The following is a 221,904-nucleotide window of genomic DNA, read 5'->3' on the forward strand; positions in this document are numbered from 1 at the left end:
AGTATAGTTCACCTGTCTTCCCACCCCCAACCTCCCGCCTGGCCCCCGCAGACCTAGAGACTGGAAAGACCTAAAGACAGGAAGAATGAGTTTTAGTCCCACCCGGAGCACAAAGGCAACTGGATGACTTTGGGACAGTCATTTTCTCTCAGCTCTTCTAGGAAGCAAACAATGGTGAGCCCCTTCCGAAAACCCTTGGCAAGAAAACTGCAGGGACTTGTCCAGACAGTCTCCAAGAATCAGACAGGATTGACCAGAGTGGGGGGAAAAGTTCATTGATCTTCCAGTAGATGGCAGACATGCCCCTTTTCAGAGTCTGGGGATGTGTTGGCGTCTCATGCTAATTTGGTGGGTGTTATATGAGGCTGCTGGCAATGCCAAGAGAGTTATGCAACCATTGCTGATGACAAATCCCTCTTGTCTCCTGGCTGAATCACACCTCACCACACATTTCAATGGAACCCCGCAAAACCACCTCCTCCTCCTGGACTGATTTCCATCTCAGGGGTCCTACCTGCCTGCCCTGCCTGGGCTCTAAAGTGCTTATCCCTGCCTTTTATTTGGGGAGTGCAGAAAAAGAGGCTGCAGCCTGCTGTGTGGGCGTATAGAAGGAAGGAGGCTAAAAGCGTTGAATAAGAGAAGCAAGAGGGACTTAGCTGGCCTCTCCTGCAATGACTCCCCTCCCTCGCTTCCCCTGCAGAGTCTGTACAGTTGAAGCAGGATCCAGGAAGCCCTCGGGAAACCTGGGAATAAAGTTGCCAGCTGAATCAGGAAAAACACAGACTGATTTTTGCCATCCTCCTTTTTTTTTTTTTAGTAGCGGCTTGATTTGCAAAAGCGAGTACTTAGAGTTCTTTGCAGCTCTGAGGTGTGTTATCAGCACTGCACCTGTTGAGATGCCAAGAATGGATTTGTGTACTTTGAAGAGTCATGAAGACAAGAGTGTCTCACAATCTCTCTCATCTCTCTCTTATTTCTGTTTCTGTACTGTCTCTCTCTTCTCTGGATCAGTCCCGCAATGGAGATCAGGGTGGACCCCACCCCCAGCTACATTCAGGAAACTGTCGAAGGCTGAGCTGTTCCAGAGACCATTCAAATGAAGTCTGGACCATTTTCCCCGCCACATCTCATCATGCTTTTATTTTAAATCAGGGGTCCCCAAACTTGGCAACTTTAAGACTTGTGGACTTCAACTCCCAGAATTCTCCAGACAGCAGAGCTGCAGAGGTCAATTCTAACAGGCTTCCCCCTGACCGTGGTTCCCCATTGCAATTTCCTTTAGTTGCAAAGGCTTAACCCAGAGGTCTCCAAAATTGGCAACTTTAAGACTTGTGGACTTCAACTCCCAGAATTCTCCAGACAGCATAGCTGGCTGTCAACTCATAAAACATTCCTATACCTGTTTTAGTAGTTGCCATTAAAAAGAGGGGTGGGGGTGGGGAAGGAAATCTGGAAGAGCAGTGCAGCAATTGAAAGCAAAAGTACATTCCAACTCTTACCTTTAAAAGATTGTAACTAAAATACCTGAGTTTTTGCCTGTGAATATATTTAATTGGAGAATGTTAATGATGACACCCAACCTGTGAACATGCTCAGTTGGAGAATCTGGTTTATGAGAGACCCAAAGGGGAAGGGGGAAACAGGGTCAGAGGTGACTGTAAATTACATATGCCAGAGTTGGCTTCATATAGGGTAGTGCCAGTACATTGGCTCTAATGAATCTTTTGAAGTTTTTTGAAGTTTGGCTCGAGAATCATGATTTAATTAGTGCAATTGCTGGAATCCTGACACTGGCTGGAGAATTCTGGGAGTTGAAGTCCACAAGTCTTAAAGTTGCCAAGTTTGGGGACCCCTGATTTAAATGGTGACCTGGATTTTTGTGGTCTGGTCTTATTTAAAGGCTTTTATTTTTATGTGAAGCTCAGGCTGGTTGCTTTACATTATCATAAATATAATCAATGCAAATGTAATAAAATGAAATAAATACCATATTCACCAACTGTATGCTTTATTTGAGGCCTTTAAGAAAAATGTCAAGCTTTTCTGGTAAGGTGAAAGTTTCTTTGTTCCGTCTTAAGGGGCAAGCTGGTTGGTTCCTTCAACACGCAGGCTTTGGTGACATGATGATATTGGCATCATAGCTACTGCTAAAAATTACTATAACATTTTCTTTCTATCTCGTTTTCCACTGAACTAATTCAGGGTGAGGAAAGGCATGTTTGGATCAAACTCGGTGAGAACCTCTCCTGAACAGTTCCATTGCTCTAAAAATATTATTTTTGTTGTCCTCCTGGTTTTTGCCCCGGAATTAAAGTTCTTCCTGCCAGCGTGACCTTGGAGCCAGATCTGGCTTCTTCCTGTGAGAGAAGAGGAAATGTAGCTTCCTCCAAAGAGCTTACTCTTCCTACTCAGCAGCCACAAATATGAGGGAATGCAGTATTTACAAGGGAGGAGGGATGCCTGTGTTTTTTTCAGTGTTTACATCACATCTTTATGAAATCTTGCCTTTTCTTTTTTCTTTTTAAGTTTCAGAGACTGCTACCAGTAGCTTTGTTGACTACTTTAGCAGGCATTAGGAGCACCTGAGAGTGAGTTTAGAACAGTTTAATTTCTATCATTGTATTTCTCAATCTTGGCAACTTTTAAGATGTGAGGACTTCAATTCCCACAATTTTCTCAGTTCTCCAAAGCAGAGGATGGGAGGCCAGCTTTATTTATAATGAACTCCCTCAACTTGTTCCCAGCTTGATCCATTATTAAAAACATAACTGTTCAAGGGGGAGACAGTTGTATATAACAACAGTTGTTTTGATACTTAAAAAGACAACCACAACATTTCTTTAAAATGTCATTTTCCTTTTTGTAGGATCTTATACCTCTTGATGTTACTTTGCATTTTTAATAACTGAGTGTTTAATTTTAATTGGATGTACTGCAGAGTTGTATATTAGTAATGTACCAGCTGTTGGCTAAAATTAAAATGGATCAACAGGTATTATTTTATTTATTCATTAAATTGATATAGCAGCTTGTGATTCTGGGGGTGATATACATGGCTCTGTTAGAGGATGGAGTGGCCAATTTCAAAGGACAATAAAGCCTAGCAGATTGGGAGCCCATGAAAGGGAACTTAATGCTTTTTGGGGTGATCATTGTCCATGATTGTTACCAGCATTCTTCCATTGCAGAGTTCTCCAACCTTTTTGATTTTGTAGATTGGTGGGGGCGGGGGAGAGGGGATAGTTCTGCTCAAATGGTGGGCAAATGTGTGCGCATAAACTCTCCCACTGTTCGCACAAATGGGGATGTGCATGTGCGCTCACCAGCCATTTCCACAGCCTGGTTCCAAATGGTTCAAGGCCCGTAGATGGGCCATGGCCCAGGAGTTGAAAACCACTATCCCATTGTATCTAGTTGAGGTACTCTGTCAGCAGGTTCAGTGATGATGACAATCCAAGCTTGGTACTTGAAGCAGTATACGATTCTACCAGTATAAACATTTTGCCTTTTACAAAGATTGAAAATAAATAATCTGCTATTTCAAATTAAGTTCAGTGAGAAGAGGATATCTGAAAAGAACGCAGTAGTTCTGGAAAGAACATCCAGATTCAGAAATAATGGTCTAGCAAATTTTGCATTGTTGATTTATACTACAAAACAAAATATTCACAGAAGCAGAATGGGAAGAACTACAAACGCCTACAGTGGACAATGAAATTGAAGCCTTGGCAGAAGTAGCTCAGACTGTAGAGGCAAACCAAGGGGAGTCAGCAGTAGAGGAAGTCATCTTTGCTGTTGAATCATTTTCATTCCCAAAGCAGGCAGCCTCTCCTCTGGCTTATCCTCAGAAATAACAAAGCATCTGAACATCTAGAACAGTACAAAAACAATAGTTGCCTGCATTGTAACACAGAAACAGCTAGCACAAGTATAAAAGGATGCCAATGCTGTAATATCAAAAATAAGCACCAGTTCACTGTAAGAAATATACCAATTACAGGTGGTCCTCGAGTTATGAATGAAATGGAGCCTGCCCATTCCATTTGTACCTCAAGGATTTGTGGGAGTGAATCTCATATCTTGAACGAGATCACTCCCTGCTTTCACCCATGCATTCACTAATTTAATGCATGGATGAATGTGTGGTTTGTTAAGTGCACATGAGGTATCTCAGAGTGGGGAAGGCCATGTGGGGCCTAGTGATGGAACAGGTCCCCAAGGCCTCCCCAACCCACTAAGATACCTCATGCTTCCCCCTCCCTGCTGCGCCAGACTCACCTTGCAAAGATCTGCCTCCTCTCTGCCATAGTTTCTTTCCCTTTGAGGGAGAGGAGAGTCGATGGAAGCTCCTGGGTATGAAAAGTGTTTATGGCACCTCTCCTACTCCCCCCTCCCCACAATTCCTTTCCACCATCACCAGCACACTTTTTGCCCAGATGGAGACCTGATGGAGACTGGAAGCTTCATCTGCGTGCAAATGGCGCCTTTGAAAACAGAGGGATTTGCTCCATTTTGAAACCATGGCAAAGAGGAGGCAGATCTTATAAGTGAGTTCAGTGAGGCAGGATGGAAGGGAAAAGCAGTTCTGGGGAGCAGGGGTGGGGGAATAGGGTGAATGTTGCAGACCTCTGCAGTCATTCATAAGGGTGAACAACTGCTGTGATGCTGCAACATTTGTAATTTTGGGACTTGATCGTGAACACTAGGAGGTGCTTATCTCATAACTTCGAACAGGCACTACATGAATGCTCATAACCTGGGGATTAGCTGTAATATATTGCACAAAGACATGGTTGGAATTACAATTGAACAGTTTTGATACAAAATCAACAAAAAAGGAAAAAAGTTAAACAGTGCACCGCCAAAATGGAAGAACAGGCTGGAAAATAAGATTAGCATACTAAGATCAGATGTAAGTACGCTAGAACAGATAAAAGGAAAAACAGTTGGAGAACAAGAAGACCAAAGAATGCTTGATCAAGAACTATAATCTAGAATCAAGGAAGATCAAGGAAGCTTTGGAAATAATAAATCAGCAATTAACAGCTATAGCCAAAAATAGCAGCAGATACAAATCTTAAACTATGGGCAGTCTCGCCAATTATATATATACTGTATATATTTAACCTATCCATCAATGGAGTATCTTCAGTGAACCAGTCAACACCTAAACAAAGAAGAAACAGTGCAGTGCTCAGTGCGACTATGAGACAATCCAAAGAAACACAACAAGAATGCAGCTTGGATAAAGGAGGCAGATGCTCAGTCTTGGATTGGTTACAGAAAGGTATTTGATTTCCTGTCACATGACTGGATAATCAAGTGCCTAGAAATAACAGGAGTCAGTAGAAACTTTATAAGACTTTGTCCGTGTAGTTGTCAGGTGTCAAGACAGACAGACAGACAGACAGACAGACAGACAGACAGACAGACAGATATAGATCAGTGATGGCTAACCTTTTCAGCTTGGTGTATCGAAAATCGGGAAAAAGTGTAGCCTTCCTCGGGTCGTGTGTCACTTCAAGAAATATCAATAATTTGGTTTATGACGGACTGTGCTGGGGTGATCACACAGGGCTGTGAAACTCGTCTCCCTGATCTCAGGGCTACAGGTGCGGGATGTGGGGATTGGAAGGCCACCTTACAGGGCTGTGAACCTCATGGATCTCCTTTCTTCCTGTAGCGTTCCTGAGGTAATGAAACTGACAAACCTCAGTTTATGGCAGTTAAAACTGGTTCTCTGCTGCAAAGATCTTGCGGCAGCGGTGACACCACGCCTCCACGCAACAAGCAGGGAGCAGGGATTGGAGCAGAGCACCGGCAGCCTCTAAATGTGCAGGTTTTCCCCACACCAACAGGCGTGTCAGTCAAAGTGCCTCGGCGTGTCATGAGTGACACGTGTGTCATAGGTTAGCCATCACTGATATAGATAGAAGAAAGAAAGAAAGAAAGAAAGAAAGAAAGAAAGAAAGAAAGAAAGAAAGAAAGAAAGAAAGAAAGAAAGAAAGAAAGAAAGAAAGAAAGAAGTCAACACATTATCAAGTGTATGGAATGGTAATGCAGCATTTTTGACCTGCTTCAAAATGGTCTCACAGATGACAGGCATATGGGGTGGTGCTTAATCTTTTCTTCCCTTGCTACTTCCTTGCTTCATATTATCCCTCAAGATTTGTCCTGGAACTAGACCATCTAATACCCTGCAGGGAAGGGAGTTAGCAGGAGTTCATTCAGGAAATCTTGAGCAAGTAATGCACCCCCTTTCTCTGCTGCATTTCCATTCTGAAAGCAGGTTTTCTGGGAAAAAGAAAAACAGCCAAATGATGGGGAGAATCTGTCCACTTATAAAATGTATGACTACCATAAAGGTTATGTTTGCATGCCATGCTAAAGCAAAATGTTTGGTTACCCTACACTCAGCTGTGTGACAAACCAGGGCTTGTCAGGGATTTCAAATTACAGATTTTATATATTTCAAATTATGGTATCTTTGGGTTCAAAAAAGACTTTAAGGATTCCTCCAGATAGCCACCCTTCCATTATTGAATTTCAATGAAACATACTGTTCTGACTAGCTTTTGTTGCCAAGAATTTATGAGACCTGGCAGGTTTATTTCCTTGCAATGTAAATTAACGAAGAGCTAACAACCTATCAGGGAGCACAGTAGATGAACACAGACATCAAAGGAGTTGGATATGTTTAGCCTTATGAAAAAAAACAGGGAGGCTAGGATGGCACTGCACCAAAATGGAGCTTTCTCAAAGAAGAAGGTTGAGAGCTGCTGTCCCATATTCTGGAACATAAGAAGCAGAAAATGGGATTTAAATTGCAGAAAGGTGAATTCTGACCAAATTTTAGAACCCACCCTCCATCTTAATAATAGTTTGACAACAGAGTGAGGGGCCAAGAGTGCTGGTGAGCTCCTCATCCTGACATATGTTCAAGCCGAAGCTAGACAGCGATCTGTGTAGGATTCCTGCACTGACCACTAGAGGTCAGCAAAGAGATGCAGAAAAACTGTCTCTTTGTTGCCAACTAGTGGTGGCCTTGATTTTGTAGTCCAGACATGGCGGCCCTTAATTGGTCACATATTTCCTATATTATTGATGGTTATGTTGGTTAAGGCTTAAATTCAACACCTCTGGATGGCACCAAGTAAGGGAAGGAAAGGAGGCTAAGAAACCATGCTGGATGTGGTAGGGATAACATCTGATCGAGGGGGGCCTTTCATGCTACTCTTTGTACTGCAGGATAAACAGGGCAACTGTTATATAATTTGGTCTTAGGTCCACCCAAGGCGATCTCAAGCTCGCAAGAGCCATTAGGGCAATTCTATAAAGTTTCCACCTGTAAAAATGTTAATATCCTCTTTTTAAAACTTTTTTTTTGGGGAGGGGAGGGGAGGTTGACAGATGATAAGCACATAGCATACAATAATGGAGAATGAATAAGAATGACCACCCAGGCGACAGCAAACTCCTCTGAATAGGAAGCTGCCCTTCCTGTCCTCAAACAGGAAGAAAAGTGAGTGAATTAATCCCTCGGAAACAGCTTGCAGGAAGGGACTGCAAACAGGGGAAGGGTGGTGGTGGGAACGGAAGCTTCTAGCCCGAGAACCATAAATGTGCGTGAGGCCGAGAGAGACCCAGGGACAGCTAGTTCTCTCAATCCCCAGCTTTTATTTTTTCCGGTTGGACTTCCTATCTCTTTAATAGAGATACAGCAGAAATACAGCCTGCAACGGAGACACATAACATTTCTAGCATTGTAATGGAAGCCAGCTCAGTTTCCTTACACTTTAATTGTGAAGCTTAAAATGACAAGCGTGGAACTACGGAGGTCTCTCCCAAACTGCCTCAAATGATACAGAAAGCTATGATCTCCATTTAACAGATTAACAGAGTTGGAAGGGACCTTGGAGGTCATCTAGTCCAAACCCACCCATCCCCAAGCAGGAAGAGCCATATATTAGGACTTCATAGCCCAGGGCCAGTCCCTGTACATAAAGATCTATGGCAAGATGTTTCCATTTTCCTATGCAAAACTGGCACTCTCTTCAGCCTTCTTCAGACAATTTGCATTTTATGAACTCCCCATTTCTTATTATGGGAAATTTCCTAGGTGTTGCCCTTTAATACATCTAGAACAGTGGTCGCCAACCAGTGGGCCGGGAACCACTGGTGGTCCATGAAAATTTTTTGGTGGTCCGCAGAGAAATGTCAACCCCAAAGCAGTTAATCCAAGCTGTGTGGGAACATAAGGCTTTGCGTCACTTGCATTGCGAACAACATGAGGTAGTGAGGGGAAGGGGGAAAGGGCGGAGGGGGAACTCACCCCACGCACCTGGCCTGGCCACTGGGCTGCTTCTTTCTGCTTCTTTCTTCTTCTGCTTCTGGCTGCATACAAGGAAAGCAGAAAAAGTCTTTCTTTCTCTCCCCCAAACTCCGCCAGAAATGAGTCTTTGGGACTCTGCAAGGCCTTCTGCTCCAAGAGGCTAGGTTGGTGTGACAAGTCTCACAAAGACTCACTTCTGGCAGAGTTTGGGGGAGAGAAAGAAAGACTTCTGCTGCTTCTGCTGCTTTCCTTGCATGAAGCCAAAAGTCTCTCTCTCTCTCTCTCTCTCTCCCTGAGAACAGAGCTGGAGACGCCGTGTTTCCTGCGATCCCAAATAAAGAACTATTGATTGGTAGGAAAACAAGGTGGGGAATTTTCCTGCAGATTTTTGGGGGATTTTCCCAAGGTCTCTGGTCCGCGGGATTTAAAATGATGAGTTTGGTGGTCCCTGAGATCCAAAAGGTTGGTGACCCCTGATCTAGAAGATGGAAAGCTGGGAAGTTCCTCCAGCTGCTGTAGTACACGTAATCCTTGACTTATGACCAAAATTCAGTTCAACATTTCTGTGGCTAAGTGAGACATTTGCTTTAAAGTGAATTTTGCCATACTGTACGACCTTTCTTGCCACCATTGTTAAGTGAATTTTGCACTTGTTAAGTCAGTAAAATGGTTATTCAGTAAATCTGGCTTCCCCATTGACTATGCTTGTCAGAAGGTTGCAAAAGGTGTTCACATGGGCCTGGGACACTGGAACTGTCATAAATATGAGTCAGTTGCCAAGTGTTTGAATTTTGCATTATGTGACCATGCTGCAACCGTCACAAGTCATTTTTCTCAGTGCCGTTGTAACTTTGAACAGTCACTAAATGAACTGTTGTAAGTCGAAGACTACCTGAACTATTAAATTCATAGATACATAGATCTATACAATATCAAACATATCATTCCACAGAGCACAGAAAATGGGTAAGAAATACTAAAACTAAATACTAAAATTAAAGGCATAAGATATAAACCCTAAAACCAGTTTAACCCATTCTACCTCTCCATAGCTTTATAAACGTGCAGTGATCCTTGTTTTCCCCACATCACACGTTGCCTTTTGCCCTTGAAACTCCTCACCTCTCTCTTGCTAAGAATCTCATTCACTCCATTCAACCACAGTTTTCTCTTGATCCATTCACTCTTTCATCCTATATTTATTTTGCAATTCTCTCCTATTTTTTCTACTTACAGATTAACAGAGTTGGAAGGGGCCTTGTAGGTTATCTAGTCCAACCCCCCCCACCCAAGCAGGAGACCCTGCACCATTTTTGACAAATAGTAGTCCAGTGTCTTCTTGAAAGCCTCCAGTGATGACGCTCCCACAACTTCTGAAGGCAAGCTGTTCCATTGGTTGATTATTCTCACTGTCAGAAAATTTCTCCGTATTTCTAGGTCTCCTTGATCAGTTTCCATCCATTATTCCTTGTCTGGCCTTCAGGGGCCTTGGAAAATAGCTTGACCCCTCCTCTCTGTGGCAGCTCCTCAAGCGTTGGAACACTGCTATCATGTCTCCCCTGGACCAAACCACCACCTACTTCCAGGTTCATGGACCACCCATACTTGAACCTACATCTTCTTCATTGCATACACCCAAGCGCTGCCTTCTCACTGCACATGAGTTACTTTTGTGACATATCCAACTCTGACTGCCATGGAATAAAATAGGCAGAATCACTGTCTTAATACATAGCCGTTTTCACTTCTTTTGACAAATATTCCTTTCTTCCAAGAGTTCATATACTAAACTTACCTATCAGCATTTCCACATCTTAAAATGTCTCTGTTTTTTTCAGTCACCCTTAATAAATGTTCTGTCAAGGCATACATACAGTATTCATCTATTTGATATAGACTTTTTTTTTGCCATGGATGCTTTACCGAAAAATATTTACACTGTGTTATTTATTTATGATATTTACATAACGCCGATTCTCAACTCCCTGTCAGTTTCATTGTGTCTGGTGCATTTAGCTTTATCTTTAATAGATGAATTTTCAAATCCACATTTTCTTCATTGCCTCACGCTCTTTACCAGGTGGGCTTTTCAGATTACATCTGCCTCACAGTGAGCAGTGGGCTTAGCTGTTGACTCTGCTGGGCGCTGTTTTTCTCACATGATTATTTATTTGTTTTTAGCGGTGGGAGTTTGTCCCACTATAATCTGGTGGAATAAGCACTTGGACAATGCTGCAGTTCATGTTGACTCTAACTCCTGCATGATGTGGGTGCTGATAATGCTGGAGAAAGCCTACACGGCCACGGACCTCTTCCTGCTGAGGAAGGGGGAGAACAAAGGAAAGAAAATAGGTGGAGGGAGGGAATGGCCAATATGGACATCCTCCAGGATTAGAAGTAATTTTCCTCCCACTCCACCCTCTTCTTGGAACAGAAATGAGATTGGTTACTAAGCAACAGAGTCAAAGAGAGAGGGTTTTTAAATAAATAAATAAATAAATAAGCCAAAAGACATGCAGCAGACACAGATGGGAAGAGTGGGGACGACCAGGGAAGGAAGCTTGGGTGAAGACTGAACTGAAAAGGGGAACTGCCTTTCCTGTTCGATATTTGATGCTTGGAACAGGATCACGTCCCTCTTCCAGATCAAAAGGGGGGAGGTAGCAGATTGATTGCCAGCCAGAGATCTGAAAACAGAGGCCTGACGAGATGTAGCAGGACCTGAAGAAGTGCTCTGCATCAACCCTTTGTGTAGCATCCTGTTCCTTTCTCCCACTCAAGGGGCTGAAAATCTAGAGAAGTACCATCTTCCTGGAGGAAGTTGTTGTTAGGAATGGCATCTTCAGGAAAGTCTCTGTCTGTCTGTCTATCTATCTATCTATCTATCTATCTATCTATCTATCTATCTATCTATCTATCTATCTCTATCTATCTGCCGAGAAGAAGAAAAAACATTTTCTGGGAGGTCAGCATCATCTTGGATGTCAACCCCTTGCTACTCTGGGAAGTCAGTGAGGGAAAATCTTGGACGAATTATGGGATTCTGTTTTTAGGTTCTCACCACGAAAGCCAAGGATCCAAGCAATTTGAACAAAGAATTTGAGTTAAAATTATTTTGCTGCATCTGGCAAGGAGCAACCTGGCATCCTCTCTTCTGCACAAAAACAACCAGAATGGTGATTTTTCCCCCTCTCCAAATCTGGGTTATCTTTCAGATTTGGAATGACTATTTCTTCAGTGGCTTTGATATACTGTATATATCTTTATCTCAGCACACACACACATTTTATGTAAACATCTACAGTATCCTGATGTTTTGGGTATCCCTAACCTACAGCTGCTTCTGGAAATAAATCCAACACGTTACATTTTTTAAAAACGAGAACATTATGATAAGTGTCTTAGCCATACCTTTATGATATGGTCTAATGAAACGTTTTGAACATGCTTCTTTTTTAAAAACTCTAACCAGGTCATTTTGAGTATCAAGTCAGCCTTTTCCCATCCCTTCCTCCCCTTGGGTCATTACCGCTTTGTTGTTGTTGGCAGAATTTTTTCTGATGAAAAGATCTGGCAAACTTGAAAGGTTAACCAAAACTTTGCAGAAGTTTTGAGTTTGTCCTTTTTTGAGTTTACCATTAAAATTTTATTTCTTTTTATGGACTAATACAATTTTCTTGGCTGTTGTGCTTCCTAGTGAAAAGATTATTTTGGCATATACTAATACCAGCTGTCAATTCTTTTTTAAGCCTATTGACGATGTACTCCCTTTTAATTATTATATATTATACACTATTCTATATGCTAGATGCTTCCTACATTTATTATTTCAAAGAATCTTATGACTCGGTGGTTATAAAACATTTGGTAACTTTCTCAGATGCTGGGTGCCACTTCTCATAAGCCTCAAATCTCATAGGATCCCCAAATTTTATGAGACTGTGGTGACTTCCACTTTTAAAAATTGTTTTCGTGAAGCCACAATAAATGATTTTCTCTCACAAGATCTTTGTTGCTGTGAATCAGAAAGTTTAAGTGAAGTTTAGCAGACTAAACTTGGAAGAAGTTGGAAGAAACCTTGGAAATCATCTAGTCTAACCCCTGGTCAAGCAGGAGGTCCTCAAAATAAGGGGTAATAATAAGCTATGCTGGCTGGAGAATTCTGTGAGTTGGCATTCACAAGACTTAAAAGTTGCCAAGTTTGGGAACCTCTGTCCTATATCATTCCAGACAGGTTCAGTCTCTTAAAAGCCTCCAGTGGTGGAAAACCCACAATTTCTGAAGGAAAGTTGTTCTACTGGTTAATTGTTCTGTGAGGAAATTTCTCCTTCATTAGTTTCCATCTATTGCTCCTTGTCCTGCCTTCAGGCATTTTGGAGAATACGTTGGGCCCCCCTCTTCTTTGTGGCAACCCCTGATTTTAACACGGTTATCGTGTCACTTCTAGCCCTTCTTTTCACTAGGCATACTCAATTGCCGCAACCATTCTGTTTTTATACAGTACCATTAGTGGGTATTTCGTTGTTGTTAAGGGCAAACACAAAGGAGTTGCAATGGGCTACAAATAGCAGATGAGCTTCCAAACTCGTACAATTTTCTTTTGTAAGGCAAGGTTGATTGCCCAGTAAAAACATCTTCTGGAAGCCCACTCAGATTCAGGGAGCTGGCAGAAAGTGGCTGGGTTTTTTTCCTTGCAAGTAGAATAAGGTTTCTCATTCTATATCAGTGTCTGTCATTAAAGCCAAATGGTCAGGGCTGCTTTGAAACTGCATCACCTTCAAGTCTCCCAATAAATCCACACTTGTTTGTGTTGTTTAAAGTCCCGCTTTATTAAAATAACTGTTGTTGTTGTTGTTGTCCATGGTAATGGCGATTCTGGCCCACTTCCCTTCCATCTCCAATCATTTACATTCACTTGAAAACAGAGACCCAAGACGGAGACTCAAGTAGACTGTTTGGAGCATGCAGGGAGCCAGAACTATGCGTAACCTGCATGGACAGTAAAGTTCGGTGTTCAGGCAACCCAAATTGCAAGCAAACCTGAATACTGCAATCACCTTGAATTGTGCTAGTTGGTCAAATTTGCATAAGAGTCGTTTTGCATAATAGTTGGCCAGTGTGACTGCTTTGCATAATTTATTCTTAATTTATTCTAATTTATTTTCATCAGAGGGAAAACGTGTAAGGCATTGCAGGGTCACTGAAGCTCCATATTTCCAAAACTCACTTAACAGCCATTTCCAATTATTTCAAGCAAGCGTTGCCCCCTAGGCACGTATCTTCATAGCCTCAAAGGCCAGAAATATCCTGAAAAAGGAAGCAAAACATTGAAAAAACAGACTCGGGAAGATTCATTTTGCAGACAAAATGTTCTTCTGGATTCCTGTGGACCTACTAAACAGAGCTAAAATAAAAGCCTTAAATGCAGATCACTAGAACACCTTGGACATCTTTTAAGCATGCCCACAAGGACCATATCATGTACACATAGCGATTAATGATTTTAGATAATTATTGAAAATTTTGAAATCACCAAGTCTGCAGTTTTCTTCCTAATAAACTCTGTTACGTAAGAAACACTGTCCCTCTGGAATACATTTTCCACCCTACAATGCTCAGAGGTTTTATTTTTTTTTTATTATGAACTCACAAGATCCTGGAATTGAGCTCCAATACTGAAAACATCCTGGCTGAAATTTGGGGAATAAAATGTGGGCACAAATTAACCCTTTCAGGCAGATACTATGCAAACAATGCCTAGTACACACATTCGCAGGTCTCTTTGCTTTCATGCAAGTATTAAGGCACACATACAAACTCACCATTTGTACAAATACAGATACAAAATGCAGAGCTGCTCTATTTTCTCCCACAACCAAAGACCGGGTTGTGCAACAGCAATATTTTTGCTTCTAATACTTATGTCTTCCCACTGTGATTCTGTTCCAAAGCTTCTCCCACCATTTTTATTTCCGTCTGCCTAAATCCTGAACAAACCACAGAGGACTGAGCAAGGTGCTTTGGGGATGATGAGAGCATCTATAGATTTGGGAATAATAATGGGAGAGTTAAGGTTATCATACAAAAGTTTAAACCTGCTCCAATTCTGGACCTGAAATACAGCTCTGGAGATTTTAAAGAGTCCCACACTGGAACTTTTGTAGTCTGTCCTGGGAACATAAACATCTAGCATCAAAAAAAAGTTGCAGATTCTCAATCCCATTTCTGCAGTTCCTGTATCACAGGACCTAATCAAGGTTTTTAAAGATCTCTCCAGAGGTTATGTTTATATAAGCTGCTACACCGATTCCTCAATTCTATGATTCGTCCTGGTCTTAACAAGAGAGATCTGGGAAATTCTCTGGTTTCATTTCTAAAACACAGGACTCTGCATTAAATTTTCTATTAAGATATTTTTAGTCATCCCAGGACAACCATGTTAGAATTATGTTCCTGCATCTCACTTCTCAAACTGAAAGGAATGGTTCTAGAGCAGCCTTCATCAGTTAAGAGGTCATCATTTGGCCATGTTCATTGGAGGCATTGGGAGTGGGAACTTAACACATCAGCTGGTGAATGCGCTATCATCTCATCAAAAGTCCTGCCCGCAGAAGATTCTTATGGGAGAGCTGCAGGTCTCTGCCTAATTTCTGCATAATGGCTGGAGAAGGAGAAACACAAGAAAAACATAAAACCTTCAATATGTGATCAACATCGTTAATAACTGGCAGGTTCCAGCCCTGACATGTTCCATTGCAAATATTTAAATTTTAAAAGAGGGCGATCTGGGTCAAGTTCAAGATGCTGTAATGCCCAGACCCAAAATTTCAGAAATAGCCCCCTCCCCCAAAGAAAAGTGTTGGTTTCTTGGTCTGTACAGAGCTCCAGGGAGAAAGAGAGGAGGAGGAGAGTCTTTGGTTATTGATGTGGCCATGTCAATCTTGTTGTGTGATTAGTAAGGACACCGTTGCTGTTGATATTTCAGAAAACCCAAAAGGCAATGAGAACCTTTGCTGGAAGTAGCAGTTGTTCCTGAATGAGGCACCTCCCTCTCTAGTGTGAGGTATTTAGTTGGTCCCAGAAGGCTCCGCCACCAGGGCAGGCAGATAGAACCAAGAACAGGAGGTGTTGGTGGACAATGGCAAAAATGTAGCACCCTTCTGGCTCCTACGTAGGATCCAGCTCAAAGACACTGTCATTGGTTGGTGAGGTGAAGAAGCAGGTCTGGTCTGAGGCTGGCCGCCGACTGCCCTGGCTAAGCCCCAGGGACTTCTCAAAATCCAGCAGCTGCCCCATGAAATTGAAGTTAGGTGAGATGTTGGACTTCTTTCGCTTCACCAGATCATAGGCATCGTTGAGAGACAGGTTGAGCTTCTGCATGAGGTAGGCTACAGTGACGGTGACTGAGCGACTGATCCCTGCCAAGCAGTGCACCAGAATGCCGCAGTTCCGAGAAAGGGCCTCATCTGACAAAGAGATAAGGGGGAGAGGGTCAAGTGAATGCAATCATACATAAAGGGCCGCCACTTCCAAGCAAGTGGAATTTGAATTGGATTTTGAAGGTGCATATTAAACGTTGTTAACCAATCAGAAATACCTTTCTAACTGAGCAAAAACCTTTAACAATAATTCACTTTACTTACTTATTCATGATCTAAATGTTAATACTGAGATGTCATATTCTACATAGCATTGCAGGCCATACCAACACATTATCAAGAGGACACAAGACCTGGGAAAGATGAAACAGCTGATAGCAACGGGGAACAAAAAACTTTGATTCTTTTAACACTGAGGCTAAAGAAGTTTGCAAATCAATGGCAGAAAGAAAGAAATGGGTGGGAAGAAATGCATGTTTCTGGCTAGACAAACCAATCAGAGTGAGAAACATCATTACAAATAGTCCTTGACTTATGACCTACCCAAAAAAGGGGACTTACGATCTGTATTCAAAGTTCAGACAGTCCATGGTCACATGACCGAATTTCAGGAGGTTGTCAACATGGTCACATTTGTGGTCATTAGCAACATCCCGTGACCACGATTTATTATGGTTTCATAAAAAACCAGCACTTGCTTTTGTTTAATGACTGCTTCAAAAAAAGATCTAAAAATCAGGTTGGTCACATTTTAAAACTCTTACAAAATGCGACCATAATGGGAAGGTTCTATTACAGTTATATGTTGAGGACTATCTGTATTAATACTGCAGGTTCAGTGAGTGCAAAGAGCTGACCTTTGACTTCTTAGCCTCCATTCCCCCCTCATTCCTCCGTTCTTGGATACAAGGTCTTTGGCCCTGCACAAAAAACTGACCCTATCTCAACTTCCACCCTTGACTATTAGCAATATGAGTGGAAATTAGCACAGGATGCCTGAAAATACTTGCTTTAAATAGATTTCCCAGCAAATCACACTGAATTAAACCCCATTTTCCATTTCCCTCTCTAAGTTATTTCTGCACAAGCTTTGAGCCCTATTTACTGTACGTCATCCACTCGAGGGAAAAAGAGCTGTTCTGAATAGCATGATAAAAGGTTCAATGTGGAAACTGTCAAGACTGGGTGCACGTTTTAGGCCCCCAGAGCGTTCCTCGTAGCATGGGGGCCAGCCATAGCATTGATCCTTCTATAACTGATATGCAATAGGAGACATCTGAGAGTGACAGGCCAATAACGTACATTGGAAACTGAAGTATCCAGATCTCCTTTTTGTTTTGATCTTTGCATGTTTTGATCTTTGGCAACTCATTATAATGGACCCTGGATTGGAAAAATTTCAGTTTCTTTACTAACAGAAATTATTCAACTATAGAAGGGCAATCTTTTCCAATTTAGGGCAGAGAATGCAAGCACTCTCAATAACTCCCATGTTATTTATTGGAGATCATCCTTCTAGAGACCACAGAAAACCTTAAACAGATTATCTTGCAGAAATCTTTGAAATCTGAACAATGTTATTTATTTATAAAGAGTTTCTCCCTTACAGCTGACCTCTGGAGAGACAAGCACGGCTAGACTTCTATTTCCAGGAACACATGTCGTTTGAGGGTGATCAGAGGCCTAAGGAAATTATGGTAGATCACTACTTCCATTTGGGCTTAGAAGATCCTCCCCACAAAACCCTTTATTGAGGAATAATCATGTTAATTGATTTTCAGCAGCTGACCTTTTAAACTGTGGAGTAATATAGATGTTAACAGGACATAATGTGTTGATAATGTGTTTGACAGGGGGAATTGTTGGTTTCTAAGGAGGCTTAAATGCTTGTAAATACTGAAAGGAGCATAAGAAGGGGTAAGTTAGAAATCAAAGAGCATTTTTTAAAAAAGTTGTCCCTTTCTGTTTTTTAATATGTGTAAACAACTATAATGATATTATGTAGTATTAAGTGTTAGGCTTAAGATAGAAACCTTTATTAGGTTACAAATAGGTCACGGTATTTGTGTGGTGTTTATTAGTGCTACATTTAGTTTTAGATGTGCATTTTAAGTATCTTTATGCTTATCAACATTAATATTTGAGAAATCTGTTAATATTGACATAGTTTTTAAACTGGTCTAAATGGTTGAATTATCCATTTAATGGTTGGATTGTTCATTTGTTTAATTGTAAATGCCATCCAGAGTCGCAAGTGACTCTGCTTGTGCTTGAGATTGGGAATTATATAAATTCAATACAAAAATCAATAATTTTCCCCTTCATCTTTAAAGGTTTAAGTTATCGTAGTGTCAAAGTGTTAAAAACCGCCAAAGTTGTATGAATATCACTGTACCCAAATTACATAATGTACTACTTGTGTTTTATAGTGGCGATGATTGCAACGTTGGGGGGGCCTGGAAGACCAGGTTAGGGATAGATTGTCATGGAGGAAATCTATGTGGTTGCTAGGAGTCAAAAATGATATAAGCACATAAAATCATCCATCAAATCATCATCATCGTGGTACTATTACCCTCCAACCTGCAGACACTCACCAATGAAATCAATAGCTTCAGGGAAGAACTGAGAAAGGTTCTGGCTCCAGTGATCTGAGATGGGAATTTGCTTGTAATGGAAATCGCCATTCTTCTCAAAGAGGTTTGGGAGGTTTGGAGTCACATTGAGGATGTAGTGGATTCCCAGTTTGGCCAGAGTGTCCATGTTGGCAGAGTCACGGGCACATCCCAGGTAGAGATTGGGCAGGATCTGCACAGGAAAGGAGGGGGGACTTGCGCCTTCAGACTCCATGCCGCTGCTTAGGGGCTCTGACTCAGCATCTGAGCCATCTGAACTTAAGCTCAGGCCTCCCAGCCCCACGATGGGAGCTGCCGGAGGAACAGGGGAGCTGCTGGTACTGGCTGTATCCAGGTTGGTTTCACAGAGATGGGGCCATTCAGCCTGGAATTTGTTGAAGCCTCCTGGAGGAATGACAGATCCAAAAAAAGGAAAAGTAATCAGTGTTACAGGAAGAATGTTATAGGATGGCATCAGAAGGATCCCCAAATGGGGCAAACCTTGTTTTCTACCCATCCCACGAGTCATTTGGAAGATTCATCCACATCCAAGGTAGTAAGCTATATAAATCATTCAATTTCACCACAACTGAGCCCAAACTTTCCGTTGCTAAACAAGACAGCTGTTAAATGGAGTTTTGCCCTATTTTACACCCTTTCTTGCCAGAGTTGTTACGTGAATTACTGCAGTTATTAAGTTAGTAACATGGTTGTTAAGTGAATCTGTCTTCTTCATTGATTTTGTCAGAAGGTTGCAAAAAGTGATCACATGACCCCAGGACACTGCAACTGTCATAAATATGAGACAGTGGCTAAATAAATAAATACGAGACAGCCAAATTTTGATCATGTGACCATGGGGATGCTGCAATGGTTGTTAAGTGGTAAAAAATGGTCATAAGTCACTTTTTTTCAGTGCCTTTGTAACTTCGAATTGTTGCTAAACAAATGGCTCTAAGTCAAGGCCTACTCCTTACTATATTTTTATATCATATTTTCATGCTGGAGTACATTCTGTGTTTGTAGCTTTTTGCTTTTATAGATTCTTACATTGTTTTGTAATTCTATGCGAAAAGCACCTCAAAGTAGTTGGAAAAATACATATGTATAAGAAAAACTATTGAATTCAAAAGGTTATCAAAATATAGACAGCAATAAAGGAAGGGGGATGGGAGAAGAAAAACAAAAGCAGAAATTAAAAACATTAACCCAACATTTACACAGAAAGCACCTAGCTGGCCAAATAGATCATTCACAGAAACCCCATGAATTTGGGGTAATGTTTGGGGTAGAGGGAATTAATTTCAGAATATTGGCACCTCTGCAGATGAAGCCCACCATAGTGAAAGATTATTTAATGAATTTATATTGCTGCCTAACCTGAACAATGCAACTTGCGGCACCTTATAAGAAAAAGTAATCTGAGATAAAATAACAATAAATAATTATCAGTAGATGAAATTGCTAAACAAGGTCCCATGTGATGGGCTCTCCCCTGCTAAGCCCATCAACCATCCAGATTTTTAACAAAAAAGGCCACCCATTACAGTAGTCCCTGACATACAACAATAATTAAGCCTGGCAATTATGATAATAAATTGTGATATTTGTAAAAGGGATCACCAAGTGACCAGAGACATTATTAGGACCTCTGTTGCAGCAGTCATTAAGCAAATATTGTGGTTGAACACCGTGGACGTTGATCAAACCTATTTTTTGTTATGGGCCAGTTTTTGTCAGAAGACGTAAATAAATGTTGATTTCCAGCAAATGTGGTAAGTTGCAGGCACTTCAAATGGCTATAAATACAGGCCAGTCACGTCCAAAACGTGATCATGCGACCATGGTGGTGGGCAACTTTGGAACTTCAAAACTGGATTGTGAGGTCCTTTTGGAGACTCATCATAATTTTGAATGGTTGTTAAGCGACTGATCCTAAATCAATCCCTCACTGATTGTCAATGATCTTGAAAAAAGCTAAGAAGGACAGAATCAAGAAACATTTTAGAATATGGCAATAGCAAACTATTTCCATTTTGTCCCCAAGAAACCTATGTAGACGTGAACATGGGTGGCTTAATTTGCCACATTTCTATACTTAAGGAGGTCATCAGAGTTGCAAAACTGAATAAAAGGGAATCGATCCAATCCCAGCACTTTTCTTTCACTTTGGCTCCCCCTTCTACACTTGGGAGTCACAGAGGATCAAATGTAGGAAGCATCACACATAGCATTTAAATATCCTGTTGAAAAATGGCAGGGAAGAGGGCCAGAGAAGATTCTTGCCTGACACTCTAGAGCAGGGGTGTCAAACTAGATTTCATTGAAGTCCACAGCACAGTTGTTTTTCGTGTGTGTGTGTGTGTGTGTGTCCAGCATAACATTACTTGAGGGTGCCTGTGGTGGCCCTAGTGCTCTGCCACGAAAATGGGCTCCTGGGCCCCATTATCGGCTGTAACCACCTCCTGCAGCCCTCTACCAGTAAAAATGGAGCTGGGGGGGCATATGCCCTCCCCCAGCTCCACTTCCAATGGCAGAGGGCTGCAGGAGGCCATCATGGCTGAAAACGGAGTCTGGGACAGCCACATGAGGCCCTCCCAAGCTCCATTTTCATTGGCAGAGCCATTGCAGAGGCTTGGTCATTTGCTATTTCCAGGACGGCCACGTGGACCAGATCTAAGCACCCTGCGGGCCGGATTTGGCCGAGTTTGACACTCCTGCTTTAGAGATTCATTGCCCCTTCTGAGACAGACCTCAGACCTATGATTTAATTCAATAACTAAATCCTTCTCCATTGCAATTCTGGAGAGCAGCGCTGTCCAATCAGTGTGGCCATTGTTTAATTGGACATTCAAACCTTTTTGACAGAGCCCTTTGAAGCAAAGTTAGAAGTCCTAGCGTGAAAGTATGACTAGTTTTTACAATGTGAAGGGATATAAGCACAAGGATTCCGATGGGAGAAATGTCTTTCATCTGTTTTTATTAGTGATCTCCTCCTCCTAGCAGTGGGCAGTGATGTGGCCAACTGTGAAGACAGCCAAATTATTTAGCTTGACATGAAAATGATGTGCATATATAGATTGTCCTTGATTCATGTCTGTTTGAAGTTATGACAGAGCCCCTCCCCCCTCAAAAGGGAGTCTGTCTTATAACCTGGATTTCAAGTTCCAGTGGCTGGGCTTCCCCTTGGGGTCATGTGATCACACTTGGGCACTTGGAAATCTGCAGTCACATGACTAAGATTTTTATACCAGTTTTTGCCGGAAATCGGTGCTTACTTATGATTGCCCACAAAAAACACCCATTGCGGAAAATAGGTTTGCTTAATGACCACTGCAAAAAAGATTGCAAAATTGGGCACAGTCACAGCATGACTTGCTTAATGACCAGTATGACTTACAACCATAATTCCTGGCTCAGGCATAGTCATAAGTTGGGGACTATTTGTATATGTATATAACTTGATGGTGTCTAATCTAGTAGCAGCTGGCTAGGAAAGGGATTTTGGGGAAGTTGTTAATTTTTTTTAATGACCCATCAATAATCTATAGATCAAACTATTGTGAAAAATACAAATTTCAAAATACAGGTCATTATACAAGTGGCCAAGCCAATATGGGTCATTCTCAACTTACAACTACAATTGAGCCCAACATTTTTGTTGCTAAGCAAGGCAGTTGTTAAGTGAGGTGTGCCTCATTTTATGACTTTTTTGTCACAGTTGTTAAGTGAATCATATGGTTGTTAAGCGAATCTGGCTTCTCCCATTGATTTTGTTTGTCTGAATCCAGTTGGGAAAGTTTGAAATGATGATCACATGACACCCGGGACAGTGCACCTGTCATAAATACATGCCAGTTGCCAAGCACTCGAATTTCGATCAAGTGAACCATGTGTGCAGAAATGGTCATGTGAAAAACAGTCATAATAATCCACTTCTTTCAGTGCTGTTGGAACTTGCAACGGTCACTAAATGAATGGTTGCAAGTCAAGGACTACCCATGTTGTCTTTATAAGCAAATTATGTAAGTGTGCTTGGAACCCAGTGCAGGAATCTGGTTATCCTATCTTTAAAAAGATATTGTTGAGTTTGAAAAGTTACAATGGCTAGCGTTTTCTAACTTTAAAAAAAGGTAAATAATGGAGCTCTAGAAAATAATTCCTTATAAGAAGTGGGTACAGAAAAGTTATTTCCACCTTTGATGTACAGTGAGGCATTCAGAAGAAATAACAATGAGACCTTCATCCAGAACTTAATTATAATCTGAAATTCCTTACTGCAAGAAAGCCATCAACCCTACTACTTTTGAAAGGCAATCGAAGAATAACAGACATTAGCTCCGTCAGTAGCTACTAACCCAGACGGCTAGGTATCACTTCTAGCAACCTAGCTGTGCAGAAATGTGAGAATGGCACATTGCTCTTGATCTCAGTCATGAATTCCCAGATGTATCTGGCTGGTCACCATGACATGGGATGCTAAATAGATGGTCCTAACTGCCAAAAGGGGAGATGTAATTCAAGTCAGCTAAGGTGGGCATGTTCCTAGTCCCTTCCCTTAAATATTGCCGTCTGACAGAAGTTAGGAAGTGTGCCATTTTGTCCCCACCCTTGCCCTACCAAATACTTTGTCCCTTGAAGTTTGATAAGCTTCTATCCACATATTTATTTTATTTGTGAAATGTATTAAGTCACCCATTAATTTACCACATGGTAAAACTTAGAAGACCTGGTTTTTACCTCCAGGTGTCGGGATAAGATGAAGTGACTGCACACCAGAAAGTCTCACTTGGTGCCAGGTTTTTGTTGTTTTAATGTGTTTAGGTTTTATAACATGGTTTTTTTGTGCTTTTAACTCTTGATTGGGAGTAGCCCAGAGCTGGTTATAAGACAGGTGGCTATATAAATTTTTTATATGAATAAGTAACATAAATTTAAGTTTGCATTAATTCAAACCAATGGGTTTTTCACCTGCTTCCTTTGTGGCACACTGGAATCTCTCCCATTTGAACAGTTGAAAGACAAGGAAGTACACACTAGCAGGGCAGGGAAGGGCAACAAATAAGTAGGATAAAGGAAAACCTATTGTATTCCTCATTCCCCCAATTCATCAGTGGATGTTTACACCTCAGAAGGGAACATTCCAGCAACCACAGCTCCATCTTTACTCTGCTGCACCAGTCAAGAATCAATCTAGAAGCTAGCATTGGTCAGTTATTTCTTTCTCCCACATAGACAACTTTTTTCTGCACACCTACCCTGCAGGTAGTAGGCCAGGCAGCCCTCCTCTCGGAGCTTCTGCAAGAGCGTGAGCAGCACTGATTCTTCTTCTTCCTCCCGGTTGTCTGGCCGAGAGAGTTGGATTGTCCCCTCGTCATACAACAAAACCATGTTCCCACAGAGCCCCTGAGGGGACCCAGGAAGCAAGGATCGGACCGCCAAGCTCCCCTTCCGAAGGCGGCGCAGAAGTAGTCCTGGGAGGGCCACGCTCAGGGCCCGCTCCACATGGGATGAATCATATAGGTCCCGGCTGCGGCAATCAAGGATGTGCAAGCAAGGAGAAGGGGAGGCCAGCTCGGCCTGCAGCCACAGCGTCGACTTGCCCAAGTCTTCCATAAGGCTGTATGCCACAGTTTAGGTGGCCAGAACTGTCTTGGTCCAAAGCCTTGGGTCAATCTTGGCAGAATTTCTGGGTGGTGTCTGAAGTTTCCCAGTCACAAAAACACATCAAGAGGAGTCGATGTATTTGCCACTTAACTTCTTCCCCCTCTTCCAGTGCTTGAAAAGGGTGTGTGTGTGTGAGAGAGAGAGAGAAAGAGAGAGAAAGAGAGAGAGAGAATGCACACACGTAGGGGATGATTCTGCCAGAAGGCAGGAGAATGCTCCAAACCAGAGGACTGGAAGATCCCAAGTTCTTGCTCCAGAAAAATGTCTACATTGTGCTGCCAGTCTTGTCCTCCATCCAGTTTTTGCTAGAAAAACAAGAAAGGGGCATCCCAGAGCACAACATCGTGAGCAGAAGTCATCTTTCGTTCTACTGGCAGGAAAAAGAGGGCATCAAAGCAGCCTGGGATTTCCTGGAGAAGGTCTGGAAAAGAAAAGATCTGATGAAGGAATCGCCCCCGAACAATTAGCTGCTGCTCTGCTCTGCTCTCAGTATCCCTGATTAGCGTGGCTTAGCAAAGATCGGCCGCTATAAAGGCTACCGGATGAAACTTCATCTCCGTAAATCCCAGAGTGTTTATCTTGTTTATCTGAAATAACCTTTGTGCTCTTGCTGCTCTTTTTGAGTTACCGCCTCAGCTTGGCAGGCTGAGCAGAGCCACCACTAGCCTGAAGAAGTTTCCTCCTTTGGTGTTTCCAAATCCAACCTATCCAACTCCCCTGGAGAGGATGTGCTGGAGCAGAGGCCAAGCGGCTCTGTGGTAAGAAGGCATCCACATAAGCCTGCCGGGAATGGAAAACGAAGAAGGACCACCGCAGGCAGTGAGGCAGAGCAAGTGAGTGGTGAGGGATGCCTCGGGACTCCAGAGGACAGGGGGTTGTTTTCAAATGGTGGCTTTGAAAACCATCCCTGGACAATCCTGCAGCGGAAAAGCAAAGGGACAGAGGGGGAGTGGGGAACAAGAGGGAGAGCAAGAGAGCAAGCAGCTGGATAAGGGAAATACAGGAAGTGCGTGTTCCCTTCCTGGCACCTTGCTGTCCCCCCTCCATCCTGGCCAGATACTGACGAGAGACTTCCTGGCAACCAAAAGGGAAGACAGCTGCAATTGCCAAGAACTGGAGGGTGGCAGGAAGACAGTCTCCACAGCGGCCCCTCCAAGGCTGTTTCATTAATAGGGAAAGAGGTGGGCCAGCCTCAACCTGTAAGTCAGAAACACCTTTGATCCACAAGGAGTGGGTCATGAGGGCAGTGACTGAGGCTATGGCAAGGGAAGCAGGAAAACGGAGTTTGTTGAGTAAGTTCAGCGGCAGAACATCTGTGTTGCATTCAAAAGGTCCCAAGTGTAACCTTTGGAATATCAAATAAAGCTGGGAACAATTCCCTATCTAAAATGAGAGGATATATCATTGAGTTATATGGACCAGAATCTGACTTGTTTGAGTGCTGTCCCAGAAGATCAACCTACTTATGGAGTTCCCACAACTCACTGATCCATGAACAAACTGTGGGGGTGGGGTGGGGATGGGACAGGATCTGCACAGCACATTTGCTAAAAATGAGCAAGCTTAGGACTAATCAGAAGGCATCTCATACTTTCCTTGCACTGATTAAGCATGTTTGTGACCACTGCCAGAATACCGTTCAAATGCAACTTCTCATAACTCTATGCCACTTTTTCAAGAACATCCACTGGAAACTCATTCAGTATGTTCAGTCCTGGGGGTTAGGAGTAATCCTGCCGGCAAAGTAGCACATTGAAATAACTCCCATTGTCACCTTTCCCCTCCTCACACTGAAAGGCCCCTTGTTTTCCTAAAAGCTGTCCCCCTGGGGAATACTTGTTCTACTGTGATGGCTGCTGGTAAACCAGCATTAAGATCACTTGCATCATGGTTTGGGCTCCAAGTAGAGGTTACATCCTTGCACAAAGATTTGAGGAGCTTGAATATGTGTGGATTAATGCCAAGAACTGACATATAACAAATCCCAGGAAATGGGCCAACCTCCCAACTTACAGAGAAAGCAGAGAAAGCGTGGCTTTGCTTTTACATTCCCTGAAAACTATTTCACTGTTGGTATATTTTATGGGCATCCTCTATATCCAATTACAAAACTATGAACAAGCAGAAGCACTCAAGAAGATTTAATTACAGATTTCATAATTCTTAAGTCATAATATTGGGTCGCTAACCAATCAGCCACCTGTTTTATCCCTATGCTTTCAGGAGGAAAGTTTTTTAATAACATAAAAACTGACGTTGAGTCAACAGTTTCAATTCAAGTTTTCTGCTAAAGATTGCCAGATCTGGTTAAGCTGAACAAGCTGTAGCTACATAGGCTGAAATCCCCATTTATACCTAAAGAGCAATTGGTAATGCTTCCACCACACACTGAGTCTATTTAATCTATGACAAGTCTTGATTTAGTAAAACAAGATGATGTTTGGACAACCCACTAAGCCCAAGATCTGGGAAAATGAAGGGAATAAGAGAGGAAGGTATGTGGGCTGATTAATGATTAGAGTTTCCCTCTATGATTCAACTCTATTTTTGCCTTAGCCAATGGAACAAAACAGAACAGAAATACAGGCTGAGATCATGCAATTATATTGCTTTGTGTTGGTTTGGTTTTTATTTAAGCATGATTTAATAATTCATGGTTAAGTAGGCCATGGCTTGCTACATTCCAGGAGCCAATACTATACAATATATCCTAGGTGCTTATTTTGTTATCTTTATGCAGTGAAAATGAATAGGCTAACTAAGCAGTATACTCCTAGTTCTTAGGTTTAGGAAGCAGAACTCAGAATCTATTTTCAAATGGGGTGCTCTCTGTTTTAGAAAGTTAACTTGATTTACCCAGGAGAATTTGAAAGCAATGGACATTTATCAGTTTTGTAGAGCTTTTAATGTATCAAGTGTTTTATTGCCTTATGAAGTGGGTTATGTTGTCAAGTCCACAGAACTCAAACTGTGCACCTCAGCTCCCCATAGGCCATGAAGTCATCCCACAGCAATACGAAACACAAGCTTGGGTTTCTATTGCTGTTTTTTTCCATGTGCCTTACAGCTGAGAAGCCACTGAAGGTGACAAAGTGGAGAACTTCTCCTGTGTTAGCCCTTGTGGAGAATAAACTGGAAAACTTCCTTGAAAACTGTTCCCTCATATTAACTACAGGGAGAATTAGGGTATATTTCTTTCATGCCCGCAAACTCCCCCATTGTACTCCTTTCTAACTGCTAGAAGCCTCCGGAATTAAAGCGATAGCAGGACTAGCTGTCATAATTCATTATTACCATTTGGGGACAATGGTACTGAATGGATAGTAGTACCAAGATCCAATAATATTTTTGCTATCAGAATAAACAGTCGATCAAGAAGTCTGTTTTGAGTCTTGCTTTCCCCCAATAAATGCTTATTTAGAGGCCTCAGACAAAGTCCCTTATTGCGTATCAATCTCTTCTCCAAGTAGATCTCTGGGAACAATGATTGCCTAATTTATAAGGCTGTTGTGAGTTAATGCAATTCAAATATCCTCAGGAAAATGAGCACACACGTCTAAAACGACGTTTCTCTCCACCTCCTTTGCTCTGCTGCCCTGGATGCTCGTTTCGTGGGGAAGGCTGCCTGGTTCAAAGCCTGGCCCGCCGCGCGTGCTATATAAACGAACCTTTGCCTGGGAGATGTACTCCACCACGCAAGGCGGCTCACGATCAGTGGGAAGGGAGGACTTCTGCGCGTGCCCAGAAACCATCCCTACACTTACACGGGAACTGGGGTTCTCTCCCCCCGCCCAAGGAGGGGCATATAAACTGGAATAAAACTTTAGTGGATCTAAAAATAGGATTCCGCTGAAACACGTGCAAGCGTTTCTCTTACCCGGTTTTCTTGCTTTTTTCGCGCCCCCCGCCCCTCAACGCCCTGAAGTCGGTCTGGTCGCGTTGGATGGTGGCACAGGCAACCCGCAGATCCAAAACACGCCTGCACGCAACTTCAGCCGTAGAGCGCGCCCTAGAAAGCCGTTTTTTCGGAATCCGCAGCAAGTGCCGGGTTTTTTCGGAAGGAGGGGACAGTCAAGAAAAACGAGAAACCTCCGCAAGATGATCCAGGGGAGCCAACCAAACCTTATGCAGCCCGAGTGTGTTTTGCTCCGGTCGGTGATGCTGTTTGATCCAACCAGCGCGGCCGGATTTCCCCCGAATCTCCACGAATTACTTCGCCCACCCCCAGCCCCGATTCAGTCCGTTTCTTTGCTTCCGTCACCAGGAAAAAAAGAGCCTCGCCGTTGCTGCAGTCTCAGCACCATCAGCACCAGCGATCAAGTATTCGGTCGCCTCCATCTGCAGCGGGCGAGACAAGCGAGAGGATGGACCCCTCCAGCAAGCTGGCTGGCTGGGCTGGCAGGCAACCTGGCTCGATTGCTAAAGGGGCGATAACTTCTAACTTTGCAACGGTGGGGAGCGACGCTTTGATTTTCGTTCAGATTCTTCCACCACCACCACCACCACCGAGAAAGAGAAGCAGAGGAAGAAAGAATGGGCGAGGGGGTGCAAATGAAGGGATCGCCGCGATCCTCCTCCCGGCGGCCACCCGCTCTCCTTTCCTCGAAGAGCCCAAGGTTCCCGCTGCCGCGGCTGACTCTGCCTCCTCGGATGCTTTGGCGGCGGCCAGTCCTCACCCCAGCTGCACGTGGTGGCTGTGTACAGCCGAGAGCCCCGCCCAACAGGGCTCCTGATTGGACGGCGCTTCCGCGGGAGGCGGAGGGTTTCCGTCCGCGCGCACGAGGGGGAAATCGGGAGCCGGAAGCGTTTTCGAGGCGGTGCCTTTTGGCTGTCTGGGTTGGGGCGGGGAGGGGGAAGAGGAGCGCGGGGGGGTGGGGGGGGAGATCTTCGCCAACAGCCTCAGCTCGAGATGATTGAGCGGTCTTGGTTCTTCTTAACCCGCCTCAGAGACCAGCATCTGGTGCCTTAATTCAGAAAAACAAATAAACCCGGCCTTAACTCCAAATACACCGTTTAATTTGATGATTATTAATAATTTAATTGAATGCGCAGGACCACGGATCAGGGAAGGGGGAGGTGGGATGAGGGGAGGGTTTTTCAATCCAGCCTTTCCGCAAAGACGGGTGGAGTGGGGGGCTTAACAAGAAGGGAATTCCTTGAAGAGGGTTCACTGGCTTACAATCAACTGGACTGAACGTGCTGCAATTTCCTGTGAGGGGTTTAAATTGCAATTTCAGTGTAAAACAACAGCAGTGAAAAAGCCAGGCTGTTGCTTAGTTTGGTTTATTCTGGAAGAGGTTATACTTATTTACAGATAAAAAAGGGGTGGGGTGGGGGGTAAGCTAGCTTAATGGTCTGGAATGGGCTTGATTTTGGAGGCAGGTAATCCCTAGATCCATGATGGCGAACCTATGGCACGTGTGCCACAGGTGGCATGCAGAGCCATTTGTGCCAGCACACCAGCTGCGGGCAAATTTACCTCACTATGCATGTGCTTGCCTCACAGCTGATTTTCAGTGGGTTTGAGGCCTTTTCGCCTCCCAGAGGCTTGAGGAAGGCTTCTGCAGGCTTTGCAGGCTGAAAACTAGCCCTCATTTTATCACTTCTGGAAAATACCAGAAGTGAAGAAACAGGGCTAGTTTTCAGCCTGCAGAAGCCTTCCTCGAGTCTTTGGGAGGCTGAAAAAGGCCTCAAACCGGCCAAAAATCAGCTGTGAGGTACAGTGGTAAGAGGACAGCAGGGGGGGGTGGGGGTGGGATTGTGCATGCATGCATAGTGGGTGTGCATTGCCTTCTGAGTGCTGGCATGAGAGCATAAGCATGCAAGCACGTGCATAATTTTTGGCACAGGAGCCCCAAAAGGTTAGCCACTACTGCCCTAGATCCTTGCAAGATCTCAGATGTTGCCGTTTGGATCCGGGATCTTCTGCTTTTGTGCAGGTCTGAGAACTGCCAGCCACCAGTTACCTCCATAACAGGCTAAATTAAGCCATCCAGTTTGACTGTTCTTCTGGTGTTATCTTATAATTGCTTACACATGCTATGAGAGTTCTCAAGAACACAACCAGTTGTTAGAAGGTGATTTATATACCACACTGCATCAAAGATAAATTTCAGGTTTCTGGGTCACTTTGTACAAGAGCAAGTGGGTGGGTACAATAAAGTAAAAATAAAACTGTTCGTTTCAAGAGCCTATGCAGTATGGATCACGCTTAATTACTTCCAAATAACTGGCTGCCTGTAGGTTCACAAGCTTCTAGAATAACTGGGTGCCTCTAGGTTCACAAGGCGATAATCCTTTATGCGTTTATCTGAGAATAAGACTAAAGATCATGCTTGACTCATGGTGACTACACTGGGATATTCAAGTAGTTTCTTCCGGACTAGGACAAGTAATTTGCCAGGGGCTACTTTGGGAATGCTTTTCTCAACTTCCCAATCTATTCCTATAGTCCTGGTAGTCTGCTATCCAAATACTAGCTAGGTTAAGCTGAGTTGAGCTTCTGAACCGTAAGAGGTATTGCCCGATACATTAGTAATGCCAAGTATTGCTTTAGAGCTTGTTCTAGATTGCCAAGTAGAGCTTGTTCTAGATAAGATCAAATGCCAAGGGTGGAATAGATAGGAAAGGTATACAGGTCCTTAACTTACAACAGTTCATTTAGTGACCAAAGTTACAACAACACTGAGAAACATGATTTATGACTCTTTTTCACATCCCTGTGGTCACACAATCAGAATTTGTATACTTGGCAATTGATTCATATTTGTGACGGTTGCAGTGTCCCAGGGTCATGTGATCAAAATTCAGCCGCTTGACAACTGACTCATATTTATGACAGTTGCAGAGTCCCAGAGTCGTGTGATCTCCTTTTGCGACCTTCTGACAAGCAAAGTCAACAGGGAGACCAGATTCACTTAACAAGCATGTTACTAATTTAAGAACTGCAGAGATTCACTTAACAAATGTGAGAAAAGTCATAAAATGGAACAACTCACATTTCTCACTTAACAACATAAATTTTGGGCTCAACTGTGGTCATAAGTTGAGAACTACCTGTACTTGATGGTAAACTCTCAAGGTCCCAGTATAATTTTCCTTACTACCAGTAGCTGTCCAATACTTTCTTCGAAAACATCTTTGCTACTGCTTTAAGACCTTGAGCATTGCAATAGTCAGGTTGTCATTTCCATTCTTCCTCCTGTTGCTTGTTTTCCCATAAATCAGCTTTAGATAGTGAATTTATATTAATTTAAAATTGCACACACAGAAAATGTAAAAGAGAAACAAAAGAAGATGAAGGCAAATAAATTAAAGCATGAATTATAAAATCCTGGGAAGTTGGGCAAAAGCAAAATGTCTTTTCAGATTTCCTAAAGATAGAGCTGTGTGTGTGTGTGTGTATGCACAAAAAACAATGCTTTAAACTTTCTTATGTTTTCTATTTTCTTCCACCAGATATCAGAACACAGGCGTCGCCAACCTGATTTCTGTCATGGAGAATCCCATCTTCCCTCCAACTTGGGTAGGAGTGTTATTTGTGAGTCACAGCAAATGAATAGACAAAGCAAATCTCCAAAAATAATTCATGAAAGCACAATGCACACACAAAGAGAGGCATAGCCTCCTCTTACAGTTCTAATCACCTTGGCAACATACCCATTTTCATCTTGTAGGAAAAATTAAACAAAAATGGAGTTTCCCTTCCTATGATGAGTGGGTGATTTTTCTCTATTAATAATTATGTAAATCATGTTTATCATCAAATTTGTCCAGCCAAGAGAGAATCAATGGAAGAACTTGTCTGAGGTCAATCTTTTCTTTCAGGAATGGGAAACCTACCAAAAGAGTATTTTGGATGCCATCAGGAGACAATGAGGAGAATGAGGACAAGCCAGAAGTCATAAATAGTTTTGGCCCAATAATATTGGCCTTCTCCACTCAGTCTAGCAGAAGGGGCAAGTTGCAGATGCTGTCAAATAGGTTTGTCTGATGAGGTTTAGAAGAAGAGCCTTTTCTGCCATGACCCCACTCTATGGCCCGAGATGAAGTGCCCTGCCCATTTGGCCTTCCAGAAGGGCATGAAAACCTGGCTCTGCCAGTTAGCCTGGGATCTTGAGACACTCAACATCGGGGCACTCAACATTGGAGGCGGTTGGTGATTAACACCATGCTGATCTTGCCTTTTTTGTTTGTCTTTGCATTTAATGTTTTTATTTAAATTTAATAAAATTAACTAGCTTTGTGCAGGAAGGGCACACTTTTGAGATCACCCTGACGCAGTTGTAAAATGCAATGTCACAAGACCACATCACTTAGCAGCAGAAATTCCAGCACTTCCAGCTGCTGTTGTTAAGCGAAACTTCGTGAGTTCCTTAAGCAAAGATGTCATGTTGATGATCGCCTGCCAACTTTCCTATTGACTTTGCTTGCAAGAAGTTGGCAAAGAAGGTTGCAAATGGTGATCATGGGATTGGGGATGCCACAATATACATAAGTTTGAAGACTGGACATAACTGTCACTTGTTCAGCACTGTCACAAGTTCAAAGCATCAGTGAACAAGTGGTTGTTAATCGAGGATCATCTGTAATACTTAAGGGATGGAGGAGTTCATTAGGAAGATTACAGATTTATCAGCAATCGGGTTTCTAATGTGCTGGATAACACTGGGAACAGGGAGAACTTAAGGAATCTGTAGGAAAATGTTCTCCAATAGTGATTGGCTGCAAAGGTAATGATACTAATGTGCTAAGATGAAGGCTGAGTAGGAGTGATGCTTTCAAAATTAGCCCTTGTTAATTACTAATTCACAATTTCCTCCTATGTCAGGGGTGTCAAATGCCCACCCTCAGTTTTGCGAAGGGGAAAATAGTCGTGATACATCATGTGATGACAACGTGACATCGCAAGTTTAACACCCGTGTCCTATGTAAAGGCACAAGGAATAGTCTCGAAGGATGGGAGGATCTGTAGCTATACTAATAAGTTTAGCATTGGATTAGGCCTACATGGCATACGATGATAAGAGTCTACTGCATTGCTTCGGTGCTCTCAGTGGAATAGAAGCTTCAAACTGGGGAACCTCACAATAAAGGAAATGGTATGAAGAAACCTGAGAAAGGAGGTCCCAACAGTAGATTAAAGCAGATGTTTGTTTTTTTTATCTTGATTTGTACAGCATCTTTTGGGAGATTTTAGCCACTTACCCACTGATCTCAAGGCACTGAGGCCATCCCCTAACATGGGTGTGTTAAACTGGTGGCCCACGAGCCAGATGCATCACGCACAAGGTGGCCAGTTTTGTGAAGGGGGTGTGTGGGAAATGTCACAAAATGTCATGTGATGGCAACATGACGCAGTGAGTTTGACACCCGTGACCTAACAGTTCCCAATAAGAGCTACTGTATTGATCTTGAGTCGTTTCAGAAAAGAACCTAAGGGATTCCAGGGCTTTTTCTGAGAGATGGTGAGAACCTGAGGGTGACAGAGCATCAGAGACACAATAGTGGAGGAGGCAATTATAGCTTTGGAGTCTGGGACCTTCTAAGCCTACTTCCAGGTGCCCGTGACTGTGATAAGTGCTCTGGAGGAGTTTATTAAATGCTTTCAGTTCTCAGTGGATTCCATTGTGTAGCCTTCCCCAAGCAGTAAATGCTGCAGCAATCCAAGAGGGACATGCACTCTGCAATGTGGCACTGGCACTTTGCAATCCTTAAGATCACAGGGCTGGAGGAGGACCATCAGGGGAATTCACTGATATTTGTACCAACCCCCTTCCCACTTCTTCCTCATGTTGTATATATTCTATCATTTTTGATACTTTTAAAATAAAATAAAAAGGGGGGTTGGGGTGGAAGTATTATTCTGAATCAATGAACAAGCTTACCATTGTGATGACCAAATACAACACGAGGGAGTAAAGACTCGGTGCCAGGAGTTCTTCCTCACAGCCATGTTAATGTGCTTTCATCCAGTCTTGTCTCCCTGCTGTGGGGCAAGCATATTGACATAACTTGCACTGTGTTTAGAACTCAACCTTTACCACTTCTGAGCAACAATGCCAGGCAGTGCAGCCGTGCTCATATAATTGTGCAATGTGGGCATCTTTCAGAGTGGCAGTTGGTAGATTCCCTGTGGTCCTTTCCTCTTCTACCCAGCATCACCTACCTGTGGGAAAGCTGAACATATAGCTGGAATGAATTGGGGATTCAAACCTTAAATTGGCTTTATTTATTTAGCCACTGACCCCCACTTTCCCCCTCTGTACGAATGCCTCTTCTGACTGGACTCTTGATCTCCCAGATGACCAATAGTCCTAATAATGAAATCTATAAACCTGATTCATGGGACTGTGAAGCTGCTGGAGGATCAATAGGCTTGCCAGAGAGAGATAAAAGATCATTATACTCTCATCAAACAACCCCATCCCCCACCCCCAAAGTCCGTCTTGAGTGCTCAGAAATGGCGATTTGAAATAGAAACCAGAGAAATGTGAACCTCAGTGATGTTGTGGCTCTGGATTCCCCCCCCCCCCGCCTTATTCTCTCCTGAAGTGAATTTCTCCACAAATCATTTTGGTCAGGCAATAAGCTCTTTCTCTTGCCCAAATCTCAGATGGTCCTCGACTTACAACCATTTATTCAGCATGCTTGCTTAACCACCACACAATTCACTGAACAACTGCAGTGATTTGCTTAACAACCATGTCAAAAAGGTCATAAAATCAGACGTGACTCACTTAACAACTGCCTTGCTTAGCAAAGAAAGTAACCCCCACACAATTCACTGAACAACTGCAGTGATTTGCTTAACAACCATGTCAAAAAGGTCATAAAATCAGACGTGACTCACTTAACAACTGCCTTGCTTAGCAAAGAAAATACTGGTCCCAATGCGAGACCATAAATCAAAAAGTACCTATATGTTGTAGAGCTGTCTGAAATACGTTATAGAAGTTCTAATGAGAGGACAATTCAATGTCTACAATAACTTTGTATCTTAAAAAAAACCTGATCCAGAATTTAATTCAAGTTGGAAGCCATCCTTAGACTATCATTCGTGACATGGATTGGCACTGCATCCAAAATTTGGGTTTCTCAATGCACAAAGTCCATACTTCAAATTTATAGGATTTTAGTAGTGTGTAAGTGATTAAGGCACTAGGTTAGAAGCTGGGGGACCATTAGTTCTAGCCATGCTTTGGGCATGCAGTCAGCTGGGTGATCTTGACCAGTCACTCTCAGCCCTAAAAAGCAGACGAGGGCAGACCACTTCAGAAATCTGGCAAAAAAAACCCCAACAACTCTACAAGGACTTGTCCTAGCACTCTCTAGAAGTCAACACTGACCTAAAAGCACTCCCTCCCCCCTCAAAGAAAAAAAAAGTGGTACTTACAGAATTTAGGGTGGCTCCTAACCCTAAGTTAATTCTATGATGCATACTTTGGTCCTTGATATTTATGCTCTGCTTAGAGCTTAATAATGATTCACAGGCTTTTAAAACAAAATAATGGTTTCAGTTATTTATAATCAATTAACATTTACTGCAAAATTATAATATGTACATTTGAAATTTCCTGGTTTGTTCATTTGCATTCCATTCTTTTGATTTTTTTCTTTCCTGTTTTTATATTTTCCCTAAATTAAAATGCCTAATTAAAACTGCAGATATTTTTAAAAAAAAAGACTGTTCAGAAACTTCCGTCAGCTTGTAATTTGAAAGCCAGAGTCCCAAGTGAAATATGGATTGTGGTCATCTTCAGTGGCTTCCAGTTCATTTCTGGTCGTATTCAAGATGCTATTCTGGGTATTAACTCAAAATATCCTTTACGGTTTAGGACTATGAAGAAACGCTTCTTCCCAATAAGTTTGTGTTGGGGTTAGAATTTTACAATCCAGAAATGTGCAGAATGTAAATAGGACATTGTCGCTTAGAACTACTGTAAGTGTGGAATTGTAAAGCATGTTGAAAAAGCAGGAAATGAAGGCAGTGAATGTGAGGCTATATGTCGGGACTCGGAACATCTGTAGTAACTATCAGAGGTAGTTAGCATTGGCTCTGATGTTCTAATGAACATTCAGTTTTAGCAGGCAGTGTAGAATTTCTGGGAAATTAAAACAAATTGGAGCCAAAGGGAGTCTGATTGTCTATATAGACACTTTATGGTTATATCAGAGGCCTTATTCTGTTGTTCCTACTTTTGGGGATACAATAGTTAGAGCAATTTTTTTCAGTGGTGGTCTCCCAACTTTGAAATTCTCTATACAGCAAAGCATACCTGGTATACTTCCCGGATTACATTTTATTTGATTTGGGGGTTTAAATATATTAATATATTAATTCTTAGGCTGCAGTGGAACTTGAAAAATAATTTCACTCAGAAGTTTTGACTTTTGCTGTCTGTAAGTGGTATATTATTACCTGCTGTTCTTTCTTCTGTATTTTAACTGCAATTTTGAAGGATCACTAAGGTACCTTGGGAAAACTGCTTTGAAGGTCAGGGTATACAGTGTGCATTTTAAAAATAAACATACAAGTAATTGTGGGCATCCCACAGACCACTGTGGGAAACAGGATGGTGACTTGGTCTGAACCACTTGGGCTCTCATGCTGGTCAATAGCTACCACCCCTCTTCTTCCCCATGCATTCTTCTGTGGTCAGTGGACCATTATCTCCATTGAAATGCTGCTGCTCCTTTTGAGGCTACCTCTCTAATGACATCATCTCTTTTGAAAGGGAAAGATCTGCCAGGAGCACATCAGTCTTACACACAAAGGAGCTGAGAGACAGCAAGAATCATCCTGATAAACAAAGGGCTGGTTTCATCAGCCCTTAAAAGCCTCCCTCCCCTACTCACCAGTTTAATGGAAGAAACAGTACGTAAAAACAGATGATCTCATCTCTTGGCTGGATCATTTGGTTTCTCCATTACTTGCTTAGAGATGCCAGTGTGTGATTCCCGTATTCTCCACAGAGCTGGGCCAGAGGATGGAATCAGGCAGTGACGGAGACCTCAAGAGCATTAGAGTGAATGCTGGCAGAAGAGAAGCAAACATAGTTTATTGTATGGTTTTGTGTTAGGCCCGCCCCAGGTCATTCATTGCAAATTGGCCTGCTTGCTGCCAAGGCCCTGCTCCAGAGACAGTGAATGTCTGGAGTGATGCTTCTCAAATTATTTATATTTACTCATATTTACTCATTTATAAACCATTTTTCCATGGGACTCTTAAGCAGTGCAGGAAATAAACACAATACAGTACAGTCATAATGCAAGATGCAAAAACACAATGTGATAGCATCTTCTCCAGAGGTAGTATTCAGCAGGTTCTGACCAGTTCTGGAGAACTGGTAGCAGAAATTTTGAGTAGTTCAGAGAACTGGCAAATGCCACCTCTGACTGGAGATTTTACAGTATCCTTCCCCTGCCACGCCCACCAAGCCACGCCCATAGAACTGGTAGTTTAAAAAATTGAATCCCACCACTGATCTCCATATCCAGTGCTGGTCTCCTGAAAGACCCTGATCTTAGTTAATCTCCAAAAGGCTATGAGAGTGTTATCAACTCTTGTTTTGGGGGGCAAACTATTCCCCAGGAGGGAATCTGCTTCTTTGAATGGCTTTATGCCCCTCCCATCATATGTCATGAAAGCTGCAGACCTCTAGCAAGTAGTCTCAGATTGGGCAGCCAGAATTTACTTGGAATAGGCAGCGACAAAAATGTTCATGCCCTATATAGGACTTTTTAAGTAATAACTGTACTTTAATTGCACACAGAAACAAACTGGTAGCCTAAAAATCCCACAGGGTCATATGGCAATATTGTGATTGTCCAATTAAAACACGCGTGACTAGATTTAGTACCAGCTGAAGTTCCTAGGTGTTCTTCAAGGGAAGATCTATATAGAATGAATTGCAATAATCCAGACAGGATTGTGAATAATCATCCTAGTTAAGGCTGCAATTGGCACACCAGCTGAAGCTTCACAAAGGCTCTCTTGGCTATAGCATTCACCTGCTGTTCTAGCAGGAACCATGAATCCAAAAGAATAGCTAGACTGCAAATCTGCTCTTTCAGGAGGTTGAAAGTGGTTGATATTGTCAGCTGTAAATGCCAATATGACCCCAGAAACAATCAACTTCTGGATTAATAGTCACACCATCTTGACTGCATTGAGTCTGAAACTATTTCTCCTCATTTAGATGGCCTCTCAGGACTGAGGGAGTACTTCTGCTGCATCTCTTATTTAGCAAAGGATGGAGATGTACAGAATATCTAGGTATCATTAGTATATTGATGACACTTTCCTATGAACCAATGGATGACTTTATGTAGACATTAAACAGAATGGAGGAGAGAACCAAGCCCTGGGACATCCCATTCTGGAGTGTCCAAGGGCTTAAAATCTTCCTTCCTGTATCCTCCACCTGGACCCGTCTACTAAGAAAGGAGTTTGGAGCCACCACTTTGTAGCAATCTCCCACTCCTCATCTTGACAGACAAGAAGGATCCTCTGGTTCACATTGTTGAAAGCCACTGAGAAGTCCAGGAAATAGGATAGTTATGACACTTGCAGGCTCCTCCACTATCAGTAAAAATATCGGCTTCCTTGTCAGTTCAAAGTAAAGTTGTTAGAACAAATTACAAAAAGCCCTACCCTATTCAGAATAAAATATTATTGTGATCCTCTCCTTTTCATTCAGTAAATCTTGTTAAGCAGATTTTATATGATTTGTGCTGAGAAAAGAATTACTTTTGACCTGAGTCAACTGCCAATATTTATTCATTTTACTTCTCATCCTGCAGATGTGATTCTTGAGCAATTCACACCACCTTAACAAACAACAAAAAGAACAATATTTATGCAACATAAAGAACCTACAATGAGTGCCAAGAATAAACCCAAAACAATTAGTAAAACAATAACCTTGTGCTGATGGTCTCCCTCTTATGGGACCTTAATAAGGCACCTGTCATCAAATATATTTTCTAACTCACTACTGTATACTTTCTTATTCTGGAAAAGATTCAACTTTTAAAGGGCAGGATTCTAGGTAGTTTTTGACTGCTTTTGGCTGTCCAGGCTTAGGGCCACACAGATGTGAGATCAGAGCTGCTTTTGCACATCTCCATGACAGCATAGGACTTGCCATGGCCAACTTAATGGAAGATGAGTTCATTCATTCCAGAAGTTAATTGACCCAGCTTCCAGTCAAAAGGAAAAACGACAAGGACATTTTCATGGCAATTACTCTGGAGTTACAGAACAGAGAGGCTTCCGAGCGGTGGGAATTCCTGTTATGCCCCAACTCCATTCTTCACCTCTTAGAAGCGAAACTAAGTTTGGCTTCTACTCCCAGTCTAACATATTGTAATCTAGTGGAACTTTGCTCTTCCTTCTTCTATTAAAAAGCATGGCAAATGGAAGAGGGGATGAGAAATGCATGCAGGCTGCCTCCTGTTTTTGGTATTCTCCCTTGGCTGGTTGAATTACTGGCTCCAGCAAGCAGCTTTTATAGATCCTTACATGATGATCCAAGAATGCTAATGTGTGTTCAAGCAAGCAGTGAAGCCACCGATATAAAATTTTGGAAATGCCCCCAGAATGAGCCTTCTTACATAGCATCCATCATATTTGTACTATATAGATCTTTACAATTTCATTTAGACCCAGTTAAGGGACGGTGTGAGACATCAAAACAAAAATGTTAACTGCACTGTGCTCCATAATTATTTACACTGAGCTCTGGATGGTGACTGGATTACTGTTAGGCTATGTCATGGCTTAAAATACAGCAAAGTCTTCCTCCAGTTGAATTCAGCTCCTGGTGACTTCGTTATAGGTATGTCAGTGCAGTTTTATTTTTTTATTTTTTTTATTTTATTTGGTTTGTCAATTGCTTAGAAGATAATAGGTATAAGTAAAAAACTTAGTTATGAATACATGGATACATATAAGAAAAATAAAAAAAAATATATAAAAGAAACAGTAGAACAGGGACAGTAGGCACTTTGGTGTGCTTATGCACGCCCCCATAGACCTGTTAGGAAAGGGGTGAGGTCAATAGTAGAAAGTCTAAGGTTAAAGCTTTTGGTGTTTGGGGAAGAAACCACAGAGTCAGGTAGAGTATTCCAGACATTCACCACTCTGTTGCTCAAGTCGTATTTCCTGCAATCAAGTTTGGTGTGATTAACCTTGAGTTTGTATCTATTATTTGCTCTTGTATTGTTATGGTTGAAGCTGAAGTATTCATCGACAGGTAGGACATTGCAATGTATGATTTTATATACTATATTTAGATCGGACCGAAGGCGGTGTAGTTCTAGGTTTTCTAGGTCTAGAATTTCAAGTTTTCATTGCTGTCTTCTTGGCTGTTTTTCAACTTCCCAGTTTAAGTGATATTCTGAGGGTGATCTCACAACCAAATATTAACCAGGTCTAACCCTATTTAGCTTTTGAGACCAGACAACTTAAGCCAAATGCCAAGCCTCTTTCAGTTTTTGATTTTCTTTAGGTTTTCCAGTGATGATGGGAGCTACTGGCACACTCATCTTTGCTTCTTATTCTCATAGATGCACCCAATTTCAGTGCCTAATGAAAGCTTAAATCTAGCACTGATACGTTCTTCATCTGCCAGATGAGGAATGGTGAGTCAACATGTCTCCAAATGAGGGGAAATGATCAAAGAACCAGGGAATAGGCTGGCCCCACAAAACCTCCCCAAATAAGGAGAGGATGAGAGATTGCCCACTTATGCTCCTGATACCTTTTCTTCATGAGAAGACTGCAGAATATTGGTTTCTCATGAGTTTGGTCACCAGGAAAAGGAAAGCCACCATACTCTGAACCATAATGGAGCCTTTTATATTGCTAGCCTCACTTTCTAAACACTTTTGGAAATTATTTATTTTACCACTTTAAGGCTAAAAATGATAAATTTGCATAGACACCTGATGAGTTTACCCTCATTCCAAGTAAAAGAAAAATTAATTATAAGCATAAGAATGTCAGAATTTTGAAGTAAATTGCAAAAATCTAAATAAGACTTCATGTCAAAAAAAGTTATCAGTGAATTAAGGGACCAGATAAATTTGGAACCTTAGGACTTTTGCTAAAAGATTTTGGAAATAATTATACAAATTAATAGCACCTGTGTGGGAATTAAATTGTTTGCTTTCCCTTAAGTCACAACAGAAACCAAAGGGTTCCATGATTTCAGAAATAGGACACCAGAGGGGATTCCAGTAAGAGAAGAAAAAGAGAGAGACAAGATTGCTCCCCCATCTTTGGTCAGCATTGAGACAAAACAGCAGAACAAGGTATGACATTTGAAATATTCCTGGAGATATTTGAAGAATGGGGACAGAAACTAGCAGCAACAATATCAGCAATGATGTCTTCTGTTGATATTCTATGTCCAAAACATGTTAAAGAAGAAACGATAGATATAAAAGAGAATACCTTGGAAGAAGTAAGGATAAAGAGCTGAAACAAACCTTATGCAGAAATATTAGAATATAAAGAAATTGTTGAAACACTGGAAAATAAAAAAGTGGATTATAAAATCCAGGTAACAGTTAAAGTGGAAATAAATGATAAGTAAAGAGATTGACCTGGATAATGACTTCTTGCTGGTTTTATGAAAAGAGGTTTGCTAAAGCCTCAAATAAATCTTGATGGGAAACTTGCCAATTTAGCTACACATGTCTGGACCATTTAACCCTTAGAATCTTTTCTTCATTCCCAATCATTGGATAAAATTAAGGAGATATTATTTCTGCTCCTTCATGTGTAGCTCACATCAGTTTTCATAATTCCTGATTTCTGGCCATGCTAATTAGATGAGAACTGGAGTATATTGCATCTAGAAAGATGAAAATAATCTAAGGTAAAGTATACTTCAGATCAGGGGTCTCTAACCTTGGCAACTTTAAGACCTGTGGATTTCAACTACTAGAATTCCTCAGACAGCAAAGCTGGCTGAAGAATTCTGGGAGTTGAAGTCCACAAGTCTTAAAGCTGCCACATTTGAAGACCCCTGCTTCAGATCAAGCTAAAGACATCATTAACACAACTGTGTAGTTTTCTTTACCACATTATGAAAGTGCTTTGTTACTGACTTCCTCAAGGACATTTTTCAATTTGAAATTCTCAATCTAGCCCTCACCTACAGCCTATTCTGCTCCCATCTAAACACTAACCAAATCCAGCCCTGCTTAGCTTTTCAAGATGAGCGCAGGACAGTGGCAACACCTACTGTAGTGTTTCTCAAAGTATGGTCTGAGGACCCCACCCCCGGGGTCCCCCAAGGTTCTCTCAGGGATCTGGAAAATGAAAATTATTTGCAGCCTATATTGAAAAATAATACAGTATTAAAATCTCATCAAACAATAATGAGCAGTGATAGTGACAGCAAATAAGTCAGTTTTAATTTTTAATGCAGTAATTTAACCCAGTATAAGTCATAACAACAAAAGTTCTTTTGGGGTCTTCCATAATTTTTTAAAATGAGAAAGGATCCTGAGAGGAAAAACGTTTAAGAAACATGGATTTAGTGGATTGAGTTATCTACCCGGGATTTAAAAGGGCAGAAGCTTTACTTTTTATAATGCTGCTATGGTATTAAAAAAATATTAATAGATGATACCCATCATGTTTATATGAGTAAGAGAAAAATGGAGAAGGAGAGGCAGCAATAAATGTTGATTATATGGAAATACTTTCCTTTCAGTGGCTACATAAATCCAGGCTGGTGTAGGTAAGTGAGTAGTTAAAACACATAGAAATAGACATTATATTAAAAACTAAAAACACTGAGTGAAGAAGAGGCAATTCAACAACACTTGTTGGCTTTTTCATACATTAGTGGTGAAGGGAAAGAAAGCAAGTAATTCTGGGTATTGATTTTTAAATAAGATTTAATTCCTATCCTAGAAAAACAGGCAGTGATATCATTTTCTATTTGATGATACATAGCCTGTATTAGTCACTGGACCAAATATACCATGATGATACTTCTTCAAGAAGATATATTACTGAAATGCAAGGGGGAATTAAAATGCTTTTTAGAAATATATATGACTCCTGGGGATTCAAGAGACAATCATATGGGAAACAAGTAAAACTTACATGAGAGAAATTCTCATAAGCATCATAGCAACCTAGAAGACAGAACATAACAGACAGAAATACCCAGAAGAAAATAATAAAAGAACTGGAAGAGTTTTACAAAACTATTTTGTGAATTTTGACTAGTTTGGAGAACCGGCAAATACCACCTCTGACAAAAGATTTTACAGTATCCTTCCCCTGCCACGCCCACCAAGCTATGCCCACAGAACCGGTAGTATAAAAATTTGAATCCCACCACTGGTTTCCATTCATTGTTTCTTGTCCTATGTTTAGGTGCTTTGGCAAATAAGTTGACCTCCTCCTCTTTGTGGCAGCCCCTTATATATCAGAACAGTGCTTTCATATCACACCTAGTCCTTATTCTCATTAAACTAGACATACCCAATTCCTGAAACCGCTCTTCATATGTTTCAGCCTCCAGTGCCCTAATCATCTTGGTTGCTCTTCTCCACACTCTTCTTATTCTTCCCTGTGGGCAAGTTGACCCCACTCCCCATCCATTTAAAAAAAAATCTAAATTCTCAACCTAAACAAAATCTCAAGGGTTGAGCTATCTAACCTGTCTAGGGCACTGATTCTGAAATCTAGCAAAACCTGAAAGAGGCGGGCATGGGGCAGTCCATTCCTCAGCCAAATGCTTTGTCTGTCATGTTTCATTCAGAAAAGATTAGAGATAAAATAGGGAAGGTAGGGGGTTGCGGGTATGGGGGCTGCCATGTTTATGCCAGTTTTGTTTTCAGCTGACTGAAGGATGATTGGAGAGCATTTTAATTCAGTCAAGGGACATTTGTAAATTCTGTGCGCAAGACCTGATAGAAATAGGACTCTGTAGCGTGCTAATGCTATAGAATAATCTTATGCTGATTCCAGGGTTCCAGGGCATTAATACCAGTCACATAATTCTCCCAGGGGGAGTATAGTGTAATGTCCTTCCATTGCTATGCACCTCTAGCAACAAACTGCCTGGAAATATTTGCGCTCCAAGCTGCAACATTTATTATTGGTAGTAGTAGAGACAATAGTAATACTATTATGAATAATTTTGCAATTAAAGGTTCTTCAGTATCTGACAGCATTTCCTTGGCAGTGTTCTCGTTGCTCACCCTGATCACCTTCTCTTCTAAAGTCTCTTCCTTGTGATACTTTCTCAGAGAGAGGCAGTCTGTCCTGCTTTTGCTGGAGTCTGTGACTGCTGGAAGAGTTCTGATACTGAGTGAACCTGGCTATAAATAGAGAAAGGGGAAAAATCAATAATTCTGAGGCCAGACAGAATGCAATTTAAACCACCCTTCCATCGCCTACAGCTGGCACTTTCTTCACTGCCTCTTCATCTCGGGTCTTGGCTGCCTTGCTTATTTCTCTTGGCTTTCCATTGGCCTCAAGCCCAAGATGGCCCTCTTCTTGAAGGCAGAATATTTGCAGCCCTTGGGAAGGCGTTTAAATACACCCTAAACATGATTTTATTTTTGAGAGTGCAACAGCCTACTGGCTCTAATTTCAATAAGAAACTGTTGCTTCTTTGAGAAATTCTCTGATAAGCATGTCCTCAAATTATCCCTAAATCGTTAGCAGGTGAAGAAATTCCATTTCAAAACTTTGATATTTTTCACTTACCAGTATTTTCTCTGGCAAGGAATGTTCAAGTTCATCATAAATATTGAGTAGTGTTATATTCAATAAGTGTCTTGCCTGGTCGGGGGGATCATATGCTTTTCAGAGGTCAATCCTCTGTGGAAAAAGAGAAAAACTGGTTTTCTGTTTGAAAGACCAATCAAGTCTAGTTTAGGGCTAAAACAAATGCTAAACAGCAAGCAAAACAAGATTCTTTGTCCATCAATATTTCGTATCTGGAGCAGCAGATCAAATAGGTACATACCGTAAGTGCTTGGTCCACTATATTAAAATGTTTAATTTCAATTATAACTTTGTTCCTTCAAGTCAATTTTTTATTTCTGGCAACTGCTTGGACATATCCCTGCAGTTTTCTTGGCAAAGTCTTTTGGTTTGCCATGGCATCCTTCCTAGGGCTGAGAGAGAGGGAGAGACTGGCCCAAAGTATCCAACTGGGCTAGAAGTCACAATCTCCTGGTTTCTAGCCTGGTGCCTTTACCACTATACCCAATTATAACTGAAATAAATGGAAATTTATTTCAGTTATAATAATCATCTCTAAATTTGCACGCACATGATATTTAAATCCACATTTTGTTTTTACATCTTATGTTTGATGATGCAGATCTTCTCCCTATTTTGGAGTGATGTCTAGGAAATTAATCCATTCATTGTATTGACAGATGTAGAATCATTTTAGCTGTAAGCATTTGATTCTGATATATATTTTATGTGGGTCTGGCTTTGAAAAAAGTTCAGATGCTTTATTGAGTGCACAAAAAGGCTATGTTTGCTTACAAAGATGAAGACAGATGTGATGTAGACCTTAAAGAGGTGGTAGATGGGTCTCCAAATTGTACCACATAAGCTTTCAGGTGGAGGCTCAAATGACAGAATGTTCTTGCCAATTGAAAATGTCCTATATCTAGAAAACATAGCAGATATCAAAGAAAAGTTTTAATCCAGCCCTTTTTTTAAACAGGCGCAATCCTTACGTATGCTTACTATTGCCATGAAAATTAATGAAACTGCATTGGAAAATTAATATGCATTTATCTATTTAAAGATATGTATTATAATAATCAAATTGCAACTGTAATGTATAATACAAAAATGTTTTTTGCAAAGGGAGGATAGTTAATTGTGATACAGTAAACAGAAGAATCATTTTTTAGCAGAACAGTTTTGGAAAGTAAAGCATTTCTAGGAAAGAAAAAAAAATTACGGGTGGAAAAATAAACCCTTTAAAATAATCTTCAATGCTAAATAAAACTCTCACTCTCTAACCATGAAGATAAAAGCTTCCAATAAGATAACCTGGTTAGAAATAAGTGCAAGTACCGTATGTATGTGCCACTATCCCACTTAAGGCTCTACTATATTATTCAGCTGCTATATGTGATGAATTAGAAGCACTAATGGGAGCGCTCAGTGAAGCCTTTCAAAATGCAATTGCCCTGCTTCAGAATTGTCATTTCACGGTGACAGGGATGGGGGTCCATTTCTACTGTGTTTTCCAGCTTCTTTTTCTGCTGTGCAGTGTATTTTGATTATAACTAAGACCACTGGTAAGACAAGGTCCCCTTGACTTCATAACTATTCTAGACACAAGAACAGTTTTTCCCCGAATGCCATCACTCTGCTAAACAAATAATTCCCTCAACGCTGTCAAACTGTTTACTAAGTCTGCATTACTATTACTATTAATCTTCTCATTGTTTCTATCACCCATCTCCTCCCACTTGTGACTGTATGACTGTAACTTTGTTGCTTGTATCCTTATGATTTATATTGATTGTCTCCTAGTATGATTTGATTGCTTATTTGTACCCTATGACTATCATTAAGTGTTGTTATACCTTATGATTCTTGATGAATGTATCTTTTCTTTTTATGTACACTGAGAGCATATGCACCAAAGACAAATTTATTGTGTGTCCAATCACACTTGGCTAATAAAGAATTCTGTAAGTCTCTATTCTATTTCCATTCCAGCTGTACGTAGCTTTTGGATTAGATCTTCAAAAATATTTGAAGTGTCCGGGATCATCAATGTAACCTCAGCTTGAAATGTGTTAAAGCAGATCCCAGGAAAAAGTGCAAATGCTTTAAGTACAGGTAGTCCTCTTTTAGCAACTATATTCAGGACTGGCAATTTAGTCATTAAATGAATCAGTTGCTAAGTAAAACCGCAACTGTGCTAAAGATCTTACTTCAGATTTTCTTTGCTCTACAGGGCATGTAAATGTCATAAATATGAGGATTGGTTGCCAAGTTATTTTTCATCACTGTTGTAACTGTGAACAGTTGGTAAATGTGGCAGTTGCTAAATGAGGGATACCTGTATTGTCAAAGATACGACATCAATGTTTTCGCAGCTCTTTTTATAGATCCATTTCAAGGCACTGTACAGCCCTGAGATTCATGAATTTTCTTGGCCAAGATTTTGAAATGGATTACTTTCTTCCATCAAGATGTTTTTTGATTTTCAGTTTAGCTTTAGAATTATCTGGTAATTATGATATCTGCTGATGCTTCATTTCCAGATCAGACAAGGCTTGTTACATATTGATACTTAACTATTTCATCATCTTTTAATGACCCCATAATCCCTTACTGGGTGGAGTCTGGGCAATTGAATAGAGCTGAGTGTTTACTGGCTGGATGCCCTTCTTGTCACCAATGCGGAGTTATATTCAGCAGATATATTCTCATTGTGCCCAGAAAGAGAAATATCTGCCTCTACCTAGGATCGAACACACAGCCTCCTGATTGTGAGGTAAGAGCTCAACGTCTAGGCCACCGTGCCATCTTGCCATTGAACTATTTGTCCCAAAATAAACAGTTCAGGTTTCCAGATCTTTGGCCAGCAACACATTTTCTTGAAAAATGTTAACAACTAGCTGATAGGCCAGCCTCTCAAATGTCTGGAGAGTGTTCCATAAAACTTTGTAGTGCCAGTTCTGCACCTTTTGCAGCCATTCACCTCATAAATCATTTTTGTTTATGTTTGGGGGGAACAAAAGATGGACAGCCATTTGTCTGAAATGGTATGCTTGATCAGGGGTTGGTCTAGAAGACCTCCAAAGTCTCTTCCAGCTCTGTTATTTTGTTATTATCTAGTAGTAACCAGATCTCCTGACTGCCGATCATTTGGGCTGGCCCATGAAATGTTAGTGCCTGAAATGCAGCAATATGCTGTTGTTTATGCTAGAGAATATGATTGAAAGCTGAAAAGAGTTATGGAAATTGGACGAAAACCAAAAGGTTATCCACACTATAATCCATATTGCAAAAGAGCAGTTAGAGTGACCTGGCCCATACGATATGGCCAATTACTTATGAGGTCTGGTGAGATGGTCACTGGCGTAGTGTAGCGTAGCACAGTGGGTAAAATGAGGACCCAGATTGTTGGGAGCAATATGCTGACTCTGTAAACCACTTAGAGAGGGCTATTAAGGCACTGTGAAGTGGTATATGTGGTATTGCTATTCTTCCTCAGCCATGATATTAGGAAGCAGGCTATTGCACTGATGGACAAAATGGACACCTTTGTCCTGTACTGCGTATAAAAGCTGACTGGACTGGCAGTTGTCATTTATAATAATATTATGAATTTATCAATTAAAATGTTAGGCAATGCCACTAGACTAATATATGCATATCATAAATCATACACCCCCAATAAAAATGGAAAAGGAAGAGAGAATGGATGTAATAAATAAATAAATAGGTATTCTATTAACAAAGAATAAAAAGATGACTTTGATGGAGATAAGCCAGATCCATTTCAGGGTGATAAGGTGAGAAGCACAACTCAAATGCGAAACAATCTGAACGGAAGAGTAAATGCCTAAGACAGACATCTCATAGGAGTAGGAGGGGCGGGAATGGAATAAAACCAATCAGAATCTGTTGCTATAGCTGATCAATTAGTTCTAACCTTCTGAGTTATTTTCTTGATCTAGTATATATAGTGGGGCTGGCAACTGTTTTCTTCCTGTTCCCTGACAGAAATTCTTGTGCATCCCTTAAGGTGTGTGGCCTCCACCAGTGGTGGGATTCAATTTTTTTTTACTACCGGTTCTGTGGGCGTCACTTGGTGGGCATAGCAATGGAAGGATGCTGTAAAATCTCCAGTCAGAGGTGGTATTTGCCAGTTCTCCAAACTACTCAAGATTTCCGCTATCGGCTCTCCAGAACTGATCAGAATCTGCTGAATTCCATCTCTGGCCTCCCCTTTGGAGACCACTGGACTTGACTAAAAAAGGGAGGCTCCCTGCAAACACAGTATGGGGTGCTACTGCTCTCCTCACTGTCTACTACCTAAGGCTATCTCTTCGTTCTGCCTAAAAGTAGAACAAGCCCTTTGTGAGATCACCATCAAACAGCAGAATAGTGATGGTGACAAAGATGTATGTTGTCAGTACTTTTGCTCAGAAAACTTACTTTCATCGTCTTTTTCTTTCTTCTCTTTCCCCTTCTCCTTCTCTCTCTCCCCCATGACCTGCAGTGTTTTCTTCTCTGTTGCTCCCCCAGGGGACTCTGGTATGCAGTTAGCCTTCTGCCCGCTTTCCTATGTTCTGCGGTGACTTCAAGGAGACTTGATACCTGAGATATTTAAAAGGCAAGCTGCTTGATGTAGCCCTAATGGGTCTGATTGATTCTTAGGCTGTGGATTCCCTCCCTCCCTCCCTGGCCCAATCTCCTGCAGGATGCTGGAAAACAACATCATTTCTAGCTAAGTGGTATCATCTCTCAGGCGAAGCTGTTCTCTTTTCCTTCCTTCAGCCTAAGAAGAAAACGAGGGGAAAGCCTTTTTAGTAGCAAACTGGCACATATGGGAATGGAAACCATGGTAACAGGAAATGTGGAACTTGTTTAGTGTGCAACTCTGTGACTTTTTGTCTTTCTCCTTATATAGAGAGTTTATTTCATGCTTCTTTGTGGGAAGGTCAGTGTTTAAGGAAAAAAGTTTGATATGTAACCTTCACTGCTTTCACCAGATGGAACAAAGGTCGGGCAACATGCTTTTTCACCCAGACCCATTCCCACCTATCTCTCCATCTGCTGTTGAACCTCCAGTTGCCTTTACAACCACAATAATATTGAGAACCATTTCAGAAGCGATTAGCAAACTTTTGGCTGCGTTCACACATCACACTAAGTCATAAATATATTTGACTTTAGCTGTGATTGTTTTCTGAGGCCAGTAATTGCAGTTTGTCATCCTTGTTTTATGTTTTAGCAAGAGGAGTGATCCCAGTCTCAGAATGATAGTCAAGTCCATGAAAGATGGAAACTTGGAGGTCTTCATAAGCCAGTTTCCCCCCAATCCCATGATATTTGGGAAGACTTACATGGCTAGCCAATCCCTTTCACAAACATCTGCGATCTAAAAAGCTTCTCATGAAAGTGGCTGAAAAGGAACTAACTGTGTGTGTGAACTTTTGGGTAACCATTTGGAAATATCCCCCAATATTTTTGATCATCACATATAATAAAGATATATTTTTAGTGTAAAGGCTCACTTCCTATCTTATTCTACAGTATAAAGATTATCCCTAAGGCCAGAATTCTTAAAATCAAACCCTCACTAGAGAATTTTATCAGAGCTCACTACTTTGGGGCCTAATCTGCTCCACAGAAATATTGGGAACAGGTGACTTCCGGTTTGAGCTTCTTTGGCAACGGACCAAAATCCGCAATCGTGCGTGGTTTTGATCAGTGCCTGCGCCCGAGCGCCCCGAGCCAGCTGGATTTGGGGCTAAGCCATCCCATAGAGGTGGTGAAGAGGGGGGAAACCACCAGCAGGGTCGAGGAGAGCCACATCTCTTCTCCTCAGTTGGCCATTACTCCCTTTCCCGAAGGCTGTTGCAGCGGTGGTCAGAAATGGCCACCTTAAAGAAGAACTAGACCGGAACAGAATGTGCAGGAGGAAGTTAAGAAGAGAAAGTTTTGGTTGACCGGGTTAAACTGAAAAAGCAACAATGTAAGGTACCCTGGAATTTGAACTATAAAAAATAACATTGTTTCCAAAGAAGACTTTGAAGCAGTGAAGGAGAGAGGGAAGGGAAAGGATTTGGGTTTTGTTTTTTCTTCCTTATACTGATAGCTAAGAGGTTTAAGTAAGAACTTGACAAAAATCCACTTTGACATCAACAGGCATTCAAGCTGAAAATAAAATGTCAAAGGGATAATAAAGACTTGGATATTCAAAAACCATTAAAAGCACGAAAGGAGAAAAAAAGAATAAAAGGGCGGGATCTGGAAAAATGGAGGAGACTGCCTGGAACTAAAAGGAACTTACAGTGAAACTTTAACAAGATTCCTAAAAGGTACATTCTAACTGAAACTTTGTAACAAAATAATAGAAGGAAGAGAAAGTGGAAAAAAGAAACAAGAAGAAACAGCTTTGGATTATTTGGATTACTTGATGATTTTTTTATTTTTGACTATTGGATTTAAATGACTAAAATCAATTGGGTCGTTGTTTAAAAGTGTTTCAAATGGCATCACTTTTAGAAGAACTGAAAATGGAACTCAAAAAACAGAAAGAAGATGCCCAAGAAGGAAGAGGTTCTTTTGGCTTCGTATTTCAATTTTTAGAAATGGAGATCTGGAATTATGAGAAACAAGAAGAAACGCTTTAAGGTTGGGACAAAGAAGAAGCCATCTTTAATGACCAAGTAATGTTATGGGGGGTGGGGAGGAAAGGGGGGAAAGAGAGTGAAAAGTTTAAGATTTGAAAAAACAACCAAAAAAATTAATTACAATATTAGGAAGCAACGGAAGTGAGGATCACAGAAGAGAGAATTAGAAATAGAGAGACAAGGGGGCAAAAAGGGAGGGAGAAGAAGAGGGGGATGAAGGAAAGAAGTTATAAAAGACAGAAACAAGATATAGAGAAATAGGGAAATGTATAAGGATTGAAAGTATAAGGCTATTTAAAGTTAATGGGTGAAAATTTAATTGAAAAAGGGATTCTGCAAAGGTACATAAGATAGTATTGTTATATTAGAAATAGAAATAATTTTAGAAAATATGAAACAATGTATGATTAAAATGGATAAAATATTTATTGTAATGCAGTGGAATGTTTGTTAATAAATAAATGAAATAAAGTGAATGAGAGAATGAAATTAGGAAAGGATGGGAACATTTTAATTATTATTAATGATTTATAAAAATATAAGTGAAGAGAAATATGGAAAAAAAGAATTAATTATGGAAAGTCTATAAGTGTTCACAAGGAAGTATGATATTCAATTGTAAAGAAATGTTAAAGATGTTAAGATTCTAACTAATATTAATGATAGAATTGAATTGGAATGGAATGTGTGTTTTATTTACTATTGTCATATATATATAATTTTTTAAGAACATAGTGTGTATTTTAAGAATGTATCAAGCAGAATTCGATTGGAAGTTATGGACTATATTGAATCTTATAATTTTAAAGGCATAAATTGAAGTTTAAATAAGAATGGAAGTTTAAATAAGTAAATTGAAGTTTAAGTAAGAATATTGAATGGATAAAATTAAAAGATATAAAGGTGTCATACTCCAATTAGTAACTACAGGGGAATTTGTTTAATGAAAAAAGACAATATCAAATTGAAACAGGACAGGCAAAAGTATAAATATAATGATTGGAAAGACATTGAAATTTAGAAAAAGGTATATAATTGAATTTAGATATGAGATAATTAAGTGAGATCAGATTTTATGATATATATATATATATATATATATATATATTGCCACATTTGTTAAGCAAATCACTGCAGTTGTTAATGAATTACATAGTTGTTAAACCAATCTGGCTTCTTCCATTGAGTTTACTTGTTGGAAGCCAGCTGGGAAAGTTGCAAATGGTGATTGTGTGCTCCAGGAATGTTGCATACATCGTAAATATATGCCAATTGCCAAGCATCTGAATTTTGACTACATGACTGTTGACATGCAGTGACGGTCATAAGTGTGAGGACTGGTTGCAAGTCACTTTTTTTCCAGTGCTATGGTAACTTGGAATGATTGCTAAAAGAAGGGTTGTTGTAAGTCAAGGACTATTTGTTCAGTTACAGTTATGAGCCTTGGTGGTGCAGTGATTAAAGTGCAGTACTGCAAGCTACTTCTCCTGCAGCCAGCTGCCTGCAGTTTGGCAGTTCAATCCTCACCAGGCTCAAGGTTGACTCAGCCTTTCATCCAGGGGTGGGATTCAAATTTTTTAACAGCCGATTTTGTGGGCGTGGCTTAGTTGGTGGGCGTGGCTTGGTGGTCATGTTACTGGCTGGGCATGGCCAACTCAACATTACTCACATCAAGGTATACATCTCCTCGCCTGGCCTCTCATGACTGTGGGGATGCTGCAACAGTCGTAAGTGTGAAGAACAATCATAAGTCACTTTTTTCAATGGTCACTCCACACAAGCAAAGTACCAGCAAAGGAGGGGAAAAAAACCTCCACAGATGTTCCTGAGACAGGAAGTCTAGTCCTGCCAAGAATGTAATAAGTGTTAATGGAGAGGCAATTTCTGTAAGCAACACCAGAATGTTTCCTTCCTGCCTTCCTTACAGGATTAGGCCAGTGATTTCTTCTAACAACCGGTTCTCTGAACTGCTTACAATGTTAACAACCAATTCTAGCAATTAGGTGTGAACTGGTAGAATCCCACCCCTGCTTTCATCCTTCCCAGGTGGGTAAAATGAGGACCCAGATTTTTGGGGGCAATATGCTGACTCTGTAAACCGCTTAGAGCGGGCTGTAAAGCACTGAAGCAGTATCTAAGCCTAAGCGCTATTGCTATTGCTACTTGCAAGATAAAACAGAATGGTTAAAAAAATTGTTTCTCAGAAAGAGGCAACATCTGGAGAACTTTGTGTGGGATCAAAAGCTAAGCAGAGTCAGGTTTAGTTAATGCATGGATGGGAGACTGCTGAGAAAAAAAACAGTTTTAAGGCTAGACTGAAAAATCAGGAGACAAAAGGAAGACTGTGATGGTAAAGCACTTCTGTTTGCTGCCAAGAAAACTATACAGGTGTGCCCATAAAGGAGCCAAGAAGACTTTAATAAAGCAATGGATTCATATGTATAGGAAACTTTTATTAGATCTCTTTAAAGGTTTGCCGTTATTAACAGATATGCATACCATCCTCTCCTCTGTAGACTTTGGGTGTTTTATTCTATTTGTAAAAGATAATGTAAAAGCTCAGGGAGGGCTTTCAAAGAACTCAATGAATGTGGTGCTAAAGCTATTGCCAGCTGTCATGGAAGGAAGTGGGAAGAACTTTATTTTATAGATTTACAAGTAGAATGTCCCACAAAATTTTGCACTCTAGAATGCTCACAAATGGGAGGTCATCAGAGGGACAGAAAAATGAAACAAGATTCAAGGGTAAACTTTCATCTGAAATTCAGCTATTCTGGGGCTTAGGTTGGCTGCTAGGATTGGTAAAGCCTTAAAAATGGTTTGAGATCCTATTGGTGGTCTGTTTATTGAGCAGGCTTTCACCGCAAGTTAAACAGATTAACTTAACCCAAAACACTTTTACAATTATTTAACCGAAGTCAACAGAACAAACGAAGTACCTAAGTACACTGTAAAAAATAAACATTCTCTCCTTTGGAACGTTGAACTATTGTATTTTAAAAGTCATTACTTGTCTCCCACTTGGTATTACGCACCCAGTGTATTTCTGCTAATATACACAAAGAGCTTGCAGTCAATTGGCACTGTGCTTCTCCAATTCTTAGCGCTCTGATGTAAGCAAGACCTCTTCATGCATCTTATAGTATGAAGAGGAGACAATGCATTGTCATAATGGCTTACTATAACCAGCCATTGAAAAAAACCCTCTTGAGTTCTACTGAGATTAGTGTTTATCCTATTCTCTTGCTGGAACTGAATATGGGCTAAACCTGGCCAGTTTGGAAATATGCTCTGAACTTTCCTGTTTTCTGATACAACTGATATTTTGCATACCCATGAAATCCAGTTCAGGAATGACTGATGTTTGAGAGGTCAGAGATCGCAACTCATAACTTCTACCCTTCTGAGAAGCTTTAAGCCAGTGGTCTCCAAACCTTTGGTCACAAGGGACCGGTTCCATGGAGAAAGGCTTTTCAAGGGACCAGAGAGGTCTGGTTTTGTATGCTGCCTGCATCCCATAGATGGGCCTTTGTTTGTTTGGCCTGGTTTTTGGCATGCCACGGATGAGTGCCAGACCCCGGACCAGAGGTTGGGGACTGCTGTTTTAAACCCTCTGTTGATGCTATGACATCACTGTCTGCCTTTGAGGGTGGATTCTCTGCCTTTGAGGGTGGATTAAAGTTGGGAAAGGAACATGTGGATTCCCAAAGATTACTTCCATTCCCATACTTGGAACCATGTTAAAGCCTGAAAATGAGCCTAAATTGTACTATCAAACCTCCATGACAGTCTCTTGTTGAGGGGAAGGATGTACATATGGCCCATTGATTATCCATCCCTGATCTAGAATCTGACTGGGGTATGTTGGAAGAAATATCCATCTGGTTCAGTTCCAAATGGGGAGAAAGACACTGGAAATATGGAGGCTGATTGGAAATATGGTTTATTGATGAACAGGACCACATGGGCTTGAAGTCCTGGGCAGCTGACTACATGGAATTGAGAAAGAGAAGTATTTATATCATCTCTTGGGCCTTGCCCTTGAGCTTCCTGTTCCTGTGCAAGAAATGTATTATATTGGTTGTCAGACTCCCAGGGGACTGTGCAGGGGTCATAGTTAACTTTTTAGATTGTCTGAATTAAGTTTGATTGAAGCCTGGACTCTCTGAGATGATGTAATGCGGAGGCTTATGTCCTGAAAGGGTGTTGGGCTATTCCTGTTGTGTCTTAATGGCTTGCCTGCTTTGGATCTTGAGTGAGGACTGATCTACCATTCTACCTAATTCTGCCTTTGTTCAAAATATCCTGTCTTGAATGGATTACCAAATCTGCATTTCTAAAAGCTGGCCTCAGTTTAGTATCTGCTTGGAGCAGGGAACTGTGGCTCTGAGTTTCTGTTTCCTTTAAGATTTCTATTTCTTTTTTAGGGGAAATATAATATTCTGCCTTTTTAAATATTTCTCAAAGTATTTCATTCTTCTAGGGTGGATGCTAATATTCTACAGGTGCTAAGGAACATTTTAAATATCCTTCTTAGAGATTTTTCCATTAGGCAAGATAGATGAACACTCTCTGTAGGATAAACACTTTTTTCAATGCATTTTTATTATTTCTCCCTTGGCAACTGTAGAAAGTTAGCACCTACCCCACTCCTAGAAGAATGAAATATTCTAGGAAATATTAAAAAGGCAGAATATTGTATTTCCCTGGAGAAAAGGAAAAACATGTTTTTAAAGACAAAGCAGCTTCCTGCCCCCCTCTTCAGCTCCAGGGTGATGGAATTAAGACATGGCCATCAGGACATGATAGGATTAGCCCTCACTTAGATCCAAACAAGGACAAAACCATTAAGCCATAATAGAAATTGCCCAAAGCCCCTTCATTACCTCACCCAGCAAGATTCAACCAAGCATGGGACTCAAGACAACCAACAAGGTTACCCATGCAGGGCCCCATGGAAGTTTGACAACCAATCAGGATACATTTCTTGCCACAGGAACAGGAAGTAAGTTCAAAGCCTTCTCTCAACCATGTGCTCTTTTTTGCCTAAGACCTCAATGTGGTCCCAGGGATTCAAACTTTTTAACAACCGGTTCTGTGGGTGTGGCTTAGTTGGTGGGCATGGTTTGGGCATGTGACTGGCTGGGCATGGCCAGCTCAACATCACTCACATCGAGGTATGCATCTCCTCGCCTGGCCTCTCATGACTGTGGGGATGCTGCAACAGTCGTAAGTGTGAAAAACGATAAGTCACTTTTTTCAGTGTCATTGTAACTTTGAATGGTCACTCCACACAAGCAAAGTACCAGCAAAGGAGGAAAAAAAAAACCCTGAGAAGTTCCAAAGACAGGAAATCTAGTCCTGCCAAGAATGTAATAAGGGTTAATGGAGAGGCAGTTTCTGTAAGCAACACCAGAATGTTTAATTCCTGCCTGCCTTACAGGATTAGGCCAGTAATTTCTTCTAACAACCGGTTCTCTGAACTGCTTAGAATGTTAACAACCGGTTCTAGCGAATAGGTGCGAACCTGTAGAATCCCACCCCTGTGTGGTCCTGTTCACCATTAAACTATCTTTCCAAGCAGTCTCCAGTGTCTTTCTTCCCACTTGGAACTGAACCCAGATGGATATTTCTTCCAATACAATTACCAGGCATCCTGCCCTATCTGAAACAGACAGGGAGGAAAAGAAGGAAGTTTGCATACTGCAAATGGTCCCCCAAAAGTTTTGGGGAAATGAGCTATAAGGGTTTGCTTGGATATATGCAAAGTAACCCAGAAAAGTAGTACATAGACAGTATTCTGCTATAACTATACCCTGTAATTGTTTAGGTCCCTGTGGGAGCTGTTTTGTGAATGACTGAGCAATCTCACAGCACCCATGATAATAAAATATGATCACATGCTCTCAACTTTCCAAATGACCCAATCAGCCCCCAAACATTGACCCTTAACCCAAACCATTAACAAACTGCAATGGCTGTGTTTGCATAACATGTTAAGCCAAAGCAAACATTTTTACTTAATAGAATGTCCTTATTCACAAAACATACAGTAATCATATGGTTGGTTTGGTTTTGGTTCCACTAGATTTTATAAAACATGTAGGTTTAATTCACGCTGTAAAGTGAGCTGTTGAGTATTTCATTGCAGAATCAGAGCTGGAAATGGCCATTAGGCCTGTGGCTTCTTATTTAATGTACCAATCCAACTGTTTATTGGGAAAGTTGGTGAGACTGACATCTACTCCTGAACTCATCCAAAGAAGGAAGGGCATTACCCTTTCGGCCACTGTTTCCCCTGTCTGATTGTTCTTATTGTTAGGAGAAAAATTCTGGATTCTATGTTCAACAGATATATCAGATATCCATCATGCTCAGGTTTCAAATCCCCGCCCCTTCATTTGCTTCATAATTACCTGGTAGCTATACATTGTTTTTTGTTAAAGAACTGAACCAAAATAGATTTGGTTGAAATCACAGCACAATCCTCCTGTTTACTTAGATGTTAAAACCAACTGTCAATGGATTTTACTTCTAGAAAATGTGTTTATATTGAAAAAGCTGAAATTGCATTGGCAAATGAAACCATTCATTTGTAAGTGAATTTTAAACCCGATCAGCTGGGACTCAGGAGGCAGAGAATAGATGCAGGGGCCAGTCAGAGGTGGTATTTGCTGGTTCTCCGAACTACTCAAAATTTCCTCTACTGGTTCTCCAGAACTGGTCAGAACCTGCTGAATATCACCTCTGACAATTAAGCAGGGTGGGATTTTCCCGGTGTAACAACCAGTTTGCTAATTGTGTGCTTCGTGCGTGTGCAGCCATCGCAGTTGCTTACCTTCAATATTACTTTGGGGGAAGTAACACAGCTGAGGCGCGGCAATCCGCTTTGCCACATGAATCAACTGAGCAGATATAGGTGAGTACAGGACAGCAGCGGGTGGGTGGGTGAGCCCACATGATCATTGTCAGATCGAACCGGTTCAGAGCCAGCTGATCACTGCAGCTAGGGTTTTGCCCGAACTGATCTGAACCGCAAGAATCCCACCCCTGCAATTAAGCCCAATATTTGTGTTGCTAAGCGAGAAATTTGTTAAGTGAATTTTGCCCCATTTTATGGCTTTTCTTGCCATAGTTGTTAAATAAATCATTGCAGTTGTTAGAATTCTTTATTGGCCAAGCACGGTTGGACATACAAGGAATTTGTCTTGATGTAAATACTCTCAGTATACATAAAAGAAAAGATACATTCATCAAGAGTTAAGAATCGTAAGGTACAACACTTAATGATAGTCATAGGGTACAATAAGCAATCAAATCATACTAGGAAACAGTCAATATAAATCGTAAGTATACAAGCAACAAAGTTACAGTCATACAGTCACAAGTGGGAGGAGATGGGTGATAGGAACAATGAGTAGATTAATAGTAATGGTAGTGCAGACTTTGTAATAGTTGAACAGTGTTGAGGGAATTATTTGATTAGCAGTTCAGGAAAAAACTGTCCTTGTGTCTAGTTGTTCAGGTGTGCAGTGCTCTATAGCATTGTTTTGAGGGAAGGAGTTGAAACAGTTTATGTCCGGGATGTGAGGGGTCTGTAAATATTTTCACAGCCCTCTTTTTGACTTGTGCAGTATACAGGTCCTCAATTGAAGGCAGGTGGGTAGTAATTGTTTTTTCTGCAGTCCTAATTACTCTCTGAAGTCTGTGTCTGTCCTGTTGCAGAACCAAACCAGACAGTTATAGAGGTGCAGATGACAGACTCATTAAATTAGTAAAACGGTTGTTAAGTGAACCTGGCTACCCCTCATTGACTTTACTTGTTAGAAGGGTATCACATGACCCTAGGACACTGCAATTGTCATAAATGTGAGTCAGCTGTCAAGCATTTGAATGTAAATCATGTGACCATGGGGATGCTGCAATGATCATAAGTGTGAAAAATGGTCATAAGTCACTTTTTTCAGTGCTGTTGTAACTTTGAATGGTCATTAAGTGAACTGTTGTAAGTCAAGGACTATCTGTACTTACTTACTTACTTAGCTGTGCTTTTCTAATTCAGTGGTTCTCTACCTTACACGTTCTATTTCCCAGCAATCGTGGATCTCACCAGGAAAGAAATATTCTTCTGAGAACAGTTATACATTTACAAGCATTTTCTTGCTATAATCTTCAAAAACAACAATGACACTTCTACAAGTAATAAGGTGGTAGCATAGTAAAGTTTTAGATGTGTACATAGTGAGTAGAAATGGGATGTTAAATCTGGGGAGATTGATAAGGTTTGGATACATAAAATACATAAATAAGTAACCATTTAAACTAATTCAAACTAAGTTGGAAGAGGGAAGTCTTGACAAATGGCTAAGTGTAACTGAAGAGTACAATCCACAGCTTGGAAACTAGCATATATTGTGTGTGTGTGTATATATATATAAATGTGGATCTTTGGTTGTTCGGGTTTTCTCCGCGTAAGATTCGAAGTATCTAGGCAACGTTTCGATGAAGTCTCATTCATCATCTTCAGGCTTCTGTCTCCGGCTCTGTGCTTCTCAGAGTAATGGAGATTGCAGCTGCTTCCTCCTTTTAACTGCCAGTGGGGTGGGACTTGATTGGGTGGGGGCTTGGCTGTGTTCTGATTGGGTGGGGTGTGTTCTCATTGGTAGGGGTTTGGCTGTGTTCTGATTGGTTGGAGGATCTTGCTAATTTTGTCTGTAGTGCCTTTTATATATGGGAGGAGGGCTTTGCCGTTTTCTTGTTCTCTGTCTTGGATTTTGGTTGGGGTTTCTTTTTGGATTAGGTGGCAAAGCCCTCCTCCCATATATAAAAGGCACTACAGACAAAATTAGCAAGATCCTCCAAAACACAACATCAAAACAGCATTCTGCACAAACAGAAAAATATCCACCATCCTAAGAAACCCCAAAGACAAAATCGAATTAGAAAACCAAGGAGTATACAAAATCCCTGCACTGCCTGCCCTACCACATACATTGGACAAACTAACAGAAGAATAAGTGCACGCATTGAAGAACATAAGAACTCAATCAAAAAGAAGAAAGCGACCTCTTCCCTGGTCCAACACCTCAAAGCCACAGGACATGAAATTGATTTTAAAAATACCAGAACCATCGCCAAAACCGAACACTTCAACAGCAGAATAATCAGAGAAGCCATAGAGATAGAAAACGCCCACACAGCATGAACAAACGAGATGACACCTCCCGCCTTCCAGCCATTTGGAAACCCGCCCTCATGAACAGACGAGCACCTAACATGAAGAAAAACACCAGACCCACACCCATGAGAGCCACACAAGATGCCACCACCACACTTCCATGTAGAAAACAGACTCACACCCACTCAGAAGATGAGACATGACCATGGACCAGAAGCTGCACTGCAGCTGCATCACTACCCACTTCAAACCCCTCCGAGCCATACATGAAGCAAACCGACACCCACTATGAAGATGCAGCACGACCACGAACTCGAAGCCAAACAGCAAGATCACAGCTCACCAGCTCAAATCCCCCAGCAACTAAGACTAACCTGAGCACAACCAAGCCCCCACCTGAACAGAACACGCCTCCAACCAATCAGAACACGGCTAACCCCCAACCAATCAGAACACAGCCAAACCCCTACCAATGAGAACACACCCCACCCAATCAGAACACAGCCAAGCCCCCACCCAATCAAGTCCCACCCCACTGGCAGTTAAAAGGAGGAAGCAGCTGCAATCTCCATTACTCTGAGAAGCACAGAGCCGGAGACAGAAGCCTGAAGATGATGAATGAGACTTCATCGAAACGTTGCCTAGATACTTTGAATCTTACGCGGAGAAAACCGAACAACCAAAGATCCACATACATATACCCGCGAGAACCTCAGAAAACATATATATAAATATATATATATGGAGGGGGGGGATGCTCACTTTATTAATCTCCAGTTGGCTACATACAAACTATAAAATAGTTTTTACAGTTAAGGATCATCAAAATTAATGTTTTCATGCTACTTCTAGGGTTACTGAACTTCTTCCCAGATTCTTTAACTTTGAACAAAGAATAAAAATCTGCTTTATTTAATTTGCAAGCTTCCGTTTAAGTCTTTGTTTTGGCTCATTTTTGGCTTAAGCATACTGCCAAACTTTACAGCTTAAACAAGGTCGACTGGTTAAGCATAGTCGACTGGATTTTCCCAACATCCCATTTAAATTGCAACGCTCTGTATGCACACTAGTTCAAACACAATCAAGGAATGGTTTTTGGTTCGGCGGCTAGTTTTTACAATAATGGTATCTGTAATGAAATGTTTTTACAACACTATTCACAATGCTGTTTCCGCTATGAAAAGGAAAAAAAAAACAACAACCGGAAAAACAAAAGTCCAAGACGGATCTAATTCCACCGAGCGATTCAGCGAAGCACCGCGCAGGCGCGAGAGTAGTGCGCCGAACGCCACCCTCCGTGCAAAGCAGGCCTTTCTCACGTGACGGTCCACGTGGGCGCACGGCTCGCTCTGCCGCCGCCGCCGCTGCTGCTGTTCCTGTGTCTCGGCGGAGGCGGCGGCGGGGTGGGTGGCTTCGCTTTGCGTCGCGTCCCGGGCGTTTCGGGGTGACCGTCGAAGCCGGAAGACGGCCCAACGCGACCCCCGGGAGGGACTCCCCGGTCCGGTTCTCTCAAGCCGAGTTAAAGGGTAGAGAACAAAAGGCGGCGGGTGGGGGAAACATGCCCGAGGGTGGTCCGGGAGAGGCTGAGGACCGGGCGCGAGTCGCCAGGAGACCACCGGGACACAGACTGAGCGGGAAGGGGCTCGGCGACCGCTCGTGCTCTCTTCCCTGCTCGTGCCCGGGGCTTCCCGCCTCTCGAATCGTCCCCCAAGCCTAGTGGCCGAGCGTAGATGAGATCAAATGCTACCATCTCCTGCAGAGGGAGGTGGTTGCAGCCAAATTAATGACGTCGCGAAAGTTTCGACTTCTGGCCGGTCCTGAATAGACGCTCCAGCTCTGGAAAGATAGTCTGGGGGAGGGGTTTTTTGTTCACCCTAGGGTAAGGATCCCCAACCCCCGTTCCGAGGACCGGCAACGGTCTGCGGCATGCCAGCAACCCGGTCCGCGCAAAACAGGCGAAGCCCCATCCGTGGGATGCAGGCAGCACACAAAACCACGCCCCCTCCGGTCCCTGGTGCCCAAGAGATTGGGGGGGTCGTTGCCCCTTAGGGTGCAGTTCCAATGTAACACTGATGTGTCCCGGCCAGACTGACTGTTGTTCATCCTGGCTAAGGATCGTGGTAAATCATTTCAGTAGCAGGCTGAAGAACACTTCCACAGGGCCTGTTACAACTAGGCATGATCTGCCTCCCAGATTGCCCCCCCTAATAATTCATTCTCAGCATTTTGTAAATAATGAAAACACAGTTATCTTTGTAATATATTTATTGGTCTTGGGTATACCTGGTAGAAGAGGAACTTACTATAATCATTTATGGTGTATAATGCCTATAGTATTATGGAGCTCATTTGATGTATTTATCTTTGCTACCCATGAAACAACTTTATTAAAACGATTTTTCTGTGTTTCTTCCCTCCTCTCTCTTCATCTTTCTCAAATTGTTACTGTTGGGGACCTATCCCCTTAAAAATTAACACTGCCATTTTTGTGTGCAGAGCTTAGTTGCAGTAATCTTTAAACAAATGAATTACTTACATTATAACATCAGACTGCATCAATTCAGCCATTGTCTACAATCCCCCCCCCCCTAAAAAAAAAAAAACAGACTAAAGCTCCATTGATGGACAAAACTTCGGCCCACTTCTGCCAAAGATCTCTACGTAAAACATATTGCTGTACTATTCACCCCTTCCCTTAAATGTAGATTTAAAGGAATATTGGGAACTTTTCAGAAGCAGTATTTCAGTTTAATATTCCACAGGCACAATAGGGTTGAGAATGCTAGCATTCATCCTAGGAGTTCTATAGGGCTCCTGCCCCAGATTTGTAATTGATTCTATAAGAAGATGGAAAGCTATTGTCTTTTCTCTACAAGCATCCTTCAATTTACTGAGAAAATGCAACTCTTCCTAGATTGTCTTCACCCTGGAGGAGAAGACATGGGTAGCTGATGTTTGAGTTTCACTTAAAAAGTGGAACCAGATGGAATATGGTTAATAGCAACCTATGAGGACAGTTTTGTTTGTAGAGAGAATAATCGAAGTTTTGTAAAGGAAGAGTATTTCGTAAATTGACTGTCTGTTTCTCGTGCTTATACAGATCCTCTGACAACATCCATGAATCCCACTAGACTGCAGGAAACCAGCCAGGTATCTGCAAATGTCAGAATTCACTTCAAAGTCTGCAGGTTCATCATGGAAGCAGGTGATTAAAATATCTCCCTTCCTTGGTTAGTAATGCCCTATGAAAAAGGAGTTGCTGTATTGGGAGAAAGTGCCAACCTGTGAGGCACTTGGAGTTAGGGGGTCTTACTGGATAGGCCTAAAGTCAAGACAATCCAAGATGTTAGATTGGTGGGCTTCATGAAGTAGTGTGGAGTAGATATGACTTACTCTATTTCTTACTTAGTTTTAGTCATGTCTTATACTTGAGTAGACACATGTAGACATTTCCAGTGTGTTTGCATTTATTTGTGAGAATTCTAGAATTCTGGTTTATTTCTGACGGAGGAACTGGATAAAGATTCTTGGGTTTGAACCTCTACAACTCCCATTTTCCCAGAATCTTAGCTGTGTAGTTTGGCTGTGTTGTTTTATATCCCACTAGACCTCAAGTCTCTCATTCCTAAACAGAATTACAATGAGAGTTCTGCAAGTAGGACAGATCTTGTCAACTTCCATTAATTTCAGGGAGGTTTGTGTAGGATTGAACTTCCTGATGGTCTTTACCTTACATTCTCTGCTTGTGGTCAGGTCATGTCTGAGTCAAGAAGTTGTGTCTTTATTATTTCTTCTTTATTCTTTCACGAGAGGCTAGAAATTCTTTGCTGAATCTCCTTTCTGCTAACAGGTGTGAAGTTAAGCCTGCGGTCTGTCCCTATTGCTACAGCATGCACCATTTATCACCGATTTTTTATGGAGGTGCCCCTGGAGCCATATGATCCTTACTTGGTAGCTATGGCTGCATTGTATCTGGCTGGGAAGGTAGAAGAACAGCATTTGCGGATAAGGGACATCATCAATGTGAGCCACAGGTAAAAAGCATTGGGATCAGGATATGTAATTACGAAGGGCAGGCTGGATGTATGAGGAGTAAGTAGCTGCTAAGAATCCGCAAAACCAACTTCCCGCAGCTTGGCATTTCCCATTGCAACAAGAGCCTCTACTACAGCAAAAGTAGTTGCTGAATCAAGGGATGGGTAGCCAGTGGACCTGGCGTTTTTCAAAATGTGGAATTCCCATTATTTGGTCATACTAGTTAGGAATTCTGGTCATTGAATCCCCCACGTACTCTGAAGAAGGGCAGATTGAAGAAGATTGACTTAGGTCATAGGTCCATTAGCTTTAAATTATAATGCACTTTATCCCTTATGAACATCTGATTCTTAGTTCCTTCCTACTGTGCTAAGTCATCTTAATACACAAGACTTCTTTGTAAGATTCAGGAACCCCCAAGACCTTGTGGATTAGAAAAAGACCTCATCCATTCTTATATTGGTCAGGTTTTCCCAGGAAGTCCACAAATAGAACAGGAAGATTACACTTGTCGGCTTTGAGTTCTGAACAATTGTTACTTATTGCCTCTGAGCCCAGGAGATCTAAACTGAACATCATATAAGCCAAATGTCTTTTCTGCATCTTGTGATGTGAATTCCTTAAGCTGTTTCAGGCTGTAAGAAATATTAGTGCACATTATAGTCATTAGGTAAATCTAAGTTTTAGAATTTAGTGGGATTTGGCAGAATCTTCTAATCCTGCAAGAGCTCAGACTCCTATTAAAAAAAAGGTTAAGCTTGGACAGCCAAGTTTATCTTCATGAAGTAAGGCATAAGTCCAGTTGAACTTTCAAATAATAGTTTCTGGGAAAAAAACCTTGAAATTCTAGGAAGAACCTGAAGTTTAGCTTTTTATCTGTCCAACCCCTCTCCTCTCAATTAAATTACCTTACCTTGATTCTAGATAAGGAAAGCAGAATTGGGCAAAACATTCTACATTGCAGCGCTTTGAGTCCATTGTTTTACTTAACTGTTCTGGGAAGGGTAAAGTATGAGGAGAGGATTGCTGTGTATACTATATATTCTTCCTGGAGATGAAGTAGGATCTGAACCAAATGATGATGTTTGTAAATAGCTTCCAAGCCTTTTATGAATTAGCTGAATGTTGTTACATGTTGAACTGTAAGGTGGTGTGGGAAAAGATGTTTCTTCCCTGGTGGTTAACAAAGCTGACCTGAAGGGAAATTCTTTCCTAGCTTTATGGCAAATTCTTTCTTCTTTCTAATACAGGTAGTCCTCAACATACAACCTTAACGGAGCCTGCCCACTACAGTCATATGTTGTAATGGTCGTAAAATGGGTTGGACCATCTAACCAACTCAATTTTACAACATTTTTTGTGGCAGTTGTTAAGCGTTAAATGCAGCAGTCATAAATGTCGATTTACTGGATGTATGTTTTGGTTTTTGGCAAAACCATCGTAGAACATGGGCATCTGAGTGTGGCCATATTGCTGAGTGTCTAAGGTTGGGGTCATGTTACCGTGGAGGGGACCCAACCGTAACTCCTCTTTTTCTGGTCTGTTGTAACTTCAAAGGGTTGCTAGGTTGTGTCATGCCCCTGTTGGAATCTAATTTGGAGGGCGAGGCAGAGCAGCTAACAGGGAGTGGGAATATGGCTCTGTTGGCTGAGGAAGAAACTGGGGAAGGGCAAAGTCCAGCTGGGCAGAGCAGGGGAGAGATAGAGCAAGGCAGAGGGAATTTGGAGGAAGACCGAGGCCCATCTCCTCTTCATTCTAGGGCACAGAGGGAGGAAGGGAGAAGGGAGCAACGTGAGTTGCGTGGCTTATGGGGGACGAAAGGGCCCTGATTCCCTTTATTAGCTGCAGCTGGGAACACAGTGTTTAAAAAGGGAAGCTGCACGCAGCAAGTTGTTGGGAGCAAATTGTGAATTATTTGGTTTCATTGAGGCTTATCTGTGTTCCTGGCCTCTTCCCAGCTGTGTGTGTTTTGCTGTGTTTTCAAGTCTGCAATTCCTTCTCCTGCCCTATCAAGTTAATTACTTGGTTTGTTTGTTTGGTGGTTTGTTTGGATTTTTAGTTACAGTTTGTATGTACTTTGTTTTCGGACTGAATTTCCTCCACTTAAAGACTGTTCCTGGGAGTGTTTTTCTCCAGCTGAAGGTAACTTGGATATTGGGGGAAAAGTTGGAGATAATAAAGGGCCTCTTCTTGCTTATTTGACTGTGTTGCCTTTGTGCCATGCCTCGGGTCATCACAGATTGCTTTTATGAATTAGTTAAATAATGTTATATAGTGGTGTGGGAGAGGTCATAAATCGTAAGTCGAGGACTACCTGTAATTATATTGCAGTACTACAGTAACAACTTCAAATCCATGATAATTTTCAAAAATAAATACATCTGCTCTATCAAGTAAAATGTATTGCTATTAAAAAATGTCCTTCATAAATTTGTTTTCCCCCCTTGATTCCCCTTTTCATTTTTTTTTTTACGTTCTAGCCAATCGTACCGCTTATTCCAGATCGAGTTAAATCACCATTAACTTGGGAGCCAAGAGGAAGGCTCAAGTCAGCTTACTTGCAAACAAACTTTTCAGCGTTTTTCTTTACTCCTCTCAGGTACTTGCATCCTCGGAGTGATCCCCTGGAGCTGGATACACATTTCTGGGAGCTGAGAGACAGCGTTGTCCAGTGTGAGCTGCTCATGCTACGCGTGCTCTGCTTCCGTGTCTCCTTCCAGCACCCCCATAAGGTCTAGGCTACGTAGGAGGGACGTAGGGTAGAAAGGGGGTGCATGAAGTACATGGGGGGACAGGACGGGGGACGAGGAGTTAAGTCTTTACTTCTCTGCCTTTAGGCACTGAATGCAAAGTCCTGTTGCAAGAGAAGTTGATACCAGGTTCTTTTCTTCTCCTCCCCCGTGTTTTCAATTACCCCTGAAAGATGTCGTTTTCTGTATGCAGTACCTTCTCCATTATTTACTGTCCCTGAAGCACTGGATGAACCGGCATAGTTGGGAGCGGACCCCGGTGGCGGCGGCAGCTTGGGCTCTGTTGCGGGACAGCTACCACGGACCTCTGTGCCTCCAGCATCCTCCACAGCACATTGCCGTGACAGTCCTTTACCTTGCCCTGCAGTGTTACGGGGTAGAAGTGCCTGCTGATGCTGAAGCAGAGCGGCCATGGTGGCAGGTAAGGGAGGCAGGGTGGGAAGGGAGCAGCTCGAAGGCCCTCTGTGTCCTTCAGCTCTAATTGGGTCAGGTTTTGGAGCTTGTCTGCGTGGGGTTTTGTTTATATGGTTGTTCGCTTATTTATTTAGCATCCTTGCTTCACAGCCTCTGCACTTGTCACTGAAATGTGGGTAGTGCAGTTTCTTGGATATTAAGTCACTGCTGTCACCTGACCTGCACCAGAGATGGAAAACCTCCCACTGATCTTCCAGCCCTTTCTTTAATCAGCCTATGTACAACTTTCCATATTAGGAAAAAATTTTTTGAAGCAGTGTACGGTAATATACCAAATAAAGCAAATATTAAACTACATGCAATCCTTATCTTCCATATTTTTTTTTAAATCACTTCGTAAAAAATAAATAAAATAAACCACCTGCCTGGTATCTTGTCAACCCAAGGCAGCTTTATGGCTTTATGGTTTATGAAAAGCACACAGGGAAAGGTACAAATTCCTCGATCCTGGTCTGTGCACTCTGGCTATGTTCATAGGTCGTGCTGAGCTGTAGATGTTTTTAATCAGATTAGCTTGAACAAACCCTAGGCTGGACTCATGGTTAGCTGAGAATGGAGACTAGACCCAACCGAGAATTATCCAGGGTTTCAGCTGCTTCAGGAGCCACCCTTTGAAAGCCAGGGAGCCATAGTGCTGATTTTGCATGGGCTGCTACCCTACTGCCCGTGGGCTGATTGTGTTTTCTGAAATTCTGTTCCAGTAACAAGCTAGGGATTCTGCTGCCTTCCTAGACATCCTGCTGCCCAGCAGTCTTCTAGATCTTCTTGTGGAACTAGCGTTGAATTGGTTCTTATGCAGGATAACTCAATTCCATGCTCTGACGATGGGATCTGGAATAACTTGGGAGTTCATGGCTTGAATGGCAGTGATGTAATTAGTGCTTTGTCATGCTCAGTTTGTAGTTCGTTTCTTTTAGGAACCTCAGCAAGGGCGAAGGATTGATTAAAATGGTCTACCCTGGGCATTTTCTTGATTTGCTCTGTTTCCATCTCATACCTGAGGATTTTGTCAGCATTTGTGGTAGATAGTTTTGTTACAAGTCTTGTCGTACTGTGAAATGTGAAGCTAATGAGAGGTTTGGGCATGAATCCCAGCAAGAAAGAACTGATATTTGTACATGAGCATTCAGTGGCTTTGGGTAGCGTTGTGCTCCCTCTGAAGAGGTAGGTTGCAACTTGGGAGTTCTCCTAGACTCATGTTTTCTCCTAGAAGGTTAGGAAGAACCTTTGGCTGGCTCTGACTGTTTTGCCAGCTAAAGCGTCTAGTCCTTTTAAAAGCATCTGTTACTCACGCCCTCATTATGTCAACGTTGGATTACTGGAACTGTTCTCTATTTGGAGCTGTCTTTGAAGAATACCTGGAAATTGCAATTGGTACAGATTGTGGCAGCCCGCATGTTGGCAAGTGAGAGCTGCTATAGCAGAGTTAAATCTACATTGTAGGTACTGGGATGGTTGCCGGTATGGTTTTGAAGACTTCCAAGAAGCTTGCCTCAACCTATAAAGCCAACCTGTAAAGCCACCCTGTGGCTTGGGCTCAGATCACAGATAGAATCTGTCTGTCCTGTTTGATCCGTTTCAGGGGATGCTCTGGTCCCTGCTCCTTGGGAGGCCGAGGTTCTTGGATGGAAACGGGGTTTCTTGGTGGTCTTTTCCCAGGTCTAGATATTTCAGGAAAACAGTGGAAATCTGTTCTTTATGTTGAGCATTTGAGGCAGGCGATGTTAGCTGAAGATGATGCTGTTATTTCTCATAATGTTTTGAAGTATGGAAATTTTAACCTTATGTCAGCCAACCAGAGTTCTTGAAGTATGTGAATTCTAAATTATATAAGCAAATAACCATAAGTCAATAAGACATAACCTATAGCTTACAAATCACAATAGCTAAGTGTACACACTATGCTAAGTCAAAATTTCAGAAAAAGGGGCACATTAGGTTCATACTCGCAGCTGGGCATGCTGTTAACTGAATAATAAAAATTTCAAGTTGTAGAAATGAGTTGAGGTATCCATAGCTGGGTTATATATTTTTGTTTTTAAGTGACTAATACAGCCATGGTTCCTTAGAACTGAATTAAAACATACATATACTCCACAGAGCAAATAACATCTATATCATATGCAGAGCAATTTCAGCTAGATAAATAGCATCGGGCAGGAAAGCTAACCTTCACCTGGTTCAGTGGTCCTAATCCATTTGTTTGCAAAAAGATGAGAAAATCAATCGCATAATTGCTTTAATTGAGACAATTAGGCAGTATCCTTGCTTAGACTTAGGCACGCCCCTATAAAAACTGTGGAATCTCTCAAATAGAGATGATGGTGAATGTTAAGTTGTAAAATATGGGGAAATTCTGAGAATCGTAATATTAAAAAAGCCCCAAAATGTACTTGCATATATGCTTTAGCTTTGCAGATCCATCTTCTATTTCAGGCATTGGAGCTTCTTTGCAGGATAAGAACAAAAGCCAGTGCTGTGGTGCTCAACAGGGAAGTTGGACATAGGATTGCAGTTGTTAATGGAACAAGCATTAATTGAAAGAAGCATCACTTTGTGTGATGTATTTACACCCATATCTTCCGTCCTTTTGCCAGCTGTGGTCAGGTTGATTTTTTGCATTCTTCAAACCTCTTGGTGAAGGAAAATATGCAAAATGTATGCATCCCAATTGGCTATAGGGTACTTTATATTTATATTATATTTAATACTTTATATAGTATTTTGCCTATTTGATCCTGCCAGGATTTCTCCCCCTGCTTTGCTAAGACTTTTTAATTTAATTTACCTTTTAGGTATTCAGTGAAGATCTTTCCAAACCTGTTATGGACCAGATAGTCTTGGAACTGATACGGGTCTACAGTTTGGATGCAGAGATCTAAGTACACTTCCAGCCAAGGGTCTGTACTGGATTGTCATGTTTCAGGCTGGAATAATGGTGGAAGTATTACTGATACTTGAAGGGAGTGACACCAGAAGCGCATCCTGTTCTTTTGAGACATCCCACTGAACAGCACTGGAGTTGAGCAAGTGAAGCATCTTGATAGCACCGAGAATCTCCTAATAGAATTACTTTCCAGTGGAGAGTTCGCCTGGAACTAGTTTTCTATCACCCACAAAAGGAACAATCTTCTGAATTGAAGTTTGTGGAACGAGGAAATGAATAAAAAAGATTCTTCATCTATTTCAAGCAAAGTGTGCTGGCAAGATATTTCATTTGTTTTTCTGGAGTAGCTTCCCAAGCCTCAGTGCAATCATTGTCTTGTGCTGACCTTGTTGTGAAATTATTTATTTATTAGATTTGTGTGCTGCCCATCTCATCTAGATGCGACTCCAGGCAGCTTACAAACCTTAAAACCCAGTAAACATTAAAATGATAAAACAACATATAGCAACAATAAAATTTAACAGTTAAAAGATGGGGAGGAGGGGAGCATGAAATACATGGGGAGAGGTGGGATCTCCTCTTAATCTGATAGCCATCTCCAGAATGGTGCATCCCCATTGAGGCCCCATGCTAACTGGCAGAGCCAGGTCTTCAAGCCCCTTTGGAAGATCAGTAGGGTAGGTGCATATCTCATCTCTGGTTGCATGAGTCCCAAAGGGCAGAAGCTGTGGCAGAAAAGGCTTTTTTCCTGGACCTTCCCAGCAGAAATTCTTTAACTGACAAGATCTGTAGCATGCTCCTTTTGCCAGCATAAGTGGCGTGGGTCAAACCCATTGGAGTGAGATGGATCCTCAGATACCTAGGACCCGTGCCATGAAGGGCTTTAAACGTGATAACCCACTTGAATTGTATCCAGAAACCAACCAGCAGCTCACCAACAGTGGTATAATGTGTGTACCCTAATAGCCACAAACATTCCCATGCCGCAGAATTCTGTACCAGTTGTAGCTTCTGAATATTCTTCAAGGGTAGCCCCGTGTAGAGCATATTGCAATCGTCTAGGCATGAGCTGACCTGGGCTTGAATGACTGAGTGGAGGATTCCTGATCTAGGAAAGGTTGCAACTTTGGCACAACACAGAGTTGGGCAGAGGCTCTCCTAGCCACGATTGCCAACTGCTCTTTGAGCAGGAGTCACAAGTCCAGGAGAACCCCCAAATCGTGCACTGGGTCTATCTGAGGGAGCGCAACCCACCCAGAACTGAAGACATCAAAGTCCCATGCACCCAAAGCCATTCAGTCTTGCCAGGGTTCCATGCACCCAAAGCCATTCAGTCTTGCCAGGGTTTAGTCCCTATCTAGACCCGCACAGCCTCCACGCATCGTGAGAGGGCATCAATGGCATCAATTGGGGTCACCAGGGTGGAGATATAGATTTGAGTATCATCCATGTACTGATGATACTTCAACCCATGGTGATGGATGCCCTCACCCAGTGGCTTCATTTGGAGGTTAAAAAGGAGTAGACAGAGTACCAAGTCCTGTGGCATTCCACAAAGAAGCGACTGTGGGCTGGTTCTCTCCCTATCAAAACTGATTGTGATTGGTTTTGGAGAAAGAAGCCAAACCAGTACAAGACTGTGTCATCCAACCCCATACCCTGCAGCTGGCCCAAAAGGATAATGTTGATGGTATCCAAGGCCACTGAAAGGTCAAGGAGAGTAAGGATGGTTGCACTACTGCATCCTGCTCCTGCCAGAGGTCACCAACAAGTGAGGCCAGTGCTGTTTCTGTCCCAAAACGGTCTGAATCCTGACTGAAAAGTGTCAAGATAATCCATTTTATCCAAGACTCTCAGAAGCTGCCAAGCAACCACTTTTTGGGAAACTGGATGAAAATTGTCCAGAGATGGGATCAAGGGATGTTTTTTTTTAGGAGGGGGCAAACCAGGACTTCCTTAAAAGGCCCCAGGACTGTCCATTCCTGCAGTGAGGAATTTTATCAGTGCTTGAACACACCTGGCAGTTATCAAGGGCGCTTTCATCAATGGGCAGGCAAGGAGACAGGTGGTTATACTGACAGCATCAAGGACCCTGTCCACTTCATCAGGTCCAACAGGATCAAACTGTTCCCAGAAAAATGGGCAAGACTTTTCCTCAGCATCTCACATGGACCAGCAGCAAGCAGGGTTCCAACTGGGAACGAATCCAATAATTTTATCTGTCAGGTGTGGAACAAATACCTCTGTGAGGTCTTGGAGGTGACCGCCCCTCCCCCCACCAAGGCCTCCTGCCCTAGGAGGGACTGAGTGATCCTGAACAGGGCCGGAGGTCAACACTGCAGTTGCAATAAGGGTGGAGAAAGGATGTTTTACTGCTCTTACTGCCACAAGATAGGCCTTAATAGCAGCTCTAAGTTGTATCTGGTCACTGTCATCTCTTGTTTTCCACCACTGGTGCTCCAGTCCACGGGTCTCCAACCTTGGCAACTTTAAGACTTGTGGACTTCAGCTCCCAGAATTCCTCAGCCAGCAAAGCTGGGAGTCCACAAGTATTAAAGTTGCCAAAGTTGGAGATCCCTGCTCTAGGCATCCCTTAATCTTTTTCAGAACCTGCAACTCCTGTGAACCACGGGGAGGGTTGAGAATGATGGGTCGAGAGGCCGCATAGGCGTGATCCTGTCCAACACTTCAGCCACCCTTTCATTCCAGACTGTTACCGGACCTTTGGCAGGACTGCAACAAAGCCTCCATGATACCCCTCAATTCCCCCTGGATACCATTCAGGTCCATCAGTTGCCAGGGACAGATTGCTTGATTGGATCCGGCCTCCTTGCGGAGGGGAATGGCATAAGAGAATCTTGAAGGACAGCAGGGCGTGATCTGACCATGACAAGGGGGAAACAGACTGGTCCACCGGGTCATGTTGTCATTGCTCTGACAAGGAAATCATGTCTGGCATGTGGCCACTCTACTGTCCCAGGTGATCTGCCATGGTAGTCATTGAACTGGACTGCTTCTGAGGTCAAGCCCAGGGATGGCAGATTCAAGTCCTCCAGGATCATAAGCCTTGAGGAATTCCTCTACCCCCACTGAGAGGGCCTTCAGCAGCTCAAACAGGGAGGCTGCTATGCAGCAGGGAGGCTGGTACGGCAGCAACGCTCCCATTTGAGATTTGTGAGCCCAGCTTCAGGAACAGTTTCTCACAGCCAGAAACGTGGAGAGCAAGTGTCTTGAAGGCCAAAAGAGATTCTGCCTCCCCCACCCACAAGTCCCCTGCCCTGGGATCTTGGTTTGGGCCAAACCCTAAACCCCTGGGGCACATTTCCAAGAAGGGAACACCCTCCCCTTCACAGTCAGCCAGGTCTTGGTGATGCATGCCAGGTCGGCGTGCTCTTCCTCAATTAGGTCTTGGATGAGGGGAGCCTTATTATAGAGTGGCCAGGCATTTACCAGCAGCAGCTGAACCTCAGTGCCTCTGAGGGTAAAAACGCCACCAACTTTTTACTTACTTTACTTAACAAATATAAGACACACCAGCAGCCTACTTAAAACATTTAAGGCACACTCTGATACCAAATATAGTTTAGTCCCAACTTCTTTCAACTTTTGCTAGCAGTCCTTGATCATCACACTGTATGATCCTTAAAATGATATTTTCAATTGGATGGATGGATGGCATATTAAAACAATAGGTAAATCCCATCTGTGATGTGGTGGGATCTGAAGGACAGTCTGATCCCATCGTTGCATTTTCTTCCGTTGTAGATTTAAAAAATAGAAGGTTCATTGGACTGCTGTATTTTTGTGTTTCTGGGTCAAATGATACTGCATGTCCAGAAGAAGTCTACCATTTGTGATCTTCTGAATTCGTGTTCCTCCTGATAATAGAAATACTTACTGAAAGAAGGAATTGGGGAGAGAAGCTGAAGATAAGAACCATATCTTCTCATTTCTCTAGCTAATTGTGCAGAGGAGATATGATTCATTCCAATTCTGTCTTAGTTTTTGGTTCTCCAATTTTCTGATTTGTGTTAAAAGCCTTTTTCTGATTATAAATTGGCTCCCATCTTTATGTAGTGTGATTGGAATATACTTGGTCTAGATGCTTTATAAGGTTATATTTAATATCTCCAGGAAGGGAAGACTTGTGGAGGTCCATTAACCCTATTTTCTAATTTAGAGAAAGGCTGATAATGCCATCTGGTGTTTTTAAAGTGCTGAGCAGAAATTGTCTGTTCTTTTTTTATGCTTTTCTCTGCAATGATAAGGCCTAGATACCCCTTTTCCACTAACTACATGGTTTCATGGGAGCTACTCTATAGTCAATCCTACAGAATTAATGCTGTGATTGGAATAACTATTGGATCAGCCTGCCCTACAGGATTAATGGAACCAGGGGTGGGATTCTACAGGTTCTCACCTATTCGCTAGAACCTGTTGTTAACATTCTAAGCAGTTCGGAGAACCGGTTGTTAGAAGAAATTACTGGCCTAATCCTGTAAGGAAGGCAGGAAGGAAACATTCTGGTGTTGCTTACAGAAACTGCCTCTCCGTTAACCCTTATTACATTCTTGGCAGGAGTAGATTTCCTTTCTCAGGAACGTCTCTGGAGTTTCTTTTCCCCTCCTTTGCTGGTACTTTGCTTGTGTGGAGTGACCATTCAAAGTTGGAAGATGAAGGATGTGTGTTTGTGTTTATTTTCATGGTCATGATGTGCACTGAAGATGGTGTTTGATTTTGTTGTACGAGGTGCAATGACAATAAACTAAACTAAACTAAACTAAACTAAACTAAACTAAACTAAACTAAACTAAACTAAACTAAACTAAACTAAACTAAACTAAACTAAACTAAACTAAACTAAACTAAACTAAACTATTGTATAGCTGCCCAGAGTTATTGGCTGAGATGCCCTACTATAGAAATTGAATAAATGAATGGATTAATAAATAAATAACATCGAACCTCCCTAAATGTACATCTCATTTTATTTGCACCTTTTAGACTGTTGGGAATTTGGAATTCTGTAGCAGTTCACTTTTGAGAGACCAAAACAGAGATAAGCAAGAAAGACCTCCTCACATAACAGCAAGGAGAGATTTGAGTTTTTCTGTGTAACATAATTTTTGTCCTTCCAGGAAAAGGCGTTCCAATCATTTAGGGCTGTATCCTTGCTCTATTAATTAAAAAGCAATGCCAAAACTATAAATACAACATCTGGGGGAATTTTCACATTCATGATTTTTAAACATATATCTAAAATACAGTGTATTATTGAAGTAAGTTATCTAGATAAGTGTGGGCATAGTCAGGTGAATATCTGTTTATATGGGCAGCTGATTGCATCTCTCAGTATAAATACATACTGTATTTGTAGAACATATGTGATAAACCTAAGGGGCACTGTGGTTCCTAAACTGTGTTGCAATACCCTAAGCAGAGGTGGTATTTAACAGCTTCTGACCAGTTCTGGAGAACTACTAGTGGAAATTTTGAGTAGTTCAGAGAACCGGCAAATGCCACCTCTGACTGGAGATTTTATAGTATCCTTTCGCCTGCCACGCCCACCAAACCATGCCTACAGAAAAGTTGGTAAAAATTTTTGAATCCCATCACTGACCTTAAGGTACCACAGCAAATTCAGATATTCAGGGATATTTTAAATTTTTGAGCAAAACAGCAATGTGCAACATCTGCTGGACACTGCAACCAATAGCTTGAGTTAGTTCACAGTTTTGGCTTAGGGGTACCTTGAAAATATTACTGAGACATTAAAGGCACCATAAAATAGAATGTTGGCCTAGGAGCACTAAGAAAGTTTGGAAACATCTGGCATATCATATAAGCAGAACATTTTGTTTAATTGACCATTTTAATGCCAGGAGCTTAGATTTAACATCAGACAGGTGGGACTTGTTTCAAGTAAAATAATTCCTAAAAATCAGCTGCATCATCTAGATCAGGGGTGTCCAACCCTTAGTCACTTTAAGACCTGTGGACTTCAACTCCCAATTTTTCCTGCCCAGCCATGCTGGCAGAGGAATTCTGAAGTTGAAGCCCACAAGTCTTAAAAAATAGTCAAGGTTAGACATCCCTGATCTCGATTTAATCTCTTTTAAAATTAAAATGGTGTTACAGAGACACTACACAAATGGGAATTAGTCTAGAAACACTGACTCTGATTACAGTTTTCACTTATGCATTAGTAGTATTTTCAAGTGTGTGTTCATGATTTCCTTGCTTCCGTTGAGTCAATCATCTGAGGTAAGGAACTCAGATCTGTCATGGGGACACCACTCGTAGGCATGAATTTAAAAAATATATATCCTCAAATTGAAAGAAAAAATAACCAAGCCAGAAAGCAGGAAATAGCTGGCAACTTCTCAACCCTTTTTTTTTTTAGCAGCTGGGAAGAGAGTATAAATATTGCTTGTGGATTTGGTAGTGGATGAAGCTGATGGGATGGGATTATGGAGTTTTCTTGTGTAGTAGTAAACTTATGCTTGGTCTTTCCCTTTTGCAGACTTCACTATTGTTTTAACCAGGAACTTCCAAATAGCGTCTGAAGTCTATAATCATGAGATGGTGAAATAAGTCTCCCTAGCTTCGGTATTTTGGGGATAATGGACAGAATATGAATAACATTCTGAAGAAGAATGTGAAGAACGTTCCAACAATACACTCTGTACTCGCTAATCATACTCCATGCTATGGATACAAGGCAAAGTCTTCTGATTCTATGCCAAAGAAAAAATATGCCCCTTTAAAATTGAGGCTCAACAATATGAATTCTCTTATTTATAGTCCACAACATTTGGGTTATTATGGGAAAAAGCAGTGCCTTAAATGGAGCACGTGAATCCACTTTGTTATTTAACTCAGCCACTCTCCTTGGTTCTAAAAATTCAATAGGCATTGCTAAGTATACCTTTTTAACCACAAAGACTAGAAACTTGTGTCATTCTAAACCAACATTGGGATTTGGGGGAATTGAAGTCCAGTGGATCCTTTCTAGAGTTGCAAGCAGTTTTCAGTGCCAGCAGATTAAATTGCAGGGATTTTGAGAGAGAACTTGGTTCATGGCCTATGTTTCTAATTTTTGTATAAAGAACATAGTAAGATTATAAAATGAGGTTGAAAAGCCCAATAAAACGACTTCTGGAATTCTTTCTAACCCCAAAAGAGAATTCTTATTTCTTCTGGGTCACTTCTATATGTATGTTTGTGTTTCTGTTGCCTCTCATGTTACCTCTCTATGTTTGTCTATTTTTGGGGGGTGAGGAAGAATGTGCCATTCTGAGTCATGTGATTGGGGGGGGTGTTGGAGAAGACGCTGCCAATTTGATATTTTTTTCTCCTCAAAAATACTTTTACTTCTTCCTATGAGACATGTCTCCAGTTGTTAGACTATGATCCATCACTTCCTTTCTCACTCAGGTTGTCACTTTCTTCTGGCTGAAAGTAGTTCAAAGAAGCTCCAGATTTGCCTTTAATGGAACAAAGCACATTAGAGATACTTTCCTGCAGCTAAATTTAAGAAATGTGGAGGTTCCCGAATAAAGCTTTTAATTTTTTTTAACACAAGAAGAATGTTTCATCACCAAAAAAAAGTGCTCCTATGTTTTGAATTTCTCTCTTTATACTTTCGTTCTGCTATATAAATGTATGTGTTTCAAGTTTTTCTGGAGGGCCTGTGATCAATAAAAGGATACTCAGTTTGATTGTTTTTGTAATGTTTATAGTTTTGAGGTTTTAGAATTTTACATATTTTAGTTCCTACCATGGACATTTTATATAAACGTTTCGGCTGCTTGAGATTACTGTAAACTGTGGTATGGCAGGAATAGAAATAAATAAATAATCTGATTCCAACAGGGACAAGAGAGAGGAGCTTAGCAAATTCTAGATTTCTGTCTATCTCTCTCATCCGTCATTTTTCTTTCCTGGAATGTTTTTTCTCTTACCCCTTGGCCAGGTTCAGTCTATTTTCAAACTCAAGTTTTTTGACTGGCTTTCTCTGTCATGCCACATTTGGCTTCCTTCTGTTCGATTTTCAGAGAGTTGGCTGATAGGCAGAGAGACATAGGAACATATTTCAGAGCCCCTTTTCATAGTTTCTTCCTGGCATTGTGTTGACTTGGAGGGAAAAAAAAGCTGTTGCTGTGATGGTTTTCTACAGAGGTTTAAGAATTTAACAGTTTTATAGTACAATATTGTAGGTGCTGGTTCAGTCCCACTTTTGTTGGAATGGATTTCAGATCTATTTAGGATTGCATGGTTAGTTTAGAAAAATAGTAGCAGGATTAGAACTTCAGAAAAATGAGAGAAAAGCCTGAATAGAGAAAAAATGGGTTATAATTTTGAAACATTGTGAAATTCAGTTTGATCTGAATAGTGGTGGATTTAGGGTAGTTACCACACATTCCAGTGGAAGACAAGTGTAATTTTAAAAAAGAACTAGGTAAAATCTTAGAGGCCAATTATTTTAGTTATTAGTAATGATAGTAAACGGATCTTCCACATTTAGATATACATTTGAGCACTATTTCTTGGCAAGAGCCAATGGGGCATCTGTCTGACTCATGTCTTACTATGGAAAGGAAAGGAATCCCTGTGGATTTTACTCTGCTAGTCGTAACGACTATAAGTGGGGTGCTCATCTCCATTTCAAGGGCCATTGAATCAGCGTTTCTGCAGTCAAGTGGCCAGCATGACATCACAGAGCTCTGCTATCTTCCCACTGAAGTAGTACCTATTTATCTACTCACATTTGCATGCTTTCAAACTGTTAGGTGGGCAGGAGCTAGGCGAAGATGGGAGCTCACCGCATCACACAATGCTTGGGTCTCAAACCTGTGCTGTTGGCTTTCATCTGCCCATATCTTATGAAATTCCCTTAATTTTTGCCTATTTTGTGTTGGAGAGAGAATTTTGAAGGAGACACATCTTCAGTTAGATCCTGCAAGACAGTTCTTCTGTGCACCTGATTGCCTTCCCACCTCACTCCTCAGCCCTCTAAACATCCATCCATATTTATAGAGCCATATATCTTGTACCTCATGTATTTCAGTTGCTGCATATATCTTCTCTTAACAGAATAGCCAGATATAGTTACTACAAATACTGTTCTGCTGGAAAGAAGCAGATAATGTGCTGGCAATCTGAGTAAAGTTGATTCAACTTTTAAAGAAAATACACTACAAGTCAGCTACTCCTGAATTTTACTTTCTCTCTCGGAATTGGGTAACTGTGCATTAATATAAGCTGCCCAGCATCACCTTGAAGCGAGATGGGTGACCAATCAATCTAATAAGTAAATAAATTAAAGATAGATATTAATGCAATCCTAATTAAACTGCAACTAGTCTCCCTAGAGCATCAGATGTTTTCCTAGACATGGCTCACTGTTTCTGGTGCTTGCTTGTCTGTGCCAGTTGGCCACTGATGAAATCTGAAGCCCTTTGTTTCAGCCATTTCTAAACTGACTTACGTTTGCCAGGCATTTGCAAACACACAAATGCAAACAGACACCATATGTATACATCTGTGTAAGCCACCAACTAGAATTTGGTGTGGAATTCAAAAATTGAGTTGGGAATTTGTTCCAGATACAGGACAGACCTCAAATGGAATTTTTCAGTCTTTCCATGAAAAAAAACCTATTGCCCCAGATTCTATAGTGACGCTCTTAAGCAGCTGGAAATCAGAAATGTTTAGTGATCTGCTTTGGATTCTCCAGGGATTTACCAGCAGATCCTAAACTGTCTTCTTTCTGGATCTAAGGAGTTGTACATAAATATATCATGTACTGAAAGGAGGGGACAGTAATAAGGGGGTATGATAGGAACAGATTCAGATTGGTAATACCTACTAGTTCATTGTTTGGCAGTTCATTATGCTCCAGAATTTCTGGTGGTGACCTTTCCTAGTCCTTCCTTGCCAAGGACTAAACTGGAAATTTTCAGCTTCTAAAGCTTGACTCCAATACTGAATTACAAATAATCTGCAAAAGGATTGCTATATGGAAATAAGTATTGGATGGAACCAAGTACAACAATAGAGTGTTTTAAAAACTACTATAAGAAGTGATAGGTTTTGTTCATGTGAGGTTCTTTTACTAAATGAGGCTAGTTTCCCCCAATAACCTGACGGCTTTTATAATAACCAGGTCAATTTGTAGTAGTCAATCAATTCCTGGCTACTTCCAGCTTTATGCTTGTGGATTTTTTGCAGTCTCTTTCATTAGGACAAATGTACAAGCACTGTTTTTTAAACTTATTTATTATTCTTTTTTTAAAAAAAACCCTTCATCCTCTTCCCATTAGAATATGGTTTAGAAAAGAAATGTCCCCAACAAGAATGGATTCTTCTCCCCTCTTCCCCCTTGGAGTGAATGTCCTTTCCCTTCCCGAGTTGTGAACAAAACTCACTTGTAAATGGCTGGCAAATTTACAGCGACAAAGTGACCTTTTCTTTGTTTGAATATTTTTTTAAATATTTATATTTGTTTCTATCAATAATATCTACAATATTGAATGAAAAGAAGCCCAGGTTGAGACAAAAGTGTTCCTTGGCTCCATTCCCCTTCCCTGAAAACTAAATTATTTTAAGATTTTGGATTTTTTTTAAAAAAACATTCAGATGAGAAAAAAAGAAGAAAAAAGCTTGCTTTTGTTATTTTGTTCTTAGAAAGAAAAGACGGCAACAAAGAGATTTACAGATGGGTTTGGCATTTGCCCTTCCGAAGGAGGGATGGCTTTTTTGATAAGTGCTGCAGCTGGTATTTTCAAGCAGGCTTACCCTAGGAAATACAAAACATGTAACATATTGAATCATGACGAATGGTCAGCTGTAATGTCATGGGTGGAAGAAAATGACACTGCCAGAGTCCTAGAGGGTCTCGTCTCTGCAGCCTAAGTCAAACAGAGTGAGGAAGTGTGCCACCCATCCCGCCCCCCTCTGCTGCCTGGTTTTTGCCCAATCCACTTTTAACCACCAAATACTGCTTGGTCATCATATCGGACTGAGAACCAGGAATACCCTTCTGATGGCAGCTGGTGCCACTCCACGTTTGAAAACTATTAGGACTGAAGCTTTTAAGCAAACTTTCATAAGGATTTGGACCCTCATAATTCCATTAAGATCCTACATAATTTTTGTCCCTGGCTAGAGCAATCCTTACCTCTTGTGCAGCATTCTATTACCCACCATGACATCAACTTTTACTGTTAATGTAGATATTTTAGATTGTTATTGTTTGGGGGAAAGTGCTGAAATCATGTTCAACCCAATGCCCTTTTGGTGATAAATAATTTTATAGTTATGTGTGACAAAATTCCAATATACTGGTACTCTCTTGAATTTTGATCAGCATATGGCCTAGTTGATGCGGTGTGATTATTTTCAGCATGCCCCTCCTTAACTGGCCTAGCTTATATTATGGAAACTTTTAATTGTGGCGGTCTTCACTCAGCCACAAGTGCCTTAGACAACTTGCTCATTTCCTTTCAGCCAGCACAGGATTATTGTAAAATTATCATGAAGCAATCCATAGCAGGCTACTCAGAACTCCTGGGTATTCAGGAGCTATTTCTGTTCTCTTCAGCGTTGTCTTGAGCACTTGAGGAGATATAAAGGACTCAAAATATGCACTTTCCCACCAATTGGTATTGGCACTGGTAATATTCCAAGGCAGCTTCCCTGAAATAGAGTTCATTTTAGTGCTGCCTAGGGATATCTGTTTTCCATAATGTTCCTCCCAACCCTCTGTGTACATTGACTGTTGAATTTTGTCTTATTGGCAGGGTTTCCTTATCCTCCTCTAGATGCAGTTTGAATTTGCTTGACTGAGAGAATTACTAAGGCTGAGCTCTGTTCCTCGTGTATACAGAATGGGACCCAAGGAAAGTTTTGTCATGACAGTTTAGAATCCGTTTAGAATCTCAGAATTAGCACATACTGGCTGAAGAGAAATATCCTCCCAATCAGCGCAAAGAGGGCATTTCGAAGTAATAGTGACTTAACTGGTCTCTGGAATAAGATAGAATATAAAAGCAATTTTAAAGTGGTAAATTCAAGCTGCATTGTGGAGGTGAGTAGCCATAATAGGCCGTGCGGTCTTGTGCAATCACTGCATGAATATTTTTCTAGGTTTCCTCACAACCACGAGGAGAGAAATCTTTGTTGTGGTAGTTGGTGTTTTGAAAATTCTCAGAAATATAACTTTCTGACAAATCTATCAAATAATGCATGCTCTAATTTAGTGATCTTATGCAACAGGAAAGATGTTCTGTTCTTTCTCACAAACTTTATCTTCATTTTCCACCCTAAATTATCTGTATCGTTCAGTTATTGGATGTTTGGCTAAAGGAAGCATATGGATTGTGAGCACTGGTGGGGGGGAGGAAGAGAAGTGCCCCCCTCAAATGGGACCTCACTTTTGGTCACTTTTTGTGAAATTGCTGAAAAGGCCCAAATTTATGTCACTGCAATCACACCCTACTTTCGGTCACACTGTATTTGCACTATCCAATAAAAAAAAAAAAAACATTTTGGTTACTCATTGTTCCACAGTCAATTCCCCTCCTAACAGAAAGGAATCTTTTTCTTTTTCCTGGCAAATCCTGATATAAAATACAAGCTCCAGCAAACAATGTATTTTTTTCTTTTTTCTTTAAAAAAAGCAAAATTGCCCCAGACTGAAATTCCATTGGGGGAGGGGGGAGAAGAAAGGAGAGTTTGATAACAGGCATGCGTTATGGTCAGAAAATCCGTTAATACATCTGTCGGTTGGTATCATATATATATATATATATATGTATATATATATATTTTAGGATAATAGTTGTCTAGATTATTCTTCTTTTTTTTTCCTTTTTTTGTTTTGTTTTTCTTCCTTTTTCTGGTGCAAATATAGTTTCTTTTTTAAACATTGGGGGGAGAAAAAAAGAGGTCCTACGAGAAAAATCAAAGCAACCCCCCCCCAATTGCAGGATCATTGTGGGTTTGGTGAGTGTGGTTGTGTCCAAAAATACCCCAAAGAACAGATTAGAGAAATGGGTGGTTTTCCTGTACACTCTGGGACTCAGCCCAAACCTCTCGAGTGATTGAAGAAAACTTTTCTCCCCCTCTACGGTTTGCTTTCCTTGCATCAAGTCAGCATATCTCTGGTTGCCTGAGCCATCCATTGGCAGAAAACCTTGTCCTTTCCCACTCCACTAAGTCAAGAGGTGAAGTGTCATCTCCTGTCGGCTTTCCATCCTTCCTTAGCTACCCTACCTCCCAGGAGGAACTGGACACCTCTGTTGTGAACAAAGTCAATTCAACTGGTTGCATGGTAGGGTTGTGTTAGAGGGAGGTTTCCATGCTGTGAAGTGGGCTAACTGGGCTGCATGAGGAGGTAGGTGTCTTGCTGACATCGGTGTTAAGGTAGATGCCACTGTCAATGGCATTGTTGTTCTTGTTGGGAGATGGTGGGGGACTGGCCCTGAAGTGCTGTCTTAGGGGACCCTCGCTCTCCTCCACGTCTGTATCGTCAATGAGAGGAATGTTGTGGATGTAGTCATTGATCAAGAACTCAGGCGTTGTCATGAAATTATGGATGGAGGTCTTGGTGTCTGGCTTCTCCAGCCCTTCATAGAGTGAACTACGGAACGCTTTCACTACGCGGATCTGCAGAGAAGGCCAAAAGGAGGGAAAAGAGAGTCAATGAAAAGTTGACTTAGAGCTGCCCAATGCCAGGCCACATTTCTGGATCTTGCTAATTGTCATCCTTTGCCATCTCAGCTTGATCTAGGAGAAAGCTGAAGAGATGGGATAGGAACCATTAATCCTAGACATAATTTCAACCTCATTCCAGCCACTGGACATAAGGCAGTACTGATCAAGTGTTATCAGTGTTTCTCCACTTTGTTGCAAATATCCTAGTAAAGGGGTTCTCTGCTCTGAAGGCAAGTTGGCACTACAAATATGTGTTAAATCTGCATTATTTTAATTGTGACTTCTCTGATATAGTCCTGTGGGACTGTACTTTAGTGATGGTACTGAAAATTTGTTAGAATTGCCTTCCCCATTTAAAACATTGCAATTCCCTTGGTATAAGGAATGACTATTAAGCCAATATAAATATTGTGTCAACATGTGTGAATTTTTTTTTTTTTTACTAACGATGCCAGCAACTGAAAGAATACTTAAAAGCTCTATGGTTACCTACCTTCCAAGGATTATTATGAGTAGAAGCTAAAACTACTAAGATAAGCTTGTGAAACAGCAACTGGGCCATGGGTGACATCAATTTAATGCTGCCATGCCAGATTCTCAGTACCGTATTGCTATCCAGCCCTTCTGTGTCCTCTCCCTATTCTTGATGTTTGTCCAGTGCCCCCCCCCCTTTTATTGTCCATAGTTTATCTTGGGTTAATCAGAATTGGTCCTGTGACAAATTGCTTAACATGTAGCTGAGGGGAGAGGAGCCTTTCCTTGGTCACAAGGAATAACACAAAAATGGGTGCAGAACTTAAACGAATGAGACATGAATGGTAAAAAAACAGGCATAGGAAATGAGAGGAATACGTGGGCAACTAATATTATACTTAGTGACAGTCTAGTCATTGTAGAAAACAATGTTTGTATATATGTGCTATGTGGTGGTGGTGAGTTCAACCTAAAGTAATAGGAATGGAAAATGAAGATTTAACCTCATTCAGGAAATGTCCATGTTCTGACTGAAGGATTGGGAATGGTATTTCATACTTGCTTGTGGCTTATTGTAAGCTGGTCTTACTTCCTCCCTGTGACCCAAATCTTGCTCTAAATTGAATGCCAGCATTTCAAAACATGGAAAAAAGTCTAACCAAATGGTCACTCAGAGTCCACCCTGACTTTCTCTGGCTTGTTTCATTTCAACCGGAATGTACCTGCTGCTTCTTTTAAGGAAGCACTGGGGAAATTTCACTCCACCTCCATCCCAGTGAACCTGATTGCCAGCTTACATCTCAAGACATTGTGGCTGTAGTGCTGTGGGAGTAAATATCTCTGGGTACTTTGCGTATAGCATGGATGTGAATGTCTTATAATTTATGGTGGATTTTGGTGTGGAGAAGGAGGGACTTTTCACATGCTTCTTGGATAGGACTAGCCCATTTGATGAATGCCCAGAAGGTTGATGATGAAGAGGACAGACATAAATGTTGATAGGGTTGCATGCTTAACGGGGAGGAGAAAGATTGAGGCAATCCTAGGCAGTAGCATGCATTTGACTGTCTTCTTGCCACATCATGCTTGGGGACCAGGATCCAGCTCCTTTATCAAAATGATGAGTTGGGGAGATTCAATCTGAGAAGTCTAAAAGAGAAAGGCAAAGCCCTCCAAAATTAGGAAAAGGAAACAAATTGCAAGCAAAACCAAATGAAGAACAAAACTCCCAACCTAAAGCAATTTGGAAGCATGCAGAAATGTGGGGTCAGATTCCCAAAGGCAATTTATAAGATAAATAATGGAGCAGAAGGAGCATGATGTTGGAAAGTTCCTTAATTATCTTTTCTAATCTTGGAGAGAAATATGTGTTTGAGAGAGAGGGATGCGGAGGGAGGGAGAGAGAGGGGAAGGGAGAGATGAGAGAAGACAAGAGAATAAATAAAGCGTTTAATTCTAAAAGTATTCATTTGGTTGGCATGTCTTTATGTATGTATGTGCGCAGGAAGGGGCTATTGCAGAGAGGGAGGGAGGCAGATTGTTGTGCAATCCTGTAAACTGGAGAGACATTACCTTCAAGCCGGAATTCAACAAAATCTTTGGATCTCAAAGCTAAAATTCCCTCAGCTCTAGCAAAGGATCTGAGGAAATGGAAAGATATTCAGTTTACTTTGTACCATATCTGGAACAATTATTTGGGCCTTTAGAGCCAGTTTAGGGTAGTGGTTAAGGCACCAGGCTAGAAACCAAGAGATGTCGAGTTCTAATCCTGATTAGGTATGTAGTCCAGCAGAGTGATCTTGGGCCAGTTGTGTTGAGATGAAAGTGGCAGCGTTGCAAGAATTCCAGCAACTCAATTCTTAACCAAGATACAACCTATGCCTCTCTTAATAGATATTATGAGGGAGCCAGTTTGATGCAGTAGTTAATGCATCAGGCTAGGAACTGGATGACTGTGGTGTTAGTCCTGACTTAGACCAAAAATGGCTGGGTGACCTTGGGCCGGCCACATATGCTCATCCTAGGAAGAATGAAATCTTTCTACGAAATCTTGCCAGGAAAATTGCAGGGATGTATCCAGGCAGTCAAAAAGAGTCAACTGTGACTCATTGGCACAAATAAATAAATGACTGATTTTTAGTCCAAGCCTTAAATTAATCACAGAAAATTATTTTGACACCAAAATCATGTCAGGATTGAATTCTAAGTGTCTTGCTAACTTCATAATTTCTTAATAGAAATCGTTTCCTCTGACAATATCTGGGAAATCCTATTTGCTTTAATTCAGTTCAGTGCCTTGACCAGGTAGACTTTATGTTCCATATTGTGAAGTTGGGAATAATCAGTTCTGTAATCTAATCCCAGTTTCTGTACAGATACCTTCAAAGGAAATTAGGCCATTGATTATTAACTTGTTCATTTCAAGAGGATTAGTATGAAGCATCCACTGTTAACTTCTGGAAGGGGAGACATTTTGATTTTCTGCTTAAACTCAAAATGGTTTCTGTCAGTTTTATTTAATTTGAATATTCTTGTTTTGTTTCCTTAATATTTCCTGTTTTCAGAACTGCTGACAGTTCCTTGGATCACACAACCACTCTGAGGGTGGTGGAGAACATTTTAGGAAGGGGATAATTTTAAGTACAAAAGGAGAAAAATAGCTGCATGTGATTTGACATCAAGTGTATTTGGCTCTACAACTCAGAGGGCAGAAGGAGAGAGAAGCATCTGTCAGTTATTAATGATATGCTTCAGTTCTTCATTTGCAAAATAGGAAGGAGAAGTGCACCCTATTTATTGTGCAGAAGTATCTTGATTTGTCAGCCTGCATATATGTAATCTCAGCTAGGTCATTTGGTGTGGCTTTGGTATGTTCTTATTATATATGCCTCACCAAACCCAACAGATGGTTGATAGGCTACCTACCCATTTGGGCTAAACATTTCAGCGGATAGGCTGGACGTTAAGCTGAACTGAAGGAAAAATGAAAGAATGCCTTTTTTCCATCCTTAAAATGACTGGAAACATGAAATAATTGTTATTTGGGGGGGTGGGGGGTGGAGAGAAACCAACCAAAACCAGTATTCCCCAAGTATCTGTTCATTTTTTATTGTTAACACCATCAGGCTTGATCCCTAAATCAAGCAATGGACCCCGTGGGCAAGCTGAACTCTTGGAAAGAAGCACACAGTGCTGTGCAAATGGAAGTGCATGATGCTCGGCAGCTGCTGATACACACAGCAAAAAGCCCTGTGGGAAACTTCAAGGTGCATGTGGCAAAAGCAGAGATGGGGCGGGGTGTGGGGGAAGAGGTGGCTTTCATGCTGCAAGAACGTCAGGACAGGAAGTCCCAGAGAGGCTTCAGAAAAGCGGAACGGCACAGACACACAGTGAAAATGCCTCCAGTTACAGCCGCAGGAGAGGAAGAGAACAGAAAGACCCATGCATTGTTGCAACAGTACAGTAAACGTTCGAGTATTGAGGCCCATCCTTGCTGTTTGGGGAAGGAGACGAGGGAAGAGGGGGTAATGAGTTCATGCTCGGCCATCGGGCCCTCTGTCCATGCCTCACAGGCTTCCCTCCTGCCCCTGCAGTGGCCAGAAGCGAGTGATAAGGACACAAGAGAAAAGATGAGCCAGCAAGTTGAGGTAAAAAAGCACAAGGTGGTGATGGGGAGCTCTTCCAGGACATCTAGTCTTCAGGCACTCTCTGCAATTGGCATTTGGTTCTTTAGTATTACCCTGCACCTATGCTTTGGGAAAAACCAAGTTTTTCCAAAAGCACTCCTCCTCGTGCTTATGTCTCCACTACAGAGGCAAACTGGTTTAATAAGCATTCCTTCCCAGGAAGACTTTAGTTCAGAGCCACCAGCTTTGCTTAATATTTCCGAAGGGAAAGGCACGTGTGCCAAAAAGGTCTATCTGTGTCTGTGTTGTTAACTAGCTGAAATTATAGATCTGGGTTTAAACAATAATCCAACTTTTGCATGAAGTTATGGCCCTTTTCTTAACCAGGGAAAACAGCTTGTTCCCACCTCTCATTAAAAGCCAAGGGTCAATCCATCTGCCACATTTTAGCTGCTAGGATCTAACATGATCCAGAAGTAGAATTGTGGGCAGATTAAAGAGCAGGACTATTGCAAACAGAGGTTGGTGAATTCTGAATTCCTGAACCCAAAGTGCAGGAGCTCATATGTAAAAGAACAATGTTTGCAAGCAATTTTTGCCTTACTCCAATGGCATGAGTTCATATTTCTCTTTTAGCTCCGATTCGAAAATAGCTGCCATTCCTCAGGAGTAAAGCAAAACCTGCCTGTGTCCAGCTCTTCCTTAAAATCCCTAAGTTATAGGCAGAGATCCCTAAATGATACAACTTGTTATTATTTTGAAGTGATAACTAGGCTGTAATGACTGGATCTAGCACATTTCTGGAATTGAGATAAGCTGAACAGGCATTTTTAGGAGTTGCTACAAGGTGCTTCACCCCTGAGCCAAATTTTACAGGAGGCATACGGGACATAGATTTCAGAAAACAGACTTCTCTTCTTTACTATTATTACAGTGCTACAATATTTTAATGTTTCAACACTTGAAAAATGAAAGCTGAAACTTAAAGCTATTTAAGTATGGGAATCTGGCATGTTATTCTCATTAGGGTTTTATTACCACGCATAAAATTATCTGTGGATAATTATCAGTGGTTAATAAAATTAATCAAAGATTGAGTGGACAATCTTTCAGTGATAGGAGCTATACAGGTAGTCCTTGATTTACAATCACAATTGAGCCCCAAATTTCTGTTGTTAAGTGAAACATTGGTTAAGTGAGTTTTGCCTCTTTTTATGACTTTTCTTGCCACAGTTGTTAAGTGATAAGTTGGTAGTTGATAAGTTAGTAACCAACCCGGTTGTCAAATGAATCTGGCTTCCCCATTGACTTTGCTTTGTCAGAAAGTCACAAAAGGCGATCGATCATATGAGCTTGGGAGATGTAACCATCATAAATTATCAAGCATCTGAATTTTGATCACATAATCATGGTGGTGTTGCAAAGGTCGTAAGTATGAAAAACGATCATAGATCACATTTTTCAGTGTCATTGTAACTTTGAATGGTTACTAAATGAACTGTTGTAAATCGAGGACTACCTGAACTTCAAAAACACCAAGGGGGTGAGAATAGGATTTCCAAGTGGTTCATATAGTTGTGGCTTTTGGTTTTGTAGTGGTTTTTTTTTTTTGAGAGAGGTGCTCCTTTGGGGCACATATTAAGGTGAAATAAAAACTCAAACACCATTTTCACTATGCTACTAGAAACCACTATGCAGTTTCATCCCAATTTCTTAGCAGTTTGGCTGCACACTTTCTGAAACTTCTAGAACTGCAAAAAAAAGGGGGGGGGCAAGGGAGATTAATTAGATCACTCACTTTGGTCTGTGACTCCAAATAAGTGCCTGCTGTGGAAAATGTGGCCTTGTGTAGAGAGAAGATTTCACACATTATAAATTAGGGGTTCTGCTCTTGATAGAATTTGGGGAAACTCTGCCAGGGTTGGGTCTTATTGGTGCATGTAGTGCTCAAAGACCCCATGAATAAGCAAAAAGCAATAGTGATGGGATGACTTTAGGAGTAGAAGAAAATAAATAAATAAATAAATAAAGGAATTGTGGGAGGGAGGGAGTGTTTTGTTTTGTTTTATTAAACGTGAAAGGAAATTTCCAGCTGGTATAGAGGTGGTTCCATCCATGACATCTTGGAAGCTGAAAAGCAAAAAGGAAGGGGAACTTCATAAGGGGAGAGGGACTAAGTGAGGAGATTCATTTCAGGCTCCAGAGGGAAAAGATTTTTTTAAAATTCTGGTTATTATTAGGACAGCAGTTGTTGTGTCAAGCCAAAGCAGTACCTTCATTTGACAAAACTATAAGCCAATTTTTTTTTTTTATTTCTTTCAATAGGTTTTTGTCTGCAATTTATATATTGCAATTTGTAGTCTTCCAAACTGAACACTGCTAGAGAATTTGTGAGCTTCCACTAGCCTTCCTATGCAGTGGTGATATTCAGCAGGTTCTGACCAGTTCTGGAGAACCGGTAGCGGAAATTTTGAGTAGTTCAGAGAACTGGCAAATACCACCTGTGACTGGAGATTTTACAGTATCCTTCCCCTGCCAGGCCCACCAAGCCACACCCACAGAACCAGTAATAAAAAAAAAAAAACGATTCCCACTACTGTTCCTATGTAATTCCTTCAATTTATAATATCTTGATATTGCTTATTGATTAAATGAAATTGAACTATCATTCTCTGAACAATAAACAAATTATAATTCCTGTTTTTTTTTTATACACTTTCAAAGAGATAGGGGATTTAAATTTGAATCGTTCTTTGATCTTGCTGGTAAAGTGAGTGCAATGGGAAAGCTAGGTTATTCCACCTATGTACACTCAGAATGTGTCATAACTCAGTTAACAAATGAAATGTCTCTGATGAAAGACATATTTATTCTTTTGGATGATTTATATAGCTGCCCCTCTCACAATAATGACTTTGTTCACTGTGTTGGTGTGACTCCTATCACAGTCCACAGTCTATATAGGATTTAAAAGAGAGATTTACTCTGCAGTGAATAGACTTATATACTGCCATTGCCTCTCAATATCATGACGTGTGAAGGTTCCCAATTGAAATAATTCAGGCTTGTGTGTTAAAACCTATAAAGGTTATGAAATAAAGTCTAAAATATTACACGCCTGCTAGAATCTAGTATAAATATCTAGCATTGTGGGGCACCTGTGGTGGTCAAGTGCTAAGGTAGGACTTCCCTCAGGCCCTCCATCTCATTATAATCCTTCCTTCCTTTTCTTCTTTTTCCTTCCCCTTCCATTCTCCTTTCTTCTTCCTTCTCCTCTTTCCTTATTTTTCCTTCCTTGCTCTGTTCCCATCTTTCCTTCTTTTTCTTTGTCTTTCCTCTTTCCCTTTCTCTTTTCCTGTCCCTTCTTGGATGCTCAAATGCAAAAGGGGAAACAGTTTTCTTTTTGTTTTGTTTTGCTTTTAGTTTGTTTTGCTAGTCCTCTGCCAGCGAAAACGAGCTCAGAGGGGTGGACACTGAGGTAAAATGAGATCCTGGATGCCAAAACAGTGTTAGTAGATAGGCCTGCTGGAAAGCTCTTCTTTTCTTTCCCTGAACCTCCACTGAAATAAAGCATTACACAGGGACTTCGACCTCAGAGAGCTTTCTTGGGAGAATGTGTTAATAGAGTGCATTCGGACAGTGGAAGCTGCTAATTGGCCTTTCTGTTTCACAGACCAAGAATGTTTCAATTTATTCTGTGAGCCTGAAAAGACAAGATTCCCCTGTGGAAAATTTAGGGAGGAGAAACCCATTTGCCATCCATAACATGATTCCTAAAAAAAGAAATATAATCATCAGAAACAAAAAGAAAAAGGAACAAAAACAGACAACAGCATTTCCAAGATGCAGAAGGCGGGAAAAGATTCCCAAGGACATTACAGTGATGGATATCAATTGCCCAAAGAGTGACAGCAGCTCGCTGGAAGGGAGGAAAAGAGTTTAATATAAAGGCAGCCTTTAGAGAGACAGAGAGAGAGAGAGAAAAAGAGAGAGAGAGAGAGAGAGAGCTGCTAAAAGTGCAGCAAAGATGACAAGGCCATACTCGAAGGTTTACGTTGTAGGTTATGCCCCCATTGAAAAGCAAGATCAGTGCATGTCATACCAAAAGGCACCATGAATCTACCACACCACACCACAATGCCGGCATGACCACCAGCATGGCTTTGACTGGTTCAAAGAAAAACCAAAACAAAAGAAATCATTGAAATATTCTAAACAAACCAACTTGCCAAGAATACCTGGGACTGGCAGCTGGAGAACAGGTGGCTTACCTTTGTGGATCTTTCATTGTTGTGCCAAAAAAATGAGAAATAACTCTTTTCAAGTAGGCAAGGAAGAATTGGCAGAGTTGCTGATGAGCAGTGGGGTGGGTGAGGGAACAGAAAAGGGGGATAAAAGGAGCAGGGGAACCATTTCTTTTCACCAACATACAGAGGAACTGATCCATGACATCACAGAGGTGCCTTCAAGAAACCCATTCTTGTCTTTCACTTTCCTAACTGCCCATCCCCAGAATTCTTCCCTGCACTTCTATCAATATTTTAGTCTTTTCCACGGACACCTTTTAAAACAAGGCAGCATCTCCATCTACAGAGCAGGCGTTCTTTTTCTCAGAATCAGTCTTCTCCAACGTGATTTTTGTTCATTCAGAAACTTCCTACAATGAACCCATGTTGTTAATAATAGAGGGATAGTATCTCCTTTGCAATTTCTTCTACCCTAGCTGCCTATCTAAATTATAAATCCGAACCAGATTTTTAATCCATTTCACTGTCAAGCATCCACCAGGGACCTTAGAACGTATTTTCACTCTAAGGTTGGATTAGTGCTATTTGAATTTTCATGGCTTCAGACCAGAATTCTTTTAGAGATCTGCACTTTCTACTACTAACCATTCATTACTTTAGTTCAATCTGGTCCATCGGAATGTGGGAGAATGCTGTTTCAGTTGTCTCTAGCGAAGATGTGCCCAGAAGCATAGATTTATGACAGCTCTATTTTCCTTCCCACCCCGGCCCTGGGAAAAACATTTGGAGCAAAATTATATAACGCTGAAGGTTCTTTGAAGGCAGGCACACCTCTAAACTTGTTTTTATGGCAATTTAGTGTGAAGTGTGGATGGCAAACTGTATCCGAACTCGTGGAGCTGTCTCCCTGAGAATCTGTTTTGGAGCAATTTCGGCTTATTTTAAAGGGTGTTCTGGTTGCCTTAATCCAGATTTAATCCAGACCAGAATTGCCTTGAGCTTCCTATTAGTTATCATATCATTTCAGATTGAGGCAGGAATATAAATATTTACTCCAAATGTTTTGTGCCCTCATCTGGAATTTGCCCTTTTGCTCTCTCTGTGCCTCCTTCCCCACCTCTTACATGCAACAGCAAGTGACACACACCAAACAACACAATAAACACCAATCACTGTCAAAATGCGTGGCTAGATCAAGAAATGAGGCTGGATCCCCAGCTGGTGTCGTTTTCCCCTCGCTCCCTCTCCTCTGAGCGCTCAGCCCCTCCCCTGGCCCAGCCCCCACCTCACCAGCTGGGGATCTGCCTCCAGTCCATTAAAAACCAGCAGCCACGGAGAGAGAAAGTGAACGAGACGAGCAAACCAAGGAGAGAAAGGGCGGGTGGGGGGGTTTGCAGGTGGTTAAAGAAAGAGAGGCAAAGCGCAGAAATTGTATGGCTTCATAGAAATTGGAAATCCGGCCTGGCTGAGACCGGACAGAGTTAAAAACTGAAAGAAATAATATTGCAACGGTGGCTACAGCAACGAGGGACTGAGGGATGAGGGGTGGGTAGGTGGGTGGATAGAGAGAAGGAAAGGGGGGTATTGTAGGAGGGGGCAGAAATAGAATGGGGTGGGGGGGTTTTTTGGTCTTGTTTTGCTTTTTGTTTTAAATCACAAGCAGTAAGAGGAAATCAAGACTCACTCCCGGCACCGGTGCTGGCATTTGCGGCGGAGAGAATTACGTGAGTGGGGGTAGAAATATTGGTTACATCGTGCAGTTGACTGAGGACGGAAGAGCGGCGTCGGACAGCCCCCTGAAAGGAGCCGCTTCTCTTGAAGGTGCTAACTACCTCCATCTGCAGGAGAGAAAATGAGATAGAAAATTTGGGTGGCAGCGGACAGTGGCTGCGAACGGAACAGCCCGTGCCAGCCAAAATTGGCCATGCTGGGTATTTGGCCTCCTGCCAAAGACTGTGAAAGCATTCTGTGCCAGAGACCAGCTGGTGGGAGTTGGCAACCACCCTGATATTCTTTGATGGAGAAAGCAAGTTGCACCAGCAGAAGATCGAGGAAACTGGTCACCCGAAGGCTCCGTTTCTGGATCATTGACACAAAGTACACACCCACGGTAGGTTACCCCAGAGTTGTTCAGGGAAAACCAATCACTGGATAAGTAGATGCCAACCCACCTATTAAGAACAGAGTACAAGGCACACCTGAACTCCCAAGCTCACGGCCACAAGATGTGCTGAAGGGCTACGCTTTAAGGTGAATCACAAAGACACATAAATCCAGCTTTGAGTATCACCAGGCAAGGAGAAAGGGTTATAAAACATTCCCCAAATCTCAAATTGCTGTGTTTGAGTTACTTTATAATTTCGGTCTTCAAAAACCCCATTCCTCCCTTCTCCCTTCTCTCCGGCATCTTTTTTTAGTGTGACTAAGGAGTTGCGTATTGAAGAGCGAACAATACAGAGGAGGTAAAGGTAGATTCAAATAAAATCAGGCTTGAAGGATGGCCAAGAATAGGAAGAAGCTTCAGCATCAACTCGGTTGTATCTCAATTTATCCTACATTAGTGTTATTCCTACTTGTTTTCAAATTCAAAAGAAAAATGAAAAGCATACAATTGCTATCAAGGCACATCTGTGCCCAGGGTTCCAGTCCAAACTCTACATGGGGTTCAATAAGCATTGAGAAAGATCCAACGTCCAGAAATCCTTGAATTTTACAATTTCTTCATTCACAGTGATGGACCCTTGGATGGTATTGTGCTTCATTGTTTGAACTCTTTCCAAGCATGGATTACTACAGTATATCAAAGGCTATGCTTACAATGCTCACAACACTCTAAATGGTCCTACTTGTAAAAATCCACACTTGCTGCGTCCAGTACATATTTTCACTTAAACATGGCTGAAACTTCTCCTGAGGCCAAGCACTCCATCCTGCATGTTCTTCCAGGTACAGAAATTAATTGAACTGGCATTTGAATTTTAGTTTGAGCCTGAAAATAAAACAAGGTCTTCCACAACTTGTCCTAAGTAGCTTAGGACAAGCTGAGTAGCAGCCTCTTCCCTGCTCACTCTTCCTTCACTTCTGCACTCAAAGCAACAATTTACTCTGCCTAATTATAGCAACAGGCCTATAATGGAACATTGAGATCTACTTTCCATGTATAGGAGAAGAAACTCTAATCCTTCTCTTTTCTGATGTTTCCACAGTGTTTTCAAATAATAGTTTAATTTCAAAATGACCTGACATAAACCTGAATAAGCATGGTAACCCAGAAGGCCTACTAAATGCACTACTTGGCAAATAGCATGAACCTTCTGGGAATCCATAAATCGCTGCAGTTCAAACTTTGTATAGTATACAATTATATAGTCACTTAGAAAATAAATAAGAGAAAAGATGAGGAAATAATAGGCCATGATGATGATACAGTAAAAAATTAATAAATTTTGGTTCAAAATTAGGTTATGCAAGTATGAACCTTGCAGAAAGAGCAAAGGATTGTAAATTATCAATATGAATAATAGTTAACCAGATATAACTGAAATCTTTTGCAGCTTAGCCCATGTTTATTACAGAATCTCAGAACTGGGAAAAGCTTAATTCCATCCTCTCAGTTTAAGAAATTATTCCTTAATCCCAGAAATAAATCTAATGGGATTCCTGTATATACATGTGGATAAGCCCATCCACGGATAAACCGACCCTCAGTTTTTTAACCAAACTATTTTGAAAAACGTCCCACTATGGATAAGCCTATTGTGAAAATTAAACATACAGAAATTTTAAGGGTCAGCTTATCCACAGATGAGTTTATCTGTGAATACACACACACACACACACACACACACAAGATATACAATGTATTTTTAAAAATTAAAAGAAAAGCCTACTGTATATAATTGCAGACAAGCCCATCTGCAAATAAACATAATCCAATTTGGGGGGTGGGTGTATTTTGGCACCACAAATTCTTGGCTTATCTACTATGTGGCTCACTAAGCCCAAAATGTTTGGTTTTGGCTTAGCATGAAATGTGAAACTGGGGAATAGGAAACTAGGCAACCTGGTTAGTAAGCCATGTCTTAAGACATAGCATGATACAGTAGGTGACCTAGACATCCCCTATAAGCAGGAAACCTGTTGGGATTTAATCCAGGAAGACCATATTGGCTAGAAACTCTGTTAAATCCCAACTTATCTGAAGTGTGACAGAGAGGGATGGCCACATTACATCAGACAGTGCACAAAAAAATACCTACAGAGATTTCAATAAAAGATTAAAAGAAAATAAACCATCATGTATTTCAGAAACTCATCATGCATTTTGTGTAGTTTTAAACAAAAGAAACCCCACATTTAAATCTAGCTATTATTTCTAGTTCATGCAGATGTGTTGGTTGTAATCAGGGATGAGATTCTACCAGTTCGCACCTATTCGCTAGAATCGGTTGTTAGAAGAAATTACTGGCCTAGTCCTGTAAGGAAGGCAGGAAGGAAACATTCTGGTGTTGCTTACAGAAACTGCCTCTCCATTAACCCTTATTACATTCTTGGCAGGACTAGGCTTCCTGTCTCTGGAACTTCTCTGGAGGTTTTTTCCCCCTCCTTTGCTGGTACTTTGCTTGCGTGGAGTCACATTCAAAGTTACAATGGCACTGAAAAAAGTATCTTATGACCATTTTTCACACTTATGACTGTTGCAGCATCCCCACAGTCATGAGAGGCCAGGCGAGGAGATGCATGTCTCAATGTGTGTGATATTGAGTTGGCCACGTCCACCAACTAAGCCACACCCATAGAACTGGTTGTTAAAAAATTTGAATCCCACCCCTGGTAATGTATTCATGAAGTGTGTAACTAAACTTTGGGCATCTCCATACAGTGAACTGCTGCATAGTATTATTGGTGATAGTTTATGTATATAAATTCTGAGACAAACCTCCCTTCTTATGCTTTAAAATAGCTACTTGGCAAAATGAATGGATATTCATCCAATCCTTTTGGAGATGTTTCTCTCTTATTTATGTCTGTAGGTCAGGTTCTTGTTCTTGGGTTGATGGAAAGGACCTTCTGCATCACTCTATTTTGGTTTCGTTCACTCATTGTTCTACACCAAAATCAAGGAAACCAGATGATGATTTTAGCATGGTCCCAGCCACTGTATGCACAAGCTGATTAAAACTGGGAACAACCGAGGAGGATACTGAATGGGTAGGCTTCTTAGTTTGCAGTATTAACAAGACAAAGGAAAATATGAGATTTTGGCATGCCAAGAAAGGGTAAGTAAACCTTTTTGTTCCCACATATGAAATAGATTGGTTGGAAAGATAGTGTGTGCGTCACAGTAAATGACAGCGAAGTTACATATATGGATATGTTTGTATCTGTGTGAAAAGGAAAAGTGAAGGGGAAAGAGGGATTTAGGATCCACCTTTGTCACCTTGAAACATGTCCATTGTCAGACTCTACCTTAAATTTTAAACATGAATTTACACCCATTTATTACATGTCTTCCCACACTCCCTGCAAAAAAGAGAAAGAAACAGAAAAGAAAGAAAGAAAAAGAAAGAAAGAAAAGTTTATGCATTCAGGATATTGATATATTCAGCACATAAAACTATCCTGGCACTTTTAGACTGGAAGGATGTGTTATGTGTACATGTACACTGCCCTCCCACCCCCCACCCCCGCCCAATAGAGTAGAAGTTCTATGCGTAGGAAAATTTTGTTGATGTTTCACATGAAAAAACTTCCAATGTGAGTATGTAGATATTACTTGCAATGGGACATTACGTAGTTCATAGAAAAGCTTGTTCATATGTATTCTACTGAATTTATAAATTGGATGTATTATATCAAGGAATCCCAACTTACTATTTTTAAGAGTAGTCAGGTGTGTCACAAAGGAAGAAATAGCTGGGAAGGGGGAAAGTCTTTTCTTAGAGAAAAGTGAGGAATTATTATTATTGTTGTTTACATATTATTGTTAATCCAAGATCATAGAAGTTCTCAAAAAAGGAAAGCTTATATGATGCATTCTGCTCCAAATATAATAAGTATTTGAGGAGTATTACATTCTCCTCATTCCATATAAATTATAATTCATGACTACCAATAGTATTTGGACAGTATCACAAAATCAGCTTGGCCCAAAGGGAGCCTAGTCGAAAGTGGAATGAACGTTCCCGCTGTAAGATACGGCCTGAATCTATCCACGGTACAAACATAGATTATAGCTTTTTTTTATTCCACTGTGCCCCCATGTTGCTCATTCTGTTCCCAGTAGGATTAAGGTATTTTTTTCTTATAGTTATTCTGACACAGATAGCTTCAAGGTGTCTAAAATTTATTAAGCTTTCTCACCCCTTACCTTGGAGGAAAGTGAGGTAATGGCAGAAACTGGGAATAGAGATAAGATAGGGATTAACAAAGGGCTCAGCAAACATCATGCCGGTATTGTTATCTGATGACTGGCAGGTGGCTGAATAGCACATCAGGAATGGGGGAAGTCCCATGAACTTACCAGGATGGGTTTTGCCAAATCACTCTTTGAACTTTTCTATCCCACTTTTGCAATAGGAAACATGTCACTTATAACTGGCACGGACTAAATCTTCTTTATGAGGTCGCATGATGATTAAATCAGACGTAATAGACCCAGATAAATCAGTCAGCTTGGAGCTATAAGATCGGTACAAACCAGTTTTGAATTCTTGATCTCCTGCTGGTGCAAATGATATGAGCAGGCAGAAGCAGGAGACTTTCCAATTGGATACCAGTAGGTTTTGATGCAAGGCATTTTGAACTACAGGAACCTCCCTGCTCCCCTCTCCTTTGGCTAGTCCGCCTTGTAGAAGCTGCCCTTGTTTTGACTCCTTTGACTCAGATGGGTGTGGCACTGTGGCTGCAACTTACATCTCAAGGGGATGAAGTTGACTTAGTAGGCTGAGATGAAGTGGGGGGTCTGCGCTGAATGGAAGGGTTAAGCATGCCTGAAACCTCTACATTCCATCCGGGAAGCCCTGGTTCTTACTCCTGAGGGGGGAGATTGGGAGGAGAGCCAGATTCCTGGGTTCTGTCGTGAAAGATGGGGTTCCCCCCAGCACCCTTCATCAGTGTAAGTTGACTAAGAGCGGTTGTTGGGGGAAGGGTTGGAAGACATGATGCTTGGGTGGCAGTCATTTCATTTTAACCATTCAAGAGCAATTTCGATACATCACATGCTATCGGTCATTTCTCATCATGCTCCTGGCCAGGGAACTTCCTTGATCCAAGAGCATCAACTCTTAAGGCAGGAACATTTTTTTTTTTACATGCTAAAAGAAAAAAAAAGAGTTGCAACAAGGCACATGTCCCACCCGCTCTTTGAGGCAGTGGGAGGAAGTGGGAAGGGATGGGGAGGGGGGGGAAGGCTGCAACCAGAAAGCATGTAATTAGAACATAGAAGCCAGACATGGGTGTCTTGGGAATCATGCCGCTCACATGGACCACTGGTGACCACTCATACCTGTGTACAAATGCTATACGTACCCGAGGAGGAGCAGCTTCAGATGAGTTCTGGGTCCCACACTTCCCCCAGGGACCTTAACTTGTTATCGGGTTATGATTGCATTGACACTGACCACAAGTTTATGAGTGCAACTTGTATGTGCCTGATAATCCTTGCTTTAGTTTTTGTTTAAAAGGAACATATAATGCAGATCTTTATAAGCCCAAGTAAGTCAAATTGATTATTAATTAATCATTAATTCAAATGATTTTTGGGGTACTTCCAAACTGCAGGATTCTAAACTTATTCTTTTTTTCTGCTCTAAATCATATGCTGAAGTGGCAATTGATTTTTCACCCTCAGGCTGTTACAATACTTGTGTGTGAACCTGCACATGAGCAAGGGATGAAGTACCAGAATAAAGATTCAGCAGGTTGTTATGCATGAGGCCCCAGCTCCAGTACCAGCATGGACATTTGGATCAAGCTCCCCCCCAAAAAAAACACCACACAAATACAATATGCCATAGCCAGAATTATATTTTTGTGGCCCTTTGGATAGTGCATGTTATGTAGCTCTTACCATTATCATCTTTCTCTATGGAAGTGCCATGGTGGGGCTTAATAACCGTGTGGTCAGAATTGAGTCAATTTGTTTCCATACTCATACTGGATGTCCTTGGACAAGACATCCTGTTTCAGCTTCTTTTCTTCATTTATGTTATGAGAACTAACATGACCCATTACTGAAGAAATTACTACCACTAACTCCACTACAATTTCCTTATTGGTACTGGTATTACGATGACTGTAGCAGTACTGTTACAATTGCTGTTACAGATTTGCTTTTTCTTGGACAATTTTTAAGTAGCCCAACAACAACCACCAAAAAAACCAACAGAAAACAAAACAAAACAAAAAAAACCAATCACCATCCCATTTCTGCTTCTATAAGCTGCCCCTGTTCATGCATTCAAGCAAGGCATTCATTAGTTTATTCTCTTGAAACAAGGCAGTGTGGAAATGCCTGGCATTTAAGGTCTCTCTCTCTCTCTCCACCAGGCATGAGCATATCAGGGTGAAACCACCATGTCCTGGGAAGGGGTAGGAGATAACCAATGAAAGGTTTGTCTTCAAGTCACCGCTAAAGCAAAGGAAGGATTGGGTAAGGGGGTGGGGAGGGAAGCACTAGTTGGAGTCAGAGGTGAGGAGGCTCCTCCTCACTGTCTCATACCTGGGTCTGGATGCGGTTGAGGCCACGGAACCACAAGATCTGGCCACGGCGCAGCTCCCGCTCAGCGTGGTCAATTTCCTCCTCATCCTCAGCCATTTCCTCATCTGTGATCTCATCCTTACCAGGGCCATGTCCTGCTTCCTTTAGGCATTTAAGATGGCTGGTAGGGATGGTGGCAATGACCTGCAACAGGGTGTAAATACCTAGGCTACTTTTCAGTCTTTTCTCTGTCGAAGGTAGCTATTGCTCAGTTTCAAATATTTTTCAGGTAAAATAAATAGCGATAGTGATAGAACATGGGGCAACCATAGATTGCTTAATGAAAACAACAGCTCAGTAGGCCACGGATGTGGAAAAGACATATTCCAGGCTAGGGGAGTTTAGGAAGTACTCTAGATTATACTGCATTGCAAAAATATATAGTTGTAATATAAAAGTAATATAATAATTTTATGTAAATCTATAGGGCAACGGGTGAAAAAGAGCAGTGACAGTTTTATAGGTATGGAGCACCTTATCTATGGGCAAATTTGAAATGAAGAACATTCACTTGAAAAAAAAAGAAGGAAGATGGGATAGATAAATACGGGAAGAAAGAGAGAGGTATAGAATTCTATAAACGGTGCAGCAAAAATGACTAAGAGAAGCTTTTCTTCTCTCCTGTTTCATATTTTTGGGGGCCATAAATCTGAACATAAGACCTGGAAGGAAATATCCATACAGATGGAGGAGTAAGATAGAGCACATACTGGTGCAAATGAAAATGATTTCCTTACCTGTCCCCAGACGAGTTCCCCGAAGCCCACAAAAAGACACCACAGCCATTGCTCTGCATTCAGTGGAGAACAGCTGAATGGTTTCCCCCCAAACTGCACAATGATGATCTGTGGGGTGGGAGTGGGGGAAAAAGAGGGATGGTAAGTGGATAGCCAACTTTTTAGTACCAGAAGTGGCTTGCCTGAAGAGGACAGAAGGAAAATCTGAGTCAGATGCAGGACAAAGAAGAGATAGGAACAGATCCAGGATCTGAAGAACAAGACCCTCAGGTAAATGTAAGAAAAGGGTTTGAAAACAAAGGACCAAAGGGCCAAAATATTGTATGTTGCAGGGCAAGAAGCACTAGAGGTCTAAGGTAAAAGCTCAAAGCAAATAAAATATCTGAGACTAACTGTCCAAATACAAACAATCCATGCATCTGTGCATCCATGCATCCATCCATGTATCCATCCATTCACCAGCCTCACTAAGTGAACTAGCCAGGGGTCTCCAACCTTAGCAACTTTAAGACTTGTGGACTTCAACTCCCAGAATTCCTCAGCCAGCAAAGCTGAGGCCCTGGATTAGACCATGAAATCAACACTACTAGAAGGCTAAAGTTACTTGAATAGAGATTGGCTATAATAACAGATTCTTGCTAGCCTGGTTGTGCTGTCCCTCCTCCCACTTCCTATATTTCCTGTGAGTCACGAAAGCATACTAACTGATCCACTTCCCAGTGTTATCTTAAAAATGGGCTTAAAAATGTCTCAATGTCTTATTCGTTGAGGTAAACCATTTGTGCAGTATTTTCATGATGGTAATATTTATTCTCTGTGCTATCCATCTGTGTATACACAATTTGTATTTTAATGTATTTGTCCTCTGTCAACCTTGCTTCTCCCTGTCTTCCAAGTCTTTCCTTCCAGTTGCAGTCCTCACCATCAGGATGCATACTTAGGGCAGTTATACAGTATGTTTGCCTTGTCTACCTGTGAAGTGTCAGGGACCTTTAATAATTACTCACAAAAGCATGCATGAACATTTACATTTCATACAGACATAGATACAGGCACACCACACACAAAACACACATGCACACACAGAGCCACTGAACTATTCATTTATAGTTATACATCAGCTTTCCTAACTAGCTATCCTTAAATGTGTTGGGATTACCTGGGATGGGAGCATTGACCATACTGGCTAAGAATCTGAAAGCTGCATGTCAACACATCTAGAGGGCACCAGGTTATGGTGGCACAGTGGTCAGAATGCAGTACTGTACTACAGGGCTAACTCATTGCTCACTCCAGGAGTTCGATCCTGAGTACCTCAAGGTTGATTCAGCCTTCCATCCTTCCAAGGTGGGTAAAATGAGGACCCAGATTGTTGGGGGCAATAAATATGCTGACTCTGTAAACCATTTTGAGAGGACTGTAAAGCACTATGAAGTGGTATATAAGTCTAAGTGTTATTGCTAATGTTATTGTGGAAGTCCACGGAAAGAGGAAGTACATGCCTCTTTTCCATCTTTTTTTCTAACTCCACCCAGCTTTTCACAACTGTTTGCTGCAAGCTTATACCTGTATGCCAAAAGTGCCCAAAACAATGCTGCAGAAGATGGGGTTGCCAAAAATCCCATCAAAGACATTGCGCTCTCCATGGATTTTGCGGGCATTGATCTCGTTGAACAGCTGCATCATGACAAAGGTGTTAAAGATGATGGTGTAATGCTCCGAGGGTGGAGAATGCAGGGGAGCGTTGCGGCCACAGTCGATGTCAAATATAACCTCTCCTGTGGGGTAAGGAAAGGGAATAAAGCATTGCATCATGGACCGAGAATGCAAGTTCCAACCAGCCAAATCCATCCCTCCACCAAAGTTTGGTGTTGTACCGAATGGACAAGTAAGCTCCCATCCCAGATTCACTCTTGCTGCTTACCTATCAGCCCCTCATGACAGATGACAAGCTGCCAGCCCAGACATTCAAATCAACATGTTGGGATTGGAATCCTAGATCTTCTTGAGAGATGCAAGACTTCTTGTTAGGAGGGACCTTACTTTAGCATGTAAAAAAAGGGCTTCTCCCTCAATCCCTCCCTGTCCAGGGGGAAGAGCTTTGCTTCTCTTGGAAGTGGCAGGCAGTACTCCAAGAGAAAAGGAATACATGGGTGGGAGAGAAGGAACTAAGATTCTCCTCCAGCTCTGATTAGAGTGGGATTTCCAGTTAACAGTTGAATCTAAAGGAATTTGATTCAAGCCCTGGCTATTCTTTAGAGAAATAGCTAAGAATTCTGCTAGGCTTAGCTTTAGTCAATGTTCATCATCTCTGGTATCTGTTGCTTCTGTACAATCTCAGTCGCTTGGGGCTTTGGAACTTGGAACTTCTTTACATCAACTTTGTAATTTGGAACATCTTTACTGCCTCCTAGTTTAAGGGAGCAGCCTCTTCATCAGAACTTTCCAGTAGCTCTTTCAAAATGCTGGCTGTGGTTTTAGCAATTCTGTTTTCATCCCCTCCGCCACTAATCGTGTTACAAGTGACTACTTAAAAGTTGAAAAGAAATTTTTTATTCCTTTCTTTCTTTTTCCTAACTAAAGTTTGATTCTATTTATATCTTGTGAAGTTGATCTTTTCCCCCCATTGGAATGCCCTAATGCTACAAGGACAAACAGATGGCACTATGGAATTATTTTTCTCCCCTTTTTCTCATTTCTTCCCTTTAAATTTGCCACACACACATATAAAAAGTAGCACAGGTTGTCTCACAAGCCAGGGATTAGGGATAAGATACCCCTGGAAGAGAAATGTGACAGTCATAACTACTGAATTGCCTTGATGAGGCAAAGCTAAGCTACATAAATCCAGAAAATATCTGGGACAGTAAGTGGAGATCTCCAACTTTTTCCCTTCTACCTTCTATAGTTCACTTATAAACTCACCCACAAAGAGGAGAGTGAAGATGATAACGAGCTGGTACACAGCATGGCCCAAAATATTCTTCATCATGGTCCGGGATATGAGGGGTTTGTTGCGTCCATAGGGCTTGCGCAGCAGCAGGGCCTCAGTTGGGGGCTCAGTGGCAAGTGCCAAGGAAGCAAATGTATCCATAATGAGGTTCACCCACAGCATCTGTACTGCCTTGAGAGGAGAATCCTTTGGGAGAAATTGAGAAGGAAAATTGTAACATCTCCAGGAAGTGAAGGAAGCATATACCCATCCACCTCTAGGCATACTAAGCATACTCTATCCACTTTAAGACGTGATACCAATGGACTTGCTTAGAAATGAGAAAACTTTTTTGGTAAACCAGTCAGTACTAGTCAAAGCTTCTGGTACTTAGGGTGTATTAGGTGAACTGCATCAATATATTGATCTATGTATCATCACGAGGGGCATTTCCTGGCAGAAGAGCTCAAGAGAGATTGAAGCCTTGTGGGAGAGCAGCCATGCTACTCTATGGTAATCGAAATTCAGAAGGTATCTGGTAGCAACTTTGTTAGGCAAAAAAAACTGCTGCTACTTTTGAATTTTAGCTTGGGCCTGCGCATCAACTAAGAGCTGAGCTTATGAATAGCTGCCTCGAAATCAAAAGGAGGAGGAAATGGAGAAGTAATCCATCAAGAATGAAAGGACAAAACAAGACAAGTCTTGCTTTTCCGAATTTACCTGTTGATGGACAGCTCCAAAGACTCAATTTTTATTCTGTTATTTTAAACTGGATTGAATTGGAAAGTCCTTTAAATAGAAGATGACAGTGAACGGAGTGCTCTATTGTACAGTTTGGGAGTAATTTGCAAGGTACAATTGACAGATAGGGAGAAAGATAACTCTTTCACCTGAGTTATCTCCTGCCTGTTATTTCCCTCTGGAAATCTCTGCAGTATCGTTAAAATTAACAAGGAGTTGGGAACCAAGTGTCTGCCTTGAACTGAGTCACTCTGATTCTACTCTGGAGATCTGTGAGATATACTGATACCAAACTATAAATCATTGGGCTAGATTAGAAGTTCTACATCAGAACGATGACCTGATGTACAGACTTCAAATGCTTATTGATTCAACCTGCTTTTCACAGTCTCATTAGAGTCCAATATGCAATAATCTGGATTAAAATAGTGATTCAGTACAACAATAATGCAAATGAGAACATCTTTACTTCAATGTTTGCAGCATGTTTCTGTCACTGAGGTAATAAGCAGATTCTTTCCCTTTTTATGGAAGAAAAGGAACGATTGGGTGCAGTGCCTATCCTTGTTAGCACAATCCTTGTGCTCCTTTCCTTGAGTGGCAGAGCAGAAGGACTAAGGATGCTTGGCGGGAGGGGCAGGGGGAAGAAGATAACTACTTAGATATGTCTATGAAGACTCAGTCGTTCAGCCCAAAGGTATTTAAAAAGTTGCATCATGGCGACTGAACCAAAATTTGTTAATCTGAGACAGTTCACTTCCCATCTAGGAAGCTTCATCAGTCAAACTAAAAACAAATAGTCAGGCAGAGAGGTTTCAAATTATTATTATTATTATTATTATTATTATTATTATTATTATTAATCTGGTGGGAAGCGAAACGTCTCAGATTAACAAATTTTGGTCCAGTTGCCATGATTCAACCTTTTAGATGACTATTTAGAGCATGGGTCTCCAAACTTGGCAACTGGCTGGAGAATTCTGGGAGTTGAAGTCCACAAGTCTTAAAAGTTGCCAAGTTTGGAGACCTCTGACTTAGAGTGTGGCAGATGATCGGGAAGAGCAACCAACACACCCACTATTAATATTGGGGACCGCTGGGGCTTGCTCTTCTAATTTTAATTTAGTATAATTTTTCATCATTTTAAAAAAATGCTTTATAGTCAGATGAATATTATATATTTACAGATGTTCATCTAATTATTTTTACACACACACACAAACATACACTTGTCTTTTCTGAAATGAAAAGGCAATAAAAGTTCAGAGACTAAAATTATGAGAGGTACTACTAACTGGGAGATAAGTGGGTAATGCAGGATGTCTTCAGAGGACACATATATGTGTTTGTGTGTGTGTGTGTGTAGATATATATATACACACACACACAAAATATACAGTGTATGTGTGTATGTGGGGTTTTTGTACAACTACGAAGGCAACAGATAGTTATAGGAATAAATTGTGCATGTGTGTGTAAGGGTGGGTGTCTATGTGATTGTGTGACTGTCACGCTTGCTCTTGAATCCTCCCATCACCCTAGTTCATTGCTATAAGAGAAATTGCTAAATTGAGGTAGAATTTAGGGTAAGCTTCATTTTCAGTAAGACAGATGGTATCTTTCAAAAGTCATTTTCCATTCTGTTTAAGACATGTCAAAACGTTAAGAACTCTCTGAGCTCAGTGCCTTCCAGATGTGTTAGAACTGCGTACTGGCTGGTGTCAAGCTCCTGGCTTCTGATTAAACCCAAATTAATTTCCTTCCCAAGCACAATTCTCTCAGTCTCTTTGGCAAGATGGGCTCAGATGAAAGGGACAGGGTTGGAAATAATCCAGTAACTCAACTATATCCCAACATTCAAATGCTTTATATCCCAACAGATATTATGGAAAGAGACAGTTTGATGTGGTGGTTAACACACCAGGCTAGACCATAAATTCTAAACCTGCCTTAGGTACAAAACTGGCTGGCTGATCTTAGGCCAGTCACTCACTCTTGTCTCTTAAGAAGGTGACAAGGGCAAGCTACTTGTGAAAATCTTACCAAGAAAACTGCAGGAACTTATTCAGGTAGTCACCAGGCGACAACACTGATTTGAAGGCGCACATGTGCGTGTGCGCACGCACACACACACACAATATTACAGAGGTGTCCATGTTTCAGTTTTGACTGTATATCCATGAACCAACAAACAACCAGATCTTTTCATTGGTAAGGAAGGAATTGCCGCAGATGTCTCTTTCTAAAGCTTTCTTCTGAATCTTTATGTCAGGGGACAGAATTTTGGGATTTGTCACACACCTGGACAGATACTCAATTGGAGAAAGCTATGACCAGTGCAGGAAATTTAGGAATCAAGTATCTGAAAACATTTCTGCTTTGCTACCTGTATAGTCATGATAATGTTGGATGATCTCGTCCAGCTGCCCTCACTATCTGTTTGTTTAAATATACACATACACGCCATCTGTTTGTGTTTAAATACACAAACACAAAATAAAATAGCCTTATAATACAGTGGAGTGTGTGTGTGTGTGTGTGTGTGTGTGTGTGTGTGTGTGTGTGTGTATGGCATTCGGCTTTGTTTGGGTATTTTCCCACGTCATTGTAGTAGTGCTTTTAAAGTTGTAGTAACGTTTCGGCAGAATCTCATCTGCCATCATCAGGCTTCTGTATTGTGTATTGATTCGGTATTGATGATGGCAGATGAGATTCTGCCGAAACGTTACTACAACTTTAAAAGCACTACTACAATGACGTGGGAAAATACCCAAACAAAGCTGAATACCATACATGTAAGTACCCGCGAAAACTTAAGAAAATACACACACACATACATACACACACACACACACATATACACACACAATAAAATAGCCTTATTTAATTACATTATTTAGAATTCTGGGTAATAGGCAATCATTATGTCTGTGTTTAAACCAGGTGAAATTTAAAAAATCATCTTCTATTTTATTGTAATACCATAGTACCATATTTTTAAGTTGGATTTTCCACTAGAGTAATTTTCTAACATCTCTGCCATCATATAGAGTTATTCAGAGCCTTTCCTGATTTCCAGGATCTTGCTATTATCTGTCTCACTGCAACCAAGAAGAAAACTATTAATTTTTTACCTTTCAAAATGTGGCTTGGATTACTGAAAAAAAACAAAAAAACAACAAAACCCCCCAACATTCTTATAAGTTCAATTTATAGGATATAATATATAGGTAGTCGTTGACTTACGACCACAATTGAGCCCAAAATTTCTGTTGCTAAGTAAGACATGGGTTAAGTGAGTTTTGCCCCATTTTACGACCTTTCTTGCCGCAATTGTTAAGTGAATTACTGCAATTATTCAGTTAGTAACACAGTTGTTAAACAAATCTGGCTTCCCCAATGACTTTGCTCGTCAGAAAGCCATAAAAGGTGATCACACATGACCCATGGACACTGAAACGGTCCTAAAGGTGAGTCAGATGGCAAGGACCTGAATTTTGATCATGTGACCATGCGGATGCTGCAAGGGTCATGCGCGTGAAAAACTTTTTTTCAGTGCCGTAGTTACTTTGTCACTGAACAAATTGTTGTAAGTCGAGGACTATCAATATCCTATTTCTTTACATTTTTTACAACATATTTTGCCCTTATCATCTGGGATCACATAGATGGCAACCTGAAAGAGACCGTGTTGAGTTTTTAATTTTCCCAGGCTTTCTTTTCAGTTTTATGTACATGTTGTCATGGTTTATTAGCATTTTAAGTAGGTTTTGTAAATTGCCCTGGAAGTTTTATTGAAGGGTGGTATGGAAAGAAAGAAAGTAGAATAAATAAAAAATAAATAGAGTCAAGCTTCATCACAGGTCTAATGAAAGCAGGGAAAGTCCTTTTTTTAACCCTTTGCATCTGTGCTTTAAAATTTACAGGGACTCTATACTGTTCTGTAGTCCTCAATCCAGTATATAATCTTTAAATGGACTGACCCAATAACAGAAGTTGAGAGTAATTGTAGCTGAAGCATGTTTGACTGCAGGTGTAACCTAAATTTAAAGAAAGAAACCCATCTAAAAAAGAATGAGAAGTAGCTGGTTTTTATGTGCTTGCATGCATATTTGTTAGCTAGAAATGCTTTATTTATAAATATTTGCAGAAAATAGCAGATTGTGTGGGAGCAACCCTCTCCTCCACCTAATAATGCCATGTATCTATCCCCAATTGGGTGGCTTGAACCAACACCTGATCAAATCTTGGGACGATTTTAAGCTGATTTATCTTACTTCGTTGTCCATTGATTCTGTTTGTCAGGCCCTATAGGGCCCTCGACCTCAGGGAATTTTACCATAGAGCAGTGTTTCTCAACCTTAACAATGTTAAGATGGCGGGTTTCAACTCCCAGAATTCCCCCAGCAAGCTTATGAGAATGTATATCACAAAAGACCTATGCATTTCCTTTATTAGAGTGGCCGTATAAGTCCCTCGCCCTCAGCCAAATATGAGAATGTAGTTTCACTGTGTAAATGAAGACTCAGTCATTCAGGCCAAAAGCACCTAAAAAGGTTAAATCACAGGAACTGGACCAAAGTTTATTAAACTGAGACTTTCATTATTCATCCAAGTAACTTATTCAGTCAAAATAGAAAAGAAAAAAAATTAGGTTAGGCAGAGAGTCAGAGAGTTGTTGGAACTAACTCTTGCCATAACAACTGCAAGGATTTCTCCCCGAAAATGTGTTGTGTTCAATGTATTGGAACACTCCAAAATGATGCTGCACAGAAGAATACTAAAACCTGTTCTTTATCATCCCAGAGGGGAGATTAATGGAATTTAACTTACACAAAGGCAAATTCCAGCTGAAGAATTGGAAACACTTCTTAGCAGTAAGAGAAGTTTAATGGTGAAACTAATTACTCAGGGACGTAATGGGACCGGCACTGAACAACTCTCTGTTGGGAATCTTTGTGTTCTTGCATGGATCACAGATCTGGATTTGTTGGCTTAGTGGCTCCTTCTAAATGTATGGTTCTAAATATGTTATCATGATTTGATGAGGGATTATCTCTCCTTCTCTTAATCTCTCTCAACGTTGGAATATTCATTTTCTATACAGTCATCTAAGACACACACTCACATACTTTTCCACCCGGGATGTGAGAAACAGCTGGAACAGATCATTCCATTGTATCCCCATTGTGTATTTTCCCAATTTCTAGACCGTCCAGGCCTCCATCTTCCATTTACTGCTCCACCTTGCAATGCAGCCCACCTGGGTGATGCAGGCCCCAGTGAAGGCTACGATGACGGCCACCACATTGACGGTCAGCTGGAACTGCAGGAATTTGGAGATGCTGTCGTAAACATTGCGACCCCACATCACCGCCTTGACGATGCTGGAGAAATTGTCATCAGTCAGGATGATGTCAGAGGCCTCTTTTGCCACATCGGTACCTGCTATGCCCTGGGGATGACACGAAAGTAGATGGTTGGTACGTTCCTCTTTTTGTGATGGGCAAACCCCCCCCCCCGACTCTCTCTCTTTTCTCTATCATGATCCCAACAGTTGTGTGTTCTCACAGTATTTTAATTGATCTAATTCATCCATTGCTAACCCAATGCCAATTAAAACACATATGTTTATTTAGGTTTATTTATGGATTTGTTGTATAGTTGTAGACTGGAAATCTACATTATAACAGAACAATATTCCTGAAAGCAATACAGCCAGGAGAGAAATCATAACAGAATCAAGCTAGCATGTTTATCAAGGTCTATTATTTTCTTGACAGAGCTCAAACCCAGTGCCTCCTAATAGTAATGGGCAATGTTCCTGGAGATTTCACTAGACTGATTGTTTAATTAAAACACTTGCAATCTCTGATTAGGACCAGCCCAAGAATTGACTGAATCGGGGAAGAAATTAAGTCTGCACACCAGGTCAGGTATAAAGGACAAATCAATAAAACTTGTTCAAGTACCTTAAACCTCCATCACTCAACACATGGGCAGGCATTCCTAATAAGTGATCTTGCCAATGTGAACTCCCTTTTATGAGGAGCAGGGACAGGAGAATCACAGTTGTTTAGAGGCCAAAGTCTCTAGAGTTGTGGTAGAAGAAAAAGCCCATTGGCATTTTAGAAAATTTCTAGTCACTAAAGAAATCAGGACCAAATTATATAGCACAAAAAGTATGCAAGTTTTTGAATTTCCCAAAACATTTTTATTGGGCTAAGAGATATGAGAAGAAAGAGGTAGAGAAGAAGGAACTTCTTGGCAGCTACACAAATTCTCCTTCATCATTCATCTTGTGATCTCTTCAGGGCTTAATTTCCTGGAGCCTATTTGTCAAGTGAAAAGGTACAATTGTTCAGTGGGCTGGAAAATAAAGTGTTGTATCAAACTATTTCACCTCCCCAAAGAACAGTCACACAGGAAACTTCATAATATATACTTTAATATATGGCCTTAGGCATGAAAGCCGGCTAGGTGACTTTGGGCTAGTCATATTCCCTCAGCCCAAATCCACCATAGGGTTGTCATGGTGGGGAAAATAGGAGGAGGAAGGAGTTTTATGTATATTTGCCACCTTGAGGTAATAAAGGTGGGATTAAAAAAACTAATAAAAATTTAAGTTATTCCTGGCATTTTTACCAGGAATTCTTTTTCATGTACAAAATATATCTGAATCCTATTTGAAGAGATTCTTCTAAGCTCAGGAAAATAAACTAGGCTACAGGTATTGCTGGCCTTTGTCACAATATTTTCCACTGATAACTTCAATGTACATTAAAAAAAAATCCCAATAAAAATAAATGTCTGCTAAAATTCCAATCTTGACCCCTTCTGAGATACCATCATCACTCCACTTTCATAAAAGGGGAAGAAACAGTGTCATTATTGTTGTTTTGGCATTTCAGGCAGTGATCAGGTGTTCAGAAGATTTCTATGTCTTTAGTTCTTGTCTAGGAGTGAGTTATAAATATATAATAACAAAAAATAAATAAATCCTGGAATAATTTAATGCCTCCCAATTCCTATTTCTCATGTTTCTTAGCCAGCAGGCTTTTTGGAATCTTAAAACAAACAAACAAAAATGTTTGTACCTTTTTTTAATTTAGAGATTTCAGTCAGGATTGCTAGAACTTACATGATGGTGTCACAGCATCAATGTATGGTCAATCAGGCCACGATATCATAAAGACAAATCAGAGTGAGGAATCAAGGTGACTGAGGCAACTGTTTTCAACCCAGCCCTTACTGAAGCTACCCCAAAGCATTGTTAACATAGACTGCTAGCATGCAATATACAGTATGTACAAAGTTGTGGCTCAGCCAGCCTTACTTTATTAGGCTACTTTAAAGGCTACTTTAACAGAATCTTGTAAATATTAATTCTCCCGCCATCTCCTTTATAGGCTGAGAAGCTAGGGAGGGTCTTTTCTGAGCCTCTTGCCCCTCCCAGTACCCAACTATGGTGTCTCTTATCTATTGTTCCCTATGCAGCATTTCTTGGCCCATTATCCCAATGTCTTTCCCCATACCATGAATCTACCAATGAAAAAAGACCAAAAAAGGCCTCAGAGAGCATTGGAATCTTGTTAATTATAAACATATTCACTCAGCACTCAGGAGTAAAGTGGTAACTACATAAGCTCATATTGACCATGAACATACACAGACGTCAACAACTTTATATCCAAATAAAGTAGATATGTACTTCTATGCATACTTACCTTAGACTAAACTCAATTGAAATCAGTAGTGCTCATTTCCCATTGAATTGGTTCAAATGCTAACATATTTTGACTTTTTTTTTTTAAAGTTTTTCAGCTAGTTGAAATAAACCTTTAGGGCTTTAGCTAGATTTTTAAGTAATTTGCAAAGGATCCAGTTTGAAGTAGATGTCCCACACAAGAAAAGACATGTCTAACCAGCACTTGTTCTGTTTATTCTTTTGATTTCCTATATGAATATCTAGCATAAAGAATAAGAAGTTCTGAAATGCTTGTTATCAGCTCGCTTACTTGCCAGAGAAAGTAGGGACCGAAGGAGGGAGCAGTGATGGAAACTGAAAACAACCACAACAACCACAGAGCTACACTTTCCAATATTTCCTCCCTCATATTGCAAGACTGGCTACTGCTTATCCAGAACTGTTTTGGTGGTCAGTAGGAATGGGCTGGATGGTACTTATTGAGTTTATAGTCATTAATACTTTGGTTAAACTTCCAGCTCCAAGTATTTGATTGACATATCTAAATTTAGCTAATGGTTTCCCATGGCTGAGCCCCTTATGTTGGATGCAATCCATCTAATTCATAACTTTGGCATCAATGCAGATACAGAGTAGTGGGCTACATTGGATCTGGGCCCTCTCTTTTCAGTTCAAGGTCACCTGCTCATCCGCAAGGTCAAACCCTGAAGAGGAAAAAAACCCTTGCAAATCTTCAGAAATTGCTTATGCACGCAGCGTTAACTAATGACTATGATGTCTCCTTGGCACCTCCCTCCACCCCTCATGCAATTTGTATTCGTTTCCATGGAAAATGGCAATAAGCAGATAATCATACATACAGCGCTTGCTTGCTTGCTTTTTAGAAAGGCAGAGACTGCCTGTACCAAGCATAGGGGAAAGGATGGCGGCTGGGCCAGCATTGAGTTAACTAGTACGTACATCTGTCATTGCAGCTGCGACGCCAGGAGGATGCTGGGCTCATCCCACAGATGAAGGACATGCTGTGAGCTCTCTTTTTATATTATGTTTGTCTTCACCCTAGTTCCCTGTGAAGTGGATGTCCCTGTGGACACAGGGGAGGGAATTCAGTTCAACTCCTCTTACCATGGCAAAGCCCACATCGGCCTTCTTGAGCGCGGGTCCATCGTTCGTTCCATCCCCAGTGACAGCGACTACCTGGCGCTGGTCCCCAATAGTGCTGTCAATGATGCCTTGAAGGTCAAGAATGTGAGTTAGCTAGTGGCGAGTGGGCTACGATCCAAATACATCCCAGAGCTCTTTGCCTCGTTAGGCGGACATGCTTTCAGAGAAATTCTGGGCTGCATATCTGGAGTTTGATTTGGAACAGGAAATAAATCCAAATCCTGGGAATTCTGCTTCCCACCACCCCGTGTTGTCTGAGGACAAAGAGTTTGGTGGTATCTTACCTTTCACCAGGGTGTGTTTATCAGTAGGTGATGATCGAGCCAGAACTCGCAGCTTTGGCCAGATTTTATCAAGACGTTCTTGTTCTATCTATAAGTATAGAGAAGTAGTATGTGTAGTACAAGAGAACATAGGAAGTTGCCTTAGCTCATTTCTGTGCTATCAGTTTATAGCATCTTCTGGAGCCATCCAACCATCATCAGCCAGAATAATGAAATCAGACTTTATAGCACTTCTAGGATGTCTGGGTGATACCCTGGAGGTGCTATAAGTCCTTAGCGTGGCATATATCTATTGCCAATAACTAGGATATTCTGCATATGAATTTTGTGCTATGGCCTTTCTCCAAACAGGGATGAGACTTATACGGTTTTTCCCAAGTTTGACACTCATCGCCATCTTTTGCTAATTGCAGTATCAAATGCTTGGGCCATCAAAGGTAAGAGGAGTGACATCCTTTCTTGTATGCTGTCGAATGAGATTGGTAGTCTAGAAATAGCTTGACAATCAGTAAAAAGGAGCGGAGCTTTCTAATGCTGGGAACGATTGAGGGCAATAGAAGAAGGGACGGCAGAGAATGAGGTGGCTGGATGGAGTCACTGAAGCAGTCGGTGTGAGCTTAAATGGACTCCAGAAGATGGTAGAGGACAGGAAGGACAGGAAGAACATTGTCCATGGGGTCGCGATGGGTCAGACACGACTTCGAAACCAACAACAAGAACTTTTTGTTTGTGGGGATTTTTTTTTTTTAAAGGTGATGAGTGTTCAGAATGTTCCTAATGATTTGAGTTGATGAAAAACTGTGATTTGTTCAAATTGAAGTTCTCTTGTTTAAGGGGGAACCTTTCCCTGATCTCCAAATGAATTTCCATTTGAGCAAACCCTTTGGGGAAGAAAGCTACTCTTTCAGAACTTATCTTCCTGACTTTGGAATTGCAGGAGTAGCACCTTTCCCAAAACTGAAAACAGCTTCTTTGATACCTCTCCCTTCTCATTGCGGATCCTTCGGTTGAAGTCCTTTCCCTCCAGACACAAGAAGTCCTCCCCTGGTTGGATGATACCACATTTGGCAGCAATGGCTCGAGCTGTGTTGATGTTGTCTCCTGTCACCATACGGACAGTGATGCCAGCACGCTGGCACTTGTGGATGGCCTCTGGCACCTGGAAAATGGACACATGGTATATCTAATTAAAGGCATAGATTGCTTATAACATAACATGCTTCTTGATTTTCCGCCTCAGTATTGAATCTGATATCTCCAAAGTCATTGGTTAATTGCTATTTTACCTCTATTTTACCTCTTTGCTAGCACCTAGCAAATTTGGGGAAAGTAGAAGCCAGGGGGAAAAAACCCCCGAATCATAACCCCAGTCTTTTTGTTTAAAATAAAAATGGCCAGCTTCAGCATATTTTTGTTTTTCCTCATTCAGGCTGTGAAGATATATCTACACATATATCTGGATAATGTGTTACAATTACAATGCTCAACTAAAATAGATGGTTAATGTCAGGAGGACACAATCTTGCATAGGAGACATATTATTCATCTTAAAAAGTCTTCTCCTAAAGCCAGATTTGTTGAAATTCATTTCATTAGACTAAGGATGAAAACAATCAGTTTATATATGTATATATTGAGAGAAGACTATTCATTGACTTCACTCTATTTAATCCTGTTCTCCACCCACGATGCAAAGCTCTGTCTTATTTTCGCATGAAATAATGAAAATGCTTCCTTGCACAGGATAATTAAAATGTATGTCTTAGTTCTTTGTTCTCTGCACTAACATCCAAATACTTTATCATGTAAAGTACTTCATGTCTTTTATGCTGCTTTTACGTGTGTTAGCAAAAGGGGGAGAGCTGTTATTTAGCACAGAAATCCCAATGGATCTGACCAATGGAAATCTCCTTTAGCAACTTCCCCAGCTTCTCTTTGGCCTCTAAAAATGTTTTAAGCTGTTCCAAACTTGCCTTTGTAGCCAAAGGATTAAAAACATGTTTCTCCCCTTTGTGGGGGCGCAGTGGTTAGAATGCAGTATTGCAGGCTAATTCTGCTGACCTGCTAGGAATTCAATTCTGACACCTCAAGGTTGCCTCAAGGTTGTCTCAGCCTTCCATCTTTCCGAGGTCAGTGAAATGAGGACCCAGGTCGTTGGGGAAAATATGCTGACTCTATAAACTACTTTGAGAGTGCTGTAAAAGCACTATGAAGTGGTATATAAGTCCGTTGCTATTTTTCTTAAATGAAAAAGAAGCCATTGTTATGAAGCTTAATTCTGGGCTATTTCTAGACAACTCTGACTTTATCTATGTTACAGAATTGAAGCAGCTGTGCATGTCTGGCAAAATTCTCTTAGGATCCATATTCACCACTCTGTCCGCTGGGCCATAGTGGCTGCTGAAAGCAGAATAACATAATAACAGAGTTGGAAGAGGCCTAACTCTAACCCTATTCCATCCCTACATCACCTCAATTTGTTCTTACTAGCCAACAGAACCCACAGCCCTGCCCTGTTTCAGCTTTGATCAGCCACTGGGAAGGAATGGGAGATTGGAAACTCGAGTTGACTTCCCCTGATTGACAGAACCAAGCCAAGCCAAGCCAAGCCAAGCCAAGCCAAGCCAAGCCAAGCCAAGCCAAGCCAAGCCCCACTAGGGAAGGGCTGGGAATCCAAAGGAGCACAAAGGTAGGTTTGTTCAGAGAAAATCCACCTCTATCCGGCCATTACCTCTGGTCGCACAGGATCCTCAATCCCCACCACAGCAATGCAGGTCAAATCTATCACAATATCATTCTCATTGTCCCAGTCAGGCTCCTTCCCTGCTGGAAAGTCACGGTAGGCTATGCAGATCGTTCGCAGCCCATCGCAGGCCATGGGCTCGATCACTTTCTTTACCATTTCATCTCGGTCCCTGGGCCGGAAGACGCGAAGCTCTCCATTGCTATTTAGGATGTTTGTGCACCTGTAAAAGGAACGAACACACACACACACATACACACATACGTATGTACACAAAAACTAGTTTATGTAGAATCCTTTCTGCTTAGGTACCAGTTCTGCCATATATACAAGGTATGCAATGACTCATTTATCCAGGATGTTTATTAAAGAAAGTAACTCTTCAAAATTGGCTCATTTTGATATAAAGGGAAAAAAAATGTTGCTCCTTAAAGCCATTATTGATTCCTGGCAACTGCCTGGAATAGTCCCTGCAGTTTTCTGAGCAAGATTTCCTTTAGTGTTTTTCCTTTGCTTCTTTCCTGGGGCTCAGAAAGAGTGACTGGCCCAAGGTCACCCAGCTGCCTTTGTGTCTAAGGTAGGAGTAGAATCCAAAGCTTCCCAGTTTCTACTGTGAGTCCTTATCCACCATACCAAATTGACTCCTTGGTAAAGAAGCATCTGCAAAAGGCTGTAATGGTAGCTAAAGGCAGGCTGGGAGAAATGAAATCTCACGTTCAGGAATTCTGCTAATTCTGACTTCTGAGCCACATCAGAGCTTCTCTGATGACCATCATCCCAAAAGCTTTAATTAAGTCAGCATTGCCTGTGTTAATTTCACACTGCTCTGTTGCTTTCTTGTTTTCATGTAACACAGCTTTAATTTATTATGGTTTTTGCATAGTCAGCCAGAGGTTTAGACTGGATTTAGAATTTTTGTCTACCTATCAAATTTTCCCCAAGGACCTGGGATAGGTAGATGTCATAGTTTGATGGTGTTAAATGTATCATCGCAAGATGTAAGCTGCTCCCAGTAAAGCTTTCTGCAATTGACTGGTGGGGATTTTATGATTATGGTCGGTCGCACAGTGTTTTTTTATGTATTTATTTATTAATCAAATACATATAGCTGCCCATCTCGCCAAAGGTGGGTGAAGCCACTTAAAAAAACCAATAATATATTTTTAAAGTATAAAAATCACATTAACAGTAAATATAAAGATACAAACTCTAGGCAAAGAGGGAATAAAAATAGCCAGCTTAGTAACTGAGCCATCTAAGCATGTCACTGGTTCCCTGGGACTCCCAGGCCTGATAATATAACCAGGCCTGGAGGGCCTTCCAGAACATCAAAAAGGATGGAACTAATCTAATTTGGGGGGGGGGCAATGTTTCATAAGTTAGATGCCACAGCAGAGAAGGCACATATGTAGACCCCCATCAAATGTAGGTCCCTAGATGATGGTATGGGCAGTATGCCTTCTCTGGCAAATCAGGGGTGGGATTCAAATTTTTTTAACAACTGATTCTGTGGGTGTGGCTTAATTTGTGGGTGCGGCTTAGTAGTCATGGGACTGGCTGGGCATGGCTTGCTGACTGGGCATGGCTTGGTGGTCATGTGACTGGCTGGGCGTGAATTGTATGTAAATATTATAAGTATTTATGTAAATATTGATTTTTTTATTTAAAAAGAGCAACTTTTACCCCAAATCAGGCAAAGCAGGCAGATTGATTGAATTGCTCACAGAATCACAGATTCATTCAGAGATCTATCTTTCTGCAATCGGCTACCAGAGTCTGTCACATAACATTTGCTTGCTAGCAAACTCATAAAATTAACTCACAACACGCTAGTTATGTAAATATTGTTTTTTTTATTAAAAAAGAGCAACTTTTACTCAAAGTCAGGCAGAGCAGGCAGGCAGATTGAGTTGCTTACAGAATCACAGATTCACTTAGAGATCTGTGTTTCTGCCATCTGCTACCTGAATCTGCACTGAATAACAGAAGTGTCAGGCTCAGCTCTGCTTTTAGATTAGCTAGAAAGCAAGAAATCAACGATTTGCCAGTTCTCTGGCAGGTAGAATCCCACCCCTGGTAAGAGTGCATTTTGCGTGCATGTGTAGACCATTTCCTAAAAAACCTCAGCTGTGCCACCCGGACAGCTGACAAGCGCTACGCGCAGATGCACAGCATTTGAAAATCTTCTTCTTTCCTGCTTTTTCAACCTCAGCTGTGCCACGCAAAGCAGCTGAGATTGAAAAAGCAGGAAATAAAGGACAGCCAAAAGCCCGGGCAGGCGGCTCGGCAGAACAGAGCAGTGGTTTGGTGTCTGTTGCTCTTCAGAGCTACTGGTTCTAGAGAAACGGGCTGAATCAGTAGCATCCCACCCCTATGGCAAATCCAATGGGGCAGGCAGATTTCACTGGGGAGAGGTGGTGGTTCCCTCAGATAGTTTAGTTCCATGCCATGAAAAGCTTTATAGGTCAAAAACAGCTGGACTCTAAAGCAAACAGACAACAAAATGCAGCTTTCAGAACAAAGGTCAAACATGCACTGTTCTAGGCGTGCACTTAACTCCATTATTAATGACAACTGTAAGAGTTGAAGTGAGGGATGGAACTTATTTATAAGTTCCTGCTTCTCCTTGCTTCTTGCCTGATTTTTTGTTGTTGTTGTCCCTCACAATTGGCCTTTTTATTCATTGTTGATTGTCTCCATTTGCAGATGTATCCTCAAATGAGGTACATAGATAGCCTTAGACAACAAGCTCGTGGTCTTAGCTCATCATCATATTATTCATATTTATTTGAGCTTCTTTAGCTTGCTTCTCAATCTAAAATAAATTCTTTGTTTGGATTCCAATAGCACTGCAGACAAATAAATGCTCACTTTTCAAGGTTGGAAGAATTCCTGGAATAAAATGTATGGGGATGTTTCAAGGTTAACATAGGGAACCAAGGTGCACTTATAAATGACCACACTGGGGCAAGCTCCACAAAATGAGATAGTCTTGCCCACTTTAAGATGGTAGCCTTTGTCTGTATGAAGGACCCTTTCATACCATTTACAATGCAGAGCAGACTCACTTTTTCAGGACAATTTCGGAAGCGCCTTTGCTGAAGAGGCGATAGCCGCCATCAGGCATGCAAATGACGGTGCTCATAGATTTTCGGACAGAATTGAAGGTGTAAACCTTGTAGAGCTTCTCCTCTGGCATGTGCTCACGGACAGCCTGGTAGTCACGTCGCAGGTCAACCACAAACCCCAGCAGTGCACATTCGGTCTTATTGCCTACCTGGCGTGGGAGACCCCCTTCTTTTTCTGGAGGCTGAAGGAAACGGGAGGATCAGAAAGGAGAGACACCCAGTTCAGTTCTTCTAACTTCATCACTGGTCTCTGCCAAACAGCATGTGAATGAGGGAGTAGGGATTGGATCGGATGAATCCAATTCTTGGTTGCCAGAATTCAGGTTTGTAAAATAGGCTTTGAATCTAAGGCATATCTATGCTATAGATAAAATAATTTAATAATTGTTTTGGGAAGTCTAGATCTCTTTAAAAGTTTTCAGTGTTCTCACCCAGGTGTCAAGCTTCAAATGGCGTTTTTGGCAACAGCATCAAGATTTTTAAATAAAGAACAAACAGTAAAAATGGCAATTTGATAGCCTATCAAGGTACATTTGGAATGTGATTCTTGACAGTTATCCTTTCTGAAGGGATTTAAAAAAAAAAAAAAAAAAATCTAGACCCTAGAGATTAGTCCTCAGATGTTGCTAGTTTCCAATTTCGGCAGCTTCTGCCAATACCATGAGTCATAAGGGATGATGAAAGTTAGAGTTCAGCAATATCTGGAGGATCAGAGATTTATCACCCCACTCTAGTCACTTTTCTCCAAGGTGTGCTGACTTCCTCCACTGGAGTTTGGTTGGATCAGAAGGAAACTGGGCAACAATCTGCAAGCGGTAAGTCCCAGGGCTAGAAATAATATTAGCACCGCTCATTCTTATGCCTTCACAAATGAATTCTTTTCTATGTGGGCTCCAAGACTGGGAAAGGCTTCCATTCAGCTGCATCCCAAATAGTATCACTCCACAGTTAGAGGTCATAGGTTCTCCTTAAATAGCAATAACCTTTCTGTGGACGCTGCTGAATGGCGGCCTGATCCAGTAGCTCTCACAACTGGTCTGATCGTCAACTGGAGCTCATTAGAGCCTGCAAAGGAAATGAAAACAATAGCTAAGCTTACTTATCTAGGACAAAATGAAATTTGATGTTGTGGTTTAGCCAGTGGTGGGCTGCTGCTTGGTTTGGACCAGTTCTAGTAAACCAGAAATTCCAACCCTCAGCTGCTCCCGCCCAGCTGCCCCCGCCCTATCCTGTCCTATATTTCCTTCTTTCTAGCTCAGCTGACTCGTGCGGCACAGCTAATTTCCACGCCTCAGCTGTTCTACTTACCAAGGCTGCCCTAGAAGGTAAGCAGCTGAGCTTCAAATTGCTGGTTTTTGAACGATGCGTACAAGCGTGTTAGGCGTTTGCCGCTCACAGAACCAGTTGTTAAACCGGTTGCAGACCACCACTGCGTTCAGCCTCTCTTCTTCTAATTTCTGAACCAGAAATGTTATTTATTCCATAGGATAGGTGCGGTAACAGAGTAGGCATGTCTACTCATCCCACCAGATGCTGTTCCTGAGTGACGGGGTGCCAACTCTGTTAAATCTTACTGGATGGTAATCCAAAGCATGCAGTTCAGCTAACGATCAGGCTCTGTGCCATGAAGGGCTTTAAAAGTAACAATCAGACCTGAAAATCAATGTTATGTTACATGGGCAGAGCAAAGTGCACCCATAACTACTTGCATGGCTGTATTTGGTTCAGTGGTGAGGAGTCTTCAAGGGCAGCTCCACACAGTCCCCACTTGGACTAGAGAAGAGGTGTCCAAGGCATGGCTGACTGCAAATAGGATCTCCCAATGGAGAAACGGGAGGCAATTGGCACATAAGATAGATTTGTACAAAGGCTGCGCCACCTGATCTACAAGCAGGAGCTGAGAATCTAGGAGGACCCCCAACCTATATTTTAGCTCTACCTGGGGGAGGACCACACCACCCAGAACTAAAGACAGAAAATCTTCAGATCTTTTTTTGCATGAATTCAGCCTTTTCCTCCTAAATGGCCAGTCTGATGTCCTCCATGTTCTTGGATGGTTGTAGAGATATTCAAGAAACCTGCCCTCTTCTGTGAATTCTCTGAGATTCCACCTGATTTCCTGCTTGCCATTCAAAATATTAACTAGAGATAATTTTTCTCCACCTGGACAGTTCTCCAGAAACTTAGTTCTCCAGCTTCTTAGCATTCCAGCTGTTGGGGATTTTAGTTCTTCTTCACGTCTGCCATTTTTTTATTTACTGCTAATTGTTCCCAACTTAAATGTCATTTCAAGTCAAAGTACAGAGATAGTCTTACACCAGCGTTAGATGTTGGTCTTAGCCTTTCCCCATGTCACTCTTAATTTTTGAACATCTTTAACCTGCTTATTGTGGAGATAATAATATTTATTTCACAGGGAGCTACATTTCTCAAGACTGCAGCCAACATAGGTAATGGTGATGGGAATTACCATGGGGGAGTTGGGAGTTTCCTAAGGGCCGTAGATTCCCTACTTGCATAATAGTACTGAATTTATGGACCAATGTAGCCTTAGGAAGGAGTGTTTCCAAAAGGGGCTGCTACTCACTAGTATCTTGGTGGTATAGGCACTGTTGATAGCAATGGCATGCACCAGCAGATCCAGTGTCTTGGATGTCAGGCTACTGGGCTCAGGTGTCTCCTTGTAGTGAGTGTCACCCATGTAGGACTGCACGACTGTCATGCGATTGGTGGTAAGGGTCCCTGTCTTGTCCGAGCAGATGGCCGTGGCATTGCCCATGGTCTCACAGGCATCCAAATGCCGGACCAGGTTGTTGTCTTTCATCATTTTCTATAGTCAGGAAAAGAGATTAAAAGTATACATATTTTTCTCCACAGGAGAAGAGTTAGCAAATTAGGGCCCACCATTCCACCCACCTGCATTCCTATAGTGTTTCAAGAATAGACGAGGGCAAATTTTGAGACCTTGTTTTTTTGGGGGGGGGTGGGAGGGGGGAATTGGAGAATTTAAAGGACAAAATTCCAGCTGCCTAGTATATCCGGAACACCCCTTGAAAATCCTGATCTTCTCCAAGTGCCAAAATATACATTTGTATTCTTATGCAACCACAGCATGCTGTGAAGTTATATTGAGTTGATAATCAACTCTTCTAAGATGCTTGACCTCAGTAGATGCCATATGCCAAATAAAATAAAATACAATAAAATAAAATTCCTCTAAGATCTTTTTCACAGACCATTCTATATCTGAATGACTGATTGTTGTTTCCTACCTAAAGAATTTTGCATTTGCTCTGTTATACTTCATGCTGTTACTATCATTTCTATAACCTATCATGATACTTTTGTTTTATTTGAATATTATTTCTGTCTTCTAAATAATGGGCATCCCACGCACTATTGTTTCCTCTGCATATTTGAAAGGCATTCCTTTAGCCTTTCCATCCCACTTATTAATCCAAAAATTAAAGTTCATACATTCCAGGAATGATACTTTACTCCAGTTGGACGAGAATCCATTAAAGAGCTAACCATGAATGACAATCTACCTAATTGTCCCATTTCACTCATGCTTAAAGTAGTTTGCTGATCAGTGTACCATGGATACTTCTTCAAATGTTGGTATTCCTATCATATATTAAGGAAGATACTGATTTAAAAAATGAATTAACTGATAGTCCGGTGAAAATAGGTCTTGACAAATGCACACTGATTCCTAATAATGGCTGCATAATTTTCAACATGATTGATGATGATCTGCCTTATGAACTAGTCCACAATCTTCTCAGTCATTCCTGTTAGGCGAACTTGCACCAGAGTTTCAAAGGGAGATGGCCACCAGAGAGAATTTATGGGAATAGAGGACACAAGAGTCCAGCCATGTATTTTAGAGAAAATCAATGAAGGCACTAAGGACATAATGCTCACCTTGACAGAGTAGGCTAAAGAGATAGTGACAGCCAGTGGCAAGCCTTCGGGCACAGCCACTACCAGGACGGTGACCCCAATAATAAAGAACTTGACAAAGTATTGCACGTAAACAGGAGTGCACTCAGCCATCCACGTCTTCCCATCAATAACAAAGGTTTGAATGATGAAATACAGGACGAGGATGATGACTGTGATAGCTGACATCACCAGCCCTAGCAGGATTGGAGAAAATTAAAAAAAGAAGAAGAAGAAGCGAGACAGTCAGATGTGACAGCAAGACCTGAATCTGTGAAATCACACACCCTGCAAATAAAATTGCGTCTTGAGAACATTTTGTATTAAAAGCCAGAATGTGAGAAGAAAAGTCCCCAAAGGGCTTTTTGGCTCAAGGCCCAGTCAATTCCACAAATTTCCATTCTTAAAATGAGAACTGATGGGACCTGTTGCCATCTACGCAGCCTTCTCCAGGCTGATGCCTTAAAGGATTATATTTCTCTTCAGCAACATATATCTCTAGAAGGGGAATGAGAGCTATTAATGGTGTTCAAAACATCTGTAGGACAACCAATTGAGGGAGGCTAGTCAAGAAAACCAAACAGAAAAGAAAAGCAATCTCACCCCCGCCCCTTTTTACTCTATTTGTAATGTTGAGCCTAAGGGAATATTGGAGATTCATAGTAACGTTATAATAATGTCTCTTTTTCCATCTCACAGAGATGGGAAATTCAACTTCTCAGCTGCATCAGCCCAGCACCTCAGCAAGGTTGATTCCACCAAAGGACCAGATTTTAAGGGGATTTCCTCCCCCTCCATACTACAGGGAACAGACCTATTTAAGAATATATGGTTTTTAATACCATAAGTGATGGGAAACTGGGTGCAAGGCCTTTGCAGATCAAAAGTTCCAATTTAATTGGCAGCCAATGATCTACCAGATACTATGTATTTTTATACCCTGTGTCCTCCTGAGTGCAAAGAGTTAGCTTTAGTAAGTACTTGATTAATTGATTAGTCTTACAGTCTACCAAATAAAGCAAAATAAATTAGGATAAAATAATAAAAACAAAAATAAATGCAGTAATAAAACAGATACACAGTAAATTCAAAGAATCGGCATTCAGATAAGTGCATTGCCTTTACATGACACCCCAATTTGTTTGATATTACAGATTCTTAGCTGAGCTGCCTTAACTAACTTCACAGTTCTGCTTTATAAAAGGCACAGTTCTGCCTTTCATAAGAACTAAAGGCATGCCTCGGTGGTGGTATTCGACCGGTTCTGGAGAGCCGGTAGCGGCGATGAACAGTGGAGACCGAACCGGTTCTCTTCGCTGCTCTGTGGTTGGCCCACCTGCCCGCTTGAGTTCCCATACTCACTTTTATGGCCAGAATTCAAAGCGCAGCTGCTTTGCGTGGCACAGAATAGCGCCACGCGACAGCTGCTGCAGCGACCAACATCGTGCAGGCTTGCGGGAGGCAAATTAGAACGCCTCTGTGCCTGCGCAAAGTGCGTGTTTGGCGCGTGCGTGCGTGCAAAGTATGCACGCGCGCAAAGCGCGGCCACCAAGCCACGCCCACCGAACTGGTGGCAACTTTAGTTGAATACCACCACTGATGTGCCTGTGTCTTCATGTACTATATGCTTATCTCAGAAGGCAGAGAGAAGGATGAATTACGTTTCCCATGACCTTGAGTGTGGTTTCAGTGTCAGGGTTAGTTCATTATCCCTCTAAAATGGTTAAAACTGGATTAGAACATTGACAAAGAGTAACAATGGATAAATAATTAATATGGAATCAATGAAAAGACAAATGCTTGCCTGATTCATACATACTGCACAACTGGCCTTCTCTCAGCCAAGGATATTGTTCATTCATTTATCAGCAACGGTACATCCAAGCTCGCTTCCCTTCCCAAAGGGGAGTGCCCACCGTTGCTACAATGCAGCTGTCCCCTCACACCGCTCCCATACCTGCTTTCCCAATTTGAACAGCCAGTTTTGTGAGCTTCCCCTGCAAGACAGATTTCTCTTTTTTCGGCACACTGGCTTTCTTCTTCTCCCGCTCTTCCATCTCACCACCCTCGGCACTTTTCAGGGGTTGCATCTCCATGGCAACTGCCCCATCCTGTTTTTTGGCTGCAGAGAGAAAGGAGCAAATATGGTTTCACCCAAAATTGCTGACTCTTTATTATAATTCTGCTACTAGGCTTGCCCGTCTGTTTGGGCATGTATGCGTGTGCGTGCATTTTACTTTTCTTGATCCAGTTGTTTATAAACAACATCCTGGTAAGCTACAAAAAATAAGGCAGATATTTTCTAGTGTATTGATCGCCATAAAAAAGGTTATTTATTGCCTGTAACTGAAATCGTGTTTGGTATTAATCCACTATGATGTTCAGTTTTGGGTTAGCAAGATATGTGAAGCCAGACATAGCAGTTTATAAACCATGGTTTATGGTTTAAAATGAAATTGTGAACAAAGTACTTTTTTTTTTAATCTTAGGTCTGGGCAAAAGGCTTGTACTCAGTCTTCTATTTAAGGCATAAAAGCAAGGCCATAATAAGTTGCCATTCTTTTTTGCAATTTTGCAACTTTTGCCATAATCAAAATGGATATATTGGGTAAAGCAGAATTTGCCCAATGTTAGCTAAGGCTGTTGTGGTTTTTCAAAATCACTTTTTATCGCAAGTTGCATGATTCATTCCTGGAATTTTATAAAGTGTGTTCCCAGGCAACATCATAGATCATTATAATAGTCCTGTGTTTTTCTATTCTGTATTTCTGTTCTGAATGTATCAACTTGTTTAAGGGAAATGAGTTGCTATAAAATATATTTTGATTGCTGGATTTATACACTACAAATGAGTTGTGACTTTGTTTGGTTGTCACTTATCATAACCTGCAGACTAAGTCACTATGGCTTATTTAACCGTCAGTAATTAAATAATTGCTCTTCCTCTAAGCTTTCTCACTTACATCTCTGCACACCAGTTATCAAAACAAAAGTACCATCATTCTTATGATTCTTAGTCATCCAGATCATGGTTGTCCCAAAGGTGCTTTTTCAAGAGGCAACTGGACTTTGTTTTTCCTTGAATACGTTTTGCTTTCTCATCTAAGAAGCTTCTTCAATTCTGACTTCAGTCAGAACTGAAGAAACTTCTTGAATGAGAAATGAAATGTCTTCATGTAAAAACAAAGAAAGTCCAGTTGCCTCTTGAAAAGGCACCTTTGAGACATCATTCCCATGTATTATTTTCATGGAAGTTCTTCCAAAGTACTCTATGAAACACAACTTCATAACCAACTTAGTCTGTTTCAACAGCAATGATTTTCCCAGTGAGCTCTAGAAATATAAGTTCCAGAAAGAGAAAGAGATTTTCAACAAACATCAGGACCCCTTATAGAAAAGTTATTCAGTTGCCATGGATGAACAAAACTTATTTTCATGATAGGTCCAGAAATTCTACATCTCAGGTGGGACATACTGTTCCCTGATTCATTCAATGCCTATTGAACCTAGAGAAATACAATGTATTCATTGAAGAAGACACTCAACTCTTTTAAGGCTGACTAGCGTTACTTTTCAATGCCTTAACAGGAGTTTTGCTAACGCTGTCTTTTGCACAAGATGCTTATTTTTCTGAACAGTCATATTGCATTTTATTCTTCTTTGGAGAGAAGCTCATTTGACAGGCCTACTGCCAAAAAGATTCAATGTTCAAAAAGTTCAACATTCAATTCAAAGTCTAGCAATACAGACTTCTAGTATAGCATCTTAGTACCATATATCTTATTTTCCTTTTCTGGTAATATTGCAGAGAATGTTGATTAATCAAAGCAACTCTGACACTGTCTGGCAGATGGAACCATGTTTCTTTTAGGCTTAGAAATGAAGAGAAAATAGAATCGGAGTAAAATGTATTTGCATGCCTCTAGTACTAAGATTGTAAACCAGTAGAAAATCCAGGATTAGGTGAGGTCATAGTCTCATTTTAAGCTCTGTATGTTAGGTCAAGGTGGGAATGTGGGCATCCAGATGTTGAAATCTGGCCTTTATCAGCTATGGTGGCCATGGCCAGTGGCTGTAAAGAATGGAATGCGTTAAGGTCTTATCTATCAATCTAATCTAATCCATCAATTTCCACTTAAAAACCTCAACATCCACCAGGTTTCTTTTCTTTTTTTAATTTCTGTTCTTTGCTTAACCAGAAGTGCTTTTATTTAAATCTGAAGACTAAATTCACAGTCATTCAAATATCAGTTCTATACCCTAGAATTCTAGGGTTCAACAGCACCTCTAAAGATTAATTCAAACATCCGAGGCTAACTATACATTAAGAGCCTAAAATAAATATAGCTTGGTCCTAGGACTGAATGATTAACGTGTTCCTGGAAGAGCTAAAAGACAGGTCAAAATAACATATATTTATTCCTACAGTCACTAGGAGATGAAGTGAACTTGATAGCACTTAATTAACCACTGGGTTGTAGAAATTTATCTGAGTTTCATTTTTCATGTGCCGACTTTTACAAACCATCTAGCTAATATCTTCAGCGCTATGACCTTGGAGAAATGGGACTTGTTGTGGAATATATAGTCACTTAATAGTCCATAAAACATTTGTAAATTAAAAGAATAGGAAATATAAGCAAAATAAATAGACAAACTTTAAATATCTTGACCTCAGATCATCAGGTCTGGACTTGTTTACTGTTTGGGAAAAAAAGTTGTTAAAAAGAATGCATTGGATCTTATGGTATAACTAAAAACTATTGAACTAGACTATCAAGATCTGGAGAATGTTATGTCTTTCTGATACAGCTGGCATTCCAACTGAATGTAGGCACTCAAGAGATAGGGTGGGGAAACATTTACCTTTGTTTTGATTATTCTCCACTGCCCCATCCTGCTGCTTCCCTACAACAGAAAAAGGGAACGACAAACACAGAACGCTTGAGAACATACAACACAGCACCAGTGCAACAGGTGTGCGCACACAAACATACACACACACTATGGAGAGCATGGATCGTGATAAAGCTCCTCCCACTATGCTCTGTAGGCTGTAGTTAGTCTTTTCCAATCTGATCCCCACCAGTTATATTGGTCTGCAGCTTCCATTATTGCAGGGGTGTCAAACTCAAGGTGTCAGCGTTCCAGCAACTCTCCATTCCAATCAGTAACTCCGAGAGAATCATAATCTCAAAAGTACCTTTATTAGAATAGCAACTGGCACATCTGTGGAATCCCGAATCTGAAAGTTTCCGGGCTTCCCACAATTTCCCAAACTACAAATCCATCCCCCCTTGGCCATCATCACGTCACATGGCCCAATCATGATCTGTCCAAAAGTAAGATCCTTATTTCATCCCGCGCCATACTCAGTGACCTTGAACTAACAAAATAATTTTATTTTGTCTACTTAGCTACTCAATTGAATCCACCCCCTCCCACTTTCTCAAGCTTGTGGCAGCGTGGAAGCATCGAATCAGAGGATGGCTTCCAAAGCTGACACAAGGCGCTTAGATGTGGCCCGGGGAGGAGGGGCTACCCTGGAAACAGTGAAGGACTGACCCGCAATGCCTCTGCCAGCAAAAACAAACCTGGTAGGGCCACACATGGCCCTCCCAGACTCTGTGTTTGGCTGCAACGGCCTCTCTGAGCTCTGTTTTCACTGGCAGAGGGCTGCATGAGGTGGTCACAGCCCAAAATGGAGCCTTGAGTGACATTGACCTGGCCAGCACCCCCCCTTCAGCCACATCGCCCTGAGGTCAAACACAGCCCTCAATGAAATCGAGTTTGACACCCCTGCATTACTGTAAACCAACATTCATTGGCTGGTTGGATATGGCAGGGGTTATAGTCTTGTAGTCCCACATTTGGAGAACACATGGCTGAGGATCATTCATGCAGATGCAAGCAAAATATAGCTGTAACTAGAAGAATTGAGCCTAATTTGGTGGCTTTACTCTACCGCTATATTGGATTCCATGTATTGAAAAGAATGGGGAGAGTTTTAGGCCGCTGTAAAAAAATTAAAAGGGTGAAATCTCGACCGATTTCAAGGATAAAATGCTCAAAATAGTGTAGGATCTGCAAAACTGGGAAAAATGTAAATATAGCAATGAACACAGAGAGATCTATTAGTGTTTAAAGTGGAATGTACTAAAAAAAGAAAAGAAAAACACCTTTTCTACCAAAGAATGTCCTCTTGTAAAAACTAAACCCAACAAGGTTATCCCAGCACGACTTTTAAAAAGATGATAGAAGTCTTCTTCATAAATCACAACTGACCATGTGATGAATTTTGGTTGATGCTGATAGTGACAGCATCACTTCTTGTGGATGCTTCAGGCAAAATATCTTATTGTCTCCATCTCTCTGCCTTGTTGCCCCCTCCCTCTTGTTTGACCTCTTTTTGCCCAGAACAAGAGAAGGCCCCGTCTCCTCATCTTTAATACACTTAATTGGCTTCCTGCTCTAAGGTACCAGATGTTTTACTTTCTAGAAAATGGTTGTTTATTGGAATGGAGCCTACACTACAAAAGCTAGTCCAGCCTGAGTTTATTTTGACAAGATAGGATAAAAAAAAAGAATAGATACATTTTTTGGAGTTAGAATGTGAGATATATTATACATTTATTTCCCCTTTATCCAGAAGAAGTGAAATTTTCTTTTTTAGTGTTATGTAAGCAGCATCTTTAATTTATTGTATCCCCTTTGTGAAGGTTAGGATTAAGATTTAGGGATGACTATAAAAAGAACCTGTAGAATGAGTAGACAAGTGCAGATAACTAGTAAGAACAGCAGCAGCTGGGTTGAGTCCAAATTGCATTATTATGATTGTCCACAGAGCTAGGAGGTATTTACACTGGATTTGACATTTTTCTCCACCTATTGAGACTTTCTTCTTCTTCTTCTTCTTCTTCTTCTTCTTCTTCTTCTTCTTCTTCTTCTTCTTCTTCTTCTTCTTCTTCTTCTTCTTCTTCTTCTTCTTCTTCTTCTTCTTCTTCTTCTTCTTCTTCTTCTTCCTCTTCCTATTATTATTATTATTATTATTATTATTATTATTATTATTATTATTATTATTATTATTATTATTATACAACAATGTAAAGTCACAGCTGCCAGTTCTTTAGCTGGTATTGGCCTTCATATATAATAGGTTCTTCCCAAGAACCCAGAATGTCATAATGTATCAGCATAGTCTATGCGTAAATCTAAACAGCGTGGCCTTTTGCTATTAAAAGGTGGAAATGTTGTCAATCTGCCGATTTTTTAAGTGCTGTCCAAAAATTTTGGGAATGGGTTCAGTGTGCTGATAACCACTGGGCCATTATGGCTGGTTTATGTCATAATCTTTCAATTTTGATTTTCAGGTCTTGATACTTAGGGATCTTCTCCAGTCCTTTGTCTTCTGTTCGACATCTCCTGGTCTTGTCAGATCAATTACCCACTTTCTTTTTTTCAACCACATTTATATTAAAAGTCATTAGCTGCCCATCTGTGGTGGCGTGCATGTCATTGCTGTAGACTTAATTGAAATATGTGATGCCTGATGAACACATCTCTTTCTGTACAGAGGAACTGTCATTAAAGAACATGCAAGAATTAAAGAACATGCAGGAACACACATAGATTTCCATCAGGGATGGAACTTTTTGCTTGCAGTTATGTTTCCAGGAGGCAACAAGTTTTTCTTTCAGATCCTGCTTATCATCTCCCTGGAACATTGTAAGACTAGATTACATGGGTATTTGATATGAACCAACAAATCTCTTCTTATGTTCTTGTGGATGCTCATAACCGGATTGTGTGGATGATTATGCATTCTTTTGATACTCAGAGATATAGCCTTGCACACATATCCGCTATATTCTCAGTGCTGGTAACCTTTGATTTGGCCTTAAGAAGGAATCAGTGAAAGAAAGGATCCAGCACAGAGAGGATGTTGATATTATGTATGGACAATGGATAAGCTGCCTGGGAAAGCCAAGGGAAATAATCAAAACCATAAAAAAGTGAAAGTTAGAATATTTTGGACAAGTGATGCAACACCCAGAAAAATACAGCATATTTCATTTAATCCTCCAAGGAAAGATTGAAGGCAAACTAAGACCAGGAGAAGAAGAACATCATGCCTTCAAAATCTAAGGGACTGGTTTGGACAAACCTCAACAGCACAACAAAACTTTTTGTGTGGCTGTTGATAAAAACAGGATCGCCAATGTGACTGCCAACGTGATCGCCAACGTCTGATGATGGATATGGCACAAGAAGAAGAAAAAGGGAAGACACAACAGGGGCCGAAAGTAATGGGACTCAGGAAAGACAGAAGCAACATTAATTTGACAACTGGAGTGGCAGCCATTTTGAGGGGCAGGCCTGGCCAAGGAATGTTGTATTGTGGGGCACCACCGATTTTGTGCCAAGGTACCTTTCTATCTCAGCAGTATAGGCCTCTGCAAGTGTTAAAGGAGGTATCTGTCAGCCTCAAGATCTCTTCGGGTACCCCAACTATTATCCTTTATTTCTCCCTTAGTATCTCTACTACTAGGCTTACTTCTTTCGGCTGTCATTAGCAACGGGGGAGGGGTAATTGTGGGGGAAGAGAGCTGGAGGTGTTTTGCATTCTTTTACTGTGGGCAGAAGAAGGGGGGATTTCTTCTTTCCAATTTTCCATTTCTTTCCTAGCCTCTATCCTTTTGCGCTAGCTGCGAGGTCTTATCAAAATATGTCAAGGTCAACGGACGGAGGCCTCATCACTACCTGAAGATGCTCACATGATCATATTCGGAACTTTTAATTGGCAGAGACTTCTGGACTTTGGGGGTGGGAACAATTCCATTTCTTTGTATGTGTGATCTGCGCGCAAATTCTCACTGAATTCCATTTGTAGCTTCCTTTTCATCTTCCAGTAAAAGAAGAACTTTGCTCTGAACCATGGAGTCTGAGTATTTCTTTCTTGGATTTTGAAAGGAGCACATACCGACATTATTCCGAAAGTCCCCATCAGCCCACCCGGAGAAAACACCAATTTTTCTTCCGAGGGGTTTTCACATCATGTCATCTCCAGCCAGCGAGGAGGATGAGCAGGAGCTGTGGGGGCAGCAAATGCTGTTACCAGAGATGCCAGCCACCGATTTGTTAGCTGACCTTACACTGGAAGAAACTCCAACCGAGATGCCCAGATGGTCGTTAGGAGTTGGATGGAAAATCCGGAAGACCCCCTCCTGGAATCACTGTAAGTCGAAGAGGTGCGAGGAACGGCTGTGGCAGGGGGAGGAGATGGAATGCAGGCTGGATCAAGCCGGGAAAAGCTTTAAGGATGCTTCTGAGAAACCCGGCAGGGCTCCAACATATGAGGGGGAAGAGAGAGCGAGTTCAGCCTGGGAAGTCGGGCTGCCACCACCCCCTGGCCCATCCCACGCCGGCGCAACCACCAGCTCCCGCCTGGGGAGCCCCAGCAGCGGGGTAATGCCTAGAAGACGCCACCCGCCTCCTTAGATGTGAAGTTTGGAGGAAATCCCAAGGACTTGGGGTTTTTCCGTGCAGGTTGGAAGCTATATGGCAGAATATGAAAGGGAGTTCACCTCTGAAGCAGCCAAAGTAAGATGTGTTACCAGAACCCTGGAGGGGATGGCAGCTGACTGGGTGGTGACTCTGTATAATGATAACTCCCCCAACTGCGAAGCCTTGATGTTTTTATGACTGCCTTGAGGAGGAGGTTTGAAGACCCTCTGGCAGAGAGAAGGGCCAGGATCAGGATGAAAACCATAACTCAAGGGGGAAGATCAGTTGCTGACTACACCCAAGAGTTCAGACAGCTGGCATATCGCATTCGAGGCTGGTCCCAGGAAGCTCTAATAGAAGCCTACAAAGATGGCCTAAATGAAGAGGTATACCACATGTGCATCTCCAGAAGGGATCCCCATGACTTGCAGTTGTGGTACCTGTTAGCGGAAGAGGTGGAAATAGATCTAGCCCGAAGTAGACGCAGAGGAGGCTCCGCATGGAGCACCATGCTCCCTCCTCGGCCCGAGAGATCCCTAAGCCCCGGAAGGGAGGGGTGATGACAAGGGCCAAATCCACTGCCTGTTTCGTAGGGAAGGAAGGCCACCGAATTGCGGATTGTCGAGTCAAACCAGATCCAAAAAGGACGGGCCCTGGAAGGAAGCCCGAATCCTCCCCAACCAGGCCTCGCGAAACCGGGCTAACAATAGGGAGGTTGTAGAAGTCACTCCCCAGCGGAAAAGAGCTGGGACCCCGACTCCTCCCGACGAGAGTGAGACCGACTCGGAAGATGACGTCTCGGTAAGTCCTAACCGGGGCCCCTTACCATTCCAATTAAATTAAGGGTGCCCACCTCGGGTACTGAGGGGGAAATGCTGGCCTTATTGGACTCGGGTGCACGAGGTGCCTAATTAGCATGAAAGTAGTTAAAGGCATGGGCATTGGACTGAGAAATTTGAAAACGCCCATATCCTTTTACCAATTAGATGGGTCTGAAGCGGGGGTTGCCCTGCACGGTTTATAACGGAGCCCTTAGAGATGACCATGGGAACCCACAGCGAGACCTTGTGCTTTATTGTGGCTCCCGGGATGGAACACTCCCTAATCTTGGGATTGCCCTGGCTTCGGAAATGGAATCCCCAAGTAAACTGGAGAAAGGGGTGGATACGGATTCGTACTGACCAACCTCCAGGGAGAGGAGCAAACCCCCTTAAACCGGGGAGAATCCCATCCCAAGCCCCAAACCCCTGCTGAGACAGCTTCCACAGGGGCCGAACGCATAGAAGGGGAGGAGAAAATCCCGAAAGAGTACTGGGACCTAAGAGAAGTTTTTAGCGAAGAGGCCTCCGATGAGCTCCCTCCCATCGGTCAACCGATTGCAGCATTGAATTTCTACCGGGGTGACACTACCGAAACCAAAGATGTATTCGATGACCCCAAAGGAGTTAGAGGAATTGAGATCGTTTATCGACAAGAATTTGAAACGAGGGTTCATCCAACCTGCCAGACCTCGAGTGGCGGCCCTGTGATGTTCCGCGAGAAGAAAGATGGCTCCAAGCGCTTGGTGGTGGACTACCGAAATTTGAACGCGGTATCCGTGGAAAATGTGTACCCCTCCCTCTAATGAAGGACATGTTGGCTCACCTGGCCAAGGGGAAGATCTTCACGAAACTGGACTTGAGGGAGGCCTATTACCGAATCCGAATTAAAGAGGGAGACGAGTGGAAAACTGCATTCAATTGCCCAATAGGTTGCTTCCAATTCAATGTTCTCCCGTTTGGCCTACAGGGGCACCAGCTGTCTTCATGCAATTGATCAACCAAGTGCTCCACGAACATTTATACAAGGGGGTTTTGGTCTACCTTGACGATATCCTTATCTACTCGGAGACCAGAGACCAACATGTGAAACTGGTACGGTCCGTGCTGCACAAATTGCGCGCTGCCAAGTTGTACGCCAAATTGTCCAAATGTGAGTTCCATCAAGAAAAGATTGACTACCTGGGATATCGTATCTCACCCGAGGGTCTTGAGATGGACCCGGAGAAGGTACGAGCCGTATTAGAGTGGGCCCCACCAAGAACCCGAAAACAACTTCAAAGTTTCCTTGGATTTGCTAACTTTTACCGGCAATTCATCCCATGTTTTGCTAAAATAGCCATGCCTATCACCAACCTCCTAAAAACAAAGGGAGAAGCGAAGCCAAAGCCTAGCCAGCCGTTGAATTGGTCTATGGAGTGCCAAGCCGCTTTTGAGAAGCTAAAAGACTATTTGCTGCCGAGCCAGTGCTAAAGCATCCGGACATGGATGTCCCCTTCGTGATCCAAGCTGATGCAAGTGATGTAGCGGTAGGAGCGGTCTTACTTCAATTAAACGAGAAGGGGACACTACAACCGTGTGCCTACACATCCCGTAAATTAACTGACACTGAACGTAGATGGGCTGTCTGGGAGAAAGAAGCTTTTGCAGTCTGCTGGGCTCTAATGACCTGGAGGCATTTTCTGAAGGCGCGAGGTACCCATTTGAGGTTTGGACTGATCATAAAAACCTGGAGGCCTTAAAAACGCCTCGGAAACTATCTCCTAAGCAAGTTAGGTGGGCCCAGTACTTCAAACGATTCAATTTCTTTCTGAAGTACATCCCAGGAGGAAAGAATTTTATGGCGGATGCTTTATCTAGGATGCCACAATACAACAGTGTTCGAAAAGAAGTGATAAGTCCGATTGTGCCCACCACACAGCTGGCAGCACCAGTGGTCACCAGGGCGCAAAAGAAGAAACAAGAGGCAGATCTGTCCAATGATTTGATCGAACAATTTAAAGAAGCTTTGAAAACAGATGAATGGTTCCAGGCAAATGCAAATAACTGCACTGTTAGAGATGGGTTAGCCTGGATGGGAGCGAAGCTGTATGTACCTAAAACACTGAGGAGCCAAGTATTACAACAAACTCATGATTCCAAGGCAGCGGGTCACTTTGGTTTCGTGAAGACCTTACACCTAGTGAAACGGCAGTTCTGGTGGCCCTCTTTGAAAAAAGACATTGAAACTTATGTAGCAAGCTGCCCAGTTTGCGCCTCAGCTAAGAGACCTCCGGTAAGCCGCCAGGTCTGTTGCAAAATGTGGCCAGGCCAACTGCCCCTTGGAAGGAAATCTCTATGGACTTTATAGTAGATTTACCTGAGAGTGCTGGGCACACGGTGATCTGGGTGGTGACCGACTTGTTTTCCAAACAGGCACATTTCATACCTTGCACCAAGATTCCCTCGGCGAAGTCGTTAGCCAAACTGTTCATTATACACGTCTACAGACTGCATGGTGTTCCTGAACGTATAATATCAGATCGAGGAGTTCAATTTACCTCGAACTTCTGGAGGGAATTTTTGAAGTTGATAGGCTCCACCCAAGGGTTAAGCTCCGCCACCACCCCAAACTAATGGGGCCTGCGAGAGGACTAACGGGGTGCTAGAGCAATATCTCCGATGTTACATAAATTATCAGCAAGACAACTGGGTGGACCTGCTACCTTTTGCCGAAGTAGCGTATAACAACTCCGTTCACAGCAGCACTGGTTTTACCCCGTTCAAAGTGGCCACGGGACAAGATTTTGTACCCATACCTGAACTTCCTCGCGAGAAACCCAATATCCAGTCATTGGATGACTGGATATCTCAACTACAACGCAATTGGCCAGTCGCCGCAAAGCTCTGGACGAAGCGCATCAATCCCATAAGAAGTTTGCAGACAAGAAAAGAGCCCCACAACAGTCGTATCAAGTAGGCGACAAAGTATTCCTCTCAACCAAGTATCTGCAAACCACTCAGAGATCAAAAAGTTAGGCCCTAAGTATGTGGGGCCCTTCCCTATTGAGCGAATTGTGAATCCCGTGACAGTTCAATTGACGCTACCAAAGACTCTTCGTCGCATTCATCCTGTTTTCCATGTCAGCCTGCTAAAACCCGAACACACCTGTACATTGAGACCGACCCAGACTGATCCCCCCGTCCCATTGTTGATTGAGGGTGAACAACATTTTGAAGTTAAAGAGATTTTAGACTCTCGAAAAAGGAGGGGTCGCCTACAATATCTTGTAGCCTGGAAACATTTCCCCCTCTCATGCTGAGTGGGTGAGCGAAAAGACGTTAGGGCTCCTGACCTGCTACAGAAATTTTATACTAAGTATCCTGATAAACCATAAGAATGTATGCAATGCTTAACATATCTTTTATTCTCTCTTACAGGGACTAATGTCCTTTTTCTAGGGGGTCCGAATGTCAGCCTCAAGATCTCTTCGGTACCCCAACTATTATCCTTTATTTCTCCCTTAGTATCTCTACTACTAGGCTTACTTCTTTCGGCTGTCATTAGCAACGGGGGAGGGGTAATTGTGGGGGAAGAGAGCTGGAGGTGTTTTGCATTCTTTTACTGTGGGCAGAAGAAGGGGGGATTTCTTCTTTCCAATTTTCCATTTCTTTCCTAGCCTCTATCCTTTTGCGCAGCTGCGAGGTCTTATCAAAATATGTCAAGGTCAACGGACGGAGGCCTCATCACTACCTGAAGATGCTCACATGATCATATTCGGAACTTTTAATTGGCAGAGACTTCTGGACTTTGGGGGTGGGAACAATTCCATTTCTTTGTATGTGTGATCTCTGCGCCAAATTCTCACTTTCGAATTCCATTTGTAGCTTCCTTTTCATCTTCCAGTAAAAGAAGAACTTTGCTCTGAACCATGGAGTCTGAGTATTTCTTTCTTGGATTTTGAAAGGAGCACATACCGACAGTATCATTCGTTGATCAATACTTCCAACAAATGATGCAGGTGCTGATATATTCTCTCCAGTGGCCCTGGTATTCAAGCTGCTGCTATTATCCATTCAAGCTGCTGCTGCTGCTATTATCCATTCAGTCATGTCCAACTCTTGGCGATTCTATGGGCCAGGTCTTTCCATGTCTTCTGATCTAGCACTACTTCTTTGAGTCATACTTTGGCAGCCTGGTTTCCTTTTACCATTAACTCTTCCTAACATAATTGCTTTTCCCAACGAATTCCCCGCATGGCACGGCCAAAATAAGTGAGGCAAAGTCTTATGATTTTGCCTTCCAGTGACATGTCTGGTGTTATGTGCTCCAGTATTTGCATGTTGGTCACCATTACCATCCAAGGAATATGCAGGAGCCTTCTCCAGCACCAGAGTTCAAATGAATTGATTTTCTTCCTATCTTGCTTTTTTTAAAGTCCAACTTTCACAACCATAGGTAGTTACAGGGGATACATTAGAGCACACTAATCTACATTTCATTGCCAGGCTGATGTCCTTGCCTTTCCATAATCGACTCGTGTACAGTACATCATTGCTGCATGACTCGGTGCAATTTGGTGTTTTATTTCTGGGCTGCATCCACTGCTTTGAACAATCTGCAATTCTAGGAAAGTGAATTTTTCCATACAGCCTATCTCTTCACCATTAATTTTTATTTTTGTGTTTCCATTCCTTGCAGTGGTCATGAGCTTGGTCTTTTTGATGTTCAGAAAAAAGATCAAAATTCTCACTTTTTTTCTTGATCAGATGTTTCTGAGATGAGAAAGGTATCATCCTTCAAGCTGAACCAACACAAAATACTGAAAAACTACTTTTTCTCAAAGAAGAAGAAAGAAGGAGGAAGGAAAAGGAAGACAAGGAGGAGGACCCTGCACCCTTATATGTTTCCATACAGATTGTGGAGATGCTGTCAACCATCTCCACTATTTTTGATACTGTCTTCATCCAAAAGCTAGATCTGGAAGACAGAAGAGTGGGTAAGAGACTTGTTCTCTCATCTCTTTTTTTTTCCTGTTGAGATATGCATGGCGCATAGAAAAATAAAAAAAAAATGGGGAGGGAGGTGGGAGATAATAGGAAAAAGACACAAGACTATTAGTAAAGACATTTGCTTAGATTATTGAGCCAGAACCAATTGGTTAGGCCAGGGGTTCCCAAACTTGGCAACTTTAAGACTATGCTGGCTGCGAAATTCTGGGAGTTGAAGTCCATAAGTCTTAAAGTTGCCAAGTTTGGGGACCACTGGGTTAGGCTAATTGCTAATTTCCACTTAGTTTTCTCTTATGCCAAGTTGTTAATCGATAATTTATAGGCTATAGTGTAAGGAGAATGGCCCCACTGATGGCCATCAGTGATTAAACTGATGGCCATCTTCAACTAACAACTGCTAAAAACTTTGCTGTCTTAGGGATGACCTTAACTAGGAGCTGGGTGGGGAGGTGCTAGCCTGCCAATTCTCATGGATTTCTTACCAACTTTTGATACCAAAACTAAGTTTGAAGGGTATTGTTTTAAAGTACTTGTGGTTTTTCTTGTCCAGAATGGTCATGGGAGAAAACTTCCCTCCTATATTGTTTACAAGTAAATGAAAGTTTGGAGTCAACATTGTGCTGATGATCTCCAACTCTATTTTTGCTTAAGATTATGCTCTTATAAATAATTTCCCTGCTCCATCAAAGAGGCAGAGAAAAACAAGAGTCTGCTCTGCCAGATACAGGACATCTTAGTTTCAACATCAGAGCCCTCCAAGACAAACAGACGGTAAGTCAGTCTTCAGTCCATATTTACTAACAGGCAACTATATTTTATATTAGTGAAATAATGGATTAATATTGTGGCACTAAACACTCATCATGGTTGATGTTAATGATGGATGATATTGCATCATTTTGGATGCAATCACTTAGCACTTAGGCTAATTATTAATGCATTAGGCTAATTATTAATGCATTATGACAGTGGGCCAATTTACCATTGCATTTAAATTGACTGTGATGGGCAAAGTGTACGTAGGGTGGGAATCACAAATGATTTCACATCTAGATTCTGACCAGAGTTATGTCTGCTAACTTATAAATAACTAACTAGAATAAAGTTACCACAGTACAACATGCGTCTTCTGACAGTGACCTGAGAACATGGAATGTTAGGAAGACATGCAAGTAGGAAAAGGATAAAACCGGAAGCCAACTTATTATGGCGAGAGATGGTTTAAATAACTATTGTGAATTTTACTGGGTGAGGACGATTGCTTGACAGTGATTGGCTAACATAGTTTTTGACTGAGACATTGGCAATCCTTCAGTCAGCCGAAGTTTCAGATTGATATAAATGAGTTTTTGTAAAAAAAAAAAAAAGGAAGTGTTGTAGAAACCATCATGACTATGAACAAATTATCTTATTAATTTTAAAAATTTACATGGCCATCTGACTCATACACGACAACTCCAAGAGGCCTACAACATTAAAAATCCACAATATAAAACCCCTAAATTCCCCATTAGACAAGTTAATAACAAAATAAGGTAATAAATTAAGATGCCATTTATTTAAAATCCCTTTGCTGTGAGGGATTCAGTGCTACTATCCCCTTAGCTCAATTGTTCTTTGAATAAGGATTAATTGTATTGGAGTAGATTTTTAAGGGCCAGTACTAAATCAATACAATTTTGAACATAATTAACAAGCTAATACAGAAATAGGTTGCTTATTATTCAGATGGAATGAAAAGGGGAATTTAGGCAGAATGGAACACTTTTCTCTCCTACCATTTTGGGTGTTTTGGTTTTGTTTTGTTTTTTGGAACATTGGCTATTTGTTTTATACAGATAGGGAAAGAGGTTGCAGCAGTTTTTCTAATTTCTTAGAGAGTTAACATGGTTAATAAGTCTCGCTATATAGAAGATGCAACAACAATGAAGCAAATGCCAAAGCTCTGAGCTGTGCCCAGTTCCTTGCTGAGGCAGATTCCAAAAATGATGAACCATAATTCAGCATGCTGAGTCAAACTTCAGCACTATTCATCCAAATGTACTGACTCAAGTGTTATTGCACAAGTAGTGCCCTTTGAGTGTTCTCCCAACTGTGTGGGAGTCACTTTTCTGTCTACTGCTGGGAGAATATTTCAAATAAACTGATCACATGGGTGAATGGCTTGCCTGAGCAATGCCTATGATTGGTTGGGTTGGATGCTTTATACCTTCTCCCAGTTGCATAGGGAGACGAAGGGGACACAGCAGGGGTCAGAATTCAGGGAAGGACAACCAAGGGACTTCACTGGCAAGTAAGAAAGGCTTCTGAAGCCAAGGAAGGAAGGAAGGAAGGAATGGTGAGAGCAGAAAAGATGAGTGCATTCCTAACACTGAATGAGGCATCTTTGGAAACGAATGGGATCCAATAAAAAGAAGGTAAAGTAGAGTGAGATGATATAAAACAGCTTTACCAAAACAGCCTTTCCCATCCTAGCGCTTTTGAAACGATAGCTCCAAAAATGTCCTGTTAGGGTTCTCTTGAGAATTTAAGAATTATAGTACTAACCGTAGGGAGCATTGTGCCGGGAAAATAGTTATATGGAACAGTCCTACTGAGCCAGCATTGAGCAATGGTTCCAGAATTTTTATTCTACCCCAGTTCTTAGATAGTCCAGAGTGGTGTTTTTCAACCTTGACAAACGTTAGGGTGCACGGACATGTTGGCTAGGGAATTTGGGGAACTGAAGACCAAATACATTCCCAAGACTGAGAAATACTGCTCCAGAGTACAACCAATCTACTCTGGGCAAACATCCCCATAAACATCTCTTCCAACCCTAGCAAATTCTACCTAACATGTAGGCTACCCAACTGAAGTAGCCCAGACAGTGCTATTTGGGAATGATGGTTAGACTAGGGAGTAAAATAACCAGAAGGTCAGAAGGGATCTAAATTGGCATATCAATAGTCTTGGTAGATAACAAGGGGAAGCAAGCAATGTTCAAGAGGAAGGCGTATGAAAAAAAATGTCATGATCAGAAAAGGAACAAATTATAATCAAGTTCCATCAACCCGAAGTCATCTTTGTGCCAGTTGTGCAGAAACTATAAACGCCTTCTGCAAATGCTGAATGGTTTTGAAGACATTGGTGTGGAGCAGCAGCTCTGAAATGCATCTTCATGCCCTGGCTTCAGCCAACAAGAGAGCTGATATGAGCATGAAGACTGGCATGCAGTACAATGGATCCAGAGGTACACACTGGGGAAGTGCTTACCTGGGCCAGAGAGAAGACCTTACCTTTTTTCTCTTTCTTTTCCTCCTCTTCCCCACCAGCACCCAGCAAAGTAAAGATGATCCCAGTCTGTGAGTTGACTCCAACAGCAGAGATAACCATCCGCCCAGAGCCTTCCATGACGTGGGTGCCTAAACCGAAAGAAAAGTCAGAAGAATATTAAATGGAAATGTTAGGAACCCAAGAAATAGATCTTCTGGATTCATTACAAGCTGAGCTATTCTGGAAAAGACACAGTGTTATTTGACATCTACTGATGGCATGAAACATTAGCAAAAGGTTCTCATGGGGCTGTGCAGTACTTGGGACCCGAAGGGAAAAATAAATCTTGGAGCCCCTGTCCCAACTCTTAAAAGCAGGTGTGAATTTTTCCAGAATTTTTTTTTTGGTTTATTGCTATCCTTCATTATTTGTTTACTTTATTATTTTTACAAGTAACTCCAGGCAGCAAAAATATCCAACACTGCTTCCTCACAGCAACAACCAGTGGTGGATTAAAGCGGATTATGGTGCCTTAAGCACTGACAAATCTTGGTGTCCCCTCTCCTTTGTACATACTGTACAAACGAAGCCATATTCTCAACCTTGAGGTGCCCCCTTTGGGCCTGGTGCCCTAAGCATGTGCTTAGTCTGCTTAATGGTTAATACACCACTGACAACAACCCTGTGAGGTGAGTTGGTCTGAGAGAGAGTGACTAGCCCAAAATCATGCCTGAAGGAGGACTAGAACTCACACTCTCCTAGTTTCTAGCCTGTTGCTTTAACCACTAGACCAAACTGAATTGCTTGGTTGCAGAAACACCAGGGGAAAAGAGGTATATGGATGAAGGAATTACTGTGTTCAGAGGCTCATCAGAACTAAAATGCTGCAGTTGATAGATCTCAACATTCTAGCAAATGACAGTAATTACATAACAGTGTTGATTTTGCAAATCTGGAATCTGCTGCTGTAAGCCACTGGTTGTCAGCCTGGGTCTTAAAGAGATCTATGCTTCCTCTGAAGCTTAACTTGAAGAGCTAACCATAATGTAAAACTAATTCCTCGCAAAAAAGATTGGAACTTTCTATATGATCTGCCGCCACAGAGAACTACTAGATGACTGTTTAAGTTATTAGAAGTCTTGGTGGCGCAGTGGTTAAAATGCAGTATTGCAGTCTAACTCTGCCCACTGCCAGGAGTTTGACCCTGACAGCTGAAGGTTGACTCAACCGTCCATCCTTCTGAGTGGGTAAAACGAGGACCCGGATTCTTGGGGGCAATATGCTACCTTTGTAAACTGCTTAGAAAGGGCTGTAAAAGCACTGTGGAGCACTATATAAATCTAAGTGCTATTGCTATTAAGTAACTACATGGTTTCAGTTCAGGAGGTATGGCAATGAAACTTGAGAGGCTGGCTAGCATTCTATGGCTGGTTTCAGACAAATCACTAGAGGAGCTAAAATCATGTTAGGTGTTTTGTGTTTCAGTATCTTGAAAGATTTTGAAAGATCTTAGCAATTGCTCAGTCATATCACTTGAAAGGTCATCACATTAAGCCACAGCAATTCACATCCTTAGGCTGGAATTTAGAATTTAGTGTATCTGAACCAGATTTGCCCCATTAGATCATTCCCTGAGATCATCTTGGCTGTATAATGAAGCACACTGCTGTTTAGTGTAGATATTACTAATTAAGGCTCAATCCCCAAAGCTATAAAATAGTCGTAAAGTTTAAAGCACTTCCCAAAATATATTTTATATTTGTATTTATATATTTTGTCAAGCATGCGTTTGATAATATATATATATAAAATAAATATATATATGTATGTATGTATGTATGTATGTATGTATAAACATGATTATTAATACATGAAATAGATACGAATAAAAGGGAACATTAGGACAGGGATGGTAGGCACGTTGGTGAGCTTATGCACACCCCTTACAGACCTCTTAGGAATAGGGTGAGGTCAACAGTAGACAGTCTAAAGTTAAAGTTTTTGGGGTTTGGGGAAGAAACCACAGAGTCAGGTAGGGTATTCCAGGCATTGACCACTCTGTTGCTGAAGTCGTATTTCCTGCAATCGAGTTTGGTGCGGTTTACTTTGAGTTTGTATCTATTGTGTGCTCATGCATTGTTGTGGTTGAAGCTGAAGTATTCATTGACTGGTAGGACATTGCAATGTATGATTTTATGTACTATGCCTTAGTATGGGATCTGGAGTGCCTTAGCACCAGAATGATGTAGTCCTTTTGGAAGACAAAAGAATGTAGCTTGTGGGCATTACCTGAAATGCAATGAGTCTCATCACCATACAGCTCATCTATCTCACGTGGTCTCTGCTCCTTTGGAGCTGACTCAGTCCCTTAGCAAGTAATGAAGGCACTTTGATCCTTGCTCCAGAGTTGAGAGATTCAATATGAAGATGTACATCTTGGCTGAGCTGAAAATTTTCTTTTGGCATCTTGCTTTTAGAAGCTCCATATTTCTAATCAGTGTCAGTAACTTGCATGATTCATGCCAATGATTCGTCCAAGTCATTATGTGACCTGGCTGTGAGCAGAAAACAAAAGATGAATGAGCTTCTGACTGTTCCTTGCCTGTGGTGTGTGGGACCTTCGGTGGCTTAGAAAAACACCAACCTTTGGATTTTCCTGGGAAAAAGTAGACTTGGAGTTGAAGGAGGTAAGGCCAATAGAGTGAGGCTCATGTGAACTGTCTGCAGAGCCCAAATGCAACTACTATAGATACATTTAACTCTTAGAGGAGCTTCAAGGGGCCTAGAAGCCCTGAAGCATTTGGTACTCAGTGTGAAAAATAGAAATGAGCATTCTTCCACCATTCCTATGTTCCAGTTAAGCTTAAGCCTCAATATGCTTCCCTCACTTTTTGCCAAACTTGATGTTCCCTGAAAACCTCTCATAAAAAGGAATTTGCAGAAAGCAAGATACCCCCGCCCCCCAGGGAAAAGAGCTGTGTGGGATATAGTGCCAAATTCTATAACCTAAATGCATCAACAAATGTGCTCATAAAGTTTTAGAGGACAGAAAGGGGTTGTTGTTGTTTTTTTGAGGGAAAATGTTCAAGCAGTTTCAGTGGGAAAATACCTTGGCATTGATACAAATTTATGCTGGCCCAAATCACATTTTGGACAAAAAGGATAAATCATAAAATAGTACACATGCAAAAAACAAAGGAAATCTGTAAATCCAGGCACCCTTTATATGCTAGAAGATATCCTATGGGAGACATGCAGGAATCACTTACAGAAAGGAATAGATATATTTTCTTCATCTTATTTTTTTACCTACAGAGTAGTAGATTTGGTATCTATTAATATGGTTATATCATTGTGTTGCTACTTCATTTTGATGTAGTCTCCTATTTAACCTTTGTAAACAGACATGTTAACTGTAATGGTTTTTGAAGATATACATATTGCGACCTTGGCTTGGTTTGAACTCTTGACAAATTCTCTTTTGCAAGCATTTTCGGGAGTGGTTTGCCATTGCAAACTTCCTAGGGCTAAGAAAGAGGGACTAGCCCAAAGTCACCCAGAGACAGGATTAGAATTCCTAATTTCTAGCCCATTGCCTTTCCTGCCAAATCTTACTGTCTCAGTAACTGTATTAAGCCAGAGTTGTAATGGAATATATGAATGACCTTGGGGAAAAGAGAGGAAGAGATGCTGCTTAGGAAACAATCAGATAAGAGAGGTAGGAGCCCGCAGTTGCATAACGTCAGAGAAAGAAACGTAGGAAAGATCTGCCCTAGTTAAAAGTGGAGGGAGATTGTTTGTACCTTTAGACTTGTAAGGTTCTGTTAATGTTAATGTAGCTTTACAACAAAGTAGAATTAGTTCATCTTGTCGTGTTTCTTGTCTGGGAGCACTGTTAGATGTCCCTCACCTGATAGCAACATGGGATCTTTGTCCACTGATTTGCGTACATGATCGGATTCCCCCGTTAAAGAGCTCTCATCTATCTTGAGATCATTCCCCTGGATAAGCACTCCATCTGCAGGAAGCAGGTCACCTAGGAGAGAGGAGAAACGGGTTAAGCAATTAACTCTATCAACAAATACTGGTGACCTACAATCTTATGCCCTTCGTATGCAGTGGATGCCACACAGAGATACCATTTTGCTTTCTTAATTACTAAGCGAGCAATAAGCATGCTTGCTATTCGATAAACAGCGATACCCAGTGCTTTTTTTTAGTGCTTCCAGAATTTCAGTGGGAATTTTTTTTAAAAAAAGATATGCATACTTGCAATAATTATATTTCTGGAATTAAGTGTAAAGAAGCACAACAAAGTTGATGTGAAGACAGCTGTGCACATATTTTCCACTGCCATTGTTAATGAGAAGTGAATGGGGGAAGGAAGAGTTTATCTAAATCCTGGACGGATGGACAAAATAGTGTTAAGTTTCTGTTTTATAGATTGTTTAACAGAGTTCTACGGTCAATTCATTGCATTCCTTGAGAAACAAGAAATGAAAGAGCAGTGGAATAATGAGAAAAAAAAGTTTTTGTCTAGACATAGTCTTAGATAATCTTAAGTTTTCCTCCCTGATGCCCCATCGTAAGCTTTGAGACTAGCATCTCTGCACCACAACTGTAAAAGAAGCTCATATAAAGTTGAACCACCAGCTCTGAACCACCTCTGGGGCATCATGGACCACTTTGTTTACCAAGCAACTTTGGTGTTCCCAGAGGCAGAAACTAGCTATCAGAATTGTTTTAAATCCAGCCCCCTGAAGGTATCTCCATGCAGCTGAATTTGCCTTTGCAGGACTGGGCTAAGCCGAGTGATCGTCCATCTCTGGCCTTCCCTCTTACCATATTTGATCTGGGCGATGTCTCCCACCACTAGCTCGGCCACGGGAATTTGGACCTGTTGACCGTTACGGATGACAGTGAATTTCTGTTCCTGTTCTATGCGGCTTTGCAGGCCTCGGAACTGCTTCTCCTTGCTCCAGTCGTTGAATGCTGTGACCAGCACTACGCAGATCACTGACAGCAGGATGGCAGCACCTTCAATCCAGCCAGCCTCTGACTCACCTTCATCCTCTGCACCCCCTGACACATTCCCGCAGACTGGAAGGAGAAAAAAAAAAGGAAAGTGTTGATTACAGAAAGGCTCCTGATACTCTGATCATGCATTCAAAAAAATTTTCTACTGGTTCTGTGGGTGTGGATAGGAGGGTGGATAGGGGCGTGGCCATGTGACTAGATGGGCATGGCTTCTTTTTGCTTTTTTGCAGCAACCCCTCCCTCATTTTTGGGGCCTTCTGGACCTCAGGCAAACCTCCTGGTGGGGCGTTTTTGCTCCCAGAAGGCTTCTCTAGGGCCCAGGAAGGCAGAAAACAGAGCCTGTTGGGGTGCACAGCAACCCCCCATGCTTTGTTCTGGGGCTTTCTGGGCCTCAGGGGAGCCTCCTGGGTGAAGCAGTAAATAAGCGAGGGGAATCCCGGCACAGCTGATTGTAGGAACAGCTGATTGTCAGGATGAGGAAAAAAAGAAATACCTTAAGGAGTGACTCGGTGGGCTAGCATCAGGTGGGCGGGGTTGGCAGGGCAAGCGAGCAAGCGGTGACCAGGAGACAGGGTCGGGGGTATGGCCAGCCAGAAGCTACTACCAGTTTGGCAACCCACGCCAAATTCTTGCTACCGGTTTGCGTGAACCAGTGTGAACCAGCTGAATGCCACCACTGTCATGCATCACTTCTTAAATCAGGAAGAGGTGCCATGATTCTTATCAGCCACAATATCTGGGGTTGCAGGTGATTAGAGATCCAACTGTCTGTTTCTCAACTTTAGCAACTTTAAGATGTGTGGACATCAACTCTCAGGATTCCCCAGCCATCATGTTGACTAGGGAATTCTGCGAGTTGAGTCCATACATCTTAGTATAGAGACCAATGGTGTCCCTACCTCCTTCTTACAGTCCACTTTCCTCAAACAGCTACAGACTTGAGATTTCCTAGGAGTGAGGCAACAGCTATAAAGGTTGCTGACTTTACCACTCAATTTTCCAGTATTAATAGGCCTAAGTCTCATATAACTGTCAAGGTGTGAGATCCCATAAATACACATATTATTAACCTCATTGTTTTGTCTGTTGGTGCATACAGACCAGTGCATAATTGCGTAGAACTGGATATTTCTCCCATCTGTTCCGAATAGATTGTGGGAGAAGTTTTTAGAGATCGATCAAAAGTATATTGTCCCTTTGGGCATTTGGAATCCAAGCACTGTCTGTTGTACTATTGTCATACCTATAGATGATGGGTCAAATTCTATTGTTGTTGTTATGGTTATTTTATGGCTTTGATGAGGAGCTTGCTTGATTTATTTTAGGAGTCTGTCTTGTGAATTGCCCTTGGTTGTGTGATAAGAATGGTATATAAATACTCTAATCAATCAAACAGTTTCTGGCACTGGATGGCCATGGGGCATTGTGGGAGATTTCAACGATGGCACTCGTTTTTGTTTTCCTCCAGAACAATGTTTCTGTAATTTCTTGGAACGAGGAACTCCATCCATGTGAGGATTTCATGGCAGAGACGGCAGGGATCCAACCTTACCTTCGCTTTCTTCACCCGGTGGAGCATAAAAAGACAGCCCCAAGGAGATAATGGCAGCAATTTCCAGAATGATTAGGGTCACATCCTGAAGTGCCTCCCACACTAACTGTAGGAAGGTCTTGGGCTTCTTTGGGGGGATAAAGTTCTGTCCGTAGATCTGTCTTCTCTTTTCCAGATCAGCTGTGTTGTCAGAGAGGCCTGAGGTTAAAAGAGAGAGAGATAGTGGTAAGAATGAAGCAGCAAGTCAACTTGGCCTCTTTGTGACAGGCTAGAGAATGTCAATGTACCAGGAGAAAAGTGTGTTAATCAGCTTTCCCAACTTGTTACCTCAGGAGCTAGACTACGATGCCCATTTTCCCCAGCCATAAGTTACCAGGCAGGGGACAAGGCTGTTCTATTCCCAATATTCTATCATTCTCCAGACATTCTATTACAATGTTAGACTCATGCTTTTTATGTTTTAAGTGGAGTTCTGCAGGTGAAGGGAAGGGTTATGGTGTGCACTCACCAACCCACCTCAGATAACTCTAGCTGTTGCTTGGCAATTAAAATTATTGTTGCTATATAGGTGACGTTTCCTCTTGTTTGTGGATTGGTGGGTGATTTCCAGTATGGAAGAGAGTGATATAAGGCTGCTTATACTATGATCTGGGATGAAGTAACCTATGCCACGAGAACTGGAAAGTAAGATATGTTCATTTACCTATTTAGATTTATATCTCATTTATAGCTCTTATTTCTACAGGTAGTCCTCGACTTATGACCACAACTGAGCCCAAGTTCTTTTTTTAAAGCAAGACAGTTGTTAAGTGAGTTTTACCTCAGTTTTACAACATTTGTTAACACTATAATTATTACGTTAGTAACACGGATCTTAGGTGCACCTGGCTTCCCTATTGATTTTGCTTGTCATAAGATCACAAAAGGTAATCACATGACCCCAGGACACTGCAACTGTCATAAATATGAGCCTCATGCTTGGCCTCTTGCCAAGCATCCAAACTTTTTTCAGTACCATTGTAACTTTGAATGGTTATTAAAATGAATGGTTGTAAGTCAAGGAGTGCCTATACCATCTTTTGCTCCCATAAGGTCTCATTCCCTTCCCCAACCGCTGCACCATAGTGAGTATCTTAACTTACTGCACCTCTGTATGGTTTGCCAATTGCACAGTGGCAGATAGGCAAGCACTCCAGAGGGTTAATGTCATTGCCCAGAAGATCATTCCCCCCGCCCCTCAACTTAAAATCTGATTCAGAGGAATAGGAGAACTAGGATAGTTAACGCTTTTCTGGAATTCCATCAGCATCTTATCAGCACAAAGCAAGAATAATCTATTTTAGAGAATTACTAAATCTCATTTATTGTAAAATAACTTTGGTCACTGTGGTCATTTTCCAGCATGCAACAAACACAATGTCTCAGTCGAAATGTGGAGCCTGGTACTATTTTCTTGCCCATGACTTCTGTATCAGCTTGGTCTGGATAACAAATCACAAATGACAAGTAGTTTTACCACCAGGGTAAGCGGTGGGGGTAAGCTTACAGTGGTCTAGGCCCCACTCTGCAGAATGATTGGGAGAGTCCTCCTCCCCCAGAGGGAGTATGGTTTCAATACTTCTTCAATATTTTGAAGAAAATAAAAGAAAATACAAGGTCATCTAAAACAGACCCTCTGTCAGGATCCCGGCAGTTACCCCCATTTAAATCATTAGTCTCGAGCCAAACTTCCAAAACTTCAAAGGATTTATTAGGAGTTAAAATGTCTGGCACTGCCTGGGTTTAGATGACTCTGAGACACATAATTGATTGTCACCCTTGACCCTGGTTTTCCCCCATCCCCTGGGTGTATTGTAATTAATATTCTCCAATGGGACACATCCATAGCCAAGAGTCATCAATCATGCTCTCCAGTTAGAATTTTGCATGGCAGAAACTTCAGTCACTTAGTTACTATCTTTGAGAACATTTATGGAATTTGCACTTTCAATTTGCAAGCTGCCACACTGCTCCCCTTCCCTTTCTGTTAACAACTCTAAAAAGACCATAGAAATATTTTATGAGTTGACACCCTCAGTAAAACTATTAAGTCCAGGGTATAAAGCTATGTAAACAGCATAGTTTGGCCTACATAGTTCATCTTTGTGAAGAAAGTTTTTCCTCTAGCATTTGACTAATACATGCTTACTAAATCCCTCTCATCCCATTTTTCCCACCTAAATACTTCTTCATTGTCCAGCTCCTTCCTAGCCAGGGGTGCTGCTAGTTTGGGTGCACTGTTTTCACCAAATCAAAACTATACACAGGGCCCTTCTCAACTTCATAAGGAGAAGTCTGGAAGGGAACTGAAAAACTTCTCATTCACAGCATGGCCAGCCTGGTCATGTCTGGTCAAGTGAGGGTAGGATTTCAGAGTCTACCAATAGAACAAGCAGGAGCACCATACTGTGGCACGGCAGGCTTGCCCCAGATTGGGCTGCTACCCCCTCAGATTCCCCCTCTGCAATGTTAGGGCATCAGTCCACCCCCAGTGTCCTCTGGAAGCTATGAATGTCAGTGGGTATAGGCTGGCACTTCAAAGACTTGGCACCTGTAGTGAAGGAGGAGGACTTCACCCCGGGTGGGATTCAGTAGCTCCTGGGAGATGAAAGGACCAACTGGGTGGCACTGTAGTTGTCTTCTCTTGCTTTGCTCACCTTTCCTTAGCTTTGTTAAGTCCTTGTTAAATATTAAAAATGCCAGAGAGCCAGGCAAGCAGCAGGAACGACAACCCAGAGTTTGCTCTCAAATGCCCTCCACAGCTGGCCCAGGGGTGCCAGAGCAGTGCCTCTGCTTTTCAAGGCAAGGAGGCAACAGAGCAGCAGTTAAAACTACAGAGGCTGGGTAATCTAGATACTAAGAAATACATATATTTTGGTTAATAAAAGGAACTAAGGTGTTATTTTAATCAGCCTGGCAAGTTGATTTGGGTGAGCTTAAGTGTGTTTGCTCAGCCCAGTAAGCCCTCCAACATCTGAAAGGAATAATAATAATGAAGTGAATAAAAATACAATCTGGCAATGGTTTACAACCGGATCATTAAAAAAGAAAGAAACTGAAGGCTTGACAACTGGCAATGGCTGGAACGTTTAAAAAAGAAACTGAGGGCTTGATGTCAGCTACCCAAGAGCAAGCTGTTCAGATTAATGCAATCAATGTCAGAATTAGGAGGGGAAAAATAATCAAATGATTCAAAATGCAGATTGTGCAAAGAAGCAGAAGAAACAGTAGATAATACTGTATATTCAGCTCATGCAAGTAGATTGCACAAGCTGCTTATAAACAATAATATAACAGAGTTGCCGAAATGATTTACTGGAACATCTGTAAAAATTATCATGTGCCAGTAATGAAAAATTGTTGGGCATATACACTTGAAAAAGTAGTTGAAAATAAGCAAATTAAAATATTGTGAGATTTCTGAATAACAAATTGATAAAATCTTTGCTCATAACACACCAGATTTAACTGTGGGAGAAAGTGCGGATAATTGATATGGCAATACCAACTGGAGATGATCACAAAATATGAAGATATTTAAAAAGTTGAAAGATTTTGGCATAAACGTGAAGTGGCGGTCCCAATGATTATCAGCATATTGAGTCTCAGACCCAGAAATATCTTGGATGGCACTTAGAAATCACACAATAACAAAAATTCTATCTGCCAATTACAAAAGTACACACTGCTTTAATCTGCAGGTATATTATATTGATGTACTACAACTTTCTAGGTTCTTGGGAAGGTATCAGAAGGCCAATACTAGCTAAAGAACTGGGAGCTATGATGTAACATTTTTGTATATATAAGAGTAATAATAGTGTATTTTCATGTGTTAACACTCTGGCTTAGTTTAAGCAATTATATTAAACATAAATTGTTAAGTGCTGATCAATTCTTTCCTTAATCTGATATACAGGTTCAAAATAATTTGATTTTGGACACTGGGTGGCAGGCAATACTTCCCAAATAAACTCTTAATAGTAATAGAAACAAGAGGACACACATTTTTATTTAAAAGAAAAGAAAAGAAAAGCTATCTGCTAAGAAAATGATAATATATAATTTGTATTATGCTTGTCACCTTTTATTACTTAAAGACTGTATTTACATAATCAGATTCGTTAAAGATTTATCTATATTGTTCTCACTTGTCACTCTAGGAGAATATTAACCTTGGTAAGGTTAATATCATATGGACTATACAACTTGATCAGGGCAAAGCAATAGACACAATCTACATAGACTTTTGTAAAGCCTTTTATTCAGTGGTACACGACAAACTACTCCTAAAACTAAAATCTTATGGTATCTCTGGACACCTGCATAACTGGATAGAAGCATTCCTGTCAAACAGACAACAAATGGTCAACATTGGGAGTGTCCTATCAAATTCTGTACCTGTCAACAGTGGTGTCCCCCAAGGCAGTGTTCTAGGACCAACTCTTTTCATACTCTACATAAATGTCCTCTGTGATCATATTAAGAGCAACTGTGTTCTCTTCGCTGACGATGTAAAGCTATTCAACACCACAGACAATATGCTACCCTTCAAAAAGACCTTGACTATGTATCAGAATGGTCAAACAAATGGCAACTTCAAATCTCAACAAATAAATGCTCTGTCTTACATATTGGCAAAAAAATATATCAGAAAATAAAATACAGTCAAGACCTTGTTGATGATTCAAACTCTGTCAAGGATCTTGGAGTACTCATCTCTAATGATCTAAGTGCTAGAACCCACTGTAACTACATAGACAAAAAGGCATTAAGAGTTGTTAACCTAATCTTACATAGCTTTTTCTCTGGTAATATTACACTGATAACTAGAGCATACAAAACATTTGCTAGACCAATACTCGAATACAGCTCATCAGTCTGGAACCCACATTACGTATATGATATTAACACAGTTGAGAAAGTCCAGAAATATTTCACAAGAAGAGTTCTCCACTCCTCTACTCATTGCAGAATACCTTATGGCACCAGACTTGAAATTCTAGACCTAGAAAACCTAGAATTACGCCGCCTTCGGTCTGATCTAAGTATAGTATATAAAATCATACATTGCAATGTCCTACCTGTCAATGAATACTTCAGCTTCAACCATAACAATACAAGAGCAAACAATAGATACAAACTCAAGGTTAATCGCACCAAACTTGATTGCAGGAAATACGATTTCAGCAACAGAGTGGTCAATGTCTGGAATACTCTACCTGACTCTGTGGTTTCTTCCCCAAACCCCAAAAACTTTAACTTTAGACTTTCTACTATTGACCTCACCCCTTTCCTAAGAGATCTGTAGGGGGCATGCATAAGTGCACCAACGTGCCTACCGTCCCTGTCCTATTGTTTCTTTTATTTTTCTTATATGTGTCCATGTATTCATAACTATGTTTTTACTTATACCTATTATCTTGTAAGCAATTGACAAACCAAATAAAATAAAAAATAAATAAAAGGTTTTTTTTTTTAGTGGTTGAGAATGTCTCGTGAGGCTCACCCTTTTGGTCAATTTAAAGCTCAGTGAATTGTGCAAACCCTGAAAGAGGGTTAATTATTTAATTCAGTGTGGTGCAGGCATATAGCCATAAAGGAGCTATCTCTCTTATTAACTAGTAAGGTTTCACAGGATATTATAACGTGTAGGTGCAATTTCTTTTTGCCTTCTAGGCTTACCAGATGACTACAAAAAAACCAATCTGGCTTATTCCTCTGTGGTCTTAGTATCTTGTTCAGGTGAAGCAAGTAGAAGCAGAAACTTTTCCCAACATGGTGGTGATTATAATATAATTTATAAACGGTGTATGCCACTGAATTGCTCCTATTCTTGATAGCTTACAAGATAAAAAGACAATGAAAAGTTCATTTGGCAAGAAGATAAATGGTTTTGTTCACTATTGTCTGTAAAAAAAAGCTGCTGGATTAAGACACAGAATTTTTTTTAAAAAAGTAGCACCACAGATGCCAGGATCCTCAAAGGAATTAAAGTACTTCAGTCTTTTGGGATCAGATGTTAATCATCAGGGGGGAAAATGGTGGAATGTTATCCAATGTTTTGATGGGTAGATCCATTTGTAAGAGTGTTTTCTACCAGCCACAAATCATTTACCTCCCCAAATGTAAACTAAGGAGATAAAAGTATATTTGTTCAAAGGGAGCCCCAATGGTTATCAAAATGCCAAAATACAGATCCATTCTTTTGATTGCTGTTTTCTGTTCTGACATACATTCCGCAGGACAATGGAGGATATACAGAGAGATACAAAAAGCCTGACTGAATACAAAAAAGAACTTCAGAAGCCCAGGGACTAGTAATGCCCCCAGAGGCCCAACATGTTCAAAATGAATCATCTCTAGCAAATACAAATAGACAAAACATTCATGCTTCACACACCAAAGCCGGATGAAAAACCAACCACATCACAGAGACTCATACGCCACATGGCCTACTGCATTTTGAAACAAGACGCAAACATAGATATTAGCCCAGGCAAAATTTCTCCTCTAACTCTGGCACTCTTCCAAAGACTTCATCCTCCATTGGAGCTTGGAGACATGTCAGGCAATAAAAAGGACATATAAGGTCGGTGCTTCCTAGCAGAAATGTTTTTGAGAACTAGCATTATTATTATTAGTTAAATCAGGAGGGGCAAAGGGCCCAGCACAAGGCAAGAAGATTGTCTTCAGGCTTATGGGTTTCACCAATATCATGTTCCAAAATCCAGCATAACTGGTCAATTAATTGTCACTTCATAAATGGATAAAAGAAGACATATAATAAATCTCCAGTGAGTAGAAAAGACTCTAATCAGAAAAACTGCTACTTGGTCTAGAGACCAAGTATCCATTTTGGGTAGGTATCTCAAACAGAGCACTGTCTTTAAACTGATTGGGAGTGGACAGGGCGTCCAGTGAAGAAGTCTTTGTTCAGAGTACAGATGGGCAACTTTTTGAAAAGTCCATCAAGAGTAACAATTCCAAGGGAATGGGGCCATTTTATTTTATTTTGTCCAAAAGGTACACACACCGTACATCCACTTCCGTGTGTACATTTCATGCAGGTTTAAAACCCATATGTTAAATGTTCTACTGTACTTTTTTCTTCCTGTTCATAGGTTTTTCTTTGTGTGTAATCAGTTCCAAAAATTGCCTATGATTCATTGATGCAACTTTTAGCAATTTCATCTGACCCCTTGCTGGGTGACAACCCGTGCATTCACAAAATAGAGGAATGTCCTTTGTATAACCTGCCTCCAACTCATAATAATATTATAGTCCTAAACATGCTTGAAAGAGAATGCTTCAATACAATGTGATTTTCTTCTGAAACAAAAACCCAAGCAGTGTCATTATTGTGTCCTGAAAAACAATAATTACTCTAACACCCTTTTTGTATATAGTACATTACAATGGATTCAAATCATTTGATCTACACTTTTGCAAAACTCTGTTCCTATAGGACAAGGGTCTTCAAACTTGGCAAGTTTAAGACTTGTGGAATTCAACTCCCAGAATTTTTGAGCTAACATGACTGGAGGAGGAATTCTGGGAGTTGAAGTCCACAAGTCTTAAAGCTGTCAAGTTTGAAGACCCTGCTATAGGGTGAGCCTATAGAATATGCTCAGTTTCTTTTGTGGATCAGAATAGCAGTAGTTAAGTTGTTAATGGTTCAGAAGAATCTCCAACAATCTTCTGAATTTTCCTCTTCCTTGAAAAGGTGAATCCTTCCTGCCTTAGATTCTTGCCCGTCAGTCATTTTTCTGATCCTCCCTACCTTCAGATCAGCAGCTTATTCCACTTGAGGAATAGGATTGGAAAGAAGCAGTGGGAGGAATGATGATGACAGTTTTTTGGCAGGTTAGTATAGTTTCAGGGCCATCAAGTTCTAGAGCTCTCTGCCCACCCCCGAGTCAGCAGAAATCTATACAAGCATGGACTTGGCTGACTTCCTTGCCAAACTCTATTCTACTCTATTGTCTGTTTCAAGTAACTTTAGCAATCTGTCTTTCCCAAGATAATTGATGGGGACGAAGACCTAGAAAAAATGGGAGAAGAGAGGAAAAGACAACCACCATCAGCAAAGTAGATGGACCAAATTACACTGGTAATGGTTGTATTGTTAAGATAAGATCCGAGCCAGGTTGGGGATAGATCACTCTGGAGAACCATCTCCAACCATCTCCAACCATCTCTGTGGTTGCTAAGAGTCAACCCCTACTTGATGATGTACAATCAGAAAATCAAAGCCTACACATTTTTATAGGACTCAAGGGTGCCCTTGGATGATGTCAGAATAAGAGAAAGTGTCACTTTAACATTAGTACAGCTAAGAATAATCTGACTGTCTTGCTCATGGACTGGGAATAAAATGAAGGCCATGCTAGGAGGACCTGACAGAAAGAAAGGTGTCATCAGGGTGGGTTAGAAAAAATGGAGATATGGCTTCAGGCAGCTAGCACAGCGGCCCCCAACCTTTGTGGTTTGGCAGCCCAGGGAGGTGGAAGGGGAATCGGGTCGTGCGAGCATCAGAGGTGATATTCAGCAGTCTCTCACCAGTTCTGGAGAACCGGTAGCAGAAATTCTGAGTAGTTCGGAGATCCGGCAAATACCCCCTCTGACTGGCCCTGCCCCCATCTATTCTCCACCTCCCGAGTCCCAGCTGACCGGCTGGGTCTTCTTTTGTTGGAGAATGGAGCTGAAAAGCAGGTTAGTGGGGTGGGGAGGGAATGGGATTTTTCAGTATCCTTCCCCTGCCATGCCCACCAAGCCACGCCCACAGGACCGGTAGTAAAAAAAAAAAAAAAAATGAATCCCACCACTGGTGAGCATGCACATGCACGCGTGCCACTCGTCTTATGTGAGCATGCGCGTGTGCACCGTTCGACTTGCACAAGTGGAGCTGTGCCCAGGTGTGCACACCTGCTAGCCCACTGCTCATGCAAGCAAGCCCACCACTCATGTGGCCCAGTTACAAATTGGCCATGGGTTGGTAGTGGGCCACGGCCACGGGGTTGGGAACCCCTGATCTAGCACCTTGACCTGGGCTCAATAGGGAATAGGGAAGCGATGAAATCTGTCAAAATCAGAATTCTTCTCGAAGATCCTTCTTCCAATAAAAGATCTTACAGGAATCGAACACAAGGGACCTGAGGATGATCCACTGTGACCAACGTATGCCATGGTTGAGGAACTAGACAGCCAACCTTATTGAACCTCCTATGGTAAATACAAAGGCCTCGGTCAGATCAGATCAGAATTTAGGTCCAGTTTATTCTCCCTTGTCCAGCCAGTAAACAGATAGAAAAATGAAAGAATGATAGTCCGGGCAATTTATCATGAAATTTAAAACAAGAGCAACAACTACATATCACCCCAAACATATAAGAATACAGTATGAGCCACCAGGTCACCACTAGGTTGCCCTATCAGACACAGACCCTCACATTCAGAGCTGAGAAAATCCAGTAGAATTGCTAATACCCGGGAGGAGTGAACGAATAGAAAGAAAGACTAAAAAAAAAATCAAGAGATAGAAAAGAGAAAAGGACAGGGGTGGTGTGGGCAAAAGACAGTATGTTTGCTGAGTGTGGTAAGGGCACAGGCACGGGCAATATGGATCATCCAGAAATGCTTGTTGATTTTTGTTCTGTGTCAGTGAGAGCCACGAAGATCAATTTTTCCCTCAGGTTCTCTGTCTGGATGATCATCTAGCCGCTTTCTCATCCTGGTTGTTCTTTGGTTGCTTTTTTCTCCCCTTCCTTCCTTCCTTCCTTCCTTCCTTCCTTCCTTCCTTCCTTCCTTCCTTCCTTCCTTCCTTCCTTCCTTCCAGCACTTGCCCGCTGCCCTGTTTCTTCCTTGCCTGGTTCCCCTCCCCTCCCTTCCCTTCTCAATGCGATGGGAAAAAGCCTGCAGCTCCCTGCAGCAGAGAATGAACCAGCCTTGGCTGCAGCAACCTCAAGGACAATTCAAGGAGAAAGCAGCAAAGGGAGAGAGGTGGAGGTACGCGAGAAGACAGAATGGGTCTGCTTTGAATTCTCTCGTGCTTTCCCAGAGCTCTGTTGCTTTCCTACACTTGGAAACACAGATTGTTTTTTACAGAGAGCAAAGCAGGGAAGGGAAGCCCTTGGTTTGCCTGTCCTTTTAGAAGGAACAGAAACAGCCGCATCTCAAGGTGCAGACAATGGTTAGGAAATAGGAAGGACATGACTTCAGTCTGTCCAAACCTCAGGCCCTGTGTGAATCTGTTGGGACCACAAGGACACCATTCCTCACTCCTCCCCCCTGCCCTCCTGCATACACAGCCTGAAAGGGGGAAAAGGAAGTAATTGTCCCCAAAATAGTTGTTTGCTTGTTGCTAAATGTTGCAATTCCTATGTAGTAACTTATTATCAAGGGAAGGGGAGGTACCATACCCATGCTTAGAGATACCACTTCTCGGGATTCAACCTTCCCATTCTGACATTATGCATCAGAAGGCCTTGGTGTGCATTAAGGTTAACTGTACAGAGATTGGCAAAGCAATGAATTGGGGAAAGAGACAATCCTTCAGATCACTGGATCCCAAGATCGAGACCAAGTGGACCTCAAAACTCTGTGGTGTTTCATGTGCTCATCTGCTGCCTGAGGCTGCAGGATCCAAAAAGCACCAGAAGCTCTAGTGCTCTTTGTCCATCTAGTCCAGCACTGATTGCCTCTGATATCTTCAACTTTGGAGTTGAAAGATAGAACTTAGACTGAATCGGTTGCATAATGATGCTTTGGAATATAATATTACTAGATGTATGTTCTTGCTGTGGCTCCCATGTGGTTCCTTGGGAATAGAAATTTTATTATTTTGGCAACCTGGTTATGACTTAATTGATTATAGAGTTTACACCCCGAAGGGGTCAAAAGATATATTCTGCCATGCTTCCTTATCTTTCCCATTTGTAAACCTGTTGTTAGCTTCTTAGAATATCAGGATTTGGGCTCAACCAATATACATCAAAGCTTTCACTTTTAAATCTGAAATGATTTCACATTATTGCCCATGTCTTCCTTTCTAGTTATCTTGTTTCCTTACCAGGTGTAAAGAAATTATTTTTGCATTTGGGATCTGTTTACAGAAATTATTTTTGCATTTTGGGATCTGCTTATTGATCAATATCTGTTAAGGTCTACGCAACCTTTTGGTTCTTGCTCTAGGATTCTTTGGGTGTAAGAGACCACTGATTCAATGCAACTATGGAATGTGTAAAATAATTATCTGGTTCCTTGCCAGTTGTTGGTGCTTGGGAGGGGTGTGTTGAAAAACACACCCTAGAGTAGGACACTAATCCTACTCCCGATTGCTCCCTTTCAGACTTAACCAGTTATGTCTGACCTTCCACAAATACGACAACCATCACTAAAAGAAAAACAGTTATCCTTCTCCAAGCTGGGCCCTCTCACCTTTCTAATCTAAACTATGTTCAGCATTTGGCCAATTTTATCTAGCTGTGGAACTAAGACAGGTTCTAGCCTGCTCATTCCTGGATGAAAGACTTTGGGAGAATACTAGGGCTGTATAATTGTGAGGGCTTGTACTTATGGAGAGGGAAGTGGGGTGATGGGCTACTATAAAACCATACTTGTAATTTCTTTGCTAATAAGATTTTTTCCCCACTTCCACCCTTAAGCAAGAAATTTGGGCATGTGATGTATCACTGCCATTACCAGAAGAAGAAAAGTTCAAACCCCTTTTGGAAAACAACTAAAGAAAATAGAGCTAAGGAGAAAGTGTTGACTTTACCATCCTTAGGCAGGTTGCCATGAATTGCATCAAGAAGGCCTAAAATCTATAGCTTAGAACTCCTACAAACTCTGCTCTTGTGATACTTAGCCTTAGAAAACCAGTGGGCAATTTTTAGGCAATTGAGCTACAGTACAGGTCAACCATATAATTGGCCAGTTCTGCTTTTACAGCTTGATGACAATTTTGATTAGGTATTATGTGACTGGGGATCCTGCCGAAATGAGCAGGCTAAGAGTTTTGTGTCATGGAGGGAATTAGAATTCATTTTCCCTGGGCATCCATGTGATGTTAGGTTTAAGAGAAACCTTAGACACTTTTTTTTGCCCCTGCTGAGAAAATTATATCGCAGTTTCTTGGAACTTCAAGGACTATCATGGTTATTCACCACTGCTTGGAAATACAATTTTCTTTTCTTGCTCTAGTCACCTGAGGAAGAGTCACAACCAAAATGGGTGAATGTATCAGAAGTATCAGAGCCCCATGAAATGGAACATTTAAAAGGCCCTGGAGGTCCAGTAGGGCAGCCCAAAGCCAAAACCTCTGTGTCGGTTTGTTACTTTTCCCTGGGGATGAACTGGAGCGAAGGAAAAGGAGCTGTTTTGTCCAACCATCTGGGAAGAATATAAAGCACTGGGTCAAACCACCTCCAGAAGAGTTAAGACCCATCTTCCATGGGTCACTAAATCAAGCCTTTCTGAATTTTGCAAGCTTTAGTCTGTATAAACTCCAGTCAAGCAGCATAATTCTTGCCATGTCAAGGGAATCAAAACCAGGAGATTTAGGTTAATATAGATTGATCTGTCTCCACTACTCTATTCACAATAGTGTGAAATTGGACTATCGTGGTAAATCTTTCCTTCAGTTCCTTTAGGCCTAAACATACTAACTAAAATTGAATATAGAAGAGCTTTCTTATGAGCAAACATGCATAGAATTGCACAGTTAGTCATGGATTTTGGCTCTTTCTTCTGCTTTAGCAATAGCCACATCAGAAGAGAATATTTTTCCTGTCAGGAATGTAAGGAATTTCCTGTATGAACTCACGTTTTTACAACCCTATGACCATGTTTGGTCTATCACATCTGAGCTACAAAAATACAGATTATCATTAAGAGGTTAGCAAAGAAGTAAGCAAAAGCTCCAGTTCTTTGCTGCCATACAGCAGCCTTCTAGGTTTCTACAGCCCAGATATAGGAACAATATGTTGGACCACAGTGGCCAACCACACTCATGCAATAGCAATAGCACTTAGATTTATATATTGCTTTATAGTGCTTTACAGCCCTCTCTAAGCAGTTTACAGAGTCAGCCTATTGCCCCCAACAATTTGGGTCCTCATTTTACCAACCTTGGAAGGATGGAAGGCTGAGTCAACCGTGGGATTTGAACTGCCAAATTGTAGGCAGCTGGCTGCAGAAGTAGCTTGCAGTACTGCACTCTAACCACTGTTCCACAGAGGCTCCCAGTCAATCTCTAAGCAGGGCATAAAGCCATTGGAACCCACCCTCTTGTGTCCCACAGCACCTTGCCTGTCATGCTGAAACTCACATATAGCCTTAATGAAGAATAGTTACTTATAGTCTGAAATTACTCCAATATGACTTTTAAAGCTATCCAATCTGGAGAGAAGCTCCACAGCTTTTCTGGTGGGTGGATTCCACAGCGCAACCAAGTTCTGGGTGAAGAAGGGCATTCTTTAGTTTACCTCGAACCTCCCACCAAAGGGCTTCCTTGGAAAAGCCTTGTACCGCTATAGTCACTTTTGTGGTTGTTGCTATAATCACTCAAGTGGCATGCTTTGCCAAGAGTGCTACTTGTTAAAGCAATTTGGAGTTTTTCCCAAGTAATCTGAGTATAGCAAGAAAATAAAACTCTAGGGGGACATGGTCCAAATGAGTCGTGGCCAACCATCTAAGTCTTGGAGATGCATTCTGGTATTTAATGGATAATCGAGGACTTTGCGGGAATGGCAAGGATGGAATGTCATCACTAGCAAGATTGGCACTAGATTTCTCAGCTGCCACTTGGAGGGCTTTTTAAAAAAGTAAGAAAATGGTGTTCTGTGGAAAATTGGGCTGCTGCTGTTATATGTGACTGCTGTCAGATTTTGGTAGGGTAATCTCAAATGCAGCAGTGGGCTTTGGAGGCTGGGAAAAAAAGGACCCAGAGGGCTGTAGATTGCCCACCCTGGCTTGATCTAAATGAAAACTATTGGGAAAGTATACAGTAGGTTATTGGATTTTCTCCTATCACTGTAGCTTTGGAAGGAAGGAAAATTACATGGCTTTGTTCCTTTCTCTTACAAAGGCTCATAACACAGATATCCAGCTTCCTCACATATATAGCACTGTGGTTATTTTATTCCAGAACAGGATTGCACAAAACACTTGGCAGATTTAGGCAATACGTAATCACACCCTTCACACATTTTCAGAAGCCTCAAACTGCTTCCTTTTAATCATGTTCACCCTCCCACCCATGTCTCTGGAGGCTGTTGCTAAAGATGATGACAATTAAATGACCTAGGCAGACACTATCTATCCTGACAACGTTCACCCTTGGCCACTTGGGAATAAGTGATTTAATTATATTTCTGTGTCAGGTGCCAGGACTGGATATTTTAAGGATGCTAAGCATCCAATTATTGAAAATATAATTAATTATTAGTCAATTAATCAGATGGATGGATGGATGGACGGACGGACGGACAGACAGACAGATAGTTGATAGATGGATGGGTAGATAGATGATATATAAGTTGATGACATAGTTAGATAGATCAGTTAGCTGATGGATGGATGGATGGATGGATGGATGGATAGATAGATAGATAGATAGATAGATAGATAGATAGATAGATAGATAGATAGATAGATATTGATATTGATATAGTCTTATGTGCTCTAGGAAGCATTTTCCAGCTGGTGAGGTAAAGGGAACCTTGCTTCTTAAAAATTCTAATTCTTATGTCTGCATGAAATGGCTTTTCTCTAACTCATGTGTCACATTGAACTAGATCTCCATAGCATTGTAATTTGAGATGGTGCCTTCCTTTGGAAAAGCAAGCAATTCCATTTCGATGCCTCAAAACTAAAGGGTTGAGGTGATCCAGCTTGATGAAACCAGGTGCTATCAAAGGAAGAGACCACTCTGCATGCTAGCATATGCCCCCCCCAAATCATTTTGACTTCCTGTTTGGGTAGCCAATCCAATGTGCTGTTTTGAAGGGGAGCACGGGTTCCCTGTTGACTTTGTTTTGAAGGGGTTTTTGGTAGTGCCTCAACATCAGTGCAGGTATATATGCTGTTAAATAAATATTGCCACTAAAATCCGAAGGTCTGATTAATTTGTTAAGAAAGTAATGGTTTAATTTTGGAACAGTAGATTATTTAGGGAGAGGCTAGCTTATTAGTGCTAGTTCTTAGAGGGTTAATGGGTTTTACAATATGTAGCACTCTTAAGATATGTGTAGTTGACTTTGAGAGGGTGGCTTACATTGAATAAGTCATAGAACAATTTTAATATAAGCATTTTAAATGAAAGGAATGGCTACATTTTAGCAAGTTTCCATTGTGATATTGAGACTACAGCTATAAAGAGAGGTTGAAGCATCCTTAAATAACAACAATGAGAACAATCTGAGATTATTAAAGTGATGTACACGAAAAAGAAATTGGATTTAAACATTTTGTTAAAGGACCCTCTTAAAATGATAACATGTATTATTTTGCATTCCTTAAAATGTGCAATCCTCTGACAATCCTTGTTATATAATAAATGCATTTTACTTCCTTTATTTCATGCCTCTGATGTCCCTTAGATCAGGGGTCTCCAACCTTGGCCACTTTAAGCCTGGTGGACTTCAACTCCCAGATGTTCCCAGTCAGCAGAGCTGGCTGGGGAATTCTGAGAGTTGAAGTCCCCAGGCTTAAAGTTATCAAAGTTGGAGACCCTTGCCTTAGATGATAAGGATTATGTATGCTTTCCCTTGCTTTCATCTGCAGTGGGTCCTAAGGAGGTACCTATTTATTCTGCTGTCTGTGTCTCTGGGTCCTGCTCCCAAGTTCTGACCTGATGATCCCACTGATTATGAGCCTGCCCAAGTCATTTATCTGGTACCTTCGGTGGGGGAAGTCTTAAGTCTCCTACAGAGCCCGTTGACATCCGTGTAGGTCTCCTGGACTTTCTGGAGAGCTTCAGCCCCACGCAGCTCCATAAGGGAGCGCAGCTCCGACAGGGTGCAGCCAAAGCCACCTGCATGGTTCATTTCTCGCCGCTGGTTTTTGGGATAAAAATCCACAGAGCTGTTGGCCATGTCTCCCATGTTGGATGTGAGTCACAGCCCAGCTGGTTACACTGGGCAGAGGTGTGGAGGATGAAGAGTAGATTTGAGCTAGGTTAGTCTGGTAGACAGAATGAAAAACCTGTATGGAGAAGAATGGAGAAAGGCATAGATTGATCAGAAAGAAAATACCATTTCTGCAAAGAATGTCCATCATCCTTTTTCCTGGTTGCAAATTCTTCTCGCTTACCTACTCAGTCCCGCCTGTCTCCTGGATTCATTCTATAGAGCCTCAGGGGTGGGGCCACAAGGTTTTCTAGAGGCCAGCCAGCCAGGGGGCCAAGCCATGGAAGAAGCAGAGATGAAGGCCTTCTTAGAGCTTGGCACAAAGGGTGTTCCTGCTGCCCAAAGGAAACCTGTTAGAAAAGCAAGAGTTGTAGTCAAGCTCCACCCACTCATTCAGGTTAGCAAAGCCTGAAGCTCTCAGGTCAACCAATGTCTGCAATGACACTTAGAAATAAGTCAGGAATGTATACCTTCCATCAACACAATGACCGCACTAGTCTTAAGGGCTAATTCCCCCAAATAGGCTTGGCCAGGGCACATATGTTTCTCTCTGCGCAAGGAGTTTAAAGAAGCGTAATAGGTAGCTTTAAGTATCTCTAAGGCTTTATGTTCCTTTTCTTTTCCTAAATGGTTTTTGGGGAATCCAGAGCTCTGCAAAAAAGACTGTTGGTGGTCCATGGGTTTTGCACCCTTCCACTAAGCCCCAATGTGGTATATTTAATTTTAAGTCAGCTTGTTGCCTGAACTTGAACATTAATGTTTGCCAATCAACATTTTATGGCTTAACTTAATCAATGTGCCTCAGTTAAGAACTGTGATTAAAACATAGCATGATGTAGTATGATGTGCAATTTAAAATATGTTGCTCTCTCTCCAGCTTCCTTAACCTTTCCCGGTTAATCATATTTAATTTGTTGATATTCTTTAAGATGCTATTTTCCCAGGAAGATCCTGCAGATCCCAAGGGCCTGAATACATGTTGATATATTGTAAAAGACAGTAAGATAAAAAAGACAAGGTCATTATTTAACTACAAATAGGGTTTGGAATCAAGAGATTAAATATAAACTACTTTGCATATTATCCAAACCCTCCATTGTCTATTTAAATATATTGATAAAAGTGGGATGCAAATTTACCAGATTAATAAATCAAAGCTTTAAGTATTTGAATCAAGCAATAAAAAGAAATTCCTCAATATTCTTTGTAACGTGCCATTTAAAGGATAGAAGAATGTAATTCATAACATACCCATACACATGCATGCACACAAGTAAATAAATAAATAATAAAAAAACTAACCCACCTCAGGGTTTTATTATAGAGCAAAACTGATAACAGGAATTTTCTTACATTCAAATAAAAGAGGGGGAATAAGTGCTTATTTCTAGATCTGACTGGTAAATGTGCATAATGTTTGGAGAAAAAGTGGGATATCTGCAGAGTTCAGGCTGTAATGTCAATTAATCTCCAACTAAAGAAACAGGTCTCCTGTTTAAATATGAAAGGCAAACAAAGCCTACAGTTTTCACATAAATCTGTGAGTTTCAGTAGAAAAAGAAAGTAGAGTCCTAATTTTTAAGGAACCCGCATGAAATTGGTAAATTTACTTTAGGGGTCTATAGTGCTTCATATTCTACTTTTAAAAAGTGCTTTGGAACATAGAGAGGTTTACGTTTTTCAAATTCCTTAAAACAGCTGTGTCTTTTCCAATGGTTGTATGGCTGCCCTCCATTTGACTTTTAGAAACAAATTTGAAGTGTTCCCCAGTCCTAATTATATAAGTATGTGTGAGTATGTTTTCCCAAGTGCTCTAAATCCAACACAAACACGTGGCAGCTCTCAGTGAGTAGTGGATTTAAACCTGGATCAGGAACCAACCAGATCACCCAATGTTGTGAATAAATCTTCATTTGTGGAGATAAGGGTATCATAGAGGGTGAATGGGTAGGTATAATATAAGAATATATAGGCTTTAAGATGTATGGTGATCATACTAAATGTTTCACAAGTAGCTCATGTAATTAGTGCTAACATATCTAGAGTCAACAAGTAATCCTATAATTATGGTTTCTAAATACCTCAAAGTTCAAGAATTTCCCAGACTTAACTCAGTTCTGCTCTGTTTATTATTGTTTTGATGTAATCCATTCCAAATATATAATCTGCAACATTTTGAGACTATGGTGAATATTTGAGCAATCAAATGTTTGACTTCCAGTGCTGTCTTCTTGTCTTCAAAAAGAGCACATAAACACGAAACACCTAATGTAAATAAGGTATCCATGTCTCATTGTCTCCTGCTTCTCCCTTGAAGGTGAACATTTTCTTCATAGTGATTTCAGGGAAACAAGGCCCAATAGGCCCAATAAGGCTGCTGCTATCAAGGAATGAAACACCCATTTTCAAGTCATTCCTTCCTCCCATATAACCTATTATTTTTTTCTTCCTCCCAAATCAATTTCTACTAGGAGAGAATAAGCACTGTACCCAGTATAATAGCATGAAGATAGTGATTCCCAACTATTTCCGTTATGTGAATTGCTTTACCTGTATGCAACTTCGTGATGGTGCCCATGGAACTTCAAAATTAAAAGTATTTTTTAAATTAAAATGCTCAATATTTTGCAACTTTCAGGATAAAGTTATTCTGCTATCTGAAATATTGTGGAAAATTCAAGTGAGGATGCTAACCTCTTGCAAAAATTTAAATGAAAATGCCAATATTTTACACGATTTCAACCAAAAACACTGGATGAAGCAAAAACATCATTCAAATTTTGCACTTGGGAAAGTTTAATGGTATTGAAACTCAGGACCACCTGCAGTATCTTCAAGGACCACCAGTGGTCCTTCAAGCACAGGCAGAAAACATAGACTGTACAGCAAGTTATTGACAAGGCAAAGGAGCTGTCCAGGGTTCTGAAAAAAATCTTTCAACCAATTTTCTGTTTACTATTGATTCTATACAGAATATGTTTACTATATAAATAAGTAGCTAATATAGTATCCATGCTCCCATTTCCCCATGACTTATTATCTATTTTGCATCGATAAATTATATAAGTGTAATATCATATCACAGTCCAGTAGAAAATTCCCTACTTAGTTTTCCTGAAGTTGCTTTATTTGCTTTTAGAAGTGGGGCAATCAGTAATGTTTTTGATTTTATCAATTGTATAAACTGGGTTTCATTTGTCAATACTAGTATTAAAAGTTTAGAGTTGTTTTGGCTCTATAGCTCTGGCTCATTGTGGCATCCTAGACTTATTTCATTTCAAGAAGGAGAATTTCTGACTTCACCAATTGTCCAATTGCTCTCTGCGTATTCATTTATAGTTCTGCAAGGACTGATAATTAAGATGATCCTTAGCAGTAAAGTAGTTGATTACTTTGTGGTTCACTGTGCTATGTGAATGCAGATACATTGTAGTTTTAAAAATGTTTCTAAAACTTGGGTCAAGTGAAACAGGAAGTTCCTTCCAAAATAGATGCTTCTGTGCAAACGTAATTTTCTTATCCACTGAAATTAGCCTAGAATGCCAAATCACCATGCAGGGGCTATGCAACTATGCAGCTAATTAAGTAATCCCAAAAAAAGAGTTTGAAACCACCAAGGCATCATACAACTGTCTTTAGAACTCAAGAGACTCACAGGAACTCCTAATTAGTATGATCAAATCCACGGGTAGCCTAAATTGGATCCAAACCAGAGAAATCCAACACATATTTGATCCACCCCAATGCATGAAGAATTTCCTTTGCCTTAATTATATACTTAAGTTGCCATAAGGAAGCAAGAGGAGTGTGATCTTGTGTATGCATTATGCATCTGCATAACGCAGTCACTTAGCTGAGGCCACGTCAATGGAACTTGGATTATTGGTCTCACTACATAACTAGATGAATGTACAAAGGGACCTGATATATTGATTCCAAAACCATGCCTAAAGAGTGAGACACAGATATACCAGGATTACAATTCTCAGAATTCTCAATAAATGTAGGAGAGGCTAGGTTAAGATTGGGTTATCTTATCCCAAAAATGATTGTCATGATCATTTGGCAGAAATCCTCCCCTAACTTTCTTCAAGCAATATGGAAACAGGGATACAAATATATTAATTAGAATAATTCAGATCAATTTCTTATCCCTACCTTAGCCCAACTAGAAATCCACTTTACATGTATCCTAAAAGTCTTTATCTCCCAAATACGGAAACAAATCCACTCTCTCTAAGTATGGTAGAAGGAAAACTATTGGTTTTCTGCCAGCTAACTTGGAGCTTTTGCTGAGAGTCAGATATAAATATTTTAAAACAGGCAACAATATAATTCCATACATGCCGGTTAGAGGCAATCCCCTCAGAGTGTGAGGGAATCTTGATTTTAAATATTTAGGAAGTACAAAATGACCTACCTGAAATAACAAGTCACAAAATACATGTGCAGGATTATTTTTCTTGTTGACTGCTTATTTTTACAGATCTACATATACACAACCATACATTTACATATACACACATATATTGTCACACACATGCACATTACACACACATATATATTGGCACACACATGCACACACAAGTGTGACTAAGAGAGGCAATGAGAGTGTAAATAAATAAAAACAAGGCCACAGATAGGAGGTGAAAGTAATAGGCCTCTTCTGTTTGCCTTCCAGGAGTAAGCATGTAAAGAAATACTGTCAAAAAAAATCTGAGATTTCTATCTAGGGGTCGTGATTTATCAGCTATGAATTTATTCTGTCCCTTTGAAATCTATTTGCTTAGCAGCAATCAAAGAAAAGCTGCTTCTCTCTCTCCCAAATCTCTCACCCATCAATTTCATTTCATGGGATGAGCTTGAGTATTACTGCTAGGAAAGCATAGCATTAGGAGAAGGAGGGGAGGCAAGGAGATAACATATGCTGCTATTTCCCCTGGCACAGTGTTCTAAGGTTATTTGATATCTCAGGCAAGGCCAAAAATAATTCTGCTATCCGAGTAGCCAAATCAAGAACTAAGCTCCTTGATAAACATATTGATATATGGACGTGGCATGCCATAGTTCTAAAGCAGCATATAAAGCCAGCCTTCCCATTCCTGTTGGATCACAAAACCCAGAATTCCTGAGCCTAGATTGTGGTCCGACAGTTTAAAATCTGCCCCCCCCACCAGGTTGCAAGTAGACTTAATCATCGGAGCCCATAGGAAGAGAGGATGCCTTTATAGTGGCAAAGTATTTTACCTCTGTAAATCATTTGAGGAGGCTATTCCCTACAATAGATAAATGAATAAACTGCTCTTCTTAAACCCACCAGCATCTCAAGGCTGTTTATCCCCTTTGGCATGAGAATGGCCATACAGATGACACAGGGAGATTTCTTTATACAAGATTCTGGAGGCATAAAATCACCCCTTGTTATGATGAAGACAGTCAGAGGTATAATGTCTCTGAAAATTAAGGCAGGCATTAAGAAATCTTCCTTTTCTCTATTAAACAAAACCATTTAAAATGCTTGATCTTTGCAGCAACTGGGCTATCTCATTCCATAGGACAGTGTGTGTCATTTTCATTTTTCCATATTGGAATTGAAAATATATATTAAATACTTTGTATATTCAGCAATGGGTATGGAAAACATAATCATAGGATCATCAATAATAACTGGAATAGTAATAATCAGAGGTGGTATTCAGCAGATTCCAACCAGTTCTGGAGAACCAGTACAGAAATTTTGAGTAGTTCAGAGAACTGGCAAATACCACCTCTGACTAGCCCCCATCTATTCTCTGCCTCCCGAGTCCCAGCTGATTGGCTAGTCTTCTTTTGTTGCCCTGCACAGGAGAACAGAGCTGGAAAGCTGGTTAGTGGGCTGGGGAGGAAATGGGGATTTTGCAGTATCCTTCCCCTGCCACGCCCACCAAGCCATGCCCACAGAACCGGTAGTAAAAAAAATTGAATCCCACCACTGGTAATAATGATGGTAAGGACAGCAATAATCTTTCCTGAAAGGAAAGTTAGAGGCTCAACTATAAAGTGGATATATGATTTGTTGGAACATTATAGTTAAACTGTTTGCATATAATAGCTCCATCTAGAATAACAAACAGGTAAAACGATAAACTTTTATAGGACTAACTTGCCTACCCAAACACAAGTAAAATTTTGACCAACAAAATAAATGTATGTCTTATCGCTTTCCTTGGAAACAGGGTCAACAACCTTTGATAACCCTCCCACTAGAAGGGAACAACAAGTTAATTCTTTAGAAGCTTCTAGGAATGCCCACCACGTATTAATAACAGGGAAGAAAGAATCAGATCTGATTTTTTGGATGATGCAAAAGATATACAAATGGTAATAAATTATGGAGGACATACATCCTTTAAAAATGATTTTGTTCTATTAAAACATTCAGCTGAAAGCAGTTAAATAAAATAATGAATAGAAAATCAATCATAAACTCTAAGAGAGCAGAAAGAAATATAATCAGAATTAATGACCATGACCTTGGCTCTGAGGTTGTTGGGGAGAACAGCAGCTGTCTGATTCTATATCTTCTCTTTGCAAAAACAGCAGAATCATCTGGCACCTTTAGGATTAATGTATTCACTATTACATAACCTATTTATGCAATAATATTAAATTTGTTGGTCTATAGGGTGACACTGGACTCCAGTGTTCTGCTGCAGTGGATCAAAACAAACAGCCTATATACTGGGTAACCCCGGTGCCCTATGACTATATTACTTAAAAATTATAGGAGAAATACTGGTTAATATTCTGCTATTGACCCGGCATCATTGCACATTGCTCACTGATAGGACTGGCTTAAAATACTTCCCTCCCAATGTATATTGTTTGCTAGCATTGATTGAAGTGTGGGGGGGTGTATGTGAAGGGAGCACTGTCATATGATCTCCTGGTAAATATTGCATGGTGTTCTTTAAAATGTAGATTTTATTTGAGAAAAGGCTGCAGGAAATATATTTTCAAGGGAGACAAATAAATCAATATGGCTTTTAATAACTCTTGAAAGAGCCACAATAATCCAGCTATTATTAATTATTATTATTATTATCATCATCATCATCCTCTGGCAAAGGAAACAGCAAGACGTCGTACTGTATTCAAAAAAAAGGAACATTTAAACTAGGTGCTTCTGAGACCCTATCTCAGGTATAAAGTATTAAGTAAAGCTTTACATGCATTTCATATATACTGTACTATATATATATGTTTTCTTAAGTTTTCGTGGGTATTTATATGTATGGTATTCAGCTTTGTTCGGGTATTTTCCCACATCATTATAGTTGTGCTTTTAAAGTTGTAGCAACGTTTCGGCAGAATCTCATCTGCCATCATCAGGCTTCTGTATTGTGTTGGTCTGTGGAAGCCTGATGATGGCAGATGAGATCTGCTATGCTACAACAAAAGCACAACTATAATGACATGGGAAAATACCTGAACAAAGCTGAATACCATACCGCGAATACTGTGAAAACTTAAGAATATATATATATTATTATATATGGCGTTCAGCTTTGTTTGGGTATTTTCCCACGTCATTGTAGTTGTGCTTTTAAAGTTGTAGCGACGTTTCAGCAGAATCTCATCTGCCATCATCAGGCTTCCACAGACGAACACAATACATATATATATGGATTTTTCCTTTTTACATATCTCAATCACATATTAAACAATACGTTTAAACAATATGTTTTTCAGACAACTACATTTCATGTCCGATACAATCTATACATTCTATTTCTATACCTTCTACTTCTATTGTATACATTTTCTTTTCTTATTTCTATTAGCTATCCAATTGTACCTTTTCTCCCATATTGCATAATATTGTGAATCTTCTTTTCCTTTTAACTCTATAGTCAATTTATCCATTTCTGCAGAATCAAAAGCAACTTTGCACTTCACTTTAAACATCTGTAATGAAGCCATGCCAGTGAATTTTTTTTTTCCAAATCTTAAAATAGCTCAAAGGGATCTTTGGTCTAAGTGGTCACTTCTGCATTTTGGGTTGCAAACTTTTAAATGAGCTTTTACATTTTGGGTTGCTAGCTTTAAACGAGCTTCTGGTTGTCATACTTCTCAAAATTCTTTTAGTTAGTATAACTATCAATACAGGTAGTCCTTGATTTGCAACCGTTCACTGAATGACTATTTGAAGTTACAACAGCACTTTAAAAAGTGACTTATGATTGCTTTTCACATGTATGACCGTTGCAGGCTCCCTGTGGTCACATGATCAAAATTCGGACACTTGGCAACTCGCAGGTATTTATGACGGCTGGAATGTCCCAGGATCAAGTGATCACCATTTGAGCCCATCTGACAAGCCCAAGTTAATGGGGAAGCAAGATTTACTTAACAACCGTGTTAGTAACTTTACAACTGCAGTAATTTGCTTAACAATTGTGGCAAGAAAGTTAGTAAAATGGGAGAAAACTCCCTTAACTATTGTCTTGCTTAGCAATGGAAATTTTGGGCTCAATTCTGCACAAAGGCCAAGGATTACCCGTAGAGGGTAGATAGAGCAGACTCCTGGTATTCGGTTAAGAAGACAGGGCCAAAATTGTGCTAAGAAAGGGCTGGTCATTATCTGTCACTCTAGCCTTCTTTGCAGGGAAGCTTTCTTGGGGAAAGAAGGGCAATTCTGAATAAGAAATGCAATGATTGCATTTATCATGATGAATTAACAAAGATCATAATAATTGTTTGCATCTCTGCAAATCGTGCTGCCATTCAGAATGAAAAGGAAAGGAAGGAAGGAAAGGAAAGGAAGGAAGGAAAAGGAAGGGAAAGAAGAAAGGGCAGGAAAGGAAAGGACAGTGCAGGAAAGGAAAGGAAAGGAAAGGAAAGGAAGAAAGGAAAGGAAAGGAAAAGAAAGGAAGAAAGGAAAAGGAAGGAAAGAAAGAAAGGGAAGGGAAGGAAGAAAGGAAAGGAAAGGAAGGAAGGAAGGAAAGGGAAGGAAGGAAGGAAGGGAAGGGAAGGAAGAAAGGGAAGGAAAGGAAGAAAGGAAAAGAAAAGAAAGGAAGAAAGGAAAAGGAAGGAAAGGAAGGGAAGGAAGGGAAGGAAAGGAAAGGAAAAGAAAGGAAGAAAGGAAAAGGAAGGAAAGAAAGAAAGGGAAGGGAAGGAAGAAAGGAAATGAAAGGAAGGAAGGAAAGGAAGGGAAGGAAGAAAGGGAAGGAAAAGAAAGGAAGAAAGGGAAGGAAAGGAAAGGAAAAGAAAGGAAGAAAGGAAAAGGAAGGACAGAAAGGAAGGGAAGGGAAGGAAAGGAAAGGAAAGGAAGAAAGGAAAAGAAAGAAAGAAAGAAAGAAAGAAAGAAAGAAAGAAAGAAAGGGAAGGAAAGGAAAAGAAAGGAAGAAAGGAAAAGGAAGGAAGGAAGGAAAGGAAAGAAAGAAAGAAAGAAAGAAAGAAAGAAAGAAAGAAAGAAAGAAAGAAAGAAAGAAAGAGGAGGGGAGGGGAGGGGAGGGGAGGGGAGGGGAGGGAAGGGAAGGGAAGGGAAGGGAAGGGAAGGAAAGGGAAGGAAAGGAAAGGAAAGGAAAGGAAAGGAAGTTTCTCTTTTGACCAGTTGACAATTTAGCATCTCTCTTCCCCCAAGGAATTTGCTTGCATCAAGATTCACCCTGTCCCCTTGCCACCTTAGAATATCCTCACAAGGAGGAGGGGGACTATTGCAGTAGGTTAAACTAAGAATTAAACTTAATAAGCAAAATCCAAGGAAACTGATTCTGAATTTTGGACTACTCCATCTACATCACATCTCATAATTGATTGCTTTCTTCCAGATATTTTTTTAAATTTAAAGCTGGCATCCCTGCTTATCCTGCTTATTGCAATGGCAAGGAGCATCTATTTCCTTCTCAACTGTATCTGTAATTTTCCCTCTTGCTGCTTTTCCTCTCATCATTTTGTTACATCTCTAACCCAACAGGGCTTTGGCTAAGAGAGACTGACTCTGCTCATTTTCTTTCACCCTGGCAAGGTGTTTTGCTAATAATAGCCCCGTTCGAGATTAAAAGCATCTTAGTCAAAAGTTGGCTTTGACACTATGGGACGAACGTCAGTTTTATCTTTTTCTATCTCTGGCATCTCAGCATTCTTGGATGTAAATGAAGAGGAGCGGACCAAAGAGGATGACAGGACCTGGAAAATTCAAGGGGATTGTGGGAATCTGTCCCAGTGTCCCTTTTGGCCAGCCCATTACTGCAAGCTGATTTTTAGCCTCTCAATTCCAGCCTATGAAGCTTTACCTAAGGAATAGACGAGATAGACTGATGTAAAAGCTCCTGCCCACTTTAATGCACAGCATAGAATCTGTTCTGCAATTCTATCCTCTCCCTCATTTCTTCTCTCCAGACCTTTACAGCTCCTTTTCTTCCAGACAGTGGAGAGGCCTGGGGAACAGATCAGATCCATTTCAATTTAGTTATTCGGATGCAGATTTCACAGTCATGGGGATTTGATTTCTAAATTGGTCATGTTTGGATTTTTTTTTCCTTTTTTTTTTAAGTGAGCCCTCTGAATCTGATTTCATTCTGTTTGGAAAGTGGATTCAACCGGGGGAAGAGGTATTTTTGTATGTGCACAAAGCGACATGACGAATTTGATTCAGCCATCTGATGTTGAAATTTAATTTGATTCAGTGATTTGATTAAGTCACTATTGGATTTCTGAACGGAACGGACTGTTTGCAAATGCAAGACAGCTTGGAATTTTAAAAATAGAGAAAAATATGATGCCCTTGACCTTTAAGAGTCTTAGTGTTGTGTCCAGTTCAGAGAAGAAGGGGAAAGGTGTTTGCGGTGCCTTTCCTTCCACCACCCTCAATTTAACAGACTTTCGTTCACCCCAGATTTATCTAAGTCCAATTTAAAACAACTTCCAGAAGTTTCCCCCAGTTGATCTCCCTGAAGATATAATCTGGATGGCATCCGGTTTCTTAGAGCCTGCTATATCTAAGGTCTAAGCCTGCAAGAAAGGCAGAATATTCTTTAATGAATATTGGTCAACACTTTTTAGTTCCTTTAGCATTTCTCTCAGCCTTCAAGCTGGACCGAGTGACTGAAACAGAGGGAAGAGGAAAACAATGCCTAGTTCAATGGTGATACTGTGAAGCTTGTATGTGAGCTACACAAAGCTTTAAACATTTATTTATACTTTTTATTAAAAACAACAACCCTGCAGCCTAAGAAAAAGACCTGAAGTATATGGAATGAGGACTCTTTCTGTTGCCACTGTATCACCAATATAGGAAAAATAAGAGGAAGCTCCACACTCAAAGCATTGCTCTGTATTACAATAGATAACCTAGAACAATGGTCCCCAACCACTGGGCCCCGGACTGGTACCGGTCCGTGGATCATTTTGTACTGGGCTGCCTATTTTGCTTGGGTGCCACCATCTTGTTTCGATGGCGCTTGAGAAAGTGCTTCCGGGTGAGTGGTTGGAAAGCGGCATTTGGGTGCTGAAGGAATCCTCGTGCCTTAGTTTTGTCGAAGGGGGGGGTGGCTTCAAATGAAGAGCCGTCCCAATGGCGGTGGAGTCTCGCGATATTCAGGAGGAGATTAAGAAAGAGCCCGAAAAGTCCATCGACCACGAGAAGGTACAAAGGAGGAGTTGAAGGTGCCGGGGAGAAGCAGGGGACGTCTGACTGGCTGGTCGCTCGGCTCGCCTTGCCTTGGTCGTGCGTGCTGATGCCGGAACCGGTCTGTGGATCGGTCCGTGGATTGTACTGGTCCGTGGTACAAAAAAAGTTGGGGACCACTGACCTAGAAGGAGCAGCAAAACTCCTGTTCATAGACAGGAGTTTTTAAGCCTTGCCTGGCTTTGCTCAGCTTCTGACTTTCAAGGTTGGTGTCCCATGAGCATTCTGTTCTGTTCTGTCATCAGGTGCTAAGAATCAGGATCACACATGTTAAGTTCCAGTTAAGAAGATGTATTGCTCATGCCTATACATACGAATCTAATTAGCTCATCAGCTAATCACTAAATTGCCACTTAGAAAAGAGTCAGTGGAATTCAAGGAGGGGAGATTAGACTTGAATTGCTTGTGGCAATATAATGACTCCAGGCTAATTCCTCTCTTGACTCTGCCCCCGGGCTCTGACCTATTCTGTTCTGTTCTGTTCTGTTCTGCGCTGCACTGCGCTGCTCTATTCTATTCTATTCTATTCTATTCTATTCTATTCTATTCTATTCTATTCCATTCCATTCCATTGTCTACTCTACTCTACTCTCTACAGTTTTAGTTATTAAATTGGGGGGTGGCTTCCAAGTGGTCAAAGACCAATTTTAAGTGAAATGGGAAACAGGAGGGACCTGGTCTTTCTCCATAGTGCAGGGCCTGGGCTTCTGGGCTTCTAAGAGGTCAATCTTGGACTGGCGGCTTTACAATGCATTAATGTAATTCTGTGAACCAACTGAGGGGCTTTAAAAGCTATTGCTGCACGTATTTGGCTGCCACAGCCCTGTTTTCTTTCTTCTTGACTCTTCCATCCCAATCAATTCCTATTTTTATTCAAAATGCATTAGCTTAAATTAGAGAACTTCAAATTGCACTGGAGTGCATCATGTGATGCTTATTCCTTTTTGTTGTTGTTGTTGTTCTTTTTCAGACTGCATTAGGATTTCAAGTTCATTTCACTCTAGGAGATAGCGCGAGTTTAAAACCATAGAACCCCCTGGCAAGAATGCAGAAGGAGCCACCTGAGTGGTCCTCTTGAAGCTCCTGCGCGTGAGCTGAACTGGCACACTCAGCAAGGAAGCCTGCATGTCATTCTCCTATCCAGAAAAAATAGACCAAGTCCTCTCCCATTCTTTCAAAGGGAAAATATTATTGCATGTAGAAGAACAGCAGGCTGAAAGAGTCATGGTCTTCTGGCTCTTGTGCTATTTTTATTAGCAGGGAGTGTCCCACCAGCAGCCTGAAGCTGGAAGAGCAAGAAAAAGGTTACTCACTGTCTGCATTGAGGGCATGAACCAGCCATCCAAATAGTTACAGCCTGGGCTTTTCTTCAGCCATCTTTTTAATCTGGTGGCGAATGTGTGCTAATAAAACATGCTTGAAGAACCAGCAATGCTCTAGTTAAAAGGTGCTGTTCTCAAGGAGATTCCTCCCCCGATGAGTAGCAGCTCCATCAGGTTCGTCTTCAGAGCACAAAGCCCTTCGGAGGTTTCGGGAGATCTGACTCTGCCTTGCTGATCCTCATTAAGGCACGAGGCAAGGAGAGATGAGTGGCAGCCGTGGCCTGCGCTGAACCAGGATGAGAAAGAGCCCTCAGAGAAAGGATCTTCAAACTTGGCACATTTAAGACTGGTGGACTTCAACTCCCAGAATTCCTGAGCTAACATGACTGGAGGAAGAATTCTGGGAGTTGAAGTCCATAAGTCTTAAAGCTGTCAAGTTTGAAGACCTCTGTCTTAGAGGAACAAGAATCAGTTGGCCTGAATCATTGATTTCTCTGCACGATCAGCCAAATACAACTTGGAAGCTTTATGGACACACACCCCTTAATAGAAAGTCCCCAAAGGCTTTCTAGCAGGAAGGGTACAGATTGTAATAAGGGCCTCTTACCTTTCACAGCCTTTCGTTCAGACAATCCCTTTCCATCATTACATTGGCAAATATACTGTACTTACACACGCACCCCTAACACAGCAGCAAACAACATAGCCTGCCTCTGAGGAAAGCTTACCTCACAATAAATATGGCAGCTACTGTCTTTTGGGTTGGCCAGGCCTTCACTCCAATTTCTCTTTAGAGCAGGCAGTACATCTTGAACACAATCTATTCTACTTATTCCAGCTTTTACAGTTTATAAAATGTATTTTACTCATTTCACATTATCCCAAGCTGGGCAGCAATTTAGATCTCCTACTTTCCCTTTGAGCTGCCTCTTTGATATTTGCTTTGGGGCAGGGTTGCATGTATGTTTTACAGATATGTAAATGCAGAGGAAATCAAACAGTTCTGCAGCTTTCAATGCACCCTCTGTTCCTGCTTCAGATTCCCACAGAGCAGTCCTGAAGTGAGCCTCAAGGAGTAGCCCTTTTACCCAGGGGTGGAATTCAATTTTTTTAACAACTGGTTCTGTGGGCGTGGCTAAGTTGGTGGGCGTGGCTTGGTGGTCATGTTATTGGCTGGGTGTGGCCAACTCAATATCACTCACACCCAGGCACGCATCTCCTCACCTGGCCTCTCATGACTGTGGGGATGCTGCAACAGTCGTAAGTGTGAAAAATGGGCATGTCACTTTTTTCAGTGCCATTGTGACTTTGAATGGTCCCTCCACACAAGCAAAGTACCAGCAAAGGAAGGAAAAAAAAAACTCCAGAGAAGTTCCAGAGACAGGAAGTCTAGTCCTGCCAAGAATGTAATCAGGGTTAACGGAGAGGCAGTTTCTGTAAGCAACACCAGAATGTTTCCTTCCTGACTTCCTTACAGGATTAGGCCAGTAATTTCTTCTAACAACCGGTTCTCCGAACTGCTTAGAATGTTAAAACCGGTTCTAGCGAATAGGTGCAAACTGGTAGAATCCCACCCCTGCTTTTACCCAATCACCTCTCCCCATCTAAACTGCAGGCTGTTTGGTTCTGCTTCCCTTTACCTGTTTCTTCCATATCATTTTTCTCCACACAGCTCCTTCTCTCTATTTTAGTTTTGATGCCCACCAGCCACAATCAGCATAGTGTATGGCTGAGGAAGATGAGTGACATTATTCAAGGTTAAGGAACACCATCCTAGTGGAATGATTTCCCAGAATGCATTGGAAACTCCTACGTGTCAGGGAAATATCTCCAATTCTGAGATAATCATCCTATGGTAAGCCAGCATCTCTGATGAGAACTTGAAGATTGCAAAAACTGCCAGAGGCTGAGATCTGTGTGAATTTCCAACTCACTCTGCTTTTGCCTTCTTTGTTCTCAGATTAACAAAAACAAATCTACTGTTGGCTTATTTTTTTTCTTTTTTTCCTGGAACATCAACGTTGCCAGAGGAGAAACTCATGGAGAATTTGCAATATACTTTTCTATTTCTTCAGTTCATATTTGCATTTCAGTTCATATATGGTTACTATAGCTCTGAAGTGAGGCTTATGGCATTTTGGTCTAGCGGTTAAGGCACCAGACTAGGAGACTGTGAGTTCTAGTCCCACTTTAGGCATGAAAGCTAAATGGATGACTTTGAGCCAGTCACTCTCTCTCAGCAAAACTCAACTCACTTGTGGGGAAAATAGGAGGAGGACAAAGAAGTATTGTGCGTGTTTGCTGCTTTAAATTATTTATAAAAATAATAAAGGCAGGAAATAAACAAATGAATAAAATTTACTTTTGCAGGTTGCTGAATGCCCTGAGAAGACCTTGTTCTTTTCAAAACCATGTCAAACCTCAAAAAATGAATTTGAAAAGAGTTTCTTCCCTGATCATTTTCTTAGGATGAAGAAGGTAAAACAAAGTCGCCTTTCTGAGACCAGTCAAGTGAAGAAAAAGCAAGGAAAAAAGACATAAGGCAGCAAAGTCACTTTACACAACTGCTCAGCTGGAGCACAGCCATTGCTGAAGCAACAATCTTTCACACTATTCTTCATACTGGACAGCTACCCAGCTAATCTGCTTTATCCTTGACCAACTACTAGACATTCTTGATAAAACAAGAATCGATGCTTCAGCAGGCTCAACAGGAACAGAACGTTACTAAAACACACTTTATGGAAATAATCTATTTAATTTTTTTTGCTGTTTATTCGTGAATATATTCATGAATTTTAAAGTTACTAATAGTCCCTTCGTGCCCAGCCTTTTGCTGGAATGTAACATGGCAGTCTTGCAAGGTCAAAATGTTCATGGAGATTTTGTTTATCAGGCAATCCAAATTGTCGCAGTTAATAGGGTGGACAAACATTGTCATAGGATGCTGCACAGGGGCTGCTGGGTTGTACTTGGCCCTGGAGTAGGTTTGTTAGATCTCAATGTATGCAATGAGCCTGATGAAATAGGACTAGTGTCTGAAGAATGAGGCCTTCCATTTGTTGTTGAACTACAACTCCCAGCATCCCTTAGCATTAGCCACCTTACCTCATGCTGCCAAGAGTTGTAATTCAGCAACCTCCGGAAGGCCGAAGCTCCATCAATTGCCCATGCGTGGAGATAGATCTGCTTAGTGGTTCTGGAGGAGAGTTTGAATGACTTGAATAGGAGGCAGGCAAAAGTTGATAGCAAAAGTGTCAACTCAAAATATTTCTCTGATCTTTTAGAGTTGTCAGTAGAAAGGGAGTGGGGGAAGTAATACATACCTTAAATACTTTTTATAGATAATTGCTAGGCGGCCGAAGCTTCTGGCGCGCAAGATTATTACTGGGGAGCATGATTGTTGACTCTTGGCTGTGGGTATGTCCCATTGGAGAATATACATCCAGGGGGTGGGGAAAGACCAGGGTCAAGGGTGAGGTGAATGATGTGTCTCAGAGTCGGCTGCACCCAGGTAATGCTGGCATGTTCACACCTAATAAATGATTTTTTAAAGAAAACTTTGGGAGATGCGGCTAGAGACTCATGATTTGAATGGGGGTGGATAGTTGGAGCCCTGACAATTAAGAAAAGGTATACAGACAGTCCTCGATTTACAACAGTTCATTTATTGGCCCTTCAAAGTTACAACAGCATTGAAAAAAAAGCGACTTATGACCATTTTTCACAGTTATGACCTTTGCAGCATCCCCAGGATGAAGGGATCAACATTGATGTGCTTGGCAACTAGTTCCTATTTATGACCATTGCTGTGTGGGTCACGTGATCCTCTTTTGTGACCTTCTGACAAGCAAAGTCAATGGGGAACCTGATTCATTTAGCAACCACATTACTACCTTATCAACAGCAGTGATTCCCCTAATAATTGAGGCACGGAAGGTCATCAAATGAAGCAAAACTCACTTAACAAATGTCTTACTAAACTACGGAAATTTTGGGCTCAGTTGTGGTCGTAAGTCAAGGACTACCTGTACTGAACTTTTAATCTTTCTACTTGGAGACCCTGAGAAGCAGAAAGCTATAAATTCAGAGCAGTGGCGGGATTCAAATATTTTTGCCACCAGCTCGGTGGGTGTGACTTGGTGGCATGCAGAGGTGTTTGCACAGGGGCAGAGGTGTTCTAACTCGCCTCCTACAAGCCTGCACAATCAGGGGTGGGATTCAAATTTTTTAACAACCGGTTCTGTGGGCATGGCTTAGTTGGTGGGCATGGCTTGGTGACTGGCTGGGTGTGGCCAACTCAATATCACTCACACCGAGGCACGCATCTCCTCGCCTGGCCTCTCATGACTGTGGGGATGCTGCAACAGTCGGAAGTGTGAAAAAAGGTCATGTCATTTTTTTCAGTGCCATTGTAACTTTGAAAGGTCACTCCACACAAGCAAAGTACCAGCAAAAGAGGGGGAAAAAAAAAAACTCCAGAGAAGTTCCAGAGACAGGAAGTCTACTCCTGCCAAGAATGTAATAAGAGTTAATGGAGAGGCAGTTTCTGTAAGCAACACCAGAATGTTTCCTTCCTGCCTTCCTTATAGGATTAGGCCAGTAATTTCTTCTAACAACCAGTTCTCTGAACTGCTTAGAATGTTAACAACCGGTTCTAGCGAATAGGTGCGAACCGGTAGAATCCCACCCCTGGGTATGATCCTGGTTGCTATTCTGTGCCACGCAAAGCAGCTGCGCTTCAAATTCAGCAGATAAAAGTGAGTATGGGAGCCCAGGCAGGTGGGTAGGCCCAACAGCAGAGCAGCGGAGAGAACCAATTTTGTCTCCGCTGCTCATCACTCCTACCGACCAGGCCGAACCGGTTGAATACTACCACCAATTCAGAGATGTTTAGAAACCTGTCAAATCTGTAATTCAGATAATCTGAACTAAAATAGAAGCCCTCGTTGTAAAATGGAATATCTACATTAAACAAGTGGATTTCTTTTCATCAAGGGGAAATTGATAAACTCATATGATTACTGCAATCAATAAATGCCTTATTTTCAACCTTTTTTAGCCATGCTGTCATCCTGGCTGTAATGCTACCCAAACTGTTTTAACCGGCAGCAAATGATCCTTGGAGGGTGGTAACACAATTTTTGGCATAAGATTGAAGACGACAGTCCTCATGAAGAAGGTACTTTGATTTAAATGAAAAAGTACGAAAATGTTCAATCCTAAAAATACAAAGTGTGATTACATGACACATGTGAAATATGTGGAGGAGGGAGCTTACCAGGACCTGGAATTCATCTTTATAAATAACCGAAAGTATGAGTTCCTTCCAGGCACCCTATCTTTACAAAGCCCCTTTTCTAAATGATAGGGTTATATTTAAGAGTTCCCACGGAAAGGAAATTCTGATGGGGAGGGGGAGAAGAGCACAGAAACCTAATCATAGGCTTCGCCAAGCAACTGCCTTCTGAGATATATTGGGATTACAATTGCCATAATTCCCAACCAGCAGAACATCCCAACCCGTCCAGCTTCTCGAAGGATATTTGGATCATTTCCCCTCCCATGCTTGCTCTATTCTTCACAAAGGGGAAAAGATATAAACAAAGAATCTGTCTAGTTTGAAAGGACTTTCGATCTGCAAAAATGATGGCTACCTTTGGTCTTCTGAGCTGCCAAACACAATATTTCACCTCTTTTGTTAAAAGTCAGAATTGCCCTTCTTCCTCCATATTTTGCTCTCTGCCGTCCCTCCCTCCTTCCCTCTCCCTTTCCTTTTCCCTTTCGCCTCTTTCCTGCATCACACATGCAGGCTCTGATTGGTGGCATAGGGTCTATAAACATCAGCTGCCTTGCTATCAACACTCAGGTCTGAAGGGTTGCAACTGGGCTCCAGTATTTGCCCGTGATTGCATTATGTTCTTGGCAAAAGGAGACTCGGGGCAGGGTGTTAGCCAAAATGAGGCCTTTTTCAGGGCCTGTGGCACTGTCCCTCAGGAAAGCCTCACCTAAAACCTACCTCTTTTCTATTTTTCTACTGCTTTTCTATTTTTTTGTAAATTTTCAAGATGCATTTTTCAAACCATTGACTATTTTAATTTGCCCTGATGATGATTTGTACAATTCATACAATTACACCCTTCTCTGTCTTCACATTTAATTGTTCTATTCTTTTGTTGTGGTTTTGTTTGGCATAGATGCTTGGCTCTGGAATGGTACTTTAAAGAAAACAAACCTAAACCCATCATCAACCACTTAATCACTTAAGTGCTAAAGCTATATAAAAGCTATACAAAAGTCCATAACAGCCATCATTGAATTTTCGCAGATGTCTTTGACAACTCCAATCACGCTTGGTCAGCTGGGGGTGATAGGAGCTATGCAAGCTGTCCAGGCACAATAGGAGCCATAGTTCCTCATGCATGAGATGCGGCTAGGCTAAATGGACTCCAGAAATAATCTGGCAAGGCCCTCTCAATCATTCACTTGCTGGCCCTTCTGCTCCACCCCACTGTGGACACTGGGAGTCCTGGCCAGATTTAGCAGCAGTCAGCAGGAAATTCCGCTCTTCTGTTTTATTGCTGAGCTCAATTTCCTTTGCACTTTGCTTCTCAGAAGCTTGTAAAAAGAATTATGCAAAGAAGGAACAACCTCAAAAAAGCTCAAGCTGAGTCCAGAGGACTCTCCAAATTCACCCCAAGGGCATGTTCCATGTGTAGCAGAGGCAAGGCAGGGTCTCAAGATGGATTGCCTTTTGGAATTAAAATGCTCCTCCTGGTGTGGCTGGCTAGAGAGCCATTCTGATCAGAGTCTGGTAGCAGGACATTGTGCTAGGAAGCTGGGAAGGAGAGGAAGCCTAAAATAAGGCAAGGTTAGTTGAAGGATCAAGGTATCAATCTTTCTCTTTCTCCGTCTCTCTCTCTCCATCTCTTTTCTCTTCCAGCCTTTCTTCTAATGGAACCTGCAGGGTTCTTAATCATTTCACAACACCCCCAAGACTCAGATTAGGGTAGAAGGAGAGTGCTTGGCCCATGGTCATGCCAACAGCTTACGAATGGAATAAGGATCTGATTCCATCCGAGACTAGCGTGCAATATCTCAACCAATCCAGGGCTTCTGTTGCCTAGAGATTTAGGGACACACTGTGCACTGCTGATCCAGCCTCCTCTTTCATGATACAGCTCAGCAAGAAGGAATATAATTCAGACTGGTACAAAAACGAATTCCCATAGCAGTTCAAATGCGTCTTTTTCATGGGGTGGTGCAATAAGTAATTAGGCACCTGCCAAGGTCAATATGTCTGCAAGGAACACCCACCCCCCTGACCCCAGTGTTACTTTCTGGTACTGCCACTCTTGCTGACTTAAGCTGCCTGTTACCTGCTATGTTTCAGCAAGAACACATTGGCAAGGGTGGCAAATCAGAGCAGTAGCATCAATCATCTCCCTTCCCTTCCCTCTCCCCTTCCCTCCCTCCCTCCCCCTCTCTCTCCCACCCCCTTTTTTCTTTTGGAAGTTGTGTGGGTTGGGCTGAAAAGAAAGGGCAAAGCAGTGGCAGCAGTGACAGTGACAAAATGAAGGGAGGCCGCCCACTAAAAGCGCTCTCTCTCTACCTAGCAGCCTACTGGAATTTGGGGCCTAAGTGATAACAGCAACGCTTTCTCGGGTTCAGGCAATCTGTGGCCTTCTAGCAATTGCTGAGTTACAACTTCAGGCGGTTTCACCATTAGCAACACTTTCTACCAATTGTGGGAGCAGTATTTTGGCAGCATGTGATGGCCTGCTAATTGCATCCTCTTGTGGGGATTCAAAGCAAAGAAGAGCTTCCTAATTAGTTGCCCCTTTGACTCAGCTTTGTTAAATCTCTGTATGAAATGAACACAGCAGCTCTCTTGAACCTGGGCACTGGAAATGGGTTCAAAACAATAAATATTTACTGTACCAAGACCTTTCCCCCCAAAGGCAGCATCCTTCACTAAGGATTTCCATACATGTCTATCAGCCACTTCCTGCCTATAAGTCTTGTCTTTTTTTAAAAAAAAAGTATTCGGGGAAAGGAGAAGGAAGGATTCTGTGGAAAACAACCCCATTTTCATGCAAAAAGCCTCCAAAGAAGCTATCAAGTTAGAATAAAACATTATTTCACAAACTGATGCTTTACCAGCTCCTTTAATCTTCAGGGAAAGGGTAGATTAAGCTTCCTTATGTTGTCTCAAACTCAAGATAAATCTCTCAGCAACTAATTCAGAAAGGGATAAATCTACAGTCACCCAAACCATTGGTCTGGGATCAATATGTGCCCTCTTCTTTTAGAGCAGTCCTCTATTTAAGAGGGTTGAAAGGCAACTGAGAGTAAGAGCCGTGGTGGCTCAGTGGACAGAATGCAGTATTGCAGGCTAACTCTGCCCACCACCAGGAGTTCGATCCCGATGGGGCTCAAGGTGAACTCAGCCTTCCATCCCTCCAATATCAGTAAAATGAGGGCCCAGATTGTTGGGGACAATATGCTGACATTGTAAACCACTCAGAGAGTGCTGTAAAACACTGTGGAGTGGTATACAAGTCTAAGTGCTACTGCTAGTGCTGTTTGAAGAGCAGCCGAGTCCAAATCTATTTTAAAACCAATGCAGTAGGACAGCACCGGTCAATCAGCAGCTGCAACACCGAGAATAGATGGAGGTCATATGGCTATTTTCTTTCCAATATGGAAAGATCTAGTATATCCCTGTTTAAATTGCAGCAATTATGTCCAGAAGTGCACATATCCTGATGAATATTTTATGCATATTTCATACAATTTCCTTAGTTCTTTGTTTGATGAGGCATTTCCTCTTCCACATAGGTGGCCTCCCTAAAAAATTGCTCATTGTCAGCTAAATAGAAAAGCAAAGCATTCCAATATGTTCTGAAGACCCTTTTTTGAAAGGCTCTTCTCTAATACAGTAATAACCTTAGGGTCATGGCTGGCCTTTTTATTGTATGCAGAGGTCCAGAACAGCCAGCCCTGTAATACTCTCCAACAAATTTGGCACCCTCCAAATATGATGAGATTGAAATCCTCAAACTCGCCAGTTGTGGCCAAACACCCAAGATATCCAGAGCATGTGACACTAGGAAACACTGGGTTGATACCTCCCGAACCCTTGCATGCCAGAGGTTCACGGGAGAGGCATAACGTCTAGCCTAGCCTTATGCAATAAATAGAACGTTCACAACAGCTGAAATATAGTTCCCTGCCAACGCCATCCATTTTAAGGATGAGGCTTCTGCAAAAAAGGGTTCTCCCAGAAACAATAAACAGCTGGGTGTTTCTGAAAGTGGAACAGCTGGCAGTTTCAGGAGCCCAGGCAGTTGGACCAGAAATCTCTGGAGGGAAGGAAGCATCAGGCTGCCAGCTCTTTCTGCAGCATGCAAAGTCAGGCTGCAGGTATTTATTTATTTATATATTTATAAATAAATTGCCTGTCTGACAAGAAATGATTCTGAGTGGAATACAACAATAAAAAATAAAAAAAACACCAAGAACAGATACATAAAAATCATCGTTAAAAAGATCAAATGCTCATGATTAAAAATTGAAATATACTAAGCCGCGGGGCACAGAAAGAATGAATATACCAACTGCAATATTTTATTTTATTTTTTAAATCAAATCCATACATTTGCCCATCTCACCAGGACTGACGCTGGGCAGTGTACAACGATCAAAAGAAAAATAACGAATGTATAAAAATGGCCATTATCAAAATTATAAAACAATCATGATGCAGGAGCGACCCACTAGGAAACAAAAGAATGCCGAAAGAATGCAGAGCTCCCTTTATCCAAGGTAGCACGGTGGCTAATTTCTATTGGGGAAAGTAGCAGAGATACAGGGGGGAACCATCCAGAGGTTTTAATTCAGGGGCCTTCCTGGGTCTCATTCTAGCCTAGGAAAAGGGTGGCGGGGGGGACCCCCCCCTTTGTTCTTCTGAGTGGATAAGCAGGCTTTCATTAGCAAGTCTGGATTCCCGCCTGGGCCTTTCTCCCCAAAGAGCTGCCTCAGAGGGCCTGGCCAGTTGCAGACTCCTGCTGATAGGCCTGGAGATTAAAGCATATGAAGAATGGTTGCAGGCATTGGGTAGGGTCAGTCTAGAGCAGGGGTGTCAAACTCAAGGCCCGGGGCCCGGATCCTTAGATCTGGCCCACAGGGCTGCCCTGGAAACAGTGAAGGACTGGCCCACGGTGCCTCTGCCGGTGAAAACGGAGCTCGGGAGACCCATGGGCGGCCCTCTAGAGCTCCATTTTCACTGGCAGAGGGTTGCAGGAGCCCGTCGCAGCTGAAAATGGAACTTGGGGGCTTATTTTCACTAGCAGAGTGCTCAGGTTAAAACAGGCACAGACATGAGTGACACCAAGCTGGCCATGCCCACCCTAGCGATGCCCCGCCCACTCACCCCTGGGATTAAACACAACCCTGATGCGGCCCTCAATGAAGTTGAGTTTGACACCCCTGGACTAGAGGAAAGAAGGACTAAGGGGGACGTGATAGCAGAATTCTAGTATTTGAGGGGCTGCCACAAAGAAGAGCGGGGAGGAGTCAACTTATTTTCCAAAGCACCAGAGGGCAAAAGAAGAAATGATGGAATCTAATCAAGGAGAGAAGCAACCTAGAACTAAGAAAAATTTCCTGACAGTGAGAACAATCAACCAGTGGAACAGCTTCAGAAGTTGTGGGTGCTCCATCCCTGGAGGTTTGTAAGAAAAGACTGGGAAACCACTTGTCTCAAATTGTATAGGATCTCGTGCTTGAGAAGGGGGTTGGACTAGAAGACCTCCAAAGGTCCCTTCCAGCTCTGTTCCGATTGATCGATATCCATCAAGCCCCTCCACTTCCATCGCCACAGCTCAGCTTTGTCTTGTCTCACTCTCAACCTTGTTTTTTTCCTTTTTGAAACGTATCTTTTGCCCCGTCCTCCCCGCAATTGCTGAAAATAAAAATAAGGTTCAAGGCTGGTGCTCTGCAGTACAGGAGCTTCTTCCACATTGTTGGATATTGATTTAATATTTAAAATTTGATTTAATATTTAAAAAGTTTAAAAACTCAAGTGGGACCGAAGGCCGTGAATTCTTTCTAGGGTAGGGAAACTGAGGATAAATCACAGCAACAAAAACCAAGATGCAAGAATTTCTGCTTTTATCTTTGAGGTGTTATGAAACGATGTTGTAAATACCTCCAGTGGTTGATTGGGTGGGCTTCAAAAATAAATCTGTTTATCTGTCTTGGTTTAGTGGAATTTTAAAAAAAAGACTACCAAAAATTAAACATTATCTGCTGAAACATAGGTCTCTGGACTCTTCCCCAGAAGAAAAGAAGAAAAAAAAGGAAAAGAAAGGAAAGGGGGGAAAAAGATATACCTAATTTAGTTCAGAAGATGGAACGCAACATAATTATGGGTTTATTTCCCTAATTTGGATGTGCATTATTATAATCCGGCAATGCAGCAATGCTAAGAATTCCATCTGGGGATGCTCTGCTTTGCTCTCATGCCAGACAGAATTCAGGACAACCTCCTCCACCACCATCACACATATTGCTGCACAATGAGTCTGGTGTAAACCTCCACCTGCAGTAATAACTCATAACAAAAAAGATCCTGCAGATTTACAATAGACAGCTATTACTTGTTACGATTTTGCAGAAGTTCTGGCTTTTGCCTCTTTTCAGCCAGGGGATTATTGTTGCTGAAACGTAAGAAACAGAATACAGAAAATAGTGGAAAGGACTCTGGAGATTATCTAGTCCATATCCATAATCAATGTAGGATCAGCAACAAAGGATGAGATTACAACATCCTGAAGAGATTACTTCCGACCCCCCCCCTCCTTAAATACTTCTAGCAAATAAAATGTCTCCTTAACAATATAATTTTAATTGTCTCCAGTTTTAATTCAGAAAAGCTATCGAATAGCGGAGCCGGAGTGCATGCTTATTAAAGTTTGGCATCTAGTTTGGCAGATTCCTTACTCACCCTTCATTTGGGGAGCTCTATGTATTTGCTGGATATGTCTTGCAACACCCTTGCATTCCACAAACCCCCAAAGTAACCCTAATCTCTTGGTTGCATCCCCAAAAAACTCAGGAAAGATGGAATTGCCCAATATATGCTTCATCTCCTAGTAGTAGCATCTATCAGAAGGATGCATGGAAGGGGGTTCATAAAAGAAAAGGGGAACCCATCTAGAACAGTCTATGGGTGATTTTCACTAATTTTGGAAGGCTGGGCTATCCTGTTGGATAACCGGAAACCATTCCTTCAGTGCCCCCTCTTCATTTTTCCTATCACTGAACAGTAACTGCCAAGGCCTAATAGCTTTTGCCAGAGGGCCTCTGCCTGATCTCTTGAAAAGATGTTCAGAACTAGAATATCTCGTATAAAATGATGGAATAATAGTTTAGTTAAATGAATAATTAATAACTGATAAATATATAAGCATATGTTAGATCAACAATGTGAGAACCTATATAACCTACGAGTAAGGACTGTGAAAGGATAGCACAAAAGATTTGTAACCAACTGACACACTGTTTGTATATAATTGGAAGATGGTTTTATGTTTTTATGTTTTGTCTGTATATGTTTGTCTTAAAAAATAAAAATTAAAAAAAGATGTTCAAAACTTCAGGTAAACATCAAGTAGTCAGGTTTCCAAGTGATGAAATCCATTTAAAAAGAAACGAGCAAAGTCCATCTTCCAAAACAATTTCTTTTATTTAGGAAAGCATCAAATTGACAAAGTCCGTGATAATTCCAGATCTGACACAACCCAGAATTACACCACATAATACTGGAAGTTAGACACAGCCCCCAAAAGTTACATTCTCCAATAGAAGTAAATCAGTGTTGTCTGGTGTCATCAATCTCCACCTCCAGGACTCAGCAGGGTCAGCTTTTGTTCCCATGGGAAGAAGAACCACCTAGCCTAAACAACTCTCTTTATCTCCACTCTTCCCACCTTAGGAATGTGGCAAGCCCAAAACCCTTCCCCCCATAACCAGCAAAGAGAAAGAAAGAAAAGGAGTATATAATAAGGCTAAATAAAATGGCTACGCATATGTCAATTTCGGCCTTGACACAAGCCACTGATTGTCTCTATGCCACTTGGATTCCACCAGTGTTGTGTGGCTCTTAGTGTTGTTTTTCCCCCCTTTTTGCTGCTCCAGCATCTTCGAACAGTGATGACAATTCTTGAGATGGTTCTGCTTTGTTCCTCAAGACCCTTCACATGCGTAATTATTAGAATTGGAGAATGTGTTGAAGCTGCAGTGATGCTGCCTGCAAAATATTAATGAGATAACCTTTCTCTCCCCCTGCCCCCAGATAGCTTTAAAAGGCCACTCAAAAATGCACTAAAAGGGATATGGGATGTGGAGCAGGAGGAGAGCATAGAATAGTTGGTTACGTTTCATATTGTGAATCAAATCATTGTGATAGGCCATTTTTTTTCATCTAATGCCTGAGTTCACACTTCATGTTCCATAGTGAAGTTGCTTAACCATGATTATTGTTTAAGCCACTACTGGCTGGATACGTACTCATGAATCATGATTTGATAGTCCAGAGATATTGGTGTTCTGGTCATAAATATCATTAATTTTGGGGCCAATGTGGCTATCTCAAAAATTTTTAGCCTTTTAAAAATTTTTGCACCTGCACTTGGCATGCTGAGATGCATGACTGTGGTTGACAATGATGCCTCTCCTGTTATATTGCTGTTCTTGTTGACCAGTAGAATATATTCTCCTCGTTGGTGGTAGGGAGAACGTTACAAATGTGCTAATTGGCTGTGGATTTTCCATTGAGATATAGCCACTCCCCCTTCATCCTCCATCACAAGCATTGGGGGTCTATGACTGATCAAAGCTAGCTTAGTCACATTAACAAACTGTATCTTTCCCCCAAAAAAAATTGTGTGTGGGAAAGCAGAATAAAGATTAGGCACCATGTCTTTTTGTCAGCTTAAGCAGGAAAAACTGGTTGTTTTGAAGTACTGTATACAAAGATATGCAAAGCCTGGTTACTATTGTTCAAGAACTTGGGGTTTGCCAAGGCATTCTTGTAGCCAGCGGAAAGCCCAGAGCGTAAACACATTCTGTTGTAGAGGGCAGATTGTGGGCAGTTAGAGGTCAGGCCCTGGAGAAGCTGAAATTAAAGTCAGATATGTGATCTCAAAATAACAACACCCCCTCCCCTCTCAAGAGTGAGGCTCTGGACTGCTGTCCAAGGACCCATCGAACTGAATGAGCAGGTGGTTTCCAACATCACCAGGTGGGCTGATTACATTTTGAAAGACAGGATCGTATAATATGGGAGTTTCCCATAGATTCATTGGGAGGAAGCATACATAGAGACACAGATTAGGCCCAGATTAGCTAAGACCCTCCCTCCCTCTCCTTCTCCCTCTCCCTCTCCCTCTCCCTCTCTCTCTCTCTCTCCTCCCAATCTGGATGGGAACTCCCAAAAAATTATAAAAATACTCAACAAGAATGCCTCTATTTGCACTGTTGATACAGTGTTGATCTTCATGGAAGACTTCTGGAACTACCACTTAATTGACTTAAGTGACCCAGGAGCTTTCAATTCCCAGTTTCCTCCATATACATATTTAAGCTCCCCTCCAATTTTAAGTCCTGTGTAGCTCTTCCCCAAAGCCTCTTCCTTGTCCTCAATGCCTGTCCCTTACTTATTGGCAAAGCTGGGTATTCAGCTTTCATGCTCCCTGCCATTTGACTCTCATTGTGCCATGTCTGCATCTGCTTATTGATCTGATACACTTTTCAATCCATTCTCTTCCTCTTGTATTTTGTCCTTGCCCCTCAGAAGCATCAGGCAACCAGTGAGTAGTACCAAGGACAGCGCCCAGCTGAGAACAGTCCTTTCCCCCATCTTCCATCAGCTCATTATTCTCAGTAAAATTGGCTCTTCCTTCCATAGTAGCAGATCCATGGTGCATGTAGCAAGTTTCCATTTTGTGCTACTCATTGCTAATCCACAGTCCTTCTGGACTACTGTCTACCCTCAGCCTGAGAAATTTCTGGCTTTCCAAATCTATTCTAGCATCCCTCACCATACACTATATTGGATAGTGAGTTGGAGTCCTAAAAAGCTCTAAGTACTGAACCTCAATTATAACTTCTTGCTTGAAATACATCCTTGTTATATTGAACAATTTATCTTTCACTATGTCTGGCCAAGAGAAATGGAGAAGTTGGAAAAGGAGGACTGACTTAAACCTCTCTTCCCCATATAGGTATATAATTCAGCCCTTGAGTGGTTCCAGAAGGTGCTGGGAAGGGCAATATAATCTCAAGGCCTGGCTTCTAATGGAACCATTAGTTGTTGTTAGATTGAGAGCAGATACTTGGTGGAAGGCCAGAGTAGCTTAATGCACTGGCTCTGGTGCCCAAAGAAGACAAGAGGGCATCCCATCAGAGAGTAGAAGACCGAGACTTAGGAAAGGGGATAGGGAATGACACAGACTTTTGGGTTTAAGGCTATCATGGATGCAATCATCGGAAGTTCCCAACTAAATGGCAACAAAGGGTTAGTATTTTATATATCTCTTTGCTGCCAGTTCCTGGTTGTTGGATTATTATTTTTTTAGCATCTGATTTATGGTAGCTTTATCCAACTCATATCTATTTTTCAGATCTATATTCATGAGGATTTATCTGAGTTTAATTGAAACTCAGTGGCCCCTCAACTTTGTTGACTTAGCTTCACCAAGACTGCTACTTAAGCTTCAAGTGGGCAAGCTGGCCAATCATTCAGAAGATACCTGGACTCTTACATCCATCTCTCCCATCATTTGTAGTAGAACTTACACACTAAACCACAGGTGCCTGAAGCTCAAAACATCTCAAATGAGCACTGTCACTAGTCCTGCCTGAACATTTTTCTAAGAATGAATCCTATATCTTGCAGTCAGAGTTATATTGCTTTTTAAAAATCATAGGTACATCCATGTTCTCTCTCTTTTTCAGATTGCATTTATTAATTGTTTTTACATAGTTCATCCTGGTCATGCTAGAATTTAGTCATGAGATATGCAAGATGCCTCAGTTCATTCCTCTCTAAACTCCTTGTTGCTAGACATATGTTAATGTGCCTAACACTGAACAGAAGAGGTGAAGGCAACTGTCTTCACATGCTCAGAAAAACAACCTTCTTCTTCTTCTTCTTCTTCTTCTTCTTCTTCTTCTTCTTCTTCTTCTTCTTCTTCTTCTTCTTCTTCTTCTTCCTCCTCCTCCTCCTCCTCCTCCTCCTCCTCCTCCTCCTCCCCTCCTCCTCCTCCTCCTCCTCCTCCTCCTCCTCCTCCTCCTCCTCCTCCTCCCTCCTCCTCCTCCTCCTCCTCCTCCTCCTCCTCCTCCTCCTCTTCCTCCTCTTCTTCTTCTTCTCTTCTTCTTCTTCTTCTTCTTCTTCTTCTTCTTCTTCTTCTTCTTCTTCTTCTTCTTCTTCTTCTTCTTCTTCTTCTTCTTCTTCTTCTTCTTCTTCTTCTTCTTCTTCTTCTTCTTCTTCTTCTTCTTCTTCTTCTTCTTCAACAGCCTGGTCTTGCAAAGAGATTCTGGAGTGAATGCCATGGTTTGGTTAATGTGGTCTATATTAAGTGAACTGAGCCAGATTCAGCAAAGCAGGTGGAATGCATTTCAGAAAGCATTTTTAGAGAGGTGACATGTGCTTGATTCAACACTGGCCCTGTGACTCGGTGGAAGGGGTACCATTGTCTGCCCAGAAGCAAGACACCCTCGCCTCCTTTGCTGTTTCTCAGGATGATGGTTTTCAGACAGTGAAGTCAGGCTGTCTTTAGGGGTGGTCACAGCCTTATTAGAAGACACAGGTAAAGATCCCGAGAAGGAGAGGATCCCACGGAAAACGAACCTCTGTACTCTAACCAGCTGGGTAGGAGGGCATGTGCCAGAGGGCCTCAGAGAAAATCCTTATGGTTTCCTGTGGGATGTGGGGGGTGGAGATTGCTCCTCTCACCCTCAAGGTTTCTTCCCAGTGCTGTGGCTATGGTCTAATCATCCTTGCTGGTGGCGAGGGATCAGAATGCCTTCAAGACCAGCATCTGAGCCAAAGTGTGACAGGTCTCTTTGCAGGGCTGTTGCTCATTCAGGCCCGGATCCCAGCAGGAACAGCTGCTCTTTGCTAAGTAGGGAAATCCGAGGAAAAGGCAGGGGGAAAACTTTGAGGTGTGAATGAAGTATTGCAACCTTCTGGGGTTCAAACCAGCCCCTGACTTTCAGGCCAGTGTTCTGAATCGGCAGTGTCAGTGGAGCCAGATTCCTCTGAAGCCTGAGCTATTTTTACTGCTTGTTGCCAAGCAATGGGTGATGGAGCCGCCAGTTTCCAGCCACATTCCCCAGCTTGGCAAAACACCCAGGGCATGGAATGGGGTGTGCAGAGTAGAGATAAAGGGGAGTTGGGGGCAAGCGTTGCTGGCAAATAAGAGCCCCTCCTCAGATTTGATGTGAGAAACATCCCATTCCATTGCTCAGCTCAGCTTTCTTTTGAGATGGGCCGGTGCATCTATATCAAATTTCAAAGTAGGGCACCTTTTAATATAGAGGTTTCCCTATTAGCTAGTTGTACTTTCCCTCCATGATCATGTCTGCCATATATTACTTCATCTTCTGTGGCAATTGATTCCTTGAGGTAACTGGTCCTCTCAGGCCACCCCTCCCTCTTTTGGTGGAGAGGGGGCATTTTGTTTTTGTTTTTTTAAATTTGCTTGGTGAGTAGGAATTTTAAGATTGGCAGAGAAAAGAGAGAAAACCAATGATGGGTATGAAATGTCTGCAAGCAAACAAGCAAAGTCAGAGAGCACTAAAATTCCAAATGTCCTAATTTTATAACATTCCATCATGGCCTACTCATATATCAAGGGCCCTGACTTCAGAGTAGCCATCTTCAAGTTGAGAGCCAGTTTGGTATAACGGCTAAGGTGCTGGCATAGAAACCAAGAGACTGTGACTTATAATCCTGCTTTGGGCATGAAAGCCAGCTGAGTGAGTCTGGGTCAGTTGCTCTCTCCCAGCCCAGCTCACCTCGCAGGGTTGTTGCTATGAGTACAGTGATAATACATCGGTTACCACAAAAAACAGTTCTTTATTTGAGAAAGCTATCCTTTAGATTTATTTAAATTTTTATTGTGTTAGTTTTGCCTTTGGATCTTCCTTTGTGAGGCAAAGTTATGAACATAAACAATTATTTTTATCCTTATACATCTCTGGTGGATTTGCCCCCTTTTCAAGTTTGCCCTTCCTTTTTTCCAAGAGAACATGGTCACAGTTGAGAGGAAAGTTGTAGGTGGGAGCGTTATATAGGGTGCCTTCAGCTGAACAAAATAAACCTTGGATATAAATCTACTAATAAATCAGTAAGTAATTGGTGCCCCCCTCCACTAACCATATTGGGAACACAATTACTAGAGTTCCTCAGTCGGCACGGCTTTTGCTAAGTGCCAGGATGGTGGGTAGAGGCCTGTTTCTAAGCAACTCCCCCCCTGACTGTGGGCTCACCGTGTTTTATTTTGATCATTACAGGAGGTATAACCTCAGTACATCAAACTGAGGAGGGCTCCTTCAGGTATTTAGCAATTTGCTAGCTCTCATAAAATATTTTTGATCATACCTTCAGTTTTATCCCCAGGAGTTTCCAACCTCCTCTTCCCAAACAGTTTCTATATTTTATAGTGTGCAATGCTGTAGACAGCGCTATGCATACACATGCCCACTCATGCTCATCTGGATGGGTTTAGAGCAGGATTCGGCAACCTCTTGTGGCCACCCTGAAAGAGAATGCTGGCTAACATATCTGGAAAGCAGCAAAATCTCAGTAGTAAGAGAAGTCTTTTGACCCGTTGAAATGCTTTCTTTCCAGTCTCTTCTCCAGCTCTTTGATTCCATCTGGAAGAGGTCTCCCCCAGCGCTACCAATGATATTCCAAAAGTCAATGCCCACAGTAGTATCATGGAAAGATTGTAATCTGAATTCTTTAATGACAAAGGAGGAGTGGGAAGAGGAGGCCTTTCCTAGTTTGGTCAGTGCTTTTATTTCAGGTTACCAGCCACCCGGCATCACCTGCATCTGGAGCAGGTCATAATCCTGATTTACAAGTTGTAACTTGTGAGACTGGTTGAAGTGTAGAACTAGAGTTAAGAGATCACAGTTTCAAGAAAATCGTATAACCATTTCTGGTCCCCATGAGAAAGTACAAGGCAGCCAGAGGAAACAAAAGCAAATAGCAACAGCAATAGCACTTAGACTTATATACCGCTTCACAATGCTTTTACAGCCCTCTCTAAGCGGTCTGCAGAGTCAGCCTATTGCCCCCCACAATCTGGGTCCTCATTTTACCCACCTCGGAAGGATGGAAGGCTGAGTCAACCTTGAGCCTGGTGAGATTCAAACTGCCAAATTGCAGGCAGCTGGTAGACAGCAGAAATAGCCTGCAGTACGGCACTCTAACCATTGCGCCACCATGGCTCAGGGAAAAACACTGCAAAGATCCCAAGAGAAGCCAGCTCCAGCACTAGTTCACACAGAACCCAGAAGTGATGGCTGTGCATCTTTTTCCATTCTAGATTATTACCTCTGTCTCTCACCCATGTACAAAATTTTGCTCCCTCCTCAGCCCAAAAAAGTTCCACTAAGAAATATGGTTACCTGCCAACATGGACCAGATTACATTTGTATTTCAGTGAGTGGGTGGGCATTGTCATATGTCTGAAATATTCTCTTTTGGAATAGCTAACGTATATGTAATAACTACAAGATCTGAATTCTGATTTACTGCACATTCTTTATTTGTGAAACAATATTTCCAGCCCTTACATACATTTTGTCAAAAGTTAAAAAAAAAAAAAGCAAACTAGCAGATTGCTTTCTTGAACCTTATGAAAATTATCAACAAAACCCACCTCCCATTTAATAATGTATTTTAGTAAGTAGCCTTGTTTCCTAAAACTTATTCCAACTACATTATGAAACTGATCTATGGATTAAGCACTAGATAAACATTTTTACATCCTCCTGAAAGCTCAACACACCTCAGTTTATACACTGGAAGTTGAGACAAGTGTTGGGCGATTTCAATGATATAGAAGCAACCATGGGTGAAATGAATTACCTTTAGGTACACATTTCCACCAGCACCAGCAAAATGCAGATTCTCAGAACTCTCTGCTTTTCACTATTTTTATAAGAAGCCTTACATACTTGGTGAAAGGGTGATGACGGTTCGCAACGTAAGGGGGTCGGAAAGCAGTCTCTGTTAAAAGCTTGACTCTGTCAGTTTCATGATCCTCACTCTGTGGTAGAACTACTTATTTATTAGCAATTACTGGACTGGCAACCTGTGTATGTGAATAGAACTTTATAATTCTACCACTGCAGACAGAACTTTTACATGGCTTTTACAGAGTAAGTAAATGAATAGATCGAATAGCATAGATCGGCGTTTCTCAGCCTTGGCAACTGAAGATATCTTGCCAAGGTTGAGAAACACCGGAGATGATTAAGCCTTCAAGATCAAGATTGCAAGATGCTGATCCAAAAACATAAAGATTGTGAGAGTGTCAGAATGTCCAGTCATCCTCAATAAAATAGGAATGGCAATATACTACATGCTGGAAATGGAGGGGGAGACATAATAGGCTGGCATCCACCCCTAACACGCATTAACAGCTTCAGTGGGGTTGTTACTATTAACCATTTGATCAGGGTTGAACTGTTAAAGGGATCTTTTATCAGACTGCATTCTGTTTTTGTTTTCTATCAGTTGCGGTGCGACTGAAGAGCGTATAAATGGACTTACCATGCATGCGGATGCTTACTGATAGTTAGAAGGGCTGCATTTTAGGAGCAGCACTGAACTGGCGTACAACCTGAGGCCCTTGCCATAATTGCATGTGTGACGTCAGTTTCTGCAAATAGGTCCTTTGGATTGTGTGCAGGAGCAGGAATAAGCTCCGAGAGAGCTTTATCAAGATTGCCACAGGGAGGATAGGAGCTGACTATGGGTTTACACCCCAATCAGGCTCATGTCCAAGTGGTGGGGGTTGTCTTGTCTCCTTTGTCAGAGGTGCGTGCGACACCCAGAAGGCTTGGCTCCACCTGAGCTCTTCCAATTTTGGCACCGATTTACACTCTAATAGGAACAGAAGGGGGGGGAAAAAACCCATTGCATTCATCTCCCTCGTTGCCAGCCCTTCAGTTGCTCACCCTGATTCTCCTCTGCCTACACAGCTTGAAAGGGGAAGCAGAGCAATATGCCATTCCTCCCAACCCCTTGGCTTGCTGACCCCAGGATGTGGCTCAGATAGTAGAAGCAGCAGCAGCAGTCCTGGCTCTTGCCTTCTCACAGCACTGGCCATTTCCTCTGCTGAAGCCGGCCAGAAAGGAAGTCAAGATTATTTCCGGGAGTTGAAGCCCGAGTGAGTTGTTTTTCCTCGATAAAGAAAACTGGTGATGTATTTTTATTCTGTGCTTAAAAAAAATAAAACAACTCCCCCCCCCCCCCGATTTGTGCCTCTGCCTGACCAATTTCTGGTACAACGGGCAGATATTCTCCTGCAGCTGAAGGATAGAAGCCCAGTTAATAATGGTGATGCTGCAGGAATTCCTTGCAGCTGTCAGCTGCCTCTGGAAATCCCAGGGTGTTCTCCCTCCCTCCTTCCCTCCCTCTGAATGATGTCACTGTTTTTTGACGGAGCGGGTGGGGCAAAAGGTCTCCTTGCCCCAGGAGGACAGATCCCATATTAAGCCTAACAGATTGCTCTGTCAAGGCGGCACAGTTGATGAGGCACCTTCATCCCCTTCAGGAATCACTAGTTTAAATATTGTGCGCCGGTGATGTTTCTTCATTGAACAGCCTTTCTTTAGAAATGGACCCGTCTCTGTCGTTGGATGAGAGAGGATGCTCCTTCCGGTCCCATCTCTCCTCCCAACCGGTGTGAGAAACATTAAATGGATGCTTGAAGTGAAGATGGCATACAAGTCTTTTTTCTTTTTGATGTACAAGTTGGACGTTATCCACAGAAAGACCAACATAATTCAAACGTGCTGATTCTTGGCAAAAGCAGAGAAAATGACCCCATCTAGCAAATCGAAAGCATGGCTATAGGTCTTTTTTCCACTCCCCACTTGGAGAGGTTGTTCCTGAATTAATTTTAAGTAATTAATTTAGGAATCAACATACTTGTGATAGACTACTAATGAGTAGTTCTGGAAGGTGAACAAATATCAGAATGTTGCAATGTATTAGGCATGTGGGAATGTCTGGCTTTTTCTTAGTTTCTGATGGTGATTAGGGGGAATCTTCGTATTTGTGAGCTGCGCTGAAGTCTATTTTTGGTTTACATTATTGTTTCCTTGAATTTCCGCCTCAAAAAGGAGTGAGAATAAATTCAGCAGTAGCATCATGAGAGGCTCTACAGTCCTCCAAAATGCTTTCAAGGAGGACTCGCTGCATCCCTGGGTGGCTGATTCTTGAAGAAATGGGTGAACTAACTGCATAAACGAAGACCTTGCTTTTCCTTCATGGCATGCAGCTAAAAATCTTGAAGAGTTTTCAGTTTAGTCCCTGATCAGATCCCACTCCATTTAACTTTAATGGCACGAAGCAAAGCAAAATAACTTGAAATGGAAGGGAGGGAGAAAAGCTACACTTTCTAGCTGGGTTAGGATTTGGATTTTACCATTAGAATCAATATGCAGCATTGGAAGATGAAGATATTATCAGAATCCTGTTTGTATCCCAAAGTCAATCCCAAGAAAAACCTGCCCTTCTCTTTTTATTTAGAAGAAAAAAAAAGGAACTGTGAAAGTTTGGCCTTAGAGCATTTTGCCCTGCAACTTCCTGTACATTGAAATGACATTTCCTAATGTCATTTACTTAGTAAATTGACCTAATGTATGCATGCTTCCAAATAAATATTTAGGGTTACTTTCTAATCCATGGGAGGGTAAAAACTTGAACTAAGTGGTGCTTACTTCAAAGCAAATTCCGTTGATTTTCATAAATTTAACTGTAAAGGATTTCTATTAGTATCATTTTCAAAATTGATAATGGCATTTTTGAAAATATTAAGGAGGAAAATAAATACTGTTACGGATTTATTTTAAAATGTTGTCTTGTTCTTTTTCATCCAGAAAAGGTATAGTATCATTATATTTATTTTATTTATTATATGGGTTAATATAGCTGCCTATCCTGCAGTTACAATTTTGTACTCATTCTGAAACCATCTATTTTATTATGAAAAATGCTTTCATATACTACTAGCTCTATACGCATGCTTCACTACAAAACTATGTGATCGCGCTTAGTTTTGGGGGAGGAAAATAAGGGGGAAAATTGTGTCTCTGCCTACCAGCATCCACCGGTATTCATCTGACTAGTGTTCTGTCAGTATGTGAGAGAGTTGTGGGCTGTTTGGAAACTGAAACATGGAAACTGAAACAGTATTTGCCGTATGAGCAAGAAAGAGACAGTAAGGAGCCTGGGTGTGGCTTAGCTCAACTGTTCTGTACTAAAGCTGCTTGGTGCTGTGAAAGTAAAAAATTCCTCTCTTCTGCTTGTGTTTTGTATCTGGAGCAGATTTCTTTTCAGGGGGAGAGGGAGAGTAGAACTCTTTAGCATCAGAGCATGTTAATAATAATATATGAAATACTAATGCTCTGATGGTCATTTCAACAAATCCTTTCCTAGTGAGCACCTAGAAGCCAAGAGGAACATACATGTCAAATTTCAAGTTTGTAGGCTTTACGGCTGTGGAGATTTTGTGATGATGCATGAGTGGTATTTCGCTTTTATATATATAGATATACAATGCCAGTTATTCCTTCTTCTTGTAATGCATCAATAATGTAAGCCTAAAAAAAACCCCTGCACTTGGGTTAATAACGTATTAAGTTATTAACCCAGTGTGCAAAGCTAGCTAAGATTATTTTTTAGAAAAAAAGTGCCAATATCTTGCTGTTGTGTTATTCCACTCCAAAGATGTTAGAGAAATAGTTCATTCTCATTAAAACCATGTGAAAACGTAAAGAGATACAGATACAGATAATCAGAGTTGGAAGGGACCTTGTAGGTCATCTAGTCCAACCCCCCCGCCCAAGCGGGAGGCCCTACACCATTTCTGACAAATGGCAGTCTAATGTTCCTAGTTCTACCATATTTAACATGAAATGACATTGCATTTTTGAAAAATGCTTTGCTTTTGTATGTGTCAAGGAATGAACACATCATAATTGTGGTGGAATGCCTTAGAAAATGCCTTCTGGTGGCCATGAGGGCTGGTCACAGGGTGCAGTCAGTGCCAAAGTTTTGACGGGGGTTTGGCAAAGGAAATGGTCTCCATTAAAGCATGATAAAGCTCAGCAAATGAGAGCTTCATAATCTGCACAGAAAAGTAAAGAAAGGCCCCAAAATTGTTTTCTTCCATCTAATTTCACCCAGATGTATTCAGTTATGAAACTAGAAAATATAGGCTTGAAAGTTCTTCAGAGGAACATAGGAATTTGCCTTGTGTTTGGATTAGTTTTATCTTTGCTTGAGAATTTAGTCTCCAAAGTTTAAAGGAAAAGTCTTTCCCTGACTTTTCTCGCTAATTAATCCTGTTCTTTGTTTTTGTTTTTAACTGGAGAAGATATGAATTGACCTTGAGATTTTCTGCATGCTAGTCAAAAGTTTATAAAATATTAAGACTCTGATTGGAAGAGATTTTCAGTCAGAGTTGGATAACATTTAAGTTCTAGGACAAGACAAGAACCAAGGTCAACTGGCCACTTCCGTATGGAGCTTGTGGGTTCTGTAATTGGGCGGGGGGGTGGTGGAGAAGGAAACTAATGAATGCTCAGAGGAGAGTGGTGGTCACCAAAAATGTGCAAACGTCTTTTATAGTACTCTCTAGATAGCTAGAAGAAAAGTAAAGGCTACACAAATACTTTATCCAGTGCTATACTGTGCTATCCAGGCACAATTCGATTAAACAGTGGGGATTTGGCATGTTAATGAAAAGCTTCCTGTTTGGTGTTTGCTTCCTAATGAACACAAGTAGGGGATTAATAATGGATTACCTATTCTCCTTTGAATAATTTTCCTTAATTGCCCCCCAGTGTCCATTTCAATTCGCTGGCTTTTTTTTTTTTTTTTTGCCTATGACTTTCATGAAGAAACATCATTGTCAAAAGGCAGTACTGAAACAAGCAGGGAGGAAGGAGGAAAAGCATGATGCATCACAAGGAATAGGTATTTCAGAAAGTTGTTTCATTTGCATAAGCTGAAAAGCAGGGATCAGGGTTAAGCTACTGCCAAACATTATTTGCCATCCTCACCCGGTGCCATGAGAACAGCATTAGAGGCACATGGGTATCTGTAATAGTACTAAGAAAAAACAAGTGACAGCCAGTACAAATAACAATAGATTAATTACTCATGTTACTTGTAGCATGATGTCGTAATCTGACTGAAAAATTGCATCACCTGATTCATTTGTGTGATGATGTCATGATGAGGCTTCTACCAATGCCTATGGGCTGATAAATCACGTTTTGAATGAAATAATGTCTAATGGCATTAATACATCCAGGCTGAAATAGTTCACACACAAATCCCAAGCAGAACTTTTGAGTGCTTTACAAATAATAATAACAACAACAACATGATTATAAACAACTACATTAACGCAGTCATAAAAATGACTCACTGGAAAATCTGTAAACATTGTCATGTTTGGCAATGAAAAAAAATCAGTGGGGATATATAGTTGAAAAAGTAGTTGAAAATGAGCAGATTAAATATTGTGGGATTTCTGAATAATAACTGATAAAGTCATTGCTCATAAGCAGACCAGATTTAACAGTGGTTGAGGAGACAGTATAGATAATTTGATGTGGCAATGCCAGGGGATAGTAGAATAGGAGTTAAAGAATTGGAGAAGATCACAAAGTATCAAGATCTGAAAACTGAAGTTGGAAGATTATGGCATAAACCAGTCATAGTGGTTCTAGTGATTACTGGCACACTGGGTGCCATCCCAAAAAATCATTTAGAAAAATCTGTGTATTTCTACCTGCCGGTTACAGAAGACTCCAGTACTTGGATCTGCACAGATACTTACAACAATATGTCACAACATTCAAGGTTCTTGGGAAGTACTCGATGCCTATGAAGGCCAACACCAGCTAAAGAATTGGCAGTTGTGTATATAATAATAATAATGTATTGCTCCATTTGGTACTGGAATTGTAATTGCCAGGGATAATTGAGCTTAGACTAGATTTCTCCAGTTAGGTACCACCCAAACAGCTGTGCTAGTTAATGACTTGGTGAGTTGTCTTGGATGGCCCCCAGTTGATCTATTTGGTCAGGAACTCCAAATGGTACCTTATAACAGAATAAGTTGGGAGTTGGGAGGGACTTGTAGGTCATCTATTCCAACCCCTGTCCAAGCACAACACACCCTACACCATTTCTGACAGGTGGCAGTCCAGTCTCTTCTTGAAAGCCTCCAGTGATGAAGCTCCCATAACTTCTGAAGGCAAACTGTTCCATTGGTTGATTGCTTTCACCGTCAGAAAATTTCTCCTAATTTCCAGGTTGAATCTCTCCTTGTTCAGTTTCCATCCATTATTCCTTGGCTGGCCTTCAGGTGCCCAGGAAAATAGCTTCATCCCCCCTCCTCTCTGTGACATCTTCTCTCATAATTCACACGCAGCTTTAAATGTTATTAACTGTAGTCAAAATCCATCTTTCACAAGGAAGAAAACACTGCTATCATATTAAAAACAGTATTGCAAATAAACATCCACTGCTTTCTACTAATATCCGTGCTCTGCCTTTACTTGCTGCGTAGCAGAAACTTGCCACATTGTCCATAACACCGTAGCTTCTGTGTAGGAATTTCCCCCGGCCCGTCCTTTTAAAATAACCTATGTATACAGTAGAAGCACTATTCGCCCTCAGCAGCCTTGGCCCTCCTTTCCAGCAATCGATAGTAAGAGAGGAGTCCTATTCTTCCCCGCAAAGCCTGCATTGGGTACAGGGCTCCCCTTCGAAGGGAGCAATCGCGACTCATCCCGTCTCGTGCATTGGGGTTCTTTCATGAACAGACAAAAAGGTTTCCAGCTCAGCTTGTAGTTCGCCGGCTTCCTTTCTTTCCGGTGTGTAGAAGCTCATGTGTTTGTTGTCTTTTAAAAATGTGTGCTTTCAAAGTCACCAAATGAGCCTTCGTTTATTCATCTGTTGTCTCATGAATAAAATAAAAGAATTTTTAAGAGTGTTTTTAGGCTTGATGGCCAACTAATGAGAAGCTACGCATGTTGCTTCTGCCTCCCTCTTGCAGCAGACAAGAGCTCCCCCCCCCCTCCACGTCCAGCAATTCCATGGTAGAACTCTTAAGAACGGTGCTCAGTGCTGTTGGACAGCAACTACTCTCCCTGGACAACATCAAATCCTTTGATGCAAATTGGCACTGCCTGCCTAGATCACGCACGAGCTATTGCTGGTCAAGAAAGCCTGAGAAGGTTGGTTGCATTAAGCCAAAAGGAAGAGAGAGAAAAGACCAGTAATGCCAGTAAACTGCTTAGGCAAGCCCTAAGCAAGACAACCCATAAAGAGGGAAGAAGAGTCATTGGGAATAGATGGTTCCCTCAGCTTCCAGAAAGTACGTCAAATGATAAATGGTTGCAAACAGCAGGTGAAAGAAGGAAAGAAGAAGAAGCTTTCAGTAGGATGAACATCTTGCTACCAGGAGGTACTGAGACTTAAAAGTAGGAGTTATTTAATCTCTGCATGCTGGGTTGCTTGAGATCACAACGGAGGGGAAGCCATTGGCAACACTGAGTCCCAGTATGGCTCTGCACCCAATAATTCCAAGCTATCTTTTGTCTTCTGCTGATATGGTGCACCTGTTGACCCATCTGGAACCTTTCCTAGGCAACCACCACCACCATATCTGGCCCTATTAGTGTTGCCATCAGTCTTGCTAATAACCAGTGCTTCTATTTTATCTGTGGTCTATTGCCTTTTTGCTGCTGCCAACTTCTCTCTCCTAAATCTTATTTCTCACCCTTCCCAGATGCGCATTTCTGAGCTTGAATTCTGGCCCGCAGAGCACTCTGCTCTGAAGCTGTCTCTCTGCTTCCACTTCTGCCAAGATTCACATTTGAGCTTCTTGTATCCATGATAGAGTCTCTTGATAGCAAATTGGGCAGCATATAAATTCAGTTAAGTAAGTAAAATAAGTAAGTAAGTATGTAAGTAAGTAAGTAACAGACTTGTAACCCATCAGATATTATTCAGTTATAACTTCCATCATCCTTGATCATTAACCAGAATGGTAATGCCAGTTAGAAGCTCTTGTTCAATAGCATATGGAGTTTCCCAGTCAATTTGCTTCCAGCTCCTGCCCACCTAGCAGTTTGAAAGCATGCAAATGCAAGTAGATTAATAAGTACCACTTTGATGGGAAGGTAACAGCATTCCATGGACCTTTGGCATATAGCCATGCTGGATACATGACTCCAGAAGTGTCTTTGGACAACACTGACTCCCTCAATCAAGTAATGGAGATGAGCACTATACCCTAGAGTCAACATGACTGATAGGGAAACCTTTACAATAGTCCAATGTGGATTTTATGTCACAGACAAGATGAATTAAAGCAAGACACTACCAAGTTGAGCAACCTGCCCTTTGTAGATTAACCTCCATAGCCTTCACTGGAGAGAACAGAGAACTACTTTGCAACAGTATTGATGCGAACAAGCAAGCCCAGCTGTATGATATAATGAGGATTCAAAATATCTGATCATTTCACGGACATGAGGATAAAAAGTGAACATAAAATTTGATGTCTTCAGGGTCTCACTTTTTTAGTCTGAAAAGGATTTTCTTGCCTACAGGGAGCTATAGGTTATTTTGAATATGAGACCAGTGTCTGATGAAATCTCAGAAGCCAGATAAATTGTTGAGGAGGGTATCAAGTGGCCCCAAAACGAACTACCTCTTTTTTTCCTCCTCTCCTTAGCTAAAGAAAAACAGAATGAATTATGCAAAGTAATGACAATGAATCTGCATAAGCTATATAGGTCAGAGAATTCTGCTTCTAGGAGCAGCAGAATTCTCCAAGATTATAGGACAAAAAACGCATATGGTTGTTGCAGAAGTGACGTACCCTGTCTGATCGAGGTGAATGGTCTCTTCCTATACATTCAGCCAGGCTGAATACTGACCCCTCGTGCAGTGTCTTAAAACATGCCTCAACCTAATGAAAACCACGGTGGTGATAATAGTGATGAAAGTATTGAATTAGGAATGGGGAGACTGAGCTTCTAGTCTCCCCACGATCACTGGAACGTATTGAGTGGTTTTAGATCAGTCGTTCTCAACACCATAAGATAGAGACAGAAAAATAGGAAGGCGTGTTGTATATGCCTCTTTCAGGTCCTTAATAAAAAGTGGGGAATAAATCATCATCTTTGTTATCTTCCACTTTGATGACTACATCAGTGCATAAATAGAACAGTATGCGGTGTGTGTGTGTTAAGATAACATCTGAAGCCAGGTCTTTCACTTATATTATAGTGGCTCTGGTTGGATGAAACTTGAACATTTGGGAAAAAGGCAGAGGAGACAGAAGTAGAATGAGCTCCCATTTGTAGCTGAGAGACCAGAGGTCATTTGAGAGTGGTCATATTTAAAGACTTACACGCAACATGAGGACAACATGGGGCTCCTAGTTCAATGTTTTCTTTGCAAGACAAATGTGAATGTTTGAAGACACTTTCTGGAAGGATCAAGACCTCAGGTATGAACCTGGCGTTGAAATCCAGAATCACCTAACCTGCCTACAAGCCCATCACCTGCATAATGGAGCATGATGATTGCCCAAGAAGAAGGCCCAAACATCAGTTTCTGGAGTGAACTGAGCATGCTGGGAATCATTTGGACTTGATGCTTCTCACTGCAAGATCCTTTGCATTTTATTCTTTAAAAAAAAAACATTTGATTGATTTGATTTCTATAGCTGCCCACCTGAACAAATGACTCTGGGCAGTATATTTCATAAAAACATAAAATGATTTTTAAAATCAAAGGAAAACAAATTAAGTATCTATGGTTGCCAAGTAAAACTATGGCCGCAAGTGTTAATATAGCCAAGAAATAAGATCCTTAACACACTTGGTGGGGCCCAGGTCTGGGTATATAAAGCCTGGTCTTCCCAGCCTTATGAAAGGCCAACAGGGTTGACATCATCCTCATCTCTGAAGGGAGAATGTCCCAGAGGGTGAGAGCTATGGCAGAGAAGATCTCATAGTCCTCACCAAGCCAACATTCTTTGGCGGACACGATCTGTAATTTGCTCAACTTGCTGCACCAAATTCTATAGGTAAAAATGAATAGGAAAAGGCAATCCCTTAGGTAGTTTGGGCCCAAGCTATGAAGTGCATTAAAAGTGACAATCAGCACCCTGAATTGTACCTTGAAGCACACTGGAAGCCAGTGCAGCTCACACAGCAGTGGTGTTACATGTGTCGGATATCTGACACGGGTGACTACCTGTCTAGCTGCATTCTGCACCAGCTGAAGCTTCTGAATGCTTTTCCAGGGCAGCTCCGTATGCACCCCATTGCAGAAATGGGACGAGAGGTCACAAGGGCATCAGTTTCAGATAGGATGTTGGGAAATATGTTCAAATATATCTAGATGACCCAAGGCTGACAGGAAATCTATAAGGTCAGCAATGATCACCTTTGAGGGCCAGCTGTACCCAATGGCAATTGCCCATACAGATATAAATGGCATGGCCAAGGGAAAAGATGCATTTCAGAAAGAAGCATTTGTGTAAAAAAAAATCGTGCATATTGAATTATTAGAGCAAGTGCTGGACCAACCGGGAATATCTAGTAGATATCTAGCAGAATTGGCTAAGTCTGATTATTTGTATGATAGCAGTAGAAGATTACAGTGCCTCCTAAATGGGGCTAGTGACAACCAGGCCAAGGGTGGAATTCAGAATGATACTTAAATAAAAACAAAGGTCTTCCTTTTGACATAGCAAAATATGACTAGGCTAGGTTCTTAGGCATTTGAGTAGCAAACAAGAATGAAATTAGTTTTGCAATTCAGTTATGCATCATTATAGCAATTACGTTGAAGTCTTCTGGTTTGTGAAAAGTATTTTGCAAACAATATGTAGGATCAGAATGGGCAACTTGCAAGTTGCCCATCACCCTGAAGTTCCATAGGGTTGCACCACTGAATTGCATCTCCCATCATTTTGAGGTTAGGACGTCCATGAAAATTATCTGCTTAAAGTTTGCCTAGAAATCAGACCCCAGTCTAAAATAAGGCAGCTTCCTTCTTCATGCTCACTGAAACTCAGATCACCACCATCCCACCTTCCCAAGAAACCATGAAATGAAGCTCCCAGGTGCCAAATGGTAGCCCATTTCTGGTGCGGGATATTTCTGAGTGTAGGTGAGAACAATGCTCTGAACCCAGGTGGGTGAAGGGGAGAATTCTCAAGGAAAAGATCCCTGTACTAATAAGGAGCAGGCAGGCAGTGTGAGAGCTTGGGGGCTGAATGGATCTGCAGATATTGTGTGTTGGGGGGGGGGGCGATAGAAGTGTGCAAAACTGGATTATCTGCCCTGAGGGCAATCTGACTCTTCCAGATTGGTTCATCTGCATAAGTCTGGCTTGTTGCTTAGCTCTTAAATGCGATGCTAGGAACAGCACAGCAAGAAGGGGACAAAGCCAGGACCAAAAAAAAAAACCCCCTAACATTTCCTTCAACTGTAAATGTGATTTAAGATGAACAAATGCAATTAACATGTCCTGGTATTTCTATGCACATGTCTTTGACATTTTCCGAGAACTTAATCTCTCTCTCTACTTTTAGAAGTTAACATGTTGCAAGAAGCTCATGGAAAGCATCTGGATGATGCCTCCAAGAACTGGGGACGGGAGTGGGGTTTGTAAGTTGTGCAGCTTACAGTTCACAGAAATCTCAAAGGACTGTGAAAATTCAAAGCCTGTCTACCATCTCTGAATCAGTAGAAAAACTGCAGGGAGCAGCATGAAACCTGCTGCTGCTATTGATGAATTGAATCTCATCCCCACCTCAGCTTCCCATTCCCTGTCACAGGCAGTCATCTAACAGGGGACAAACCAAACCGATTGGTATACACTTGTTGGACAGGGTTGGAACAAGGGAGAAAATAACACTATGACAGCGGTACAACTTGGGATGGATCAGGCCTGTCTCACTCATGGGCTTGGGGTGTTATGGGATGGCAATAAAAAGAAGTATATTCGTGCTGTGGTCAGATACACTTGGGGGAAAGCCCACAAAAGGGAAAGAAGAGAAGATCAAAAGAGTCTCAGAGACCAGCAGAGACAGCATCATGGAGCCATTTTTGGACAGAGGTATGAACTCCCTCCCCGCCCTCCCTTTCAGGCGGCGTGTCCTTATTGCAGAGAAGAATTGGTGCTGGTTGCCAGCATTGGGGTTCTAGACAGCGAACAACTCCAGTCAAAACATTTAAAGCCCAGCGGACTGACCGCTTATGCCAGATGCACAGATCCTGTTATTTTGTTTGTGGGTTTGTTTGTTTGGCTTTCAAGGATAAGATGCTTCATATGATTAAATAAAAAGCCCAATATCTCTCGGCCAGCGCTTTGCAAACTCACAGCAAATAGAGGCAGCCTGGTGCAAATCATATTGCCTTCCCTCATCCCCAAGGCTGAACACGCCTCCAAAATATTGACAAGAGAATAACCAGCTGCGGCCTCCTCTTAGGAAGAAGGGAGGGAGGCTCTGTCCTGGTTAGCTCTGGGACCTAGAGATCCTGAGGGGAGGAGTGGGATAGGAAGGGTGGCACAGGAATGAAAATGAGTGGAAATCATGAGTAGGTTATTTAATGCAGGGTTACATAAGGAGAGAGAGGAGGAGGAGGAGGGAGGGAGGGAGGGAGGGAGAAGATGTAGGTGGGTGCTGAGGTTCTGCTTGTTCAACAGGAGTTTTCCATCCCCTCCTTTCCCCACTCACCCCAGATCAGCGGGGGAGAAAAGGATGAATGGTCCAACAGAGCTCTGCAGCACACGGAGATGGATCAAGGGAACATTAGGCAAAGATTTGGGGGGGGGGCAGAATGTATTAAAAATACAATCAGCATACGGGGTCACAGGAGAAGAAAAAAGGGGGGAGGTAGAAGAGAAGGAGAGGGAACAAGGCACAGTTTACGCATTTACTAGGCTGACGAACTAATTGAGTCTCTGGTCCACCGGCGCTTATGCTCTCATAAAGCTTTCTGGTGCATTGGTTTATTAAATTAATACCCTGCCTTTTATTCCCGAGCTTGGGGTGGTGTATACATGACTCCTTCCTCCCTTTTTTTTTTTTTTTTTTTTTTTGTCACAACAACCTTGGGAGGTAGGTTGGCAGAGAGGTGGATGGGGGATGGCCTGGCACCGAATCACCCAGTGAACTTGTACTGCTGGGGAGGGGGAGGCCACTGCCAATATTTCTTGGCCCTTCCCTCTTCTCTCTGCCCACATTTTTCTTCCACTTGGGTCCCCCCCCTCCGCCTCGCCTCCTCGCCCTCTGCTTGTCTCTCCCACCTCCCCAAAATGATTGCGGCAGTGCTGGTGCAATCCCTGTGCCCTAGTTAGGCGCTGGTCTACTGTTCTCCTGCATCGGGGGGGCAGCCAGTCTGTTTCCATCAAGGGAAACAAGGACAGAAGTGGCAGCAACACCCCACCCCGCCGCCGCCAACCTTCCTCCTTTGCCTTCAACCCCTGCTGGTTGGAGGTAGACTGTCCCTGAGCAAGGAGGCTCGGTTCATTCCAAGCGCAATATTACAGCGTCACGACCGCAACATCTTTCTCCCAGACCGGAGTTACGTCCTCTCCACCCAGCCTCGCCACGACTCGGGTGGGGGTGGGGGGGGGGTGGCGGCCTCAGATTGCCTTTGCCACGAGTAAAGGACTTTCGGTGGGGTCAGCGCCACAGAGGGGGGAGTATGTGCAACAGAAAGCCCGCGTTCCTCGAATGCCCGGGCTGGGCATCCCCCCCCCCGCCACCCTTCGGCCAAGAAAAGGCTGGTTTCCACATAACACGATGTCATCGCGATCCTTCCTGCCACCCCAGGCTGCCCTTTGCTACCGGCCGGGCGCCGCAGCCGGGTGTCTTGCGGTCCTCCGTCCCACTCCCCAGTCCACCGCTGGCGGGTAGGTGGGTCAAGCCCAGCCCCCTCCCTCCCGGCTGAGCTCCGTCTCTCCTTCCTCCCCTCCCCTCTCTTCAGCCTCTTTCTCCCACCCCACCCCTCGCGCCCGCTGCCACTCAGGACCTCTCAACCAATCAGAAGCGGGGAAAGGCAGCGCCCCCCTCCCTCCCTCCGACAGCCTGTGGATCCCGCCCCTCCCCTGCAGTTGCCTTGAAAAAGCCAGAGCCGGAACGCGCTTCGCTTCCCATCTCGAGCAATGCGCCAAAGCAGACCGCGGAATTAGACGCTCCCGGTTGCCCTTGGCGATTGGCGGGCGGGCTCGGCGGGCCACGCCAGGCCCAGCGCGACGCCTACCCTTCTTTACCCCCCCCCACCTCCCCACTCCGCTCCCCTCTTCCTCACCGCGGCTTCCGGGCCTCAGAGCGGTGTGGGGAGGCCAAAGCCTTTGCCGGTCACCCAGGTCTCCTCTGAGGAGACCTCCGCCTCTCTCCCGAGAGCCATAGAGGCTGAGGAGGCGGCGGCGTGACGGTTGCGCCCCCCACCCCGTCGCTTTTAGGTGGCCGGGTGGGGGCGGAGAGGCTAGAGCTGCTCCAGGGGGCGTGATCGCTCCGGGGGCGGGAGGGGGTCCCTCAGACGTCGAGGAAGCCGAGCTGGGCAAGAGGGAGAGACGCCGAATAGAAGTCCCGAAGGGGCGGCCGGTCCCTTCTTCAGTTGCCCTGCTTTGACCCGCTCCAAGTACACAGCTTGCTCTCTCTATTCAGACAGACGGCTCGACCAAAGAATCCCAGACCAGACAGGGCATTTATGTCCTTATGTCGCCCCCTTCCCTCTTCATCCTACCTCCCCCTGGAGTTAGACAAGGCAGTATATACCCTTGCCTGACCTCGGTTTCCCCCGAATTTTTCCCGCTTGTCCTTCCCCTCCAGGCCTGGCGATTCGCGTCCCGTTTGCTGAAGTTCGTGGCGAACTGCTTTTCGTCCGTCCCCCTCACTTGAACCTAGCGGATTGATTCTTCTTTTCCCCCGCCAAGCCCCCCCCCCCACTCCACCCGGTCCCTAAAGTCTTATTTATTCCGTCTCGCTCAGTCCACACCGGGATCCGTTGCCCCGAAGAACAAGCCATTGAAAGGTCCTGCCAGACTCCAGAGGGTCGCTTGGGAGATTCGCACTTTCGCTCGCTCGCTCGCTCCCTCTCATGTTCACACACACCACAAGCTCTATGGTCTGACTGACTCTCCACCTCTTTTTCTAGTTACCAAGAGTGCAGAAGGTGGGAATGGCATGGCGGATGGAGAAGGCTCGCTGCTGTTAAAATTGTCTATTTAACAACCCCCCCCTCCAGCCCCAGCCCAATTCCTGTCCCCACTTAATGCAGGTACCTCTCTCTGCAGTGGGTAGGTGGGCGGGAGATCCCTATTGGTTTTGAAATATGCACCCACCCACCCACCCACCCACACCCCTTTACTGATCTGGCCAGGGACGTCACCGGCGCTCCCTCCTCTCCTTGAACATGTGTGCGCGCACGCAAAGTCTCTCTCTCTCTCTCTTTCACTCTCCCCCCCACATCTCTCTCACACACACACCTCAAGAATACGTCGCTGTCACCTTGAGATGCCGGCAGGCGAGCGCGCAAGGTGCAGTAGGAGAGAAAGCCAAGCCAAGTCGACATTGAGGAGGTCGGGTGGAAAAGGGGGGGGAGGGAAAGGGTGGCGATGACTGGGAGGGGACCTCAAGCGGCCAAAGGACTTGCTACACCCCCCCCTTTCTAGGTTGCCATTTGCCCCCCTTTGGGCAAACCGATCAGCAGTATCCCAGTAGCCGCTTTTGAAAGCCGGCCCCCTTGCAGGTGTACCAAGCACCGACCTCCCCTGCTACCTCCCCGGGGTAATTTTTTTAGGCTTAAAAAAAAAAAAAAGGCGGGAGGGGCGCCACTTGACGGCCACCAAGCTTTGCTTTCTGCAGTGACTTGTCCCCACGCCATCCCAACCGCATTCCGCTCCCCTCCCCCCCAGCCCCTTCTGCATTACCTATGACGGAGACTGCCCGGGTTCCCTTCTCAGAAGGAGGAGGGGGAAGTCTCCTCAAACCCCACTGGGCGCTACGGGGTTATATATTACATACATGCCTCTATCTATCAACCACACGGACTTTTCCATCCCGATCTTCCCTTGCCCCGCACCCCCCACCCCTAGAAAGGTTCTCCGCATGGTACTCACCGGGCCATGCCAGAAGCAGAAGACACTGAAGTGGGAAGCAGGAAGGCTGTTCGGGATTCGGCCGCTGAAGAGAGAGAGAGAGTGAGAGAGAAAGAGGTGGTAGAACTAGGAGTCACCCCCCTTTCTCTCTCTAGCTTGGCCCGGATCCAGTCGAGAATCGGAGACGCGGAGGGGGGGGGGGACTTCCTCGGCTCAATTTGCCCCCTTTCAAGAGAGGATGAGAGGGGTGGGGGGGAGGGCGAGGGTGGGGGCTGCTAGTTGACTACAGCCCCGGGGATGCTGCGGCTTGACATCGCAGCGCCTACATTCTGCAAGGATGGCGAGGGCTCGCGGAGCACTGGTCCAGCTGCAAATCTCAGCAGAGGGGGGAGGGAGAGGCAGGAGAAAGAGGAGGGGAACCACGGCTCAGTGTGGGGAATGGTGAAATAAGGCGAAAGCCAATGGTAAGGGTTTGAACCTCCTGCCCCACCCTCCACCTCAACCAGGTCCATCCCTCCAATTCCTCCCCACCTCTCGAAATCAAGAGACACCTACGGATTTAGAGCTGGAACTTCATCGATGGTTGCTTTCCCCTCCCTCCGGTCTATGAGATGGTACGTTCCAAGCTGCCTCTCCATCACTGATGGAGAGGCTGAGAGCAATGAAAGGATTTCCACTACCTGTTTCTGTAGCAGTCCAGCCATAGACGCGCAAGTCCCAATCCTTTGCTCAGGCAGGCAGCTTCCAACTGATGGTGGTTGTGACAGTGCTGATGTGTGTATGTGTGGGGAGTGTGTGAGTGCAGGAGGGGTGGGCTGGGCAGAGTACCCTTTACGGAAGTAGGTGGGAGTCTAGAAGGAGGGGTAGGGAATAGAGAAGACAGCAGATAAGTCAAATGCATTTCTTTCTTTTTTTTTATTTCCATCCCCACATTGCCTGTGCTAGAAAAAATTTGTAAGCCGCACTCTTTAAAAAAAAAAAGAGAGAGAGCTTTGTATTACTTTAAAGCGCAACACATTTACATGGCCTAAGCACTTCAGGATTAAAGGTCACTGCATCAGATATATTAAGAAGTTATCCGTTCTCAGGTGAACACAGAATAAAAGAAACCATGGGGACAAATAATCTGGGATATTCTTCTCCCTCCTTTTTAAAAGTAAATTCTTGAGTTTCTATGTACTCTTTTTTGAAGATTATTCATTGCCTTAACAAATCTGACAACAACTTGTAAAGACAGGTCGCATGTATCTGAAACAGCAGGTGGAGAACTGCTGTGAGGGGAACTTGTGGATGAACTGATCCTCAGCTCAGCTTTTAACAATATTTCTCTAGAAATGAAGTCCTACTGTTTAGCTCTGACACATGCAGTATAGAGATGGATGACCACTAGAACTGGGAGAACAGATTCTTGCTGCATTCTGAAAGTTAACCAAAACCTGTAATCAAAAATCTATAATATCTTAGTATTTAAGGCATACACACATGTACATCACATACATGCACGCACGCGCACACACACAGACACATAGATATAGACACACATACATATACATACATTTTCATTATCTGTAGGATAGGATTATATCATTCTAAGAAGGTCAGACCCTTCTCCCTATTTTTCCTCCCTATAACAACCTTGTGAAGGGGAAAGCTGTTATTGTGTCAAACCTATTGAAAGCAGGAGATGACAGGAAGCCTACTGCTAAAAGTTAGTTTTCCACCCTCCTTGATGTTGTCTTTATTTTTATTTTTTATTGTTGTTATCATTGTGGCAGCCATTGTTGACTCGGTAGAATGAAGAGACCATCTATTTGTGTCACTCAGATGTTCTTAATACAATTGGAAGTTTTATTACTTGCCTCATGCAGGTAATTTGATGGATCCCATACAGTCAACTCACAGATTTAAAACTATGACACTAACTTGGAGGGCTCTAGCTGAAGACAGATCAGCTGCCATTTCTATGGTGGGGGATGCACCATATGGCCTTCCCTTTGCTATCGAGTTTCCCTCATCGCTGATCATGCTGGATGAGATTGTGAACTGCAAGCTGAAAAAGTATTGCTCAGGCCAGACGTGATATTATATAAGCATTGTGCCTGCCAATCACATATCAGAGTAGCCCCAAAGTCTGTTGACTCTAAAGTCTGAGAGTGAAAGCTTAGGATTTTAACCTTGGGTTGATATAGACAGGGCTAGTATTCTCCATTCTGTAGTGGGCAGATCTTTTGTGAACACTTCACTTGCAGTGAAATAGCTTATCTTGCAGTGTTGAATCTGTGAAGGTTCTGGTTTTATCTAGCCAATGAATGCTGGGCAGATTTTCAGAGCAATCAAGGTTTAATGATCTGCTTGTCTTAAGTCTGACAGATGGAGGGAGAACCATACATGAAAGATGGCCAAAGATTGTCCAGTCAAGAACAAAAGAGCACAAGAGACATGTGATATACAGGTGTCATTACTTTTTCATCACTGGGTTTAGAGTAAAAACTCCTGTGTCATCTCAAGATATTAAGGACAGCTTCCTTCCATGGGTTCCTTTATGTGGTCTATGGTCTGCTGATAGATCTTTTATTAATGTTCTGTATGGGAAAGGCAAGGAGAAATACTTCACAAGTGGCAGTGCTTCAAGGCAGAAAGTACATTATGCTCCATTGCTTCCTTGAGGGATAGAAATGTAATAAAGCACCTGCCTTGAACATGTTAGGCAAAAGGTAATTAAATTAAATATGTTTATTATCATTAGAATCATCATGGTTAAGATGACAGCTTCATTAGTTGAACATATGTAAGACAGAATGGCCCTGCCCTCAGAGAAGAGGTAACCTGGCAGATATTATTTAAAACCGTTTATTGTATGTGTATGTACACATAGAGTTATATGCATGGGTGTGTGTGTGTGTGTGTGTGTGTGTGTGTGTGTGGTATTCAGTTTTGTTCGGGTATTTTCCCACGTCATTATAGTTGTGCTTTTAAAGTTGTAGCAATGTTTCGGCAGAATCTCATCTGCCATCATCAGGCTTCTGTATTGTATTCATCAAACACAATACAGAAGCCTGATGATGGCAGATGAGATTCTGCCTAAACGTTGCTACAACTTTAAAAGTAAAACTATAATGACGTGGGAAAATACTCGAACAAAGCTGAATACCATGCATGTAAGTACCCACGAAAACTTTACATATATATATATATGAATGTATGTATATATTATATTCATAAAATCATATTTCAAAATGAGATTCAGGATATAATAATCCTGAGATAATGATATGTAATTTTAAGATACATCATCTCATTAAACATCGAAGGCATAATAATGAGAAACATACATTGTGGTAAAATGTTTTAAGAGTTTTGTTAGGAAATACACAGGTATGTTTCTTTGTATTAGTCCTATAAATCCAGGAATCCTCCTGGTGTATGTGAATTCTGCATCTCCTCAGACATGGACAAAGACATAGTCTTTGCTTCAAGTACTGGAACACTCTTATTGCCATGAGTCTTATTGCATGCTCTGTTGGGATCAAGGGGAATCGGAAGGACTCAGAGATAGTATTGCTCTGCTAAGAATTCCCATAAAACCGAATAAGCAGCAGAAATGAATAGGCAGGAACACCCTTCCTTGGGAAATTTATTTCCATTCTCCAAAGCTGTTCAATAAAAATGTGCAGATTGGGACAGAGATGTCTTATAGCTGGGATCCAAATGGTGGCTATGATTGCCAAGTCCAACTTTAGATAAATAGCCATTACCTAGGCTTCTAGAAATTGAGGGAAATAATAGAAAGTTGTGGTGGATTATCCAGGGATGATAGCTGTCTCATAAAGAAGAAAACATGCACTGATTCTTACCTCCATCTCACTGGATTTAAATGGCTACCCTTGCACACAACTTGTGATAGAAAAGGAGCCGGAGAGCTCTTCCTGCAAGTTCTCCGTCCAAACAAGTTGGCAAAAGCTCAGCCAAGAATGCTTCCCCAAGTTCCCCAAGAGTAATGATTTATTAATTTTTTGCCCTGCCAGGAAGGTGCTTCTAAGCAGAGCGATCAGCTAATGGGCATTGTTGGCCAGTTGGCAGGGTGAACCCAAATTCCCCCCCCCCCACGCCTTGAGTCCATCAGTCAGCAGCACTCATGCCATCAATAAGAGAGATCTTTGGAAGGAACCCCATTGATCAAACCAGAGCTTTCAGCAGCAGACATACAGGTGAGTGGCCAAAGTAGAGAAAGGAAGTCCCATATTGGCCTCAGCCAGCAGCAGGGGTCACCTACCAAGGTACTTGTCCACAAAGCTCCTTCCTGACAGCACAAGACAGGAAGTGCACCCACTGGCAAGTTTCAAAACAAAATGCCAGCCTCCATATTTTGTATTTTTAGTATTTATTTGATTTGTCAATCGCTTATAAGATACAGGTGTAAGAATAAATATAGTTTTGAATACATGAGATAGATACTTATAAGAAAAATAAAAAACAATAGGACAGGGACGGTAGGCACGATTGGTGCGCTTATGCACGCCCCCTACAGGCCTCTTAGGAAGGGGGTGAGGTCAATAGTAGACAGTCTAAAGTTAAAGTTTTTGGGGTTTGGGGAAGAAACTACAGAGTCAGGTAGAGTATTCCAGACATTGACCACTCTGTTGCTGAAGACGTATTTTCTGCAGTCAAGTTTGGTGCAGTTAACTTTGAGTTTGTATCTGTTGTGTGCTCTTGTATTGTTATGATTAAAGCTAAAGTATTCATTTGCAGGTAGGACATTGCAATGTATGATTTTATATACTATATTTAGATTGGACCGGAGGCAACATAGTTCTAGGTTTTCTGGGTCTAGAGTTTCAAGTCTGGTGGCATAAGGTATTCTGCAATGAGTAGAGGAGCAGAGAACTCTTCTTGTGAAATATTTCTGGACTTTTTCAACTGTGTTAATATCAGATACATGATATGGGTTCCAGACTGATGAGCTGTATTCAAGTATTGGTCTAGCAAATGTTTTGTATGCTGTAGTTAGTAGTGTGATATTACCATAGAAGATGCTACGTAGGATTAGATTTACAACTCTTAATGCCTTTTTGGCTATATAGTTACAGTGGGCTCTAGCACTTAGATCATTTGAGATGAGTTCTCCAAGGTCCTTGACAAAGTTTGGATCCTCAACAAGGTCTTGACTATTTAGCTTGTATTTTATTTTCTGATTTTTTCTGCCAATATGTAAGACAGAGCATTTATTTGTTGAGATTTGAAGTTGCCATTTGATTGACCATTCTGATACATAGTCAAGGTCTTTTTGAAGGGTAGCTGTATTGTCTGTGGTGTTGAATAGCTTTACATCATCAGCGAAGAGAACACAGTTGCTCTTAATATGATCACAGAGGTCATGTATGTAGAGTATGAAGAGAGTTGGTCCTAAAACACTGCCTTGGGGGATTATATTATAACTGTGGGCTATAGTATACTTTAAAAATAACAATAGTGGCTCACAGCAGTCCCTATGGGTTTCTCTGGAGGCTGCCCCCTGGGAGAAATCTGGATTTGCTTCAGGATAGGCCAAGGCCTTCCTCTGTCTAGAGAGGGAATAGGGAAGTAGCTGTCTTCTTGTCTTCTTCCATTCCAGATGGAATAACACTCAGAAGGTATCAGGGTAAGTTTTTCTTGTTTTAGTGGAATCCTACAAGTTCCCCACTCATGTCAGATTCTGCTCTTGTTTTTCCCACTTTTAAGGGGGGAAAAAAATGACATTAGTGAAGTTGTGCAGCTTAATTGTATTCAACCAAGAATCCAGTAAGAACAGATATGAGAAGTGTACCTAGCTGCAAATTAGCGTATCTACTTGGAGGAAAAGGTATGAAAATGAAATGAAAAAATGCATGTGAAAATATTGATCTCTAAAATGGCACTTTCTGTGCCCCTTCGGCCACCTTCTTTTCACACAGTAGAGCAGATGAGATTATTGGATTATTGGCTGGGGAGCTCTGCTATCAGATCACCTCTTAAATGAGCCATAATCTCTAGACTGACCTGTCTCCCCAGGTTGTTGTAAGGACAGCATGGGATAAACCATATTGAGCTCTCCAAGGGGAAGGTCAAGATAAAAAAACTGATAAATAAAAGATGATTAGTAAGTGCTTGAAATGCTGCTAAGTGTTATTCAGAGAATGCAAAATAGGCAGGTCCCAGCCGGAATGGGAGATTA

The 221,904-nt window shown here is 41.7% G+C and overlaps 3 protein-coding genes across 16 annotated transcripts; 1 reads left to right on the forward strand and 2 right to left on the reverse strand.

Annotated features, from left to right (window-relative positions):
- Positions 1-13,147: 13,147 nt before the first annotated feature.
- On the reverse strand, positions 13,148-28,708 carry DUSP9 (dual specificity phosphatase 9). 2 transcript variants are annotated; one of them, XM_087925766.1, is made up of 4 exons: positions 27,871-28,708; positions 23,585-24,414; positions 18,309-18,731; positions 13,148-15,798 (listed from the first exon to the last, which is right to left on the reverse strand). In XM_087925766.1, exons 2-4 carry the CDS (start codon positions 23,940-23,942, stop codon positions 15,500-15,502), a joined length of 1,080 nt encoding a protein of 359 aa, XP_087781892.1. In that variant the 5' UTR covers positions 23,943-24,414; positions 27,871-28,708; the 3' UTR covers positions 13,148-15,499. The 2 variants fall into 2 exon arrangements, with proteins under 2 accessions (XP_087781892.1, XP_026567292.1); XM_026711507.2 differs by lacking the exon at positions 27,871-28,708 and having other exon boundaries at positions 23,585-24,983.
- A 33,141-nt stretch (positions 28,709-61,849) lies between these two features.
- Positions 61,850-71,021, forward strand: CCNQ (cyclin Q). Of its 5 annotated transcripts, none has more exons than XM_087925767.1 (6): positions 61,850-61,970; positions 63,668-63,772; positions 64,418-64,601; positions 67,202-67,334; positions 67,546-67,773; positions 70,622-71,021. In XM_087925767.1, exons 2-6 carry the CDS (start codon positions 63,685-63,687, stop codon positions 70,706-70,708), a joined length of 720 nt encoding a protein of 239 aa, XP_087781893.1. In that variant the 5' UTR covers positions 61,850-61,970; positions 63,668-63,684; the 3' UTR covers positions 70,709-71,021. The 5 variants fall into 5 exon arrangements, with proteins under 5 accessions (XP_087781893.1, XP_087781895.1, XP_026567281.1 ...); XM_087925769.1 differs by having other exon boundaries at positions 67,202-67,275; positions 67,526-67,773; XM_026711496.2 differs by having other exon boundaries at positions 61,878-62,093.
- A 10,304-nt stretch (positions 71,022-81,325) lies between these two features.
- ATP2B3 (ATPase plasma membrane Ca2+ transporting 3) lies at positions 81,326-216,456 on the reverse strand. Of its 9 annotated transcripts, none has more exons than XM_087925775.1 (23): positions 216,395-216,456; positions 215,736-215,799; positions 166,434-166,599; positions 166,021-166,325; positions 150,081-150,278; positions 148,334-148,591; positions 147,402-147,527; positions 143,515-143,640; positions 129,789-129,830; positions 126,880-127,044; positions 124,905-125,119; positions 123,565-123,807; positions 120,918-121,159; positions 117,838-118,072; positions 116,086-116,265; positions 115,107-115,194; positions 114,784-114,890; positions 111,214-111,405; positions 105,203-105,416; positions 103,844-104,055; positions 102,278-102,385; positions 101,502-101,684; positions 81,326-84,384 (listed from the first exon to the last, which is right to left on the reverse strand). In XM_087925775.1, the coding sequence occupies exons 4-23, from the start codon at positions 166,223-166,225 to the stop codon at positions 84,061-84,063; spliced, it is 3,663 nt and encodes a 1,220-aa protein (XP_087781901.1). In that variant the 5' UTR covers positions 166,226-166,325; positions 166,434-166,599; positions 215,736-215,799; positions 216,395-216,456; the 3' UTR covers positions 81,326-84,060. The 9 variants fall into 9 exon arrangements, with proteins under 9 accessions (XP_087781901.1, XP_087781904.1, XP_087781906.1 ...); XM_087925778.1 differs by lacking the exon at positions 216,395-216,456 and adding an exon at positions 94,464-94,617 and having other exon boundaries at positions 215,736-216,199; XM_087925779.1 differs by lacking the exons at positions 81,326-84,384; positions 216,395-216,456 and adding exons at positions 85,959-86,055; positions 94,464-94,617 and having other exon boundaries at positions 215,736-216,202.
- Positions 216,457-221,904: the final 5,448 nt, after the last annotated feature.

Source organism: Pseudonaja textilis, chromosome 2, assembly GCF_049901715.1.
Source record: "Pseudonaja textilis isolate UNSWEBS1 chromosome 2, rPseTex1.2, whole genome shotgun sequence".
NCBI classification, from domain to species: Eukaryota; Metazoa; Chordata; class Lepidosauria; order Squamata; family Elapidae; genus Pseudonaja; species Pseudonaja textilis.

Excerpts from the sequence above, each read along its gene's own strand:
- DUSP9 (XM_087925766.1), bottom strand. The coding sequence starts at position 23,942 with ATGGAAGACTTGGGCAAGTCGACGCTGTGGCTGCAGGCCGAGCTGGCC. Across the intron at positions 18,732-23,584 it reads CCTGGCCTACTACCTGCAGG|GAGGCTTCAACAAATTCCAG; the intron begins GTAGGTGTGCAG and ends TCATTCCTCCAG. Across the intron at positions 15,799-18,308 it reads TGAAGCTATTGATTTCATTG|ATGAGGCCCTTTCTCGGAAC; the intron begins GTGAGTGTCTGC and ends TCTCTTTGTCAG.
- CCNQ (XM_087925767.1), top strand. The coding sequence starts at position 63,685 with ATGAATCCCACTAGACTGCAGGAAACCAGCCAGGTATCTGCAAATGTC. Across the intron at positions 63,773-64,417 it reads CAGGTTCATCATGGAAGCAG|GTGTGAAGTTAAGCCTGCGG; the intron begins GTGATTAAAATA and ends TTCTGCTAACAG. Across the intron at positions 67,335-67,545 it reads CCTTCCAGCACCCCCATAAG|TACCTTCTCCATTATTTACT; the intron begins GTCTAGGCTACG and ends TTCTGTATGCAG.
- ATP2B3 (XM_087925782.1), bottom strand. The coding sequence starts at position 166,225 with ATGGGAGACATGGCCAACAGCTCTGTGGATTTTTATCCCAAAAACCAG. Across the intron at positions 102,386-103,843 it reads TGGGCACTTTTGGCATACAG|ATCATCATTGTGCAGTTTGG; the intron begins GTATAAGCTTGC and ends CCCACCCCACAG. Across the intron at positions 84,385-94,503 it reads ATATTTCTACCCCCACTCAC|ATCCGCGTAGTGAAAGCGTT; the intron begins GTAATTCTCTCC and ends CCTTCTCTGCAG.